At 46.9% G+C, this 232,465-nt stretch overlaps 2 protein-coding genes and 1 long non-coding RNA gene across 8 annotated transcripts in view; 2 read left to right on the top strand and 1 right to left on the bottom strand.

Annotated features, from left to right (window-relative positions):
* Polr3b (RNA polymerase III subunit B) overlaps positions 1 to 49,281 on the top strand; it is a 114,720-nt gene extending 65,439 nt beyond the window's left edge. For 2 of the 3 annotated variants that reach the window (XM_013123368.3, XM_005083788.4), the window contains 10 exons: positions 671 to 798; positions 15,079 to 15,288; positions 17,503 to 17,661; positions 19,876 to 19,993; positions 22,439 to 22,581; positions 36,728 to 36,831; positions 37,273 to 37,439; positions 41,005 to 41,118; positions 43,718 to 43,891; positions 48,699 to 49,281. In XM_013123368.3, coding sequence (XP_012978822.1) covers positions 671 to 798; positions 15,079 to 15,288; positions 17,503 to 17,661; positions 19,876 to 19,993; positions 22,439 to 22,581; positions 36,728 to 36,831; positions 37,273 to 37,439; positions 41,005 to 41,118; positions 43,718 to 43,891; positions 48,699 to 48,828 — 1,447 coding nt within the window. In that variant the 3' untranslated portion in view covers positions 48,829 to 49,281. The other variant, XM_040755196.1, reaches the window with a different exon arrangement.
* Positions 49,282 to 75,981: 26,700 nt separating this feature from the next.
* Rfx4 (regulatory factor X4) lies at positions 75,982 to 223,424 on the top strand. 4 transcript variants are annotated; one of them, XM_005083789.4, is made up of 18 exons: positions 75,982 to 76,401; positions 103,039 to 103,125; positions 121,047 to 121,107; positions 135,479 to 135,602; positions 153,758 to 153,819; positions 158,042 to 158,255; positions 158,810 to 158,887; positions 163,570 to 163,733; positions 181,196 to 181,296; positions 183,214 to 183,272; positions 185,719 to 185,863; positions 188,204 to 188,298; positions 188,671 to 188,788; positions 197,794 to 197,916; positions 198,258 to 198,419; positions 211,255 to 211,417; positions 212,869 to 213,007; positions 221,840 to 223,424. In XM_005083789.4, the coding sequence occupies exons 1-18, from the start codon at positions 76,359 to 76,361 to the stop codon at positions 222,110 to 222,112; spliced, it is 2,211 nt and encodes a 736-aa protein (XP_005083846.1). In that variant the 5' UTR covers positions 75,982 to 76,358; the 3' UTR covers positions 222,113 to 223,424. The 4 variants fall into 4 exon arrangements, with proteins under 4 accessions (XP_005083846.1, XP_040611128.1, XP_040611127.1 ...); XM_040755194.1 differs by lacking the exon at positions 75,982 to 76,401 and adding an exon at positions 81,922 to 82,039; XM_040755193.1 differs by lacking the exon at positions 75,982 to 76,401 and adding an exon at positions 90,423 to 90,514.
* Positions 76,340 to 81,880, bottom strand: LOC121143337. The gene is made up of 2 exons (XR_005880555.1): positions 81,669 to 81,880; positions 76,340 to 77,025 (listed from the first exon to the last, which is right to left on the bottom strand). It is a non-coding gene; the product is annotated as an uncharacterized LOC121143337 (long non-coding RNA).
* Positions 223,425 to 232,465: the final 9,041 nt, after the last annotated feature.

The following is a 232,465-nucleotide window of genomic DNA, read 5'->3' as shown; positions in this document are numbered from 1 at the left end:
AATTTCACTAGCAATACTAAATTAGATAGAATTTTTGCAGTTGAATCAGTCAATTCACAAATATAAATTGTTTGAAATGTAATGACAGTTTAAAATAAGAAGCTGAGTTATTTTTAACTATTAAAATTGGGTGAAATCTAAACTTTAGTTCTTCAGTAGCCTAATGTTTCATCCTTTCAGTAGCCACTGTCAGCTGAAGACGAGCCCTGGTCTGCATGGGTTTACAGTTCTCAAAGAGATCATTCCTTCTCCCACACAGTGATGCAGGCTTCTTATTGATAGAAGCAAAAGAAGGCTGCTGGCCACGTGCAAGTTACTGTACCATACTGCTTCTGAGTTTGGTGCAGAAATTTCTTTCTGCAATGCACCATTGGTAGTGTGTATGATGATATTACTTTATTTTTACATAAACACAGTTATACTGTGTCCCTTCTCTTTTAATTCCATCTATGAGCAGACTCAGACTTTTTGATCACGAAACAGTTTCAATTCTCAGGTTGCATCATGCTTTATTTATCATGTTTTTATTTTACCAGTTCCACTAGCATCTAAGTTTATTGTTTTACAAGTCCCTTGGGGACCTAGGAAATGGTAATTTTTTATATCCTTAAACAGACACTGATTTTAGTACTTGACGCCTAAACTGCCTAACTCTTGATTAACTTGCTAGAGATACCACCCACTTGGAGATTGAGCCCTTCACTCTTCTTGGTGTTTGTGCTGGCCTCATCCCATACCCTCATCACAACCAGTCTCCAAGGAACACCTACCAGTGTGCTATGGGCAAGCAAGCCATGGGTAAGACTGCCTTCTTAAACTGCTCCTAATGACATGGAGAAAGGCTCTCTTCTTTGTGCTCGCTAGTGTGTGTCTGGGCAAATCAGATTAGTGATACCTGGGATTGCCATGCTCAGAAGGACTGTGAACTCTCTGGTGCTTGCAGGAGCCCTGCCCTGTCTTTTGCTAAAACAAGCATGCAGATTTCAGCCGGTTTCCTTAGCCAGCAAAGTAGCACAGCATAAATTCCCCTAATTGTAAGAATGAATAAAAACATCGAAGCCCTGGGAAGTATAAGTTAACCAGGAAAGATGTGTGGTGACCGTGTGTCTGCTTTGTCTGCGTGATGGACACAAGCCTGTCCTAGTCTGCTAGTTGCAATTGTGTCTCCTAAAAGTTGCACACCGCTTTCCAAGTCCATTTCTTTCCCCTTCTGATTTTCCTTCCCTTTCTTCTATCTTTTATTAGTCTATACATTCATAGTCTTTACTGAGCAAGACTGGCAGTCAGATGTGGGGAGGAGGAGCCTGAAGGCAGACATCAGCCAGCTCTCTGCTTGAGTGCATTCAGTGTAGTTGGAGGGGCCAGCAGATTGAACCCGTACCCAGGGACTGAGGACTGAGAGAGAAAAGGGTCCGTGTGACGCTGACACTGCACTGAAGGGAAGTGTCTGTCAAAGAGATAGTGTGAGCAAGCATTTCACGGGAGCCTTGCTGCTTGGCGTGTCTTTGTGGTGAGAAGAAGTGGTAGAGAATACACCACACGGCAGATAGTGTGATCCAGGAGCAGTCAGTCTGAGGAGTCCACCCCAGGATACACCACACGGCAGATAGTGTGATCCAGGAGCAGTCAGTCTGAGGAGTCCACCCCAGGATACACCACACGGCAGATAGTGTGATCCAGGAGCAGTCAGTCTGAGGAGTCCACCCCAGGATACACCACACATAAGATAGTGTGATCCAGGAGCAGTCTGAGGAGTCCACCCCAGAATACACCACACGGCGGATAGTGTGATCCAGGAGCAGTCTGAGGAGTCCACCCCAGAGACAGATTTGACTTACAGACTTGTTGAGAATGTTTTTCAGGTCCTAGTCCTCTTAATGAGTCTCCATTCCCTTTACAACATGTCAATTCTAGTCTGGAGGGATACAGGGGCTTCATTTTCAAACCCTGGCCAGCCGAGGGGAGGGCTCTGCATTGCCAAGATCAGGCTCGGCCCCTCTCCCAGCTGCAGGTGGCCATTAAGAAACCCTGCTTCCTCACTGCAGACAGGAAGTGTAGACACACCTTCCTGAGTTTCATGAACCTTTACCTGGCTGTGGAGAGATGAAAAGCATGTTGTCCCACCACCGTTTACCTGAATGGTGTACCTGGGCAGTCGGGATAACTCCCAGAGGGAAAATCTGGACCGCGGCTCCTCAGTTTCTCTTCCACTGGCCCTCCGTCGTGTAGTCTGGGGGTCCTGCCTGAGCTCCGGCCTTGCTAACAAGCTGATGTCTGCAGTGTGCCGTGAAATGACTATCACTTCTTTTGGGTTTACCAAACCATTGTTTCATGGTGTGGATCCCTGCTGAAACAATGCAGCTTTTGTGGGAACCTTGAGCAGAATTAACACAAGACTGGTCACTGCGCTGCTAACGCTACTGGTTTTGTTTGAGGGTACTAACAGAAGCACTGGTCAGCTCCAGTAACTGTTTTAAAAGTAAAGAATAGACTTAAAGGGGGGGGGATTATTTTTATCACAACCCTCCCCACCAAAAACAAAACAAACAAACAAAAACCAGCCTTTATTTTGTGATCCCACATGTCTAAAGCATTGGGGTTAGTTACCACACACAGTTAAGCAGGATCAGTGTGCACAGAAAGCCAATTCAGTGTCTGTAGAGTTCTTTTGTAGTCTTCTGTGTGAAGGTTTTTTCCTCGTTTTGTTGTGAGTGTCATTTGCAATTCATTGTCTGTGTTTTCTGAGGTTGGTGTATTCAGCTGCTCTGACCCTGGGTCCTGCACATTTAGCTCCTTGGATACAATCCTGTGACGTTACTGCTGACGCTTGCAGGACAAAAGCCACTGAATATCTTAAGTTATAAAAAAAAAAGCCTGTTACTGTGTGTTATTATAAAACACACCTGACTGGGAAGGAAAGCATAGAGAAGTGTATTTAAAGTTGGCACATGGCTGGGCCGTGCTTCCCTGTGAAAAAGCTGCAGGGGTACTGAGGGTTTGTGTGAAACAGAAGAGAAAGGTCAGTGAGAGAAGGCACCTCAGAGGCTGGGACTGCTCCGGAGCCGAGTCCGGCAGCCAGGCACTGAGGCCACTTTAAAGAGGACACATTGCTGAAGACTGTGGGTTTTCCAAAGTGCTGTTTTACTTGTCATTTGTCTGTTAGTCAGTCGCCAGTCCAGAACTGACTCACTAGATATTCTAGCCAACCTGGAAGACTTATGTGTCCAACACGTTGCCCTTTGCACACCACCCTCGGAGAATGAAGCGCTCTAACTCCTTTTGTCTTCCACAAGCAGCACACTAGGATCTGTGTGACTACAGGAGCTCAGAGCCTCCTCTCGCACATCGGAGAGTCAGTCCCCAAGGCAGCTGCAAAGGTGCTTCATAAATCTTAGATACTTAGGTCAGCAAAGTTCACGTCCCCACGTGGCATGGGTCTCTGCTGCTGAGGCCCTCTCACTTGTGTGGGTGTGGCTGTAGGTGACCTGGCTCAGGACAGAGAGCCAAGTTGACACCTGGAACCGGGCGGGCTCCGGGTTTCTGGGCATTGGCCGCGTGCTGGAGCTGTGGGTATACGCTTGTGAGACTGAATTCAGTTTCACGCTCAGATCCTGCCTCTTTCTAGTTGGCAGTCCTCTGGTGCAGCACTTCTCCTCAAAGGGTCACAGTCTCTATCAGCAAGTTAATGAATATGCATCGCGGCTCCCCTCCAGCCCTTCCCCCTTCAGCTCCAAACTGCTGGGACTAAAAAAAGCAAAAAAAAAAAAAAAACAGGAACTGGGACAACCTCTGTTTTTGTCTTCCCCAGAATCTGTGTCTACGAAGACCATTTCTTCCTGTGTTTGCACTGGAGTGGGATGCCCTGAAATTGAGATATTTAAAGCACAGAGTGTTCAAGAATCCTCATCAAATGTTGCTGCCTGCTTTCCTCTGTCCCATTGTTTGTTTCACGTATCTATTTATTTGTTTAGGTGTTTAAAAAACGGTGGGGGGGTCCTTAGCCAATTATTCATGAGAATGTTTTTATTCCACTGATGAAGGATTTTAATCATTGTAGCTGTTGTAGGTGTAGGTCTGTGAGGTAGTTTCCCGATGGAGTGCTTCCTGGTATCTTGACTCCCTGTGGAGCTGCAGATCCCCTTTGCCTAGCTTTGTGTTGGACTCACTCAAGTGGTCAGGCTCCTATGACTCAGCTTCTGTGGCTTCTGTGGTTTCCTGTGGAGTGATAGGAAGTTACCGCTTCAATCTAAGTTCAGTCTGTTGGTGAGGACCGTATGGTGACAGCTGATTGATAACCATAATGACTGCTACCACTTACTGAGTGCCCACAGGGCAGCGGATATTGCTGGGCAATGGGCCCAGGGCTCCATCCATGCCAAAGACATGCTCTACTGCTGACCTGTCCCCAGACCTCCAAATTCTTACATGCGTTTGGCTTTTTAGGTATGATAGCAGTCTGTGAGATATGTACTTTTTTCAAAAAAGAAAGTTGAATTCCAGAGTGGTTGAATAGTGTAGACCATGGTACAGTGTGTCTCTTACAGAATCTCCTTTGTAAGACTTAGTGAAGCTCTTCTCTGCAAAAGCTCAGGTCCTCCCATGTTTCTTGGCCTTCTGTGGCCTGTAATCAGACTGGCTTCTCTACCACATTATAGATTATAAACCCATTGAAGATGGGAGCTGACTTTATTGTTGTGTCTTTGTGCCTAGCCAGCTTTGAGGGTGGCATGGTAAATACTCAATAGAAGTTTCTGAAAAATGAATAAATGAATGACTCTTTAATATAATGCTGGATTATATGTCATGGGTCTTTAAATTCAACCCTTGAGAGGCAGAGGCAGATAAGTCTCTGTGAGTTCCAGGCTACTCGGTGTTATATTGGTGAGATTTTTATCTCAAAACAAACTTGTAAACCAAGTGGAGAATGATTGAGAAAAAAATCCAGCATCCAGCTCTGCCTCCACACACACACATACATGTATAACTACACACATGTACACACATAAAAAGGGAGGAAGGGAGTTTTAAGCTAAAGACAAGTAAACTGTAGAAATCATACAACCTGATTCTGATTATTATAAAGATTCCGATTATTATAAAGCTATAACACTAAAGACAATGTGATACTGATTCAGAGTAGATATATGATTAAATGGAACAGAATTAACAGCTGAGAAAGAGGCGCTAGCGCTTATGGGCGCTCTCTCTCTGTCTCTCTGTCTCTCTCTCTCTGTCTCTCTCTCTCTCTCATTTGAAACAGGGTCTTACTCATGTAGCCCTGGCTGGCCTACTCATTACGTAAAAGAGCCTCAAACTCATGAGATGTGTCTGCCTCTGTCTCCCAAGTGCCAGGATTAAAGGTGTGTGTCAACACAGCCGGCTCTGGTCTGATTTCTTTACAATCATTATCGCCCATGTGAAACACCAAGTTATCCTTACACCTAATGTTGGGTGTAAGGCGTGGGAGGAGGAGCGTGTGCCTGGAGTGCAGGTGTGGCGGGTGTTAGTTTCCCTGGCACCAGAGTTATCAGTGGGTGTGCACCTCCTACTCTGGTCACTCCAAACTGAACTCCAGTTCTCCAAAAGAGCAGCAGGTTCTCTTTAATGGTTGAGCTATCTCCCCAACCCTAGAGAGTGGTTTTCAATGAAAGTATCATAACAGTTCATTCAGGAAAAGGAAAATTCTCAAATAGATATATTTTATTTAGTATATCTATGTGGAAAAATGTGAGTGTCAATTCCTACCTGCTATCATAGAAAACTTAATACAAAATGAATCATACCCCTAAACGTAAGAACTAAAACTAAAACTTGAAGGATCAAGAAATATCTTTGAGAACATATGATTTGAGGTAATCTTTCTAATACAGCATAGATGCAAAGGGTATAAACTATTAGGAGAAAATGTTTATAACTTAAATTTCTCAAGATTAGATATTTGCTCTTTAAAGACCTTGGAAGCATGAAAACGCAGGCCACAGAGTGGGTGGAAGCATTCTCCCTACACATAGATGCCTAGTTTATAGCACCCTCTGGTAATAAGACGACCCAGTTAAAAGGCGAGCCAAGAAAACCCAACGTGAGGCACTCATGGAGTGTACAGAATGACCAGCGTGGCTGTCGGGCTGCTCTGCAGTACAGTTGCCTGTGTCGTAGATACAAAGTTACCCCCTGAGGCTCCACATGCCCTGAACTCAAGAGACTGCCTCCTACAGGTCAGTGTGCAGATCAGCCAGCCAGAGGCTCAGACGGTGCCACTGGAAACAGAAGAAAAGATAGTCATTCCACTGATTCTTTGGCAGTGTCTGCCAGTTAGCCATACTATCACCCTTTATTTTAATTGTTAATGATTAAGATTGAGGGCAAAGAATGAAAGAAACTTACATGCACACAACTTCATTTTTCCAATAATGTTTCCAAACATTATTTTGTTATATGTTTATAGTCTCTTTCATCTCACCTTAAATAACCCTTCCCCTGTTTTAACGTACATTTGTATACATTATACTATTCCCGTTGATGGCTTAAGAAAGTTACCAAGAAAATGTGGCTTAATAAGAAAAGTCATGTCCCTTTAGTAAGCTAAGGGAATCACTAGTAACAGTGCTTACAGCCACATGGGGCAGTGAAGCTAGCAAGCTGAGGTGCCGTTTGTGTTAGCGGTGCTGTTCCAGAACCTTTGTGTTACCTATGCTGTTCCAGGACCTTTGTGTTAGCTGTGCTGTTCCCAGGACCTTTGTGTTAGCTGTGCTGTTCCCAGGACCTTTGTGTTAGCTGTGCTGTTCCAGAACCTTTGTGTTAGCTGTGCTGTTCCAGAACCTTTGTGTTAGCTGTGCTGTTCCAGAACCTTTGTGTTAGCTGTGCTGTTCCAGGACCTTTGTGTTAGCTGTGCTGTTCCAGAACCTTTGTGTTAGCTGTGCTGTTCCAGAACCTTTGTGTTAGCTGTGCTGTTCCAGGACCTTTGTGTTAGCTGTGCTGTTCCAGAACCTTTGTGTTAGCTGTGCTGTTCCAGGACCTTTGTGTTAGCTGTGCTGTTCCAGGACCTTTGTGTTAGCAATGTGCTGTTCCAGAACCTTTGTGTTAGCAGTGTGTGTCTGCGTGCTGGGCCAGCATTGCTGCTGCACCACAGCCCCAGTCCTCCGGTGCTTTTGAAGGAGCCTGAAAACAGCAGTAAGGACGTTTTAGTGTGAGCCTGTGCATACCTCTCGATTCAGTTTCTAAAGATGTTTTCTCAAGAAAAAAACTTATTGACAAATAGTCTTTAATAATTTTAGAAACAAATTATAGGGATTTGATGGCATTGTAAGATTCTGTGGTATAAAATATCTTAGTTTATACATAATGTTTTATTATACACATTCGTTATGCTTCTAAAAACACTGTGTATAAGTACAGTACATAAATTTTTAAAGAAAAACTGCCAGTGTGTCATAGCCCCAGATGTGCTAATGGCCTTGCTGTTGCTCCATTTGGGGGTCAGTCAGTTCTGGGCTGAGAGCACAGCTTATTGCAGGGTCAGGCTCTGTGGCCGTCATTGAGACATCCGCTTTCCTGTGCAGGATGATGTTTGTCTCGGTTTCAGAAGACGTATTTTCACAACCTGGTGGGACATCGCCTGAATCCTCAGCTCAAGCTCAGTAAACTACACAGTCCAACATAAATTTTAAATGGTTTCTTAGAAAGACGTAAACTTACTGTCCGTGAACTGCGTCACGGTCCCAGCAGCAGTAGGCTTTCAGCAAAGCAGTGACTGACCACTGCCGGTTACCTTGTCCAGTTTATTAGTTGTCACTAAAATAGCACAAATTGCAGTTCCTAGTGCAAACTCAACAAAAGGACCATGAGGTTCAATTTGACAGTTGTTTTTCAGCTAACTCTTGGTAAGTTTTGTAAAGGTTGAAGCACAGTTGCAATCTCTTGGCTTTAATTCACTTAACATTTCCCAAGCAACGATACAGCTCCACTCTCCAGTGCCTCCTGTCCAGCGCTGGTTGTCACCTTTGGTAATTGTCAAGGAGCAACAAATCTCCTGTTGTTGTTGTTGTTACTAAAGTAGTTGGTTTCAGCCCTGATGAAAGATTGCTATTTCTTTTATGTATTTATTTTGGGGGTAGTGATGGGGTGGGACAAAGTTATCCAGTAACACAAAGCGGCAGATAGAAGTCAGATACAGAGTTTGACTCATCTCCCTTCGGTAGCACTTAGGGCTGACGGGTATGTACATGTGTCACCATGAAGGCACATGCATGAAACAAGCAAAGTGTCTCCTAAGCTGACACCTCATCCCGGTCATTCACTAGTAAAGAAATGCTCAGGAGTTCAGGGGATTCATAGCCTCCCAAATGATCTGACAGTGGGGCAGGATTCAGCTTCCTAGTCTAAAGGTCTCTTTTAAAATCAGCTGTGTGCCCATGCATGAGCCCAAAACACCAAAAGACTACTTCAGGAAGGCCATAAATCCCATTGTGGGATTAAAGTTCAGATTTCACTTAGAGCTGACAATGACTCATGTGAGAAGGTGACACATGTACATACCCGTCAGCCCTGAGTGCTACCGTATGGAGATGAGCCAAACTCCATAGTTGATCTCCTCTAACCTCTGCATCTTCCTGTAATTAGATCACCTGTGACTGCTGAACCTAACTGTATACACTGTCCTCATCCTAACTACATACACTGTACTCACTCCTCATCCTAACTGTATACACTGTCCTCACTCTAACTGTATACACTGTCCTCCTCCTAACTGTATACACTGTCCTCACTCTAACTGTATACACAGTCCTCCTCCTAACTGTATACACTGTCCTCATCCTAACTGTATACACTGTCCTCACCCTAACTGTATACACTGTCCTCACCCTAACTGTATACACTGTCCTCACCCTAACTGTATACACTGTCCTCACCCTAACTGTATACACTGTCCTCATCCTAACTGTATACACTGTCCTCATCCTAACTGTATACACTGTCCTCACTCTAACTGTATACACTGTCCTCACTCTAACTATATACACTGTACTCATCCTAACTGTATACACTGTCCTCACTCCTCATCCTAACTGTATACACTGTCCTCCTCCTAACTGTATACACTGTCCTCATCCTAACTGTATACACTGTCCTCACTCTAACTGTATACACTGTCCTCACCCTAACTGTATACACTGTCCTCATCCTAACTGTATACACTGTCCTCATCCTAACTGTATACACTGTCCTCATCCTAACTGTATACACTGTCCTCACTCTAACTGTATACACTGTCCTCACCCTAACTGTATACACTGTCCTCATCCTAACTGTATACACTGTCCTCATCCTAACTGTATACACTGTCCTCACTCTAACTGTATACACTGTCCTCACTCTAACTGTATACACTGTCCTCACTCTAACTGTATACACTGTCCTCACCCTAACTGTATACACTGTCCTCATCCTAACTGTATACACTGTCCTCATCCTAACTGTATACACTGTCCTCACTCTAACTATATACACTGTCCTCACTCTAACTGTATACACGTCCTCACTCCTCATCCTAACTGTATACACTGTCCTCCTCCTAACTGTATACACTGTCCTCATCCTACTGTATACACTGTACTCACTCCTCACTCTAACTGTATACACTATCCTCTCTCTAACTGTATACACTGTCCTCACTCTAACTGTATACACTGTACTCATCCTAACTGTATACACTGTCCTCACTCCTCATCCTAACTGTATACACTGTCCTCACTCTAACTGTATACACTGTCCTCATCCTAACTGTATACACTGTCCTCATCCTAACTGTATACACTGTCCTCATCCTAACTGTATACACTGTCCTCATCCTAACTGTATACACTGTCCTCATCCTAACTGTATACACTGTCCTCACTCCTCATCCTAACTGTATACACTGTCCTCACTCTAACTGTATACACTGTCCTCACTCCTCATCCTAACTGTATACACTGTCCTCACTCTAACTGTATACACTGTCCTCATCCTAACTGTATACACTGTCCTCACCCTAACTGTATACACTGTCCTCACCCTAACTGTATACACTGTCCTCACTCTAACTGTATACACTGTCCTCACTCTAACTGCATACACTGTCCTCATCCTACCTACATACACTGTACTCACTCCTCATTCTAAATGTATACACTGTCTTCAAACTAACTGTGTACACTGTCCTCACTCTAACTGTATACACTGTCCTCACTCTAACTGTATACACGTCCTCACTCCTCATCCTAACTGTATACACTGTCCTCCTCCTAACTGTATACACTGTCCTCATCCTACTGTATACACTGTACTCACTCCTCACTCTAACTGTATACACTGTCCTCACTCTAACTGTATACACTGTCCTCACTCTAACTGTATACACTGTACTCATCCTAACTGTATACACTGTCCTCACTCCTCATCCTAACTGTATACACTGTCCTCACTCTAACTGTATACACTGTCCTCATCCTAACTGTATACACTGTCCTCATCCTAACTGTATACACTGTCCTCACTCTAACTGTATACACTGTCCTCATCCTAACTGTATACACTGTCCTCATCCTAACTGTATACACTGTCCTCACTCTAACTGTATACACTGTACTCATCCTAACTGTATACACTGTCCTCTCTCCTCATCCTAACTGTATACACTGTCCTCACTCTAACTGTATACACTGTCCTCACTCTAACTATATACACTGTACTCATCCTAACTGTATACACTGTCCTCACTCCTCATCCTAACTGTATACACTGTCCTCACTCTAACTGTATACACTGTCCTCACTCTAACTGTATACACTGTCCTCACTCTAACTGTATACACGTCCTCACTCCTCATCCTAACTGTATACACTGTCCTCCTCCTAACTGTATACACTGTCCTCATCCTACTGTATACACTGTACTCACTCCTCACTCTAACTGTATACACTGTCCTCACTCTAACTGTATACACTGTCCTCACTCTAACTGTATACACTGTACTCATCCTAACTGTATACACTGTCCTCACTCCTCATCCTAACTGTATACACTGTCCTCACTCCTCATCCTAACTGTATACACTGTCCTCACTCTAACTGTATACACTGTCCTCATCCTAACTGTATACACTGTCCTCATCCTAACTGTATACACTGTCCTCATCCTAACTGTATACACTGTCCTCATCCTAACTGTATACACTGTCCTCATCCTAACTGTATACACTGTCCTCACTCTAACTGTATACACTGTCCTCACTCTAACTGTATACACTGTCCTCACTCTAACTGTATACACTGTCCTCATCCTAACTGTATACACTGTCCTCATCCTAACTGTATACACTGTCCTCACCCTAACTGTATACACTGTCCTCACCCTAACTGTATACACTGTCCTCACCCTAACTGTATACACTGTCCTCACCCTAACTGTATACACTGTCCTCATCCTAACTGTATACACTGTCCTCACTCTAACTGTATACACTGTCCTCACTCTAACTATATACACTGTACTCATCCTAACTGTATACACTGTCCTCACTCCTCATCCTAACTGTATACACTGTCCTCCTCCTAACTGTATACACTGTCCTCATCCTAACTGTATACACTGTACTCACTCCTCACTCTAACTGTATACACTGTCCTCTCTCTAACTGTATACACTGTCCTCACTCTAACTGTATACACTGTACTCATCCTAACTGTATACACTGTCCTCACTCCTCATCCTAACTGTATACACTGTCCTCACTCTAACTGTATACACTGTCCTCATCCTAACTGTGTACACTGTCCTCATCCTAACTGTATACACTGTCCTCATCCTAACTGTATACACTGTCCTCATCCTAACTGTATACACTGTCCTCATCCTAACTGTATACACTGTCCTCACTCCTCATCCTAACTGTATACACTGTCCTCACTCTAACTGTATACACTGTCCTCACTCCTCATCCTAACTGTATACACTGTCCTCACTCTAACTGTATACACTGTCCTCATCCTAACTGTATACACTGTCCTCACCCTAACTGTATACACTGTCCTCACCCTAACTGTATACACTGTCCTCACCCTAACTGTATACACTGTCCTCACCCTAACTGTATACACTGTCCTCATCCTAACTGTATACACTGTCCTCATCCTAACTGTATACACTGTCCTCATCCTAACTGTATACACTGTCCTCATCCTAACTGTATACACTGTCCTCACTCTAACTGTATACACTGTCCTCACTCTAACTGTATACACTGTCCTCACCCTAACTGTATACACTGTCCTCATCCTAACTGTATACACTGTCCTCATCCTAACTGTATACACTGTCCTCACTCTAACTGTATACACTGTCCTCACTCTAACTGTATACACTGTCCTCACCCTAACTGTATACACTGTCCTCATCCTAACTGTATACACTGTCCTCATCCTAACTGTATACACTGTCCTCACTCTAACTGTATACACTGTCCTCACTCTAACTGTATACACTGTCCTCACCCTAACTGTATACACTGTCCTCACCCTAACTGTATACACTGTCCTCATCCTAACTGTATACACTGTCCTCATCCTAACTGTATACACTGTCCTCACTCTAACTGTATACACTGTCCTCACTCTAACTATATACACTGTCCTCACTCTAACTGTATACACGTCCTCACTCCTCATCCTAACTGTATACACTGTCCTCCTCCTAACTGTATACACTGTCCTCATCCTACTGTATACACTGTACTCACTCCTCACTCTAACTGTATACACTGTCCTCTCTCTAACTGTATACACTGTCCTCACTCTAACTGTATACACTGTACTCATCCTAACTGTATACACTGTCCTCACTCCTCATCCTAACTGTATACACTGTCCTCACTCTAACTGTATACACTGTCCTCATCCTAACTGTGTACACTGTCCTCATCCTAACTGTATACACTGTCCTCATCCTAACTGTATACACTGTCCTCATCCTAACTGTATACACTGTCCTCATCCTAACTGTATACACTGTCCTCACTCCTCATCCTAACTGTATACACTGTCCTCACTCTAACTGTATACACTGTCCTCACTCCTCATCCTAACTGTATACACTGTCCTCACTCTAACTGTATACACTGTCCTCATCCTAACTGTATACACTGTCCTCACCCTAACTGTATACACTGTCCTCACCCTAACTGTATACACTGTCCTCACCCTAACTGTATACACTGTCCTCACCCTAACTGTATACACTGTCCTCATCCTAACTGTATACACTGTCCTCATCCTAACTGTATACACTGTCCTCATCCTAACTGTATACACTGTCCTCATCCTAACTGTATACACTGTCCTCACTCTAACTGTATACACTGTCCTCACTCTAACTGTATACACTGTCCTCACCCTAACTGTATACACTGTCCTCATCCTAACTGTATACACTGTCCTCATCCTAACTGTATACACTGTCCTCACTCCTCATCCTAATTGTATACACTGTCCTCATCCTAACTGTATACACTGTCCTCCTCCTAACTGTATACACTGTCCTCATCCTAACTGTATACACTGTCCTCACTCTAACTGTATACACTGTCCTCCTCCTAACTGTATACACTGTCCTCACTCTAACTGTATACACTGTCCTCCTCCTAACTGTATACACTGTCCTCATCCTAACTGTATACACTGTACTCACTCCTCACTCTAACTGTAAACACTGTCCTCACTCTAACTGTATACACTGTCCTCATCCTAACTGTATACACTGTCCTCACTCTAACTGTATACACTGTCCTCACCCTAACTGTATACACTGTCCTCATCCTAACTGTATACACTGTCCTCACTCCTCATCCTAACTGTATACACTGTCCTCATCCTAACTGTATACACTGTCCTCACTCCTCATCCTAATTGTATACACTGTGCTCATCCTAACTGTATACACTGTCCTCCTAACTGTATACACTGTCCTCATCCTAACTGTATACACTGTCCTCACTCTAACTGTATACACTGTCCTCATCCTAACTGTATACACTGTCCTCATCCTAACTGTATACACTGCCCTCATCCTAACTGTATACACTGTCCTCATCCTAACTGCATACACTGTCCTCACTCCTCATCCTAACTGTATATACTGTCCTCACCCTAACTGTATACACTGTCCTCATCCTAACTGTATACACTGTACTCCTCCTAACAGTATACACTGTGCTCACTCTAACTGTATACACTGTCCTCACTCTAACTGTATACACTGTCCTCACCCTAACTGTATACACTGTCCTCATCCTAACTGTATACACTGTCCTCATCCTAACTGTATACACTTTCCTCATCCTAACTGTAGACACTGTCCTCATCCTAACTGTAGACACTGTCCTCACTCTAACTACATACACTGTCCTCACCCTAACTGAATACACTGTGCTCATCCTAACTGTATACACTGTCCTCATCCTAACTGCATACACTGTCCTCACTACCTTAGGAGAGGGGGCCTGACCTATTCCTGAAGAATTTCTAGTGTTTGGTGCAGGTAGACTTTTTTTTGCTGTCTGATAAATAACAAATTAAAAAATCCTTGCTTTTCTGCTGTCCGTTGAGTTCCTCATTCCATTCCTCCTTTCTTTTCCTTTAAAGCTTTTGCTGCCATTAGTTATGTATTTCCATTGTGCTGTGTAAGCTCCTATGTGTGAAAATCCAATGTTGTTACATCATCTTCACAAAACCAAGTATAGGTTTGTGTATTGAACTTGTGAAATTAACCAGTAACAACTGAAATTGTGCAAATAGGGAAAATTGTATTTATTAAGTCTAAGACGTTGAAATTATTTAGATTGTTATTGTTCTGGTTCCATTTGTCTGGTATTTTAAATATTAGGGAGAAATGTTGCTTTATAAACTAATAGCTACAATATGGGTATTACTTTTGAAATGTTTAACCTGGGTTTTCTTCAAACAAATTTCATGTATTTAAATTCTATGCTACCTGATTCTTCTGTAAGATATAATGATTGGTTTTGTTTTCTCCAATTTCATAAAGGTACCATTGGATACAACCAGAGAAACAGAATTGATACACTTATGTATCTACTAGCATATCCACAAAAACCCATGGTTAAAACAAAAACCATTGAGTTGATAGATTTTGAGAAACTGCCCGCAGGGCAGAATGCAACTGTTGCTGTGATGAGTTACAGCGGCTATGACATTGAAGATGCGCTTGTTTTGAACAAGGCCTCCCTAGACAGGGGTAAGTGAATTCACAGAGCTTGAACACCAGAAGCACTGACGTTCAAAGCCAGTATAGTAAGGGATGATCATTGCTGTTAGGGTGCAGTGCAGGTTTCAGATGATTTGGACTTTATACACAAACTAGAACTGTTGTATACTTTTTTATTTAAATTGAGAATTTCATGTGAGTACTGTATATCATTCCCACCCCCTTCTCTCCCTCCTTCATCACCCCCATCCGAATTTAATAACTTTATTGTTTTACATAACACACACACACACAGGTGTGTCAAATGTCTAAGTCCATTTAGTGTTACTGTGTGTACATATGTTTAGAGCTGACCACTTGGGGTTGACTATCAGGGAGCTCCTCCCTAGAAGAGTTTCCCTCTCTCAGCAGCCATTGACTGCCTTTAGCTCTTAAGCTCAGGGTGGAATCCCCCTGCCCACCCTGGCACATTAACTAGTGTTGTCACTGTGGGTCTTGTTTAGGTAGCCATTTTGTTGCGGTCTCATGGGTGTGGGTTACTGCCATGTCTGGAATTGTAAGACCTGCTACACTTTTGTGTTGATTTTGCTTGCTTGCTTTGTTTTTAATGACTGCCATTGAAAAAATGTATTAATGTTTAACTTCAGGATCTTTATTACTTTTTTATTAGTAGCTTGAACGTTTCTTGAAGAGAAAAACAAATGAGATTTTTTTTCTACCAGGAATTAGATAGTACATGAACTCATGTTTGTTTCTAGTGTATCTGTTGATACATGCAACAATAGACCTGTGTTGGGAGGGCAGATAGAAAAAGCTGTTACTTAACCCCAAGTCTGTGATACATTTGTTAGCCAAGTGTCAAAAGCTGGGAATGTATATTATCTTTATCATGTAGTTTTTGTGTTTTTTCCTTCTTCACTTCTTTTAACAATTGACTTTCACAGGTCACTACAGCACGCCCTAATGAGCACCACCTGGTCTGCAGGCGGATTTCTCTATTCACTCTCTAGTTCCTTCCCTCTCTGGCATAGCCACAATGCCTCCCCTTCCCTCTCCCTAGTTGCTAGGCAGCCATAATAGTACTCCTAGATATGTGTCACTGGCATTAATGTTAGCCGCACTGAATTTATGCCCCCCCCTTTCCTCCAATGACGGCAGCCATGCTTTAGATATGTGTCACTGGCATTAATGTTAGCCGCACTGAATTTATGCCCCCCCCTTTTCCTCCAATGACAGCAGCCGTGCTTTAGAACTAGATATTTTCCTTTCTGATTAACTGGAAACGTTGATGTGGAAATCGGAAGACTGTGATGTCCATCAGAAACTCAGATCACAATTTAATGATCAGAGTTTACCCTTCGCTAGCTTTTAAGCTTCCCCTATAAATAAAATGTCCCTTTAGGCTCAGAAGAAACCACATGGTGACTTTGTACAGTTTGGATTCACACGCCCTGCAGCGTGTTGTTGTTAGTAGCTGTGGTATCATGGGTTCAGGTCATGCAAACCTTGCAGAGCGGCTGACTCTAAGCTGGTTTTGCTGGGGCTGCACAGGTCACTGGGAGTCGTGATGATGAGAGTCACCCACCCTGAGACTTACAAATGGCTCTGTCCCCTACTTCTTTTATTCCACAGTCACCTTCACATTTAAAAGAGAGGAAGCAGGGAGCCAGTGTTTCCTTTCTTCAAAAATAAATGTTATTTTGCTTGCTTGCTTAGGTCTAACCATAAATGCCAGAATCCAAGAAAGGAAAATCTTTCAGGGAGGCTTAGCAGAAATTATACACACAGTTTGTGCCAAACATCCTGGCTTGAGAGTTATTGGGTGTGATCAGTTTTCAGGTGTGCTACCAACTTTCTGAGTGATTGTGGCTGTTAATTTTCTGGCCCTCACTGAGAATACCTTTAAAAGGAAAGGATGGCAAAGGCGATTGCTAGAGCCCTTTGAGACTCTGGTGTTTTGTGACGTTGCCTTCTTGCAACAGGGTCTAGTGGATTGTATGCGGGAATAGGAGTGGAGTCACTGATCTTATTCAGATAGTTGGCAGAGGAGGATGACCCAGTCTTTGTCTTGTTACTTGGGTTTTGCCAGTTCCAGAGTTAGCAGCAGCAAAGTAGTTTGAGGTTTGGTTTTTTGTTTTGTTCTCGGAAGTGTGAGGGGAAGCGACTTATTGAATACTGTAAGTCCATGTTTTGTTGTACTCTCATATTACTAGGGATTCTGATCCATTTGAGGTTTCTTTTCAGGTTTTGGGCGTTGTCTTGTATATAAAAACGCTAAGTGCACATTGAAACGATACACCAATCAGACCTTTGATAAGGTGATGGGTCCCATGTTGGATGCTGCTACCAGAAAGCCCATCTGGCGACATGAAATTTTAGATGCGGATGGCATTTGTTCCCCAGGTAAAAACCCTTAAAAATAATAAATGTCAGTGTGTACGTTTTGAAATTTGAGTTATTTAACAGTGTTTCTGAACTGTTGGTAACTGGGACAGGAAGAATTAATGTGTAGTGCTCCCATCTAGCTTTAGCTAATGTGGTTATTGTCAATGAGTTTTCTTCCTATCTGTTTTTCTGTGCATTATATATGTTTTCCCTTAGCAAAAAAAAAAAATGTATTCTAGGCATAATCTTAAATTACAGAAAAGCCAAACTTGAAACAGTGTTTTGAATAAGGTCTTGACTCTGTATCTATGCTGATATTTCTTAATGTATACATTTTGCTTATGACCTGACTTTGGACTATTCTTTCCCTAAAAGGAATGACTTCATTATAATTGCAAATGTGTAATGAATTTGCTTAGATAGCACACAGCCCTTGCCTTAGGTTCTACAGGCTGGTGTAGAAGGCTGACATTGATGATTGGATCAGACACAAGCGTGTCAGGTTACATCTAGTGTAAGGAGTCACAGAGATAACTGTGAGACCATTGTGTGACAAGAGGGTTTGCTCCAGTGTGGAAGATCTGCAGAGGCTCTGAGGAAATGAGCTGAAGTCTGCAGATGGGTAAGAAGCGTCTGCTGAAAAGAGATGGAAAAGTAGGATCAAAACCTATGCAAGCGTCCGTCAGTTTGACAGATGAGGTTATCTGAAAGGAAGGGAGCACAGCAGGGCTGTGCAGAACACAGGGTCAGTCACCTCCCACACAACCTAGCCGTCACTGAGTCCTGGGTGGACAGTCCTGTAGGGAGCTGTGACTGCCCCCCAAGCCACACAGGTGTTAGTCCCCTTCAGTCTGTCTAGCTTTGTTTCCTGGAAGTTTCAGTGAAGTGTTAACACTGATCACTGTGGCTTTGAAAATAAGCACGAGGATGTTTATTTAAGTAGCTGATCCTTAGAATGGAAATAGCAAAACCAGAGATATTTCTTCTTCCTTTCCAAGGTAAGCTGATGGTAACTTGGTTCTGATTGAAATGTCTACAGATAACAAGTGCTCCTAATCTATTCTGATACCAAGAGATATGTAAATTTGCTGTTGACTGGGGTGGTGTTCCCATTGTTGTCAGTTTCTTGTTGATGGAGGTGAAGTTTCACTGATATGTAGTCCTGAGTCAGTATCTCATTGGTGTTGGCATTTTGGGCAGTTCGGGATGGGGATGGGTCAGGTATTCTGGCACAGAATACTGAGTGTTACACAGTTCAGGTGGAAAGGTATCCTGGAGCTCGGGAGCCAAGGACCACCACAGGTTGCAGTAAGCTTGGCAGCTTACAGCCTTGCCTCAGGGAAGGCTTCCCCAGTGTATCGGACAGGGTCTTCCAGCTGGGGATGTTCACCCAGTGTAGCAGTTTTGCTCGTCAGGTTTCTCGTGCAAAGTTGCTACAGTTCAGCTCTGCTCGCGGAGAGCAGAGAGCAGATAGCAGAGCTCTGCCAAGGGAAGGTCCGTGTCCGTGTCCGTGTCGCTCTGGTCTGCTCTGCCCAGGGTCGCCTCTGCTCCCACGCTGCAGGCCGCCACAAAGGAAGATCTTCACCCAAAGCTCATCCAAGGGGTTTATTGGAAGGGAAGGATCCAGGAGAGTGACTGTCCTCTGCCAAAGTGGTAGCACGAACAGACACAAGCTGAACAGACACAGGGTGTATATAAGGCTTCCAGGTTGGGGATTGGTCAGATTTTAGTGCTGAGCTCAGATTAGCTAGAGCTTCTGCTCAAGGATTGGTTAGTTTTCTGCACAAGGTTAGGGTCAGATTTGGCTCCGGTTTCAGGGTCAAAGTGTGTTTCTTTCTCTGGTCCTTTTTAGCCTTTTGGCTCCAATTTTAGGGCCAGGGTGCATTTCTTTCACTGACTCTGAATCCAGGGACAAAGTGTGTACCTTTGGCACTGGTTTCAGGGTCAGGGTACATTTCTTTGGTTCTGGTTGCAGGGCCAAAGTGTGTTTCTTTGGCTCTACTCAAGGTGTGTTTCTTTGACTGGTCCCTTTCCCCTATAATTGGTCACATTGTGATTTCCATCTGAATTCCTCTTACAGACTTATCTCTGAAACCCGATGAACTTTACATCCCACTGAGATGGCCTGTGTCTGGATTTCATAAACCAAGTCTGAGCACAGTTTTGTGCCAAGCAGTCTTGCATTCTACATAAATGATAATGATCTGTTTACGGCTCTTTTCTTTTTCTTAGGTGAGAAAGTAGAAAATAAACAAGTACTTGTAAACAAGTCCATGCCCACAGTGACTCAGATTCCTCTGGAAGGAAGTAATGTGCCACAGCAACCACAGTACAAAGATGTCCCAATCACGTGCGTATTGCTCATGCCTTGATAAAACGTAGAGATAGATGTTTGCAAAAAGAGTGGACAAGGGAAAGTGTCATATTTGATTATGTAGCGTGTATAAATTATATAATCCTTATAAAAAGGAAGAACTAAGCTGGGCGTTTGTGGCACACACACCTTTAATCCCAGCACTCGGGAGGCAGAGGCAGGTGGATCTCTGTGAGTTGGAGGCCAGCCTGGTCTACAGAGCGAGTTCCAGGACAGTCTCCAAAACAATACAGAGAAACCCTGTCTCAAAAAAAAAAAAAAAAGGAAGAACTAGAAATGCCAATTTTGGATACCTTTTCTTACATGGAAACAGTGTGTCATGAAAGATAAACTAAAGTGTGGAATCATACAGTCCTTATAGCCTGGTAAGAGGAACAGGCCAGATAGGCTGGAGTGCCCGCAGAAGAACACTGGGTATAAAAGGCCCAGGTTTGGAGAATCAGTGTAGCTTGCTGTTGCTGACATATGGGAGAGTTTGAATTCATTGTGCAAAGTGATACAATCTTTGTGGTCTAGAAAATGATGAGACTTTGACCACATCATAACATCACCAATGTACTAGAAATTGAGCTATTTCTGAGATTAGTTCTTGTTGTATGTGATCTCACCTGGGGAAAGTATTTGAATCCCTATTTTCTCTGTATGATGGAAAGGTTAAATTCGCTAATCTCTAAATTTCTTCTCAGCTCAGGGGTGGGCAGTGGGCAGTGTAGAACAGAACAGAGGTTGGCAGACTGACAGAGATGATAGCCTCCTACTGTACTGGTCAGTATTCTGGGCGTCCCACGTGTGGGGGCGTAGTCAGTCCTTCCATCCTGTGACAAGTGTTGATGGTGTGGGAAGGGAAGCACGGGTGACATCACAGGGTCATGGGGCACTCGGCACAGGTGGGACTTGAGCACACAGTGTGGTGTCAGAACCGCTCTTGAGACTTGTGCTACCTGCAGCAGTGTGCGAGAACCAGGAGCCTGTTTGTGGGAGAGGAGCGCATCCAGGTCACTTGGGAATGGGTCCCTGCTACCACATCCCTCCCAGCGATGGATCTGTCTGTGAAGATGAGGTTTCTGTCTGTCAGGGCCTGCCGCCCCTCAGCCCCAAATAAACACATAGACAAAAAACTTCTTATTGACTAGCTCTGTCTGAATTACTAACTCATTTCTATTGATCTGTGTATTGCTACGAGGCTGGCTTACCTGTAATCTCGCATGTTACCTCTTGGGCAGCATGGCATCTCTTCGAGGTCTCTCCCTGACTCTCTTCTGGCAGCCCCGCCTATCTTCCTGCCTGGACCCAGGCAGTCAGTGTTTTATTCATCAGCCTATAAGAGAAACATACACAGAAAGACATCTCCCATCGGTTCTGTCTCACCTAAAGGAGACAGGTGTTCAAGGCTTGTCTTCTCTTCTTCTTGCCTTCCTTTTATTCATTCTTCAAGAGCCCTTACTATGCTGTTTTGTGTTTCCATATTATCCACCTGTCTTTAAAATCAATTTCTTTAATACATAGAAAATGTGCTTAGATACTTTTATCACCTTAGAAGAAAGATGATCTTTTCTGTGTTTGGAATAGAACCAAGTTGTTTGCTCTGTACCCCTTCGTGCTCTATGGTAAACCTTGGAGTACCCAAGTGATTTTTTTTCTTAACTTTCATGTGGCTGTGTGACTCTTGAGAAGATAGAGTAAAATCCTGCCTACGGGGAGGTTCCCTGGCGTGCCTCTTGTCTTTGCCTTATATGCATACTAGTCTGCACTTCTAGGAAATTGTCTCTTCAAAGCATATTGTCCACTTTTGGGCCACTCACATTGGCTTAGGCCACTCCTCTGCCTGAGCAGGTCTCTCCACTAGAGTCACCTCTGTCTGCCACCTGTGTCATCCTAGGCTCCAGCAGTTGATAGCTCCCTGGACTTCTGGTTCCCATACCACGGGTTGACCATTCTCCCTCGTTCTTACTGGCAGCAAGCTGCTTTTGTGCAGGAACTCTACCCTTTAATGACTGTGCATCCATACTCCAGGGATCCGACTCTTGGGAGACTGATCACAATGTCTGTTGTATAAAAATACACGAGGCAGGCTGTGTGGGAGACAGTAATAGTGTGAATGGTCAGTATGGTGAATGACTGTTGGAAAAGTGGCCAGGCACTCAAAACTGAATCTGATACTCTCCCCTGGAAGTTGACCTCTGCTATATGAGGCAGGTGTAATGTCTCAGAGCATCTGTTAGCGTTGTCTGTAGTAAAGGAATAACTGAGATCATCATACATGTATAACACCATCAAAGGAGAACTAAATTTTAATGTTAAAAGCAAGAGTAACTTTTCATAGCACGAGAGCTTATTCTGTGGTGGGATTGAAGAGAGTATATGGTGACAGATTGACAAAGGACATTAGAAGCTATTGTAGTGACTTTGTTGTCACCTCAGGTACAAAGGCGCAACAGACTCCTACATTGAGAAAGTGATGATCTCTTCCAACGCTGAGGACGCCTTCCTCATCAAGATGCTGCTGAGACAGACGCGGCGTCCAGAGATTGGAGACAAATTCAGTAGTCGTCATGGACAAAAAGGTATCTAACACCCAGTCTTCAGTCTTGGCTCTCAGAGTTGCCTGTTAATACATTAGTGACATTTAGAGGTATGTATGGTAAAAGTGTTTATCTGATCATTTATTTCATTTTCATTTCAGTCATGCCCAGAATTATAAAGCAATACTATGCCCCTTGAAATACATATGAAGTAATTGTGATGTTCTTATGCTTACCCCATTCTGTATTCTGTTGTCATATAATTTTAGTTCTAGAAGGTCCCTCAGAACTGAACATCCCTTTATTAACCTTGTTGATTACTCTCATCTTCCTTATGATATAGACAGAACAGAATTGGCATGCTAGAAAATGTCAGTGCTCCTTACACGAGCACTCACACCGTAAGAAGACATCCCACTCTGCATCAACCTGCATATGCCACATTACCGTCCTGGCCAGTCTGATGTCACTTGACACAAGCCAAAGTCATCTGAGAGGAGGGAGCCTCAATTGAGAAAATGCCTCCATAAGACCTGGCTATGAGGCATCTTCTGAATTAGTGATTGATAGGGGGTGATGGGGGAGGGCCCAGCCCATGGTGGTTGGTGATTCTATCCCTGGGTTGGTGGTCCGGGGTTCTATAAGAAAGCAGGCTAAGCAAACCATAATGAGCAAGCCATTAAGCAGCACCCTCCATGGCCTCTGCATCAGCTCCTGCCTCCAGGTCCCTGCCCTGCTTGAGTTCTTGTCCTGACTTCCCTCAGTGATGAACAGCAATGCTTTCTTCCCCAACTTGCTTTTGGTCATGGGGTTTCATCACAGCAACAGAAACCCAAACAAAGACACATAGTCATGTCGGTTTATATTGAACAAAGAATTAGAAACTAGCAAGCATGGCAGTGCTTATCTACTAGGCACTAGTCCTCCTAAACTTACTAAAGATGTCAGGGTTCTTCCAGTCATAAAACCTAATGGAGCCTTTTTTAGAGCAGATGCTAGTGAGTATTGATAAGAGTATCTGAGTAAGTAGGTGAGGGTTGAAGCTACCTCCAATTCTTGATGGGTAGGTTGTCCTTGGGTTTTCTTGTAACACCCTGCGTCTGCACACAGAATGGACAGGGTGCTGCGGTAGATCTGAACCCCAGTCTGTAAGCTCCGTTAAACATGGGCCTCTAAGTGAAATGTCAGGAAGCTCTGTGCTGTGGCATTTTCCCAAACTTAATATGACAGCAGCTCCTCTGCCTCAGTTGTCTGCTTAGTGGCTTTGGAGCTCTGTCTGCTCTTAGGCCTCTGACATGCATGTTTCTCGGAAGGACCGAAGGAGGTCCTCCCGGGGTGGCTGACCTTTCGCTCAGTGAGGACTCTGTCTTCCCACATTTCTTTTTCCAGATGGCTTTTAATCCAAGGTAAAACCTCCTGATTAGCCCTCATTCCCTTGATAGCCTGTCTTAACGGCTTATCAGAATTATTGAGAAGCCAGGAGGCAGAAAAGGAAACAGCCAAACAGAAAAATAGGTAGCATGCACTTTAACCAAATAACGAAAGACTAGGATGCTTGGGCAAATAGAAATTTATTTGTAAACATGACTTTTATCAAATAATAAGTATACAGTGTTTTGTTAGTGTGTGTGTGTGTGTGTGTGTGTGTGTGTGTGTGTGTGTGTGTGTGATAGTGCATGTGTGGAGCTTAGGGGACAGTTTTCAGGAGGCCCCTGCTTCTATCACATAGGTTCTGGGGCTCAAACTCAGGTCATCAGAGTGGGCAACCAGCCCACTGTACTGCATGGGTCATCTCAGCCGCCCATGCACAAGATTTTAGTGGTTAATTTGTTGTATTTTTAAGTGAAGGCTTGGGCTGGTGATACAATTCTGAGGTAGGTGATTTCCCTCTTGAGGCCTTGTTAGAAAAGGAGGGTCCATGTACTAAAAGAAACGCTAGTCCTTGCTTTTCCTCCATTTGTGTTCCCCAGAAGCAACCTCTTTCCATTTATACCTTCATGTTCCTAAGTATTCTTAGACAGACTCATTAATTTTAGGTGGTACTTATTGATTATTAGGTGGCTAGGTGAGCCAAACATCCTGCCCTATCTCCCTGGCTGTCAGAGTTTTGAGTCATTTAATTATATGGATAGTATCCAATACAAAATAAGTCACCATTTGAGTATCGCTCCTCTGTAGCGTCAGTTTTTTCTGAAGTAATAGTTTTCCCTCATTTATTTACAATTCTGGGGATCATCTATTTGTCTTTATATTGTTCTTCCGTACCACCAGCAGACTCTGCATAGTTTTCCTCGGGATCAGTAGTCTGTTTAGGGACACACAAGTTGCTCTTAAGGAACCTCCCTTCTTCCTGCTCCACATCGAAGCAGAGCTACTCAGCAGGGTTAGGAACTCAGTGCCTGGTCAGGGAGATACCTGCCTTTGTAAAGCACCTGCCACATCAACCCTGAATTCAGGTCCCTGGAGCAGCAAGCACACCTGTAATGTCAGCACGGAGGAGGAGCAGGGGAGGGGAGGAAGCACAAGAGGGTTCCGGGGGCTAGCACCAGAGGACTCCGGGGGCTTGCACCAGAGGACTCCGGGGGCTTTCACCAGAGGACTCCGGGGGCTTGCACCAGAGGACTCCGGGGGCTTGCACCAGAGGGTTCCGGGGGCTTGCACCAGAGGGTTCCGGGGGCTTGCACCAGAGGGTTCCGGGGGCTTGCACCAGCTAGTTTGACTGAATCGAGCTCCAGGTTCTGTGAGATACTCTGACTCTGAAAAATACTGTAGGTATCAATTAAGGAAAACATCACACACACACACACACACACACACGAAGAGGGAGGACACACTTTAAAATAATGTTCATGAACTAACAGTTGACTAGAGCCAGAAAATGTCTTACTCTCCTAAGTGCCGAGCAGGAAGGCTGGGTACACACTGTATGAGCATATAAGGCTGCTCTAGCAAGTACCACAGATCCGGAAGGCTAACAGCAGCAGTACCACAGATCTGGAAGGCTAACAGCAGCAGTACCACAGATCGGGAAGGCTAACAGCAGCAGTACCACAGATCTGGAAGGCTAACAGCAGCAATTTGATTTTCTTGCTATTGAGGCTGGCCATCCAGGGTCAAGGTGGTAGCAGATACGGGTTCTCCTGAGGCCTTGGGCATTTTTCCCTCTCCACAAGCATCCACACCAGGCATATTGGGTTAGGGCTCATCTCAGTGATTCCACTCAACTGTTATTACTTTTGTTGTTGTTGTTTTGGGGGAGGATTTTGAAGGGTTTGTTTGCTTGCTTTTGAGGCAGTCTCACCATGTAGCCTTGGCTGAGCTAAAGCTCCCTATGTAGACCAGGCTGGCCTCAGACTCACAGAGATCCCCCTCACTCTGCCTCCTGATGCTAGGGTTGAAGGCCACTAAACACAGCTGCATTCTAAAGTGTACTGAGAGTCACGGTGCCGGTGAACTGATGTGGGGAGACAGGGTCAGTACCAGACACCCAGCTGTTGACTTGCAGAAACTCCTGACTCCTGACTCCTCAATGCTGCTTACCTTTTTCTTCTCCCCACACCCCACCTCTCCTCCTTGTTATTCCTTCCATTATTGAGAAAAGGGTCATGGGAAGTAAATTTCATGAGGTCATATATGTATAACCATGTCCTATCCTCTGTAGGCCTCCATTAGTCTATGCTTTTTTGAGAGCGATGAAAGTTGTTTTCCTGAGGATTTTGGCAGCATTATCATGTGGTAGATCCACTGTTACTCATTAATATAAACTGTACATCACAGCATCTCTTTGTACTGTTTCTCTATAAACTCTTGTGCATTTGTGTGTGTGTTTCATATATATGCATGCATGCAGGCACCATATGCACACAAATGCACATGTTGGTAGAGACTCAAGTTAGCATCTGGTATGTTTCCTTACTTTCTACCTTTATCTATTTGGTTTTTTGCTTGCTTGCTTCTTGAGAGTGAGTTTCTCAATGAACCTGAAATTCATTGATTAGGTTACGTTGAACTTCAGGGACCTATCTCCCTTAGCCTCTTGATTTCATCTGATCTGTGCTGTTATGCCTAGAATAGTTAGTCTGGGCAGTCTATAACTACAGACATTTGTTTCTTACAGTTCTACAAGCTAGAAACCCCAGGGCCAAAGGTCTCACATCTGCTGGGAACTTTTTTAACTACGCCCCCTTTGGTAGACAGTGAAAAGGCAAAGAGCACACTGGAGAGAGGGTAGGATGCAGTTTGCAGTCTTGGATGCTTCTGTACTCAGCGCTAATCCATTCGGGGGTGGCACCCACATGCCCTAAACACCTTCCAGTAGGCCCCACCGCCCGGCGCTGTTACGTCGGGGTCGAAATTTTCCACACATCATTTAGGGAAATAAATCCAAACCATGGCATGTCTGTGGTCTGAGCAGGCAATTTCTGTTGAGAAAAATAGGCAAGAATCAGCAGGAACCATGTTTTTGAGTTAAACAGGGGCACATGTTAAGAGTTTGAGCCTCAAGTTTGAGATGTCTGTTAGACTGCCTAACTAAAGGAGGCAAGTGAATGGGAGACTAGAGCTAGGGTACAATTTTGGAGTCATATGTATGTTGTTTGTCCCCAGATTTATAGTGTGGCACTTTTGGTGTGCTGATGATTTGCAAACATTTTATGTATGTTCTGTGCTTTTATCTAGACAGTTCTAGTTACTGCTGGGATTCCTACCGAACATTTGAACCTCAGGGAGGTTTGCCAGGTACAGCTTAATGCTTGCAGAACCAGGGTTTGAACCCAGAATTTTCTGTGTTGCCTCTTCCATTAAACTGGCTGAAGGTGGCTCTTTTCTGTTCTAATACCCCATGGCCGTTACCTCTGGAATTGCCACAGTCCTAGAAATTTCTCCATAGAAACAGTACAGCCTTTTCCTTTTCATATTTCTTTCAAATCCTTTCTGTGTCTCCTTGAGGAGGGGGGCATCTCTTCAAAGTCCCTAGTTTTCCTAGATAAAACTGTCTATCTGCCCCCAAAGCAAAGTAAACACTACTCTGTGTGAGTTCCTCTTGAACTGTCCAGAAGACACACTCCCAAAAACTGTATTCTCTGACGCCCATTCCCTGCTAAAATTAACATGCTATGAATGCGCCCCTGCTCCGTTCTTTAACTGATCATCTGCAGAGACTCTAGTAGCTTGGCCAATTAAAATTCAGTCTCATGAATTCAAAGAAATAGAAAATGAAGAAAAATTCTGAACCTTTAGTTTTGACCATTCTCCTGATCTTCTGGCTAGATGTGATAGCCAAGGCCCAAAGAAGAAATGGGGAGAAAGTGTTGGGGACAGCGATCATAGTAATGGCACAGCTCAGGTTATGGAGCCCAGAGAGGACCTGGATGAGACCTAAGAGAGTTAGATGTTGTCAAGTAAAATGAGAATTCACTGGAGATCATGGTCCATAGCACAAGTTGTGCTCTTGGTAATGAAAGTCTCATGAGTTTGTGGAGTTCTGATGCGTGTGTCACACCATGGTTCCTGGTGTGGAGTTCTGATGCGTGTGTTACACCGTGATGCCTGGTGTGGAGTTCTGATGCGTGTGTCACACCATGATGCCTGGTGTGAAGTTCTGATGCGTGTGTCACACCATGATGCCTGGTGTGGAGTTCTGATGCGTGTGTCACACCATGATGCCTGGTGTGCAGTTCTAATGCGTGTGTCACACCATGATGCCTGGTGTGCAGTTCTGATGCGTGTGCCACACCATGGTTCCTGGTGTGCAGTTCTGATGCGTGTGTCACACCGTGATGCCTGGTGTGATTGGTTTGTTTTGGTCCAGACACAACTGGGGTAAGAACAGTGGTTAGTGGATCTTTACATTCACTCTTGAAATGGAGACTTGCTTAGAAATGATACAGCATTCCCTACAAGCTGACCCATGGGTCTTCTCCCAGGGAAAATCTTCAGGCTGTTTTGATTTGACATGTTTCTACTCTGCCTTTTAAGCATGGAGTTAAGCTCTTAGTGTTCAAGAAATAGCACGATTCTAGAGATGACCTGGTTGGTTTGTTGTCTGGTTTGGTTTGGTTTTCTGGTTTGGGGTGGTTTTTTGATTTTTGGGTTTTAACTGCTGTTAGAGATTCTATTAGTTCATGTATAATACAGAGATTAGGTTACATTTCTGCACCCAATACCTCATAAAATACCCTCTCCAGCAGTTATCAACAAATTGAAGATTCTGGTTTCACAGAACATGAGTGTTGGTCTCCTGCTCAAGCATAGTCACTTCAAAGGTAACAGGATAATTAGTAGCTAAATGGAGCAACTAGAAACAGGAAGTTGGGCATTGGTAGCTATACGCTGTGCATGTTGAAAGAGCTCTTGAAGATTGAAGAAGATGGGATGAGTGGATAAGCTGGAACAAGAGCATCAATGCCACAGCGTGTCCACACAGTAGTGTGATAAGCAAAGGCTGATGGGAAAGAGAAAGACCACTGTCGGGAGAAGAGCGGTCATCAGTCCCTGCAGAAACCCTCTGGGCCCTCAGAAAACGAGGTTAGGCCGGGCATAGTGGCACACACTTTTAATCCCAGCACTTGTGGCAGGAGCTGGTGATCTCTGTGATTTCAAGGCCAGTCTGATCCACAGAGAAAGTTCCAGGACAACCAGGGCTACAGAGTAAGACCCTGTCTCACAAAACAAGCAAACAGGACTAAACTGACAGAGCCAGTGTTGGTGAAGAAGAAAGTCTTGGATCAGAAGCAGGTCAACACACTCTGAGTACCTTTTGTTGCTAGTGAAATTTCAATCTGTCCACTGGGGTAGTCAGGGACTTTTCCTGAACTACATGCAGATTTCTTGGGCCATTGCTAGATATGTTATAATGTCACCAGTGAAACTGAGGCAAGAGCTGGCCCAAAGACTTTCGATGAAGAGTGTCTGGAGAGTTCTGGGGTGCTCAGTGAGGGTGAGCGTGCCTTTCATGTTTACAAAGAGGCAAAGTCGGCTTTGGTTTTAACTTCTATGGGACAGTTTTGGCCTTTTCCATGTTTAATTTTTTTCACTTGGAAGTGAAGCTGTGAATACTATGGTTCATAAGTAACGGCCATCCAAAGAGACCAATAGAACAGAGGTGTGGATCTGAAGTGTTCTGTGCTTACATGAAATTCATTATCAGCTTTGTAGATAAAGATACAAAGAGATGTTCACATGATGCTTTACTGGAACCACATCTAGAGCTAGATTTCTGTTTGAAGTAGAAACAAGTGTATTAGGCTCTTTGGCTTTTTATAGAATCTACATAGAGGGAACTCACTGAAGCCAATTTTTTAATTGGGGTCAAATAATATTTTCATATTGACAATTTCCTCTGATAATGCCTTTATTAGCTTTCATTCTTGGTCTGCTTTTAATTCTCTAGCAAAAGATTACATTAGCCTAAGGAGTCAAGTTTCATCTCAGTGTCCAGAAAAGGCGAATTATTATATTTCTGGATATCCTTTCTGTTGCTGCCATTCACAATGAGCAAGGAAAGAGTAGACTCCTTTGATGTGGAGAGGAGAAAAGCAATATATCACTCTCCTGAAAGAACGTTTCTCAGTCTCTCATGTGAAAAAGGATTAGCACCTCCAACAAAGGTCCCGCAGATCACAGCACCGAAGCAATGCCAAGCAGTGTTTCTAAGGAAAAACTGTTGAGCAAGAGTGTTTGTCCTGGCAAACAGGAGCTTTTTAATAACTGCAAATCTGAGCTAATGACGTCCATTCCTTAGTGCCCCCCACCATGCTCTGGGACCAGATAGCCAGTTAGCATGCTCTAATGCCATCAGCTGTTTTGAAGTAGAGCCTGGTCTCATCAAACACAGCTTTTCAGTTAGTCATTCCCTATATTGGTTCATGTTGTGTTTGTAGACAAAATTTTCTAGAGTAGTTATCTAGAGTAGTCCCATTGAAAGATTGCTTGCCTCTAAAAATTATTCAGTAATCTATTAACTTCCTAGTATTTTAGTGGGGTGTATCTTAAAAGAAAAGCTCTGCCCTTACTCTCCAGAACATTTGAAGTCCTTCTACCGTGTAATGAAGAGACTGTGGGGAGTAAGAAAATGTTTGTTCATGTGTGCCAGAAAATCTGAGAGCAAAGTTAGTTTGCTAAACAAGTTAAAAAGCCAGTTTTGCCAGACTGTGTCATTCATTATATGTTTTCTAAGCTGGGTGAGGCAGATCTCGGCCTAGAGTAATAACGACATGGCTGGCACCGTGTCCTCACACAGCTTTTCTTGTTGCTCAAATCCTCTGCAGGCCACCTTCAGACACACTGCCAGCAGTGCTTGCATGGAAGTTCCTAAGTGGGAGGGAAGGCGTGGTGACTGATGAAAGTAATGGTGGGGCCTCAAGATGAGGTGCATTTTTCCAGCATCTCTAATACTCAAGAGTCCAAAAAGAAATCCCAGCAACCAACTAGTCTTTGAATCCGGATTTGCCCGCATAGACACCTGATTGTAAGAGCCTTCACTGAACCTGTTCTCTAAGAACAAGTTCTGATCTTCTGTGGCTCACTGTAGCCCTCTGCCCTTTTAGTAAAGACCCAACTAAAGCTTTGAAATTAGGGTGTTTAGTGTTTTATGGCCCAGAATAAAAATCTCCAATTCTGTTTCCAAATAGTGTAGGCTCAACACATTTCATTAAGTTCTTGACATGTGTATTTTGTAAAGTTCCTATGGTTATTGTTTTACAATAGCTGCTTCCAGAAGCATTGTAAGGGCTTCAATTAATCAGCCCTTTGTGTGCCTCAGACTATGCAAATTTATCACATCAAACCATTCAGCTGCTCATGGGAAAGCCGTGCAATAACACTACTGTCTTCTAGCGCCTCCTCTCATTTAGAGTGATGTTTTAATAAGAAAGCTAATCAAGTTTTCTTATGCATTATTTATCTGTTAGCATGTAAGGAAGAGCCGAAATTGAAGTTACATCAGCCAGGGTATGGCAAGTGATGGGATAGATCTTAGGGGATACCACAGTTTTTCCTCGCTGTCTCTCCCCCTTGGCATGGTTTAAGGTTGTGGTGAGAAAAAGAAAAGACTAATTCGGTAACTGGAAAAAAGGGAAGAAAGGAGTAACTCTGTGTTAGCCCTCACATTTTGATTTAGAAATTTACACTTCTGAATGTATTTTAATACATGAGTGTATTAAAAACATTTCTTACTGAACTGGGAACAGTCAAACTTGAGAGCATTCAGCTGTGCTTGGGTCCTATTCAGTGTGGTACTCACCAGTGGTGAGTGGTTTCCCTCTGGACACTCTCGTCCTGCCTGTGGCTCTCAGGGTGTGAGACGGCAGGGTCTTGATGGTGTGAAATGCGCAGAAAGAACAGCAGACTGGAGGGTGCAGGTTCCAACCTCCTGCTTGGGTTGGGGCAATTACTGTGGGCTGGCTGCTCACTGAGCTGATCTCCGTAATACTTCCTGCTGAGAGCAATTAGGTTTCTTCTATAATATTAATTCCTTGTATTTAGATTGAGCCTTTTCTCTAAGGACCATAAAGCCGCTCTCAGGCATTAGCTCATCAGTTCTTCTTAACACAATTGCCTAATGGAGGAGGTGCTAATTATTCCCACTATAAAGACCAAACTACCAAGGCTCACCACTGCTCCTTCCTTCCCAACCAAATATCATCACCCAGATAGTATCCATTAAACAGAAGAGTATCGGATTCGGGTCACCTGACTCCTTGTCCTCCCTCCACTGGACTGAGGTCCAAGGAGAGATGAACTCAACAGACAGAGGTTATCTCCCCATGCTCACAAGCATCGTGAACCTGGCATCAGTCATGTGTGCTCCTTCGCTGCCCAACCTCTTGGTGCAGAGAGAAAGGGCATTGGATCACTTTCTCCTTCCTTCCAAGCACTAGTGAAAATAGCCTCCACACGGTGAAGTATCTACCAAACAAAACGTCAATGAGTTAGGCTCTAATCAGTGTGATTTCAGCAACCCTCCTTCCAGATGCGCTCTGCTTCACCCAGAACATTCAAACATTGCAAGTTCAGATAGAAGGTATTAGTTTCCAGAATTCTCTTGATTAATATACGTCAGCTGCCTGTCTGGAGCTGTGTCCTCACCCCGTTATATTGCTTGTCACATAGTATATACTAATTAATAAAGTCACCTTGGAAATAGCTCTTCAATTAAATAGATCACTGGAGTTTTCTTCTGCAGTTAGCGTCTGTCTTCATGTCTTGGTATGCCTCTAGAATGGTACTTTTTTTCTTTTCTCTTTTGTGTTGTTTGTTTTTGAGACAGGGTCTTGCTGAGTAGTCAGGCTGGCCTTGAACTCAGAATCCTCCTGCTGCCCCAATACTGGCATTACTGGGATGAGCTACATACTGATTTTTTTCTGATATATTAACTCTTATCTACTTAATTTAAAGTATTCATCACACAAGTCCAACACACTAAAACCAATAGGTCAGTTGTTATTAATATTAATTATAAAAATACATTTTAAGAAAACCAAATGATTCATGATGCCAATTGGGCTTTCACTGGACAAAACCATTCTTACATGATTTCTGGGTTGCTCTGTGAAGTCACAGAAATAAAGACAGCAGCTTGGCCTGAAAGCCTGCCGTGTGGGTCCTCTTAGTGGACTGGCACCCAGCTGTAGCTTCCCTGGACTCTGTGGGTTCTCCTTCTTTGCCGTTGGAATTAGCGTCGGTGCTGATGGAGTAATATTCTCTTGGCAGGGCTCTCCTTTCCCAGCTCTTACTTTTCTTCTTTGATTTGTATTTGCTAAGGGTCCTGTGATGCAGTCTGTGCCCTAATTCCCAGTTGCCCCCAGTCAGTGCATCAAAGTTCCTGAGCAAAATGTGTTTGCATCTTGCTACCAGGAGACTGTGCTGTAAACAATGGAGTTGAGACATCAGCATGAGCCGGGGATGAAATTTTATTTTAAAATCTGAACTGCTGTGTAAGCTTTTAAGGTATGAATCAGTAATCGTTTCCCAACAGCTCCCATTAGCCATGCTTTATTTGTAGTCCATCCTCTTTCCAGGGACCCAGGGGGTGAGCACACTGCACAGCATTTGCATTTTAAGCCGGCATTCAAGGGAAGTGGCCGCAACTTTGAAAACTTCTTAGTACTAGCGTGGACTTTATACCCATGTTCCTTGATGAAACACAGTTTCAATTTTTCACTGGAAAAAAGAAAAGACACCTTCCCAGTGTGGTGAAGTCCTGAATACTTCCGAACCAGAGAAATAAGGAAGTAAGGGGGAATGTGCTTCTAAGAGTGAGAACGTTCTTTACCCCTGATGGATTCAGTAAAATGCAAACTTCAAAAATCATCCGTCTAATTTGAGATTCAAGATCATCAAATTCTGTCTAAATATTTTGTTTTAACTTCTAAGCTCATTATGGCCCCTTTGTGTTAACGTGTATTAAAATCTGTCAGCTATGACTGGTCTCATAAGCACAGCCAGCGGAGCAGAATAAGTTAATTATTTACTTGTGTCACTAGTGCTCTCCATCTAATGAAATGCACAGCTGTGTTGGATCTGCAGTTGGATGTGTAGCCCCCATTGTTCTGCGAGTCAGCAGAGGGTAGAAGGCGCAGTGATGGAGAGCCCTCGCCTCTCTCTGCTGTTCTGGCTTTCTGTGTCGATTTCATGGGTCTTTTATCATTCACTTTCACACAAAACAAACAACACAGGCTGTCTGCTATGGGAACCGTCTTGGCATATAAAAGGGTTCCAGGGACTTGAGTAATTTTAAGTTAGCGAAGATTTAATTTTTGGCTTACAGGTGCCCTTGGTTCAGACACAGCCAGAGCAGTTCTGCTACAGGATGGAGTAAAAAAAGCTCCTCATGTGCTTTCTTCCACAAGTGTCAGGCAAAGGCACATAGGGAGAGAACATCCCAAAAGGCAGCTCTGCCGTGAAGATTAATCAGGCTTGGAGGAAAATTACTAGACTCTCATTTTAGGAATGGGCGTTTCATCTTACAGGATAATGAGGTTGCATTGGCTCAATTGAACATGTCGACAAAACCAAAGACAAAGTGCAGGTCTCTCCCTTCCGACCCTGCCTGTCACGCTGCGGCCTCAGTCTGCTCTGGACCACCTGTCCCTGCCTCCCTCCCTCCCTCCTTCTCCTGCTGCTGCTTTGGAGGGTCGCAGGCAGCTTCTCCCAAGCTGCCCCCAGCATTCCTGTGAGTTCTTACTGAAAGGACACTGCACGTTTCCTTTGGCTTTGTGTTTAGGTTATCACTGGACTTTCTGACCCTCACCCGCCATCACAGGCCCTTTTAGGAGAGGCCATGTTCAACACTTCATTCATTGCTGCACAGTGATATCATCAGGGTGCCTAGATCTCCAGTTGGATGTCTTTCAAAGCAGGTGTCCCAGTAGACCTAGGATTTCTCAGATAACTCCAGTGTAGATAAGATGTGGTTTTGTGGGGAAGGGAAGTCACATCCTCTGCTTGGCCTGAAATCTAGCACACAGCTGAGTCTGAACTACAGGACACCAAATAACTGTTTCTGTTACTCATAGAGGAGCACTTGTGGTATGTCAGAACCTTCTCAACCAAAAGGAACTGTCTGCTCAGAATCTGGCTCCCCAGACCTAAGTGCAGTCTCCTGCAGCCTCAACACCAGGCCAGATCAGCAGGTGGATCCCTCCCTCCGCGCCCTGTCCTTCATGATACGCCATCCCAAAGATTTTCTCTTAAGTAGCTTGGGCTCTGGCACAGCAGCGCGGTACTCACTCATCATGTCAGGTTTTAGCTCCAACAGTGCAATAATAATAATGTTTTAATTGGCTTGAATTATGTAGGGTACAAACAGGAATGAAATTTTAGTTTTTTTCAGTAGGCCTGAAATTGCTAAGTTCACACGTCAGAGAAAGGCGGTGTATCTTATTACTATAGTACGAGCGTCTGGGCTGTTGGATACACGTCTTCCAGTCCTTTTTTTCTTCTCCTTTTTTATTTTTTTAAGTTTTTAAACTTTACTTTATGTTCTCTGGATTTTGTCTCCATGTATGTCTGTCTGTGTCCAGACAGGTGTGAAGTGCCACATGGATGCTGGGAATTGAACCCAGGTCCTTTGGAAGGCAGCCAGTGTTCTTAACAGCTGAACCATCTCTCTAGTCCCCAAGTCTTCTAGTTCTTATATAGAGTGTGATTGAGCTCCTAAATTGTGTCCCTACTCATCTACCCAAGAAAAACAAATCAGAAGGATTGAAAAACTGGTTAGCAGCAAAATCTCTCAAAGCGTGGAACCTGTTAAGGAATGCTCGGGGCTGCTACCTTGAGAAATGTCAGTGGAGTGCAGAGCTAGTAGGCTCTGTGCTCGCCTTCATTCTTGGAATTCCATGTCTAAATCTAGCCTTTTGCTCTAGGAGTGATTTGGCTCTTACTTTTCTTGTTGGTCTTTACAAGTTCAATCAAAGATCGCTTTTCTAATGTGCGTAAGCTATAGGAATTAAAATTCCTTAAGGCAGGTTAAGCTTGGCCAGGAAAGGCCTAGCAAGGTAGGCCAACTAGCCAGCTCTGCAGCCAGCAGGGACACTGGTTAGTGTTTTAGCCATGCACAAGGACTGATTTATTTTTATTTTATGTGTATTTGGTGTTTTATCTGCATGTGTGGGTGTCACATCCCCTGGAACTGGGAGCTGCCATACAGATGCTGGGAAGAGCAGCCAGTGCTCTTAACCTCAGCCATTTCTCCAACCCCAGCACAAGGGTTTCTTGCCACAGGGTTTTAAAGCCATGTTCTGCATATTCAGTCTTATTCAGTCATTCTTTGTTTGGTGGTCAGAGAGTTTGGATTCCTGTGGTTTGGGTGCAGAACCCAGCAGATGACAACCTCGCTGACAAGGAGCAGAAACTGCTGATTGCAAAGCTTCCGGGGTAGGAGCAGGCCGTAGACTGTGCTTCCGTTTTCACGGTACTCGGGAGAGGTGGGCAAGCAGCCCAACAGCACCATTGTGTGTCTTGCCAGCAGGCTAGTGCGCAGGCTACAATGCTTTTCTGCAAGGAGAGTCATCTCTGAACTGCCTGCTACCAGCGTTGTTGGAAATTGCTTTTGTTACTCTTGATGGAGACAATGGGGAGGGTTTTAGAGCAGTGGGAATAGATACAGCAGCAGGAAGATCCCAATTAAGTACTATACTCTTCCCTCTTGCCCATCTGCCTGACGTGCTGTAAAATCTCCTGTCCCCAGGTGTTTGTGGCCTGATCGTCCCCCAGGAAGACATGCCATTCTGTGATTCTGGAATCTGTCCCGACATCATAATGAACCCACACGGCTTCCCATCGAGAATGACGGTCAGTTACCTGTGGGCTTTTCAGAGGTGTTGCTCTGAAGGAAGGAAGCAGGTAGTTAAGTTTAGTTACAGTGACAGTCCCCAACAGATAAAAGGACTCCCTGTGTTGGCCGCTCACTCTCCTCTGTGGTCCTACAGAACCCTGTGTGCTAAGCATGCTCAGATGTCTCTGAGCAGTCACTGCTGTATTTGTGAGTCTGTCACGGCGCATGTGGCCTTGCCACATGCTTAGCTCTGTGCTTGAGTTTCCTTATCTGAAAACTAGGGAGCACAGTAGGGGAGGGAAGTTAGTCACCTAGGCAAGGTACCAGTTAATGTGGTACTTTATGCATCACTCTTGGTAATTGCGGGGGTTGAAGCTGGCTTTAAGCTAAAGGTAAGTGGGTCAGGAGAAACCCACACCGCAGGGGCACTCACCGGTCTGTTCCCATCTCCCTCGCAGGTCGGAAAGTTAATTGAGTTGCTGGCCGGCAAGGCAGGTGTGTTAGACGGCAGGTTCCACTATGGCACGGCCTTTGGAGGGAGTAAAGTAAAGGATGTGTGTGAAGACCTCGTTCGCCATGGTTATAACTACCTGGGGAAGGACTACGTCACCTCAGGCATCACAGGGTGAGTGTGCTGGTGAACACCAGAAAGAAAAGAGGTCCAGGTGAGAAAGTTATTCTTTAAGGAATGACATTCTGAGATTTCCTTAGTCAGACGGAACACAGCTTCACTGTTTTAGCAAACCTGAAACAAGAAAAGCCACATTTAAGAAATGGGTCCTTGCATTGGGCGTGGTGATGCACACCTTCAACCCTAGCACTTGGGAGCAGAGACAGACGAACCTCTGAGTTTGAGACCAGCCTGGTTCTCAGAGCAAGTTCCACGACATCCAGGGGCACACAGAGAGACCCTGTCTTGAAAATACTGGAGAAAGAAAGGAGAGAAAGAAAGAGAGGGAGGGGGGGAAGGGTCATTGAGGAGGACACCTGTGTTGGTAAGACTGTCATTCAGTTTAACAAGGTAGGGTTTCTTCAGTGACTGTAGATGATGTGGTGGTGTCTCCCTGACTGCTGGGTTTCCTTTGGCCAAGCACCAGAGACTGGGTGCTTTGTCTCAGAGCCTGGGACCAGTACTCAACCAGTACAGGTGTATTAAACACCCACTGTGTTCCAGGCTTTGAAGGGATTGAAACAAATTAAGCCACAAAGCCAAGCACTTGGGTCTGTCATTAGATGTGGGACAGTAGCAGACACAAGGCCTCAGCAATGCCTGATGGAGGCAGGCTGCTTGGTTGTTTAAGCAAGTTGTCTAGCTTGGTTTGGCTTCGAGGTTTTTGTTTTTGTTCTATGGTGCTGAGAAATTAATCCCGAGCCTCATGTATGCCTAGCAAGCACTTCATGCCTGGGTCTCACCCTCTGCCCACTGATTACCAATTAAAACCACAACCTAGTACTGCCATTTCTGTTCTCCAGTCATCACTGCCAGACATGTTGGGACACCATGGCAGTCATTACTACCAGACACTCGCCATGACACTGTTGTCGTCACCAGCCGGGACACTGGTGGGCAGGCCGCTGTGCTGGGTCTTCTGCTTTGCCTCTGGAGCCTAGCACGGGGTGACAGCACAGGTGCTCCAGCAGTGCCCCTTGGCGGAGAAATGCTAACAAGAGCTAACACTTCTAGCTGACATGGAGAAGGGTGAGAGGGTGAGCAAGACGTGGAAGACAGAAGCTCTGCCATTAGAGAGAGGAAGCACGCTTACTGAGGAGGTGCCAGCCCGGCTGGTAGTCCGTAGGAGGCCAAGTGCAGCGGAGGCGGGGCTGAGCAAGGCAGAGAAGGGTCTGCCCGCGTCTTTAACAGACGTGAGTCCATGCAGTTGTTGTGAATGGTGAGTCTTGAAACTCAGATCAAATCAACTGCTTCTATACCCTGGACCAGGGACGGGAGAGATGGCTCAGCAGTTAAAAACATTGACTGCTGCGCCACAGAACCCAAGCTTGGGAACCAAGGGCTTCTAAAGCATGCACGTGAGCTCATGCAGGCACACGCAGTGCTTGAGTGAATGTGTTAAGGCCTCCGCGTCTGCCCTTGCGTTGTCAACCACTTGAACACAAGTGCAGCTCAGCTGAAGCATGGGTGAGGGCGTGCTGCTTCACAGAATGTTCCAGAAGTGATGAAAATGCCCCACATCCATTTCTGCTGAGAATACGGAGTGCTCTTTGAATGACTTTCCAGATGGTAACAGTATGGATTTCTTTAGGTAAACCATCCTTGAGGTGTTAAAAAAAATCTCACTTAGGTATGGTTTAGTTAAATAGTTAGGGATCTATTTAAAAGAAAAAAGTCATTGCTAAACCTATTGCCTTCAATTCTACTCAGAAATAATATTGTCCAGAGATTGTGCAAAACCATAGGACGCACTCCGTGCAGCTTCCTAAATATAAAAAAAAAAAATCAAAGATTAGAGTGAGGTCCACCTTGTATGCTGTGGCAGCTATGGTCTACACTGCTTCCCTTGGCACCCACATGGAGTTTTCATTTCTGTGCCATTCTTCTCCAAAGTTTGAGAAGCACTGTTGAGCCTGTTCAGATGTCCCCCTGTGACCTGCAGACGCATCCATCCCTCCTTGCTGTCACCCATGTTCCTGATCTTAGCACTGTTGAGGGTGGATAGCACTGAGTAACAGAGGTCCAAAAATTCTACCCTGAGTTATCACCCCGAGAACCACAGTCATTTGTTAGAGCTGGAAAGGCCATGCAGTGTCAGTGGCAGAGACTCTCACGGCCCCTGCTCCCACGCCTTCCCCTCCACTGTGACTTCCTGGTCCCTGGTGCTGACATTCCTGTAGAGGCTCTGGAACCACAGTAGCCGTTGCTTGTATGCTGGCACATTGGACTTGAACCAGGTAATCTAGGCCAGAGTCTGCAGCTGCCATTCTGGAGTTGGTGGCTTCCTTTGCTCTTCCCACTTGTCAACACGCTTTGCTCAAAGTGAACTTGCTTCTCAGTTAGACCGGCATGACAGGCAAAGATTGCCCCGGGTTTGATACTGGTCACACCATTCTCTAGTTCTTACCCAGCCTACTCAGGCTCTCTGGGCCTGTTTCTCCATCTTTAACAACAGTGCCTGGCAGGTTGATGATTAAACAGCACTGGATAGTACTTCCTTCCCTATGAGGAAGTTAAAAGATTTTTTAAGGCATTCATTCCCTGACTATTTGCCTCAGACAAGACCTTTTTTTTTTTTTCCTATCAGAACACTTACATGTTCACTTACTTTTTTTGAGATTCTTACATTGTTATTGGTTAGTGCGATAAGTTCTGTAGCAACCATTTACTGAGTGCATTATGTATGCCAGGCAGGATGACAGACACTGGAGCCAGTGTGTCTATGAGGTCAGTCACTGCACAGACAGCAGTGATTCCTGCACAAAGGTGCTGAGTGCACTATAGGGTCGAGTGAGGGGATGGTGGAGAGTAAGGGAGGAGGCCTTTCAAGAAGGTTCACACCTGTAACCCTAGCACATAGGAGGGTGAGGCCTGAAGATTTCGAGTTTGACACCAACCTAGGCTATGTAGCAAGTTCCAGGCCAGCTTAAGGAATGTGGTGAGACCTTTCTCAGGACAAAGAGAAAAGGTGTTCAAGAAAATTAATCTAAGGAATGCACTGTAGACAGGCCCATGCATATCCCTGGCAAAAAAATCACTGTCAGCACACATCTGAGGGCAGCAGTCCTGAGGCGGAAGTCAGAGTATGTTTGACGTGATAGCTATGTACAATTGTGGCAACATGGAATATCAGAAAAAAAAACACTGGGAAATTTTAGAGCAGAATGACCTGTTATGGTTTCCAGTTTAGGAGGAATCTCCCTGGATTGTTATGGTAGACCAGTTGTCTAGTGATGAGAGCAGAAGCCAGATCAGCCAGAACACCAAGAAAAGATGTTGTCCTGATGAAACAGGTGGCAGTGAAGAGGGCCATCCTCTCGATAGCTTGTTTCTTGTGAGAGCACTGTCTGCTCATATGGAGGTGATGCTTCGGGGTTCTGGTCTACCTTTTCATCCACTGTAGACTGAAGATGATCCTCACACCATTGTCATAATTCTCTAAGAAAACATTAAGGACCTGAGAAGACTGTCGAATTATCCAAACTCCATTTCTTAGACCCAGTGCTGGCTTTCCTTTCAGTGAGCCCTTAGAAGCATACATCTATTTTGGACCTGTGTACTATCAGAAACTGAAACACATGGTGCTGGATAAAATGCATGCGCGGGCCCGAGGACCACGAGCTGTTCTTACCAGGTAAGAGATGTGCAGGGACAAAGCTGACGCTGTTGTCAGAGCACTGTGCACTTGTCTGTGGAGATGGGTCGTCCTGAAGCCTTTGTTTCCCTTAAGATACCAAATGTGGGTGTGCTAGACTCTGTCTTAGTACTTCCTACTGATAGAAACACCATGACGAAAAGCAAGTTGGCGAGGAAAGAATTCTTATGACTCTTAGCTCAGACTCCATCACTGAGAGAAGCCAGGACATGAATTCAAGGCAGGAACTGAAGCGGAAGCCATAGAGCTGCTTACTGTCTTGTTCCTCATAGAATCCAGGGCCACCTACCTAGGAATGGCACCACCCACAGTCATCACTCATTAATCAATAACCTTGCCTACAGGCCAGTCTTAAGGAGGCATTTTCTCAATTGAGGTTCATTCCTCTCTGAAGACTCTAGCTTGTGTCATTCTAGAAACAAAACTAGCCAGCACAATTGATCCCTTGTGAACTCAACACAACTATAATGTTTATTTCTCACATATTAATATTACTAGCACAATATAAAATATCCCAACTTTTAAAAAAGTTCCATGGTCTTTAAAAATTTAGAATTTCTCTAAAATTCCAGCTCTGTCTCCCAGCTATAAGCTCCTGTAAAACCTAAAAACAAGGTAAATTTTTTCTTACTCCAAGAGGGAAGATCAACATAGCCACAGTCCTATCAACTCAGCGCATGTTGTCAATGTTGTGGAGAACGGGTCCCATCAGTTCAGAACGTGTCGTCAGTGTTGTGTTGTAGAGAAAAGGGAATTCGTTGGAAAGGGAATTAGACCTGCAGTCAACCTTCTGCAGCTGTAGATGTGTTTTCGTGGGCTCACAATGCGGAGAAAAAACATTGGAGAAAATAAAGTTGCTTCATGGGCCAGTGAGGGCTCCATGAGGAAAGGTCCTCTAGATCACCTCTCTCCTGAAAGTCCTTGTCACAGATGATAGCACCTACCTCACAGAGTGCTAGTGAGTATAGACCAAATGCCAGGCACGTGACACATGTCTGAGTCTCTGGTCTCTCATTTTCACTGAGCATGTACAGGGAGGAAAACGGGGTGGCCACTGTTTGTCTTTGCTTTTGTAAAGCCAAACTCAGTCTTGACCATACCTTGAGCAGAAGCAACACCTGTTGACGTCATAGATGTGTGTATATATGTGCTTCAAAATGCTGAAAATGGTCTGGTTAAGAGCACTAGTTACTCTTGCAAAGGACCTGGGTTCAATTCCCAGCCTTCACATGTAGTTCACAGCCATCCATAACTCCAGTTCCAGGGGATTCCATGCCTATTTTGATCCCTGAAGGCACCAGGCGCACGTGTGGTTCACATACATGCAGGCAAAACACTCATACATAAAATAGAATAATCTTTTTAAAATGTTTTAAAGACAAAAAAGGAAGAACTAAGATGCTCGAAGTGTTTATTGCCTAAGCAGTGAGACCCTGTGGCCAAGTGTTGTCTCCTTCTGAGTCAGTTGTAATGTCACTCTCAGCATGGAGGTTGTCTGGGAACAATAGTCCATAGTCAGTTGTCTCGGCAGATGAAGCACAAGCATGGAGTCAGCCCACGTGTAGATAACCACCTTCACCAACATCCTCCGGGCAGGCAAATAAAGATGGCAAGGTTGTGCTCATGGTGACGTCTCCTCCTCAGAGTGCCCTTCAGACCTTTTAGTTAGCTTTTCATTTGTAGCTTTTTCTTCAAATACTCTACTCTTCATTTGATTACTCCTGATAACATCAAGCTATAGCAACAAAAGCAATCTGAGCATTTCCGCCTATGTTGGGAGGCACTGTGTTCACTGTATTGTGGGGAGTCCACTCAAGGAAATAGCAGGCTGTGGGGCCTGTTCTAGTTTGCTTTCTGCTATTGGGATACAACACTGACTGGGGAGGGAAGGTTCATTTAGCTCACAGGTTACAGTGATCTCCCAGGGGAGCCAAGGCTGAAACAGCAGAGACTACAGAGAAATGCTGCTTCCTGGCTTGTTTATAAGCTACCTTCCTTACACAGTGCAGTGTTTATAAGCTGCCTTCCTTACACAGTGCAGGCCCACCTGCTCAGGGCGCCTCTGTCCACAGCAGGCTGGGCTCTCCCATCGGTCAGCAGTTTAAAATACAAATGGTCCACAAACATGCCCACAGTCCCGATTCCCCGGGTGTCTAGATTCTTAGCAGCTTGACAAAAAGTAAGCAGCAGAGAGTGCTTGCTGGGGCTGCCAGAGACTCCAGTTCCTTCCATTGCCTGAGAACTGAAAATACTCAGGTATTGCTCTCTGATTTGAAGAGTATACAGCCTAATGGCAGTGTCTGAGATGTGAGAGTAATGACCTCTAACACTAATATTGAGGGGGTTAATAAACAATACATTGTTATTGTCTGATAAGGACTATATAATGATGATTTTTTTTTCCACAGTGATAGCCACTAGTTTGCTCTTTGGAAGCTCTTGGGAGAAGGAGCAATTCGAGGTCACTGTCTGATGTGGTTCTGCTGTGGGAGCATGTGCTCCAGAGCCTTGCTCTGGTCAGCTGAGGGGCTGCCTCTCTTTTCCATGTCTAATACATGTCTGCTCCTTTACTACAAAGGCAGCCCACTGAAGGGCGATCTCGTGATGGTGGCTTGCGTCTTGGAGAAATGGAACGCGACTGTTTAATTGGCTACGGAGCGAGCATGCTTTTGCTGGAGAGATTAATGATCTCAAGTGATGCCTTTGAGGTTGATGTCTGTGGGCAGTGTGGACTTCTGGGATATTCTGGCTGGTAAGTGGATGGATACCGCATCTCTCAGACCACATCCCTTGGCCTAGGTATCGGCCCCAGAGCTGTCCTCAGCCAGACCCCATGCTGTGCAGCCTGTGCCCATCAATGCCTGTGTGCCTACACTTGTCCATACAGCCCCACCAGCAGGTGTTTGTGGCTTGTGCTTGATGCCGTACTTACACTGCTGCAGTGTAAGCTCCTAAGTAGAGCAGACTTTACCTCATTTTAATATTATCACAGGGCTGCAGAGATGGCTCGGCACTCATTGCTCCAGAACCTGGGTTCAGTTCCCAGCACTCACATGGTAGCTACAGCCATCCATAACAAGAACTACAACTTAAAAAACAAACAAACAAACAAAACTCCTTAGGGGAAGTTGTATAAAGATCAGTTATTGGTAATCTCAGACCCCAAAAGCAAGCTAGGACAAAGATCTGGTGTGTGTGCTGTGCCCCTAACCCATGGCAAGTCCACCTGACTGTATGCCCTGAGGTGTACAGACGGCGTCTGTCTCGGCTGCTCACCCACGCATGCGGTCTGCGGTGTCAGGCGCAGTTCTGGGTCTAGCAGTACTGTAGCCCAGGAGACACACCGGCTCTCCCTGCACGCCGTCTCATTGATGCACTCTCCAGTTTACACCTCGAACGTGCTTAATGAAAAATGTAACTGTTACGGGGTCTCTTCCGTTGTAGAATTGCCAATAAGTTCATTATGTAACTTATACAGTTTTAAAATTTCCATATACAGTCTGCTGTCTAAAGGCCATCTTAGTGGGTAATGCTCCCTGGGCTGTTTGTGTTGTGTAGCTGTAGAACCTTTCTTGTTTATGATCACTCCACTGCTACTAGAGAGCAAAAAGATCTGCGTAGGGGATTCAGGGTCTGAAGCCCTGCAGTTCCTGTGTGGCTGACAGAGCCTGTAGTTCCTCTGACTTATCAGAGGCAAGGCCTCACAGTGTCTAAGATAGACACTCCATGGATGGAAGTAGCCGTCCCCCTCATCCACCCTACTCAGAGTCCCTTTCTCAGATGGGAACCCACCTGAGAGAGCAGTATGAAAGTAGGTGAGCAGTCATTGCCCGGGTTCGAGGAACGCGTGGCCACCTTTTTCCCGTAGACTTTCCTCAAAGCTTCTCTCCAGACAGTCTCACCCGCTGCCTGTGTTGGCTGCCGCTTCTTGGTTAGATCAAGCAGGTCAGGACTCAGCAGAGGATGGGCCTACAAGATGCTTAGAAAGTAAAAGTACAACCAAGCAGTGGTGGCCACGCCTTTAATCCCAGCACTCCGGAGACAGAAGCAGGTGGATCTCTGTGAGTTCGAGGCCAGTCTGGTCTACAAAGTGAGTTCCAGGACAGCCAGGACTGTTACACAATGAAACCCTGTCTCGAAAAACCAAAAAGGAAAAAAGAAAGTAAAGGTGTACACCAACCTGATTTGTTCCATCCCTAGGACACATGGGAAAAGGAAAGAATGGAGTCTCATCAAGCGTCCTCTGACCTTCAGATGTGCACTGTGACTTGCACATGCCTGCAGACATACACAGACACACACAGTTATACACATGGATGGATGCATAGATGCTTACAGCACAGTATATACTTGCTAGCTCGGTGACAAACCTTTTAGCAGATTATTTTATAATTGTGGTGTAGATGAATTGAGGAATCCTGTTTATGAAGAAATTGTTAGTTTGGACGCTAATGGAAGAGGTGGCCACTTTTCAGTTCATTCTTTCCCTGAGGTTACTGTTCTTATGAGAATAAGCCTAGCCCTTTCTTCTGTCAGTGAGGTGGGGTTGTTCAGTTCTGGTATGAAACACATATGGAGCATAGTGTGGGCTGCATAACTAAGGGGAGACACAGAAAGCAATAGCTTGGGGCCTGGTCCCCATACGTAACCCTCCAATCTGGCCCAGGAGTCCTCATTTCCTCTTTCCTGTGTTTCTCTCCTCTGAAGAAAAAGGAAACAGGAAAGCAGGCTCCCAAGGCCCAAGGCTTTGTCTCCTTGTGCGGTGCTTCGGGACACCTGACACAGGCTGGACACACTACCCCATCAAGCCCTGCTCCTTCTCTGCCTTGCTTCCGTCTAGTGTCTAGCTTGCCTGATGGCAGCCCTGATCAAGGGTTCGGTGTGCTACCCTTTGAAAGGACCTGGTCAGGTTTGTGTGGTCTCTCGCTCTTTATCTGGAGCTACACAGACTTTCAGACACCATATGTCTGATTTGAGTGCCCTACTTATACTCTGTTGCCAACAGGAAAAAATCCTAACCCATTCTGTAGTCTGGCTGCCTCTTCATGTGCTTCTCTCTGGCTGAGCAGCATAATGATGCTGTCATTTTTCTATCATTACCTGGTCTTGTATGCCCAGCGGCTGGGAGGCAGCAAGCACAGTTAGTTGGAGGAACTTGCCCTTTGATAAAGCACACAATGGAAGCTGAGTAATTAGAGGGGTTCAGTATCTTGTAGTAGGACCCTGTGGGTGACTTACGCATTGGTGAGGCATTGCTATGGGGAGGCTTACAGAAGGACTCTTGTTTCTCAGAGAGCCCAGGACAGAAGTCACCAAAGAGCCCATTAAGGTAATTAGCTCACGGAAGATGCTATACTGGGCATGAGCCTCATGTGCAACCACAGCTTCCTCTCGCTGCCTTCATCCTAGGGGTCAGTTTATTGTTCATGATCAGGCTTCTACCTATGCAAGTTATTCAACCATAGCATGAATTAGCTTACATATGTATGTGTGTATGTGTATATATGTACATGTGTGTATGTGTGTGTGTACACACACACACATAAACATCAATAATTTAGACCCACCCAGGCACATTAAAAACATGCTTGGTTCTAAGTCTTGAAAGAAGTCTTTGGACAGTCTTTAAGCAATTTTATGTTACTGAAGTGTGTCTCAGCTGTCAGCATCGATAGCAGTGCATCCTTCTCCCACCCGACCCCCAGGGAGTTCTGTCCCTCAGGTCACTGTCACCATGTAAATTCTCATCCTCAGTACTGCCTTTGCTTTTCTAAAATTTAAAATGGCAAAGTGTATGATGTTGCACACTTAACCTCAGCACCCAGTAGATGGCAAGGGAATCATTGCAAGTTTGAAGCCAGCCTGGTCTCCATAGGAGGTTCAAGGGTATACCAAGGTTCTGTAGCAAGCCCTGTCAAATAAGCTTAGAATTAAATACCACACACACACACACACACACTCAACGCACACACACAAGCAAGCAGCTGCATTTTGCTGGTTGTAGAAATAGCCCTTGCTCAAAGTTACAAGAGGGAGGCACAGACATCCCCACCTCCCAGAAATGACTGCTGGCCATAATTGAGTGATGGTGTCCTTGGAACATGGCTGATTGCCCTTACTCTTTGATTTTTACTTACTTTTTAATTCATAAACCTGTCAAGATTCTGACACTAGAAGAAGATCCAAAAAGAAGAGAAGACCTCATGAAGCCTATGCTGCACTCGGACTTACGATCCTCCTGTCTCTGCGTCCCGGGTGCGGAACTTGTAGGATTGTAAGAATGTACCACCACATCCACCCAAAGATACACATTTTTACATTAATCATAGTTTTTGTATGTATGTATGTATGTATTAACATGCAGATGCCATGGAATCTTACAGAGGTCACAGGACAATTCTCTGCTCTTGGTTCTCTTCCCACCATGTGGGACCAAGGGAACAAACTCATGGTCTACATGAAGCACCCACTGAGCCGTCTCGCCTGCCCCTTTTGATGTGTGTGGATACGTTGCCTGCGTGTGTGTTCGCCTGCTGCCTCTGGAGGTCACGAGAGGACACTAGGTTCTCTGGGACTCAAACTCACGTCCTCGGGAAGAGCAGCCAGTGTCCTTAACCACTGAGCCATCTCCCTAGTCCCACTTTATGGCTGCATTTTCAGACGCCTTTCCAAACTGTTGCTTGTGTGGGGGCTTATAAATCCGTCTGAGGGACCGTGGGTGTTGCCCCACTGAGTGGAGTTTTTCACCCTCAACAGTTCCCATTGCTGCGTGACTATAACCTCTTCTGTATAAATGGTCCAGAATGAGGATCAGCTGCCCGGTGGGCCGCTGAGGAGGCTCCAGCTCTGTCGTTTTGTTCATAGCCTCGCTGTGGACACTCTTCTGCGTCGTCTTCTACTGCAGAATCTGGATGAGTAATTCATGCCCTCCCCAAGGGACCCTCCATAGTCATAGATGGGGCCTGAGACCAGAAGAGGGAAAGAATCTGACACAGGGTAGCTAGTGTGTTGGTTGGGACGCAGGCTGAGGTAGCACGAGGTAGCAGTGGGAATAAATTCATGTATGTACATACATACATTTCTCAGGGGACAGCTTATTATAAATACTGACTGATAGACCTGTCCTGAGGCCACTGCTGCTATCCTATTTAAAAGGCTTCTTTTCCATCAGACTTCACATGCCTCGGTGGTAGGAACTGGAGTTTTTTGGCGAGTGTATTTCAGAGAACAAATGGTAGAGATACCCCAGACACTATGCAGCTGGTGGTGTCGGCAGAAAGCTTCCAACAGCGAGACATCTTACTCAGTTCCTGATGATTCCGGTTTCTGGGGTTCTTTCAAAACGGTGTTAAGCAAATGGCTACCTTCTTGAAGAAAACGCTTGAGAGACGTAGCTAACAGACTAAAGTTGCCTATTTTTAAACTGCAGGGAATGGTTTGTATCAGTCTTGATTTTCCTTTAACTTTCTGTCGGGGATGGCAGCTTGGGAAGAGGAGCGTGGCCGTACGGTGTGCCGCCTTCGTTGCCGCCCCCTGACCAATGCTGCCTTGGGTTTCAGGTGCCACTACTGCAAGTCATCGTGCCACGTGTCCTCTCTGCGCATCCCATACGCCTGCAAGCTGCTTTTCCAGGAGCTGCAGTCCATGAACATCATCCCCAGGTTGAAACTGTCCAAGTACAACGAGTAAGGGTGGGGAGGGTCACTGAGGGCCAGCACCCTGTAGAGCACAAAGCAGAGGACTCACGGAAACGACGAGGGGGAGCCTTCTGAGTCCCAAAAGGCTGACTGAACAACCTTGACCAAGAGCCTCAAGCCACGGGAGATGCTGCCCCCACAGACCACAGCATCATGCTGAATCCCTGGGACTCGCAGGCTAACGTGATTATGAACTCCTGCTTTCTTTTGCTTTGAGTGAGAATCTCACTCTATCCCAGGCTGGATTTGAACTTACCTCAATCCTCCTGCCTCCTTCTTTCACAAGTACTGGAGTTACGGGTACGAGTTTATTCATGTTACTATATTTTAAAATGTATTGAATAGAAAAACCTTCCTTCTCAAAACTCCCCATGACATCTGCTGGTTAACAAAACTCTGGTTTCTCATCAGATGTGGATGACATAAAGAACCATTTGAACTGGGACTGTGGTGTTACCTCTGTCAGTAAAGTACCTGTTGCAGAAACACAAGGACCCGAGTTCATCCCCAGCAGCCCTGAGCATAGCGTCTGTACCCGTGTACAGACCCGATAGTGTGCATTGGGGTAAGGTGGATGGGCAGACCCCAGCTTACTGAGCAATGGCATAGCCAGGGACTGCGCTTCAGTTCAGTGAAGAGACCCTGTCTCAAGTGCAGAGTGAGGAAGACCCCAGTGTCCATCCCTGGCCCCACACGCATGCAGAGAGTGGTTAGATTTATTGGAAGAAGTAAACTGACACCCAACAGGCAGCGAGTGACACGTGGGCGCTGTGGCTGGGAGGGCCAGCAGTTACATCTCGCTCTCACTCGGAGACTTCAGTCTTGTTGGATTGTGATTAGTGCAGCCCGCCTTGTAAGAATGCCCTTCGTTAAATACCAGGCTGTGGTTATTTTGAACCTCTAAGGTACCCGGGTACAATGCGTGGACACCTGGTCATCCCTGTCCCGCCCATTCCTACCAAGGTATTAATTGTCCATTCTGAAGCCCAATAAATATTTGTACTAAGGATTATTTATATTAAAAGAGAGAGAGTCCAAGAAGCAAGGAGTGCTGGATGGTCTAGGCTGTGTTCTCAGCATGTCACACTTGAAATGCTCCTCAGAGTGCTAACAGGTATTGTACACATTGAGGATCAAACCTCAATGTGAAAGAGAGACTGGGGGAGCCCCACGACAGCAGATGCCCAAACTCGTCACTGCCCTGAAGACTCACAACAAAGATGGGCAGTCGGAGCACTTGCTCGGTCCAAACGGAGGCTGTGTGAATGGGCGGCCTTTCTTCAGTGCCTTTGGAGCCGCATTAAGTATGGTGACATCAGAGGACATGCCACATCTCCCCTGGATGCCGGTCGTTCCCTGCTCTGGCACCTTTCTCCGTATTGATGGCCCCTCCAGATTACTGAGGTATGTTCCCTGGTGCTGGGTGCCCATCCTTGGACCATCAAGAGGAACTGTTTTTCTAGGGTGATCTTGATTCTACCAACTCCATCAAGGTTGAGAACCCTTGCCAGACCATCTTGTTACTGAACACTTGGTTCCTTTGGAAGGAGTAGGCAGCGTTCAGGCACCAGGACACATCACTCAACACTCTGTACAATGGAGGGAGTCACTGTTGGGGATAGAAGGAACAGAACATACTTCTTAATGAAACAGAGTCCAGGAAAGGGGCCTCCGTCTGTGAGCAGACCACAGTTAACCCATCTGTGTTACAGGCACACCCATGCACACTGACCACACTCACAAGCTGGAAGCACTTTTTGGGGTGATTAGCTCTGTTACAGCCAAAGAACTTGAGACAGAGTTGCCAAGGAGCTTCTAGGCCATACCACCACAAGGGAATGACAAGAACTCTAAAACTTCAGGCCTACTTGGCTTTATCCATAATTCACCCCAAGTGGTCTTTTCTAGAAATTAGGATGTCTCTGAGTGCTTGTGTCTCCTGCAGATGAACAATTGTGATCATCTGGAGAGTTGTTGCCCATCTGGTGGAGGAAATCACAGTTCTCCAAGCTCGCACCACTTAGAAGGCTTGCCTGTAAAGTGAAAGGGAAGCAGTGGCCGTTTCAAAGCTAGCAGCACTTGGCAGCTGTGAGGGAACATGAACGGAAGGGGAAGGCAAGAGCTCAGTGCAGCTCAGTGTAGCCCGGGCCGAGCACCCGTTCTGTCCTCCGGCACTTACACCGAAAGGCCGCAGTTCACCTTTTCACAGTTGTTTCTAAGCCCCTTGCTTTAAAAGCTACCAATTAGATCCTGTTTTTAGCAAGGAAGGATAATTTCTTACAGGCCACCCATGAGGTACTTTATCCTGAGGTCTTTAACGGGTTGGGAGTGGCATGGGATGGGGTCGAAGTCTCACCGAGACCTGACCTTCAGAAGAGCGAAAGACAAACCCCGGTGTTGCCAGGGTGCCTGCCCGCCCGCCCGGACAGGCAGCCATCCTGCACGGGGAGGGGCTGTTGAGTGACTCAGGGTTTTTCACTGTCCCCTGCATCTGTCTGCTCAGGCTGCTGTGGCAGAGACCACAGGGTAAGGGAGTATTTTCGCAGTTACAAGGGCTCCTGTCAGCCAACCCCTTGAGGAGTCCTCAGGTGGCTTTTCCTTGGTGGGTACTCAGCTCCACTCGGGCACCGCCTGTCAGGGCAGCAGTCCTGCTGGGTTGGTGTGCCACCGTGTGACGCCACAGTACAGTCGTCTTTAAAGAGGCTGCTCTCTGAATACAGCACACTATTTAAAACAGGTCATGAAGCACAGGTGGAAATGTGTGTGTGTGTATGAGAGAGAGAGAGTGTGTGTGTGTGTGTGTGTGTGTGTGTGTGTGTGTGTGTGTGTGTGTGTGTGTGTGTGTGTGTGTGTGTGTTCCCCAGGTTACATGTTCAGGGGCTGTAGAGTTGGCTCAGCAGTCAGGATTCCCAGCCCCTTCACCGGAAGGCTCACAACAACCTGTAACTCCCGCTCCAAATGATCCAGCGCCCTCTTTTGGCCTCTGTGGACACTGCACTGATGAGCACCTAAACACATGCAAATAATACATTTTTTAAGATATATATTTTTAGCATTATGTTATTCTTTAATACTTTTGTAAAACCTACCAGGTAACTGAGCAGTTAGGGATACAGGCTCAGCCTCATGACTATGTGATCTCAAATTCTCTTTGTTCCTTGAGTTTTCTCATCTTGTGACAGAGGCCGACCTATGTCTGCTGTCCCTGTTGGGAACAGGCACCTTTCTGTCACATGCCTGGGCAGGACACTCTGTCCCAGGGAACTTCATCGGGCCTAAATAGGTCCCACAAAGAAAGGACGCTCACTGGGTGACCGGTTCCAAGACCCACCCATGGCTTCTTCAGTTCAGACAGCTGTAGAACAACACAGGCGAGAGCAGGCTCCTTTGGAAAGTGGGCTAAATGCAGAAGCTGTGAAACTTCTAGAAACAGTGTTTGGACAAGTCGCCTGTTTCACAGCCGTGATGAGGAATGACAGGCTAGAGTCAGAGAACATGCTTGCTTGGAGTCACCATTCACCACTGACATCAAAGGAGGGGGTTGTCAGCGCTGGAGTCCTGGCAGTCTCACAGAAGACTTCCATGTGGGGAATCAGCGAGCGCAGTTTCAAACAAGCCCCTGATTGGGTGCTACATAATGGGCACCGTTTGGCCAACACCGTCATTTGCAGTAATGAGTCACACTAGACTGAACACTTAAGGGCGTGTGGCTGGGCCCCACCACGCGGCCTCTGCCCATTCTGCTGTGAAATGGATGGTCAGAAAAGCAACTGTAAAAATCACACCTCTCCCCTCTGGATTGACTCCATGTGTGTCTTACAAAAATGTGTATTTCATTTGTCGACTGCAAGTTGGACTTTTACTACACCAGACCATGAAGCCAGGATGGGTGGGAAATCAAAGTCACAGTGTTTTGAAGAGGAAGTTTTAACCAGGGTGAGAAGTGGCCATCCAGAAGTATATTGTTTATTACCAAAGCCAAGCTACCAGTTCGTTTTGATACTCGAGAAGCACTTAACAGATTGGCTTCAGGAAATCAAATTTGTGGCTTTGGATATCATGGTAGAATTTTCCAGAACAATGTAAAACTTGACTTTTCACTCACAAAGTCTAAGTTGTGAGGAAGTACTCTTCAAGTCTGCAAAGTAGCTGCCATTCCACACTCAATAAATTCTAAGTCGGGTTTACTTGCAACAGTCCACGTTAATGGAGGCAAGGAGGACTATGAGGAAATTAAGGCAGGTGATGGGTCCAGAATTCTTTGACTCTGATTCTAGAAGGAATGTCACTTCCAGGAAAACTGGGTTGGTAATATGACTTTACCATGTTCATAGTGGCTCCACACCTGTATCAGAAGCTAGAATACCACCCTTCGTGGGTGAATACTGGTGAGAGCCCTGGGAGATAGGGCAGTCTTGCACAGTGCAGATGCCGTAGGCCAAGTGTTCCAGCCAGCTACTCAAACATACAGACGTGGCCCTGTGGGTGACTCTGGTAATACCCAAAACTTTAGGTCCAGCTAAAAGCAAAGCTACACATGCCACTCCCCTGTACAGCCAGCCCTGGTATGTGTGGGGTGCCAAGGCACCCTTCAAACACCTTGCTTTTTTATTAAGATGGCTTGTCCTGTTGGCCTGGCCTGGCCTGCCCTCCCAGAATCCCTAATCCTACTTGACACTGTCCCAGCCTGCTCTACTGTAGAAGGCCCTGTGTGGAGAGTAACAGCAGACAGGAAGTGTCACATGGCTTCCCCCAGTGCCTCCTGTTACCCTTCCATGACTCACCCAAGCTGCCTGCCCTTCCAGAAAGCCATCCTGAAACATGGCAGCCTGTCCCAATGTGGAGAAGCTCTTACTGCTCCACCCCAGCTGGCCCTTTCCACCCCCTCCCCATCCTTGAAAGGCTGACAATGTCACCTCTCTGTCAGTGCCAACATGGCCTCCTTAGGCCATAGGGAGAATTTGAAGCTTGAGTTTCTCAGCTCTTCCCGGTGGCTGAGCCTGAAAGAGTGGTGATAGCAGCTCACGTGAGGGTGCAGGCCCTGGGAGAGCCCCAGCTTTCTCCTGTCTTCAAGAGAGTCCGGCCTCCCTACCTGCCCCATCACCTCAGGCTCCCACTGGAGTAAGAGGGACGCTCACCCCATTTCCTGGTCAGGTCATATGCAGACCAGCACTTGCCCTGTGCTAGGCAGTGGGACCAACCTCCTGGTCTTTGTACATGTGAATGTCCAGATAGACCTAGTGTATCCACCAAGCTACCAGTGATATTTGGGGCTGGGTAATCCCTTGTGAGGGGGAGCTGCCCTCTGCCATGTAGGATGTTCAGCCACACCCCGTGCCTCTACTCACAGGGTGCCCTTGATATAACCATCAGAAATGTTCTTGGACATCACCAAGTATCCCGAGGTACAAAATTTCTCCAGATTAAAGCCACTGACATAGGCAGAATTGTAAAAGTGGTTTATGTTTTAAAGCAATAGAAAGCAATGGCTAAGTTGTAGTGGTTAAGAGCACTGGCTATTCTTCTAGAAAACCTTAGTCCTAACTCTTTATCTACATGGCACCTCAGTAGCACTAGTTCCAATGGATCCAGTGACCTCTTCTGGTCTCTGTGGGCACCAAGCATATGTGTTGTGTGTAGACATTTACTCAGACAAAATACTCAACATAAAATTATAGTTGTGCATACCTGTCCTCAAACTGGCAGCTGCCCTGCTTCTGGATAAAGAGTGGCTCCACCAGGAAGTGCTAACTGAACTGAGCCTAGGTTTTCCTGGTTAGACCACAGTTAGGATGACATCAGCTAAGCCATGTTGGTCATAGCTTGGTTGTTATGTGAATTTTCATTCTTGTTGTACAGTGGACTTTTACATACCTGATAATAACATTATGGACTAGTCAGCATCTCCATTTTTATTCACGTTTGCCCCAACTTGGTTTTGTTCTGGATCTTAACCAATATCCTGTTTTGTCTTGTCCCCCAGAGACATAGGCAGCCCTCAGCTTTGCATCTGCCCGGCTGCCATGTGGCAGGAATTGTTTAGCCTCTGGTCTAGCTAAAGACAGAAGTCCTGTCTTCTCCTTGAATGACCACAGAGGACTAAATCTGGTGTCATTTGGTCCTCACTGTGACATTATAGCTGACACGACAGCTTAAGGAAGAGGATTTACTTTACCTCACAGTGTCAGAAGTGCAGGCACAGTACATTGGGTTCATCCTGTATATATCGCAGCAGGAAGTGCCTGGTGAGACGAACAAAGCATGGCGGACAGGAAACAGCGAGTGCCTGTCCTGCTCTCTCATTTCTCTTACCTAACCTCTGCACTTCTCAAACCAGTCAAGTCAGCATTGAGCTCAGCCACCACACAGTGGCAGGAGAGCCCTCCCCCAAGCAACCTGAAGGACGGCTGCACTTCAAGATGACGGCCATCACTGGGTCCTCGGAGGTCAGGCGTCAGCAGCTCTGGGGGTTGCTGGAAGCTTTTCTTCCTTGTCACTGTGGGTCTCTCGTGTCCATGCAGGTGTACAGTCTCTCAGTATCTGCGACACAGCAATGTCCATACAGGAAATGAAGTGGAGGCTGTTGTCCACCCATCGCTTACTCTGTCTGCAGGGAGCGTTGTTCTAATGACCTCATGCAATGTCAGATGCTGCAACGATCACGAGGCTGCGGCTGTATGGTACCCTTCTCAATGAAATCAAGGATAGCAAATATACACACGCGTGCTTCTGTCCCCTGTCACTCACAGCCGTCCATACTAAACCTGTGTTTGCCCTGTCATGACAGGAGGAGAATTAAAAGACCAGCTGGAGACCAGAGCGTGCTGTGGTCACAAGCAGGAACTCAGCCACCAGACTACCACAGACAAATCCTGGTATCACCGTGTCCTACCTTCTGTAATCTTGGGCAAATTAGTTTTCCTCAGTCTCCTCATCTGCAAATGTACAATAATAATAGGACAATAATAATTGCATGGAGCTGACCCAATTAATCTGCTTAAGCCACAAAATAAGTATTCAATAAATATCTGCTATCATGGTTCCTGGGAAGTGGAGTCCTATTTGCCAGTCCTCAGATTGACTCAGAGATTATTTTCTAAAGATTTATTTATCTATCCTGTATGCAGTCTTCTGTCTGCATGTTTGCCTGCATGCCAGAAGAGGGCACCAGCTCTCATTCTAGATGGTTGTGAGCCACTGTGTGGATGCTGGGAATTAAACCCCGGTTTATGGAAGAGCAGCCAGTGCTCTTTACCTCTGAGCCATCTCTCCAGCCCCCCAAAGATCATTTCTTGATGGGAAATGTTCTTCTGTGTATATATTTGTCTTATTGGTTGATGAATAATCCACTGATTGGCCAGGCAATATGATATGTAGGACTAGGCTATGAGGAAGATTCTGGGAAGTGTAGGCAGAGAGGAGTCATCATGAGATCCCAGGAAGTGACACAGCTGGGCAGAAATTGCCACTAGCTAACCATAGAGGTCTGGATGTCTGTACAGATAGGCAGGAAGTGACGTAGCTAGGTAGAATCAGAATATAAACAGGAATCTTCTCTGTGGAGACAATAAACCAGCCGTCATCATGTAGCAGGCAAAGGAGTTGCATGTCTGGTAAGCCAAGACCACATGGAAATACATGGATTAGTAGTTATGGATTAATCAGAACTAGCCAATAAGAAACCATAGCCAATGGCCAACAACTTTACAATTAATGTAAGTCTTTGTGTGTTTATTTGGGGGCTCCTTCAGTGGCAGGATCTGCCAGGTCAAGAAAACAAGAAAACTCACGTTACAATTCCTTACTTCAATGGAACAGCCTATTGTGCTAATACCAGAGCTTTATTCTTAGAGTGGTTATTTTATGTTTTTATTCACAAGTTCAGGGCTGAGGGGGTGGCTCAGTCAGAAAGGGACATACCTTGAATACATGATATTCTGATTTTGATCCCCAGAACCCATGTAAAAATGCCAGGCATGGGGGCTAGGGAGATGACTAAGCATAAAGACCAGGGTTCAGATCCCTAGAATTGACATTAAATGCTAGGTGGTTGTGGCAGCTCTCCTTTAAGCCAGAGAAGGGGGCCCCCAGGTATGCTAGATAGCAAGCCTATCTCAGTGATCTCTAGGTTTGGTTGAGAGGCTGTGTCAATGGAGAAGACAGAAGAGAGAACATCTGCATGCATGTTCACACAAGTGCTCATGCAGACACACACACACACAGAGAGAGAGAGAGAGAGAGAGAGAGAGAGAGAGAGAGAGAGAGAGAGAGAGAGAGAGAAGAGACACAGAGACAGAGATCAAAATGCAAAATGAGAAAGAAGAAAACACCACAAACCATGATGCATGATGCATGCTATTGCAATCCCATTGCTGGGGAAGTACAGACAGATGTATCCTGAGCAGCCAGCCTGGCCTAATGGATGGGCTCCAGAACCCAAAGGGGGAGGGTGGTGTGCCTGAGGGCGACACCGGTGTTGTTCTCTGCCCTCCACATGTTCACACCTGAGCATGCACACACACTCATGATAAAGAACATTTTCCCAGTAGCCTTTGGTTACAACAGAGACATAGTCAAAAAAACATGGCTGACTGAAAGCCCCCTTGACTAGCCAAACAAACAGCTCAAAGGGTTCCCTAATACTGGGCCTACAGAGGGAGCATTTGCATGAGTGTGGGAATTTCAAGACGTGCATATGGCTTCCCACCCAGCATCCCTGCTGCTGTGTGTGACCAAATCATATGAGAGAGAGAGAGAGAGAGAGAGAGAGAGAGAGAGAGAGAGAGAGAGAGAGAGAGAGAGTGTGTCCAGCTCTGTGTGGAGGACTCAGCATTCATGCCCCTGAAGAATCCAGTGACCTGCATGAGAAAGAATTTGTGCATGAAGGAATCTTTGGCTTATGTGCAAAGGAAAAAGTCTCCCCTGGAAAAATGTAGGCCTTACACATTTAGCAGACCCTTGTGTCCACAGAAACAGTCACTGCCAATTAGGCAACTGTGGGCAGATCAGAAGCAAAAGCCCGCACATGAAACAGAGAGCAGGGAGTTTGCTGCCTTCTATCTCTGAATTATGGGCGGCCGAGCTTGCCTCCCCCTGTGTCCAATCTGCTATGAGCTTTTCCTGCTGTGGACCAGAGGCCCCAGGGACTGTTACACACTCCAGTTTTCATGCAGCTTACTGATTCCTTTTTCACATGAATGAAAAACTCCTTTGATTTTGAAGACGCACGTCTGTTTTGTGTAACACTTAACCGATGTGCCAGAATCATCCTGTACCTTAAAGGGGAGCTTGCAACTGGGTGATTAAAGTCAGTCCTTCTGGGAAGAGTCACTTTGCTCACTTGAAGGGCAACCGTCACCTCTCCTAATGGCACTCATCTCATTAAGCCTGGATTAAGGAGCAAAGGAGTAGCTAACCAGCAGCTGGAATCCAGTCACAGCCCATGGATAGGCTTGGGCAGGCCACGAGAGGCTTCAAAGAAATAGTAGCTTCTATGGAGCAGCTGATCTGGAGCCCTTGAAGCCTCCTAGCCCTCTCTTCTGTGGGACCTTCGCTTCAAAGTGTGCATTCCGGTTAGACCGTGACAAGCCTCAGGAGACCCTGAACCAGTTCATCTGTGCAGTAGATACAGTAGGTTGGTTGCCTCATTGTGGAGTTCCCTATCTCTGGAAAGGGCTAAGGGGAGAGTAAACTGTTCATCTGCTCCATCAGACAAAATTCTACTTCTTTTAGATAGGGGGATCTCTACTGGGTCCTGGGACTGCAGAAATGACCTAGATGCCCTGTTTGCTCTCAGGACACTAGGCAGGGGCAAGGAACACAGAAAGCTTAGGCTGGGGTCACATGTATAACTTTGGCATGTTGAACTACATGCTCAGCATGTAGGAGGGATTAAGCTGAAACAAGACAACTCCCACAGGGTCCTCATGGTCACTAAAATGGGTTCTGAGTGTATTTGAAGAGTGTGTGTGTGTTTGTGTCTGTGTGTGCCTGTCTGTCTGTCACCTATAAACCCATACTGTAAGTCACTGTTCCACTGGATGATCAGCCTATGAAGTGACCAACTTTTCCAGTACTGAGCAATTTACATCATCTTCAGCGATGACTGACTTCATGTGTTTCCACTCTGCATGCTGGCTTTGGAACTGTCAGCGAGACTTCCTTTTCGTACTGGGCAGCCAATGGTATGGCAGAGAGGGTGCTCTTGAGCAGTCAAGGCACGCTTCCCGGAGGACATAACCACCACAGCTGATTTCAGAGTGAACGGGCATTAGCTAGCAGAAGGATGGCCTAAAATGGGGTGCAGAGAACGAAGTTGATGGGATTTTATGGGAGTTGAGAGAAGCAACGGAGTGCCTGAGTTCTAACTTGTACAAAGAACCCGATGGTGAACCTCCAGGACAAGGCCAAGAGTCTGAGTCAGCGCCAATCTGATGAGGCAGAGCTGTGGACAGACTAGGAAGTGACTGAGAACATGAGAATGAACCCCCCCCACTGAATAATATTCCACTGTGTATTTATAGCACATTTCTGTATCTGTTCACCCATCACTGGATGGCCATGTTGGTCCTATGCTACTCTAAATAGCGTTGCAATGAAAATGTGAGTGCAATGTCTCTCCAACATACTAACTTCATTGGAGCTCAGCATATACCCAGAGGCAGGGCTGCCAGGTCACATGACAGTGCTGGGTCTACTTTTGAGGTGCCTCTGTTGTTTTCCACAATGGTTGTGCTAATTTATATTCCCACCAACAATGTAGGAGAATTCCCCATTCTTCACATCCTTGTCAATATTTTTTTTGTCCTCTTGATAATAACTATTGTAACTGGGGTAGTCTGATGTATGCCCTGGATTTGATTTGCATTGCCCCCAAGGATTAGTGGTGTGGAACTGTTTCATATACATGTTAGGCATTTGAGAAATGTCTATTCATATCATTGACCCATTTTTAAATCATTTCATTTCCTTTGAGTTTTTGTTTTATTTGTCTTAGCTTATGTTTTGTTGTTGTTGTGTTGTTTGGGTTTCTTATATATTGTGTAAGTTAATCCCTGTTGAATGAAAGCTTGTGAACGTTTCTCGGATTTGCAGGTAGTGTCTTCTTCCTGTTGACTGTTTCTTTTGCCCTGAATGATTTTTAATTTGGTATAATGCCACTTGCCAATTTTTGCTTTTGTTGCCTTGCCTTTGGGAAAACTTACAGACCAGTGCCACGACTCATTCTCCCTATGTTTTATTCTAATAGTTTCATGGTTTGGAGTTCATCCTTCTGTCTGTTATCAGCTACCCTGGATGTACAATACCTAGGTCATCTGAAATTGCAGAATGTGACATGGCAGCTTCTTCGTGCAGTAACTAGAACACATGGCTTACAGACACTTTTCCTCATCAACTGTGGATGATGAGAGGTATATTTCAGGTATTTGATCCTTCCCTTATACAGACTATCAAAATGTGAGTGAGTTTCCTAGCCTCCTTCAGTTGGAACCAGCAGGATGGAGTTCATTGTTATAAAAGTATATGTCACATATATTCCGAGGTCCCAATTCATTGTGGTTATTCTCCTTTTTTTTGTTGTTTTTGTTTTTGTTTTACAGAGACAGGGTTTCTCTGTATTGTTTTCGAGGCTGTCCTGAAACTAGCTCTGTAGACCAGGCTGGCCTCAAACTCACAGAGATCCGCCTGCCTCTGCCTCCCGAGTGCTGGGATTAAAGGCGTGCACCACCACCACCCGGCAGTTATTCTCCTTTTGATGTTCAAATTGGCCATCATTGCCTGAAGATGTTCAGGCTCCCAAGTCCTCACTAGCTCAGCAGAACTTGGAAACCTTTGCCTTGTGGTATGCTGTGATTCTCTAGTCCCTTGTGGCGCATTTCTGGTCTCAGGTCTGCACTCGACCATTTCTCTTCCAGCCAGTTTCCTTTTTGGGGGAACTATTTCTAGATATAAACCCAGGTGGTAAGGATTCTAACTATGTTGAGTAGGTGATAGTTTGTATGTCGTTTTGATAACTAGAGATGATAGATAGGTGATAGATAATACACACATGTACATATGCATGTATGAGTACATACATACATACACATGCATATGTAACCAGTCATAGCAAGCTGTGGTTTTAATGTCCCTGTCAAATCAGGTGTTGCTAATATGACAGTATAGAGCTCAGCTCCTTGAAGCTAACACCCCAGCCTCGTCCTCGCTGAAGAGGCTTCCTGCAGCTTTGGATGAGTTTGTAACCCATTTGACATCATTCAAAAGAAAACTGTAAGCTACACTAGTTTTAGACAGAGGAGACCATAACGAGTGTTAGGAAGCATTATACAGTGATAAAAGAGACAAGTCTCCAAAACAACAGCAGCAAGCCCGGCCCTTAATGCGTATGCAGCTGTGCAGAGACAGCACCATCGTCCTGGAGGGAAGGCGATGGCTGGAAGGCGAGACAGGCCCACACTGGATTCCCAGGGTTCAGCAGCTGACACACAAGGCAGGCAGGAGCAATGTGGTTGACCTGAACAGCCGTCTCAGCCACTGTGGTGGAGCTGTCCATTCAACAGCAGCACGTCTCAAGGTCACGTGGCCGTTTCTCAGGGTAGACGTGTACTGTGCTATCGACCATTGACAATGGACCCAGAGGAGCTGCATGGAGAAGCAGCAGCAGTGCACAATGCATGCCAAGGCAGCGCTGAATGATGGAGAGCTATCCAGTGTTCACGGACTAGAAGACTACCTGCTGTTAAGATGTCAACTTTTCCAAGCTAGCATGTAGATGAGACGCAGTCCAAATCCAGACTTTAGCAATGTGGTTTATGGGTATTGACAGAAGGATTACAAAGTTTGCATGGAAAGGCAAAAAGCTAAGAACAACTGAAACAAGTCCTAAGAGAACAAAATTGAGCACGCATACTTTATGATTTTAAAATTTAATATAAAATAACAATAGTAAGATAGTATGGAACTAGCCGGGCGTTGTTGGCGCACGCCTTTAATCCAAGCACTCAGGAGGCAGAGGCAGGCCGATCTCTGTGTGTTCTAAACCAGCCTGGTCTACAGAGCGAGTTCCAGGAAAGACTCCAATACAGAGAAACCCTGTCTCGAAAAACCAAAAAGAAAAAGAAAAAAAAAAGAAAAGTAGTATGGAATTAATTACTAGAACTAATTAGTGAAGGCACAAAGAGACTTACACAAAAGGAGAAAGGCACCCCAATGGAGAAGGAATACTTTTTCCAAAAATGATGCTGAAATAAAATTAAAAGAATAAGAATAAAATAGAAATAAACCTAGATATAGGCCTTATACCCTCTGCAAAAATTAAATCTGAATGGATCCTAGACCTATATATGAAATTTTTAAAAATCTACTGGAAAAGTTGAGTTTAGAAAAGAGTTTTTTATCCAACAGCAGAATTATGGAGGGGCGGGAGAGGGGAGGGAGGAGCCAGGTGAAGGACAGGACAAGATAGGATTGGGGTGGAAAGGGAAGGAGGGAAGCGAAGGGACCCGGCATGAAGGGTGTCAGGGAAGACAGCAAACAGATTTCGGCTGCTTAGGTGCTGGTGGTGGCTGGTACACCCTGACCATCCCAGCCGTCTCCCGCCCCTTCCTGGGTCTTCTCTCCGCTGTGGTGAGTGGGGAGCCTCCTCGCTGCTGCTTCATGAGAGGTACCTAGTCTGCCCAACAATTTCTGCTTGAAGAAAAAGAGAATTTCATAAAATCAAACTACTAAAATAACTGGAATGCATCAAGTCACTAAAGTAAAAACAAATTCTTCCAAATCACACAATGGGATCTGGAACCCACAAACCACATGATAGGAAGATTTTTAGAAAGAATGAAATACGGATTATGTGACAGTTAATTTTATTAACAATTAAGAATCCCCCTGGGAGACAAATTTCTGAGCTTCCCTGTAAAGACGTTTCCAGAAAAGTTTAAGGCAAGAAGCACCCGCCCCCGAGTGTGGACTGTTCCTCCACAGCAGAGAAAGTGAGCTGACAGCCGGCGTCCATCCCTCTGCTTCCTGCCCGTGCCTTGCCGCCCGCGCCTTGTCCTCCTGCTTCACGCCTTCGCCGCCCTGACGAGCTGCACCCTCAAACCGTAAGCCCAAATAACTTTATTGTAAACTTATTGCATGAGTGTTTTGCATGTCAGTGTACATAGTTCCCTTAGGCCACAAGCGGGTGTGGAGCCTCCTGATAGAGTTAGACTGTTCTGAGCAGCCATGTGGGTACAGGGAATAGAACCCAGGTCCTCTGGAAGAGCAGCCAGTGCTCTTAACCATTGAGCCAGCTCTCCAGCCCCTCCTTAAATTGCTTCTGTCAGATGCTTTGTCACCACAGAGAAAAATAGCTAATGAAGTCTATAACACAAGTGTAGCACAAACTGACATCAAGGGTGTTGGCATTTCGGGCAGATTGGGTGGGACAGGTATCCTGGAGTTCTAGAACTACAGAATACTGAGTGTTCAACAGCTCAGATGGAAAGGTATCCTGGAGCTCCGGAGCCAAGGACCATAGCCCTGCCTCAGGGAAAGGCTTCCCCAGTGTATCTGCTCTGCTCAGGCAGGAGAGGGTCTTCCCGCTGGGGATGTTTGCCCAGTGTAGCAGTTTTCCTGGGTGAAGTTGCTACAATTCAGCTCTGCTCCTGGGAGAGTGGAGACTCCGCTCTGCCAAGAGAAGGTTCCCCGGCAGAAGTGTTCTCCCTCTGCTCTACCCGGGGTCCTCTCTGCTCCTCTGCAAAAGAAGGTCTTCACCCAAAGCTCATCAGGGGGCTTATTGGGAGGGAAGAATCCAGGAATCCAGGAGAGTGGCTGCCCTTTGCCACAGTGGCAGAGGACAGCCGGGTAGCACCAACAGCCACAAGCTGAACAAACACAGAGTTTATATAGGGCTTTCAGGGTGGGGATTGGTCAGATTTTAGTGCTGAGCTCAAGGATTGGTTAGTTTTTTTCACAGTATTAGGGTCAGATTTGGCTCCGGTTTCAGGGTCAAAGTGTGTTTCTTTCTCTGGTCCTTTTTAGCCTTTTGGCTCCAATTTTAGGGCCAGGCTGCATTTCTTTCACTGACTCAGATTCCAGGGACACAGTGTGTTCTTTTGGCACTGGTTTCAGGGTCAGGGTACATTTCTTTGGTTCTGGTTGCAGGGCCAAAGTGTGTTTCTTTGGCTCTGCTCAGGGTGTGTTTCTTTGGCTGGAACTTTTTCCCTACAAAGGGTATCTGTTGATCTCTATAAATTCACATCAATAAACTTTTTAAAGAGAAGATACTTAAGATGAATCATAGGACTAGGCTCAGTCCTTTGCAATCCTGACCAAACCCCAAACATGGCAGCCTGGGAAATTCAAGATGGAGTTACAGAGCATCATTCTTGGTAATACAAACAGAAAAAAAAAGTCAATGAAGTTAAAGTCAAGACCATTATACTGGGTAAATGAAGGCAGTTTATAATATAAACTGAAATTAAGACCCAATTTAACATTTATTCATGTACAAATGCAATATCATCCAAATTCCTAAGTGTGTGTGTGTGTGTGTGTGTGTGTGTGTGTAGCTAAAAGGTTGAATTTGCTGTAGGAAACATCCTCTTTCTATGCAGATATAGTTTATGAAATAATAAAGTGGTAAAAGACCTAATTAAAATTGGGGCAAAAGCCAGGTCTCGAACCTCCAGACTGAAGCCCACAGGCATTTTCTTCCTGTAATACCCCCCAGCATGCTTAACTTTGCAAGTCACAACACAAACCAAGATGAGAAGTCCTCTAAATCAATGACAGAAGTTAACACAACACCCACCACACCATTCTGTTGGAGGAAATACAAACCAAGTTCTAGAATATTTAGAAAATGACAATAATGAAAATGTTTGCATGTAACAGAGAGATACAGTGGCATAGAGAAAAATGTAAAGCCTAAAGTAGTAATATTTCTAGATAATATATTACTAATTAATGGCGATACATTAATTCATAATCTTGCTGAAGGAATTAGAACAAGAGAGCAGCAGACAACGAAAGCAGAAGGGAAAACGAGAGCCCGAATTTACTGATTAGCAAGAGCTAATCAGGAAAAATGGAGGCAATGTGAAATAATGAGGGAAACAAACCTTTCTGAGTAAATTAAAAGTTATAAGCTTTAACTGGTCTTAAAAAGGAACAAGATGATTTTGGAAGAAAATATCAATGATTAATATTCCTCTCACAGATGGAGGCATCTGAATAGGTTAATTTACAAAAAGAAATCCCTTTAAAGATGTAGCAAGTTATTGTCCATGAGAAGCAGTCCAGCAGGGCCCCAGTAATTTTCTATATGAATATGTGTTTTTCCTGCAGTATTAAAAATGTGTACAGGGGAGGTCATGCCTTGAGGTCCCGTTTTTTCCCATTCGGGCAGCAGCAGTGAGCCAGCATATAGACAGAAGAGCAAACAAGCATAGCTAGGCTCCAAAAGGAATCGAACACCTCGGTGAGCTGGTGGCCAGGACAGAAACATGAAGTGGGGGCACCAAGTAAGGACACAGACATGGCCTTTTGCTGGCCATGCCTGGGGAGCCTGCCTTCTCCGGGGTACCAGTTCTGAGTGCTGAGTGCTCTGCAGTTGAGGGTGTCACCAGATGGAAAGTGCTGCAGAGGGAGGGGTGAACCATCTGAACCATCGCCACCAGTGAAGCTGTGGTCCCAGGGAGGGGGAAAACACAGCAGGTTATGACCGGAAACTACACTGTATTGTCCACACGGCTCCCTTGTAGAGGCCAGTGGACAGCCCTCTGGAGTCAACTCTCTCTCCTTCCGCCTTACGGGTCCCAGCGATGGAACTCAAGTCAGCCAGCCTTGGCAACAAGTGATCGTATACTGAGCCTTCTCTTCAGACCCATGGTGATTTTAACTGACAGCACCCCTCCCCCAATCTCAGGGTCCTAAGATACTGTCTCTCACGAATCATAGTTATGTGAGTGACTATGTAACAGTTAGCAGTTATAACGATACTCGAGGCTATATAGGGAAAACAATATATTTATTTATCAGAGAGAATCGCACATACCAGGAGTTAGAAGCGTGGCTGGCTTCCAGGAGAAAAGAGAGAAGCCCCTTTTCCTTTCACTTCCTTTTATCTCTACCTTGACCCCGCCCTGTTGGGCGGGTAGCTTTGTGGCATTGACTCCTACAAGCAGTAATTGGAAGATGTAGTGTGTGTGTGAAGAAATGACTTCTATAGGGAAGGAGAATAGGATATTTGGGACAGGGATTAAAATATTAAATCTTTCTTAGCAGACATTGTTTTACAGATTCTGTTTTGGAAACATATAAATGTGCTGCATGCTTTTTTTTTTTAAAAGGAAAAGGGGAAAGCAGCATAGAATAAGAGTCAACTTGCAATTTCAACCTTTGAGCTTAGGAAGAATGACTCCTACACTAATGATCAGACAAAGCTGGCAAACTGAAAGCAGTGAGCATTTGGACTCCTTGGAGGCTGATGTTGCAGGATCACGTGCTTCTGAAAGATGGTGGAGCAGGATACCCCAGAGAGGTCTGGAGCCAAGAGCTCTGCCCCAGGACAGACGAGGCAGAAGCGCTGTGAGTTGACAGGAAGACATGGGTGGTGGATTCTGTGAATCGCTGGGGTTCAGCATGAGCAGTGGGAACCCCAGCAGGAGGGAGAAGCTCCCAGGGACGGGCTTTAGCACTGCCCTGCCGGTAACCCCACCAGGTTCTCACGGTTAAGATCTGAGAACGACCCTTCGTGGCTCCAGCAGAGAAGACTCATAGTTGTAAAATATGTCCAGAGCTGTTTCCATAACAAAAGCCTGCTACACTCCAGGATGGGGACTTCTCCGGAGACTTGCCCCAGAGCCCTGGGGGAGGGAATGGCCCTCCTGCTCCAGCCCATGTCTAGTCTGTCTCACTCCAGGGGGAAGAAGCCACGAAGAGCAAACACTTGTGCAAAGCCGCGGGCTCTGGTCCACCAGGAGACTGCACTGGAGGCGATGGAGAGCTTCCTTCCGCTCACCTCCCCACCTCCCCAGTGTGTGACTGGTGTAGCTCAGCAAGCATTAGCCAGAATAACTCTCCCCCAGGTAAATCTTCAAATAAATGCTGGGTTTCAGCTGCCAACTACAAAAAATTACAAGGGGGTGGGCTGGAAGGTGGCCCCGTGGGTAAGGCTGGAGGAACTGAGTTTGGATCCCCAGAACCTCCATAGAGCTGGATACAGATCTGGAAACCCAGTGCTCTTGCAGTGGGATGGGGGCATGAAGACAGAACCCCCAAAGGCTCTGGGCCAGCAAGCCTGGCATGCACACAAGATTGTCATGGCAGACCAAGTGGCAGGAAAGGTCTTACATCCAAGGTTGTCCCGTGACCTCCACACTCACACCTTCCCTGTATGACCCTGTCTCGGTGCAATGAAACAGTGCCTAGCAACTATTCCTAGTGAACTCTAGTGGAGGTAAGCAGCTGGGTGATGCAATTTGATGTGAGCATTCTTACAGCCCACTAGGAAAAAAAGTCAAATCAGTTTTGGCAATGATCACCAGCTACTATTAAAACCAATAAAGAAACAGCTGCTAGGAACCACTGTTCCTGCTGGTAACTCCTGAACGCTACAATCTTAGTAACAGACACACCAGCGCCTGTGACCCCAGTGCGCACGTATAGAAGTGCCACCTCCCACACGCTACTCCTGTCAAAGTTGTGGACCTGAATCCAACCCTTTAGACCCAATGCATAGTACCTGAGACCAGGAGAAGAAGAGACTTCTACAGGGCAAGGGCGGGGAGCTCACAGAGATGGGGAGAGTGGACTCACAGACCTATCTGGCTTTGGAGAGAGACTGAGGGAGGGAAAGGAAAACTCCCCAGATTAAAAAGCCAGAACAACCAGGTAGATGTGCCGTGTGGCCCTGCTTTGGATCTTCATTCAGACCAAGTTTAACAAATGATTTGAGCAGCGCATGCTCCGTGGTTGTTAGGCTCCTATTCTGAGAGCTTGGTCTCCAGGTTTATGCTGCTGTTTTAGAATTTTGTTTGTTTTGTTTGGGACAGAGTCTTATGTAGCTCAGGCTCTGTGACCACAGATGACCTCAACTCCTGGTCCTCCTGCCTCTGTCACCCAAGTGCTGGGTTATAGGGGTGACCAGGAATTCAAGGCAGCAACTTGAAGTAGCCAAAGAGAAGAGCAGTGCGTGCCTCTGTCAGCTAGCTTTTGTATGCGTCCTGGAACATCTGCCTTCCAGTCAGTGGGCCCTCCTATGTCAGTTAACACTCAAGAAAATACCCAGAGGCACTGAGCCCACAAGTCCCTCTTCCCAGACGGTCATGTTGACAACCAAGATTATCTACCGCACTCCCAGGAGTCCCCCAGTTAGTAAACAGGACCACAGTTTATCCTCTAAAGTTCAAAGCCCAGGAATTCTGCATGATCCTCCTACCCTTCACAACCCCGTCTGCAAGCAAGCCCTGCTTCCTATGGTCTAGTCATCCTCCTGGTCTCCTCCTTTATCCCCATCCCACAATCCGTACAATCGAGTCACCATACAATTCCCCTGGAACCAATGGAGGTTCTACCCCACGGTACCTCTAACCTGACCTAGGCTGGCCTAGGGATGCCATAGAACAAGCCACCCATAGCCATAGCAGCTCTTGGCTGTCTTCAGCAATTTGGGTGTCTGGGGCATTGCTGCTGCAGGCTGCAGGCTGCGTGCCCTGGGTCTCAGGCTGGGTGCTGTGTTCCTCCACTCTTAAGAGTTCTCACACTGCCTTGGACAGCAGCCATGGGAGAAAGGCTGTCTAGCACAGGGCCGTGCAAAGGGGCGGCCATAACACAGAGGGGAAGGCCTTGGAGGAGGGGTATGGCCAGAGAGGCAGGGATGGGGAGGCTGGGCCCTCCACAGCCAAAGGTTTAGGGATCAGTCAGAAAAGGAGGTCCCAGGAAGGGGACAATATGCTGGTGATGCAGGGGAAATGAAGAGCTGACTGCCTCAGAACCAAGATGAGGACAGTGGTCAAGAGATGAGCAAGGGCGTATGTAACCAAGAGAGAAAGCAGTAACCGTGCTGACAGCACAGGCGTGAGTGGGAACCTTGTCTCTTAGGGACAGAAGACGGAAGGCTGTGAAAAAGTGGACTCTGAGGTAAATAGACGGTGAGCTCACAAACAACTCTTTTCAGAAGTGTCTCTGAGATGGGTGTCTTAGGGTTTCTATCACCGCCATAAAACACCCTGACCACAGGTAACCCGGGAGGAAAGACCCGCTTCACCTCACACTTCCAACTCACAACACATCTGAGGGAAGTCAGGGAGACTCAGGGCAGGAACCTGGAGCAGGAGCCGACGCAGAGGCCGTGGAGCTCACTGGCGTGCTCATCCTGCTTGCTTACACACCAGGACCACCTGTCCGGGGCTGGCACCGCCCACAGAGGGCTGGCACCCCTTATCTAATTAGAAAATGTCCCACAGGTTTGCCTGCAGACTGTCTTATATATGCATTTTCTCAACTGTGTTTTCCTCCTAACCCTAACTTGTATCAGAGGTGGACAAAACAGAAAACTACCAACCAACCAGGGGACAGACAGGAGGTAGAGATTTGGCGTGGTAGGTAGAAGGTAGTATGAGAACAAAGGGAGAATTTAATTTTATGTTTATTTATTTTGTGTGTGAGAGGAAGTGTGGGTGGGCACACTCTCGTCACAGCACACGTTGAGGACCAGGCTTAGTGGCAAGTGCTCTTACCTAGTAAGCCATCTCACCAACCTGAAGATTCTTAAAACACGAGATGATTAGTGAGTGCTGGGATATCATGGACTATTCCAGAATACAAGAAGTGATGGATCAGGAGGCAAAAGCTATACTTTCGATATGTTTGTGAGAGAAACTGAGTCTAGCTCTGCTTATCCATTATCTACTTCTGCTTCTTTGTGTGTGGTGTATGTGTGTGTGTGGTGTGTGTGTGTTTGTGTGTGTGGTGTGGTATGTGCATGTGCCTGTGCAGGGTGTGTGTGTGGTGTGGTGTGTCTGGTGTGGTGTGTGTGTGTGTGCGTGTGCGGTGTATGTGTATTTGGTGTGGTATGTGTGGTGTGTGTGTGGTGTGGTGTGTGTGCGTGTGCGGTGTGTGTGTGTGGTGTATGTGCGTGTGTGGTGTGGTGTGGTATGTGCATGTGCCTGTGCAGGGTGTGTGTGTGTGTGTGTGTGGTGTATCTGGTGTGGTGTGATGTGTGTGCGTGTGCAGTGTATGTGTATTTGGTGTGGTGTGTGCGGTGTGTGTGGTGTGTGTGTGTGTGGTGTATGTGTTTGTGGTGTGGTGTGGTGTGTGTGTGTGTGTGGTGTGGTGTATGTGTGTGTAGTGTGGTGTGTGTGCGTGTGTGGTGTGTGTGTGTGGTGTGTGTATGTGCGTGCGTGCGTGCGTGCGTGTGTGTGTGTGTGTGTGTGTGTGTGTGTGTGTGTGTGTGTTTTGAGACAGGCTTTCTCTGTGTAGCCCTTACTCTCCTGGAACTCGCTCTGTAGTCAGGCTGGTCTCAAACTCACAGAGGTCTGCCTGCTTCTGCCTCCTACCACCCAGCATGCTTCTTTCTTATCAACAGAACTCTGTTGAAGTGTCTATATGATTAGCTGAATTAAGCACCATTCTTTGAGGACACCTTTCAGATGAAGATAACCAAGACATGCAGGGTTTTGGAGAGAAAAATGAGCTGCCTACTGTTGATAGAAGGTTCCCTTTCCTGCTTCCTTTCTTCTCTCCCAGTCTGAAATATGAATGTGATTTATTATTCTAAAATATTTGTTATGTATTTACTTGCAATGCTGGAGGTTGAACCTGGGGTCTGGAGCAGTGGTTCTCAGCCTTCCTTATGCTGCAACCCTTTAATACTGTTCTCCATGTGGTGGTGACTTCCAACCATAAAATTATTTTTGCTGCCACTTCATAACTGTAATTTTTCTACTATTATGAACCGTAAATATCTGTGTTTTCCAATGGTCGTAGGTGGTCCCTGTGAAAGGGTCATTCACCCCCCAAAGGGGCTGTGACTCACAGGTTGAGAGCTGCTGGTCTGGAGTGTGTTCCAAGCACTCTGCCTCAGCCCTTGTTGTGCATTTCTGCTTGGAGACAGACTCACTTGGGTGCCTGGGCTGACCTTAGCAAAGTAGCGGGGACGACAAGCTCACACCCACTCCGAAGTCACTTTTGAATGGCAGTGGGAAGGGCAGACTCCTGACATCATAACCCTAGAGCCTCGGGAATGAGGAGGCAAAAGATTCTTCTGCAGAGGGCCATGGTGCAGGAGGTATCCTCGGGGAGAAGCCAGGTCTCAGGTAGGAAGGAAATGGGAGAGATTTAGAGAAGGCACTGTGGAACAGACTGAGTTCCAGAACCCCAGGAAGGAGCTTGGGAGGATGAGATCAGCTTCACAGGCAGTGTGGGAAGAAGTTCACATGTGAGCTAGCAGGGTACCTGGAAAGGCATGATGTCTGGTAGTTCTAAGGGTGGCACATGCCATCCATCTTATGGGGGTGGTTCTGTATAAAGGACTGGTCTCAACTGGAATGTATACAGAGTGAGTAGTTCCCTGGGCTCGCTCACTATCTCAGGCGCTTCAGAGTGGAGAGATCATCTCAGAGGACGTCTCACAGGACATCTGTGGGCTTCTTTTATGTTGGCTTATTCTTGAGGCTAGCTAGTAGGCTACACCTGGATGTAGGGGTGACATCACCCTCCCCTCCCTCCTCCCTTCCTCTCTTCCTACCTCCCTTTCCTTTCTCTCTTTTTCTTCCTTCCTTCCTTTGCTTTTTGTTTTTTGAGACACTGTTTCTCTGTGTAGCCTTGGCTGTCCTGGAACTCGCTCTGTAGACCAGGCTGGCTTAGAACTCACAGGGATCTGACTGCCTCTGCCTCCTGGGTGCTGGGATTAAAGGCATGTGCCACCACCACTGTTTCTTGCTGTGTAATCTAAGTTACTTATCTTCTCTGTGGCTCGAGTAAAGGCAGCTATAAATATGGTACATATCTCCTGGGATTATTCTGATAATTGAATATAATTCATCTAAACACTTAGAACGGTAGCTCATTCCTAGTGGTGCTCAGTAACCCTCAGCCATCATTAGTATTACTCTTACTCCCTTAAACACGGCACAGAGTAATAGACCACTGTTACTGCTGCCTCCCCTTTCTGGTGGTAAGACTGCATCTCAAAGCTTACAACAACAAGTGTTTGTTTCTGGCTCATGGGTCTGTAGATTCCCTGGGGAATCATGGAACTCCTCAGGCTGCTGGGTAGGTTCCAGTCGGCTACATGTATCTCTAATTATGGGACCAGTGACCAGCTTGAGGCTTCTGGCAGGGCAAGTCAGAAGTCCAAGAGTCCAACACTAGACGGCACTGAGTGCAGGCGAGGACAGCCTCAGGATGGCCGGGGCCAGTGCTGTAGGTCACACTCTTTTGACCGAGGTAAGCCAGTCACCGCACCCTGAGTCAGCAGGCAGGAAGCCAGGGTGTAGGAGTCAGGGAAGTTAGAAACTGTGTGAATCATGTCCCCCATGACATCATACCCGTACTGACAAGGACAGAGTAGGGTTGGAAGTGCAGGGCTGGGAAAGCATAGGATCCCCACATCTTTGCTTCCATGCCACATAATAAGCCTTGCCAGAGGCTGTAGTGGCCACCATGTTACACAAACCCTGCCACCTCTGTCCTGGGTCTGCCTGTCTGCCCACCTGCCGCCTCTTCCTGCCACCTCCCACCCCGTCTCCACGAGGGGGTGGGCAGCTCCTGACTAGTGCTGTGCCCCTCCCCAGTATCTTCTGGCCACAGGTGATCGGCATAAGGCTGGGAAAGAGCTTTATCTCCTCAGAGTCTCCTGAGGCTGCCCCAAGTGCTGTGTGCCAGCACCAGCCGGCGCCATGTTTTAGCCATGGCGATACCCCCTCCAGCAAGCAGCTCTCTTCCTGCCGCCACACTGTCATCTTCCCAGAATGCACTTCCAGTCCCAGGTGCTCAAATCTTCTGCAAGACCCATTTCGTTGCATAGCCTCCAATGAAGGCACCTCCCATGACCTTCCTGGGTCCATGCTCTGGTCCCCAGAACACCATACAGGGCTCCTATTGCCCCTTGCCTGTGTCTCCAGTCCCTGCACCCGGGACAGGCCCTGGTGCCACTGCCACCCCCTCCACACACACAGATCAAGCCACATAACTGTCACCCACCTTCAGAAGGCCTAGTCTGGCTCCATGCAGGTCCCCAGCTGTCAGTCTATATATAGGCCGTGAGCTCCCTTTTCTAAGGTCAGCTGTCTCTGTGGTTTTCCCATCATGCTCTTGACCTCCCTTGTACATATGATCCCTCCTCCCTCTCTTCCACTGAACTCCAGGAGCTCAGTCCAGTGCTTGGCTCTGGGTCACTGCCAGGTGCGTGAACTGGCTTTTGGGGGGCCCATTCCCTATGGTGGGATACCTTGCTCAGCCTTGCTTGGGGGGGGAGGGGCTTGGTTCTGCTTCAGCTTGGTATGCCAGACTTTGTTGACTCCCCAAGGAAGGCCTAACCCCCCCAGAAGCGGATTGGGTGGGAAGGGGGAGGGGCGGTCGGTCGGGAGGGGGAACTGGGGTTGGTGTGTAAAGTGGAAAGTTGGTTCTGATTTCCTCCCCTCGTCATACACCCCTGCCCCGTGTCTCAGCATCTGCACCTTCCCTCTGCTGCCCCCCCCCCCGTGCTGTGTTCCAGAGGATAGGTTTGGGTGTCGAGGTCACTGGGGCTGTCCAGACTGAGCACACTGACCTCTCTTGAAGAGAGGGGACAACTGTGCTTGCCGCGTCACACAGCATTAATGAGGTCTGTGGCAGTGGTAGCCATTAGTTGTCAACTAACCCTTTTTATTAGTGAAGGATGACAAACTTTCCGGAAACGGCACAACTGTCACAGCTGTGTGCTCACTATGTCATGAGCTTCCCCAAGCACACTCTTATGGTCAGCCCCTAGGCAGCATTGTTTTGAATTTTTTATCTGACTTGCAGTGAAAGACAGCACTATTTTTTAGCTCAAGCGTCACCTCCTGAGTGACATCCGGCTTTGACATCTGCCGGCTCCATCATGTAGCAGGCTCTATAACCTAATCGGTGTCATGCTGTCTCCCCTCCTCATCCTCCCTCTCAGTGTAAGCAGGGCAGGCAGAGACGGCAAGGGTCCTGTTGCCAGCCTGAGTTGTGCCTGCCCAACACGGGCCTGGCCCCCACCTCCGGTCCTTCTCTGTCACCCTGCCCTGTGAGGGCAGCCCGTCCTAGCCCACCCCTTCCACTTGGCATGATGAGTGTAATTTGCCTAGCAACAACTGTGTACCAATCGCATCCACCTACGGATCACCTCTGCCCCGCAGTTTCAGTAGTCAGGGACTCCCCAAGGGTCCACAGGCACTCCCGGGGTGGTGGCAGCTCTTCTTCCTGGAGACAGGATCCCCACTATGACCTGATGCACCCGAACGAACTACACCCTAGCATTTCGTTCAAGGCCATTCGGTCTCTGACTTCGAACTCATGAGGGTATGAGGGGCTCGTCCTCAACCCGTTCGGCTGACAGAGCCTTTCATCCACCACCGCAGAGGTTCCAAAAGCGTGTGCCAGGGTTGGGGAGGGGGCTTCTGGGCAAGGCACTGCGGTGACATATGAGGTTATGGTCAAATTCCCTAGACACGACCCGTGTTAGAACTCAGTAGCGACCTGAGCAAGAAGGAGCGATTGCGCACGGAAGTCAATCAGGGCCGGGGGAGAGCAATGGGACGGAGTGTCGTTATCCCATTTCACTCGCGAGGAAGCTAAGGCCCGGATTTTCAGAGCCGGGATTCGAACCCAACGCAGCCTTCAGCCTGGCACTCGGCTCTGCTCCTTCCCCGCGCCCCGTGACCTTAACGCGGCACGTGCTGGTCCCTGGCCCCCTCCCACCATTGTCCCACTCGGCGCGGCTCCGGGGCTTCCCGGAGGCCCGCGGTGGGCAGGCCCGGGGTCGCGGGCAAGAAGCGCACCCGGCGCGGCGGGAGGGACCGGGGCGATCCGCCCCTGCGCCGCCGGCGCTGCCTCTGTCCATGGTCAAAGCAGCGGGGTAATCCGCCTTTCTCTTCCGCCCGCCGGAGCCCATTCATATTCTAATCACAGCGTGGCCAGCCCGCGAGCGGCCACTTTCCCGGGGCGGCGGGACCCCCCCACACACTTGCGGTCGGCCAGCCCCGGCTCCCTCCTCCCGCACTTTCATCTGCACCGGGGAGGGGTCCCTGGGAAAGCCGCGTCCCCAGCTCGGACGCCGGGACTTCTCACCAACTCAGCTGAAGGCTGTGGGGGACCGAGAGGGTGGCGGAGGGGGGAGCCGGGGGACCTGGGAAGAGGGAGGGACCGGGACGCAGACAGACTGACATACAGGGTTATGGGAAGAGGCGATGGTGGGGGTGGGGGTCCCAGAGATTCAGAAGGACGTGTTCCTAGAGACAAAGAGAAGCTCAGCCAAAGGGGAAACGGAGACCGAGACAGCGAGGCACGGACACCTGACCCGTAGGGCGCGAGACAAGGGTTACAAAAGTTCTGGAGGAGGAGAGCCAGACCCCCGTCCCTTGCTGCCAAGCGCCCTTCCTGTCCCTCAGACTGCAGGCGGGAATCTAAGGTTTCAGATTCCCCTTCCCCACCCTCTACTCCCACGCATGTCCGCGGATCTGCGTGGAAGAAACTCAAGACATACTCCTGCACTGCACCAGGGCCCCTGCTCAAAATCTAACTCAAGACGGAAACGGGACGTGTCTCAAGGGAGAGAAAAAAAGAGTTGGGCCCACTCGTGGCTGCAAAGGAGACTCTTAGGGGCTGGGGCATCCTCTGCACCCCCCCTCCATGGCTGCACCGCGCGGGGCCCGGGCGCAGAGGGCTGAAGTGGGGGGGAGATCTAAGCCAATTTTGATTTCGCCTGTAATGAGTGCCTGGCTAAGGCTGGAGAAGGCCTCTGGAACTTTAAATAAGAAAAACGTTGCTAATGCTATAATAGAAGGGGGAAGTCGGAGGGCTGGGATTGCGTCGCTCTGAGCCCCCCTTTTCGGAGGCGGCTTTTCTTATTCAAAACAGGCCCACAATGGGCTTCACAGTGCGCCTCGCCACGGCCCCATCTGACGAGCGGCCATTCATCAGGCCCGCTGGCCTATCAATGACACTGCTCCCATCGGGGCTCCTATAAAATGATGTTTTTTCCCATGAAACATCCGCAAACATTTTGACGGGTTTGGCTTTGCCCGACTGGATTACTGAGTGTCCCCTCGCTCGCTGGCTCGCTCGCCCTCTCCCTCTGCTCCAGCTCGCTTCCTTCCCTCGCTTCCTTGCCTCCCCTTTTCTTTTCGGCTGGTTCTTTCTTTTCCCCTTTTATCCTTTTGCCCTCTCACCCATCGTCTCCTCTCTCTCTCTCTCCTGCTACCCATTCCTTCTCTTCTTCCCTCTCTTCCTCCCTGGGCATCTCTAGCACAGGGGGATCCCCAAATATCAGGACTTTTGGGGGGCGTCTGTGCTGTCCATGGGAAGAGCATGCATTGTGGGTTACTGGAGGAACCCGACATGGATTCCACAGGTTAGTCCTGGTGGGACTTGGGGGGAGACAGTAGGGGGGAGGAACAGGGAAAGGGGGGACTTCGGCAAGAGCTGCAAAAAGTTCAGGCGGGTCATCTTGACAGTGGGATCCCAGGAGTGAAGGAGTGCCCAAGTTTTCGGTCCAGCGCTAAGTGTGTAAGTGGATGCATGGAAGTGTGTGGTGCGTGTAAATGCGTGTGTGCGCGTGCGCGCACGCTGAGCAGCGCGCTTTCACTTGGACATAAAGTTGCATAAAGATGCTCTCTGGCTCGCGGCGAGCTCGAGGTGCTGCTGCTTGCAGGAACTTTGCGAGCCAGCCGCCCCCTCCCGGGCCCCGAGGCTGCCCAGGCTTTGGGCAGGGTAGTGGTCTGCTCAGGATCTGGGGTGAGGGCCGGGAACGCTCCAAAGGCTGGGGGGATGGGGGGAAGCGACCGTGTCTCTCCGCGCGCGGGAGGTGGAGGCTCTTGCTGCAGGAGCCGCGCAGCTGGAGGGAGTGGCGGCGGCGAACCCGGTGGTCCTGGGGCATTTGAAGCTCTGGACTGTGAGAGATGGGAGCCCAGGACTGTAGCCTCCCGGCCGCCAAGAGACAACCCACTAGCAGCTGGCTCCACACCGAGGCTGTAACCTAGTCGGGGGGAAAGCAGAATACAAAGCATCAGTAAAGGCCTGAGTTCTGGCTCTGAGATCTGTGAACTGCCCTCGGTTGGAGGGCTGTGTGGTGGACATCAGGCTCTAGGGTCGCCATGGTTCACAACGGAAGGGAAGACACGGGATCTCTTAAAACGAAAATACCCAGCATCTCCGTGCTGTCTCCAGCCGACTAGTCAGTTTCTATGCCTAGCATCTTTGGGGACCCGCCACACTTCTAAGTCTCAATTACTTTTCCTATGTCCTTTTCATGTAGAAGTTCTCAAAAAGTTTACTCCCTCCCCTAGGCCCAGTCTCTCTACCAAGCCACTCAAATCCCTGCTGGGCCGTGGTTTGGGGGTTTTTTCGGGGGGTGATAGAGGCAACCGGGCTGTTTGGCTGAACCCTGGGAGAATGTGAGGGCATCGAAACGTAGCAACAAGTGCCTGCTGACCTCAGCTGTGCGGTGACTCACATAACTTACTTGCAAGTAAACACCACACACAGCTCTGCCCACTCCACTCCCCCCCCCAGTGGCAAAAAGATGTGTGGTGGGCTAAGCCGTCTAGATGTCTTCCCAGACGTAGTCCTTGTTTCTAGGAGGGAGGTTCCAGGCCTCTCCAGGCCTACATTGCAGACCTGGTGGTGGAGACCTTGGACCCAGGGGTATCAGCTGCATTCTAGGATACTTTTCTGCCTTGGGTTCCCGGGGGTGGCTGTGAGTCCTCAGGGAGTGGTCAAAGCCTGAGCCTCCTACGTCCTGCTTATCTGCGAGCACATGCAGAGGCGATAAAGCGATCTTGCCTGGGTAGGGCACCGGCTGCCCAGATCCTCCGCCCTGCTGTGGTCTTCTCCACACCCCAGTAGTGCTGGTTCGGGAGAGGGAAGAGCAAAGCTTTGCTTCAACATTTTAAAACTCAAGCAAAACCTAAGAACCACAACATTAAAAATGAATGTTTTTAACCAGATTTAACTCATTTATACAGAATTAGTGGCTGAGGATCTTCAAGGGGTCCTTACATGGGACCTTCCTCATGCCCCAAATCAGGCATGTCCTAGCTGGCTTTTAGTCCCTCCACACGACTCGAGTCCTTGCTTGGTGATGTAGAACTGTGGACATGTCCTTTTTTAAATCCCGGATTGTTAGATGTTTGTGGGGGCACTGGCCACCTCCGCCCCAACTGTAAACATCCAAAATGGGTTATGAAACCCGAGTGCTCCCCTCCCCTCTCGTACCTACGAGATATCCCTAGATCGCACTCCTGAACTCAAAATCAAAAGTTTTGGTTAATGGCAGCAATTGAGAAGTCATTCCTGGCGCACCAGGTGACATTTCACATGCAAAACTCCGGACAAGCGAAGTGCGGCGCAGCGAGGTCCGATCCAGGAGCCTTCTTTCGCCTCCCTTCCAGAGAATTAATCCAATTAGTCTTTCTTCTGAGTTTCCCTTGTTATGTAAAAGGTTCATTCCCCTCCCCGGGCGTGCAGAGTCCAGGGCTCCACCGGCCAGTTCGAGTCTGCTCCCCTAGTGTAAGTTTGCGCTCGGCTAGAAACACGAAATCAGTTATTTCATTTTTAACGGGCTCAAACAACAGGCTCACAGCAGTTGCTGGAGCGAAGTCCGGAGCATCCATGTTCAGAGGGGGCCGGCAAGCCGAAGCTACAGTCTTCGTCTTTTAAAAGGAAAATCCCCGCAAAGTACCTCGGGCATGGGAGAACGGTTTTGCAGGGGCCGGGGCTCTAGTGGCCTGCTTTGGGCCCACTTCAGCGTGACCTGCGGAAACTCACCCCTTTGTTCCGCGCACCGAGCTGGTAATATATTCCTTGAGCTTTTCCAAAATACATTACAAGTGTGGGGCCAAGACAATGGTCCCGTCGGGGAAGGCCCCGGAGCCGGCGCGCGCCTCCTAGGTCTTCGGCGCTCTCTGGTTTTTCAACACGACAAAGCAAAGCCCCTCTAGGATGGGACTCTGGCGGCTTCGTCAGGCTCTGCCGAGCTGCTAAGGCAGCTGGTGCGCTCAGGATCCATCGATGTGCGGGTGCCTAGGGACAGTTGGCGCCAGTGCGCTCGATCCACCGGCCTCAAAGTGTGTTCTCAGGCCGGTTTGGCCCCCACTCTCTACGAGGGCCGCTGGAGGTAGCTACTTGTTCGTGGCTGTTCGGTTATGATTCCAGATGTCCCTACACAGATCAGCGCTGTTCAGCTGCTCCTCATTCAGAGAATCGAGAACGAGCAAGGAAAAGTGATAGAATTTTCGGCCACCAAGAACTTGTGCGAAGTGGGGCTGGTACAGGCTGGTCGCCCACGCGTCAGAAGGGTTGTTTCTTGTTAAACGGGATGATTCGGTAGAGAGGAGCATCGCTCCAACTGGAAGCTTCTAACTCTACCCAGTTTCCCCGCACCCCGCGCCTCCAAAACTCAGAACTGGGCCGTCAAAGATTCTCGAATTGGATCTGAATGTCTGGGGCCAATGTCTGGGGCCCAGGAGAAGGAAAACACGGCTATGCAGGGAGGGACCTAGTACTAGGTCCAGCCTAGTTTCATGGGCCTTAAGCTGAGACATCTTGGGGCCTTAGGTTTTTGCTCAAGGGGTAAAGAGCCCCCAGAGAGACAGAGCCCCAGAGACCCTCCTGCTCCCCTCCCCCCAGAAGTTCTGGGGAAAGCAGAAGTAGCCTCCTTGTGCAGCCCAGAGAGCCAATCCTTGGTTCAAAGCAGGATGCAGCAAGAGATGTGAGCCTAGTGCTTGTGCTGGGCCATTCTCACCCTCCCCAGACTGCGTGTGTGCGTGCATGTGTGTGCATGTGTGTGTATGTGTGTGTATGTGTGTATATGTGTGCGTGCGTGCGCTCGTGCGTGTGTGCATGCATGTGTGTGTATGTGTGTGCTACAGTGTGTATGTGTGTATATGTGTGTGCGTGTGTATGTGTGTGCGTGTATATGTGTATGTGTGTATATGTGTGTGTGCGTGTGTGTGTGTGCATGAGTGTGTAACCGGAGAGGTGGACTTGCATGGTCCTACTCTTGCCACCTGCTAGCATCTGAGCTTGGCAACAGAGTAGAGTGGGTGTCTCGTGGTCCCCGGATTCCAGATACCGGCGATTGTAGTCTTGGGCCACACGGCCCCCAGTACACAGGCCTGACTCCACGGGCCTGCGGGCTCGCGGTTATCCCAGGCGGGCCGCGCATAGCGCACTTTCCCAGCGCGGTACCCAGAGACCCGGAAAAGTTAGCCAGGGCTGCTCCGCGGCTCAGGCCTGGGATCTGAACAGCCGCCGCCCCCAACCCCCCTACCCCCAGTGCGTCGCCATGGAGACTGCTGGAAGTTGGTGGTGGAAAACAGACCCGGCGCAAAGCAAAATATTATGAGTGCAGTTGGGGTGACTTCAGGGGGGTGGGGGACCCGAGGGCATGAGCGGCAGCCAGAGGCGGACAACAAAGGGCTGAGAGCAAGCAGGGAGAGTAGTTTGTTTGGGGCCTCCCGGGCGCTGTGTGAGTGCTGGACCGGTCTGCTTCCCAGAGGGGCCAAAGTCTCTAATTTCTCTCCAGCAGCTACACCTTTTCTCAGCCGGCTTGTGCACCCCTGCTCCCACCCCGCCTCTCCGGGTCCTCTTCCAGCCTCCCTCCTGGTCCCGAGTGAGGTGCCAGCTGGGCAGTACGCCCCCCCCTCCAGAGCCACAGGCTAGCCAGTGAAAGGTCCTGGCTTTTCTTCCCCACGAACCGCGGGTCGCCCGGGAGGGATTTTCTCATCCCACTCTTCACATGGAATCTGAAAAGGTGGCTTCCGTGCCTGAGCAGACATCTAGGAGGTGGAAAGGGTGTCCTATCTGACAGTTCCCTACCTCTCACACACATTCCTCATGTGGCCAAAGCCATTCTGGTGCAGCCACTTGTAACTCGACTTTAGATTGTCTCTGCCTGCGAAAAACCCGCAGACAGCACAGACTGGGATTCCCCAACAAGTTAGTCCCTCTCCCAGGTTTGGCTTTACTACGGAGGTCCAGGAAGCAGTATGTTAGCCCTGTCTGAACTATGTTGCACAGTGACTGTCTCCCAAAGCAGTACTAGTCTAAACCACATGGGAATCGCTTGGGAATTTAATGGTCAAGAACTCGTTTTAAAAGACCCTCAATTTCCCTCCTCTGTGTCAGCCTGAGGTGCATTCTTATCGCCTCCCAATTCCCCGCCTCCTGGAAGGGTTTACCAAAAGGCACTAGATTTTACAGGAGCTGTATGTATTCAGTGCCAACAGGGGCTTTTAGATGTTGAAGGCAGCAGCAGAGGGCCTGGCATGTTGGAGAGGAACACACAGCAAGCCAGTGTTCCAAATGTCACTATCAAAGCAAAACCACACTCCAGTTCCTCTCTTGCATCTCAGACTCCCCCAGGACAGTTTGGGCAAAAGAGCCCTTCCCAATTTTTTGAGACTCTGTTGACAAGTCAATAAATATGGGGTAGATATGAAAATATCTGTATCTGAGTATAGCCTACCTGTAATTCCAGCACTCTGGGGGGCATAGTCAAGAGGCCAGCCTGGGCTAAATAGAAAATACTCAACCAGCCATGGATACTTACCTGACATTGTATCAAAAAGAAACAAAATGGCTTTGTTCTAGCTAATACTGTATCGCTCAGTGACATACCTGTGTCAGTATGTCTGATGACACAGCATGCGACACCTACGATACTTTTGTCTGTTGAGTAGCTTCAGGGGCACGGGTGCTCACAAGCTCTGCATGAGGGAGGAGGAGGAGGAGGTGAGTGCTAAGAACGGTGGTCCCTTTCTGCCCCACTGTGGCAAGGCCATGGTTCTAAGACAAGCTGCTGTGTTCTCCATGCTGTCACTGACAAAGATGAGAAGATCTAAAGCGATGACATCACAAACCAGAATACTGGGAGGGCAGAGCTTAGCTTCCCCAGGACCCTGACTGCCCACCGTACATGTTCTACAGGTCTCTTGGGACCCTCTTCGGCTGCCCCTCCAGGGGTCCCGAAACTCTTCAGGACGGAAAAGGTGGGCAAAATCTCTGCCATGGCTTTCACCCCCCCCCCCTTCTCCTCAGAGACTTGTAGCTTGATGAGGGTTTTGGTAGACAGAATGAACTAAAAGATGGATTACTCGGAGGTGTCGGGTGAAAGTAAAGGAGTCCTTTGGGTTTCACTCCGTCTCAGTTAGTTGGGTGGCAGACCCTAGGGACAGCGTCTATGTTCCAAGACAAACTGTGAGTACATTGAGAAGGGCAAGCACTATAGGGGACACAAGGATTGTCTTAGAATTCAGAGTCAAGGGCCACACCAGTTGGCACTGGTGTCAGTGCCACAGGCATGCCCCCATTCGCAGTTTAAACCTCTGCAGAGTGCCTCTGTGGGATGAGTCAGGGGAGGTTCCCACCATCGGTGGCGGAACAGGAAGGCCGGAAGTGAAGGGAGGCTGCTGTCTGTCCCGGCCCACCATCTTGGTTGTCAGCCTCCTAGAGAGTTTTACACCAAAGCGACAGGGTAGGTTCTGGCCTTTAGGTGCATCTCAACCCTCTTGGTGGGAGAAACACGATAGACGGGCATGGAGAATCATGGACTGTTTTCTTTGGATGAGGGAAAGTATTGTGCAGTTGGCTGAGCTCTGCATGGAAGAGGAGTTTAGATAATAGCGATGACTGTACGATAGTGGTGGAACATTGGCTTCAGTCATAGGACAATCTTTCATCCGCTCATTTATTGATTCACATTTCAAGAAAACCGTGTCTCCTGTGTACCTGACACTTTGTTAGACACGGTGCCTAACTGCCTCTCTAGGGCATATATTTGAAACAAGTATATGAATGAATGAAAGTCCAGCAAATGAGAAGCATGAAGGAAACCCCATCTGAACTAATGAAGACAAAGGGTTGCTACCTCCCATGGGTCAGCCCTGGCATAGAAGCTGGGAGCCCCTGGCCTGAAATCTCAACAGTGCCACGTCTCTGTTTTGAGAATGGCAGTGAGACCACAGTGTGGAAGTGATAAGAGAGGGCCTGTTTCCAACACCCAGTAGACTCTGTCACCGCTCGGATGGTGAAATGCATCGTTAGGGCAGTGCCACTACACCCGCAGACAAAGGACTCTGCTCACAAGCTGAAGGTGAGAGCAGCAGGCTAAACGCACAATGGCTCAGACACTGTTCTGCCTGGTGACTTTCTGTGCCCCAGAAGCTGGCTGGGTAAGGTACACGGTTGGTTACACAGAGTCTGCTGCTTTCTGAAAATTCTAAGTGGAAACTTAAAGAAAAGTAAACAAAAAATAAACAAAAGACCCAAATTGAAAATAGCTTTCTTCACCGTAGAGTTATGATTATTTCTCTTTATTGCTGTTAATCTCTTACTGTGTCTAATTTATAAATTAAACTTTAGCATAGGTATGCATATAGAGGGGGGAGAAAAGTCCATGTGGGTGCCGTCTGTGGCTCTGGACTTACGCTGGGGTCTTGGAAGATATCCCTAGTGGATGGGGGAGATGCCTACTGTATCTTTGAAAAATATCTTATTTTGAGACAGGGTCTCAATGTGTAGTCCTCACTGGCTGGCCTTGGACACTCAGAGATCCCCCTGCCTCTGCCTCCTGAGTTCTGGTATTAAAGGTGTACGCTATCAGACCCTGCACTATTAATTGCATTTCAAAATGTACTTTTAATTATTTTTTATTATTCTGGGGAGATGGGGTGTCCATGCACCATAGTGGGCGTGTGAAGTCAGAGGACATTTCTTTGGGTGTTCCTGGTCTCTTTCCATCTTTTATAAGTGTTCTGGGGATTTAACTTAGGTCACCAAACTCACGTGGCTGGCACCTTTACCAACCCAGTCATCTCCTTGCCAGCCCTGAACTATCTTCTGTGTACGCTATTATCCACTCTGTTTTAAGCACCAGCAGTCCATCCAGGAGATAAGGGCAGGATGAGGGGGTGGCAGAGGGTGTTGCAGACAGCCCACAGTAATCAATTGTTTGTCCCTGAGTGCCAGGCAGTCACAAAAACGGTCTCAACTGTTTTTCTTTTATGAAGAAGAAAATGGTGATAGAAAGACTAGCCAGTGAAACACGTACCATTTTAGCCACAGCCAAGAATGCGGTTTCTCCTCCCAAAGGTTATAGGAACCCTTCAAACCATGGAGATAAATTTTAATTTACTGCTGAAAATGGTGGGTTATAAAGAAAGAACCCATGTCTTTACCATGGACAGGAAATGTGCTTTTGTCTCTGGGATCCCTTTGAAGTTCAGTTACCATGGGTTCATCCCTGACAATGCCCTAGCTGCACCTATAGAGACCACAGAAAGAGCGGCCAGGGAACATGAGCTATTAAGCAAGGCGATGACACTTGTGGTCTTTAGGTAACCTAACGAACAGCACATTGCAGGCCTGTTGTCAAACATAGATGCGTGTTAAAATGGGATGTCAGATATATACAACAGGACCTAGTAGGAAGAGTGTGGAATTTAGAGCCTCAGATAGACCAAAGTTTAAATCCATGTCTGTCAGTTTCTAGCTATGGCTAAGTCCTTGTTTGTAAAGCTGGCCCATGCCCAGAGTTACTATGAAAGTCCAATGAGGCCGTGATAATACTTAATTTAGCACATGGCCCCTAGAAACTACTCAGCCAATGCCAGACCCTGATTTTATTAAGCATGCCCTTACACCTATGCTCAGTTCTTGGTGTCTAGTTGGAAAGTGACAGCAGGGTTCCTGGAAAGAGTCTATACTGCCTCAATGAATCTGGATGCTTGCTGGCTGCACACGGCCTCTGCTTCATTTTTCTTTCTTGAGAACAATATGTTTAATGTGAGGAATGGAAGCCAGGCCTCAAGCATGCTCTACCTTGATCTCTGTCCTGGGCCCACTCTGATGTCAGGAGAGCTCCTTCTTTTCAGAGGGGCGTAGGTGAGGAAGACATTTCATCTTCACCTCCATGCATTTCCCATGACATAAAAGGGGTGCTTCGTGGCCTTGTTTGCTGTGATTTCATCCTGGTGTCCCTCAAGCTATAAGGGAAGAGTAAAATGCATCGTTGTAGAGACAACAGCTGCTGACTTGAGTTCAGGCCCTGGGAAAGAGATCTGGGGGATGCTTGGAGGAAATGTGCCCTGGACACCTGTGCAAAGCCCCTCAGAAGCCCCCATACTTTTCTGGTTCTGGAACGAGCCGCCTCTGATCCCCTCTCTTGGTTCCTCTGTTCTGCCTCCTCCTTGCAGACCACACTTGTTTAAAGATAAACCGTTTTATGTGGCTCCCAGGAAACAGTAGGTCTAGTCTTTCAGAGTCATTGTATGAAGGAAAGAAAAGATTGAGTTCTCTTGCCCTTCCTGCAGTGTGTGTGTGTGTGTGTGTGTGATGTATCCCCATGTGTGTGTGTGTGATGTATCCCCGTGTGTGTGTGTGTGTGATGTATCCCCGTGTGTGTGTGTGTGTGTGTGTGTGTGATGTATCCCCGTGTGTGTGTGTGTGTGTGTGTGATGTATCCCTGTGTGTGTGTGTGTGATGTATCCCCATGTGTGTGTGTGTGATGTATCCCCGTGTGTGTGTGTGTGTGTGTGTGTGATGTATCCCCGTGTGTGTGTGTGTGATGTATCCCTGTGTGTGTGTGTGTGTGTGATGTATCCCCGTGTGTGTGTGTGTGTGTGTGATGTATCCCCGTGTGTGTGTGTGTGTGTGATGTATCCCCGTGTGTGTGTGTGTGTGTGATGTATCCCCGTGTGTGTGTGTGATGTATCCCCGTGTGTGTGTGTATGTGTGTGTGTGTGTGTGTATGTGTGTGTGATGTATCCCCGCGTGTGTGTGGAAGGCCTCAGGCGCCCTGCTCTATAACTGTCTCACTTCCTCGAGACAGAGTCTCTCACTGGATCCAGGCTGGAGGTTTACAAGCTGCACAGTCCTCATGTTTCCACCTCACGCTGCAATAGGGTTACAAGCTCATGGGTGGCCACATACATCAGGATTTGAACTCAGTAAGCACTCTTACCTTCTGAGCCATCTCCCCAGCATGCATATACATGCAAAATAATTTACATGTATTATATATTTAATATGGGAACAAAAGTGACCCTTTGTTCTGTTTCTGTCTTTGTAATTCGATTTTTACCCAAATTATGGTTTTTGCTATTAAAACCTAGGGAGTCAGATAGACAAACAGACAGACAGACACAAGAGAGAGAGAGAGAGAGAGAGAGAGAGAGAGAGAGAGAGAGAGAGAGAGAGAAAGATCATAAATAACATAACAGTATGAAATTCAGCCATATGCTGTCATCTGAATTTGGGCCAAATTTAGGCAACCAGGACATCATTAACCGATATTCTTTTGTATTGTATTTGACCATTAGTACAGGAATTCTCTTTTTTATTTTAACTTTTACTTATTTATAGATTTTAAAGTTGTGTATATGAATATTTTGTCTGCATGCATGTAGTCTTTGCATCATGCACATGTTTGGCGCCTGTGGGGGCCAGAAGAGGGCGCCAGAGCTATGACACTGGACTTACAGGCAGCTGTGAGTCACCGTGTGGTACTGGGAATGGAACCTGGGTCCTCTGTGAGAGCAGCCAGTGCTTTTAACAGATGAGCCATATCTCCAGACCTAGGAGCAGGAATTCTTTAAACCGTGTGCCTGGGTTCTGCTTTTGTGGTTTTTAGTCCTCCATAAAACCCCCAAGTATAACCTGCTTGTGCACAACCAATAATTAGTGAGCACAGGATCTAGAAACACTGGCTTATGTTGTGATCATTCTCATTTAAAGGCACAAGGAAGTTCCGGGGACAGTTTGCAACAGTGAGGTTAGTTAACGCCTTGCTTAGGTCTGCTAACCACGCCGCATTGTTGAGATGCAGCCTAAGTGAGACTGCCGAGTCAGCAGGTATTTACTTCATATGAGTAGAAAATTACCTCTTCACTGATGCCCTGAGACCATCATGGTGGGAAAAATGCAACATCAGTCCATGCAAGTGCCTGAATCTTTGAGCTGACTCCGAACAAGGTCATTCAAATGGAGATTAGTAGCTACTAATTACACATTCAAGCTAGCATCTGATTTTGAGGCCAAATGCATCTTGTTGAGAAAAGTGTGTCAATTCATCTTAAGTCTTACAGATGCTTCTGTAAAACCATGTGCTTTGCATTAGATGTTGGAAGGAGGATGTGTTTCCTTGGATGTTAGAATCACAGAATTTATAATTTCAAAAGTGGTTACTTCTTTTGAGTTCTGTATTATCTTTTTTTCAGGAGCATTAGGCTAAATGTGGAGTGTTATGCACTCAGCCTGTTCATAGCTTAAGTGCTGAATCTAAATGTTCACAAGGAAGCCAAGTTCCTCTGAAGCAATTAGGATTTCATAGAGCTTCATAACTGGACACATTACAAACTCAAACTTCCTAATTATGGAATTGATTGATGGGCATTTCCCTGTCTACATTGTGAGTTCAGCTTTGCTGCAGTGATCTAGGCTGAGGAAGAGTCGGTGTCTGCTTAAATTCCTTTGCTCCACAGGAAAAGGAAAAGAAAACCAGATTAGATCATTCCATACTGTCCTTAGGTGATGAGTATTTGGGGCGAAATTTCTGTCTCTAAGAGTTTTGCTTCTTCACCCTTCTGTCAAGCACAAACCACAAAACAATTTCTCCAGAGAGCATGACTTGGCATCATAGAATGTGCACACATCTGGCTGAGAAAGTTTTGGAAGCTCATGAGGAAGGACTGCAGAGGGCTTGGAGCCCTCAGCTGGACACTGAGCCCTGGAGAATTGCAAGGATGCTTTCTAGCAGAGCAGTGTAGTGGCTTCTGCAAGAGGCTCCTTCATCATTGAACTTTCATTTCCAACTCAGTGGGCAGAGTGTGTGAGGTTGCTGTGGTTTGGCGGACACCCTTTCCTCTCATCAGAGCTCATTCATTTGGAAGTCTGAAAACCTTGCTGTGGTTGAAGGAATGACTTCCCCGCCTCTCTGGGGCTGTCAGGTCCCAGGCTTCGGGGCATTCTCATCCCTGGCTGCCCCACAGGCACAGCTGTCTGCATAGACTTCTCTCTGAGCACCCAGGGAGCCCTGGGCAGCATCTGCCACACTTGCAGGGCAGAGCTCAGGGCAGGAGGGAGGCTTGGTCAAGACACACTGTGGAGTCTGGGATCTATTCAAATTCCTGGCACTGAGATTCCTAAAGAGAGGAGGACTCCGTGTGAGTGTATAGGGACCTCTGTAGGTACAGAGGAGGGCCATATGAAAGGAGGAGAGAGAGGGAAGAGAGGGAGGGAAGGAGAGGAGGGGGAAGAGGAGGCAAGAAAGCAGCTAGGTTGAAACCATCCTGGCAACTGATTACAAGGCGACTAGATATTTTCAAAAGTGCCGGTTTCCTCTTATTCAAGCAAGCCTCTTTTTGAAACTGGATAGGGAGTGAAAAATTTTCCCAACACCATGTTAGGTACATATACATAATACTTCACTTAGTGATCATATTGAACTCATGGCGTTATTTATCCCCATTTCACAGATGAAACCACTGAGATTCAGAGGATCTAGGTGATACACCTAGGCCTAATCACCGCTGTCCAGACAGCATCCTGACATGGCTTCCCTGACTCCAAAGCCAACTGCATCCTTTACCCACTAAAACCTATAAGTGGAAGGAAGACTTTGATGTGCACTTTTTAACTCAGGGCCTTCACTGTAGAGTCTTTGGAGGTCAACTCTTTCCAAGTCCTTGTTGGAAGGGAGGAGCTGATATTGCACTTCTTGGGTGTTATACCACAGGGACCTGGCCGCTCATGGGCACTGTGACCCAGTGCTGGCAGGAAGCAGCTGAGGACACCAGTGGTCCCTCCTGACGGCACCCTAGCATGCATGCAGCGGGCCTGCATCTCGGATCACTGTTGGAGCTCATAGCTGGGTCAGTAGCTCCCTCTCTGCCTTGGTGAATTTGGCATCTTACATCCATCATTCAGGGCTTCGTGCCTGTTTACGTTAGACAAGCTTTCATGTGAAAGGGGTTCAATATAAAAACCTTGCTGTGTTACATGTGTGATTGCATGACGGGCAGTGTGGGCTCTGCATGCCTTAGGGTGGCGACAGTGGGCTTCACCCTGAGAGCACGTGTGAGCCTGCTGAAGAAGGGTGCTGAGGGGCTCCCCTGGGACTTGCCATGCTGCGAATGATGAACAAACAGTGTGGTTCACTTTTTCCTGGCAGTGATTTGAGACACCCTTCGCCCCCAGGACCCTATAGAAGCCAGTTAAGCTGAAGTATATGCCTTTTCTCTGTGTTTGCCTGTCATGATGCTACCTCATGAGCCTGTGGCCTGGCACAGGCGTCCTTCCGTTGGACACTTGGTAAAGCCAGGCTTCAGAGGCTCCATTCACGTGCGTTGACTAACACAGCAAGTGAGGATCCAATGCTGTGACACTGAAGCGACACTGCCTTCTTTAAAGGATCTATTTAGTTATTACTTATGTGTGTGAGGCCTGGGTGTTTATGTTTATGTTGCATGAAAGACCCTGGTATCACAGGCTGTTGTGAGCTGCCCCGTGTGTGCAGGGAACTGAACTCTGTTCTCTGGAGGAGTAGCCATGTTTCTGCGAATCAGGGTACATGCTTGCCTGTTAACAATGGCTCTCACCAGGGGTGGGGGCTGCTGGTTTCCCCACAACAGAGTTCCAGCCTCCTCATTCTGTCCACAGTGTTTTCACCTGCATGGATGTAAAGGGAAGGTGCTGTCCTTGCAGGCGTTGACTTGAACCGTCTTCCCTTGGTCCCGTGCCTTCCGGCGCTCGTTGCTGCCTGTGTTGTGCCTGCACAGTGAGTGTACCTGCCAGAGAGTCGAGCACATTCACAGCCAAGAGGAATTTACTTAACACCACAGGACAGGGCCCTTGGCTTTTTCTGCTGAGACACTCGGCGTGAGACCTCCTGGAGTCAAGTTCTGAATACTTAAACAACAAATGAACCCCTACTCTCTTGAGCACCTACTATGTGCCAGGCACGCTGCTGGTGCTGTCATGTCTTCCCTTCCCTTCCTGTTGTTCTTGTGGTCTGCTCTCCTGTCAGGGAGGGGCAGGGGAGTGGGGCACAGCCATCTCTTAGGGGCGCAGATGATTTCTCCTGTCTGTCATAACCACCTCAGGGCAGATGGCTTTCATAGGAGGGAAGTCAAGGCCCAGGAAATTCCCTAATTTGTCTGTAGTTACAGGCTTTACTTCATCGATTGCAAGGGAAGGGTTGCTTCCCTGGTGTTGAAGGCTGTGCTGTTTTCAGAGTACAAAGTGATCCAAGGACCAAACAGAGAAGATGCCAGCAGGGAGCTAAAAGGGGGTACCTCAGCTGGGCTTGCCATAAAGATCACCACAGCAAAGCCCTTTCTATGCCTCATTCTACCTAATGCTCTCTCACTCAGGCTCCAGGAGGTTTTGGGATATGATGCCCATTCTTCTGGTGAAGAAACTAAGTTTCAAGGATGTTGTGGACTTGCTTACCAGTGGTCACAGACAGGGTAAGAAAGTCCGACTTGAATTTAGTAGTTTGGCTCTTAGCTGCTACATTGTCACAAACACAAAAAAGAGAGGAGAAGGAAAGAAGAAGGAAGACAGACAGGGAGGAAGGGAAACAGGAGGGAGGGGAGGGAGGGGGGATGGGAGGGTAGAGGAGGGAGGGTAAGGAGGAGAGAGGAGGCAGGGAGGGAGGAGGGAGGAGGCAGGGAGGGAGGCAGGGAGGGAGGAGCTGCAGGCAGAAGCCAGCACGGGGAGTTATTGCTGCCCCTGGGTAGTTTTGTCAGCCCTTGCTCAGAGCTGGTGCTGTGCACCGCTTTCCTGCACTTGCTGTCTTAAGTCTCAGGCGATACAGGGGACACCCGTGATTAGGGAAGTTCATTTGCCTCCAGTCCTTGAACCAGGAAGGAGGTGGTAAGACTAGAACTCATTTATAGCCACCAACTCATAGTCCTGTCCTGGGCAGGGGTGTCCACTAATGACTCAACAGAAACAAGGGTGCTGGGGTCTCGGTAAAACGGGCATGAACTTTGAACGGACGCTGGGCATGCGTGACCCAGGGATGGGTATGGAGAAGAGAGAGCCACAGGAGAACCCTCTGTGATGGAGTGTTGACGGCTTCCTGGGGACACATCCCGTCTGTGGACACATGGACTGTAGCCTGGGCAGTAATGAACAAAGACAAAGGAGAAGTAGTTTCTAGAAGGGATGGTGCTGTGGGCAGACAGGAGTCTCCTTCCAGCATTGAAAACCATGACGTCTATGGTGGATGAGCAGGAAAAAAGGAAGGAAGCATTCTGCCCAGGAGAAGGATCTGTTTGTGGGTGGCCTGTCTCAGAAGTTGGGTTGAAATCTGCTTTGGGCTTATGGCCTGGGGTTTCAGAGCAATGAGCGTCATCTAGTAGAAAGGCAGAGAAATAATCTAGACATATTTAAAAAAAACCATTCAAAGACTGCTAAGGATCTGATGTTCTATGCTTTTTAACAATGTTGTAATGATAGACGCTGCTGATGTTGGGTAGTGACCCCCAGAAATGTGGGAGGTGATGAAATTCCTACAGGCTGGCTCTGTGGTTGTTTAACCCGCATGCATTCTGTTTATAGAGCCCTGCTCTGGCCTTTATCCCCTACAGGAGTCAGAGCAGGGCTCCTTCTCCTCTCTACTCTCAACACATTCTTTGAGTTGGTAACATCCTGGGAATGGAAGAGGGTTCCTTGTTAATTCTTGTACCATGCAAATAAAGACTTAGTGAGTCTCTGTGCCTGCTTTAGACTTGTGAATATTGAGATTTCCTGAATGGAAGCAAATACAATGCATGGTCACTGTTTGGTTAGCCAGAGTCAGGTTCAGTCCCGCCCTGGGCTATACCAGTCACGTGACCTTGGGCAGGCTAGTGCCACGTAGAACTATACTAGCCCTGTGACTGTGGACAGGTCAGTGCCACAGAGATAAAAAGTTACACTCAGAGTCTACATCTCAGTAGAATGTTCTTAGCTCTACTTGGAGTTCTCGGCATGGATAGTGACGGTGTGAACACCAATGTGGGATTTTCAACAGCACCCTCTCTCCTTTACCCAGCCCTCCCTCCCTCCCTCCCTTCCTCCCTCCCTCCCCACATCTGTGCTGGGACAGCAACCCCATGGGTATCCATGGCAAAGGACAGTTATGAATGATCCAGCACAAAATCGGAACTTAAAGCATTATGAGGCTTTGGTCTTTTGTTTGTCTGCAGTTTTATTTGGGAGGGGCAGGTGACAGTTGCACGTGTTGAGAGTAAACTGTAGATGACATCCTGTCTTACTGTCAGTGGTTGGACGTGCCTGGTAGACTGGTATGGTTGGTTTCTTTTCATGGTGATTGTGAAGTCTCAATTGGCCTTAGTAGAGCTCTCAATATTAAACGTGCCCAGTATAGCTAGTACCTGCCACAGTTACCCTCCTTGACTGCCTCCTTCTCCAAGCCTCCCTTCTAAGGTGGTGTTTAGGCAGCGCCAGATGGAGATGCTGACAGGTGCTTTGCCTATACCCCACCCTACACAAAAAACGCTGGAAGATTCCCAACCAGCTGCTGAACAAAAGCCAGACTCGTCGCCAGGACCCATTGCAGGGTCAGGCTCAGATGTATGGGGTCACAGTACCTTATACTGCCAGATGGGCAGGTTCTGTACCTACGTGCAAAAGGGACACCCAACCGTGTGAACAGTTACTGCCAAGGTACCTGTTAACTATTTTTATATTTATTTCTTTTTTAAAATTAATTTATCTTTTACATTCCAGTTCCCCCTCCCTCCTCTTCTCCTGCTCCCCCTTTCCTCCCAACTCCACCTTCCATCTGCTCCAAGGAGAGGGTAAGGCCTCCCCTAGGAAGTCTACAAAGTCTGTCCCATCATCTTATTGAGGCAGAACCAAGGCACCTCCCCACCCCACACTCCTGTGCCTAGGCTGGGCATGGTATCTCCACATAGAATGGGCTCCACTAAGTCATTTTTTGCATCAGAGTTAGGTCTTGGACCCACTGCCAGTGGCCTCATATATTGTCCCAGGCACACCATTGTCACCCACATTAAGTGAGTCTAGTTCAGTCTTATGCAGGTTCCCCATCTGTCAGACCTGAGTCAGTGATCTCTCACTAGCTGGGGTCAGCCGATTCTGTGCATTTTCCCATCATGGTCTTGACTCCTTTGTTCACATTATCACTCTTCCCTCAGTTGATTGTTCCAGGAGGTTGGCCCATTGGTTAGTTGTGGATTTCTGCATCTGCTTCCATCTGTTTCTGGAAGAGGGTTCTAGCTTCTTTGGTGTTATGGATTGTAGGCTGGGTATCTTTGCTTTATGTCTGGTATCCACTTATGAGTGAGTACATACTACATTTGTCTTTCTGGGTCTGGGTTACCTCATTCAGGATTTTTTTAGTTCTATCCATTTGCCTGCAAATTTTAGGATGTCATTGTTTATTACCACTGAGTTTAGTACTCCATTGTGGAGTACTCCGTTTTCAGTTGAGGAGCATCTAGGTTGTTTCCAAGATCTGGCTATTACGAATAGCGTTGCTATGAATATAGTTGAGCAAATGTCCTTGTGGTGTGAATGTGTCTCCCTTGGGTATATGCCCAAAAGGGGTATTGCAGGGTCTTGCAGTGGGATGATCCCTGATTTTCTGAGGAATCGCCATACTGATTTCCACAGTGGCTGTACAACTTTGCACGCCCACCAGCAGTGGAGGAGTGTTCCTCTTTCTCCACATCCTCTCCAGCATAAGCTGTCATCAGTGTTTTTGATCTTAGCCATTCTGATCAGTGTAAGATGGAATCTCAGAGTAGTTTTGATTTGCATTTCCCTGATGACAAAGTATCCTGGCCAACTACTCAATTAGATGAAACCCAGTCCCAGTACTGGAAGCTTCATTTGGTGACAAAAGATGGCCAGTTAGGACTCTTGTCTCCCCCAGTACTTGGTGATTTCATTTAGATCACCTTTATATATGTGTGTATTTTAGGAAATTTCTACTGTATTAGGTTTACATACTCCTTCCAATGCTCCTTAATTTGAGCTGTATTTCCCCATATTTCCTCCCTCAAACCCCTTTCCTCTCCACACTTGATTTTCCTATTCCAGCCCCTCCAAATCCATCCTTCCTTTTCCTATCAAGGTCTCTGTCTGCACTAGTCCCTTATTCTATACCCTCCCTCTTGTTCTACAATTGCAGCTTGGTTATCATTGGCATAACAAGCTAGTATCCATATATAAGCAAATACATACAATGTTTGTCTCTTTCTGGGTCTGACTTACCACATACAGGATGACTCTTTTCTAGTTCTATCCATTTGCCCGCAAATTTCATGATGCCATTTTTAACAGCTGAGTAATATTCCATTTTATAAATGCACATTTTCTTTATCCATTCTTCAGTTGAGGAACATCTAGGTTGTTTCCAATTTCTGGATATTACGAATAGAACAGCAATGAACATGGTTGAACAAGTGTCTTTGTGGTAGGTTGAAGCATCCTTTGGGTACATGCCCAAGAGTGGTATAGCTGGGTTTTGAGATAGATTGATTCCCATCTTCCTGAGGAACCACCACACTGATTTCCACAGTGGCTGTACAAGTTTACACTCCCACCTTCAGTGAATGAATTCCTGTTACTCCACATGAGAGGACAACTTCAAGAATTGGTTCCTTCTGTCACATGAGCCCTGGGAACTGAACTGGGGTCCTCAGGCTTTGCAGCAGGTCCTGTCTCAATGGCCAGACCCCTGTCAGTTTCTTGAGTGTGTTCTTCTGCCTGCCTCAGGGTCTGGAGTTACTCCTCCAGGGTCTCCCTCCTCCCTCTCTGCTGTGTTCACACGTCTTCTCCCCTTCCCTGTGCCTTGTAAACTCTTAGCTGTCACCTTAGTGTCACCTCCTCCAAGAAGGTTCCGGACTCCTAGGATAGGTCGTTTTTTTTCATTCCCTATGGCACAGCGGTTACATCTTTTATTGTGTGATTATCTACAGTTGAGCTAAAACTCCAGCCTTCTGTGGAGATGCTGTCTGTGGTGTGTAGCTCCGACAGGCACACGGTGCTCTAGAGTGGGCTAGCAGGTGAGCAGGGGTGTGGACGAGTGTAAATTCCTCCACAGGCTCCCTTTTGGAGCCCGTGTGGCTCAAGCCACCCTCAGACAGCTGCAGAGAGCGTTCAGGTGGCTTCTTAGAACACTGGGATAAATGTGAAGTTCTCCCGTCCACCACCAAGTCCCTGCCTGCGCCAGCCCTTCCTGGCTTCCCGACGTCCTTCCGTTCCACCTCCTTCCCCATCTCAGTGGCGGTCTGGATGCCCCCACTCTCCAATCCCACTCCCACCTTGGGCCTCTGCCTTCCTTCGTCACCTCCTCAGACCCGCAGTTAGTGTCCCTGCTACACACCGCAGCACCCCAGGCCCGCCTTATCCCACTCTGTGGCTCTTACTCGTCACGTGCAATGCTGCAGAGTCATCTCGTTTGTCTGTTTGGGCCTGTCTCCACCTTGGGACACAGGTCCTCTCATGCAGGACTTTGTTGGTTTGTCCTTCACCAGATCTTTAGCCTCTCACAGAGCAGGCACCATAGCAACGTCTGGTGAACCTGGGAAGGATAAAGGTAAACAAGGGTGGGGCTGTACCTCAAGGACAGCCCCTTCCTGGATGGAACCCAGGGACCCCTGGGCTAGGGCCTGTGGTGTTGCCATGGTAACCACTGACCTGAAGAGCCCTTTGGAGAGGCCACAGCTGCTGCCTCCTAGGGTCCAAATTCTCCTGTGTCACCACCGATGTGGAGCCAGGGAAGAGAAAAGAGAGACTGGGAGAGAACCATCAAGAGGAGAGCGTGTCCTGGTGCGGGAGGTGACAGACACAGGCCCTGGCAACGCCAAGCCTCTGGTAATGACCTGCACTCTGGGGACGGGACCCAGACAGGTCCTCCTTGGCAGTCGTCTGTGTGGCATAGCAACCCTTTTATGTAGTGTTTCTAAGGTTGTGGGTTCCTAAACTAAGCCCCAGCACAGTGTCCTGAAAGACCGCCTATACAGAGAGCATGAATAACACCTTCTATTAAAAACCCAGTGACACTTTCTGTCAGGAAGCCTTTTCTCAGGTGTTGCATAAGCCATTCCTTGTCACCAGTTCCCTCGAAACAGAGTTCTGCGCTTCCTATGAATGCTCCCACTGGCAGGCCTGGCTGCTCCAGCTGCCTGCACACTTCCTGGCCTTTGCAAACTGTTCTAAGGCACCCCCACCACACACACACACACACACACACACACACACACACACACACCTGTCCTTCCTACCAGGTGGGTCATAGGTTGACGAGCTCTTCACCTTTCCCAGAACCCACCTGGCCTTTCACTGCCCTGTGCTGTCTCTGACCACACCACCTTGCCTACAATGCCTTACCTTCCTCCCTGCTTTGCCTGACTGGTGGTGAACCCTTGAGGGATCAGCCGGACTGGCTTGTCTATGAGGCAGCCAGGCTGACATGGAAACTGTCTTCCCTCAGGGGTCTCTTCTTCATACACGCACTGCTTGTTCATGAGGCCATGTGCCACTAACCGGAATACACGAAGTTCGACAGACCCAACTCCACCCAGACACCACCCGCCAGAGCTTCATCACCTGGCTTCTCCTGTCTGCCTTAGCTTCCGTCCAGCAAGTCAGAGTCAGTGCACCCTGTCGTGGTATCTCTGAGGAGGAGAGAAGAGGCAGGTGGCAGATTAGCTGGTATGTGGTGACCACTCGGTCACTGCTCCAGTTCACATGCCCACTGGCTGTCTGGACTGTCTCTCCTCACTGTGCTCCTGGATTCTGAGAGATGGCACTTCCCTGTTTGCCTATGACCCATGAGACCAAATAGGTTAAGTGCTTTGCTATTTCTTGCCAGATTCTTTTGTAGGGCATCTTTGGAGAACCCTGGGAGGCAGGGATTCAGGAACCTGGGAGCCACGCCAATACCACATAGCTGGCGAATGCTGAGGCTGGGACTTCAACTCAGTTCCCTACCAAGACCTTCCATTTTCCCGTTCGCCTTGTACGGGCTCTATCACCCCCAGGGCTCCATGTTTGCCTCCTGAACCTTAAGCCGAACATGACGCTGCCTCTTTCTGACTCCTCAAGGAACAAGCCCCCTTCTGACTTCATCTCTGCCCAAATTCCTCTTCTTCTGAGACCTCTTCTGATAGAAGGTCTCCCTGTCTGTCACCCCAGTGCTGCCGCCGTTTTCTTCATTAGTCATCCCTGCCTGCCAGCTGCTTACCTAACTATCCTTAGCTCTCGGGGACAAGGTATTGAATAGGGCAAATAAGGGTGAGGAAAATGAACTATAGGAAACAAATAAATAGGCCTTGAGAACGCTTAGGCTCTGGTGGAATAACGTCTGTTAGAGTTACAGGAGGGTCCCTTGGCAGTTGTCTGTAAATGAAGGGGTAGACTGGAGATCTCAGGGCCCGTGAGCGTGCTCTGCATCTGCAAGCCTTGCCCAGTGTTGGGCTGTCGATGGCTGTTTCAGTCAGCTCCCCAGTATACCAACATGTGTTTGTGAAGCAGAAGTCTAAGTCTGGCTGCTGGGACATGTCGCCTCCTGGACATGGCAGCTTCCTACTTCTCCCTCAGCCACCTAGGAAACCCAGCACCGTATGTGGTTCTGCTCAACTGCACCCTGTGAAATGGAGAAAAGTCCCGGAAATCAGGGTTTCCCAGCCCTAGAACCTGGAGAGGCATGGAGGTCTGCCTGTCAGCCAAGCTGGCTTAGCTCCTGGGAAGTGAAGTCAGGGGCAGCTTCCTCCCAGCCGTGAGCCCAGGTGAGGGGGGTGGTCCACGCCCGTAGCCCGCACTCATGGATGTCCTCACATCCTGTGCAACACTTGCCATCAGCTCGGGTTTCCACCACAGGAAGTCAAGTGTGAGTGAAAAGCTGCTTCCTCCATCCCGGAACATCGGCAGAGTTTCATTTCACAGGTGGCCTGCTCTATAGCTGGCTCTTCAGGTTCCTGGATCTAGAAACAGAAATATCGAAACACGGTGAGACCATTATTCTGAGGTTTAACTTAGACCAATACTTGACAGTGCCTCCTTGAGTGACACTTTCCACATGGTAGGTGCTTCTTATTGTCAGTGGGGGAAGGAAGGTATCCTACCATGTTTATTAAGTGTGTGCAGCATTTCTGGGACCAGGCTTAGTAAGCGACTGGGCTCAAGAAGGAAAACAGAAGTTGGGAGTGGCGGTATGTGCTGGATCCCAGCACATGGGAGGCGGGAGGACTGAACGGTAGAGGCCAGCCTGAGCTACATCTTGTCCAGAACAAGAGAGGAGACTGGAGAGATGAATCAACAGTTAAGAGCACTCGCTGCTCTTTCAGAGGGCCCTGGTTTGGTTCCCAGCACACACATGGTCAGCCATCAGTAACTCTAATTCCACTGGATCTGACTTCTGAGGGCACCAGGCACACATGATACATACGTGCAGGGAAAACATTCATACAATAAAATAAACCTAAAACTTTTAAAGTTGGGGAATGGAAATTAAAGGGTCCTCCCCTCAAGAGTCCAGGAATAACATCTGCCTTGCTCTTAGGTGGTCACAGAAGCTAGGGGCCAGTCTTAGGCATGGTTTTGTTCTTCGTAGATTCCCTCTAGTACAGCTTCTTACATAAAAAGGGGCTTGTTGGGTTTTGCCTTTTCTAAGTTGGGAAAAGGCCTTTGATGTGTTGTGCTTCTCATAGCCTCCAAGATGGAGAAGATTAGGGAGTCCTGCAGCTGTGTGGACAGATCTACTTATAATCCACACACCCATTGACATCTTACGGCAGTAACGTAGCATGTATTGAGGCGAGGCTGGGCACTGCATACTTGATTCCAATGGAGAGTCTGCAGAAAGAACCAAATGAACGCCATTCCTGAGATGTTTTAGCTCTGAACTGAAGTGCCTGCCACACGTGACAAAGGCTGACAAAGAAATAGGCAAGAGGATTTAGCAAAAATTGTCGTGTGTAGGTAGAGCTTTCGCGAAAGTTCTGACACAAGTCGCGTTGTGCTTGAGGCTGCCGCACTGGCACTGTCTGGGTCCACGTGGGATGCAGGAGAAGGAGGCTCAGCCCACACTTGGAATACCGAGGCTACGACCTGTGGATGCTGGTCCTGACCTCCACTGGCACGGCGACTTTGACAAGTCGTCTAACCTCTCTAAGTTTTAGCTTTTATACCTCAAAAATGCTCATCTCTCTTTCTCTGCCCCCTTCCTTCCTCTCTGCAGTATGGATGTGGCGCCAGAGGTTCCCCACCTTAAGTTTTGAGGTACTATCTCTCATCAAATCTGGAGTTCACTGATTGGGTCCCAGGGCTCTTCCTTTCTTTGGTCGCCAGCGCTGGGATGACAGGCATGCCGTCAGGCCGTCACATCCAGCTTCTTTGGGTGTGGGCGTTAGGAGTCTGAACTTAGGGCTTTCTCAGCAAAGCACCTCAGCCACAGAACTGTCTCCCCAGCCCTAAAACATGCCCCTTCACAGCACAGTTCATAGGGTTGTCATGACGGTTCATACTTGAACAGTGTGGAGCACAGTACAGCACAGACATTCAGGGCAGGCTGGTCGTTGTTACTGGATCACCTATGCTACTCAGGTAGATGAACAGAGGCCTCATTGAAATTTACTATGTCTGTCATTCTGGCTGAGAGTGACAAGCCTCGGATGGCCCCATCAACCCAGTCTGGACTGCAAGCCTCTTGGAAGCAGGGGCTCTCCAAGTGTTCACTCCACAGTCTGTACCCATTGAGTTGACTCTGTTTGCTGGCTGTTCACAAGGACACTGCTTGAGTAGAAGAAGTTTCAAACCCTGAATAGCAACAAAACAGGAGGTATCTCTTCCATGAAATACCTAAAACAAGTGGGAGCCTTGGACCAGAAAATAAAGACGTGATGATTGTTTTCCAATCTCTGCCCAGCATCAGAGAGGCTGGACTTATTTTGAGTGTTCCCTGGAACAGAGAGGATGGAGAACAGCCTGGCAACAGTCTCACTGTGTCTTGGGGTCAGAGGGAGCCATGCGTGTGCAACGGTAGGCAGAAAACTTGATGTCTCTCACATTCCTCTTTTCATGGCCTTTTACTGTCCCCTGTCCTCGGACTTTCATCCATCCCTGGTGCTGGGACTGAGCCATAGCAGAACAGGAGAGGACAGTTCTTGCCTGACTTGTGATGTGGTGGCCAGGGGCTGTGCCATTCGGGTCCACTGGTATGGAGGACAAGTTCCTCTCTAATGTTGCTAAGCTTTCCAGGACACCTCTTATTGCATGGGGTTCTTAACATTGGACCAGGCCCTTCCAGTATTAACTGACTTGGGTATAATCCAGTAAGCAACAACAAGACTCTCCCTTGGCTCCTAGTCTCTCATGAACAGAAGAAGGAAGGACATGTGTGTGCCTCCGTGAACATGATAGTAGCCATGTAGTATGTGTCCTTATCAGGGAAGGACCCAGAACAATAACACTGTGCTCTCTCTCTCTCTCTCTCTCTCTGTGTGTGTGTGTGTGAGAGAGAGTGTGTGTAGGTGTGAGTGTGTGTGAATATTCATGTGTGTACATATGAATATTGTGTGTGTGTGTGTGTGTGTGTGTGTGTTGTACATTCCTACAGAGAGCAGAGGATATCTTTAAGTGCCACTCCTCAGGCACTGACTACCTAGTTTTTGAGACAGGGTGTCACTGTCTTTTCTTGAAGGTCACAGAGTAAATGAGGCTGTCTTGTCAGCAAGTCCCCGAGATCTGGCATCTCTGCCTCCCCCGTGCCAGGATTATAAGCGTGTGCCACCTCTCTGAGCTCGGGTCCTAGTGCTTGACTTACTGAGTCTTATCCCAGCTCTAGACACTGCCTGTGGTAGTGCAGTTTGATGGGGAGGCGCCATCATGGTCAGCCATGGACCCTTCAGGGAACTGTGTCAGGGTTAGAAGTGAGGCAAACATGCAGGAGAAGGCTGGGAAGGGCTCTGGAGACCCATTTGCTTTGGGATGTAATGTTTAACAAGCACCCACCTTGCGCATCCCAGCTTTGAAATGTTACCAGCTTCCGGCTTCTCCGCCGTGCCTTTGAGCCGTGTGTTCCATGATCTCAGCTTCTGCTCTCCTCAGGATTGCTCGGAAACACCAGATTTCCATATCCTCTCAACAAGCTGCCCTTTGTGCCTCTCCTTGGATATCTTCCCCCGACTTGCTTGCAGTTTTGGAAGCAGCTTTTAAAAGAACAGTCAGTCTGGTCATCACCATAAACAGAACAAACCCCAGCCCCTCTCCCTGAAGCTTGCTCTCACGTGGGTTCATGTCGTGGAGCGAGCTCACCTGCCCAGCTTCTTCACACAGCCTGGGGACCTAAGGCTCTCACTACAGAGTTGACATCAGTGAGCCTTCCTCTGAGTCCTAGCTGCTTTCTAGGAAAAGTAGAGACTAAAATCCTTGCTTTGAGTGCAGTTTTGAGAATTGGATAACAGAAAGGACTTGATAAGATAGGTCATGCCAGCTCCCACATTATGGAGGCCAGGGATGGTGGGGTGTGCCTGCAATCCTAGCAAGAGGTGCTGAGGCAGGAGCATCGCCAGCATGAGTTACATAGTGACTCCAAGAATAAAGCGGGCTGTATTTTGACACCATCTCGACGGAAAGGAAAAGAAGACGAAGAAAGCAGAAAGAGTATTTAAAACCAAATGGCCATGAGTGCAGCCAGTCCTGGCCTAGAGTCAATATGCATCCCCCAGAATTGCCACATTCTGTAAAATCAACTATAAAGAACACGAGGTTCACTGGGAAAATGATGTCTAAGATGCAAGGCTCAGAAACAGTCACTGATACAATATATAGCATAACTATAATAAAAACAGTAGCACAGCTTGACACAGCTTGACCACTAAGCACGTGCAAATGCAAAGGCCTGGAGATGGCTTCTGGATGGCAAACTGACTTCCGGGAGTTATTGTAAGCGCTAGCAGGTGGGTGGCACAGGCAGAGGGGGCTTGCTTTGCCAATCGGGGTAACTGGTGGATGTCTGAGGTAACTGGTGGATGTCTGAGGTAACTGGTGGATGTCTGAGGTAACTGGTGGATGTCTGAGGTAACTGGTGGATGTCTGAGGTAACTGGTGGATGTCTGAGGTAACTGGTGGATGTTTGAGGTAACTGGTGGATGTCTGAGGTAACTGGTGGATGTCTGAGGTAACTGGTGGATGTCTGAGGTGAGAGCTTTTGTGTATTCTTCTGGATTCTGTTCAGCTGTTGCAGTTTTCTTCCTGCATCTAACTGTTGTTATGGAAGAAAGAGCCCAAGGAAACAATGTGGCACCATGCTTAACTCTTCCTTTGCATCAGACCACAGTTGTGTTCAAACGAGGCAGTTGATTGGGTGTAGCTGATGTTCTTGAATGATTGGATAAGCAGGGGCTTTCTAGAGAATGGAATAAGCTATGCCATATTATGAAAACTAGACCCTTAATTAACTTTTGGAATTAGATAGAAAGCCATAGTCCTTTAGATTTTAAAAGTGCTATGATCTCTCTTCTCACTATACTTGGAAGAGTCCCCTTTGGGGATCACCTGACAAAGGAGGTGTCTGCCAGGTTCCCTGACTGCCTCCACTTCAGCCAGACTCCCTGGGTTCTGTTTGTATTTGAAGAGAAGACTTTTCAACTCGCAGATAAGTTTGCAAAGTATGAGCAGGTGATCAAACTACGGTTTACAAACCACTTCTCAGGAATGTGTGCTCTTTGTAAAGAAAGATGGTCTTTGGTTGGTAGTACTGGGTTTCAAATGTTCCAGAATTAGTAGATTTTGACCAAGAAATCTTCAAGTGAGTCTTCAAATGGCTGTGTTGCCTCCAAGCTACTGGGCGAATTCAGCAGCAGTAGTATAACAGAGCTACGTGGACAGTCCACTTCTGTTCCAGCCTGACCTGTAGGAAAGCTCATGGTCATGTTTGTTATGCTCCTGCCTCCTGTAAACAGCAGCTCTGTGATTGATTGATTGATCCTTATTTTTTCTTCTGTAGAGAGCTGGATTGAAAGATGTCTCAGTGAAAGCGAGAACAAACGCTATCCCAGCCACACATCTCTGGGGAATGTGTCTAATGATGAAAGTAAGTGCTTGACTCTCATTCTTCTGTAACATACTGGATGAGGCCAGGGGCCTGGTGGGACTGGTAGCACTTCTGGTTTGCTAGGCTAGGGCTAACCTTCTGGAGCAAGGGCGCTCCACCAGGAATGTTCTGTAGAGAGAGTGGAATCCAGTCAGAACAAAGCCTTGTCTGCTCTTTACAATCTGCTTCCACAGTGAACCTCCCAAGCTGGTTCCACACAGTCCCATCAGAGTGACGCTGGGATTGTGCCAATGAGAGCCTGAAGGGGTCTGTACCCAGTGCTGATGCAGCTGGGCTGCAGGTTTATGGCTCTAAAACAAATGCGTGCCCTTGCTATTGGAAAGTCGAAATGTCTTCTGGACCTTAACTAGGAACTGGAGTTAATTGCAAGATGTACCTTGTGCTGTGACAGGCCTCCTGAGTGTCTTAGAGTTAAGGACTTGTATGGTCACCATCAGCGCTAAAAGGGGGTGCAGTCCAGTATATCACACTTACCAATCACAAGTAGCTTTCTCCTTTGGGTGTGGTGCTGTCCAAGCTCAGTTTTTCTCTAAGCCTAAGCTGGGACCGCCCATGACCAGCCCCCAGGACACTCCTTAAACGTGCGCTCTTTATTATGCTGAGGTAGTTTCCTCTGATTCCTAATCCTCTGGGTGGTTTTTTTATTGTAAAGTTTTTAATTTCATCAAGTGTTTTCTTCTGTGTCAGCTAATACGAACATATGCTTTTTCTTCTGTTATGTTAATGTGGTATATTAATTACATTGATCTTTGCACTCAAATGATTGATCTAGCTTTGATCAGTGCTCTGTATTCTGTTTGCCAGTGTTTTGTTGAGTGTGTTTGCATCAATACTCACAAGAGATGCTGGTCTGTAGGTTTCTTTTTCTTATAGTGAGTCTGTCTGGATTTGGTGCCCTGGTGGGATGGCTTTGAGTTTGGAACTGTGCCTGCCTCTTCCGTTTTTATGGGTTTTAGGAAGATTGGTGCGGTGAACATTCCTGTGTCTTTGGCGGACTCAGGCACTCATCTCTGCGGGTTTGTCACGGGGCGAATGTATATTTAGCCTCAGTAGATTTGTGGCAGAGGCTTCTGGTGGCTCTCTTCCCTGCCAGCCTGTGTTGTACCCATTGGTTTTCATCCTAATTGTTCACACAAGAACATGTTGTGATCACTGTGGTTTCAATTAGCGTTTCTTAGATACCTAGTTTGTATTACCATATGCTTACTCTCCCACAGGCTGCTCATGTCTTCTGCCTGAGTGTTTTAATTTTAAATCGTGTTGTCTTTCTCCACCCTATCTAGGGGGATTTGCCCGGTAAAAGTAGTGTTAATACCTTTTCCATTTGTGGCTTGCCTTTCCATTCTGTGTGTGTGCACATGTCTGTGCATGTACATATACAAAATTTCATAGGTGCACATGTATGCGTGGAGGCCAGAAGTCAACCTCTGGTGATTTGAAGCAGCTGTCCACCCTGTTTTTTGAGACAGGGTCTCTCATTGGCTTAGAACTCGCATGAGAAGGCTAGGCTGATTGGGCGGCAGGCCCAGAGACCCTCCTCTCTTCACCTCTCCATCACTGGGATTACAAGTGCTTTCCCTTTCCTGGCTTTTCTCATGGATTCTGGAACTCAAGTTTGTCTTCATGCTTGCAAGGCAAGAATTTCATTGGCTGAATCTTCTCCCCACTCTCCTTTCCATTCTCTTAATGTCAATTTTGGATGACTTGAACTTCTTAGTTGTTGGTTTTCTTTAGCATTTATTTATTTTGCGTATAAGTAGTTGGGGGTAGGTCATGCACGCTGTGGCACATGGTGGAGGCCTGAGAACAATTTTCAAGAGTTATCTTTCTCCAGGTGGGTCCCAGGGATGGAACAAGTGCCTTATTCCGTGAGCCATCAATAAAATGGAGATTTTCCCATCTAGTCCGGGTCCCACTGGATCTGGTTTTTTTCTCCATCCTTCAGGTCCCACAGCTGTTTAATGAAATAATCATTCAGCGACTTAATATATATTTATAATTGTTTAGCCAATGGCTTAGGCTTCTTACTGGCTAGCTCTCTGTCAATTATTAACTCATAACTGTTAATATGTGTATCTCCACATGGGCTTATCTCTTACCGGAGAATGCCCAAGCGTCCTTCCTTCCATGGCATCTGTCCTTCGTCTTTCTTTTCTTCTGTCTCTGTGTTTGGAATTCCTGCCTAGCTAAATCCTGCATGTCCATTGCCAAAAAAGCTTTACTCACCAACTATGAAAGCTATGAAAGCACAGCGGCCATCAGCGCAGCCCCAGAAATTCCCAGTTGTAATGAAGCCCAAACTACCAATGGTTTTCTCTTACAGTTAGCACTTTCTGAGTTGAGGAAATTTGTTTGCCTCAACATCCTGAAGATTTGTTGTTACATGGAATTGTATTGTTTTACCTTTACATCAACTGTCCATCTGGAATTTCTGCATGTAAGTGGAAGGAGAAGTCAAAGTTCTTTATTAATTAGAAATTTTCAACAGACAGAGGTCCATTTCTGGAGAAGACTGTCCTCTGCCCACTGACAGGGTTCCTCCATTAGGAACTGAAGTAAATGTGTGCCTGAATCGGGTCTGCAGAGTTCTATTCTACACTGTCTGTCTGTCTGTCTTGTGCTGTCACCACAGTCACTGTTACTGCCCCTGTATAGGTTGTGGCATCTGCTAACAAAGACCTCATGACATTTTCCTTTGATTTTTGTTTCTTTGAGGACAGGTCTCGCAGCTCAGGCAAGGCCAGTCTGGAACCCAGTGTGTGGCCCAGGCTGGTCTCACTTCCGGGCCTCCTGGGTCCAGGCTGTCTCACTTCCGGGCCTCCTGTGGCTGCCTCTGCAGTATTCAGTTTGCCCACAGGCATGGCCTGCCCTCCCCTTTTTCTTCTTTACCATTATTTTGGATAATCTACATTCTTACAAGTCCAAATAGACTTTAGTATCAGCTGGTGATTTTTTACATCTAGGAAAAAACCCTACTAAGATAAAAAGAATAGGATTTTATTAAATCTATTAAAATGGTGAAGATCATCTTTCCAGACGACAGACTGCTTGCAACAACTGTCTCTAAATCCAGATAAAGGAAATCATGCCTTTTCCGACCTCCTCAGGGCACCAGCTCCTGTGTGCTGCATAGATGTATATGCAGGCATACACAGATACATATAAAATAAAGATAAATAAATACATTTCTTAAAAGTTTGGGAAACCAGCCAGGCATGATGGCACACACCTTTAAGCCCAGCACTCGGGAAGCAGAGGCAGGCGGATCTCTGTGAGTTTGAGGTCAGCCTGGAGGAGCAAGGGCATCCTTGTCTTGCCCCTGGCGTAACTCTTGGGAGTTTTCAGTGAGTCTCTACGAAAGGAATTCTCTGTGGCTAGATTTGTGTATCTTCTCTCGGATGGGGAAGACCTCTTCTTTCCCAAGGATGCCAAGATGTTTTACTCAATGAATGTTGGATTTCATCAAAAATCTTTCCTATCTCCACTGCAGTGATCACGTTTCCTTTCTTCCATTAACATTGTGAATTAATTGGTTATTACATTTTTGCATTCCTTGAATAAACCACATTTGGCCAGGAGTTCCACCTTTTTGAGGCAACATTTATGTGTTTCATTGACTATGTTTTGTTAGAGATTGACCTTTATGTTGGTGACACTTACTGCTCTGTGATTTTTAGTACTTGTGTTGTCCTTATCAGGAGTCTCTGTGAGACTTGTGGAGGCCTCATCAGGGAGTGGGAAGCTTCCATTTCCCATTTGTTTTGGAAAGCTCGTAAGAGACCGGCTTCCTTCTTAATATTTGGGAGAATTCAACATAGATGAAGTCTTCTGGGTTTTCCTTTGAGGAGGGTGTTCAGCTTCAGATTAAATTATCTTTTTTTTAATGAGTAGTATTTGTTTCCAAAGAAGATAGTTCGAGAATTTAGATTAAAAAACACTGCATTGTGGTACATGAGAGGGAAGACCAGTACAAACTTAGCTGAGTGGATCAGTGCTGGCCCCAAACACAGGGACTTCACAAACATCAAGTGCGATTCAAAGTTCCCAGGAAGCAGCAGTGCCGACACCCAAAAGGAGAGACCCCTCCACTGAAGGCCATGCCAGTGCCACGGTGGCAAAAGGACATTGCCATGGGAAGAGACCACCTGCAGACAGAGATGTGGGGAGAAACAGGATGGTTTGAAGTCGCGTTCTTATTCCAGAACCGCTCCATCTCTTCCTTGGCTGTGGTTCCCAAAGGAGTAGCATTTCTGAGACAGCTGAGAATTAAGGTGGGCTCGGAGGCAATGAAGGCCAACATGTCTCAGCAAGAGCACAGACATCTCGGCTTCCAGCCTGCAGATTAAATATCTTATATGGGTATAAATTATTCATCTTTCTTATTATTACTTTCAACAAATGTTTTTAAAAAACTGCATTATTTGCCCCATGCTTAGACACTGCTGTCTCTCCCCATCCTTAGACACTGCTGTCTCTCCCCATCCTTAGACACTGCTGTCTCTGCCCATCCTTAGACACTGCCGTCTCTCCCCATCCTTAGACACTGCTGTCTCTCCCCATCCTTAGACACTGCTGTCTCTCCCCATCCTTAGACACTGCCGTCTCTCCCCATCCTTAGACACTGCCGTCTCTGTCCATCCTTAGACACTGCCGTCTCTATCCATCCTTAGACACTGCCATCTCTCCCCATCCTTAGACACTACTGTCTCTGCTAAGGCTGTTCTCTTGGTTCTGAAACAAGTGTGTTTAAGTCTCCAGTTGATTGATCATTTCTAGTTTTCTTGATTGCTATATCCTCTTATCAATGTCATCATCATCATCATCAAACATTTCTACCTTATCACCACTATTTTGCCTTGATATTTTGGCACAGCTACACCAGCTTCCTTCTGGGTTGTTATGGTATATTTTTATCTTCGTTTTTTTCTGATTTTGATGAATTCAGTATGAAGGTTTTTGGTGCTGGTATGGAACCCAGGGTGGCACACATGCTGGGCACACTCTTTGCTAATGAGCTCCTCCTCTGGCTCCATGATAAAGGTTGTTTTCTTCTGTGTGGTGCTGGGAGTCAGTCCAAGAGCTGCGTGTGAACTGGGCAAGCCCTCTACCACCTAGCTGTCCTGAGGCTACTTTTTCCCTACACCCTTAGAAACTGTCATTGATAATCTTCACCTTATTGAAGATTTTCTCTTCATTTTGTTGGTGGTATTATCAACATACTCAGTGTTGTATTTCTTTTCCATTTGAACCATGTGTCTTATTCCTTTGTTTTTAGTGTTTTGGGGGGTGCAGAAGTTTATGGACTGCTTGTTTATATGTTTTCCTCAGCTCATTTTCAAGTGGACATTCTCTTAGAGAGGAAACCTTGGTCTGGGGAGACGGCTCCATGGTCCAAGTGCTCTGCTGTACAAGCCTAAGAGTTGACCTGAGTTTGACCCCAGCACTTATGTCAAGAGTGGTGTGGCGACAGGAGTCTATAATCCCTGTGCCCTGTGTTGTCGGGCAGAGACAGGACTGCCCCAGGGCTCCCTGGGCAAGAGATCCTGTCTCAGAAGATACATGGAGAGTGGTTGAGGAGGTCAACCACTGTCAACCTCAGGCCATGACACACATGTGCACGCAACCACATAACCCTGTATACACACACACACACACACACACACACACACACACACACACAGAGGGAGGGAGGGAGAGACAGAGACAGAGACAGAGACAGAGAGAGGGAGAGAGAGAGAGGCAGAGAGAGACAGAGAGACAGAGAGAGACAGAGAGACAGAGAGAGAGAGACAGAGAGAGAGGAGAGAGAGAGAGACAGAGAGAGACAGAGAGAGAGAGAGAGAGACAGAGAGAGACAGAGAGAGAGAGAGAGAGAGAGAGAGAGAGAGAGAGAGAGAGAGAGAGAGAGAGAGAGAGAGAGAGAGAGAGAGAGAGGAAATTTTGGGGATTGCAAGTGTCTGGCGGCTTCTTTTCACTTCACGTTCAGCACAAGAGAACTGTGAATTGAGTCCAGTGACCTCATTCCGATTCTCACTTGAGTGTGTTTGCTCTAAATATGTCTGACACCCCCCAAGACCTGATATTGTTGTTTTAAGTGGTTAGTACTTGTTTTGTTGATTTTCATATTTACTCTCCAAGAGTTCTCTATTTCTGTCAGGACTTGGGATCATTCTTCACGTTTTCATGAAGAGCTCCTTTTCCTGCCTCTTGCAGTTTAGTGCAGGGTGGTATGTGCTGTGTCTGTGTTGGGTGTCTTTATCAGCCTGTATAGGTGAAGGCTATTTTTGCTGGATATAAAATTTTAGGTTGGTGAGCAATTTGGACTTTTTATTTTCTTTTCAACACATTTATATTGACATTTCAATTATCTTCTGTTTTTGTTTGTTTGTTTGTTTTGTTTTGTTTTTTGAGACAGGGTTTCTCTGTAGCTTTGGAGCCTGTCCTGGAACTCACTCTGTAGACCAGGCTGGCCTCCAACTCACAGAGATCTGCCTGTCTCTGCCTCCTGAGCGCTGAGCTTCAATTATTTTCTAAGTACATAAAAAAAAATCTCTTGAGTGTAAGTCTACAGAGTAATCGTCATTTCCTTGAATGCAGTGTGCTGTACTCTTGCTGCTGTTAAATTTATTTCTGGCCTTCTGTTTTCAGCGGCATAACGATAGTCCCACACATGGGACTTGAGTGTATTTCTTCTTTGTGAGGAGCAGTGTTTCTCCATTTATTGCTTGCCAGCAGATTTGAAGACTTCTTAGTCCTTGTCTTTCAGATCTACTGTCTGCCCCTGCTCCTCCCCTGCTAATCTGGAGCTCTGGGCACTTTAGCCTAGTCCTTCCAACAGCACATCTTATGCTTCCCGTTGGCTCTGGTTTGTCTGTCTTCCTTCCAGCACTTTCCGGCCTGTCACTTTGCAGTTACCATGGTGGCCATTTTAAAAACATGGGTTCTGGCGATTGATCTCAGATCCTTGTACCTGTAATCATGTGCTTCACCTGCTGAGCTGCCTCCCAGGCCCTCAACTGTCATGCTTTAAATTGTGTCTAGTCTGCTGCAGAGACGGTAAAGGGGTGGGAGGAGGGAAGCCATGAGCTTGTTTGTGACCTGCATTGCTTTATGCAGTGAGACTGAACAAGCAGCTTGCCTTCTTCCAGCCCAGTCTTCGGCAGGTGTTTTCTTACTGAGGTTTGACCTCTCAGATCACTATAGCTTGTGTCAAGCTGACATAACACTAGCTAACACAAGGCTGAAGCTCACATTTCCTGGCCTGTTTGCCATGCTTCTTTTTTTGGGGGGAGGGCAGGGTTTCTCTGTGTAGCCCTGGCTGTTGGAACTCATCTGTAGACTGTGCTGGCTTTGAACTCACAGAGATCCTCCTGCCTCTACCTCCAGAGTGCTGGGATTAAAAACATGTGCCACCACATTTTCTTAATTAGTGATTGATGTGGAAGAGCCCAACCCATTGTGGGTAGGAGCACCCCTGGACTGGTGGTCCTGGATTCTGTGAGGAAGAGGCCTGAGCAAACCACAAGGAGCAAGCCAGGAGGCAGCACCCTCCATGGCCTCTGTGTGAGCTCCTGCTCCAGGTCCCTCCATGGCCTCTGCGTGAGCTCCTGCTCCAGGCTCCTCCTTGCTTTATTTCCTGCCCTGACTGCCTTCAAGATGAACTGTGGTATGGGAGCTTAAGCAGAATGAACACTTTCTTCCCCAACTTCCTTTTGGTTGTGGTGCTTCATCATAGCAATTGTAACCCTAACTAAGATGCCCCGGTCATGGGATGACTGGAATTTCAAAGAAGGAATAGCAAATTTGACGGCTAAGGGCCACTGAAGCACTGGCTTCAGGTAAGGCCCATGGAGATGGTGGTTTTGGGCTAGGATGGAATATCTGGGCATGTGGCTTAGAGCCCAGAGGTTTCCCCTTGGGGTGCAGGTTTGAAAAGAGGAAGTGCAGTCTGTGTTAGTCATGGGGGGAACTGGAGGGACTTGGGTGATAAGATGACTCCAAGGAGCAGGAGATCAATGGGATTCTTCCAAACTCGTTTCTCAGTCTCTGGGAACTAGAGCATGTACAGCTTAACACAGATGTTCCCAAGTCCTCTAAGCCTCAGACTGCTATTTCCCTGGTACCTAAACTTCAAAAGAACTCTAGCCTCCAGCCTGTATCTCATTAGGAGTCACAGTCTTCCCTTTGGGCCCTAGTACTATCAGCTCTGCTGCACATACTCGATGCTCCTTGTGCCTATGGGGAAGGAGTCTTTCCCCTTGAATGGTCCACACTGGGCCTTGCTCCCCCCCCTCCTAGTTTCTGATGCTGCCTCTCTTGTCCGCCCTCTCACCTTGCCCCAAGGTTGGAGTCTTCTTTACCTATCAACCCTCCTAACTCACTATGGTGGCAGGTGACAGAGTATATTCATAGCACGAGCAAGGGAAAGACTTGAACTGTGCAGTATGACAGCATAGGAAGCCCAGGGTGTTGGTGGGTCACAAGGTGCTGTGACTCACCGCTGTTCTATTGAAATAGCACCCTTTCAAGGTTACGTAAGCGAAAACCTCCTCTCTTTCTCCACTCAGCTCACTCAGTGTGTCTTGGTTTATTATCCAATTTGGGATCATGTAACTTCATAAAAGGGATTCCAGAGAATAGAAAATGTTGTTAAATCTTCTTTGAAATTCCTAACAGGAAAAAAAGATGAGAAGACTGCTGAGCTTTACCCGCTGGGGAGAAGACTGGGTGAGGGGAGGTAGGCTTGTCTCCCAGACCTGCTTTGTAAATCACTCATGCTGTGGGAGAAAGATCCCTGAAAGTGGCAGAGAGAGTCCAGGTAGTTGCCAGGCTAGAGAATGCCTTAGAATCAGAAACAAGGGATGTCTCTTACAGGGACATCTCCATAATCTGCTTTTATAGCCATTACCACCAACACCACCAGCAAGATCACCACCACCACCATCACCAACATCATCACCACCAACATCATCAACATCATCACCACCAAAATCATCACCAATATCATCACCACCACCATCACCAAAATCATCACCAACATCATCACCACCACCATCATCACCACCACCAACATCATCACCAACATCACCACCACCACCATCATCACCAATATCACCACCAACATAATCACCAACATTATCACCACCACCACCATCACCACCACCATCACCAATGTTATCACCACCAATATCATCACCACCATCACCACCATCACCATCACCACCATCACCACCACCATCATCACCAACATCACCACCATCAGCACACCCATCACCATCATGATTATCATTGTTTGTGGTAATAGGGATAGAACCCAGGGCATGCATGCTAGGCAAGTGCTCTACTGTCAGGTCACATCCCCAGCCTCTGACTGCTTTTGCAGACTGGAATTGCCTTCCTGTGGTGTCAGCAGCAGCTTTAGTGCAGGACCACAAGGCTGCTAGCTTGCCGATGAGGTGCCAGTATATAGTGACTTAAGATGCCCTACACATGTCTTCCTTCCAGGCCTCATTTCTGTTCTCACATCAAGGGTTTCCCAGTTTGACTTTGGGATCCCTTCTGTCTGTCTGCCTTCTCCAGCCCACCCCTCTGAGTGTGGGAAGGAGAGTGTTCCCTCCTCTGTGCTCTGATCTCCGGCCAGGGCCCTCTACTCTTCTCAGTTACCCATGGCCATGCTTGATCAAGAAAAGCCGGGATCCCGGAGCCCGGAGCCCGGAGCCCAGAGCTCGGTGCCTGGAGCCTGGTGCCTGGGACCGAAGGTGAAGGAAGAACTTGCTGAAGCACGGAGAAGGGAGTGAGGCGAACAGCCTGGGGAGCTGGACCCAGGTCAGGTCTCAGGTTAGAGAACCCTGAACTACTTAGCTGTTTGAGGAGATTCTTCCTTTAGATGATGCCTCCTCGTGGTCATGTCATTTCTTCAGTTTTAATTAGAGTGCTTTAAATAGCTAACGCACTCGCACAGTTTAAAGCCAAAGCGCTCTAAGGGGCCCTTATGTGGAAGTCCTGCCCCTCCTCATTTCTTCTGCCTCCTGCCTTAGCTCCTCAGTAGTGCTCACTTTACTCATTCTCCTTTGTTTTTGTTCTGTAAATTATACTTACCTATTTATTTAGTGGAGATCGGAGGACAGCTTTCAGGGTCAGGTCTCTGCTTTCACCACGTGGATCCTGGAGTTAGAATTCATTGTCAGGCTTGGCTGCTGCAAGTGCCTTTATCTACTGAACCATCTCACCACCCCACTTTTATTCATTTTAAAAATACATTTTCCAGTATTTCTTAAGGCAAATGAGAAATGTGAACAAATGCTCTCCACCACTGCCTTTCCTCTCACACAATCGCCAGTACATTCATGCACACATTCATGCACTCATTCATGCACACATTCATGCACACATTCATGCACACATTCATGCACACATTCATGCACACATTCATGCACTCATTCATGCACACATCCATGCACACATTCATGCACACATTCATGCACACGTCCATGCACACATTTCATGCACTCATTCATGCACACATCCATGCACACATTCATGCACACATCCATGCACTCATTCATGCACACATTCATGCACTCATTCATGCACACATTCATGCACACATTCATGCACACATTCATGCACTCATTCATGCACACATTCATGCACACATTCATGCACTCATTCATGCACACGTTCATGCACACGTTCATGCACACGTCCATGCACACATTCATGCACACATCCATGCACACATTCATGCACACATTCATGCACTCATTCATGCACACATTCATGCACACATTCATGCACACATTCATGCACTCATTCATGCACACATTCATGCACACATTCATGCACACATTCATGCACTCATTCATGCACACATTCATGCACTCATTCATGCACTCATTCATGCACACATTCATGCACACATTCATGCACACATTCTGTACACACAATCTGTGCACACATTCTGTGCACTCAATCTGTGCACACATTCATGCACACATTCACGCACACATTCTGTGCACTCATTCTGTGCACACATTCATGCACTCATTCATGCACACATTCATGCACACATTCATGCACACATTCATGCACTCATTCATGCACACATTCATGCACACATTCATGCACTCATTCTGTGCACACATTCATGCACACATTCATGCACACATTCATGCACTCATTCTGTGCACACATTCAGCGTACATTCTGTGCACACATTCATGCACACATTCATGCACACATTCATGCACTCATTCATGCACTCATTCATGCACACATTCATGCACACATTCATGCACACATTCATGCACTCATTCTGTGCACACATTCAGCGCACACATTCATGCACACATTCTATGCACACATTCTGTGCACACGTGCTGAACTGAAATTTGATGTGTTCATTTCTGGATCAGCCTAGGAGTGCTCTGTGTTGGCAAGACAGAAGTCACCAGGCACAATGGCACTCACCTATAAGGCTGTTGCTTGGGAGGTAGATACAACATGATCAGGCATTCAAGGCCATCCTTGTCTATATAATGAGGCTAGCCTAAGCTAAATGAACCCTGCCACAAAAGTGGGGAGGAAAGAAAGAAGGAAGGAAGGGGCAGGAATGGAGGGAAATAAGATGGAGGACATTCTCCTCCTTCTGTTTTTTCTTTTTTATTTTCTTTTTAGCAGCTGCATAGTACTCCAGGGTGAGGATGCACCATCATTTAGCTAATCACACAGACACTGTGTCACTTCCAAGCTTGCCATCACAGGTAACTGTAATAAACGGCCCTGAATTTGCATCGTTCCTGTGAGTCTGGGTGTGGCCCAGATGCGAGGCTGCTACTGAAAGGACATCTGAGGCTTCCACAGAGTATCACATGACCCTCCACACAAGATGAACTAGTCTGCACCCCGTCAGAGCCAGCAGGCCAGCTTCTCATAGCCTCATGGCAGCTCTGTGGTTTTCGTGTGGATTTCTACCCACCTGATAAGTGCCTCACACAATCCTAGTGTTCTCTTTCCATTGATGATGGCAGACCATTTGTTCAGTATAGTTGGTTGCTTTTACTCTTTTACCCTTTGGGGGTCCTGCCCCCAGCTCCCAAATAAATCACATGGGAGGTTATTCTTACTTATAAATGCCGGCCTTAACTTGGCTTGTTTATAGCCAGCGTTTCTTAAATTATTCCTTCTACTTTTCACTTCTGGGCTTTTATCTTTATCCCATGTACCTTCCTTTATTTCTTACTCCATGGCTTGCTGTGTAGCTAGTTCTCCTTCTCTCGCTCCTCTATCCCCCCCCCAAATTTCTCCTCCTATTTATTTTCTCTGCCTGCCAACCCCGCCTATCCCTCTCCTGCCTTTCTATTGGCTGGTCAGCTCTTTATTAGACCAATCAGGTATTTTAGACAGGCAAAGTAACACAGCTTCACAGAGTTAAACAAATGCAACATAAAAGAATGCAACACACCTTTGCAACCTTAAACGTTCCACAGCATAAAACAATGTAACACATCTTAAAGGTTCCACAGAATAAAGCAATGTAACACACCTTAAAATAATATTCCACAACAGCTCAGCTTTGGAGCTTTTGTGTTTCCTCACATGAGAAACAATGATCCCCACTTTATAATAAAAGTACTGAATATCAGAGTATTGAAAGAGAAGTCATTTATTTTACAACCTTGCAAAGTGAGGCTTAGCCTACAGAAAAGGCAAAACATGTTTGGTGTGCCAATTTGGCACAATAATGGTATTTATAGGTGTAAGTGCATTTCCTCCCCCTTGGGTTACATTGGCTGAGGACTTCAGGGAGGCAGACTCTTTCCCTTCACCTAAACTCCCCATCCTCCCGGACCTTCGGATCTCCTCCCTTTTCTGATTTGGGGGATTTGTCCTTTAGCAAATTGTCTGTAGGAAAGGTAAAAAGTGTCCAGGTGCCAGTTAGTAGCTGGGGAAGACAGGGGTCTAGTGCCTGCCGTTATCTGACGGATGTGTTTTAAGCCCCCTCAGACTGAAAATGGACTATAATGACTAATTTCTGACTCCCACCAACCATGCATGCTTTGCCCCTTTCCTTCTGGACTCTGGGTCTTCTCCTCCTGGATTTATGGAGCCTGCTTCTGTGGTGGCAGATGCACCCTATGAGTCTCACAACTGCAGTTTTCCCAAGTGAAGCCATTGTCTTTGAAAATTACGGCACATGTTCTACTCCATCACATAGAAAGGTTGGGATTTTTTTGTAGTGAAACTGTGTCAATTGTTCTTATACAGCTTTTGGGGTTCACATCTGAGTTAGACGGACCCCTCTTTAGACAGAGGCTCTGGAGGAATTCACCCAGAGGAAGGGAGGAAACAAGTATGTCACTCCTCAGAGCAATGCTGCCAACACCACTGTTTTGTCTGGAACCCAACTCTGTTCCCACAGGGAGAAGGACTTGATGCCAAAGGTTGTTGCCACTGTCAAGAGCCTGGGTGTTACACACCCTGTTCATCAGTGGAGGTTCTTATGAAGGTGGTGAGTTAGGGGAAATGAACCATTTGCCAACTGCCTGTCCCTAACAGGCAAGGCTGGCCAGGTGTGGGCAGGCCAACACAATAAAAGGAAATGGAATTAGAACTTGGAAGTGAAACTCAAGACTTGCATAAACTTGAACTCTTTTGAGTTGAAGAGGTAATTAATTAATTTAGAGACTTTCTCCCACTACATTAAACTTTTTGAATCAGCTTCAAGGCAGGAAATATTCTAGAACAGGTACCTGGATATGGCAAATTTAATCAGCACAGGGGATGAGCCACTAGGGAGAAACAATGGGTGGGAGCTATGTTATTTAACCCTGCAGACCATCACTGCAGGCCAGAAAGAAAGCTGGGCTCATGCATGTTTGAGTTTGGAGGCTTTGACAATAGTAAGGTCCAATCATTGTCTTCACCAATAGCCACGTGACCTTAGACAAATAGCTATACGTCTCTGAGCCTCCTTTTCTTCCTCTGGAGAGGAGTAAATGCTAATAATTTGCTCTGGTGTTGATGCACGTTGAACACCATAGATGCTGTATTTGGTGTTATGTGTGTGTGAACTTGTTCGCTCTCTAAGGCAGCTGTGAGAGCTACACAGCTTCATGAAGAGCGTAGCACATTCTGGGCGTGCGACTCGTCTCCCATGTGTGGCCTTCATGTGCTGTTGTTACTCTGTGTGCTTTCTGAAGCCAGAGGGAAGGGCGCGGCCTTCAGTCTGCTATTTCTCAAATCATGTCTTCATTGCACGGGTACTGTTGAGCCTTTGCAGTGTGTTGGTGTGGGATGTTGCCAGATCCATGCCCTCCTGAGCTTGCAGCCCAGCAAGGTAGCTGTCTATTGAAGGCTGTGTCATCCCTGAATTTCAGTTGGATACTTCATGACCAAAGCCATAGTATGTAGAGGAGGTCTAGGGAGGGGATTAGGACATGAGCATGGGAGTCCCCGAGACTGAGTGCCATTGTAAGAGAGGCCCCAGAAAGCTTCTTGTCCATTCTGCCATGGGAGAGACAGTGCAGCATCCTCCAAACCGCTGCTATGAGTCGGGAGGAGATCCCTCACCAGATATGGAATCTTTCTGCGCCTTGATCCGTCTTGGACTTCTCAACGTCCAGGAGTGTGCAAAGGACATTTTGTTGTTTATAAGCCATCTAGTCTACAGTATTTTGTTACAGAAGCCAGAATTGGCTACGACACTCATGGAGTAGTAATCATACTGTGATGGCATGCACACTGTACTGTGGTAGCATGAACACTGTATGTGATAGCATGCACACTGTATGTGATAGCATGCACACTGTACTGTGATAGCATGCACACTGTACTCTGATAACATGCACACTGTACTGTGATAGCATGCACACTGTACTCTGGTAGCATGCACACTGTACTCTGGTCACATGCACACTGTAGCTGTGATAGCATGCACACTGTATGTGATAGCATGCACACTGTATGTGATAGCATGCACACTGTACTCTGATAGCATGTACACTGTACTCTGGTCACATGCACACTGTAGTGTGATAGCATGCACACTGTATGTGATAGCATGCACACTGTACTCTGATAGCATGTACACTGTACTCTGATAGTATGCACACTGTATGTGGTAGCATGCACACTGTATGTGATAGCATGCACACTGTACTCTGGTAGCTTGCACACCATAGCAGGGTGGGTCAGGGCCCTGTGTGCTTGGTGCTCTCTGGTCTCTACAGATGAAGTTGGCTCACATGATACAACGTTCAGAGCCAGGTTGAGCCTAGAGGTGTAGAGTAAAGGCTCCAGGAATCCCCCTGCCCTGATGGTGTACCTTGTGAGATGGGTCTTACCTGACCTCGGCCCTTCAGCTTAGTCAACTGCAGCGGTGCTGGGCAGCGCCAGTTTTCCTAAACTTTCCAGAGGTGCTGGGCAGCGCCAGCTCCTAGGTCCCCATCATCAACAGCTGCTCCATCTCCTTAAACATGCTTTGCTGCATGCTTTGGGTCGGTGACCCCTTTAGATGCCAGCCATAGAGTCCTGGACCCGACCTCCACTATGCCTGCCTGCAACTCGAACTTTTTTAGCTGATATTTTTAATTGAAAATAGATTTTTATACAGTATATTCTGATCATGGTTTCCCCTTTCCAACTCTTCCCAGATCCACCCCACTCTCCACCCACCCAAATCCACACCCTTTCTTTCTCTCTCTTATTAGAATACACACAGGCATCTAAAAATAAGATAAAATAGAAACAAACCAGGATAGACAAACAGGAAGAAAGAAGAGCCAAAGGAAAAAAAAAACAAGAAACACATTCAGACACTGAGACACACATTTGTATATAAACAAAACCCATAAAAACAATAGGAAAATAATATATAAGCAAAATATCTACAAGGCAAAACCAAAACCAAACAAAACAAAAATCTCTAAAAATACCACTGAGTTCATTTTGTGTTGGCCATCTACTGCTGGACGTGGTGCTCAACCTTAAGCATGGTGTGTATACCCAGTGAGACTCTGCTGCAGATAACAAGCTTTCCTTTTTCAGCTGGTAAGTTGAGCTCAAGAGAGCAGATGGTGTGTCTGCTCTTCTCGGCTTTTACACCGGGTACAGAGCTGAGCTGTAGATGACACTCGGTACATATTTGGTGAGTTGGGAAGACGAATTAGGACTGATAGTTACAAACAGTGAGGGTCAGGCCTGGGGGTGCCACCCTTGATGGAAGGAGGCCAGGCATTCAGAGTTGGGCAAAGGCGCACAGCTGGTCCAGAGGCAGGAGGAGCTCGGAGGCAGAAGATGCCTGTTTAGAGATGAGATCAAAGGCCCATCCTGGCTTTGGGTGGAACAGTTCTCGCCTGGACATCGACAGCAGCCACCATCACAAGTACTAGTCCACATTTGCCAACCGTTTGGACCATGAGAGTTGTCTACCCCCGAAAAACTTTGTATACATAACAACCTCTCAGCTGTTTGGTGGACTCACATGTCACAGCCTGTGGGATGGGATGTATGGAGGTTAGCACCAATGCCTTCTCAAATAATGTTAGTGTCACTTTGGTATTCTTTAAAAAACATAGCTAGCTTTTTAAGTATTTTTGTTTTATATGTACATAAGCATGTTTGTCTGTGCACCATTCATTTGGCTGGTGTCTGCAGTTTCAGGTGTCCTGAAATTGGAGTTGTAAGTCACCATGTGGGTGCCGGGGAGTAAACTTCGGTTCTCTGCAAGATGCATTGACACCGTGTGGTTGGAGCTATGGAATGTCAGTTTTACTGTGTACAGGCCAGTACTGGGAATTATCACTATTTGTAATTTGACTTCCTCTCTGAAACCCACATAGTACCTTACTGTTTCCTTTTTATCTCTTTCTGCGCCGTGGAAGTGGACTAATGTTTTACATGCTTATTGATTGCGTTCTTATAGCAGCCTCAGCTCCAATTCATATTCTCTATTTTCCTGTTGGACTAAAAAACCTTTCTTATTATCCACTCCTTTACAAAAGAGGCCACATGCCTCTAGCCTGCCATACTGCCTCTTCTGGCTCTCCTGAACTCCTACACAGCCTTCACAACCCTAAGCTGTCTGCTCCATTGCGGTCACAGAGACCATAAGATGACGAACGTCTAAGTCTATTGTAGTCACTCCAACAAAATGCCTCAAACTGGTTCTGGAGGCAACAAGGCCAAGGCATTTGTTGAAGACGTGGGAGCCACTTCCTGGGTCATAGGTGGAGCCTTCTTGGCATGTGCTAAGGGCAAAAGGGACAAGATGGCCCTCTGGGGTCTTTTCCGGAAGGCTCTGATCCTATCCTCGAGGAAGTTGAAGACCCACCTCCAAACACCAGCTCCTGGGGGTGGGTTAGTTTCCTGAGTGAATACTGTAGGGACACAACATCCAGTCCACAGCAGTGAGTGAGGACATATGCTTAAGTCCTCGAGTCATGGAGACAGATGTCCAAAATGTCTAAGTGGTTAGGTGTGTGTTACCAGTCAGTGACAAGGGTGGGGCGTGGGCAGCTTGTCGTTCTAGCCTACTGCGTCACATAAAGCACAGGGACTTAAGGGTTTTCCATGTCAGGTGGGTGGCGCATGCCTTTAATTCCAGGGTTGGGAGGCAAGTAGGTCTCTTTGAGTTTGAGGGTGGCCTGGTCTACATGGTAAGTTCCAGATTCCATATGTAGCGACGGCTACACAGCGAGATCTTGTCTGAAAAAAAATAAAGTTAAGTTTTCCTTGTGTTGTCTGAAGTGAGGCTAGCATGTTGCAAATGCCAAGATGTCATTGTTCCCAGGTATCGGCATGCGAGGGACACTAGGCCTTTGAAATTTGGGGTTACCCAGAAACCTTTGACTTTCTTCTGTCGCCAACTGAAGTCAGATCCCCTTTCTTTGCTTTAACAGATGAGGAAAAAGAAAATAATAGAGCCTCCAAGCCCCACTCCACTCCTGCCACTCTGCAATGGTAAGTGTCTGCTGTCAGCAAATGTGAGTCACCCTGGTCTTTCTCTCAGCCTATCACTTGGCTATTTTGAATTTGTCATGCTTACTTGACGTTTGGTAACTCACCTGAAATCTTTTTAATTTGCTGATAAATACAAAGCCTTCACCTTAGGAATAGCCCGGTGATTTGAGTTTTCATATGTCTTTTCTTTTGGGGTAAATTTTTTCCCATTATCAAAGCATTGGTAAGGATTAGGTTTTATGTGAATGTTGTTAACTGAGTTTTTGTTTTCGTTTTTTGATTTTGGTTTTGGTTATTACAGTGAATGGAGTTTTAGTAAATGGAAATGAAAGTCTGTCCATCTTTAACCTAGGAGCCCTGAGTGAATTAATAGTTGGCGGAAACATAATTATTTTAACACTACAACATTACCAAAAGTAATCCTCTAGAATGATTTTCAATTTAATATTTGAGATTCCTGGACTTGATGGAATGTACAGCGAGACCCTCTTCTCAAAGCTTTGCTTGAACATTCGGTTGTGGCCTTGGACCCTGGAGCTCTCTGACCTGAGACAGCTCCTTCGGAGGACGTTGGCAGTTGAAGGCTATGTTTTCCTTAGCAGCCTAGCTCAGAGAACCCAAAGGAACCCAGGAGCAAAGAGGAGGGAAAGATCTGGAGCGGGGAAGGTTCACACATGGATTCCCTGCCAGCTTCTATGTGGGCATCACTTTCATGTCCTGTGTCATTCTGCGACGATGGCCTAGCATTGCTGCACCCATTTTACACAGGAGAAACTAAAACTGAGATGGTCACATCACTGCTTAGCCACAGCTTTCTAAGTGGGAGGAGGCAGGAATCTGGCTGAGGCTAATTAATTACCAACCTGGTGCTTGGGAAGGACTGGGAAAAGACCGTCAGAGGGGAAAGGACGCTGATGGCTGTGAGGACGGTCATGTTTCAGTCTCTGGGCTGATGTATGCAGGAAGGGAAGAAGGGTGACAGAGGGCATTCAGGTAGATCTCAGACAGCTGTCCCGAGATCACAGTCAGCTTGCCATCCCGAGATCACAGTCACCTTGACATCCCGAGATCACAGTCAGCTTGTCACCCAGGGGTCTCCACAGTCACCTTGTTATCCAGGGGTCTCTGCTGTCACCTTGTTATCCAGGGGTCTCTGCTGTCACCTTGTCATCCAGGGGTCTCTGCTGTCACCTTGCTAGCAGAACTTCAATGAGAAGGAACACATGGAGAAATAAGGGGATGAGCAAAAGGCTGAGAAAGGAGTCTTGGAAGCCACCTTTGACATTTGGTGACAGAGCAAGCTGATGGCTCTAATGGGAGCTAACATCCTTCAGAACACCCCCCTCCTTTGTCTTCCACCTGTGCCTGCGAACATTAGCCTAAAGACTATGGGGAATTGGCTCAGTTGGTTGAGTGTTTGCCTGGCATACAGGAGGCCTGGCTTCGATCCCCTACACGTAATAAACCCCATGTGGCAGCTCACGCTGTAATACCAGCACATGGGAGGGAGGCTTAGAAACCCAATTCTCCCCTATGCGCAGTGAGTGTGAGGTCAGCCTGGCTACATGAGATGCTCCCCATCCCTGCCAAAGGGAGGGGTTCTGAACCCACCTCCACTAGCAAACCTGCCTCTGTAGCAGTCTCCAAATATTACGCCAATTGTGTCCACGTAAGTGCCATGGTACCACCACAGGACTGAAGTATCCACACAGAAGACACTGGGTGTAGGGATTTCTAGAAATACAAGACATCAACATTGTCTCTCAGTGACCTGAACCAATTCATTTCAGAAAAAATTATCAAAAGGATACTAGAATAAACCCACCCTGTGGCATCTGTTTTCTGTGATTCTGGGTACCTGCCTGGCAACAGTGAGGCTGTGACAACTAACCCTGACATCACCCTGGCGTCAGGTCTCAGCTGTGCTACTTGGCTGTACAACCTCGGGCCAGGTACTCAGCCTCCCTCTGCCTCAGTTTATACATCAGTGCAAAGGGATGACAATTGTATCATCCCCAGGATGAAAACTGTCATGGAGGAGTGTCACTCAGGCAGGTCCTCTGCACACTCCTTCTGTATGGATCTCCAGAGGGCCACCCAGAGCAGGACAGGCCTCCTGGCTGTAACCTATCTGCGGTAACTGGTTCTCCTCAGGTTTGCTCTGTGAAGTACAAGGCCAAGTGAGCCGTTCTATTACAGGCTCCATCCTCCAGTTGGCACGCATGGGGCAATGCAGATTTGAGAGTGTATGTACTTAAGAGTATCGAATCAGTCTCCAGTTTCCTTTATGTTAATATAGCTATAGTCATTAATAAATTCAATCAATTCTCAATGAGTGCCTGCTGTGGACCAGGACTATTCTGGGATAAGAAAGATGGAGGAGAAGCAGGCAGAACTGTACAATTTTTTTGAGACAGGGCCTGTAGCCCAGGCTAGCCTTCAGCTCTCTTGGGCCTCTAGCTCCTGGGTGCTGGGATTACAGTGTGGGCCGTGTAGTACACCTGGCTTATCCAGGGCCTTGGGAAAGCTGGGCAAGCATTTAAATTACATTCACAGTGATGATTTTTAAGGGACCAGAAACAAAGCTAGGCACGTATTAGCCTGTGGTCTGTGTTGTGGGAGACTTAGAGGCACTAAGAACAGGGACAGGGTTGGCAGCACTAGTCCCATAAGCAGTAAGGGAAAACTCGGAGGTGACACTCCAGTGGACAGATGTGTGACAGCAAACTCTGTCTGACACCACACCCTGCAGATGTGACACTCCTGACACCACACCCTGTGGAGGTGACATCCAGTGAACACATGTGTCACAGCAAACTCTGTCTGACACCACACCCTGTGGAGGTGACATCCAGTGAACAGATGTGTGACAGCAAACTCTGTCTGACACCACACTCTGCAGAGGTGACACTCCTGACACCACACCCTGCAGAGGTGACACTCCTGACACCACACCCTGTGGAGGTGACATCCAGTGAACACATGTGTGACAGCAAACTCTGTCTGACACCACACCCTGTGGAAGCCAGGGCCAGAGGAACATGCAGACAGGGTTGCTACAGTGGCCTGAGGCTGTGGCCCAGCTCTTTCCACAGGGTCCACAAGGTGCAGTACTGGAGCAGGTTTCTGGAGAAGCTGGGCCGGGAGGAGACTGACTCTAGCTCCATGGTCTCTCAGGATAAGCACTGTCAAGTCACACACAGCCTTATGTCCCCCATCACCACCCATGTCCGTCGTCAGACCTAAGCCAGTGGCAGGGAACATTGCTCTGGGAAAGGCAGTATTCTTCATATTCTGTCAAGGATAACTTCCTCTAGGCCCGGGTGCTTTTACCCACTGAGCCGCCTCTCCAGCCTAAGGTTAATTTTTTATTAGCTAATCCGATGTGACATCACTAATGCAGTGTGACATCACTAATCTAGGAGTGATGTCAGGATGTTAAGAAATAAAGTTTAATTTTCTAACAAGGAACTGTGATACTTGTAACATTAGCAGAAGAAGCAGGAGACACCTATGGCTGTATTTATTTCCTGCTTTTCTTTCTTGTTTGCTTGCTTTTTGGGGGGGGGTTGGCTTTTGAGACAGGTTTCTCTGTGGCTTTGGAGCCTGTCCTGGAACTAGTTCTTGTAGATCAGGCTGGTTTCCAACTCACAGAGATCTGCCTGCCTCTGCCTTCCAAGTGCTGGGATTAAAGGCGAGTGCCACCACCGCCCGGCTTTTCCTGGCTTTTCTAAAAAGCTAATAAATATAAAGCTAGACAGTAAAAGTTAGACAAAGGAGAGTGAGGGAAGAATGCAGGCATCCCTGTATTTGCAGACAGCACTGATAAACCCAATCAGATTAATCTCTGAGCTCCCAGGCAGCCAGAGCAAAAAGGGAGACACACTATAAATCATATTGTTGTTTTCTGTAAATGCATCCAATTCCTTCTGACAGACAAAGCTTTTAGACAGAAACTATATTGGAAAAATAATTAATTACTCGTGAAGGATTCTATGGAGGAGGTGGTTTTAGTGTGATGTTCTTACTCAAGTTTAGAGGGATGTCCTACACATTCTCCCCATACACACAGCTTCTCTCTAACCAGCATTTTGTTTTGTTTTTGTGTCTTGAGACAGGGTATCATGTAGTCCCTCGAACTTAATATGTCAGAGGCTAGGCTTAACTCCTGATCCTCCTGCCTTTGCCTGCTCCATGGAGGGATAAATAGCACGCGGCCCTCATCTGTATCACAGCGTTCTCTGCAGGCTGAACTGCTTGTGGTACCCTGGACAAACCCAGCCTGCTCCCTTCATGGGATATTGTTGTGTGTGGGCTTCTGGGGATGAATCCTGAGCTCCCATGGCAGGACAGAAATGACCCCCATATACCTCCTATGGCATGTGCATGTGAACCCCGCCCTGAACACACACATTTAGAGATGAGGTCGATTTGCTTCATTCTAAGTGGTACACAGTGCTGCAGGGAGAACAGCTGCAGAATTTAGTTAGCCTTTCCCTCTTAGTAGGTATTTAGGTCTGCCCAAATCTCCCCTCTGGATTGTAAAAGCAGGTTCCACATGGGACCTCTGGCAGCCCTGGGGAGGGTTTCCTCTGTGCGGGCGTGGAGAAGAGCTGGTACACATTGAATGGTGACTGGCTTACAGCACCACCCATCAGACAGTTTCCAATTCTGTCTTTCCCTGCAGCCGAAATACCAAACACTCAAACCTAGGAGGGACTCTCTACAGGAATCTTATGCCTGAGGCGCTCAGGTCTTTCTTGTTGTCCTCTGTGGCCTGTGCCAGGGTGCACCCGGAGGGCTGTTGGGAAGGACAGCACCCAGCCTCCCTGGGACAATTTGGCTTGCTACTAGAACTGGATTGGGAATGATTTGCTTCTCCTCTGGCCCCTCCCCCTCCCAGGGGCCCTCCCCACCACCCTGGAGACACCAGGCCTCCTCCTAGAACAAATAACTGCCAAGCAGCCAAAAAGAATTGGGGTCACATGATTTGGAGGCAGCTTCCAGCAGAAAACAGGCAAATATTGTCAAAGGGCTCCTGCCAAACCCTTTCCAACATCCTTGGTCATGGGGGTGAGTAAATCCCACCTCACTGGGGATGCTGGGCGCCGCTGGAATCCCAGCCACACAATCACTGCTATTCACACTGAAGATTTTCAAATGGAAAGCGGCCTGTTGGGCCATGGAGGCTGACGGGCTGCCAATGCACAGCTCCTCTGTGGCCCGCCACCTCCCATACCCACTCCTGCGCCCTTCCTGAGCCCCGTGCTCCTTCAGGGCGGGGCAGTTTTCTTCTCAGCACCTAGCATGAGAAGTGAGGTTCCCCCAAACTTAGGAGACTGGAGATGAAGCAGTGAGGTGTTGCTGTCTTGGCAAGGATAGTTGAGAGGTGGGAACATTTTCCTTGTTTTGATGGGTTGCTGATATGTGATAGTAATGTGATATTGATAATAAGTTTAGTGTTTCCCTTTAAAATGTTCCCATAAATCACCAGCAGTCAACCAGTCCTGGGACTGCTCTAGAAATAGACTACTATTTGTCCTAATTTTGTTTCTGTTGCTGTGATAAAATATCCTGTTTGGAGAGACAGCTCAATGGTCAAGATAGCACACCGTGTATGCAGAGGGCCTGTGTTCAGGCCCCAGCACCCACCTCGAGTGGCTCTCAGTCACCTGGAACTCCAGTTCCAGAGGATCCAGTGCCCTCTTCTGGTTTCACAGGTGTGCACGAGCATGCACACCATTTTAGTCTGTCTCTCCATGGCCATCTCCCTCTCCCCCTCCGCCTCCCTCCCCTTCCCCTTTTAAATTTAAGGAAACATCCTGTCCAAAACCAGCACAGGGGAGGAAAGGGCTCAGCCTGCTTACAATTCTGGTCCATCATGTGAAGAAGTCAAGCCAGGGGCTCCAGCAGCAGCAGCCACACCTGCAGTCAAGAAGAGACAGAAACGAGTGCTCTAGTGCTTTCTGCTTGATCTTCCTCAGCTGGCTTTTTTAATGGTACAGTTCAGGGCCCAGCCTAGGGAGTGGGGCCACTCACGGTGGATGTCAGCTAACCTACAATGGGTCACAGCCACCTACAGACATCCCCGCAGGCCGACTTGAACATTCCTTCTCCAGTTCTTTCCCCAGGTGAGTCTAGGCTGCCGCAAGTCGACCTTTTAAAACTAAACATTACACTATCTTAGACCAGACCATGGTTCCAAGGTTCTGAGACCTGAGATCTGGTCTTCTGCTCATTTTGAGTCTGCTTCATATGGAGAACCCTCCCCAGGGGTGAAAGGAGCCCCGCAATGGTGTTCTTTGGGGCCTCACTTGCCTCAGCAAGGTGGGGAGAGGTAGAGATGGGGAATGAATGGAGAAGAAAATGGAGGACACAGGACAGGGAATTGTCTGAATCCCCTTAGCTTTGGGGCCACTGGTCCCCAGCCTCCTCCCAGACGGAAGCATTGCTAGCTTGTGACACCATACCTTTAGACAAAGCACTGATTTGGGCCTCAGTAAAACCATCAGTAATAGGTGTGGATACTCAGAAGCTGGGCACAGCTCTGCAACTGCATTTCTGAGCCCCAGCCTCGGGAAGTTGTGAGCAAACGGGGGAAGAGTCAGTCTTCTGTGCTCTGCTCCTACCAGTCATGGTGACGGCAGAGAGTGTCATTCAGTCCTCTGCTCTGGACTGGCCAGATCTACAGATTCAGGACATACTGGGCAGTGCTTCCCCCATCCCCCACAAGATAATGTCATCATGAAAGTCACTTAGCTCCCATAAAATTGCAGGCTGGGAAGACCACTATAGCCATGCATTAGCAACGGACACGCATTCTGTGGTATGGTCTTAGGTCACTGTGTTGTCAAGTGAGCGTCATGGAAGTCTTGTGGCATATATTATAGAGCTAATTGCTCTTCCGGCCATGAGTAAAATGAGAGGGAAATAAATCTGATATAGGAGAAAATGACACAGCCCAATGACAAGGTTGCTACTGGTATGAATGTGTAAGTTCAAGGGGTACACTCACTCTGAAAACCATGATTTAAAGTATCACATGATAAACACACCAGGAGCAGTCATTTGCTACCAAGAATTATGTCTATGGTTGGTGAGATGGCTCAGTGGTAAAGGTACCTGTCACCTAGCCTTCAGTCTGTAGACCCACACGTTGGCAGGTGAGAACTGATTCCCACGAGTTATCCTCTGACTCACACACACACACACAAATATGCACACAGGCTCTCGAATACACACAGGTACACACATGCACACATGCATACACAGACACACACACATGCACACATATCACACACATGCACACACAGGCACACACACAGGCACACACACATACACACACAGACACACACACAGGCACACACAGGCACACACACAGGCACACACACATGCACACACAGACACACACAGGCACACACACATGCACACACAGACACACACAGGCACACACATGCACACATGCATACACAGGCACACACACAATGCACACTACTGCACAGTTGGTATGTCACATACAGGAGGAATGCCTCTACTCTGCTATGGGGATGGCTGCGATGCCACAGATAACAGAATCCTCAACTCCGTTCTGATCTTAGGGCATTACTGTTGCGTATGTGGTTTACTGCTACCAGCACATACAGGTGCAGTAGGGCAAGATGTAGTTAAGGTACAGGGAATAGCACAATAGCTGAAGACAGGGTACGCGTGGGGAGTGGGGCAAAAGAAGACTGGAGAATCAGTCAGGGGTCAGATAGTGGGGGCCTTGCATGCGCAGGGAGGGGCCCTGGCTTCTGTGATGAGACCCTATGGAACCCCGGAAGGTGTAGAGCAGTGTGCTGCTTTGATTGCTCAGCAAATTCTTACTGATTGCACTCTCAGATCTCAAAACAAAACAAGCTAGGCACAGTGACACACGACCTTGACCCCAGCACTCAGGAGGCAGAGGCAGGTGGATCTCTGTGAGCTGAGGCCAGCCTGGTCTACACAGTTCCAGGATGGCAGAGACATACAGTGAAACAATACAGTCTCTGATCTCTGTGGCCAGCTCTGCTATTATACTTTATGAATGTGTTTCTGCCTTGGTAACGGGAGACCTGTTCTAGTGTCTCTAGACAAGTCTGCAATAACTTTAGGGGTGGACACCGAAATGACAGCCGTGTGTGTGTATAAAAAGCCATAGGTAAAACACAGTTCAGAAGGGAAGAGGTTCCAGGCATCACAACATTCACTCTTCCTTGAAGAACGCTGATACAAAGCTGCCTCCCTGTGTCCCAGGAGGTCAGGGACTGAAGCCTTCCAAGGAAGTCTTCTTTAAAAATGTGTGTCTCAGACAATGACTCACTGGCTGGTGACCGAGTTCATTATCTATCTGCCCATAATAGCACGGCTCAATTCAAATACAATGAAGTTGTTAGATAGAAGCTAAGAAAATAGAGCAAGTCCAGAATCTGTGTGTGTGTGTGTGTGTGTTAAAGACATCCAGGTATAATGGAGCATTGTTCACTCACCATGTCAGGCTAATGATGTCCTCTAAAGGAGGGGAGGAAGGGAAATTTCATCATCAGATATGAAGAGAAGTAATTAACCGCTCTCTCGCGCGCACCTCTATCAGAGGAGCGGATGTTCCAATTAGTAACTTCAGTCCACACGCCAAGCCTCTGGATTTTGCGAGGTGGTCTGAGGGACGGCGTTACAATGCTGTTCCTGTAGAATCCACCAAGCATCAAAGGTGCCCTTCCATGCCAATTACGCCCATCACTCACAGAGCTTATTAAAATGCTTCATAGTCATAAGCCACCTGAACACTCTGAGGCGCAGCAGCTCCCGTCACAGGGATAAAAACAGAAATGCAATGGGTGAGCAGGCCCTGTCCTTCCACAGGTAACTGCTTAATTAGCTCAGCCAGCATGCACTGTGACTTTTGTCCATCAGATTCAAACACTTTGTTGTTGCTAAGGGTTCATCTCATGGGCTGTGTTATCATGCTGGATTCCAGCCCTGATCTCTTGTTCGGATTTACCAGACCACAGAATAGCAAACAGAAACACAGGCACTGTGGCTTCAGTAATGTGCAATGGAGAAAGAAGCAAACTGGGAACCCACCTGGGATTTGATGCCTTTTTGGGGGGGGTGGCACACAGAATATTACTTTATAGTCCAGATGGTTTCAGATTCATGGCAATCCTCCTGCCTCAGTTTTTGAGCACTGGAACTGTTCTCAGCTTGGGAAGCCAGGTTTTTTACAACATACTGAAAACGTTACTTCCTTAAGCTTTGCCCATCTTGCGGCATTTTTGACAATGTGAGGACTGACCCCGTTTCACTGAATTCATGGATTTTTTGGCCCAAAATAAACTTAGGACAATGTTAACACTCTCTCCACCAAGTCCCGGCTGCCTGACTCCTCATGTCTGTGTATTAGACTGAAAAATGTTCCACACACAATGGCCTGAAGTATTGAAGTGAAACCTTTGTCAATTTAGGGAAATAGTGTGGACAGAGTCCCTCCTGGTCCCGTATCACTTTAGTCCCAAATAAACACACAGAGGCTCATATTAATTATAAACTTTTTGGCCAATGGGTCAGGCTTCTTTCTTATTGGCTAGCTCTCTCTTAAGTATTAGCCCATTTCTATTATCTGTGAATCTCCACATGGTCTTGGCTTACTGGCTTCCCAGGTGTCCTATCTTCCCGGTAGCTACATGGTGTCTCCCTCGAGACTCACTCTCTGTGTTCCTCTTCCCGGAATTCTCCTAGTCTGGTAGCCCCACCTATTCTTCCTGCCTGTCCATTGGCTGAAACATCTTTATTCATCAACCAATAAGGGAAACATATATTCACAGCATAAGAAGGAGATCCCCCATCAAAATAGTTTAATGGAATACTCACAAGTCTAAGATGAAACTTGTGAGGTCTACTTTTTTGTTTTTTTGTGTTCTTTTATACTTTGTTATCAGCTAACAGAACATATTAAGATTTATATTAGTATTCTTAACCTTTGTCAGCAGAAACATTATTATTAAAATCAAATTATTATTGTGATTTATAGAGCATTCTAGAAGTAACCAGGTCTTCTTGCCTCTGAGTTTTGTGTGTGTGTGTGTGTGTGTGTGTGTGTGCCTGTTGATGTATGTGTGCAGTGTGCATATGTGGAGGCTGGTGGTTGACAGTGAGTGTCCAGCCAATTTTCTTCACTCATTCTTCACATTGTGGTTTTGAGGTATCGTCTCTCACTGATTTGGTGTGCTAGCTGACCAGCCCCAGAGATGCCCCTGTCTTTGCATCTCCAGCTCTGGGGTTACAAGCACATACTTCCATGTTCACTCTTAAGTCATGGCCTCTGGAGATGTGAGCTCTGGTTTCCAGCAATGGTTCTCATGCTACAGCAAGCATCTCACAAACTGAGTCATCTTGTCAATCAATGAGTCTTTATTTTTCAATCCTCTTTTTAATAATGTGTGTGTGTGTGTGCGCGCGCGTGCACACACGCGTGCGCGCAAATCCACATGGATATCCATGCTTGTAGGGGTCAGAAGCTGATGTTGGGTCCCTGGGGTGGAGTATTAGGAGGCTGTGGGATGCCTTCCATGGTTGCTGAGAACTGAACCTGGTCCTCAGAGAGAAAGAGCAGTGTGTGCTCTTGACTGATGAACCATCCCTCTACCTCCTCAGTCATTCGAATGCTCTTCTACCACCTTGTGGAAAGGGCGTTTTACGGTAGCACCTAAGCAAGGGTGTCCAGCTACATTCCTTTGCATGTCATTTAAAGACTCTGCAATCCCCACCATCCTTTCCTTTTAGATTGACCTTCACAAGCCCCTCTTCCCACACAAACAGATGTTCCCATCATTCAAGTCACATGACATCTATTGCTCTCTGTTGTTCTGCCTGCCTGGAGTCTCTGCCAACTGTTTGGCAGAATAGGTTTCTAGTGAGAAAAATTCTCTTAATTACTGGTCACATTAGCAAATGAATTCTACTTTCTGAGCCTTAGTTTCTGGACCTGAAAGATCAGTGTAATGCCTACCTCGGGTGGTTTTTCTGTTTTGTTTTCTTCATTTGGGTTTTTTGCTAACTCGGGTTGTCACTATGTAGCTCAGGCCATGCCTGGACACACTATGCAGCACAAACTCACCTCAAACCCTTATCTTCCCATCCCATCCTTCTGAGTGCTAGAATTACAGGCGTGTGTCAGCATGCCTGGCTTTTATGTGATTGTCATGAGAATTAAAAAGAAAAACCCTGGCTACCCAGTGCCTGGCACCTAGAAAGAGCTCTGTGAAATGAGCTGTTGTTTGCTGTTACAAAATTTCAATCCCAAGTACTCTGTGAATCCACAATTATCCATGTCCCTCTGTACACCAGTGTTTCCCTCTTCAGTAGCACCTGTGGTCAGGGGTTTACAGTGTGTACATCGTCTATTTCTTGTGTCTCATTCTCCCCAAATAGACTCCAAAGTGAACTAGGACGTAGGTTATGTTTCATGCCAACACAAGTTCCTACAGGAGCCAGGAAAGGGACAGAAAACAGACTTGGCAGAAGGACAAGGAGGAGGGAGGACTCTGGCCAACCCCAGGGCACATGTCACCCTGGCCAATTGTTGTCATGAGGGAATGAATATTGGTCCAGGGTTGCCAGACCTCAATTTTTTTTCAGAAGTCATGAATCCAGATTCTTGTGCAAAGTTCTGGGTTTAAAAGCTGGGCCATTGCTTCTCAGCTATAAAAAGCATGTCCTTGAGACCTCCACTGGTGACAGCTGCCTTACTTATGTGGTCCATATAAAATTTGAGCCTCAGCTGGGCCTCTAAAGCTACAAAGAAACAATGCTGTGAGTAGCAGTTAGGGATCTTTGCTGAACTTGGAGACTGATTTTCATTCATCCCAGATCCAAAGTTCAGAGCAGGCCCAAGAAACCTATACTGGACTTGAAGCCAGCTTCCTGAGGTGAATAACAGGTAGAGTTCCCTTCCTGACACAGAAGACACATGTATTGGTGTAGAAAGGTTTCATTTTGTTCGCTGTTGTTTCCTTAATTAATTTATTTGTTTTTAATGTGAACATTCCATGAGTGTGCATACTGTCCCTGTTCAGGGGCCATGCTCATCTCTGTTTCTGAGATGACTGGATACTCCCCCAGCCTCAGGGTATCTGGCCACCTGGAAAGGACTGCATGAGGTATTTACTGGAACCTGAGAATCAGCAGAGCTACTCCATATGTGCAATCCCAAGAGAGGGCAATGGACTGAATGGCCAGGGCCCTTCAGACTCAGCTCCGCCTTTTGCCTGAGTCCCTGGGGTCAGATTCATCCATGGAGTTATGCTGGAATGAGCTCAGTGAGTGCCACCCCTGCAAGTGGGCACCTTGGGAGGCCTTCATTCTGCTTGAGTTATGACAGTGCTAGACCACATCTCTGGTAAGTGCCCCCAGAGAGAGTTTAGAGCTCCTTGAGGGCATGTATTCCACTGCCTAGTAATCATGTCTCATTTTTGGTTGTGAACCTAGCCTTTAACAGCTGAGCCATCTCTCCAACCCAAATCATGTTTTATTTAATAGCAACAACAAAAAGTTTGGGAAAACAGGAATTCATCACTTTGTCCCCTAAACCTGATTCCAGGTTTATTTTTTGTTTATTGAGTGGTTTCCCTAGAAATTCAATGATCGCAGGAGGATTGTTTTCTGTTAGTGAGTTTATTCCACTGTATGTGTTCCAGGCTCAGGGGAAGATCCAAAGAGAACCCTCCAAGCTGTCGTGTGTCACAGCAGCGATGCTGGAAGAGGTGTTGACCCTCTGACAGGTCGATGTCATTGGAGGCAGAACTCATTGGATGCCTAAATTCTGGTGTTTAATTTTTAAAAACCTTCAAAACTTAGATTTATTCTGTATCCTCAGTGACTATCACAGAGTTGGGACACATCCGTACCCAAAGTGTCTTATGGAAAAGAAAATTAAGGAATTCTAATGTCATTTACAGGACATGGGCCCTGTACTTATAATGCTTGCCACCCAAAACAGAAGCTTTTTCCAGTCATCCCTTCTGTTGCAAAACTGAGACCTGAGGTTAGATAACCTGCTAGGGTCCCACATCAGTACACAAAGAGGTTGGGACTTTAACCCAGTTGGAGAGTGGACATTGTCTTCCACAGAACCCCTAACCTGCATTCAGGAAGGTATGGGATATAGTACTACCAGCCTGCACACCGCACAGAGAATGAGACCCAGCATACTCAGAGGGCAACTCTACTAGGATCATGAAGTCTCCTCTGGGCAATGATCAATGACTGTCCACTCTACTAGGATCATGAGGTCTCCTCTGGACAGTGACCAGTGACTGTCCACTCTTCTAGGATCATGAGGTCTCCTCTGGACAGTCCAGTGACTGTCCACTCTACTAGGATCATGAGGTCCCCTCTGGACAGTCCAGTGACTGTCCACTCTACTAGGATCATGAGGTCCCCTCTGGACAGTCCAGTGACTGTCCACTCTACTAGGATCATGAAGTCGCCCTCTGGACAGTGACCAGTGACTGTCCACTCTACTAGGATCATGAAGTCGCCCTCTGGACAGTGACCAGTGACTGTACACTCTACTAGGATCATGAGGTCCCCTCTGGACAGTGACCAGTGACTGTCCACTCTACTAGGATCATGAGGTCCCCTCTGGACAGCCCAGTGACTGTCCACTCTACTAGGATCATGAAGTCGCCCTCTGGACAGTGACCAGTGACTGTCCACTCTACTAGGATCATGAAGTCGCCCTCTGGACAGTGACCAGTGACTGTACACTCTACTAGGATCATGAGGTCCCCTCTGGACAGTGACCAGTGACTGTCCACTCTACTAGGATCATGAGGTCCCCTGTGGACAGTCCAGTCACTATCCACTCTACTAGGATCATGAAATCGCCCTCTGGACAGTGACCAGTGACTGTCCAGCTTTTCCACCTTTGCTTGCCCATGTGATTGTTTAGATATTTCCTCTCTGCCACTCTTGTCGAGCCAAGAAGCTCCAGGGTGTTGACACATAGCCTGTAACATCTTCCTGTTAGTGATGGCTTCAAAGTGAATGCATGATTTGAAGCCTGGCTGAGCAGGGCACCTACAAGATCCAGCATAGCTTTAAAGGTCTATCGAGGGGACCTACTGAGTCAGTGTGCCCAAGCCAATGTCAGCACATAGGGCTGGCAATTTGGGCTGAACAGTAACCAGGACCAAATGCAAAGGACCTACTGACCCTACAGGTGACCCTTTCTTTACCTTTTTGTCCCCAGCTTCTCATCATTGAGGAAGAGGCCTTCCCAGAACAGAAGGAAAGGGAGCCGACAGGTTTTGCTGTTGTTGCTTTTCTCACTGGGCATTTCTTTCTCCAGGCTGGAGGAAAACTACGAGATTGCCGAAGGCGTCTGCATCCCCCGCAGCGCCCTCTACATGCACTACCTGGATTTCTGTGAGAAGAATGACACCCAGCCTGTGAATGCTGCCAGCTTCGGGAAGGTCAGTCTAACCTCCCCAGGTCCAGCCTGGTCCACTCCTCCCCCTCCCCCACCAACTTTAAATGGTGTGTGTGTGTGTGTGTGTGTGTGTGTGTGTGAGAGAGAGAGAGAGAGACAGAGACAGAGACAGAGAGAGAGACAGAGACAGAGAGAGAGAAGAGAGGGAGGGAGGAGGAGGAGAAGGAGGAGAGAGACTGTCAGAGGTCAATTTGTTAAATTCGAGTTCTCTCCTTCCACTGTGAGTCTTGGGAATCAAACTCACTCCTTCAGGCTTGGCGGCAGGTGCCACTGAGTCATTTCTCTGTCCCATAGTGCACAGTTTTAAAACATCCTAATTCTTGTTTCATGAAGTTACTAACATAAACACTTTGGTGACTTTGCTGTAATATTTTACTGCAAAATCCTCACACGGTTATAACAAAGCAATACCAAATTAAACTCCAGAACAAAGCAGTGCACAGGATTTGGTAACATCTGACTGTGAAAATGCCAATCAATTTCGGAGCATTATAAGGAAAAAAGTTGGCATCCTCTGTCGTCTCCCTTCGTATTTAAGTTGCACAAAGAGTGGCGAGTCTTCTGTGAGAGGCAAACGTGAGTGATGAGTCTGGGCCAGGAGAGCTCTTAGCTTGGTAATTGCGTTACCTCCTTGCCTTGGAGGGACTGGGAAACAGTCCTGGACCATGACCTGGGTGGTCCCGGGGCTGTCAGATGAAAGTGGTCGGAAGGACCTAGAAAGGGGTCCAACATGCTGCTCCGAGGGCCTCAAACCCAGCAGTGAGGGAAGGAAGAGTACTCCATGACCCCGTGACACGTGACTTGTGTTGGCATCCTCTTGAAGCGGCCACATTGAGAAGGCCAGATAGGTGTGGATAGTGGGGCAGCTATGATGACTCAGCCTTCCTGAGCTTCATCCGCCTCATGAGAAGGGCCCGGTGAGAAGTCAGAGGGGGTGGAAAAGAACTGAGTCGTCCAGCTGCTCAGATACGTGTTCGCCTCCTCTACCTGGTGATCACAAATGTTGATGTTAGGAGTCCATCTTGGAAATGCCTGTGTCCAGATGCACACAGCATCCATTAGCTTCAAGTATGCAGTAAAGAAAGCTAACATCATTCATTGGCTTGCTCGTGGAGAGACTCTATTTAAAAACAAAGAAACAAGCACTTCCGCAGCTCTGGGGTCATTTTGGCGTTTCCTTGAACTCTTACTCAAGAGGACTTTGGCTCAAGTCTTTCCCTCTTAGCACCCCACTTCCATTCCTATTTTAAGCCTTGAGCCCTGAGAAGTTTGTGGTCTAAAAGTCACCCTGATGTGGGTCTCCTGCTGTCTATGGCACTCCCTTCCCCTGATGTTCAGCCTGCTGTCTTCAGCCGCATACAGCACCTAACACATCGAAACTTAAAGAAAAGCAAGAGCTCAGGCCGCCAGCAGTTGCACTGGCCTCATGGAAACAGTCCATGGCAGCACCTGGCTAGAGACCACCATATTGGGGGGGCACCTCACCATCACAGAAGGGTCTACAGGACAGCCCTTGTCCCCCACCCCCTGCTGTGCTTTTGCTGTTCATGTGACAGCCCACAGAAAGCCATGTGATCTCATGGTTAGTAGGCGGGTTTACTTTCCGACAGGGGGATCGAGCCTTCAACAGCAGGTTTGCTGGCCTGGATCATCTCCACTAGCCCCAGACCTGCTCTTCCCCCCCCCCTTAGATTGTCCTCCTCCTCGCCTCCCTTCAGGCCCATTTTCCTCCCCGTTTCCTTGTTGAGACAGCTCCTGCTAAATTTCTCCTCTTCTTGGGTTCTTGGTTTCTGCTGACACCTTTGACCACACAGATGTCTTCAGATGGTTTTCCTCCCTGAGAAGGACAGTTCCAGCGGCTTCCAACACAAACACTTAAGAGGCTTCCATGTTCAGTCATGAGACTGAATGCGAGCAGTTATCCTTATTATTAAGAACATAAGTGCCCAGGCCTTAGGCAGCTGCCTTGCCAGCAGTCCAAACCACTGGAGCTGGGACTGTTCTTCCAGCTGCCTAGGACAGAAGACGCCTGCTGAGGGTCTATGGCGAGTCTATGGCATTGTAATCCCCCCCCCCCCACAGTTGCCCATCCTAAAACTCCTGCACACTGCAGCTGCTATCTCCTCAAAGGTAGGGAACCAGTTCTCTACAGACCTTGGGGTACAGCCTCCCTTTGAGCAGAGACATCCGAACATGATTCATCTGTGAACTTAGAGCAGACAAGTCTCCAAATTTCTTCATTTTCAAGGAAGAAACCATATTGGTCATGACCCCCTTTACCCCCACTCCCCAGTCCCCCACCCCACATCCACGCACCTTGGGCTGGCAAGTGGTAAGTCAGATGTCAGCACTGAAGCTGCCCCTGGGGCAGCCTGGCTAGAAACCACCGTTGGCAAGAAGAAAGCAATGGTTTCTTTGCCGCAAGTGAGACCTGGAATGTCTCACCGTACCGCCCAAACTCCATAAACGCTGGCTTGTGGGGATGCTGCAGTGTCCTGGGCCCTGGAGTTACTCAGGAAGTAGAGAATTCGGGAGCCTCTGGCCGGCCTGGCCTTGTGTTGGCTTTCGCCGGTGGCTTACATCCTTTCCTGTGCTCTCACGTCCTTCCCTTGCCTTGTTCTTGTGTACACGTCTGTGTGCGCGCTCCCGACTGCCTGGGTGTGCGCATGACTGTGTGTGTGCATCCTTGTGCATGGCTAAGTAACAAAATACTCGGCACAAGTGATATTTGGCTCAGGACTTGAGGATAGAGTCTGTCACGGCAGGGAATTCATGGCGACAGGAAGGTGACGGTCAGGAAGCAGGGAGACATGGATGCTGGCTCGCTTTTGCTTGTTCCTTTTGATTCAGTCCAGGACCCCAGCCTATGCCATGTGCTGGCCACATCCAGGGTGGGTCCTTCCTCCTCAGTTAAGCCTCCCTGAAAACGCCCTCACAGACACACAGAGGATTCTAATCCAGTCAAGGTGACGATGGAGATTCACTTTCACAGCAGGTCTACCTCTGTGCCCTCTGTTCTCTATATTAACCTATTTGTCTATTCTTTTGACAATACCAGGGTGCCATGATCACTGTATCTTTATTGTAAGCCTTGAGGTCAGTTAGTGCCAGTCCGAAATTCATCTTGTTCTTTAATAATGTACTGCTTATTCTGGTTCTCATATGTCTCTATGAAACTTTGGAAGTAGTTTGTTAATAACTACAAAATACCTTCTGGAATTTTGATTCGAATTATAATTAATCTATGCAGCAAGTTGGGAAGACTGGAATCGTAACCAGGCTATGTCTTCCTATCATGTACATGGGACACTCATATCCTGCAACACTTCTATAATTTCTTTTAATTTAAAAAGGTTCATGGGGTTTTTATTTGTTTCTTAAATATGTTTTTATTTTCTTTGTAGAAAATCATGTTTTCATTCTTCCCGATTTACCTTTTACCTCCTTTTCTTGCCTTTCTTACATTAGCGAGGCCTTCGGGTACAACATTGAAAAGAGTGTGGCACTCTGTTATGAACAAACTCACTGAGAGCTACTGTCACCACCCTTCCGTCCTTGACACCATCCTTGTTTACGTCCGTGTTATCTGAAGTTAGTGCGACTTCTCATACTTCTTTTGATTAGTGTTATCTTGGCATTCCTTCTCCATCTAGTTTTCCTCTGTAAGCATTTTTGTATTTAAAACTTCTTTTGTGAGCAACATATGTTTGGATCTTGTTTCTTTACTTACTTCCCCTGACATTCTATCTCCTGTCTTTCTCAGTGTCTTGATAGGATCTTTCTGCACAGCCCGGGCTCTCTGTGTAGCTTTTGCTGTCTGCCTTGGCTTCCTGAGGGCTTGACCTACAAGTGTGCTCCTGTCGCCTGCCCAGCATCTGCAGCTTCTCTCTGAATTGGTGCAGGTGACCCAGCAATGTTCACTCACAGTGATTATTGACACCATGGGAACAATATTACCACATCTAGTTTTCTATGTGTTGTCCTTATTCTTTATTCTATTTATATATTTTACTACTTACTACTGCTTACAGTTTTATTTATTTATTTATTTATATGTGTATTTACTTATTTAGAGTCAAAGTCTTGCTATATGTCCCAGGGTAGCCTCAAACTTGCAATTGTCCTTCTGAATATGAGGGTTATAGGTATATGCTATCATGCCTGGTTATTCCGTGCCTTATTTTATTATACTCTGTTTTAATTTTTATTTATTTAATTTGTGTGTGAAAATGTGCATGCATGTGGGTGCCTAAAGAGGCCAGGAGTTGGTGCTGATCCCATGGATCAGGGTTACAGGTGGTTGTGAGCTGGGAGCCAAACTCATACCATGCAGAGTAGTGAACTCTCAACTACCAGGTTGTCACGGCAGCCCCACACACCTAGATGTTATGTGGCTCCTCACGCTTGCAAGTACAGGCTTACACAGCAAGTATTTTAATCCCCAAGACATTTCCCCCTCAACCCTAATCAATTACTTTTAATTAACCATTTTAAATGGTCAATTTAGCCCAGTTTGGCCTCAGATTCACTGTATAGGCCAGGCTGGCCTTGACCTTATGGTAATCCTACTACGTGAGTCTGAGTCACCACCTTGGAAGTAAGTGTGTCTATATTTTGTGGTCACGTTTGGATGCGTATGTGTGTACATGTGGTGTGTGTGGGGACCATGCCTTCCTCTGCTGCTCTCTGTCTTGTGAGACAGGCTGTCTCACAGCCTGGAGTGCACTGTTTGGCCAGATTGGCTGCCCAGCAGGCTTCAGGGATCCACCTGTCTCCTCCCTCCCCGCCTCGCACTGGGTCTACAATTGCACTTAGCCATATTGGGTTGTGTTGGGCTTTAACATGGATTTGAACTCAGTTCCTCATGCAGCAGACAGCTTGCCCTCTTTTCTTTTGATTGGACATTTATATGGTTCTACTTATACTTTTTAAAAAAATTAACTTTAGTGCTTGCCCACTACTCACAGTATACATTTATAACAAATCAAGCCACCTTTAAAAAATCTCCCTGGTGAGCTCCTTGTAGCAACCTCCAAATCCCCGCCTGCCTTTGTGTCATTGTCATCATCGCCTTCCCCAGTGTGTGAGCCTACATAGGCAGATAGGCAATTTAGTGTATCGCTGAACTACTGTGTTTGGACAGTGGTTCAGAAACAATTAAAACAAGTTTCACTTTTACCCGACGTTATTGGTTAGAAAGAGAGGGAACAGGAACTAATGATTTTTATATCTATAAGACTATCTCAGATACTTGTGTCTCCACTATGACATGGATCCAGGGCCTGGAGCACCGTAGGATACAGTGCTCTTTGACTTACAGAGGGGTTATATGCAGATAAATCTACTGAAAGCTGAAACCGTCATCAGTTAGAGATGTGTTCAGGGTACTGAACCTGCTGAACAGCAAGGTTTAGCCTCGTTTACCTTAAACATGCTAAGACATTTATTTATCATACAGTCAGGCAAAATCACCCCAGCAACGCGTCCATTATAAGAAGCCGCTGAACATCTCGTATGGCAGCATCAAACACCATGGAATTCCAGTTATTTGCCTTCATGATCACATGGTCAACTGTAGCTGCCACTCCCCACCACTGTTCAGCATCGCAAGAGATCGTCATCCCACATTGTCACTGACCTGGAAAAGATCCCAGTTCAAAATGCAAATGCAAAGCCTGGCGTCTCCCAAACATGTGTCGCTTTTACAGCACCTTCAAGTCAGAACACAGGAAACTGAGTCATCATGATGGGGGCCCATCCGTCAACTCTCAGATGCTAGCCAGTTAAAAGTAGCTTCATATGGCCACTCAAGGCATGAGTCTGACACAACTTAGATTCCACAATGTGTGGGGCTCTTGGGGAAAGGTAGAAATATGGAAAGCCATTAGATAGTTTGGACAGTGTAATTTGAGTGCATGTAGAAGGCATTTAGCATTGCTCACTTCACTGCCAGGAAGGCTCGCTGGTGACTCCGGTTCCTCAATGGCACTCTGCTATAAGCATAGAGCTAGAAGAGAACATAGTCCATTAATACTAACGATTTTCTCCACATGCTGAGTTTAATTTATGAGGGAGATTAGAGATCTGTTGATGTGAGTACATCATTTTCCAGATGAGGAAATTAAAACTCAGAGGGATGGGGTGATTTTCTCAGGTTGGTGCATTTGGTGACAGGCAGGGCTGCCCTTCCAAGCTAACTGAGATGGGTGATACATTGATGACAGTAAGATGTGAAGAAGCCAGGAAAAGGGAAGGCGGACTTTAGAGGGCTATGTTTGCATGGATTTACTTTATTTATGCTCGACTTTTCCAGTGAGCACTAGAGGTCACTGGTAGGTTGGACTGTGGGGTGCCTGCTCCTTGGATGTCTGGCTCCTTCCTTCTTGCTGGTCAGCCTTGCTCAGTGGTAGGGACAGCCATGTGTTTTGGGGCTCTGTGGTTAGCATCATGTATGAATACATGTGGAACACAGATGGAAATAAGACCCTTGGGAGACCCTCCATTCTGCCCACCTCCTTCCTGCCCTGACCTGGGAGGAGGTGTCAGTCACAAGTCCACTGATACAAGAGACAAAAGTGTCCTGAAGGCATGCCAAGGAGTCTTCGTAATGATATCTTGCCATCACCCAAAGGAGGTTTCACATTAACACGTGTATTTTAATTTGGTTTTCTTAGTGTCGTACTATGCAAAAATTCCCAGACAATTGGGTCTGAAGTTCAACCCCAGAATTATCCAGCAGCAAGGAAGAGCCCAGCCAGTGTAAGAGCCCTGAGCCCAGTTCCCTTGTCTGTACAGTGGAATCATGGGAACAACTCTAGGAGGACTGTGAAGGGGATGGCTGAATCCACTTAGCTCGAAGCCAGCAAACAGATGCACTCAATGCCTGTTGGTTACAGTTATGATTTCATTTTATCATAGCAGCACTTGATGGCTCTAATACTTCGTGCTTTTAATATACCATCCCTAATGCATGAGCGTTCTAGCCCTCCTGGATGCTCTTCTGCTGAGCAATTTTGAAAACTATTGTTCTAAAAATGCCCCACATCACTCTCACTGCCGTCACCACCCGCACTTTCTTATTATGTCTGTGCAATTATTCCATATTTTGACTTAACCTGCATCTTATGTAACTCACCCCACTCTAACTAAATCAGTCTGCAAAGTCTGTCATATCCTCACGCACATGTGACAGACACATCATCCAGTCAGCCTAAGGACAACCCCTGGTTCACAGACGGATGTTTGGACCTCTTGCAATTCTCATCCACCTTACCTGCCCCATGGTTGGCTGTTACGCTCCCTCCCCTGGGGTTCTTCTCAGACTCCTTCACCCATTCACACTCGAGATTTGAAAGTCTACTTCTGTCTTGTTGTAGAAACTTTCTCTTGGAGAATTTTCCACAGAAGTAGAACTTCAAAGCTGTGTAAATGGATGGCATCCAGGAAATATGTGTATATAATACTTTATATGTATGCGTGTGTGTATATAATACTTTATATGTACGTGTGTGCATATAGACTGGGTCATTATGCCCCATGTGCATTCCTCTAACAAACACTTGGAGAAGGAGTCACAGAGGTCAGGTATTTCAAAGTCTTTATTCACAGCCACCACTAGGCTTTAATTTTTCCTCCTCTGAAAGGGGGCTAGGTTTATTGTCCAAAAAATAGAGTGATTGGCAGGAATCAGTTTCTTAACCAACCTCTGTCCTGAATCTTCTCTTTCTCCGGTTTAAAGATTTCCACAATGGATACCTATGAAACACAGTGTATTGTGGTATTAAATTTCAATTTCTGTTTGACCAGCCTTCCTCTTCCCCCACCCAAATGGCACCTGAACCGGGACCCACAGTTCTCCTTCAAGGCAGCTTTCAGCATCCTTGACACATTACGCACCCACGATCCTGCCTTCTCTCGTGTGTGGGAAGTCATACTGCCTCTGTCACCTGGAATTTCCTTTAGAACATTTGTTGGTGGCAAACTTTTGCCTCCTGAGGGTGGGTTGAATCTGTAGAAACAGTAAGTCCAGGGGCTAAGTTGGAGACCAAGGTCATGGAGGCTGTAGGATGAGGACCAGAGTGAAGCCTGTCTGTAGAGGAGGGGCTGAGGGGATTTGTGGCGTGGCTCTGGAGGGATCTCACCAGGCACAGCATAAGAGGACAGATCTGAGGATTCATGCCCAGTTGATGGACACCTTGCTGGCTCCCTGGTGCCAAGTGTTAGCGAGAGTAAAGGTCAAAGAAGGTCAGTGGGACCCTGTTCATGTTTCTTCCACTGGAAAGAGGCTGTGAATCCAAGCAGTTAGGTCACCACCTGGGTCTCAGCTGGGAAGTGTTTTAGGGTCATTTTTAATACCCAGAGGAACACGCCTCAGATAGTGCACGGGGCTCAGTGATGCCCATTGGACTTTCTTCCTCCATTGACTCTTCTCTTTCTCCATCTTACCACAGGGCCACCGTGTGGCCACATCATTTCAGGAATGCATACTTACAACTTGTGTTCTACAACAACTACACCCGCAAAGTCATGCAGTTGTGCCCTGCATGCTGGGTCTCCTCAAGGCTGGAGTGTGTACATGAGCCTCTCACGGCCACCTAAAATCACCCAGCAGCTCCAGAGAGCATAGCTCTTCTGGAAGGCCCCACCCCACCCCTTCCCTCGAGCTCCCCAGCTCTGTCTGCCCTAGCTGAAAGAGAAGGGTGGGATTCTTGAGTAATTAAAGGACTTGGAAGGCCGGGATGTTCTGGAATGTTAGATCAGTAGCTGGAACAGCGTGTGGTGCTCTTTAGGCAGGCTTCATTGAGTCCACACAAATAAAGAAAGAGGGGCTGCCTGCCTGTCTGCTCATTTATCAAACAGCGAAGCTCAGCCTTCACAGCTCCACAAAAGTGGTTTACTGTTTGCAGCTGAGTCTCACTCCTGAAATTAAAAGCTGAACAGCCCTCGTGGGGCTGAACCGGCCCTGAGTTTTTGGATACACCCAACGAAATTGTGCTGTGCTTTCATATTCGGGGGCCAGCTGATGATGCAGGGAAAGGAGAAGAGAGTCCGTTGTGATTTGCAGCCCATAAGCAACACTTAGAGCAGAGAGAGAGAGGGAGGGAGGGAGGGAGGGAGGGGGAGGGGGAGGGAGGGAGGAGATAAAGCAGAAGAAAAAGAAAAATCCAAGCCTCCTTCCCACAGGCTGTGTTGATCTGTTGTGGCTGCAGGTAGGAGTTGCCATCCCGTGCTTGCTCAGAGTGGGATAAATCTGGAACTGCATGGGCAGGAGAGACATGGTGCATACGGCCTGCCTCCTCCCACCCCTGCCCCCAACTCTCTTATTTCCTGGAAAAGCCTTTCTTTGTTTAGCTGTTTGCTTGTTTAAGTTTAAGGAGGAGAAGATGAAGCGACTAAACACCAAGTACTCTCATCACACAAAAGTATTGCTTGGGAACGCGACATGGGCCACAATAGACCTGGTCATTCTATTGGATGAGGATCCCGACACAATAGGCCTGGCCATTCTATTGGATGAGGATCCCGACACAATAGGCCTGGCCATTCTATTGGATGAGGATCCCGACACAATAGGCCTGGCCATTCTATTGGATGAGGATCCCGACACAATAGGCCTGGCCATTCTATTGGATGAGGATCCCGACAACCCAGCAAAGGGCGGAAGCAAGGACAGTGCTAGAAGGGAACACAGAGTGGGTTACAGACTGAACCTCTTGCTCCATCCCCTCTCCTCCCCTCCAGTCCTGGACCCGTGGACTTGTCTCAGTGGGCTGTCTCTTGTCCCCCATCCTTGCCCTACGTCTGGTCGGCAAAGTCAGAGGAGACAAGTCCAGGCACCTGCCCACTGTAACACCAGGTACCCACTCTGCCCTGCGATCAGCTAAGCTCCAGACCCCCCTTGTGGTCTCTTCTAGCTGGCAGCTTCCTCTCCCACCATCTCCTTTGTCTTTTCTGCTCTACCCCCCCCAGAATTCCTGAGGAGCCTTTGGACCCCCAGAGTCTGGAAGGAAGATCCTGGGAGCTCATTCCCTCACTTTCTGTAGTCACCACCCAGCTCCGTATTGTCACAGTCCTCAGATAGTACACGACAGAACAACCCCTCCTCCTCCCTGTGCTGTTGACTCCTCCGTGGCACGTCTCTTGTTTAAGACAGTGCGGGTTATTTCTCCATTTTGACCTTTTCACTTTGAGACGTTCTGTTTGCTCAGCATCAAATTCCACAGGGCATCACATGCTGTCCACTTTACAGCCAGGGTTTCATGAAAGCTGTCGAGAGAATCTAAACCACGTTCCACAATCCATCCTTGATGGGGCATGTCCTTGTGCATGCTGTCACTTATGTTTCTCTTATTGGCTGATTATGGTTATTGAAGCCACACGCTGCTGAGCATGAGGAGCTGTAGGAGATGAGTCTTAGAGGCCCAGGGTAGGCACTGATAGAGATGAGTTGGTCGTTTGCTTACAAAGATCCCATGGAATGCTGGAGGTTTGGCTCAAAGTAGATTCTTCATCTATCAAGTATGAGCCCCTGTGTTTTGTTCCTAGCACTGAATAAATTAGGTTAGGATTTGGGAAAGACACTCACTTGCCAACAGATGCAAAGTTTTACTTAGGAAGAGTAAATTCAAGATGTCTTTTAGACAGCCTGGTGACAAAGGTAAATAATGCATTGCGTTCCTGAAAATTGCCATGAGAGTGTATTTTAGGTGCCCTCACTGAACACACAAGAAGAGTCAAGTGTGTGAGGCAATGATTATCCCAATTAGCCTAATCTGTCCATTTCATGATACATATTTCAGAACACCATTGTCTGAGTGTTCTATTGCTGTAAAGAGACACCACGACCCATACAGCTCTTATAAAAGAAAGCATTTAATTGGGAGCTAGCTTACAGTGTTAGAGGTTTAGTCCATTACCATCATGGGAGCAGGCATGGTGCTGGGGAGGTAGTTGAGGGCCATATTCTGAACCACATGGAGAGAGAGAGAGAGAGAGAGAGAGAGAAAGAGAAGAGAGAGAGAGAAGAGGAGAGAGAGGAGAGGAGAGAGAGGGGAGGGGAGTGGAGGGTGGGGAAGGAAGGAGAGGAGAGAGAGAAAGGGAGGAGAAGGAAGGAAAGAGGAGGGGAGGGGAGGGGAGCGGAGGGGAGAGAGACTTGGCCTAGACTGAGCTTTTGAGACCTCAAAGCCCATTCTCAGTGACATACTTCCTCCAACAAGGTCACACCTCCATATCCTTCTAATCCTTTCAAATAGTGCTATTACCTAATACGCAGGCATTCAAATATAGTCACCAAGGGGGTCATTCTTATTTAAGCCACCAGCACTGCATTACATGACATAGACACATGATTTGAATTGGCCAGCTTAAAAGCAATCATGTAATTGTAGTCACCAACCAAGTGGCCTAGGGAGGGTTTCTGAGAGGAAATAAAGTCCAAGCTGAGACTTGAAGGGCACATGACTACCCAGCAGGCAAAAAGCATGGAGGAAGGCGCTGGACAGCAAGAGCAGCCATGGAAAAATCCAGAGTGAGAGAGCGTGACTCTGAAACTTGGAATCAGCTCCAGACAGCCAGAGAGCGGGGTCAAGAGAGGTGAGCTGGAATGAAGGCAGGGCCCACCTGGGGGAACCTGGTCGGGCTGGGCTTTGTCCGGTGCCCCGTGGGAAAGTGGCCACGGTGGAGCGTGGCTGGAAGAAGCACAGCAGTGACGAGGACTGCAGATTGGTCCTAGGCAGATCAAGGTGGGCAGATGCGGGCAGAATCAGGATGCATTTGACACGGAAGGGAGGTGGACCGTGGCCACAGTGTGAGACAGATGCACTTGGGCATGGACAGAGAAGGCTCCTCCCCACCAGGGAGCTGGGAGGAGCTCTCAGAGGAGTGGTAGATGTCTTGAGGACAAAGTAGTTTGCTGGTCAAGATAGCTACAGGCAGAGGGCACAGAAGAGGCAACCTCAGAAGCCCCCAGAGAAACCACTCTGTACACTCTAAAGTGGACGGGACTGGGGTCACCTGAGGCTTCTGGTGAAAGAGCTTCTGCTGAGTCAGGTGGTCCTGGGGGAATGTCAGAGGGCACCACTAAGCAGGCTAGGGTGTGTGCGTGCATGCGTGTGCACGCATGTGTGCAGAGGGTACCACTGAACAGGCCAGGGAGTGAGTGTGTGTGTGTATGTGTGTGTGCGCGCGCACGTGTGTGTGTGTGTGTGTGTGTGTGTGTGTGCGCGTGCATGTGTGCAGAGGGTACCACTGAACAGGCCAGGGAGTGAGTGTATGTGTGTGTATGTGTGCCTGCGTGTGTATAGGGGTATGTGGGTGAGACTAAACTATTCCTCCTCCTCCAGAATGACCTTTGATAATTCCGTTAACGACTTCTGTATTTCCATTAAACAGAATCATTTCATTGTCACATTTCTACTTTTCTGGATGTGGATAGATTCTGAGTTATTAGGCTGTCCACTAGTATCACCATCCCCTTGACTCTTTCCCACTTTCTGGAAAGTGTAGGGAAAGATGAGTCTTGTTCACAACAGAAGTCACAAGAGCTTTTCCAAGAGAGTCAGAGTGAGACGAACAGAGGAAAAATCTTGACGGAAGAGGGTGTGGGAACAAGAAGCCATTCATTCTTCAAACACAACTCAGTGGAAACAGGGCCATAATAGAAAGCACTAGAGGCAGGTCTGAGAGCACGGGGAATGTTCCGTTCATGAAGGAGTGCTGAGTCTCGAGAGTGTGGATCTCGGTCAGCGTGAGGATGGCTGCATTCCTGAGTTTCAGTTTGTTCATCTGGCATCGTGCGGAGTAGAGGTGGCGTATGCAAGGTTACTGACATGTACCCGATCCGAGACTGGGACCAGAGTGGGTGTGACACTGAGACCTGTTGTTTAGTCACTGTGTACCACTCAATTCAGTAGGGAGCAGCTAGTCACACCCGACCCTTCGAGAGAAGGCGTATCCACTACTTCTTCATTGTGATTGGAACGACTTGGAGGGAAGAGATTGTGTGTTGGTTGTGTCTGAACACTTGGACCTTATGCTTCGCTCTGTTTGGAGAGGGCTGTGGAACCTTTGGGAGAGGAAACCTCACTGGAGGAGGTGGGTCACTAAGGGAACCTCCTGAGGTTTTATTGGTGATCCCAATCCTTTTCACTCTCTTCCTGACCGATGGAGCCATAGGTTGGCTGCTTCCTGCTCCTCGGCATGCCACACTGTCACTCCTCAACTATAAACCAAGTAACCCTCCTCTGCTCACACTGCTCGTGTCATGGATTTAGGTCACAGAAAGGAGAGAAGCATCTATAAGATAAAATGTGTGGGATGGAGAGATTGTAAGAACCAGGATGGCAGGAAGTCCTCGTGAGACTGTCTCTCCTAAAGCAACCGCATAAATGCCACCTGAGCAATGACCACCAAAGAGGGAAGACTGTGGCCACACCTACAAAGAATTGCAGGCACTGATGACTACTGAGAGAGAGAGGATTAGCCTCTCCTGGGCATGAGCCCCTGACTGGTTATCCAATACAAAGTGGTCACCCTTAAACCACACACACACACACACACACACACACACACACACACACACACACACACACACACACACACACACCAGGTTATGTTTATATATATGTATATATGTTTATATCTCTGTCTGTATATATTATGTATGTATATAACAACAAAGAAAAAGAGGTTATCAATTTGAGACTTGGGGGAGGGGCATGAGTGTTGGAAGGAATGGACATGGAGAAGAAGAAGGTACCTAGCATTGCCAGTGACAAAATGAAATGGTTGCGTTTGAAAGATGGCTCCTGCTGAGGAGGCTAGATTGGAGGCAGGGCACCCTGTTGGGAGAAAGTGTGTGTGGTCCAGGTAGAGATGACTGGTGTGGCTGGAGCAGAGATGGAACGGGCATTGAGATGCAGCTGGTTCGCAGGGGAGAATCACTGAGATGGGTTGGAGGACAGTGGGACTCCCCGCTGTCCTAGGAAAATTAGCGGAAGATGACACTGGCCACAAAGATGGTAATGGCACCATCCCAATACACAAGTTATTCCAAGGGAGAAAGTCAAACTACTGGCAAAGGAGTGAGCCACAGGTCACATTGGTCATTGAATTTCTAAGCTTGTGTCATGACCAGACAAAGAATGGTAAGGACTTGCATGGTAACTCATAGTAACTCATGGAGGTAGAACAGTGACTCCAGGAAGCCTGTCCCTATGTCCCAGTGGCCTGTGGCTTGTCTGTGGACCAGCCAGAGGCCCTGTTTTCCTGGCCAAAGGTTGGCCTGTTTGCTCTGTAAATGTTGTGTGGGATACCATGTGTGTAAACAGAGCCCAGCCAGTTTCCTAAATCAAGTGACAATGAGACTTAGCAACCAAAACAAACAAAACAGCACTGGTTTCTCTTATCATCGGAGGTGATGTACAGGAATCAGAGGATGGTTCACATTTTAAAGGGTGAGAAAACCCCACGCTGTAACATTCTGACAATTTGGGATGCATCTTGTGAGATTATCCTCAACTTTGTCCATCAGGACTACTCTACTAAGAAAGTTCTTTTCTTTCTCCATGGACAGTTTGTTTAGGACAGCAGTGGTCACAGAAGCACTGTGACCTACCTACAACCCAACCACTCTAGAGGATTCTCAGTTGAGTTCTCCACATAATCTGCTTATTCTTGCATCTTTACAAGCAACAATTATAGCTAGAGTTTAATGTGTGAGTCTACCTGGTACCACATCAAAGCAGTTTTGATGCCATGGTGTAGTAGGAGTTTGGGGACCATTCTTTATGGCTACATGAATACTGTTTGTGTATATTACAGCGTGTAGGTGGCTACTTCCCTGCAATGGGGTATTCATGATGTTTCTAATTTTCCTCTTATTAGAAGCACCACACCTTCTGTGTTCTTGCTTTCAGAAACTTTCTTAGAATTAATAGATCAGAAAGTGTGAGTATTTTGTGGCTCCTGACATATATTGTAAAACTTCAGAGGGACATTGTACTAATAGGATCTCTGGCAATCTGAAGATTCTAGTTGTACTATAGATTTTTAAAAATTTATTATGTTTTTTAGTATGTACATGAGTATATACATGCTCATATATACATGTATACACACATATACATGCCATAGCATGCAAGTGGAGGCCAGAGACAGCTTGTGAAAGTCGGTTCTCTCCTTCCACTGTGCGGGTCCCGGGGATGGAACCCAAAGGCCGACACTCACTGAGCCACCTTGCTGGCGGCAAAAGTGCTATTCACTCACTGAGACACCTTGCGGACATTTTGCTACAGTTTTGACAGCACCAAATGTTACCATTTTCATCGTATCTGCTAATAGTAGAGAGCTCAACAGAGCACCCCATCACTGTACCCATGGGAGGTATTTCCTGGGGCTAAACACAAGAGAGGCCTGCTTTTCCTGAGAAATTAGTGTGCCCTGATAGATGCTGGGACGCCTGTATCTCTATTGTTACCCTGTCTGCTTGGGTGGTTAGGAGACTCAGAGCCCAAATCATGACCCTCTTTCAGGCAGCATGAACTCCTGATTCAATGTTTATTTCTTTGGTCATTCCTCTGTTCTGGCCTATCACTGCTGTTCATACTTAACCATTGTTAGTGTCTGCTTTGCATCCTTGCACTATAGCTGGCCATGCGATGAGCCTCTGGAGGGGCTGGCCACCAGCTGACACAAATGTGAGGCAGAAAGGTCATTAAGTCTACTGTAGGCTTAGACTGCACTAGAGGGCATGGGCTCCAGGAGCAGTTCCCTGGCACGAGCTCAGATACTGCGTTTTACGTAGGAAGTAACAGTACCAGGGGACATCTTATAATTCAGAGAATGACTGAATCATTTTTAATTATCACTGTTTCCTATGTATATTTATGTGAGTGTGTGTGTAAGACAGAGATCCATGAGAGTGCCTTCTCCATCACTCTCCACCTTATCTTTTGAGACAGGGTCATCACTCAGATCTAGGATTCTCCAGGTAGGCTAGGTTGGCCGGCTTGCAAGTGCCCCCAAATCCTTCTATCTCCATGTCCCTAACACTGGGATCATAGGCACTTGAGTGTCACCATGCACAGCATTTTACACGGGTGTTGTGGATGTGAACTCAGGAACTCATATGCATAGCAAGTACTTTACCCGGTAAGCCACGCCCACACCCCATAAAAGAATGTTCGTAAAGTCTCATCTCCCTCTCCAAGTGGTTTTGTGATATTCTTGCACTAAGGATCATGTGAGCTATCTCTTCTCTCCCCCAGCTTGAGATGAGGCAAGGCTGCCTGCCTGTTCTCCACACTGAGGGCACTTGGTTCCCTAATGTGGCAAAGTGGGCAATCTTCATGCTACCACTCTAAGATCTCAGTTTCTCACTCTCTGTTCTCTTCTTTCCCACTGAACTGATGTTAGTCGAGTTGATGTCACCGCCCGTTGTCCCTCTGAGGAAGAGCAGGCTACATGACTCCCTGAGTCCTCAGACATCACAGAAGGGAACCAAGGCTCACGGTGCCTGTGTTTTGCATGGTTGAGCTACGTCAGTGTGGATGATAAGGAATACCAATGTGATGAAGAGAGTTCTCTGTCTAGGGAAAACCCTCGAGGTTGCACCGCACCAGCGGGGAGGCAGGCTCAGCATCTCTTCAGGCAGGACAGTGTGCAGCCTCACCTCTCTGACTGTGCGCACATGTTCAGTACGTAGCCAGGAGGGTTCTGAGCAGGTGTAGAGAGAAAAGCTGAGGTAGTAATGAGCCATCAGTCGGGAGGTTCTGAAGCATACTATCGAGTGCTTACTAAGCACTGGACAGTCCATCTAGTTAATACCCTACCCCAGTTTCATAAGGCTTCATTTTTATTTCAAAGATTTTCTTGTTATTCTTAATTATGTGTATGCACGTGTGGTTATGTGCACATGAGTGCAGGTGCCTGCAGAGGCCAGAGAAGGGGTGATGGATTCCTTGGTAGTTGTCAGCTGCCAGACATGGGTTCTGGGAACCAAACTTGGGTCCTTCTGCAAGAGCAGTACAAATTTTTAACTGCTTAGCCATCTACCTGACCCCTTATTTTGTAAACAGGGAAAGCATGCCATTTGGATGTGAATGCACCTACCTTACAAATGGCTGTCAAGATGTAATTCTGGTTCTCTAATACCCAAACTTCTACCACACAAACTCTCCATTATGTCACTTCTCCAAAAACATCATCTGTAAACACCAAGAAGGGAGGCCTGTTGCTGTGTGCCTACCTCGTCCAATGGCCTTATCCCCAGACTCTTTCAGGAGTGTGGCTGTCCCGGGCCATCATCGCTACGATCCTCTCCTTTACAGAGAGGCAAAGGAACAAGAGCCTTAACTTTTCAGTTGACAGCAAGACCAAGCTATCCTGTGTTCCAAGCCCTAAGGCAGGTCTTCACTCTCACACGCCCTACATTCAAGTAGCAGGAGATCCAATTAGCATTCAGTGAGGACGTGCCCATTGCTCTCAGATGAGACCAAGTAAGAAGGCATGAGGTAGAATCAGGTGATGGCAGAGGCCGCCTGTGCTACTGGACACCGCTTGGTCCCAGGAGGCCTCTGAGCAGAGGGAGCTTGCTCAGAAGTCCAAATGTCGTCTTGAGAGACAAAAGTCTGTGGAGTGTGGGTGACCTTGCATTCTTGTAGGGGATGTGGGGAGGACAGCGGCCAGCTTGTAGGGATGAAGGAGGGATGGTACACAGGCCTAATGAAAGGGCTGAAGGTGGCCTTGGTTCCAGGCGCAAGAGGACCAGGCTGGGCTCTCCTATGCTGTGAATACAAGGCAATAAAGTGCCATAGTCCGGTGACATTCCCTTCAGATCTGAGTCCCACGACTACCAAAGCACGGTTCACCTTCACCCACCCTCACCAGGAGTCTTCTCTAGGGTGTCCAAAGACTCCTAGCAAGTCAGTGCACCAGGGCTATCTCCTTCCCTGTCCCAACTGCCCTGCCCCCTTTTCCTGATGGGTAACTGGTTCTTGTGTTATCTGACAGACAAGATCTGTTTCCTTTCCTGACCCGCCACACACACACACACACACACACACACACACACACACACACACACACGCACACACACACCCCTTTTCCTGACGGGTAACTGACTCTTGCATTGTCTTACAGATCATACGGCAGCAGTTCCCTCAGCTAACCACCAGAAGACTCGGGACCCGAGGACAGTCAAAGTAAGCATCAGACAGCCACGCTGCCTTCACAGCACTCGTCTTGGGCCTTGAGGCCAGGCCTTAGGCTGCTCCCCGGAGCAGGTCTTGGGGGGATCTCAGCCTAAGGGAGGGCATGGAGGAACTTTGTGACAGCTAGACTCTCTCTCAGGGCCCTTCAGAGAGAGAGGATGGCCATCCAAAAGCCTGGGACCTTGGGCCCAGTTGCTTGTCGCCTTCTGACCCTGTGCACGCTGTCTGCAAGTGTTCTTCGTAAGGCAATCCATGCATGTTTTCAAGGAGTCCTGTGACTTCCTAGGCTATCTCCAGGTTGCTTGCACGGTTTAGTTGAGTAACCTCTGCTCTGATAGTATACAGTGGACCACAGACACAACGTGAGGGAGAGGCAGGAGGTCCCTCCTCCTGCCATAGCACTTTTCTACCAGCCTGCCCACATTTGCTTCCCTTTCTTGTCTGAGACAGGTTCCTACTCTGTAAGCTGGAGTTCACCCATGGTCCTCTTGCCCGGGCCCTCACATACTGAATTTATTAGTCTCACCATGCCTGGCTTGCCAGAGACCTTCTGTTATGTAAGACAGACATGAAAGAAGACTTCAGGTCGAGTAGAGAATAAGAAGGGGTTGGGGATGGATAGTCTTCTGGAGGCACTGACCTTTAAGACCCGAGGAAGTGACAGCCACGAGGACACCTGTCTCCCAGGTGTGTACCAGAGACGGGGCCCAGCCTGTCCTACTCCATCAAACATACACAGCATTTACCTGTAAGGATATTTTGGAAGCTTTCAGGGGTCAGGAAATGTCCCTTGGAAGAGGAGGCGGCCACAGAAGTGTGGCCAGCCCCAGTTCAACAGCTCCCTTTACTGAAGACTTCTAAGAACCTTTATTATGCTAATGTGCACGGCAGCTCCGCTAGAGGGTGCCTTCCTCTTAGGCAGCATTCTAGACCTTTGACCACCCTGAGCAAGGCAGCACCAGCAGCTCTCAGATGTCAAAACCTCTTTAAGAAGGAAACCTTTAAATCACAGTCTGGGACTTAAAAGTCTTGCCGTGGGTGTGTGTGGGAGCCAGGATATAGTGCACCACACAGGTGACCACGAGAAACAGTGGCCCCATGACTCACACTGACCTCTGAGCTGTATACCCTACATTTTCTTTTCTTTCGCTTTAATTTGGTTTGGTTTTTATGATGAGATAAGGGTTTAGACAGCCCAGGCTGGCTTCAAACTGGATGTATAAGCAGAAGAAGGCCTCGAACTCCTGATCCCCCACCACTGTGATCCCAGGTCTGTGCCAACACCCTGGCTTTGGGCTGGATGTTTCATCATCTAGTGAAGAGATCAAACTTGGGAAAACCCTTTCTGGTAAAGTCTGGAAATGAGAGTAGGTGTGTGTATATGTGTGTGTGCGTGCGTGCGCACGCGAGAGAGAGAGAGAGAGAGAGAGAGAGAGAGAGAGAGAGAGAGAGAGAGAGAGAGAGAGAGAGAGAGAGACGCTCTTAAGAGAAATTCCAAAGGACCATACAGAAAAAGTTTGAATAAAGGACATCTTAAGATAATTTCTCAATGATTAATTTCCCAAAGTGACTACATTGAAGAACAAACTTCCTAACTTCAATCATAAAGATAAATCCTGGTATTTTGTTTAAAAAGAATGCAAATATCAGATTAAAAAAAAACTGTTTGTTGGTGATCACAAAGTCGATAATTCAAAATCTTGGTTGAGCCAGATTTGAGCCACGCACGGTAGCTCAGAGACAGGAGGCAGGAGGCAGGGGTTTGAGGCCACAGGCTTTAAAGGCCAGCTGCCTGAGTTGCACAGCAAGACATTTTCAAGGTAGGGGTGAGAGAGCTGACTAAGGGATGCTGAGTGAATGGAAATGTTTGGAAACTCTCGTCTAGCCTGTGGTCTTTGGAAAACCACTGGCTCCAACACATCCTCTGCCATTTCTAAGAGATTGGGAACAGTAGAGTTGTTCACATCCTCAGCCAATCCAAAGACAACAAGATACTTCAAGCCACATATGAGTCTCCTGCTGCAGCATGGCCTCCCCAACTCCCCCAGCAAATCCACTTTGATAGACAAACATAGGCTTGTCTAGTGAGGAATGTTCAGAACTGAACTAGCTAAACCAAGAGAGAGCAGACCAGAACAGTAGCTTTAATGTGACTGTAGATCTCAGAAACATGCACAGATAAATCAAGAAGTAAGTTGTGCTATCTTATAGCAATGTAAATAATCCACAATGTTGTATTAAGATGGCTGTCTTGACTTTAAGCAGTTATAAGGGATGTTTTAAAGCTAAGGTGGTGTGCTACAACTGTCTTCCTTTAGAAGGTACTTCTGGAGCCGCTGGGACAGCCCCTCCCCCACAGATGGAAAGGCAGTTATGTGACAGTTGGGAAGTAGAAGGCCCAGAAGGTAGATATTAGCTCAACACAAAGAACTTTCTGGTAACTACATCGGCTGAAAATGAACTGGGCTGCCTTCGGAGGGCCTGAGTTCTTCATCCCGGGAGGCGTGCAGATGGAGACGAGCTGCCCTCTGGGCAGGAATTTCACAGAATGGTACCAGCAGGAGGGGGCTGTGAAAGGGACGGTTACATGCGCCCATCTCTCCCTCCTGGTGAACGCCTTTCCCAAGACTCAAAATGCTCCCCTGGACCCCTCACCATGTTTCTGTGGAGACAGAAAAGTAGCTGATGCTCTGGCCAGTTTCTGGAAATGAGGCCCATGATTACCATAGCATTGCCACTGCACTGTGAAACCCTACCCTAGACCCACTAAATCGGAATCTTGGGGGTCAGGCTGCTGCTGTGTGCTCTGTGGGTGATTCTTAGTGTTAATAAAGCATGGGAATCACTGACTGACTCAGAGGTGCAAAGCCCATTAGCGGTTCAAACCCTGCCTCTGCTGCCTCCTCACTTGGGTGGTCTTGGCTGCATCACTTAAATTCTCTAGACCTTAGCCTCCTTGTTTGTAAAATGTGAAGTGTGTTATTTCTAGCCTCGTGGGGACTTTGTGAAATCACATAATGAGTGTCAAGCCCTTCTTGCCATGGACCTCAAGTTGGTGAACCTCACAGTTGCCCGTGCTGTTCATTTCCCAGCTGGTTCAGGGCCCCATTCTCAGACGTTTTGAATCAGTGGGTTCTTTGAAGGGGCCTAGGAACCTGCATGGTTATTAAACTCTAAAACACTGTTGATACAGCTCCTGCTCACTCTTGGCTCTGCACAGTGGCTGAGTAGGCAAACAGACTGGCCCATAACCTTGCCTAAAATTACTCTACACCCTTGAACTAGTGCTCATCTTCAGTATGATCACAGCAATTCTCATTTCAGAAGGTTATTTTCAAATCAATATGAATAAAAAGCACTTTGTAAAGTGCTCAGAACCTAAGTGCTCAGATTGGTAGCTAAAGTACAAAAACTACGCCCCACCATCTCCACCACCACCAAATGCAGCGTCCTTCCATCGCTTTTAGTTGTGATTGAAAACATGTTGGCAGTTACGCCAATTTTGAGTTAAGAGAAAGTTCCTGTCTTTGGCACTCACAGTCAAGTGAGGCACTGAATGTATCTTCTTAACTTTACAGCTTTTGTTGGGCATGGGGACACACACCTTTAATCCTAGCTCTTGGCAGGCAGAGTCTCTGAGGTGGGTGTCTGAGAGTTCGAGGCCAGCCTAGTCTAAATAGCAAGGTCCAGGACAGTCAGGCTACAGAGTAAAACCTAGTCTCAAAATTAATAATAATAAAAATTTTTTAAAAAATCATAGGTTTTTGAGACTAGCCCTCACTGAAGAAGATAGTCATGGCCAGGTGATTTTTTTTTTGGTGTTATATGCACACATCCTGCTGTCTGGACTCTTACAGAGGGGACACTCAAGTGTTGGGTACCCTTGGGGAAGGTATTTGGTAGACATTAGAGAGATCAGGTATAAATGGAAATTTTCTCATCCCTTTTTTGCTTTGCAAAGTATTTGACTTAACATTTTCTGTAGGAGGCAATTTTAGTTATTTTTACCTGCCTGATTGATGGCTGGCAACATGGAACTGTGGCTTAATTGTAGATTTCAGGGATGTCAAACCTTATAGAAGAGTTAACTCTTTCAGCCCTGGCTTGGATGCATCTAGCCATCCTTGGTTTTGGACACCGTTCTCCAGTCTAGGAAACCCCATCTAATAATGATCCACGTGTGCTCCTCTTTGTCGTTTTCTTGGTGGCCCAGGTACCATTACTATGGCATAGCCGTAAAGGAAAGCTCCCAGTATTATGACGTGATGTATTCCAAGAAAGGAGCTGCCTGGGTGAGCGAGACCGGCAAGAGAGAGGTGACCAAACAGACGGTGGCATATTCTCCCCGGTCCAAGCTTGGGACCCTGCTGCCAGACTTTCCAAATGTCAAAGACCTAAATCTGCCAGCCAGTCTTCCTGAGGAAAAGGTAACCTTATCCAAAGTGATTGCTGGGGATGACCCCTCCTCCCTGCCTCCCTCCCTGCCTCCCTCCCTGCCTCCCTCCTTCTCTCTCATAAATTTCAGAGAATTCCCAAAAGCCGATGGTGATTTTTGCAGAAGCACTTACACAAATGGTGCACTGGGTTCTGTTTTTTCAGAGTCTTAGCCACAAGGAGAATTTAATCCCCTCTGCCCTGCCGTACCGTGTGCTAAGCACTCTGCAGTGCGTTGGACACCTGAGTGTGAAGAGCATGTTATTTGATCTTCCTAGAGCCCAGAGTCTCAGAGTGGAAGATGGGGGCAGAGTAAAGCCAGTGCTTTTGTACTGCAGGGTGGTGTTTGGGTGTCACGTGAGCACAGAACCAAGGTCATAGAATGTCACTTAAGGGCTGTCATTTCCCTTCAGGCCTTTCAGGGTGCACGACTATTGGCTGAAGTCCACCCCACCAGTAGAGTAATGGTGTTAACCTGACGTTCTCAGGACAGCCACACTGTGTATTAATGTCATCCTTTGTCATTGATCCTTCTCTCGCCCCACAGGTATCTACCTTTATTATGATGTACAGAACGCACTGTCAGAGAATACTGGACACTGTCATAAGAGCCAACTTTGACGAGGTAGGTCAGCAGCGTTATGCTGTGAATACTCTGCTAAGGTATTATACTTCACACCTGCTCCTACTGCGGAGCTCCCACCAGGTGCAGGTCCTGGTGTCTAGAAGCCCTGGGCAGCCGTTGGCCACTTAGCCTTCACAGCGACGCTACCAGGCAGGCACTGCTGTCCCTATCTTACGGAGGTCACTGTGCATAGTAGGTGGTCTTGGCTTTTCCTTGGTTTGACTAGAGAATGACACAACTACACATATGGATTCTGAGAAACTAATATTTTTACTTCAACCTTTTCCTAAGGTCAAATACTTTATTGCTTTTGGGGTAATTGCCCTCCTCCTCCCTCAAGACCTGGTCTCCATTTCCGCCCAATGTCTTCAGTGAGGCCATCTTTAAATTAGAGAAGTCCACTTCATTTCTGCTTTAGACTGTTGCATTCAAGAAAAGAACACAAAGGGAAGAGCAAAAAAGGCTTGAGGCACCTGTTTAACCAGAGGGTTACTAAAATCCTCTTGCCCACTTAAGCCTCCTACCTCACCCACCAGACCAGAGACCTCCATGTTTAAAGATGGCGTCTTTTCGTCAGAAATAGCGGTGGTGGCAGCACTTGGGGATTAGATATAGGATGTTCAATTAGAGGGAGAAGAACTGGGCTTTAAATGAACTACAAAACCCTGACACTACTGGTGGAAAATATCCCAGAGATCCCTTGTGTATGTGTTTTGTCAGGCAGTATGTCTATCTTGTCTTTCCCCTGTTGCCTGGCTCTTTTGACACAGCACCAGAATAGATGGCAGTGTGTTCGTGAAGACAGATCATTCTTTCTTCTCTCGTCTTTTGTGCCTACATCTCTAAAATGTTCTTTAAATTCTCCCAAATTCCTGGAGTGGACATTTCAGTGGATTTTTTTTAAGTTTTAAAAAATTGCTGAAATCAGCAAATAATGAGTTACAAACAGTTAAAATGACACTAGCTGCTACAACAAATAAGCCCCAAATCTTACCCTTCTGGAAGCTTTCCCTTAGTCATGTCACAGTCTTATATGGATACTCTTTAGGGATGACTTAGGGACCCAGGTTGCTTCTAGCTTGTGGTCTAGAGTCTCAGAATCCTGTTGTTCAGCCAGAAGTCATGCACCATTCTTAACCTTGTCACTTTAGGACTAAGACATTGACAAGAGTGGGCTCCATCTTAGTGTAACAGGTTTGAGGAGTATGTGTGAACCCCCATGGCTAATATGACAATTTCCTTTTCACATGCAACTTTATTTAGTTCAAAACTCATTCCCATTTCATTTCCCTTCCTTTCACCATTTCCAACACTTAGTGCTTATCAAAGGTTGCCATATGGTATTTACTCACTTTAGAGAGACACGTAACACACACTTATGGGGAAGAAGAAAAGGCTTGCAAACCAGAGGTTTGGAGAAGAACAAGTTCCAGGCCTAGCTCTGCATTACAAGTATCAGTTTCTCAGCCAAGAAAATAAAAAGCACCCCTACCAGTATGCTTCACAGGAGATACACAGTTTATAAACTGTAAACGGTATTAAAGATACTTGCTATTATTAGATCTCCAGTCATCCAGAGAACAAAAAGACTTGTCCAAGGTCACACAGCTGGGTAAGACCACAGCTATGACTAATCCTTTTGTTACCTGACACCTTTAGTCTGAAGTCCTTTCTACTCTCCTGGAAGCTTTTAAGGTGCGAAGCCAGACATGGGTCAGTCTGGAAGGGCAGGAAGACTTTTCTAAGGAAAGCCTTCAGTGAATGGATTGTTTGCCCCAAGCATTGCAATATCAAGCCACAGGAAGGGACCTCGTCCATCTTGTTCATTGCTCATCCTAGCTGGCTATTCTTTCAGACTCTTGGTACATAGTGGTGGGTGTGTAGCAGGATGTTTGCATTGGTAGGTGGGGGATGATTGGACAGATGGGAGCAACTCAGTAGAACATTGTCTATCAAGTTTAAGACTTATAAACTCACAAAGAGCTAGTGAGTCCCAAAGTCCCATGTTTGAGTCCCCAAACCATCATTTGCTAGCCTGTGACTTGAATCAAAAGCATTTTCTGCCTCTGAGCCTTGCTGTCTCTTGTTGCCAAAAAAAAAAATTGTAATGATCTTACAGAGAAATTGGGGTATATACTAAACAGTGTATATAAAGTGTCTGACTTTGTATTAGAACATAATAGATGATAGATATTTTGGTAACTATTGGTTTACAAGCTCTGCCAACGCCGTGTCAATTAAGCACTCAACTTCACATCACTAGATGTCTTTCTACGTGTTGCCAGTGTGTTTGCTATAAACTAAACATAGACATGGAAAAGAGATTTAAAAAATTAACAATATTGCTTAGGTGTTCTTTTAAAAATCAGGGTACTGGCCAGGCAGTGGTGGTACACACCTTTAATCCCAGCACTGGGGGGGGGGGGGGGCAGGCAACTACAGAGTGAGTTTCAAGACAGACAGACTGTTTCACAGAGAAACCCTGTTTAGCTCCCTCCCCATAGTTAGGGGAATGGAGAGTTGGCTTAGTGGTTAAGAGCACTTGTTGTTGTTTCAAAGGACCTGAGTTGGATGCCCAGCACCTACATGGGGGTTCACCACATCCTTGGGCACCAGGCAGGCATGCGGTACACAGATGTACATGCAGGCAAAACCCTCATACACATAACATAATAAAAATAAATTGAATGAAATTTTTAGAAATCTGGTGCTTCCCTGGAAGAAGGGATGGAGGTCTGGGAGACTGGATAGGCAGCTCCGAGAGCTGGCAGTCAATGATCACGTCCAACCATTTGTCTGATCCTTACACTGAAATTGCTCAAAAGGACTGAAAAGAACTTCCCCAAATTCCTCCTTTTGTCTAATAATAACTTTCCAGTTATCCAGTGCCCACACAATGCCCGACACTTTACACAAGGCATCTTATGCTATCCTAACAATAGTTAGAAATCTTTATATCCACCTTAAGGGGCTGCTGGCTCTCTCTCGCACACTTTGTCCTGAGCATTAGATTTGATTGATCTGATTTACACGGCTAGACCAGAGCTCTTAATTTCCTGCCCTATGTCTATCTCCCCAAGGTTAATATTGCTGGGACCTTCTGCCCAACTACTCAAGCCACAAACCTCAGCTCTTCGCTTTCCCTCCAGTCCAGAGGGAGGTCAGAGCAGCTCTCTGTCCTCAGTAGAAATGCTGTCTGTGTCCCATTTCACAGCCGGCCCCCAGGTCTCAACACTTAAATACCCCTCATTCTCTCCTTCCTATCCTTTCTTAGGGGAGTGGGAACCATTGGGCACCAATGACATAAAAAGAGAAGGAGGGGAGGTTAACAATGACTGCCAGGAACTCGGGGACTCATAAGGTTCCTTAAGTGACTTGAGCAGGCTTCTAACAGTCAGACGTCTGCTAAAGTCTCTCAATGGATTTGTTTTATCCTACACAGCAGCTGATATTTTCCATGTTTTTTCCTTAGAAGCTGGCAGCTTCTAGAGAATAGGAGCAGGGCTGGATGCAAGCAGAGCCAAGGACAGGGAGAATCCGAACGGACCAACTCTTAGGAGTGAAGTGGGCGGGGCTTCCTACAGTGGATGGTCTAGTGCCTGGCTAGATTTCAGTGCCCAGGGGTGAGCTGGGATCTGGGACCTGATCCTGGTAGGCGTCTGCAGGGTGGTGCACACATCAGGCAGAGACAGAAAGCTATGGAGTGGCAGCAGCAGAGAACGACATGGGTCCAGGGAATAAGCCAGAACCCCAGTTACATGTAGTAAAAGATGACCCCGAGGCTGATGGTGGAAGGAGTCACGCTCCACCTCCTTTGGACTGGTACCTGGCTCTGGGCAATGACGTTGGTAGCTCTGTAGGTGGGAGTGATGATCTGGCCTCAATTATCATTATCGGTGTTATACTGTAATGCTCCGGGCACATTGGGGACAGGCTACTCACCAGAAATAAAAATAAAAATACTAGCTCCATAAGGTCAGGCTATGTTTTCCCACTGGATCAGCACTGGCTTTTGGGAATCAGCAACCTGGAACACGCTGCCCGTGGAGTTCAAGCGTGCCTTTCTTGAGGAGTGGGGAGACCTATGCATAACCCTGGACTCAGTTCAGCCCTATAGAGACCCACAGTTGGATGCTCGTAGCTTCCTCGTGGGCATCTCAGTCTAGGGGTGTCTTTGTGTATATAAGGCTACCTTTTTCTGTCATCCCATAATGACACCAGGCACTTTGAGAACGTGGGAGCTTGGGATATGAGACGTTCCTTGCGCTCTGCCCAGGGTTTTGGCACACATACTTGAAGTAGGAGAATTTTGCAGGTAGCCAGCACTTCTCGTGCTCTCAACCTGTAGCTACCACATCTCCCCCTTCCTTCCTGGGACACACAGGAGCCACCAAGGGCTCAAAGAACAGCGGGTGTTAGTGTTCTGATCTTTCTGAAGTGTCCAGTCCTCCCTCCTTAACCAGCTCTGACTTCAGCTTGCAGAGTTCATCTTATAGTGAGCGAGCCCAAACCAGGCTGCAGGGCAGACAGGAGTCCAGCAGTGAGCATGCGCAACTGTGGGCAGTGGGCAGAAGTCCCCACAGCATCCCAAGCTGGGGCAGACTCAGGAGCTGCAGCCTGGGCTGTGGAAGCAGCATCACAAAGCTCTGTCTGAGTGCTACCCTCCCTGTCGGCCAATGCAGGTTCAAAGTTTCCTTCTGCACTTTTGGCAAGGAATGCCACCCCACATGCTGCCCGTGCTCGGCTCCTCCACGGTGGTGAACATCGTGGGCGTGTGTGACTCCATCCTCTACAAGGCCATCTCCGGGGTGCTGATGCCCACCGTGCTGCAGGCATTGCCCGACAGGTGAGTTTGCTTAGTCTCCACCTCTCATGGGGAGGAGCCAAGCACTGGCTATTGTGTGTGTATGTGTGTGTGTGTGTGTGTGTGTGTGTTTTTAACTAGTGTTGTAAGCAGGGCCTTGTAATGATCATTAATAGTGGACCTTAAAAAAGCAAAGGTTGTAGTTTTGAATGTAAATAAAATGTTTCTGCTTTGAAAATGGTTCAGACTTCCAAAGGTAGAGAATGATAAGCAGTGGAAATCCCTACGCCACTTCGATGGAGGTCACCATGCGTGGTTCACGTGTGCACCGAATACACGGCTTTTCCTTCTCACTGGAACAGTGACTCTGTACAGACGGTTTTGTGCCTTCCTTTCACACAAAACTAGGCCAGTCTGTGCTTATGCTGGGCGGCTTCTGTGCCTTCTCCGCCAGGCTCTGAGCTGCGCTTTCCCAGGTTACCAGTCTGGAGCTTCCTCCCTGGGAAGCAGGGTGGGCAGCAGAGACAGGGGCACTTCCTCTGGCCCCCTCTATGTGGCGTTGCCTCTGGCCAGCTGTGTCCTTCCAGGCTGTTCTTTGGGCTGAGAGCAGGCAGCATCTTATCCAGTTTGCAGTGGTCTCCTGTGGGTTTGCTCAGCTTGCCCACCCCTTTCTCAGTGGTCTCTTATAAACAAGCCTTAACTTCCAGTGACAGTTGTGTCTTGTTGGTGCTGTCTCAGGGGACGTTCCCTACAAGCTCGTGGCTTTCGGTGACCCTGTGGGCTTCTTCCATATTGAACTGTATTGATTCTCTTGGTGTTTCAAGTCCTGTCCAACTACAAGGACAGGGGTGAGGGGTGACATGGTGTAGCATGTCGGTTTCCTGTGGACTCTGGAATAAATTCTCACACAATGGGCAGCTTAGAATGAGAACACTTGATTCTGCCCTTTGGGTTTTTCTTTGCCTGGCCACACCTTCCTGAGTGTCCCCTTGTAAAAAGCTGGTGTGACAAGTCAGAGGCCCTGCGGAATGTCTGCCCAGGCCTCGCTGCTGGTTCTTGGCAGCCCCTGGTGTCTCCTGGCTTGCAGCTGCCTCACTACAGTGTCTGCCCCTGGATCTCTGTCTTCTTTGTCTCTCACTAGGACACTGCCCCTTGGCTAATCTTGATCTCACCTGGAGAGCCATAATCATGCCTGCAAAAACCCTCATTCCCAATAAGGTCACCTTCACCAGTTGTGAGTGAGCGTGTTCTGCCACTGTCATCTTACTATATGGGTTACATGCATAGGACCAATTCCTAAACGGTTACTGGCTTATTTAATCAGCTACCCAGCCAATTATGGAACAGGTCTCAAACTCACTGTGTAGCCAAGGATGACCCTGATCCTCCGGCTTCCACCTCTGGAGTGCTGGGATTACAGATGTTTGCAACCATGCCTAGTTTTATATGATGTTAGGGGCCAAACCCAGGGCCTCATGCATGCTAGGCATGCTCGCCTGTGTTTCATAGAACTGTTCCATGTGCACTATTTTAATACTATAATTTCATGCCTACTTCATTATTTCCCTTTGCAGTCCCACTGACATAAGAATTTAAGTGTTGGGAGCTATTGTTAGTCACCTTGATTTGTCTTATTTCATGGCTAGAAATTGTTACCTAAAGTATTTCTTCTCAAGAGCCCACTAAGATTGCTTCTGTTGTCTGACATAGAGATACTTTGTAGATACTGCACTGACACCTGGAAGGAACTGTGTGTGTGTGTGTGTGTGTGTGTGTGTGTGTACATGTATATATGTGTGCATGTGTGTCTGTGTGTGTGCATGTCTGTCTGTCTGTGTATGTGTGTGCATGTGAGTGTGTGTGTATGTTACTGGAGACTGAAACCATCAGAAATGCTAAGCAAATGTTCTACCACTGGGTTACCTGCCTCCCCCAAGTTCGACTTGGGTTCCTGGTCTCACTTCAGCTGTTCCAGTAACTTCAACTCCAGGAACACAGCACTAGACTTGGTTTTCAATTTTTAGTTTTGTATACAATGTGAAGTTCAGGGATCAAGTTTTTGGTTTTGGATTTACAGATGGAGGCCAAGTATTCCAGCACCATTTGTTTATAAGACTGAACATTTTCTTTGGAGTTGCTTTTTTGCTTTGTAGATAATTGGCCATCCACGTGTAGACACACCTCTGGACTCTCGGTGATGTTCCATTCCCCAAAATGCCCTGCCTCTGCCAACACCACACTGCCTTGGCTGTAATTGCTTTTATAGTCATCTCCAGACAAGTGATATTAGAGCTGACTTGATACTCTTGTTTTAAATTTGCTCCTTTGCTGTGGAATATAAAATTTGCATACTCTTTTAAAATGTCCATGGGATTTTGATTGTCTTGAGTTCATAAATAAATTAGAAATAATCTTACTAGTATTGATTCTTCTAGTCTATGAACATGGCTTCTATTTATTTATTTATATGAGTCCTCTTACAGTACTTCAGTTTCCAATCATTAATTACTACTTTTCAAAAGCATAACCGTAGTTTTGTGTGTGAATCTTTTGCCATGAGAAGTTACTGATGTTGTTTATTCTGATAGTTTTTATGGTAGGTTCTTTGGGACTCCTCGTGGGTATAAATGTGTAAGATAGGCTTAGAGACCATTTTGTTTCCTGATTCCTGATCTCTGTACCCCTTTCATCCATAATCTTATTACACTGACTGGGACCCAGAGGTGACAATGGACAGCTTCACACTTTTCCTGGGTCTCAAAGGGAGAGTATATACTGTTCATAATAAGATGTGTGAGTTTCATCAGATCGAGGGAGTTCCTCTCCACCACTACTTTCCTGAGAGCTTTTTTTCTTATCTCCAAAGTGTTTTGAAATTTATTAGACAGTTAACTATGTTTTTTCCTCCCTTAGTCTGCAAATGTGGTGGATCTCATATTGCTTTATTTTCAAATGCTACAGCAGACTTTCATCTTATGAACACCATATACTTTCCCTTAAAGTGTTATGTCCATTGTTGCCTATAGTTCCCAGTAAGTGTAATATACTTATCACAATTTCAAAATACATTGCTGTATCTGAATTGCTATTTTGTTGTGAATTACATATCTCAATTTATAAATGTTAGTGGTCTTTAAGGCTTTTTATTATAATATCCCCCTCTGATTTTGGTGTCAGGGCAATATTGGTCTCAAAAAGTGAGGCGGGACATATTTCCACTCTTCTTTTATTCTAAATTTCATCCAGAAGTTTGAATTTATGAGCTTAAAGTTGTCCATATTTCTTTACTTCATCTTAGTATCTATAGGGTCTGTGGTCATGTCCCCTCTCTCATTCCCTATGTGAGTGACTGGGATTTTCTTTCATTTTTCTTGTTAGTGTACCTAGAGATTTATCAGTGTTTTATATAGAGATGTTCTTCTTCTAAAGCAGTTGTTGCTTTCTCTGGCTTGTCAGTTTTCAATTTTATTGATTTTTTTTTGGTTTTTCGAGACAGGGTTTCTCTGTATTGTTTTGGAGGCTATCGGTCCAGCCCAGCCTCGAACTCAGAGAGATCCGCCTGCCTCTGCCTCCCGAGTGCTGGGATTAAAGGCATGAGCCACCACTGCCCGGCTCAATTTTATTGATTTTTTAAAAAATCGATTTGGGGCTTCATATTCTTTCTCTTTTTAGTCTTTGTACGAAAACATGTCACTGATTAAATAGTCAGGTAAAAGTATTCATGCCTATAATACAAGCACTTGGGAAACTGAGGGTCACCATGAGCTTGAGGCCAGCCTGGGCTACACAGGGAGTTCTAGGCTAGCCTGGGCTACCGAGTGAGACTCAGTTGTAATACAAATAACCATAAAATTCAAGTAAATTCACTTTCATGTAAAATCATTTAATGTTTTAATTTTTCCAATCATTGTTTAGTTTTATTCCACAGATTTTGATATGCTGCATTTTCATTTTGATTTAAAAATATTTTTACTTTTTATATCACTGTCTCTTTAATCTATAGATTATTTTAAGAATGAATTGTTTAATTTTCAAGTATTTGGAGTTACAATTCTGTTATTAACTTACGTTTTAACTTCCCTGTAGTCAGATTGCACACATTGCAATATATCAGGTCTCTATGTTTATTTGAACCTGTCTAATAGCCCATAAGGTGGAGCATGTTGAAGAGTGCCCTGTGTGCACTGGAAATGCTGCCTTAAGCTGTCATCTGATGAGGTGTTCTGCACATGCCTGTTAGGTCAAATTGACTGACAGCAGTGCGCATGTTCTCCTTCTCCTTAACGACTTTCTCTCCTTTTGTTCTACCAACTTCCACCTCCAGCTTTAATTGTGGATTTGTCGGTTTCTACCCATTTTTGCTTCATTTTTTAAACTCATTTTTGAGGATTTGTAGTTAAATATATTTAAATTGGAATGTTCTGTCTGCCTGGGGAATTGATTCCTTTTTATCACACACATATATTATGACATTTGTGTTATTCATAGTGGATATTGTCCCTAGTAATACTTCTTGTTTGGCAGTTTACTTTGGCAGTGACATGGGTACTAGAGCATTTCACAGATCTCTGCCTTTTCTACCTCATTACATTTGTCTTATGTTTTATAGTTAGCACAGAGTAAGATCTTGTGCAATTGTTTATCTAATCTGGCAATTTCCTCCATCTAGACTTTACACTTAATGCAATTACATTGCTAGTTCAATTTTCCATCTTGCCAGTTGTTCTAACTTCATTGATTCTGTCCAAACTTCTTTCTTTATGTATTCCCACAACTAGATCGCTATTTATACATCTTTTAAAAAGCTAATAGTTTCTTTAATATATGCCTGATTTATATGTAGTATAATCTTAGCTGGGTGTGCTGACACATGCCCTATTCCCAGCATTTGGGAGGCAGAGGCAAGTGCATCTCTGTGAGTTCAAGGCCAGCCTGGTCTACATAGTGTGTTCCAGGACAGCCAGAGATACATACTAGAGAGACCCTGTTTCAAAAAGCAAAAAGGAAAAAAAAGAGTACTATGACAGTAATTTTCAATGCATCATCTCTTTCTCTCTCTCTCTCTCTCTTTTGGTGCTATTGTCATTTGTTTTTATATATGCTAAAATTTGCAAACTATTATATTGTTTTTCCTTAGACATTTATTTTTCAGTGAGATTGAAGATATGGAAACCAGTCTTTTATATCTACCCCATTCTCCTTATTCCTAATTTTGAAGGGGTAAATTATAGCTATCTGCATAATGTATTTCTGCCTGTGGAACTTCTTTATATTTCATGTCTGGTGGTGATGACTTCATTCAGGGTTTTTGTTTTGTGTTTTGTTTGCTTGTTTGTTTCTTTGTTTGGTGTGAGTGTGTGTGTGATGTTTCTCCTTCACATCAGAGAAGTGTTCTCACTGGGTCCAATGCTGGATTGACAAGTTATGTGTGTTGTATGTGCACTGTGTACATGTAGGTCACAGTATGGTTACTCATGGTGTTTTTAGTGAGATCGTTCCCCATAGGATCATGTAGTTGAACACTTGGTCTCAGTTGGTGGTGCTGTTTGAGGAATTCAGGAGGATGTATGTCACAGGAGGTGGCCGTGGAGACTTTAGAGATTCTTGCCACTTCCAGCTTGCTTCCCTGCTTTGCTTATGGTGAAGGATGTACACGCTCAGTGTCCTGGCGCAGCTGCTATGCCTGCTGCTTCCTGCAGCATTTCTCCACCATGACAGCTTTTAACCCTTTGAAACAGTAAGCACAATTACGTTCCTTTTTTCTCTAAGTTGTCCTGGTCATGGTGCTTTATCAGACAACAGAAAAGTAACCAATACACTGATGCATGTACACATAGAGCCTAGAGGTCAACACCAGGTGTCTTCTTCAATCACTCACTACCTTATTTTGAGGGGTTGTGTCTCTCACTGAACTTAGAGCCCACTGTTAACGGCTGGACTGTTCTCCAGTAAGCCCCAGCAATCCTCGTATCCCTGCCTCCCAAGCCGGGGGTCACAGATGTGCGCCACTTGGCCTTCCCATGGCTGCTGGGATCCAAACGTAGGCCTCATGCTTGTATAACAGACACCTCCTCAGCCCATAGATTCACCAGGGGTTGTGTGTTCTATTTTCTTTTCAGTGTTTTAAAAGTCCATGCACTTCCTTTGGCTTGTATATTTGTACTTTTTAGGTCTTTTATCATATGTGGAAATACTCCACCCACTTGACCACCTCAGCCCTCCCTCCATCTATGGTTTTCAGTTGTTTAACAATAGCCTGTTATAATTCTGTTTTGGATCCTACCTAAGTTTTTGGAGCTTCTTGGATCTGTGCTTAACTGAATTTCATTACTGTGGGGGGAAACTCCTAGATATTATCTTTCTACTTTCATCTTTTTCTCATCCTGGCATTTTAACAGTGAGTATGTTAGCCCATCTGACACTATCCCACGACTCTTAAAGATCGTCTTTCTTGTTTTAATCATTTTTATCTCTGAGTTTGGATTGGTTAATTTTGATTAAAATATCTTCAGGTTCATGGATTCTTTTTTATTTTTTATATCTTTTTTATTTAAATTAGAAGCAAGTTTGCTTCACGTGTCAATCCCAGCTCCCTCTCTGTCCCCTCCTCCCCATTCCCCCACAAGCACACCCCCCAACCCCCACCCAATCTCCACACCATTCCCCAGGGAGGGTGAGGCCCTCCATGGGGGATCTCCAGAGTCTGTCATTTCATCCAGGGCAGGGCCTAGGCCCTCCCCCATGTGTCCAGGTTGAGAGAGCATCCCTCTATGTGGGATGGGCACCCAAAGTCTATTTGTACGCCAGGGATAAATACTGATCTACTACCCAAGGCCCCATAGATTGCCTAGGCCTCCTCACTGACACCCACATTCAGGGGGTCTGGATCTGTCCCATGTTGGCCTCTCAGCCATCAGTCTGGGGTCCAAGAGCTCCCCCTTGTTCAGGTCGGCTGTCTCTGTGGATTTCACCAGCCCGGTCTTGACCCCTTTGCTCATCACTCCTCCCTCTCTGTCACTGGATTCCAAGAGTTCAGTTCAGTGTTTAGCTGTAGGTGTCTGGCTCTGCTTCCATCAGCCCCTGGATGAAGGCTCTAGGATGGCATAAAAGGTAGTCATCAATCTCATTATCAGGGAAGGGCATTTAAGGTAGCCTCTCCACTATTGCTTAGATTGCCAGTTGGTGTCATCCTTGCAGATCTCTGGAAATCTCACTATTGCCTCCCTCTATTATGCTATCTCTCATCCTGCTCACCTCTATTCTTCCCCTGACTCAATCTTCCTATTCCCCCATGTCCTCCTCTCCCCTCCTCTTCCCCCCTCTCATTTTCCCAGCTTCCTCTCCCCTCCACTCAGAAGATCTTGCCTTATTCCTAGACTCTCTGGCAGTGGGATTATAGACTGGCACTCCCCCTGATTCATGTCTAAAATCCATATATGAGAGATTACATACCATGTTTGTCTTTTTGTGACTGGGTTACCACACTCAGGATGGTTTCTTCTAGTGCCGTCCATTTGCCTGCAAATTTCAAGATTCCATTTTTTTCCACTGAATAGTATTCCATTGTGTAAATGTACCACATTTTCTCTATCCATTCTTCAGTTGAGGGACATCTAGGTTACTTCCAGGTTATGACTATTACATATAATGCTGCTATGAACATAGTGGAACAGACATCCTTGTTGTATGAATGGGCATCTTTTGGGTATATGTGTAAGAGTGGAATTTCTGGGTCTTGTGGTAGATTGATTCCCATTTTCCTGAGGAATCTCCATACTGATTTCGAAAGTGGCTGTACAAGTTGGCACTCCCACCAGCAGTGAAGGAGTGTTCCCTTTTCTCCACATCCTCTCCAGCATAAACTGTCATTCATGGATTCTTAACTTGACTGCCAATGTTATCACACCTTGATTTTATTTTTATTTTTATGTCTAACCATTTGATTCTTTAGAAAATTTACATGTAGTTTATTGTTGTTGTTGTTGTTTTGGTGTGTACATGTGTACTGCATAGGTGTGGAGGATAGGACAACTTTGTGGAATGCATTCTCTCTTTGCGGTTTTTGCATGTGTTCTGGAGACTAAACTCAGGTCACAGGGCTTTTACAGCAAACACCTTCACCTGCTGAGCCATCTCTCCCACCCTCACCCCCACCCCTACCACCATATGAAGTAAGTTTTCTATCCTGCTGAAGTTTCCCATCTGTTCATGCATACTGGTCATCTTTTCCATTAGATCTCTATCCATATTAATTATATTATAGCTATTTGGGGGTCTGTTTATAAACCCTAGTTATACTGGCTATACTGACTGCTTTGTCTCTTTGGAGAGGTTTGATTTTTTATCTTATAATTTATGTGTGTATGTGTGATAGTTTGAATGTGTTTGGCTGCCATAAGCTCATAGGAAGTGGCACTATTAGGAGGTGTGGGTATGGCACTATTAGAGTGGGTGTGGCCCTGTTGGACGAAATGTGTCAGTGTGGAGGCTAGCTTCGAGGTTTCCTAAGCTCAGGGTACTGTCCAGAGATCAGCTGACTTCCTGTTGCCAATGAGTCAGGATGTAGGACTATCAAAAAACCACAACAACAAAACAACAGATGTAGCACTCTGAGCTCCAGCAACACATCTGCTGTCCCCCACCATGATGATAATGGACTGAATGTCTGAAACTGTGAGTTGCCACCTCACTTAAATACTCTCTTTATAAGAGTTGCTGTGGCCATGGTATCTCTTCACAGCATTAAACCCTAACTGAGCGTATATATCTGTATGCAAGCCAGAGGTCTGTAACTTGAGTTGTCTGGCCAGGCTGGTCCCGTGGCCCTTGAACCCCAAATAAGCGCATGGATGCTATACTAATTATTAAACTGTTAGCCAAAGACTAGGGCTTCTTGTTGACTAGCTCTGTCTTACTGTTAACCCATTTCTGTCAATCTATGTATTTCCAAGAGGCTGTGGCTTATCTTACTGGAGAAGGGTCCAGACCTCTTACTTTTTCCTCCACTTGTAAGCGTCTCCACAGAGAAGAGCGATTTCCTGTTTGTCCCTGCTTATATCCTGATCCTGCCCAGCTATGTCACTTCCTGTCTGGCCAATCAGTCAATCAGTGTTTTATTCATTAACCAATAGGAGAAATATACACAGAAGAACACTCCCCATCAGAGGTCAGTGTTGGCCGTCTTCCTCAACCACTCTCCACCCTATTGCTTGAGGGAAGATCTCTCAACTGAACACAGAACTTGCCAATTCAGTTAGACTGGCTGGCCAGCATGCCCCAGTGACACTGCTGTCCTCACATTCCCAGTGCTAGGGTTACAGGGGTGCCACTGCACATGGCTTTAGTGTGGATCACGGAAATCCAAACTGAGGTCTTCGTGTTGAACAGTGAGCTCTTTACTCATTGAGTAATCCATCTAGCAACTTAAATCATTTTTGATTGACTCAAGCAATGTTTAGGACAACAGACACTGAGGTAATAAGGATTTATGCCTAGAAATGGACATATGTCTCTTCTCCTAAGCTGTCAGTTTGAGGAGTTGAGTCTCTCTCTTCAGGAGGTCCCTGGGCTTGGGCTTTGTGGTTGCTATGGTTACCGCCAATGTAACTCTAGATTTAAATTCTTCTGGAATATTTTGTGCTTAGTTTACACATTTGCTTGTTGGCTTTTCTTTTGTCTTCCAATCTTTCTACCCCAGTCTTGGGCCTTCTCCGTGTGACTTCCACAGTTGCTTGAGACTTTGTTTATGCTTGAGACTTTGTCAATTCTTGAGACTTTGTTAATTCTTGCCTTCTTGTCTGTGCCAGAGGCGGCACCCAGGGCTTAAAAGCTGGAATGACTTATCTGCTTTCCAATGCAAATAATAAAACAGCCAGAATTCATTCGTTCATATAGTCATTCATTCACTAAACTGATGCTCATCTATAGCTGTAATATGCCAATCTCAGTGCTTGGCCCTAGAGGAATCATTAAACATCAAGCATAATTGGGTGTGGTGGTGGTGCACACCTTTAATCCCAGCATTCAGCAGGCAGAAGCTGGAGGAACTCTGTGAGTTCAAGAACAGCCTAGACTACATATCAAGTTGTAGACAGCGGGGGTTACATACTGAGACCCTGTTTCAAACAAACAAATAAGCAAACATATCTCAAGCATACTTGCTTTGCTGAGTTCTCAGCTGACCTTCAGAGACTTTTTATAAACCACCCAGTTAGACTACTGCTGATGTGATCTCAGACTTACAAACTCAGTGCCTTTCCCTTTAAACTAAGAGGGCAAAGTTACCTCAAGGCCAGGACCATCTGACAGCTGACTTTTCCATTTCACACATTCACTTTTTTTTCAACTTGCCTGAGGAGCCAAGACCTCATGCTTGGTTGGGTTGAAAATAGACACTGTCACCCATGACCCTGGCCAGGCTGAGGCTTAGCTTCCAGCTCGCTGACTCAGGCTTTGCCCCCTTTCTGACTACGGCTGAGGTGGATGGAGGGTGGGGGGGACAGCGGAGTTTGGAGTTTGAGAAGCCGCCCTGCACATGGACCATGCACCTTTCTTTACAGGAAAGGTGTGTCAGACCCATTGTTCCCATCTCAAAGTTGTTTTGCTCACCTCTTCCAGGTGATTTTGGCATAATGAGACAGTGTTATCAGGTGATGTAGCAAAAGAAAGTGTGTGTGTGCGCGCGAGCGCGTGCGTGCATGTGTGTTAGAATGTCAAGGAGGATAAAAAAAAAATAAAAGACCAAGGACCAAGCCACAGATGCTAAATGAAAAGCAGAAGGCGTTGGGATGGCGAGATGTGAGGCACCAGAAGCCCCTGGCATGGGCCTTGTCACACTGAGACTGTGCACAGTCGGGAGTCACACAGATGTGGCCTTGCACCTTGGCTCTGCCTCTTGCCCACACCCTAACCCTGACCTTCACACCTGCCCCACACGAGGGACTAACATTCACACCTGCCCCACATGAGGGACTAACATTCATACCTGCCCCACACGAGGGACTAACATCCACACCTGCCCCACACGAGGGACTAACATCCACACCTGCCCCACACGAGGGACTAACATTCACACCTGCCCCACACGAGGGACTAACATTCACACCTGCCCCACACGAGGGACTAACATTCACACCTGCCCCACACGAGGGACTAACATTCACACCTGCCCCACACGAGGGACTAACATTCACACCTGCCCCACACGAGGGACTAACATTCACACCTGCCCCACACGAGGGACTAACATCCACACCTGCCCCACACGGTGAGGTGAGGGTTAGATAAGAGAGTATTGTGAAGTGTTTAGTGTCTGGCTCAGCACATTCATTAGCAGGAGTCTGCTATTACCTTGTCCTTGCTGTTGTAACCATATCAGGCCTGGTGGTTACCCAGGGACCCCAGAGAATCACAGCAGTGCCTCGGGGAAGAAGGACTGAGACCTCCATCCATGCGGGAGCATGGAGCTGACCCCCACCCCCATGGCCAGCCTAGGGAGTGAGGGAGGGGCTCAGGGAGGGAAACCTTCCCTCGGGTGAGGCCCCCATGAAGGCAGAAGGGTCAAGAAGAGTCTCAATAGATGCTGGAGGAGGCAGCATAGTCAGGGTCTGCGGAGGCATCTCATCACCATGAGGTCAGGGTTGGTGGCTTCTAGCCTCCTAACTGACTCCACAAACAGCATTAGTGTTTAGATAATGTCTAAAAGACTTCGGACCCAGGGCTAGAGAGGTGGATCCGTGGGTAAGGATGTCTCAGTCCCAGGATCCCCGAAGCAAACAGAGATGATAACAGCAGCATCTCTGGAAACTTGTGTGAGTATAGATGGGTGACAAATAGGAGAGACACTGACACCTGAGACTGTCCTCTGACCTTAATACACGCACTGTGGCAGGTGAGTCCCCACATGTCACACACAGACGGGGTGGGGGGAGGAGGAGAGACTTTTTAAAAGCCTCTAAACCCCAAATAGAACCTTCTCTGGGCTGAATGCCTCCACACTTTTCTTCAGCTTAATAAAAGCAAACAATGGCCTGGAGCAAGAGGCCCCTTCCACAGCGCTGCCTTGCTCTTTCTGATGGCAGACAAAGGCCAGCTCCCAGCTCCGGCTGCATGCCAGCAACAGCAGTGCACGGTTGGAGAACGGCAGGCTGCCCCCTGCCACTGGCCGTCACCCAGCGCTTCTCTGCAGCTTGGCCCTCTGTGGAGAGCAGCCAGAGATTCTGAGAAGCTGTCCCCTTAGAACTCGGCCCCAGGCTGTGGATGACTACCAGCATGAACTTGCCTTGTGACATTCTGAATCCTTTGGGTTCATCTTGCCTCCAGTGCTAGGAAGCATCTTTTTGGACCGGCGAGGTACCAGGCCTATCCGCTGCCTTCCTTCAGGAAGACACAGTTTCATTCCTTCCTCAGCCACACCCCTCCACTCATCAGGAAAGCTGTTCTCTGCCTCTAGAACATTCTAATCTGACCTTAGTGTAACTTTCCCACTCCTCCAGCTCTTACCCAGGCCTCTCTCTTGCCTGGTTTGTTACAACAATGTCCAAACAGTGCTTTCATTCGGTCCTTGCCCTCCTAGAGTTAATTTTCATCACAGTCGTATGGTGGGATTGAAACAGCCCTGGAATCACATGATGGCGAGAGACCAGGGATCTGAAACAATGCAGTCAAGGTGGACAGCGTCCCAAGTTGGCGCAGGGAGGGAGCGTGCCACTATGTAGGGCAAGGGCATGTTAGGTGGAGGGACCAGCATGTGCAACCTGGGAAGGGCTTTGGGGTGCTAGCAGCACATGAAGAAGGCCAGCGCTGCAGAGCGGAGTGAGCAGGGCGGGGAGGCGCTGCAGAGTGGAGTGAGGGGGGGAGCAGGCACTGCAGAGCGGAGTGAGGGGGGGAGCAGGCACTGCAGAGCGGAGTGAGCCGGGGGCAGACACTGCAGAGTGGAGTGGGGGGGGCCCGCAGGTGGGAGCAGCTACAAGTAGAGATCATTGGGCAGAGGGAGGGGCCGGGCAGGGCTTTGTGGGGAATGCTGAAGACTGGAGACATGTATTCATCATTACATACGTTCTTACATGCCTACTGTGTGTCTGGTGCTATGGTAGGTGCTGAGGATAAAGTGACTGGCAAAGCAGATGGAGTCCTTGACCTCTGCTCCAGAGCATATGGTCTAGTGAGATATGTACACTAATCAAATGATTGCGTAAGTCAGTACACAGTGATCTGGTCATCACAGCCCACAGGGCCTCCCCAGTGGACCAACTATAGCTTTTGACCCCATCTTGGGGGCTTTGGGGATGATTTTCTTACAGAAGTAACAGCCAGTCTGAGATGAGAGGGCCGAGGAGGAGCTGAGCCCACGAATTAAGGGGAAGGTGTTCTTGGGTGTAAAGAGCTCTAAGAACAAAAGTCCTAGGTAGAGGGAACTGGACCAGAGGCCAGTGGGACCCAAGACAGAGCAGAAGGGGCCAGGGAGAGGAGAAGGCTGGAATACGGGGAGCTAGGGGAGGATTTGGGGTCTCAGTCTGAGAAACATACACAGTCACTGAGGACTTCTAACCTGAGGGTGACACTGATCGGCACCATAAATGTTTGGGGAGACCTCCCCTTCACCTCGTGCTGGGATGGAGGTGCAAGGCTGGAGGCAAGACACTCAGGAAGTTAATACTGGGGCATGAGTGAGAGACAGCGGCTGGCTGAACCAGCAAGAAAGGGCATGTTAGATGCGCTTGGGAAGTAACTTGGAGGTAAAAATCTGCAGTCCTTGCTAAAAGGGGCAAGAGTCTGTGCTGGTACATTTAATGGACACACTGACAGAGGGACACTGAGTCACAGACACACTTGCAGAGGGACACAGTCACGGACACACTCACAGAGGGACACAGTCACAGACACACAGAGGGACACTGAGTCACAGACTCACAGAGGGACACTGAGTCACAGACACACTCACAGAGGGACACTGAGTCACAGACTCACAGAGGGACACAGTCACAGAGGGACACTGAGTCACAGACACACAGAGGGACACTGAGTCACAGACTCACAGAGGGACACTGAGTCACAGACTCACAGAGGGACATTGAACCACGGATATCCTCTTGATGGATGCAGTAAGGGGTCACCTGGGAAGTTTCCTGGACTAAACAGAAAACTTAGGCTACTTTAAGGCAGGCCTTAAGGCCTTATAGGAAGTGCACAGGAGAAGTGACTAGAATAACTGACTCTTCAAGGAAGAAATCAACCACAACACTGTGGAGAGTCAGTCACAACCAAATCTAGAAAACTTAAGAAAATGAATGTTGTATCTTACATGTAATATGTGCATATCATTAATTCATTTAGGAGGAATCAGAACACCAACTGAGCCTAAGGAATTACAGTTCATTATGCCATTGGTGCCAAGGACACAGAGATTTAAAAATGAATGCACACATGTGACTATATACACAGACACACACATTTAAAGCTTAGGAAATTTTCACAGTAAGTTACTGGGAGCAAATGTATGATATTACTGGTCTGGTTTTTATTCTATGTGTCTGAGTGTTTTGCTTGAGTGTGTGCACCATGTGTGTGCCTGGTGCCTGTGGAAGTGTGGGGTGGAATTGAAGAGAGTGGTCCCATCCTCTGGAACTGGCCTGGTGATGGCTGAGTAGAGAGCATTGAGCCCTGGCTGAGGAACAGCTAAAAGAAGCACTCACGGTTGCCAAGGGGAGCCTGGACTTGCCCAGGGGACAGGGTCTCAGGGAAACACTGCCAGGACACTGCAAACAGGACAAAGTGACTCCATAGTCTCCTGCCTAGATGGCGGTGCTGTCTGAGGGACGGCTGTGCAGGCTGAGGGACAGGAGTGAAGGCAGGAGCAAATGAGAAGGAAGAAGGCGGTGACGTGTCTGGGTAACTGATGACGTGTCCATGGAGCAGAAGAAGGACAAAAGCTGTTCATTTACTCGTGTGTGTGTGTGCGTGTGTGTGTGTCACGTATCAGGGCACACACATGGAGTCCAGGGCACAGCCTCTGCTGCTGCTCCTCCTCTTCCATCTTATCTGACACAGGGTCCCTTGTTGTTGATGGCTAAGCCCACAGGCTTCCAGCCTCCTCCCATCTGTCCTCCTATCTCGTCATAGGAGCCCTGGGATTCCATCGTGCACTCCTGTGTCCAGCTTCATGCAGGTCTCTGGAGATCCAAACTCAGGCCCTCGTTTACCCCATCCGCCCTTTGCCTACACAGTCATCTGCCAGCCCCCCCCCATTTTTAAAGGTTCTCCATTTTCATTATGTATTTATTGAGAGCCCTGGGAAATAAAATCATGAAAACTAAGCACCTGTCCTCCTGGAATCCTACATTTAGTGGAGGGGGTAGGACATGGTAAATGAATTCCTTACATTGGTAAAGCCATGCAGTACTGAACTACATTTAAAAATAATCAGGCTGAGGACTGGCAAGATGTTCCACAGCCTTGGCGCCTCTTCCATGGGACCTGGGTTCAATTCCTAGTATCCACATGGTGGCTCACAAGCCACTGCCACTCCAGTCCCAGGGGATCCAGTGTCATCTTCTGGCCTCTGTGGGCACTGCATGTATGCGGTACAGAGCCGTACACGCAGACAAAACACCCCCACATGTAAACTATCAAAAACGAAGGGGGAACATTGGGTTAACAGTCAAGTGGGAAGCCATGTCAGGTCAGGTGGTCAAGAGGGCTTCTCTGTGGAGGTGAGCCACAGGACAAAGAGGATAAGGAAAGATGGATGCCACACGAGGAGGACCCGGGGTTGTGAAAGGTGACTGCCCATAAAGAAACAACGGAGGCTGAGTGTGTCACACACCTTCACCCAGCACTCTGGAGGCTGAGTGTGTCACACACCTTCACCCAGCACTCTGGAGGCTGAGTGTGTCACACACCTTTACCCCAGCACTCTGGAGGCAGAGGCACGTGGATCACTTTGAGTTTGAGGCCAGCCTGGTCTATATAGAAAGTTCCAGGCTAGCCAGGGTTACACAGTGAGACCTTGTCTCAAACAAACAAAAACCACCCCACCCCCAAGAAACCAAAGCCAAACAATGAAGAGTGAAATCAATAAGACAAGTTTTTTTTTAATAACAGAGTTTTATTTATTTATTTATTGGAAAGTGAGTCATTCTTGACTGCTTTAAAATAACTAGAGGAAAAGCTGAATTCTCAAGAGAAGGGACAGTCAGTAACAATGTCCCTAGGAAGGCAAGAAAGGCTAAGGACAAGAGGAGCCAATGGGGGAGAAGCTACATGGCTTGTGCAGGGAGCAAGATGGCGACCACCTTGCTCACTTAGGTCACCCATGCGGGGAGGAGGGTGGCCCGGGGAGATGCGGCTGAGGGTCTTAGAGATGGCTAGGGATAACTAGCCACAGCAAGAGTGGAGGCAGAGGCAGGCGGATCTCTGTGAGTTTGAGGCCGGGCTGGACCGACAGCCACCAAAACAGTACAGAGAAACCCTGTCTCATAAAACCAAAAAAAAAAAAAAAAAAGTGGAAGGAGACAGAGAAGCAGCAGAGATTGCTGTGGAGGTTGATGACCACAGTCTGGCAGGTGAAGGGCAGCAGAGGACTAAGCCAGGGCAGTGGATGTCACCTTGGGGAGAGGTCACTGTATCCGCCAATACCCAGGAGGGAGTGGGTGTGAGGCCACGAGCAGGTGGTTTTAATGTGGAGTCAGAACTGTTTCCTCGGCTCCAGATTCCCACCTCACGATGGCCCCTACAGCCCTGGCTGCCTCCTGGGTCTGAACCCTTCCCACTCTTCTCCATCCTCAAAATATACTGTGGTCTCAAGGTCCACATTAGAGCCTTTTGCCAACTTAAAACGAGCTGCTGCTAGCCCTGTGAGATGGTTCAGCCAGTAAAGGCATTTGCAGGAGAGCCTGGCAACCCGAGTCTGAGCCCCAGGGACCCACAAAGCAGGAGGAGAGAACTAGACCTTCAAGTTTTCCTCTGGCTTTCCCTTTTTGCATGTGTGTGCCATGGCCTGCCTTTACACATGTTTACACATGCATACACACACACACTCACACAAATGAATGAATGAATAAACAAATAAATGCAGAAAAGACTTCTTGATGAGCAAGTGCTTCCCAGCTCCCAGGGGAGGTGGCAGCTTGCTGTACTGAGTACGCAAACATCTCCAAATGCTGCACATGGGTTCTTCAGGCTGGGGATTTGGACAAGACTGGAGGAAAGCATATGGATGGAGGCCAGGCCCAGAACAGTTTTCTTAGCCAAGACCCGCTATCTTCACCCCTCACCTTAGTGCCTTTGACCCACCACTGTGTATTATGGACTGGCACCAGCACCCATAAGCCCCCCCAAAGCCATCAGCTCTTCAAAGGCACCGGTTGCACGGTTGCACACTGCCTCTGGGCTGCTCGGACCAGCCGTATCTGTTAGCAGCAACCAGCAGAGGACTGTGTGAAATCAGTTCCTCTGGGGACTCCCAAACTCAGGCCACACTTACAGCTCATCTGTTCTCCCTTTAGCTTAACTCAGGTGATCCGAAAGTTTGCCAAGCAGCTGGACGAGTGGCTGAAAGTGGCTCTCCATGACCTCCCGGAAAACCTGAGAAACATCAAATTTGAACGTAAGTATTAAGTTTGGAAGCAGAACGGGGTGAGGGCAACATTTCAAGGCCACTTCTTTCAGGTGAGTCATTGATGAACTAAGACTGCCTAGGAAGCAGTAGGGGTTAGGTTAAGTAGTTCCCATGTGTGAACCATTTAATCCTTGTAAAATGTTTGCTGCCAGCAGCACAGAGAAGGGGTTCAGACCTAGATAGTAAATAGCAAAGACAGGCTTTACTCCCAGTGTTCCCGACTGATTCCAAAGCCAGCCAGTGAACACAAGACTCCTAACTCCATTTAATCCTATGGCAGGCACCACTATGCGGTAGGACACAGTACCCTTATCTACAGGTGCAGAAAGGCAAAGAAACATCCCCACAGCCACACAGTCACACAGCAGGTGCTTGGGAGACACAAATCAAACTGTTGTCAACGCTCTGGGATTTCCTTGGCGCTCCTCCTGCCCGTGAACGGCTGTAGCTAGTGTAAGAGCCTCACATTTCCTCTGCCTAATTAGAAAGCCAAGTTAATATTTCTTATAGAGGACGGGAGCCATGAATCTTTTCTTGGCTAAGTAGTGTCTTGTCACTCCCAGCATTTAGCTGAGTCTGAGAAGGCTGACTCCATTTTCCTGTCTTGATGGCACAGTGACGACTCAGGTACAACACATTTGTTGCTATCGAACAAAAATGAGATGATTTTAAGGAAAACAAGGTTTTAAAATATGTTTCTTAAGGGCCCGTTTGAATACATCTAGCAGTCCTTGCCTAAAACAAGTTCCAGTGGGGAAAATGAAGGCGATCAAATTACCCCTTCTCTGCAGGCAAAGAAGCCCTTTGAGAGGCTTTGAGGCCGCCTGCAGAGCCCATCACCTATTGATAAAGCCTGCTTTATTTCACGGCTCTCAGTCCTTTTCTTTTCTCTGGCACTGAATTCCACATCACAAAGTTAAAGAAAAAGTAATTAAGGATCAGGATTAACAATTGATCAGCCTGGAAAATTAGAAGTTCATCTCCCCGCACACACAGCCCCCCCCCATCCTCCACCCCACATACGATTTTTTCAAACCAAGCCAGCTCTGAGTACAAATTAGAATAATCCTGGGGGAATTTCTGACTATTTCATGACCAGTTCAGAAATTAATGAGAAGAATGCCCATGCCCGTTTTAATTCCAGCGACAAAATAAACCCGTTCAAAGTCTGCAACAGGAGGAGATGGGCTGGGCCTTCCACCTGGGCATGCTTGGAGGAAGTGGTCCTCCCCAGGGGCCTGAGTGCTGGGAGACTGGGCAAAAGTGTGGAAGCAAACACCCCCACACCCAGTGAAGACTGGAAGGATGAAGGCCATGAACAGGAGCATGTCTTTAAAAAAATCCACAAATTATCAGACTACTAGGTCAGATAGGCAAGCAGCCTTTCCTAAATCAGAACCCACAAATGGGTCCCAGAAGCCATTTGGCCAAAATAGTAAATGATAAAACCAAATCCCTTGCGGGGTAGCCCAGGCACCGCTCCGGTAGCACCCCTGACCACACAGCACTGAGGTCAGTGACGGTTCTGATGAGACACCGTGTTTTAAAGGCTTCTTCAAAGCGTCCGTTTGATTCCTGTGATTATGTGGAAAGTGGTGACTGAGCTTGCAATTAGCAAAATGAAAGACGAGTGAATAATTGCTTTTACTCACGGCTGATTGATGTCACCGTTTCCCACACCTGCGAGTGTGGCGTGCGCATGACTTTGAAATCTGTACCCTAAATATCATTAGGGAATGGAGCCAGAGCAGGACAAGAGTGAGATGCACCTGTCTGCCAGAGAGTCCCTGGAAACAGGCAGGGCGGTGAGGTCAAGTTAGAAATCAAGAACTACTTTTTGAAATCTGCTCCTGGTTGGAATATCAAGCATGCAAATGTCTCTAGTTTCCTGTTTTCTTGTTGCAGTATCAAGAAGGTTTTCCCAAATTCTGAGAAGGCAAACATCGCTGAATCATCTTTGCCAGGTAGCTGTCTTCTCGTTTATTAACATACTACTGAGTCATTGCAAAGGACAGGGGCTACATCCACAAGGATAATTTCCTGTGGTGTCAATCCAGTGGCATAGCAGGGCTCACTCTCTTCTGTGTTTAGTTTCTATACATAGAGAACCAAAAACCTCAGCCCATGACTAAAGATGTAGCTTGTATACAGAATCATTTCTAACAACAGTTACCCGTGAACCTTTCGGATATGGTCTGGGTTTCCAATTTTGCATTTCCTTGAAATAAATTGTGGGGTTTGTCAGTTACTATTGACACTTGGGTGTGCAATTGTTTATGCAACACTCATGGCCTCTCCCCAGTGGATGCCAGTTGTCTCCCTTACTCAGTGTGACATTTGAACATTCTAGTTACATGTAGAAACCATTCAAGAAGTAGCAGCTTGTAACCTGGGCAGTGTCAGCATTCAGCAAGGATGGCCGTTCCTCCTCAGAGTTGATGCACCTCACTCAATGGCCTTTACATGGTCAGACCCGGCTCTTGGGAGATCCTGGTTATGCACAAGGCAGGAGGTAGGGTTTTGTAATTCAGAGTGGTCCAAGGAAGGCTCCATCTTGGAATCCTCACACCCATCACTATTCTTATCCTGTGCCTGTCACTGAAGGCACACAGGATGGGGGAAACCCTTCTAGATTGGGGCAGCTGTGACAAATGCAACTCCTGGGCATTGCTCTTGGGAGAGTCTGGCAAATGAATGGAACTTGGGAAGTAACATGATTATTAGGAAAGCCAAGACACTCTTCTTGTCCTGTATTTCTGACAGCATGTGCCAGCCACATACTCCTGCTCTCTTTTACTTGGAAAAAGGGAGCCGTAGAGCAACACACACGTGCTCTTGTTGTTTTCCTCTGGGCTCAGATACTTCGGGAAGGACTGTGTCCCTTTAATGCACATATAGACATCTATTCCTATGCCTACACTCACGAGCACACACATGTATACACATGCACGTACACACACGCACCCTCTCCACCTTGTACACACAGAGCATGGAATTCATTCAGGAAATGGCACCTTTCCAACCTCACTAGACAGTACCCAGACATATTCCTGGACCAGCCAGAACTCTGAACTGGTATTAACTCTGGGAATGAAACACAACGGTATATTTGAGCTAGTAAACCAATGAGCTTTCCGAAATGCATACACAGAGCAAGTCAAATTAAACAAGACCCAAAGAGAGGCCCCTCCAGACAGTTGACACTAACCAGGTGGGTACCTGACACTCATCTCACCACTCACGTCACAAAAAACTTTTGAGTGCCTGCTGCATCACAGACACTATGCTAAGAGGTACCTGTCCTCACCAGGAAAACAAGTCAATAAATGAATACATAAATATGCATCTTATGAAGAAAATGGGATAGAAATAGGAAATCTCGAATATCAAGGATTTCTCTGGGATTCATTGGTTGGAGAAGGGCTCTCTGTGAGTGTCACATTGAGGCTGAAGCATCAGGAAGGCAGGGCTGCAGGGGCATGGTGGGAGAAGAATGTTTTAGTCCATAGGGAAACAGGGTGTGAAGACTCCCAAGCGTGAGCACAGTCCGTGCAAAGCAAGCCAACCTCAGCAATGGCAGTGTGACATGGAGCTTTGCAGCCATCACGAGGAGCAGGAGGCAGGCACCACTGTGTCTCCGTTTCTCAGGCTGAGACCAGGGGGACAAGAGGCAGAGCTGGGGCAGGAGCCATGTATGCTTGAGCCCACAACACCTGACCTTCACGTCCACATTCTGCGGGGCTCGTGGTCAGAGACTGGTGTGTTCAAGCAGTCAGACACTCTGGGTGGCTCTGACCTTCAAGAAGTGCTACAGGCATTTCAGGGGATTTGACTTGTGCCTGAACAGAGGATAGCAGGGGCTCTAGTTACCTCTGCCTGAAAGTTCACAAGCCTTAGAACTAGAGACCAAGGATGTCCTTGTGTGTTTTAAAAATTGTAAGTAAAAGAAATAACCCTAGATATCTTTTCCTTTGCTCTTATTAGTATTATTCCAGCTTGTAAATTTCAGTTTGCTAACAATAGTTTTCTTGGGAAGTTATGGTTCTAAAAGACACACACACACACACAGAGAGAGAGAGAGAGAGGGGGAGAGAGAGAGAGGAGAGAGAGAGAGAATGCACCTGTATCTTAATGTCTTCTATTTTCCTACCTTATTCACAGTTTTACCTCTCCTAATTATATAAAAACAAACACAAAGGATAGGAACCCCAAATGCGTACTACATTTATGTGAAAAACATAGGTGAAATTTCTAGGTACCAGTTAGTCCCAGGGTGGCCAGAGAAGCTCCTCAGTGTGATCCTGTCACTTTTCTGAGGTCTGTGTTTAATAAACCTGTGTGTCTCTAGTGTCAGAAAGGCTTTTAACTGGACAGCTTGTGTGCTGACAAGTCGGTTGGGTTGGATTACAGGCATCTCGAACAGTGATCCACAGTGCAGACATCACGTTCCAGATGCTGGAGGACTGGAGGAATGTGGACCTGAACAGCATCACCAAACAAACTCTCTACACCATGGAGGACTCCCGGGATGAGCACCGCAGACTCATCATCCAGTGTAAGGTGTCCCACCGGGGGCGTAGTTCTTCCATTTCTGTTTTTAAAAGAAAAAGGGGGGAAGTATCTTGATAAATGTTCAAGTGCTATTCCCTCCCTGTCTCCTGCCCTGGATCCTGTTCTTCTTATTGTTCCTACTAAATGGGCCCAGACGGGAGGTGAACTTACTTAAGAGGGTGTGTGTCCGCATGGCTGATGTGGGTCGGCAGCACACAGTGTCATGCAAAGGACCCTGCATGTGACCCTGAATGCCATGCACACCTCCACAGCAGTGAGTGACAGAGAAATGGGAACTGAAACTTAGGGCCTGCCTTGATGTATGTTGGTATAGAGCCTGTGTGTCAGTGAAAGGTCATGTGACCATGAGTTGGCCTACCCCCCACCTCCACGCATGTGACTGGGTGGTGAGTTACTTCCATGAACACATGTGTTCATGGCCATACGTACAAAGGCTTCCTACAAGCAAGTAACAGTGCTGGAAGCCCTGATGTGGGCAAGATGTTTGCTCCCAAGAGTGAAGCAACACAAGGGAACACAAAGCATCGCCCAACACCTTGAGACACTTCTGTTCCTCCTCTGAGCCTTGGCTCGGCTGACTGCTCAGGGCATGCCTCTCTTTGGCGAGCCATCTTTTCTCTGAAGGGCAGCAGGGAGCATGCTCGCAGGAAGCTTAGCCAGTACCCCTCAGAGATTCCAGGGTGGTGCCTAGAGTACCCTGAAGGCAGATGGGCCACACCCATACCTTATTCACATAAGTAAGGGGTAAGTTACACCACCACCCAATGCCCACCAGGAGAAGGGTCTATTCAGAAAAGCCCAGGCCCCTTGACTTACAGGCCCTGCTCTTCCACACTGTTGTCCTGAGGCCCCGTCTTCTGCTAGTCGGTCTAAGCCTGGGCTGTTTATAAACCGACATTCTCAGAGATTCCCTATCAGAGGGTGCTTCCTTTAAGGCCTCTCAAAGGCAAACAGAGCCCTAATAGTTGGACCTGTGGACATCCATGACACTTACTTTCCGGGTTTAGACCCTGGCCTTAACTCAGGTTCTTAGTCTTTCTTCCTTCACAGTTTCCTGTTTGTCTGCTGTTGCATCTTAGCAAAAACCACTGAAATAATAATGGAGTTTATCAGTTGTCTGTTCTCTGCCAAGTGCCATCAAACCCACATGTGTGATAGCATTAATTCTGTTTCTCAGCCACACAAGGGACAGTCTCAGGTTACTCCCATTTACATTTGAGAAAACTCAGCCCCAAAGAATTGATGGGACTTCCCCAGAGTCCTGTGATCTCCATGTGGCAGTGCTAGGCCTTGAACCTAAACCTGTGTCAGCCTCACAAGCCAGGGCAGCTCCTGCCGTGCAGGAGCAGAGGAAACCAACGCTTTCTCCTTCTCGTTCAGTTCAGGACCCCAGCCCATGGAAGACCCATAGCTAAGCTGGGTCTTCTCGCCAAGCTAGATAACATCTCAAGGCAGGCCCAAGAGCCTGTCTCCTAGGCAATTCTCCATTCTGTGTCAAGGTGACACTATTAGCCACCACACACTTCTATAATCCGAGAAAGATCAATGTACTTTTAAAGCCCATCTTTATGGTAAGCATTGGGACTATTTGGTTCTGCAGAGAGTTATCAAACAAGCAAAATAGAGTGAATTGGGCCGGCCTTCTCACATGTGAAAACATTGCTCAGATGCATGGAAACAAAAGAAATGTACAGATCTTGAACTGTTAGCACCATATCTAAAAACAACACCAAAAGAGATGTTTCCCACAGTGCTTCACTGATGTCCAAACACTTCCATGCTTACTTTCCTAACCTGAAGCTGAAGACAGGATGGAGAGAGGATCAAACGGTTTCATTTGCTTAGTATGCAATAAGTACACATGCCTAGCACTGAGAGGCTGGGTAAGCTGCTTACACAATATAATTGTGATCCAGAAACAGTGGGATCATTGCTCATGCCCCATCCCTGGGCAGACAACAAGAGATGGTGATGTCCTGGCCTAATGGTTAAGCAAGGCTTTCCAGGATAACAGCTGTGGCACAGATAATGCCAGCAATAAGACTTGATACCTTAGTAGCTGTTGGCCAGTGCTAGTAATGATACAGTGAAGGCTGGCTGAAGACAGTAATGTGCTGGGAGAGGTTTGGGGGGGATGCTGTGTCTGCTGGGAGAGGTTGGGGGAGACACTGTGTCTGCTGGCGAGAGGCAGAGGGAGGGCTGGAAGGACGTCATCTAGCTGGGTCGTGAAGAACCATGCAGTCCTGTCCTCTGTGCCTTTAAGGACAAACCACTATGGAGCTACAACTTGAGTAAGGCGTGTGGGGTTCTGCTTCATTTACAGTGTACCAGGAGTTTGACCACCTGCTGGAGGAGCAGTCGCCTATCGAGTCTTACATAGAATGGCTGGATACCATGGTAGACCGATGCGTTGTGAAGGTTGGTAGGCAGAAGGGAAGGGGCGGCCATGGCTCCCACAGATGGTCGGTTGTCTCTGTGGACACCTAAAACCCTAGAGTCCCTCAGCATCCACAGAGCTGTCCCCAACCATGAGAGGTGAGGGGACAGAGACAGAACTCTTATTTAATCTCCTGTCCCTGGTTCACCCAGGTATGCCTCCCTTACTCGTCCCTCACATAGTGCCTTCGCATCAGGTTTCATTAAGTGTTTATGCTGCTAAAACCAAAAAGACAAAAGAAAAAAATCACTGCTCCACAGGCTTGAACTTGAAGGTTTACAGACCTTCCCTCGTTTTTCAGAGCCAATAGTGAATGAAGAGCTGAAGTATTAAAGCCATTCGCTTGCTTGTAGGTGGCTGCCAAGAGACAAGGGTCCCTGAAGAAAGTAGCGCAGCAGTTCCTGTTGATGTGGTCTTGCTTTGGTACAAGGGTGATCCGGGACATGACCTTGCACAGTGCTCCCAGCTTCGGTAAGGCTATGCCAGTGACACACACACACACACACACACACACACACACACACACACACACACACACACACACACACGCTGTCCCATCACTTTTCTGGACTCTGTGGGGTTATTCAGTCTCACCTGCTGTCTCTGAGGCCACAAGGACATCAGTGTGAAGGTATCTGTGGGGGTGGGACACAACTCTGCTAGGTTTGTCAGAGAGCCAGAGGGCATGGAATTCTAAAGGAGAAGTAGTAAAGCAGCCTGTGTGAAAATCAGAGGTTTGCTGACCAAGAGACCTGCCAGCATTTAAGGAGGACCGGGTGGCAGTGGCCAGCTGCCCTTCGTCACGCCCCCAGTGTCTACCACTTCCAAAGGACGCTCTGCAGAATTCCACAGCTCTGGGCATTCTAAGGGGGCACAGATAGGCCCCTGAGTTTAAGCCTTTGCAAATGACCTGACTGACACCCCAAGGTTATTTTCTGCTATTTTTCATTTATGTTTCTTTTCATTTGTCAAATGATTGACTTTTGATGCTTTGATTGGTATTTCTTCAGAATTGCACTCTGACTTACTCTGTAGAAGGATTTTGCATGTCCTCTTTCGTTTTCCTGACCCCTTGGGTCACCCCCAAGTCCTCACCTACTACTGCCCACTGTGACAGTGCTTGAGGTCTGTCTCGAGGTCCTATCTCTGCAAGCAGAAACCTGGTCCCCAACTCAGTTAAGATATTATACTTCCTGCAGGACACAGTTGTCTGCTTTACAGCAGGGAGGATATATGTCTGAGTCCATATTGTCAATAGCAAGGGAGATGGGACCTAGATATTCAAAATTCCAAAACACTGGCCTCCATTTTCCGGCATCTCTACCAGGGATGGTTGGTAAAGTTTCTGGGTAATTGTTTCTATGATGTCTTCCTCTGCAAATACAGATGGGATTTTGCATCTCATAATTTCAGGTTAAGCCAATCAACCGTCAGCTCCGTCCGGGTTTAAACTTTTCCATCTAACTTTTTACAGACTTGTCTCCATTTCCCAGTTGTGTCATATAATGACGCGCCAATGTGGCAAACACAGGGGCGTTATTTAGGAGCTGTTATTTCTTCATTCTTGACTAAAGAGTTGGCCCACTCAGACATTTTGTTGGCTATTTCTTTCACTTCAGCCCTGGGGTTCTCTGAACCTGCCCATTCTTCAGCTACAGATGGAAACTCTCTTTGAGCAGAGCATGGGAATCTGATGATCGCTGCTTGGGCAGTGCCATCAGATGTGGCATTTTGATGACTTCCGGTCCATGGTGGTGAGCGCTAGCACATGTTACCTATACCACTGGAAAGATCATTTGTGCATAACTGCTTTTGATTAAGCAATGGATGAATGGTATCTTGAGTTTTTTTATTGCTTCAAAATCAAAGATTCAACCATTTTCCACACAAACACATGCATGCACACAGACAGTGAGGAACCTGGGCTCCTTGCCTTATCGCTGATCCGTGAAATAAGCATGCCACTGACCACCTCCTATCATGCAGGGATGGCAGTTTCCTTGGCATTATTCTTTGTAGTTCATTTGTTTGGGCTGAGTTAATAATCAGTGTAAAAATGGAAGCCTGGAAGCCTGGACAGAACAATTGTGGTTTATTAATGCCTTGGATTTCTTCCTGAGATGTATAAGTCATTAAAATGGGTAGAGTGTGTTCATTTCTTTTCCAATCACAGAAATGTGCTGGAAACTGGGGTAAATGGCTTGTGTGTGTGTGTGTTTAGACACAGTGAAATGAGAGGCGTTAACCCAGTTTCACTCATACAGTATTCTTCTCAGCATTGAGTAGGTTGAAACAATGCCTGCCTCTAAGGCCATTCAGCAAACTCTGAAATGGTCCAGCTCATCTGACTCATTGTTGAGTTCTGCAGCTTGGGGCGACAGGCAAGTTGAAAGAATGTGCGGCAGACAAAAGCCCAGCTCCCCCTTTCTGCATATATGTGTCAAAGACCCAGTTGGTGGCCGTGTTTGGGTCATGCGTTCACTGTATGAAAACAGCTAATTAGGAAAAAGAGCCCTCTGTTCCCTGGCCCCTCCCCCAGCTACAGGAGCCAGCTCTATGTATCCTATAAGTCCTGCATGGTCCTCAGTATGGGGAATGGTGTGGGGTTCATCCGAGTGCCAGCATGGCAGGCTGATCATTACAGTGGGCTTGTGGAATACCTCAAAGGGACCTGGCAGACTCAGAGCAACGCTTGGAAAGGTAGCTGACACCTTCCTTCTCCTTGACTACTTTTGAGTTTTGTCTCCACCGTTCCTCTTGCCGAGTCTAGGCTTTGATCTAGCGCAGCCAGACTTGGTGCCATAAACAGTGTCTCTAGAAGTTTGCAGAAATGACAGGTGATAAGCTTTGGTCCTGGTGATGATGGGCAATTGAAAGCATCTGTCTTAAGACAGATCTGATTCCAGTTTAGGGACACCTGAGTCTTCAGCCAGCAAACAGCCTTCACCTTTCCATGTGGATTTCACCAAATGTCCATTTATTTCACTGCTGTGGGCGTCTGGAAGGTGAGAGCAGTTGCTGGCACACTCCAGAGCAAACTATCTGAAAAGTCCAGCGTTACAGTGATGGGCAAGGCTACATAACCTTCCACACATCACTTTTCTATACGATGGTTTCGTGGTCCAGCATCAAAGCTCATTCTCCTGGAAGGCCCCATGGGCCTCTTTGATGGAGTGGCTCCCAGACCTGGTGGCTGTGATGGAATCTTCCAAATTGCCTCTCTACACTCAGGTGCCCTGGCTCAAAGCCTGCTAAACATGAAGACCCTGATGTTGCTAGAGTCACTCGAGAGAATGAGTTTCCTTCTCCACCTGTACCCCCACCTCCACAGACCCAGAGAGAAGGAGAACTTGCACAAGAGACTGAGTTCTTCCAGAGATAGGGCATCCTTCTCAGTTCAAGTGTAAGCCCTTTCCCATACACTGTCCTGACCCACCTGTCTTCCTCAGTTAAATACCAGAGGGAACTATGATCCAGTGTTCATGAAGAGTCTAAGAGATTTTAGACATCAATCTAGCATTTTTCCTATTGCTTCCTTTAGTGTGTCAGATGAGGAAACTGGGGTGAACTTAATAGGGCTTCTCAGAACTAGACATGTAATAAGGCAAACAGAAGCCAATAATACTTACCTTCACAAATATTTAGCAAAAATATAAGAAATAAATAATATAAATTTATTTATTTCAACTCCACAAGGCAGAAGAACACACAGGGTGGGAAGGAAGTTTGTTGAATTTTTTTGCCCAAGATCAAGGAGATGGAACGGCAGAGTTCTGGCTCAGAACCCATCCGCCTGACCACACTCGTTCTACACCGAAGTCCCAGGACTCATATGAATGGCAGAGAAGGGATAGATTATTTTATTCATGCTGATGGTTTTAAATTTATGGATTAAGATTTTTTTGTTTTGTTTTGTTTTGTTTTGAGACAGGGTTTCTCTGTATTGCTTTGGTTGTCCTGGAACTCACTCTGCAGACCAGGCTGGCTTCGAACTCACAGAGATCCACCTGCCTCTGCCTCCCGAGTGCTGGGATTAAAGATATGAGCCACCACTCCCAGGCTGATTAAGATTTTTTAATTTAAATGATGAGAGAAAATAATAAACATTAGACTGTTGCAAATACTAGCAGATGCCTGAAAACAATGGAATAATATCTTGTAAGTGCCAAGAACAAAAAATTGTCAATTTACTCAAGAGTGAGGGCAACAGAAAGTCATATTCAGCTATACAAAGACCAAGAGAATTTGGCCTCCACATGTATGCATCAAAAAGCAAAGGCTGCCAAAGAATGCACTTTGGCAAAAAGAAAAGCACAGCCACGAATATGCGGCACACACGAAACAGCCATTTTCTGATTGCTACTGCTATGTGACAAAATGCCCTAAAGCAGAGAAGCTTGAATCAGTCATCTCTGCGTCCGAGTTCTTGTGCTCAGTACCAAGGTGACTCTTGGTCTGCATGTGACCATCCACGGGACAGGTCTCAGACACAGGGCACGCCCTTCACTCTGTCTGTTCAAGAGCTCCGGGCTTCCTCTGCCTCATCATTAAATGCAAAGAATGTACATGAGCCTGGGGTCCTGTTTTCACATGAGAGAAAATTAATGTAAACAAATCTTACTACCTAACCCTTTATGCTTTTATTTGTTATTTGTGTATGTGGGGAAGGGTGGGTGAGGGGCGCATGCCACAACACAAGTGTGGCAGTCAGAGGACAACCTTTGGGAGCTGGCTCTCTCTTGTGCCGTATGGGTTCTCAGAATTGAACTCAGGTGTTCAAGGTTGGCAGACTGGTGATGTCCCCAAACTAATCTTTATGTGTGTCCTTTACAAAGGTAGAGCCTGGATTTAGGGGAAAATACATAACATGGAGTAATGAGAAGGGAATGCCGAAGGGGAATTAAAACATTAGAGGCCTTTGTTTCTACTACAACTAGTAAAGAACCAGATTCTGTCTGGGTTGTTTACCTATCCATATCTGTTTTTACAGTGAACGTGCAGAATGCATGTTTAGGATGAAATAAGAATTATGTCAGCATAATCTTAATTGGCAAGGGGAAATGGAATGCTATGCACATTTAAGAGTCGGTAAGAACTGAGGAGGCCAAGGCGGCGAAGGACACAGGCGGTAAACTGGAGGTCAGAACGAGACATAGAAACAATAATCTGAATAAGTGAGGAAACCTCTAATCCTGGGAAAACAGCAGCAAAAATATTTCAAGAGGCAAGATTTTCTAAATTATATGAGATAAATAGTCCTTAATTTATGAAAATCCCTACTTCCAAGAATCAAAATCAAAACTGGAAAGCAGTAGCACCCTTTTTATGAAGGAATCTCTGTTTCAAACCTGGCGAAAAGGATAGGAGAAAAGACCATTGTGAGTCAACTTTATTTCCCATGGGTGAGAACACTACAAGACCTCATTCCAGGCTGTTTTGTTTGAGATGCTCTCTCTCCGTGTAGCCCTGGCTGGCCTGAAATTCTCTCTGTAGATCAGGCTGGCATCAAACTCACAGAGACACCTGCCTCTGCCTCCTGAGTGCTGGGATTAAAAGTGTGTGCTGCCATGCCAAGCCTTTTCTTTTAACTCGTGATTAATGATGGTTGAAGTATCTAGGTGAGTAGGGGAAGGTGCTTGTGGCCAAATCTGATGGCCTGGGCTGGGACCCACATTGCGGACAGAGAACTTGTAGCAGTTGCCCTCTGACCTCCACATGTGCACAGGTGTGGGACACGTGTACTTCCATTCCCACTCCACACAAACAAAAAGAAAATGATAGTAATAACCATGATTGTAGGGGTCTACCAAAACTTCTGTATGGTTCAAAGTCTAATCATGGTTAGGTAGTATCCTGTATTCATAGATAAAAGATACGTCATATGGCATCTTTATCATTTATAGAGAAAAGAAAGCATTTGTTTGCAGTCACCTGCCATGACGTTTGAGAAACTCTTTGTAAAGTAGAAATCAAATGGAATATTAAAGATTATTTTAAAATATCTACAACAAATGATACATTAAATGGTGATGTTTGATAAGTTTTCCCATTTAAGGCATAAAAGTCAGGAATTACTTCCCATATGCTCTAATCAATATGTATAAGAGGTCTAGCCAATCAATAAATAAGTGAAATGTATGAATTAGAAGGAAAATACAAAGTCATCTATTTAGAGATACTATGATTGATAAAAAGAAGAGAGTCCAGGGCTGACAAGATGATCCAGTGGGTAAGGGGCCTACTGTGAGTCTTGACCCAGGGTGTTTGACCCAGGTGATCCAGTGGGTAAGGGGCCTACTGTGAGTCTTGACCCACGGTGTTTGACCCAGGTGATCCAGTGGGTAAGGGGCCTACTGTGAGTCTTGACCCACGGTGTTTGACCCAGGTGATCCAGTGGGTAAGGGGCCTACTGTGAGTCTTGACCCACGGTGTTTGACCCAGGACCCACCCACATGGCAGAAGGAGAGGACTGGGTCCTAGTAGTTGTCTGACCCCCACCCACATGCATGCATGCATAAAAACAAACGCAATAAAGTTGTTCTAAGAAAATAGCCTATAAGCTAAATGGAAATTAAGTTACTTCAGTTTTTATAAAATCATCAATATTTTCAGCACAGCACTGAAATACAATTTTAAAATAACCCCATTATTCATAGTAGCAACTGAGACTAAAAAGTATCTCAAAATAATTCTTTAAAGGAAGGTGTTACGCTCTCTCTGAAGCTTTATGGCTAGACATTGTGGCTCAGGCCTGCTGTGTCAGCACCCAGAAGGCTGAGGCAGAGGTCACTGCAAGCTCAAGTCCATAGTGAGTTCAAAGCCAGCTAGAGCCACATGGTGAGACCCCATCTCAAGGAAACAGACGGGGGGGAGGGGGCCCTTCAAAGAAAAAAAAAACTATAGTTCAAATTTGGAAAGTTGTGCCACCCAAACAAGATGGTAATTCTCTTTAATGTGTAAATTCAGTGGACTTCCTGCTCAGATCTTCAGTCTGTCTGAGTATAATAACCTGATTCTTAGACTCACGGAAACCGAAAGAGCTAGGAGAGTGAAGACTCTGTGAGGGTAAGGGCTCAGTGGACTAAGCTGATTACAAAGCAAGACAAGTGAAGAAAACCTCAGCTGCCAAAGCCAAACCGTCAGGGGCAGAGTCTCTAGCCCGTCCGATAGACTTGATGAGACAGGAGTGCGATTCAGGCCAGCGGATTTCTGAGGAAAGAATTTGAGGGTGACAAAGATAAAATTAGATGCCCCAACTTCCAAAAGGAAACATCTAAATGAAAAGCAATAACAGTGGCAAAATAATCCTAAAACTTCTTTAAGAAATAGGAAATGAGCCGTGGTGACGCTTGCCTTTAATCCTGGCACTCAGGAGGCAGAAGCAGGTGGATCTCTGTGACTTCAAGGCCAGTCTGGTCTACAAAGCTGCACAGACAAACCTTGTCTCAAAAAGACAAAACAACCCCCCCAAAAAACAAAAACAAACATCTGATTTAAATGTAAAAAAAAAGTTAAGCATATCACAAAGCTATAAGGTAAGTATACTAATGTTCATTTTAAAATGCTATCATTTTCTATAAACTAGTTTGACCAGAATTAAACCTTCATGGTGCCATTGGAAGGTCGAGTAGCTTAGGCCAGAGCATATTGTAAAGCAGTCTGCGCTTGACCACTCCTTATTCCTCCATTCTATGCACACTGAGTCTCTGCTGCATCCCTGACACTGATGAGCACAGACTGAGGATAGGAGGTTCTCTAAAAATCTCTCTCTCTCTCCCCCCTCTCTCTCTCCTCTCTCTCTCCCCTCTCCTCTCCTCTCTCTCTCCCCCTCCCTCCCTCCCTTCCTTTCTCCCTCCCTTTCTCTCTCTCTGTCTCTGTCTCTCTCCTCTCTCTGTCTCTCTCTGTCTCTGTCTCTGTCTCTCTCTCTCTCCCCCCACCCCAGTTTTCCTTCTATATTTACCCTCCCCTGTGGCCATGACTCCCTGGCACTGGACTGCTCTTTTCCCAATAATCCTAATGATGGATTTTAAAGGACACAGTAGCTCCTACTAAGTCAGGGTCTTGGTGCAGCCCTTGTAATCAGAGAAGCACAGAGTGGTTGTAGGCAGGGGGCAAGAGCTCTACAAAGTTCCTGTTCAGTAGCTCTACAAACAGAAACTCTGGAAATTAGCAGACCTGTTGAGTGTGTCGATGGTTTCTTAGGGGCTACCTGGACAAACAATACTAGGCAAGCCAATTTTTATCATCCAGGGTATTCCATTCTAACTTACCAGTTCATGGATGCTTCATTCCCTCCATGTTGACTTAGACCAACATCCTAGCAAATAAAACAATTCCTTCATTATGAATGCTTTAAGTACCTGATGTTATCCTTTGACTCTTTTTTATTGTGGATCAGTCATTGTATAATTCTTGAGATAATTACCTTTAGGCCTCTGGTGTATACTCATCTCCTTCTGCAATGTAAGCTTCATGGTCTTCCTTTCAGAGAACATCATGCTTCAACAGCAACTTCAGGAGCAGATGGATTCAAGTCCAGCTCTGCCACTTGACTGTGTTGTGTGGCTTTGCATGTTTCTGTGACTCCAGAGTCTCATTTTCCCCTTTATAACAAACTACTGTTTATCTCATGTAGCTGAGATGTGGATTATACACAATAACCTAATAGCTTGGTTGCCACAGAACACCCACTCACTGCACATCTAACTCTGTTGTTCTTATTTAAAAGAATTAGGCAGGCTAGGCTGAAGCACAGAAATCGCAATGCCATCTGTGCTGGGTGGTTTTAGACCCTGGGGACTGTTGAGCACAGACACTGATACATGGAACAGCCTTTAAAATGACTGCTTACTTTCCTTTTTAGGAATTATCTACATTCAAAATGAAGAACACTTCTTGAAAATCTCAAATTTTGTCCACCTGGTACCTTTTCTAAAAACCTTGTGCTAAATGAACCTCAAAAACATTTAGGGAAATAATTCTGTTATTGCAAATTTCCTATTTCTGTTCTATGCTGTGCCTTGGATTATACCAGGTACATTGGTAGACACCCATGAACTAGAAAGCACCTGCCATGGGCATACTTACTCGGTAGAAAGAATGCAAGTAAATGCCATTGTGTTGACAAAAGCTGAGTGAGAGCCCCGAGGCAAGGATGGGGCTGCCTGGAAACTGAATGCTCAGGCACACTTGGAGGGGCTCAGCACGTGCCACTTTTTATGGTGACATGTGCACAGACAGGAACTAAAGGGAATACGACAAAGGGCAGACAGTTGTAGCCATAAGGGGGAGGAATGAGGTCCCGAACTGGTGTTGAGAGGGGAGTCCACAACGTGGCCAGACTCCCTTTCCCGTTTGAACTGTGTTCAGAGGAGAATCCACAGCGTGGCCTGACTCCCTTTCCCGTTTGAACTGTGTTCAGAGGAGAGTCCACAGCGTGGCCTGACTCCCTTTCCCATTTGGTCTTTCCTCACCAGGGTCTTTCCACCTAATCCACTTGATGTTTGATGACTACGTGCTCTACTTACTAGAGTCACTGCATTGTCAGGAGCGGGCCACCGAGCTCATGCGGGCCATGAAGGGGGAAGGAAGCAGCACTGGTAAGCTGGAGCCTCCATGGCCCTGTCAGAGCTTAGCTCTCTGACTAATGTACTCCCTCCTTCTGTTTCCCTAGTCCCACACACCAAAAACTAGCTGTGGTGAGGGAGTCAGGTGCTGAGAAATCAGCCCCACCTTCCTCTTGAGAGTGGGCACCCGTGTGTGTGTGTGTGTGTGTGTGTGTGTGTGTGTGTGTGTGTGTGTGTGTGTGTAAACCACGGAAGGGCTTAAGCAGGGAGTAACCAATACAACACAGATTAGAAAGCATATTCCCTTTCTTTGTGGTTCTTAAGGCTACTGGACTTGACCTTGGCATCTAAGAACTTGCCTTTTCTATTTGTAGCGGAAGTCCAGGAAGAGATTATCTTGACCGAGGCTGCCCCACCCACCCCTTCACCAGTGCCACCATTTTCTCCAGCAAAATCTGCCACATCTGTGGAGGTGCCCCCTCCACCCTCCCCTGCCAGCAACCCGTCCCCCGAGTACACTGGCCTGAGCACAACAGGTAAGCGGAGGGTCGCCAAAGTGCTGGGTAGGGAGAAGATGTTGAAAGCAAGAAATTTCTGGAAAACAGTCTTCCTGAAAAGACAAAGAAAACTGCCAAGACTTGGGAATCTTCTTGGATTTGTGGGATGCTTACAGGTCTCAAATTACTCATTAGTATACCTTCCGTATGTTGCTGCTTTCAGTTGGCAGATTAAACACATGATAAATCTCTATTCCCCAAAGTAGGCCACTGAAATTATTAATGTTACATGAGTCAGTATGCAGGCATTCTTGAAAACAAGAAACATGAGCCCAGGCCTGAGCACCGTCCCTGGGAAGGTGGACAGGCAAGAGGCCATGTGAAGCCACACTAAGACTGAATGAGACAGCATCTGTGAGCAGAGTTGGTCTTGGGTCACCCTTGGGCCATCCAGAGCATGACTGGTGAAGCTGATACTATAGAAGGATGTTTTGAACACAGCACAAGATCCATACTGTGTTCTCATATGTCAAACCATACCCAAGAACTGTTCAAGCCCAGGTAATTAATCATTCATATCTAAAACAACTGAAAGAACCCCAAATAGATATTTGTATACCAATTTTCATAAAAATATTTATAATTGCCAAAAGATGGAAAGGACCCATGTGTGTCCTTTGCCTATTGAGGGGTGAATGGATAGAAGCATGATATATTATAGAACATAATTTAGCCTTGAATTTAGAAGAAATGGCATTCTATAACATTATAACATGAATGAATCTTGAAAGTTTTGTGCTAAGGGAAATGAGCTAGACATTAAAGGACCCTAAAGCTTCATAGAGTTGAAACAGAAGACAGGGGTGGGGACAGGGGGACAGAGTTTCAGTTTGGGAAGATCAGGAACTTTGGAGATGGGTGGTGACGGTAGACATACGACCCAACAAACATCCAGACGCAACTACACTGAAAAGGGCTTAACTGATAGATTTCAGGTCCTCTCTCCCTCCCTCCCTCCCTCCCTCCCTCTCTCTCTCTCTCTCTCTCTCTCTCTCTCTCTCTCTCTCTCTCTCTCTCTCTCTCTCACACACACACACACACACACACACACACAATCACCATGGCATTGCTGTTCCTGGGGAGGGGGAGTCATGAGAGTCAGAGATCCTCAAAGAAATAAACAGCTGTTGAAAGAGAAATTCCAACAGATAGGTTGAAAAGAAAACAAAATACAACTGAAAGATAACCAAAAGAATGAGCTAAGAGATTCTCCGATAATGCAATCAATGCAAAGAAGTACATGTTAAGTATGAGCTCTGCTAAGGGACAGAGCTGACACATTCAGGAATTACAGCATGCTACTACTGTGTTCTGAGACAGCTGTGCAGCCCTGGCTGACATGGAACTCCATATGAACAGACCAGGCCAGCCTCAAATTTGTGGTGAACCTACTTCCTTTGCCCCTGAGTGCTAGGATTGCAGGTGTGTGCCCAAACCAGTGTTCACATTTTAAATAAGTGTTCCAAGAAACAGCAGGGCATGGCGACCCCTGAGGCTGTAAGACGGGATTGCTGAGTGTTTGAGACCACACTGGGCCTATGGGGTGGGTGGGATGGGGCTGCAGAGTAAGCTCTTACCTCAAAAACAGAAATCAAGGAAAGGAGGGAAGGACAGGCAGGAAGTGAGAAGGGAAAAAAGAAAGCACTGGGCTGCTAGAATGAACCAAAGCAAGCTCAGGAGGGAGGGAAGGAGAGAGGGAAGGAGGAAGGGAGGGAGGGAGGGGGGATGGAAGGAGGGAGGCAGGGAGGGAGGGAGGGAGGGAGAGAAGGAGGGAAGCAGGGAGGGAGGGAGGGAGGCAGGGGCAGATAGAGACAGAGAACACTAATAGTTTAATGGTTTTACAGAATACAGAGATAAGACTTAGGGTAACAATGTCCTTTCCTTGACTCCTGAGGTGATTAAATGGGGGTGCGGGTGAAAGTCATCTCTAAACTCACTGAATAAAATCAAAGAGATCGCATCAGCTCCAAAGAGAACAGATAATCACCAACGGAGACTGAGCTTGATGCCATTTTCATCGGCATTAGATTCAGTATCTGATGCAGTGTTTAACTTGCATTGAAAATCTTCAGTACAGAATTCTGTTTCATAGCTTGTACATGCAAACAGGCGGCGTGAGTGCATGGATACATACATATTTTTAAAGTGCCAAGTCCTGTGCTAAGTGCTGTGTATGGTATGAATATTACTCCACCAAGGCCTTGCTACCAGAAGGCCACACAGGGATGAGAGAAACAGAGACGATCACAGGAGAGAGCATAATCAAGGTAGGAACTGCTGCTACAGGACGGTCAAGGCAGGGAGTCCATGGCTGGCGGTATCAGGAGAGACTCCGAGGAGTAGCGGGTTGGGTAAGGTGCTGTGCCATCTTTTTTCCTCAGCCCTTTCGTTAGGTGGACTTGGTGCTATGTAGTATGTAAGGAGGTATCACAGCAGAGAGCCACTTCTTGCGTGCACACAGCTTTGGTGGGGATTTCTGTCACAAGGAAAGCATTTTAAATGCCGCCATTTGGAAGTGCCCATTGTCCCAGATTCTAGTGGTCCCCAGACCATCAGTGCAGCACAATTTAACAAACAGACTCATGGCCCATGCCTGGGAATCCTGCTGAACAAACCTTCAGAAAGGCAGTTATGACACTCGTAGGGAGGGGACTAACAGAGGAAAAACACATTTTTGCTCACTGACACAAAACGTGTACGTACTGTTCACGGTTCCAGCACTCAGGGTCTTCCTAGATTGGAGTATTATTATATCAGCATCCCTGGGTCTCCTGCTTCACCAAGGAAGCAGCTGGGCAATGAGCTGCCAAGAGCCACTTCCCTGAACCATGCTCCGAACAATTCCACCATCACCAAGGCAAGCACAGAGTGACTCATGGCCATATCAAACAGTGTGATCAGGGTGAACAGCTTCCTCCCAGCATGGCCCATCAAACCAAGGGGTAGCTGGGAAATGGGAAGGTGTGACGGATGTGCAGGGAGCCTAATAGGAGCATCTCAGACTCATCCTGCCAGTAAGTCTGCCTGCCTTTCTTTGTAGTGATTTGAAGGCCTCAAGCTAGGGGCAGGTGTGACAATGACCAAGGCCACAAAAATATCATAAAAGTGTTGAGAGATTTCTGTGGAATGTGCTGCAGGTCATAAAAATCCATTCTTAGGAACACAAATGTGAAACAGGCTCTCCAGACGCCTGTAGGCTTTGAAGATTCTGGCACATTCCAGCTTTGTTCTCAGGTATCTCCAGAGGGCATTAAAATGTCATCCTGCATAAGCGTATCTTTGCTATTTTTCTCTATTACCACTTCTGAAATACTCCGTGGATCAAGTCTAGATCCAGAGACTGGATCTTGACATGCAATGGGCCATGGTCCCAGAAGAAACACACATAATTTCCTAAGAAGCTGCATGGTTTTATGTATATGCTATAAATGTATTATTATAGAGTTCTTAACTTTGGGGTCTTGTGCATACTTTCATTGAATAATATAACTTAGAAAATGAATATATAAATTTAGTAAAACCTACCCATCATGCTCTTTTAAAAAGTTAACTCAGTATATGATTTTAATGCCCAGTTTTATTAAATTGATGTTTTATATCTACTTTCCAAAAAATTTAAGAACAAAAATTCCATTTATTTGTGTATTGTGTATGCTCAGGTGCGTGCATGTGTCTGCATTCATGTGTGAGTATGTGTGTGTACACATGTGCGTGAGTATGTGTGTGTGCACATGTGCATGTGTGAGCATGTGTGTGTGCACACGTGTGGATGTACATGTGCATGTGTATGCATGTGTGCACATGAGCATGTGATGTGTGAGTATGTGTGTGTACACTTGTGAAGGTGACAGGAAAACTTGTATAGTTGATTCTCTTCTCCTACCCTGTGAATTTCAGGGATTAAACTCAGGCCATCAAATTCAGTGGCAAGAGCCTTTCCTACTGAACCATGTCGCCAGACTCAAACCAAAATTTATTTTAGGAAGCCAGAATAAGGGCTGGGAATGTAGCTTAGTTGGTAAAACACTTGTTTAGCATTCATGAAGTCTTGGGTTCAATTCCTAGTGGTACATAAGCCTGGAGTGTTGGTGCAACTCTGTAATCCCAGAACTCAGGAGGTACAGGCGAGATCAGAAGTTCGAAGTATCACTGAACAAGCAATGTAGTATCAGGTGTGACTTATAGTCAAGGTCAGTCAGATACTGTCTTTTCACCAAACCAATGTCTCCTTTAGATGGACTTGTCTTTGCTTTTCAGCTATGAAAAAGAGGGCAGGCCAGGTGTTGGTGGCACACACCTTTATTCCCAGCACTCAGGAGGCAGAGGCAGGTGGATCTCTGTGAGTTTGAGGCCAGCCGGGTCTACAGAGCGAGTTCCAGGACAGCCTCCAAAGCAATACAGAGAAACCCTGTCTCGAAAAACCAAAAAAAAAAAAAAAAAAGAAAAAAGAAAAAGAGGACAGTTGTCAAGCTTGTCCATGGAGCACACAGTATTAGTCAGTGACCTATGACCTCAGGGTAGCCTTTGATGCAAGTGCCAGGGTAGACTGGGTGTCACAGAGGGTGAGCTACGACTTACGGGAAAACAGTTTCTCTATTCACTCATGTCTAGGTCTAGACCCATAGCCATGCAGATGTATATTCTTAAATACGTTAAGACTGCTATGGTTTTTAAACAAGAGGCTGGGGGGGGGGAGGAACTAGCACAGGCACCTGAAACGGAGGCTGCCAAGGCCAGTAGAGTGAGTTTGCGACGCCTGTGGACATCCCGTGATAAGAGCTAATTTCCACTAGGTAAGACCTCGCCTGCTGCCATCCGCCCGCCTGGGACTCTGTGGGTTTGCCTCCTCCCTCCTGGTCAGGCAAAGGTCAGAAACTTCAAATTTAGGGGACCGGGCAATTTTATGCCTCAGGGGCATGGCAGGTGGTACCTAATTGATCAGTCTATTTAACATGACATCAGGCTGCAATTCTTTAATGTCACTTAAAACAAAATGTTACACTCAGACTCTGTCTGGGTAGGCCACCAAAGGGCTCTAAAACCCCTATTTATGATGTCATTTTAAGTGTTCCCTCCTTTGGCAATGACAATAAAAGTTAACTATTAAGCTCATGTTTTCAGCTTCCCACCCAGGTTCCCTGCAACACAAAACCAGCAAACTTGCTCATTGGGAAGTTAGGTTGCCTGATGAAACAGGGGGACTCCTCACAAATGGCCCTGACAGTAGAACATCTGGCCTGCCCAGCTGTATTTTCTCTGCAGCAGTTGAGGATGTCCCCAAGATAACTGACCCTTCGACTTTCCAAATAACAAAAGCCCACTTGTACTAAGGACAAGGAAGGCCAGTGGCTCCCGATGGTGGGCACTGGTGACTCATTTACAGTGAATCCCCCTCCATCACCGCTCCTTCCTCCTCACTGAAGGAACAGAATTAGAAGAAATGAATCAGGACAGGGAAAAAGACCGTCACACACATGCTTTGATTTCACTCCATCATCATGTCTTGACCGTGTTCATCTGTCCACTCGTCTTTTATTCACTTGTCCATGCAATAAGCACAGGTTCTGTGTTTAGTCTGTGCCCAGCCCTGGAGGAACAGAAGTGCAAACAAAACAAAACAGATGTGGCCACTGCCCTTGGTGGTACTTAGATTCCAGTGGGTGAGAGTTAACACAGAAGTAAACTACCAGGTAAATATGTAACTCCAAATGGCCATAAGAGGTATGGGTGAATAGCAATGTGTTATGGAAAAGTATAACCTGGAGGCCTACCCAAGTTGTCACAAAACTGATCAGTCACAAGGAGCCAACCACATAGGACTTGGGGAAGGACAGCGTGGACATCTTGTGCACAGGTTGGAGGCAGAAAGGGCTTGGTCTATGAGAACTGGCTGCGGCATGTGAGTGGGGGAGAGCGTGCCAGAGATGAAGTCAGCATGTCTTCCTGGGAATGCATCTACTTGTTGCTGCTGGCCACTTTGGTCAATCTGATCTTGACCATGGAGCTTTTTGTGCAGTAACTCAGGCAGGCAAGGCTTCCCATGTTAGTGGGCATACTCCTTAAACACAGCTATCCAAAACACTCTGGCAGCCATGAATGCAATAGAGATGTAGGTAGATCTATATACATAGTCTTCCTGTCACAGTCTCGAAGGATATAACAAATTTTTGTTTGGTGTATCTCGGAAAACAAGTGTTATTACCCAAATAAAACTGTGTGTGATTATAGTAATTAAAAGCAGTCAATCAAACAAAAAATATATCTGCCATGGCTGGAGAGATTACTAGGGATTAAGAACTTTGGATGCTCTTGCAAGAGGATCTGGGCTTGGTTCCTAGCCCCTCCCCCCATGATATTCTAGTGCACATACATGCATGCAGGCAAAATATCCATGTGCAGTTTATACACCTTTTAAAATAAAAACCCAAGATGTCCAGCACAGTGTCTATCAGGCACATATCAGCCAGGTCAACTAAGGAACTTTTCCCTGCATTTGGTTTTCATAATTTAAGTTTGAGCAGCTGCAAGTGACTGGTGGCTGGTATCTATGGCATTGAGTTCCAGAGTCTCCACACACTCACCAGAAAGTACAAGCAAAGACTTAGGGTAGATTTTCCAGGGCTGGGGACAGGTCAAGTGATCTCATCCACCAACTGGAGGAGAAGATAGAGTTTACACAAGCGTTCAGCAGAATTCCTCAAATGCTAGGCTGGGGGTGTGATTCAGTGATAGGATGCCTGCTTAACATGTGGATTCAATTTCCTGCACTGGTGGAAAGGTTTTTCTTTTAAGCAGACTATGTGTCAGAAAGCAATGTGTTACACAGCCTTGCTTCTTGGTGCCCGGCGCATGGACCAACAGCATTGTCATCTTTGAGATTTCTTACTAGAGTAAATGCTGCACCGCTGACCCAGGAGGACCAGGATCTGCATTTTAGCACTATCTCCAGGAATCTGAGAGTGGGAAGTGTGGCAGCTGCGGGAAGGCTGTCGAGCCAGGGCAGACTGCATTCAACATGTCTGCATCTAACCTGAGTGAGGTTCTTCACTTCTTGGACTCAACTCTCTCACTTGAAAAAGGATATATGGCAGATCTGGGTTTGGTATTGTGTGCCTGTAATCCCAGCCCTTGGGACTGAATTTGAGCTGAGGCTGGAGAAAGGAAGTTCATGTGTTCAAGACCATCCTAGGATAGGAAGTCCTGTCTCAGAACAAACCAAACAATACAGCAAAGGGATGTAATGCCTCTGACCCCAAAACAACGTGGGAAAAAAACACAAATGAGCTCGGCTTCCCGTTGGGTGAACAGTCACTAATTTATTCGAGGACTTGCTGAAGGCCTTTTCCTGGTGCACTTTCTAGCCTGTGCTTGCAAACCCACCCAGAACCAAAACAAGCTTGAGGAAGAATGTTCTTTTGGGAATGGGGTTTCAGCTCTATAAAGCTACCATCAGCTGCCCCTTGAGGATATCTTTATAGAATCCTGAATAGTCAGGAGCCCTACCACTACCCTCAGACCTTTAAATGCGTGGGGTTGGTGGCAACAGAAGGAAATACGGGAATTAGGCAAATGGGAAGCGTTGTTGTTAAGCAACAAACAGCAAGCGTCTAGGCTGTATCAGCTTTTCCTTACAGGTGTCTTCTCACTGGAGGTCCCCACCCAAGAGCTGGCATTCAGGGGATATTCTCTCTGCTCCCCAGGCAGAAACTGCTTCTCACCCAAGCCAGTAGGTGTTAATCTGCTTAAGGCTGCCTGAGTGGATGCATTGGGTTGCTGGCATATTGCCATTTAGAGGTTTTGTTCCCTGGACCACTGGGGCCCATTTTCCCAGGAGTTCTACTAGCTTTTTGTTTGATAAGGGCTATTCCTCGCAGTGTTGGCTCCTTCCACAAGAGATTCAATGGAATCAAATTTTACTGAACACCTATTATTTGGCAGACCCAGTGCTGGGGATGGAGACTTGAATTAGCAGTGGCTGTGCTCCAGGGGCTCAGACAAAAGTAACTTCTGTTGCATTCCCTCAGGTGATGGCTATCCCACCAAGTCTTCCTACTGCCTAGACAAAACCCTCTGCCTTCCTTAACTGCCCCTGTAAATAGTCACCGACTTTGCCCACTGCCCTTCGGAACAACCAGGACTTGAAGAGCTAAGCACTTGCTTGTTGTGATTGACTCGTTCGTCTCTTAAACTTTTCAAGCCTTCCCATCACAGTTTCTGGTAGTAAATCTACTTACATTTTTATGAATTCTTTTCACATAAGCAATATGCATTTGTTACATAAAACACCAAAACAAAACCAAAAAATTTTAAATCACCAAATTTCTCACCCAGAAATAGCACATTTCAGTAAAAAAAAAAAGAGAAAACTTTTAGAGTGTGTATGTGTGTGTGTGCATGTGTATGTGTATGAGTGTGTATGTATGTGCATGTGTGTGTGTGTGTGTGTGTGTGTGTGTGTGTGTGTGTGTGTGTGTTTTCGGTCTGTGTACACCCATGTGGAGGCCAGAGGTGGTTTCCTCTGTTGCCGCTCTCTACCTTGTTTGGTAAAAAAGATCCCTCTCAGACCCTGGAGCTGGCTGGCAACTGAACTCCCGGACCTTCCTGTCTGCACCTCCCCAGGCTGGGATTATAGGAATACAGCCCCTGCCAGCTTTTTACAGCCATCTAAAGACCTGAGCTCGGGTCCTCACACTAGTACAGCCATCACTTTACGATGGAGCGATCTCTTCAGCCCCTCTGAGGAGATTTAAAGCACAGAGAAGGGGATGCGTTTAATCCAGTCACTCCATCACCTGATTATCTTGGGAGTTTCCTCTTCTGATCTTTGTGCCACTCTTAGGAATGGTAACTCACAATGCTCCTGATGAAGCCACTCTTTCTGGTAGTTTATGAGTGATTCCTAACATTGTGCCCAGGGAAGACTACGACAGATGTGAAATGCAGAAAGTGAATGAGGGCCCCAGTGACGTCACAGAAACACATTCTCTGGAAGTCTGCTGTAATTGGCTGTCTTACAGTCACAGTCAGAATTCCATCCCAAGTGTGCTGGCTTTCATTATTGTGGAATTAGCTTTTTTTATTTTATTTTATTTTTTTTTGGTTTTTAACGAGACAGGGTTTCTCTGCATTGTTTTGGAGGCTATTGGTCCAGCCCAGCCTCGAACTCACAGAGATCCGCCTGCCTCTACCTCCCGAGTGCAGGGATTAAAGGTGTGCGCCACCAACGCCCGGCAGCTTTTCATTATTGTAACAAGTAATCAAGACAGTTTATTCTGACTCAGTTGTGAAGGTCTTAAGTAGGCCCTGGTGCTCTGGGTTGGGGTGACATATCATGGCTGAAGCCCATGGTGAAGCAAAACCACTCACCTGATGGCCAGGAAGTGGAAGAGAGTGAAGAGGAGGCTCCCACAATCCCTTTCATGGGCGTGCTGTCATGACCCAAACCCCCACTTGGCCCTGCCACTTAAACTCTAGACATCAAGCCTTTAACACATGAACCTTAAGACACAGACTACAGTACACACGTACTCTCAGCAGTAGAGAGGTCAGGACAGGAGGATTGAAAGCAGCCTGAATTATAGAGTGAGACCCTGTTTTAAAACAATAAAACAAGCTACCATAAAAAATATAGTGTCTGGTGATAAGATTGACCCAAAAGCTTGTCTTCTTCCTTAGAATCTGGAATGGGGGACATAGAAATATACTGTAAGGGCCTTCCAGGAGGGCTGGGGCTGGGGGTAGTTCTCTGCAGACTAAAGGACTTGTGCATAAGTCTGAGTTCAGTCCCTGAAGCCCACGTAGAGATGGAAGGGAAAATGTAGGCCCACAAATCTGTCCTCTGACCTCTACATGCAGACGGTGACATGCGCCCCAGCAATAATAGTAATTATTATTATTTTTATTTCTAAAACAAAATTTAAAGTTAAAAAGAAAAAACAAAAAGAGGGGGCTGGGGAGATGACGAAGTGGGCAAAGCCAGCTGGAGTGGCACATGTCTGTAAATAATTCCAGTACTGGGGAAGCAAGGTGTATGGCTCCCAGCTCGCCGACCACCCTGCTTCGCTGAACGCACAAACTCCAGGTTCAGAGTAAGACCCTGTCTCAAAAAAAATAGTGAAAAACAACTGAGTAAGACACCTGACGTTGATCTCTAACCTCAACACATGCCTACCCCCAAACATGTACACACATGCCACACTACAACGCCTGAACGCACGAAGCGTAGCTCCTGAATCTCATTAAAACCCACTGCCCATCAGGTTCTTTGTCACATATTATCTTAGTCCTTACAACAGTCTTGCAAGATAGAGATGACTAATCCTATTTTACAGAGAATGAAGCAAAGGTTCCTAAGATTTGAGAGGGCTTGCCCAGCATCCTCCAGCTAATACGTGGTAGAAATAGGTCTCAGAGCACAGAGACACACAGGCAGAGAAAGGGGCAAGTGTGGGGCTGGCCCCGCTGGCCTCGGGCAAGCCATCCATCATCCTCTGAAGCCTCCCTCCCTCAGCCAGTGCAGATACACCGAGCTGTCTGAAGAATCCAGATGACGTCCACCATGGGCGGTACTGGTGACATGGCACAGGCTAGTGTGGCTTCTTTACGTGGCCATCTGAAAGAAGCTCCCAGAGGATCTGATTCCAAGGACAAACGGGCACGTGTTACCAAGTCACAAGGCTCCTAACTGTAGCATCAGATCCCGGGTAAAGGCCACGGGAGGGGAGATGGGCATTTAGGAAATGCTGTTTCACCAGATCCCTAACTACACTTTTCTCTCCAAGCTGGCCTTTTTTCTTTTTTCTCCCACCTTCATGCTCTCAAGTCCTCTGTGCTTGTGGATGTTTCCCCATATTTTAATTTAAGGATATTTGGAGAGAGAGCACTTAGCCCAGTGCCTGGCCTTGATAGACACTCAACAGAACAGGACACATTGTTATGCTCTTGAAGTAAATCATTGCCACTTTATCAAGAATGGTATTATCTGTGTTCCAAGTTTGCAGATTTACATATGTTCATAGTGCAAGGCACTTTCCCTCATGGCTCCTCCTTGCCAGGTCTCTGCCAGGCACACAGCATAGTGCCAAACCTACCCCATGTCAATGCAGCTATTTCCTGTGCTATCAGCAAAGCCTTGGGAGAAGGACAGATTGAATAATTCTTCTTCTTCTTCTTCTTCTTCTCCTTCTCCTTCTCCTTCTCCTTCTCCTTCTCCTTCTCCTTCTCCTTCTCCTTCTCCTTCTCCTTCTCCTTCTCCTTCTCCTTCTCCTTCTCCTTCTCCTTCTCCTTCTCCTTCTCCTTCTTCTTCTTCTTCTTCTTCTAAAATGTATACAGCATTCTGTAGGCGCATATTCCTGCAGGCCAGAAGAGGGCGCCAGATCTCATTACCGATGGTTGTGAGCCACCATGTGGCTGCTGGGAATTGAACTCAGGACCTATGGAAGAGCAGCCAGTGCTCTTAACCTCTGAGTCATCTCTCCAGTCCTAACAAGCTAAATTCTTATATGCAAACTCTTCCTTTGTCTTTCTGTAGAAGTTTTAAAATAGAAATGGGTTTATACAGACAATACAGGATTTTGGTTTATTTCACCTTTTTAAAATTTACTTTTATTTTACATGGTGCATATGGGTATTTTGCTCACCTATATGTAGGCCAGAAGAGGAAGATGGATGCCCGGGGACTAAAGTTCCTGGTGTTTGTGAGCAGCCATGTGGGTGCTGGGAATTGAACTTAGGTTCTGAAAGAGCCATTTTAATCATGGAGCCGTTTCTCCAGCCCCTGATTTATTTTCTCTTAAAATCAGCATGTTAGTTCATTCTCCAGCTCCTGTGTACCCAAAGGGATACTGAATACTGTTCCTTAAACCTTGTAAAACAGGGTTTATTTCTGCTGTCTTAATATTTAAAATTTATCAGAAATTAAGTTGTCTAATGAGTTTACTGCTTTTAGAAAATTTTAAAATTCTTACAAAAAATCTAACCATCATAGTAAAAAAAATCAACTGGAGCAGTAAAAAAAAATTAGCCTTTAGAGAACCTTTGTCAGCCCCTCCCCCCACCCTCGAAATCTTCAGGTTCAGGCATCTAGTTAAAAGACAGTGAGTGGAATTACCAATGTGTGTGGGTGAGGTCACAGGATAACCAACCACCAATCTTCAGCGAGAGAGCCCAAGGGATCTACTTACTTTACTCAAAGCAGTTTGCTGACTCTGTAACACCTGTTGAGTTGAGCATGAAAAGTTCATTTGCAGTGCTTGCCTGAACCACACTGTTCCAGGCTTTGCATTCTTTTTTTCCCTCTCTTCCTGTCTTTCCCATCCTCTTCTTCCTCTTAAGGTTTTTTTACTGAGTGTGTCTGGACAGACAAGCGCTCTCCTAAATGCCAGGCTGGGCAGACTGACACACGCCTAGCCTCACGGAATTTGCACTCTGGTGTGGGGCAGGCATGGACAGGAATCAAACCACATACCTTCCAGAATGGGGAACTGAGTATTGACGTAGGTACCACAAAAACCTACAACACACCGAAGGGGCCTCACCTAGTCTGGAGTTAGCAGACCATGTCTCTGGACTCACACATGAAGACTGAGTGTGTAGCAAGGGAAGAATGAGTATTCTAGGCAGCGGAAGCAGTTCTCTGAGGAAATCGTTCTGTGGCTAGACCAGGGCTGCGGCCGAGACTTCTGGTAAGGTGAGCCGGACCAGAGAATGCCTTGTCATGAATGATTTTGGCATCATCTTAGGAGCAGTGGGAAGCCACTGTAGCATTCTAAAGACAAACTGTTAGTGACCAATGTAATGTCATCTGTCTCTGTAGGAGCAATGCAGTCATATACGTGGTCACTAACATACACAGTGACGACAGCTGCTGGGTCCCCAGCTGAGAACTCCCAACAACTTCCCTGTATGAGGAGCACCCATGTGCCTTCTTCTTCTGCCACACACAGGATCCCGGTCTACTCCCACAGAGAGGAGCATGGGTAGGTGACTTGCTCAGCATTGAACTTCAGAAGGGTTCAGACAGTCGCTGTTTCCTCAGATTACAGGACAGGCTACCCTCTAGTTAGTCTGCATGCCTTACTCAGGTATAGACTTATGGAACTGTCTGTGTCACCCCACAATACGCAGATGAGGAAGGAGGGAGGGAGGGATGATTGGCTCCGTAGCCCCCCCAAGGCAGCTGGCAAATTGTGGAAGCCCGAGTGAGCATGTCTCCCTCCAAAGCCGAAGTTCATCCATCGCACCCCTTCCCAGCAGCTCCCCGAGGAGCACTCTGCTCACAGTGTGTCCTTGTGACTTTGGATTCTAGTTAGAGGTGGCCTATCTCACCTGCAGTAGGGAGGGCTCTGGGTTCAGGGAGCCCCCACGGCTCCCAAGGGTGCTCACATGGGTGGAGGTGCCACTGTGAGGACCAGCCTGTACATCTGTTTAGAAGTATTGCCGCAATTTGAGCAGCCCTTGGGCTGGTGCTGTGTCTATCAGGAGTCACCGACTATGCTGCACCCACTGAGCAGTGGCTTAGAACACTCTTGACTTAGAAAAGAACTACACAGAGCAGGGAGCCTCACCTGTAGCTGCTTGCAGGCCTGCAGACTGGCTATAGAAGCCCCCACATACCTGGGGTGCAGGGGTATCCCAGGCAACTCCCACACAGGTGGCCCAGCAGAAGATGGAGGGCTTGAAGGTGTGCACAGGCCTGTAGGTCAGTATGTGCCACAGTTCGGATCCCCTGGGATCTTGACAGTCATTATTCCCTGAGGCATTCCCCTACATAATCATACTCTTAGACGTGTTTTTCAGACCTTTTTTTAACCTACAAGGATGGTAGTATAGAGAGAGACTCCTGTGGTCTTATGATACACAGTCATGGTAGTGGCAGCCACCCCGGGTGCATTAGGCGTTGCCCTCACAGGAGTGGCCCTACTGTAACCCTGTGCGTCATTTCTGAGATGTGAGCCGTGAGTAACTCCAGATCACCTTGCTGGACAGTGGCAGGGTCTGGCTCGGAACCAGGGTCTCTGGGTTGCTTCTTCTCGCCATTGAGTTCCTCGGGCTCTTCACCACCACTGCCCAGCAAGAAGCCCAAGAAACACAGAAACACCAAGTCCAAAGCAACAACTTTCTCCCTGTTTGACTTCAGGCTTTTGGCACAATGGGAGGAGAGTTTTCCATCACAGTAGTGTTTTAATCAAAGCCAGGTTCCATCCCCTGAGTGCACTCTTGCCAAGAGTGCCACGGGAAAAGGAAAAGCAACCTGGGGTTTTAGACTCCCCACAGCAAAGCCACCAGGGTGGAGTGGAGGGAATCAAGTAGAAGGAAACCAATGGTGGGGGGGGCAAAAAGAAAAAAAGGATGAGGTTGATATTTTTAAGGTGTCAAACTGACTGTTCTGTTATGACTCACAGTATTCATTGTGTCTGCTGCGTTTCAGGTACACGGGAAGCTATAACTATGGGAGCTATGGCAACCAGCATCCTCACCCAATGCAGAGCCAGTATCCAGCCCTGCCTCATGACACGGCCATCTCTGGGCCACTCCACTATTCCCCTTACCACAGGAGCTCTGCACAGGTGAGTGTAGGGGAGGAGGCCTTGCTGGCTCAGAGTACTTGGTGCTCAGTGAAGTCAACTAAACGCAGTTAATAAGTCCATTGTATATGCCACCTGTAGGTCCCCAAGGCAGTCAGCTCATTGTCCTCAAGTGGTGACCTTGGGTGCTTGTGCTCATGTTTCACCTTCTCTTATACATCCAAGCTGCTTAATGGCTCTCTTAAGTTCTTGACTCTCTTGGGCCTCTCTGAGGGACCCAGATAGCTACGTTTCTGTCGGCCCTTTGCCTCTGTCTCCCTTCCCATCACTGCCCTCCTGGGTCCACCAGCATCTCTGCATCATGACAGCCGGTCTCCTGGTTCTCCAGGTGTGTTCACGTCTGGCCCACATGGAATCTTAACCACAAGCATCCTGAAGTAGGCTCTCCCTCGATTACTCTCACCCATCCCAGCCTACAAACTGAGCCCTGTAGAGCCTGGGGTGGCGGGAATTGAGGAATCACCTGGATTGCTACTGTTGGACATTCTAGTTATCTGGACACCTCCTATGTGTTGTTCCAAGCACAGCTGATGACCAATTCCATTCAATTGTTTGGGTTTTCTGTTTGGTTGGTTGGTTGGTTGGTTGGTTTGGTTGGTTTATTTTGAGACAGAGTCTCTCTCTACATAGTCTTGGCTGTCCTGGAACTCACTATGTAGACCAGGCTGGCCTTGAACTCATGGAGATCCACCCCCTCAGCCTTATGAGTGCAGGGGTTAAAAGTGTGTGCCACCACACTCAGATTCAATTCTGTATTCTAAATTGTCCTTGGCATCCTGGCTGCCTGCCTTAGCTCAAGGCCTTCCTCCATGTCTAACCTAGGTAATAACAGATCTTCATGACGGTCTCTGTCTCTAAAGTTTTCCCTGTCTGCAGCTGGATGGGTCTTTTGAAAGGAAACAGACAAACAACAGAAACAAAAACAAAACACCGAATCTGGTGTCACATTGCAGCCCTTTCTTCATCTTACTTCTCAATATCTGGTTCCTCCCTGGCTGCCCTACCACCCTCTGCCCATGGAGAACCATGGCAGCTGTGCACAGCTGCACCGTGTGCACTCCACAAACCAGCTTCTTCATCTGCAGGCACTGTTCCCCAAGCTGGGGATCTTTCTCCTCATCACCCAAGCATCTTACGGCCTTGTGGGTCTCCTGAGAGTACCCCCTTCCTTCCTCCAGGCCCTTACCAAGTGCCTGCCACTCTCTGGGCTTTCTCCTTCAGTCACACTTCCCATATCCTGTCAGCCAGTGACTTCTGACCCTGCAGGAGTCCCAAGCTCCTCCAAGGCAGACACTGAGTCTCTATCCCCAGGTCAGGCTCACAGAACCCATCAATAGGTCAGCTTGCTTCTCCCAGATACTGCAGCATGCCTGGCTCTCTGCTGAGCACTTGGCCTTCACTCTGGATAACCTAGAGGAGAAAATGGGACAGAACCCAGCAAGTGTGACTGCTTTCTCGTGCATGAGTACCACCTTCCACTGTCTCCCAGATGTGGCTCTCACTTTTTTGGGTGGATGAAAGTAGCTGTAGGAAGAACCAAAGGTTGGGGTAGGCTAAGTGTAGTTCTGTCTGCTTTGAAGGTTCAGAAGCCACAGGTGGTTTTTGTGCCACAGAGAGAGAGACTTCTCGGGACCCCATAGGATAAGCACGAAGGAGGGCTGTGTGAGCAGGTCCTAAGAGGGCAAGAGCGGGATGGAGGCTGTGTGGAGGCTACATTGCATCAGCCTGCAGCACAGATTTGCCTCCAAGGGGCATCCTGAAGAGAATGTATCCACAATACACAGGCACTCAGGGTAAACAGGCACTTGTTTTGATTTCCATCTCAGTACCAAGGGGAACCCTGGTTTAATCCCAAGACAAGCTAAGAAGTTGATTCCACTAAGTTATCAGGTGGGGCATTCATTAGAGAACCCTGACTGCGTCAGAGAGAGAGAGGCCAGATCCTTGGGTGCCACCTCTCCTGGGAGCAGAGCATGTGTGCTTCCATTGCCCTGAATGCCGAGTTTCTGTCTGGATCACACTCAGCACCGTCTAGGCACTAACTCATCCACTTACCCATCCGCTCATTCCTGCCTCCATGGTTGCTGGGAGCCTGCTCTGTGCGTAGAGCTACAGCTTCCAGGAGAACGGTAGGGAAGGAGGCAGAAGTAGCCTGCTTTGGGGAGCTTACACTCCAGCCAGAGACAGCGTCACCACACCACTGCTTTGGCTCTTATCTCCCTTTCTTCTCTACTGCCTCGTGTCCCTGTCCCAGGAACTTTCAGGAGCTCTTTTTGGAGGTGATAGTTTTAAAACCATCACCATAAAAAGAAGCCAAGTTCTCCTCAAAGCCCACAGAGACCCTGGTGATCCTTTGATAGGTCTGCAGTGTCCGCTTTGGAAGCCACAACAGTACCCACTGGGTCCCTCATCATTCAATAGCTGGTCTCAGTAGAGATAGATGGCCACGAACAAAGCTACAATCAACAGAGACGCCCTGTGTACACAGATGAGGACTCAGCCAGCCTCTACACCAGCTTGCCTTGTGGCTCTCAGACAAGGGCATTTGACACCCTACCATCCCAACACAAACATGTATGTGCATGCACGCATGTGCACATGCATGTCTACACACACACACACGCACACTACACTTTATAGTTCACAGTTTAGTTAGTCTCCATCTGTAAAATGGGGTGAGTAAAAGTTAATTATATTATCTTTGCCCAAGTTGTTGGGTGAGGTTGATACTGAAGTGTTCCTCTTAGGGAAGATCCTTTGTTTCATTTCCCATTACTATTTAAGCAGCTTGCACCTCTGGGCACTTCAAAATAGATGGGCTCATCCATTTCCATAACAACCTCAGGAAGACTGATTGCATTTTCTCCAGGCCTTAAAGATGAAGCAGCAAGGGGCTGGAGAGATGGTTCAGTGGATAAGAACATTGACTGCTCTTCTGGGGGACCCCAGTTCAACTCCCAGCACCCACCTGGCAGCTCACACCCATCTGTAACTTCTGTTCCCGGGCTTCTGACACTCACACAGATATACATGCAGGCTAAACACCAATGAACATTAAATAAAAATAAATCACTAATAGAAGAGGATGAAGCAGCAGCCTCAGGAAGGCCACGTAACCCACTCAACAAAGCACACTTGAGTGAAAATTCTCCAAGTCTCAGCCCCAGCCCCATGCCAGGGACTTAAAACCACTGAGTTGGGGGACAGCAAAGCCTAGAAATTGGCACTAGTATTCTCACTAAATGTCAAGTTCCCAGAGAGAAGACACATGCACATCCAAGTTCTCTGACTTAAGATTGAGCATGCAAGGCTGAAATCCACTGTAGGGCTGAGTAGTCTTAGCTTTCCAGAACAGAGGTCAAGTAGTCTCAATCCCCTGTGAATGGACAACTCTTCACTCTAGAAGGCATGAATGGATAACACTCTTCACTCTAGAAGGTTCACGAGATGAGGAAGAGGTAGGTCTAAGATGAAGAAAATTCATGATCAAACAATGTTTTGTTTTTTAAAGAAATCTACTTGCAACAAGGCAGTGGTGCGGTGCAGGGTCTTAGCCCAACTATGGAAGGTTGAACTGGGAGTCTAGTCAAGCAGGAACTCATTTATTACCACACAACAAACATCTTTTAAAGGAAAATGCCGCAGGGGTGGGAGAGCATCAGCCAATGGTTTTAAAGGTCAGTCTATCACGCACCTAGGCGCCCTACACTTTACCTAGTGAACAGGAGCTGTTCATGCAGTGTCCTCATCTGGTTTGATCTAGTCAACCAATCATCTTTTTTTGTAAACAACTGGCCCATCTGACTTCCCCTCAGTGCCAGCTTTGACTGGTTCGTGTGCCCTACAGTGAAGCACGCATTAATCCCAGCACTCAGGAGGCAGAGGCAGGTGGATCTCTATATTTCTATGAATCCTAAGCCAGTCTGGTCTACAGAGTGAATTGCAAGACAGCCAGAGCTACACAGAGAAACCCTGGCTCAAAAAGCCAAAAACAACAACAATAAAAAAAAGGTACTTGGTTCTCAGAAGATTGCAAGACTGTTAGGTTGGCTTGGAACATACATCCTTGGACTGTGATATTCACAGGCATCCCATAAGTATGCGATCAAAGTAATCCGAAGCCACTCGTTTTTCCCACTAATGTGTGGATGCTTGCTGAGAGTGCTCACTTGTACAGCCCGTGTTTGCTGATGGCCAGTGCGAAGCTGAGCCTCCAGTCCAGCTTGAACTCCCTTAACTGCCGCACTCAGGGATGAGACATTTCTGACCATGTAATCCTTACCCTGTCCACAACCATAAATGTGAGGATGGCCCAAGAGTTCAAAAGTCATGTGATCAGCCAGCATCCATATGGCTAGGTATGCACTCCATGAGACAGGAAAGCAATTCCTTTCTTCTGATCTGGATGGCTCAAGTGCATCACGTGACCAGTTCAATCTTCATCTGCCTGGCCCCAGCCAGCCCACAGCCAGGGGTGCTACCAAATTTTCTTAGGGTACTCCACCTTGGGATGGCATCTTGAGCCAGAGTAAAGGAAAACACACACACACACACACACACACACACACACACACACACACACACACACACACACACACACACACCCCAGAGCTGTCTCGGTAAGGTGTTTGCCTGAGTTTGTTCTCTAGAACCCATGTTTAAAAAGCAAAAAAAGAGCTAGATGCAGTAGAATGTGTTTATAGCCTCAGTACTGGGAAGACAGAGACAGACAGATCCCTGGGCCTCACTGCTCCAGGTCAGTGAGAAACTGTTTCAGATAAAGAAAAAAGGTAGACAGCACTAGCAGAAAACACCTGAGGCTGTCCTCTGGTCTCCATGCACATGCACACACATGCAGACATGTGCCACATGTGTATGTGTGGATGCTCACATAGCAATCAACCATACTGTTGCAGAATCTTTGAGTGTAGAGCTGGTCTCCCTGGGTTCAAATGCCAGCTCTGCCTCTGCTTAGTTCTGGCTTCAATTTATTCATCTGGAAAATGGGGATAAGTTATAATACCTGTTTCATACGGTGTATTAGCCGTGGTCAGGTAGTTAATGAAGATTAGAATAATATCTGGCTCATAGTTAATATGATTTGCATTTATCATTCCCCTTGGTATTCATTATAATCGTGGTCTATTTTATATAATTACACAATTAATATCTGTACTGCACTGGCTCTGCAGAGGCAAGAGCCAGGCTCTTCTCATCCTCCTCATCCTCCCAGGGTCCACCAGAGCTCGGTCCTTAGTGATTGCCCAGGATGTAGTCAGTGAAATGGATGAGCCTTGCTTGAGTGCCAAGCTGTGATGTGGCCTCAAGCAGGCCATTGCCCTCACCTGTACAATAAGCACTGGGGCTTTGTAGTCCATCCCTGAGGTTTTGGGGATCACTAATAGACCACAATCCTATACCCTTCAAAAGTGAGGAACATGGCCAACATATTTTGAAAACTTACAGCATGGTTTCTAAGTGGCTTTACACCAATTCACTTTACTAATTATTGACCCTAAGAGCTCAGCAGCTGTGGACTGGCTGACAGAGTTTGGAGAGCCGTTGTCCTGCTTCAGAAGAAGGCAAGGGGAAAGCTGCTGAGGGCAGCCCCTGGCAGGCCCTGGGCACAGTGAGAGCCGCCTTTCATAGGAAAACAGTTTGCAGTCCTGACTAGGCCACCTTTCACCCCTGCCCAAGCAGCAGGCCATGTGGTGACGGGCAGGGATAAAGGACTCACTCTTCCCTCTCCAAGTGCAGGGAAGTCCGCCCCTGGGGTAGGGAGTTGCTTCCCAAAATAGACTTCCTAATACAGTTCCAAAGAGGCCAAGAGTCAGTCGCTACCAAGATAGACTTACACCATAGTCTCCTGGTAACTACTTTAAACACACACACACACACACACACACACACACACACAAGTCAATAACAACCCTCATGTACTCCTTTCAAGAGGTAGAAACTAGTGATTTATCTTATCTTGAAAAATCAGTAGAAACAGCTTGTGATTTGATCCAGAGGTTGGTAACTTCCTGCCATAGACTCTCAACAAAAGCGCCTTTATTCTGGCTGGAATTCTTGGTACCCAGAGTTTGTACCCGGCATGCTTAGGGGCCTTGCGTGGAGCCAGATGTGAAGTGTGAGAGGTGAGGTGGGCGCTGCTGTGCGGCCTCTGCTCCTCCCAGCGCTACACACAAGTCTTCCTCGGTCACATTAATCATTAGGCCAAGGCGGCAGGCACTTCAACCATCTCCCTTTCAATGGTCTCATACACCAGGGGGTAAGCAGTCACTGACTCATTTGCAATTAGCTGACCTAATGGGACCGAATTTTCCATGCTGGTAACAGAATTGTATTGTCACACTGGAGATATTTTGAGCCAGTCTCATTTCCAGGCATTTGTTCTTTTGATTCTGTGACACAACCTCTGGGCACAGCTGTGCTGAGGGTGCTTGATGAGGGGCAACAACTACACTCTCTGGTGTTTGGTGGGAAGAGTTCCAAGTCCATACTGTGACATTTTACCTACCCAAGCCGAGGCCAGAGAGGCCAGCAGGCTTCCAATGGCCTCGGTCAGCATTCCAAGGCCTAGCTCTGTGGAGGAAGAGAGATCTTGAAGAAGATGAGAGATGAAAGTGGTTTTCAAGTGGTAGGTAGGCCAAGTTTAGGTCAGTCAGATTGATACGGGGAAATTGTGCCACCCAGGTCTGGGTTTTGTCGTGCTCTGTGACACAAAGCATGGTTCTAACTTTTCCCATTTCTGCAATACAAGTTTAGGTTCCATGATCCTGAAGGTTCTTTCTGCTGGGAATATCCCAGCGTACATTCACCAAAACTGACGGGCACCTGTTAGGTGGCAGGCACTGCACCACATAGTGCTCATACTATGAACAGAACAAAGCCCCACAGGAGCATCTGGATGTTAGCCAGTGGGGAAGCAGATGCCAGGCAGGGTGGAAGCGGTGGGCACTTGGCTCCTTGCAGTGGGCTGTCCAGAGAAGTCACTCTAAGACGTTGATCTTTGAGCTGATTGCTAAAGAGTCGGGGAGAGGCGGGTGTAACAGGAACGGGGGAGAAGGGTAGCTTAGGAAGGACCTACGGAAGGACCCTCAGTGTAACCCTAGATGAAGAGGGAGACCTCTATGCCAGCATAGTCCCAACGAGGGGCCCAGGATGACATGCGTCTAGCTGGTTCGCCTGGGGAAGCATCACTGATGTTGTTTTAATATTATCTGGGATCTTGATTTTTTTTTCTGAGAATCTCCATTCACAGGCCTGAGGGCCCACCATGACTCCACCCAGTGTCCTGGGTCCTCATTCTGCACAGCACATGGGTCTGTGCCAGAGCTGCAGATCTGATTTGGGATTATGAAAACCTTGGCATGCTGTCTGCAGTCTCCTTGGCAACAGTACTTGGTCCTTCTCCCTGGAGTTCCCAGAAACCTCCTACAGCCTCTTTCCTGACTGTCCTTTTCTCGTGCAGCAACTGCCCTTTGCTCTGTAAGCATGAGGTCCTACCTGAGGGAAAAGCTCTCGGTGCTCACCTGAGACCCTCTTCTTGAGCTCCGAGTAGCTAGCTGTCTTCATATGTTCCAAGCCTCCTCTGTCTCCTGCTTCCTCTGGGATCCATCTCCAAGAGGCAGAGGGGTTCCTTTGTCCATCTAGACTCTGGGGAACAGCCATTGTCGACAGCAGCACTTCTGTTGTCTGTCTAGGCTTCGTCATGTCTGTCTCCCTCACAGGAGGCAGTCCCCCAATCCCTGGGGGCTCCACTCTCCAACTGTCAGGGAAGACAGATGGGGGGCAGAAGAATCCACACATCCTCTCCTCCGTGCTGCCTTTGTCATCCTTATTCACTGGCTCCTGTCCTTGTTGGCCCTAAGCATAGCAAGGATGTCTTTGTGCTGGCCGGCCTGCAAACTTGAACTCCAAAGGGAGCCTCCTCCCACCCCTCCCTCGTGGTCATTGTAACAGGGCCCTGTTTCCATAACTGTCCTTCTGACAATGAAGAATGTAAAAGAAGACCTCGCTCACTCCTAATTCTCCCTAGAGCTTCTCCCTCCTCTTGTCTCTTCTTAACTCCTTGCTCTGGATTCACAGAACCCAGTCAGCCATTTACCATTTCCTCCTTGCATATCTTCCAGGACTCCAGCGAATGTGAACCCAAAAGAAAGATGTTCTTTAAATGACAGGCACTAATAATAACCTTTGAAGCTGGAGGCTTGCTTTCTCTTCAAAAGCCTGCTTGGGGCTGCAGTTCATGATTGAATTCAGCTGTAAATGCTATTTTTAAAGTCATTGTGTTTTACCTGGTAGTTGCTGTCTTCTTGGGTTGATGGAATAGGACTTATCACTTCTCCGAAGGTAACCATAAAACTTAGCCCATCCAGCAATCACATTTAACTGGACACACTTGCTAGTGTGTATACACAAAGACACACCCACCAGCAGCACCATGACTACCAACCAGCATCTAACACCACCACCACCAGCAGCAGCACCAGCAGCACCACTCCCCGGCTCCCCGTACTCCAGCTGTATTGTCCTCTCTTTGAATTTAACTACTCACAGTGCACAGATAAATCACTGTGTGAGAGGAACACCAGCCATCCTCTGGCTGTGAGAACCCCTGTGACTGTCTCACTGATTGCTTCCCTGGACCAAAGTGCACGTTTGCACAGAAGCTCACTGATTCCTTTCCATCAACTCCTGTGAATGAATAGCATCTTGCAATTTTTAGCTTCAATAAGATTGCCCTTGGGTGCAGGCAATTTCAAGCTAACTTTAATTTTGTTGACTTTCTTTCTCCTCCACAAGTACCCTTTTAATAGTCCCACTTCCAGGATGGAACCTTGTTTGATGAGCAGTACTCCAAGGCTGCATCCTACCCCAGTCACTCCTCGCTGGCCAGAGGTGCCAACAGCCAACGCATGCTACACAAGCCCGTCCGTGCATTCCACGAGGTATGGAAACTCTAGTGACATGTACACACCCCTGACCACGCGCAGGAATTCTGAGTACGAGCACATGCAACACTTTCCCGGCTTTGCTTACATCAACGGAGAGGCTTCCACTGGATGGGCTAAATGACTGCTTTCATAGGAATCCATATTTAATATTAATAATTAATAATAATAATAATAAACCCAATACCCACCCTCCAGAAGACTTTATCTCTATACATGTTAACTCGCGGGCTGTTCCTAAGATCCATTTTCCTAATGAACAAGAGGATGTTCAACATGGGATGAATAGACCTTAGTTCAGAACAGGACTTACTAAAAGTCGCTGGGATTGGGTTCCTGTAGCCAAGCCAGACTTGACTGTATCTATAGAGCACTACCGTGGGCAGGCCAATCTGTGCCTTTCCCCTCTGTTCCATGACCTTGCATGGCAACCACTCCCTGTAGGGTACTTATTTCCTTGTTGACAAAGCTCTTTAGTCTTGAAGGATGGATACTGAAGCCAGAATCTGGTTTGTGTTCTTGGATGGGCACATAATTTATCAAGAGCCTTTGCCTTGCCATGTCTGGCATCTCACTGTACAGTTACCAGCCCTCAGACAAGTTTTCCACCTGCTGGTGTCATCCCTACTTCCTGGAGTCCTAGGGCCAAATGGAAGTTCCTGAAAATGCTAAGCCACCTGTTCCACCCACCTGCCATAGTACCTGCATTGTCTTGGAATGTAAGCACTGTTTTGAGGGACCGAAGAGGCCTGTTGTATATTGCCTTTAGTGACTGACATCTGTAGGGACCAGTTCTTCTATGTACAAGGATTTGTCCTAAGTTTGCACAATGGCTAGCATTAGCAAAAGGCAGGAGAGAGTTTTCTTAAGTTCTGTGTGAAATGGTACTAAGTAGCATTCTCTGCCCTGTTGCTTTGTGAAGCTGGATGGATCAAACTTTCACTTAGCAAGCAACAAGTGTGAAAAAAACTGTCCTGGTTCCTCCATAAGACTAGAATACTTTCCGACACTTTGCTAGAAAAAAAATTCAAAGCTGTGCCTTTGAGTATATACTATACTGTGTATGTGTGGAAATAAAAATGTATTGTACTTTGGGAATTTTTTTCGTAGGTATTTTTTGTCAGATTTGTAGCTATTTGTCAGGTTTGTTTGAGATTAACATAGGTTTTCTTTCTGTATTATAAGATGCACCAAGCAATTATGGTGGACCTATTACCCTATGGGTAAGAAATAAATGGAAATATGACATCGGATGTTTTAGCAAATGTTCTGTAAATAAAATGTTTGATCACACCATCCAGTGTGATAATCATGTCTACAGTTAAAATGGAAATAGTTTTATCTGTACAGTTGTGCAAGATATGAATGGTTTCACTATCTTTACAGTTGTGCAAGATATGAATGGTTTCACACTCAAATAAAAAGTCTTGAAATGACCAGCTTCTGTTTGTTTGTCATGTGCACTTGATATACTTGGTGTGTGTCTTAAATTCTTGGGGCATGAGTAGGCAGAACAAAACTAAAAGGTCTTGCTGGGTGTGGTGGTACGTACCTATAATTCCAACATACAGAAGGCCAAGGGTGGAAAATAGTGAGTTCAAGACCAGCCTAGGTCTGGTCTCAAAAAAAAAAATAAATGGAAGCAAGCAAATAACAACAAAAGCCTTGTATGACTGTATGGTTTGTTTATTCAGTTCCCTCCAACTTGCGGTACAGCAGCCACACCCTCGGGTAGGCCTGCACAGTGAGAGTGTAGCACCATAGCCACTGGAGGTCTGCAGAGGCCCTGTTCTACCACTGGGATCTGCCCTATGCCTGCCTTCCGGTCTTGCAGGAGCATCGTCCTCAGCACCAGCATCGCTAAGCGTCCCCTGGTACCCAGTTGATTATGCTTTGATGATCAGTGGGTGTAAAGATATTTCAAGTGCCTTGCTTTAATGAGAATAAACAGAAGAGTGGATCCCTGAATACTTAACAGGAATTAAGCTCTTCTCTAGCACAGAATCTGTTTGATTCTGTGACCCAGGAGTACGGGGTACAGAAGCGTGGTTCCATTCTGTCTAAATGTTAACAATCTAGGAGCTCTGGATGCCTATACGAGTGACTGTGTTAACCCCAACCTATGAGAATGTGACAACTTAATTGGCATTTTGAAAGATTTATTATAAAGCCAAGCCTTTAGGTGCTATTACATAACATGTTTATATCTGAAAGATGATTTTAAGATGGAAGTTATTTATGTTAAACATAGCCTCCCCTTAAATATATAGAGCTGTGTTGTTTTACAAAAAAGAACATAGATGCTGGATCACATTCTTTCATGGTAAATTAGTTTGACCTTTTGTTCACAATCCATTAGCTTTATATGATGAAAGCAAGAGAGAGGATGAATGAAATTTAGAATTTAGCCACTGTTGAGAATAAACCTCAAGATGACATCCCTGCTGGTCTCTCAGACTTCCAAGTAAGTGTCATATAAACAAAGGTGTGGTATGTCTGACTTCGTCTTAATGAGCACAAAAATAAAACGAAACAAAACAAAACAAAACAAAAACCAAACAACAACTACTACAAACCACAAGCCATTAGCACATTCTCTAGCCAGGTAACAGGATAAAAAACAGTCATTTACAAATAACAGCCACAATCTCATTAGCTGCACAGCCTTTAGGTGAAAACTTGTCGCCATTAGCAAGAACCTGGGGCTGAGAGATGGAGAAGTGACTCCATGACCTTTCCAAATGAGCACATGCCTCTCCCAGCACCACCAGGAATGAGTGATACCAACAAAGAAAGCAGCCTGAGATGAGCGGGCGCAGGGCATTCTCTTTGGGATCTAAGGGCGTGATCAGTGCTTCCAAATGTGCTAACACCTTCAGCTCTCATTAGGAAAGGGAATAGCTGCTGGGGGCAGGATCAAGGTGTCCTCTCTTTCTAGTGGTTCCTCTCCAGTCAGCAGAGTGGGATGGGAGAGGCTGGCGGGAGTGGGGTAGAGGAAGAGCAGGAGAGTCCTGGCGATAGGACTTTTTCTTGAAAGAGCCTCTGACAGCTTGAGACTGGCTGAAGTCATGAACATCAATCAGCTAGGGTGTTACCCAGCTAGGATGCAGGCCCATGGCATCCTCAGCATCTGTCCTGCTGTGTCCTTTGCCAGGCCTCTAGTCATCCCTCATCTAGACAGAAGGGGAGCATGTGACCCCTCAGAAGAAGGAAAGCCACACACATCAAGAATATTTGCCATTGAGTAAACTCGGCCATGGGGTTAAAGGCACAAACCATTAGGCAGCCACCTCTTCACTGTCATATGACCTTAGATGTATTAATTCCATATTCTGGACCTGAAGCAGGCATGGTAACTGGCACTGAAATTCAGAGAGCGAGGATAGCAGATCTGGGTGAGGAGAATGTGCAGAAGTTAGATTGGCAGCTGGGCAGTGATTGAGGGAGGCTCCTCGGACTGGTGCCAACACTCAGACTGAGGGCCATGCCTGCAAGCTCAGCTGGTACACCTGCCAATCACCTCCAAAGACCCCACCACTGCCTCCTGTCCACCCCCTCTCTCCCACGAGGAGTCTTTTGCAACTTTCCCTGTTTAGAACTGGCTTTGATATCTGCCTTGAGATCTGGCAATGTCTGCGGTGAGCTGGAGATGTGCAGGGAGACTCTGTTCCTCTCTCGGCAGACAGTGGGATTTTAAAATGGTAAACCAGGGAAAGGGCATGACATAAAGATGCTATGATAGGCAGAGGGGAAGGGAGGAGTCACCATGGGTCTGTTAAATGAGGATAGAGATTAAAGCAAATGCTCGAATATGTAAATCACCATAAGCTTAAAAACACACAAGTGATGGATATTCTTCTTCTTCTTCTTCTTTTTTTTTTTTTCAGACAGGGTTTCTCTGTATTGCTTTGGAGTCTATCCTAACACTCATCGTGTAGACCAGGCTGGCCTCAAACTCACAGAGATCCACCTGCCTCTGCTGGAATTAAAGGCATGTGCCACCAACGCCGGCTGTGATGGATATTCTTATTGGATTATTCTTATTCAAGTGATGTAGTTATGAGTGAGGCCAAATGCTGGTCACATTCCTACTCCAGGAAGGACATGACTTAGATTGAACAGTAGATGTGACAGTGGCCTAGGCACCAGGATTTTAAGCTCTCTAGGTTATATGTATTTAGGATGGAGAAACACGACTTTCCACCTAGACACTCCAAGATTCAGCATCTCCTTCCCAAGAGGTTCCAGGTTCCTTCTTTTCTACAGGGTTCCAGTGTATTGGGAGAGGAGAGCGGTTAGTATGCACAATCCCCACTTGTAAACATCCACTGTGCTAGGCGGCTCAGCATCAAACCTTCCCTCCCCTCTCGTGCTGCGCCCCGGGCCTCCATTCACACCAGTCCCTGCCATTCCCATTACTCTCCTAAGCAGGAACTTCACAGCTCTGGACACTGTCCACGGGGACCCCTCTTCTTCCTGGGAGGTCAGGGGTGGTTCTGCCTCACCAGCCTCCTTCCTGAGCTCTTTTCCCATTCTCTTCCTGAACCCCAGCCCCCACACCCCCACATTTTGCTGCTGCTGGTGTAGGTGGGGCAGGAGACGTGGGCCGTGGAGTTAAGAGCTGTTGCTGGGAGTGTGGGTGATGAGAGGTGGGCGAGAGAACCAGGACTTCCCAGTCTTCCGCCTGTTTCTCGTTAGAAACCCTTCAAGGGCTGACTCCAGTGCTTTGACGTCCTTTGTGAAAAAGAATCAGGTCTGACCATGACGGCAGGGGGGAGAGAAACAAGCTTCAGAAACAGCTGCTGGGCCCATGTACGGTGTTTATAATAGAAAAGTCTGAGGAACGTTGGAAATAAGTTCATTCTCAAGAAACTGCCAAACCCTGCCCCTCTGAAGGTTGGTATCCAAAATGTGCTGGCATAAGACTGACCTCTACAAGAACAGAAATAGATGGTATCTTGGGGCTGAAATGCAGCCAAAGCAAGACAATCAACCGTTAGAGGAGCCCTCTGCCTCACTCTTAACTCACGCTCAGTGGGCTCTGAGAGCTCTGAAAGGCACCTGCAGTTCTGCATGGGGTCGGCCAGGTACAGTTTGGGAACCCACCTGTGCTTGGAGTCCACCATGTACCAGGCACACTAGATACATCATGTCTATAACGTAGTCACCTCCCAGCCTGGTCAGTGTTCCTTACCTCACCCGTTTACAGCCTTGTTCAAGGGCACATAACGTAGAGGGCAGAGCTGAGACTTGAACACTACCTAGGTCCATAGGAGCCCTTTCTACCCCAGCACACTACCCCCTTCCTTCCTCCTTTTGTTTCCACACCACCCTACCCTGTTCCTCTCCTCTAGGCAGCTTCGCAGCTTTCAAGTCAAGCTTGATGGAGGGAATACAACCCACCGGGGTCCAAGAGACACTCAGAAGTTCTGGGTGCTCATTAAACGAAGGCAGTTCCCAAGTGAGGCTCCAGATCTTTCCCTCCACCCAAGATGGCATTCCACACACTGTACAAGGATGACAGCTTTTCCTCTGTCATTTTCCAAGGAATGCATGGTCAATACACACTCAATGACCAAGATGTAGTTATTCTATAAAGAAACAGAACAAAGGAAATCAAGAATAATGTTTTTCTTTTCTTTCTTTTTAAAAATCAGGCCTCAGGGGGATTTTTATTACCAGGTTGGGAAAAAAAAGCACCACAGGGGAGGAGCAATGAGCCAAGCATTAACTAGAATGAAGTCATTGGGGTGTGGGGGAAGTAGGAGAGGGCTTGGCTACCTCTTGCTGTTAAGGTCACTACCCTTTGACAGAGGTGGCCTCTGACCTCTACAACCCTACAATTCTATTTTGAGTGACCCTGAAACCCATGAAATTCAGATGTAGGCCCTGCCCAAGAGTCGAGATAAAGCTGACTAATATGGGAAAGCCCCCGGTATGTGCCCCCAGTGGAAAGGGAATGGCAGGTCTTTGGCCAGGGAGAGGCAATTTATTCCACCCTGCTCCTTTCAGGGAGATGCTAACCCTTCATAGGCAACTGGAGGGGAGACTTAAATGTGTTGATGATGAATGACAATAATCCTTTGTCCAGTCTGCCTCCTCCTAGGGTTGAGCCTTAGGAGTTTAATCAAATGTTGGTAAGTAAATTAATGCTTTACTGCAAAAGGAGGAGCTGGGAGGAAGCGCTGGGAAAATACATTTCCTCTGGCATGTGAATTTCAATACATTTATTGTAAAGGCATCGGTTTGAGGAGGTGTTGAAAGAGTGCTTTAGACTCTATTTACACACACACACACACACACACACACACACACACACACACTGAGGCAAGGTCACTCTCAAAACTGTATGGAGGGTGCAATGTGAAAGAAGTTAGCTGCTATAAAGCCACACCGAGCATTACGTTGGCATTTCTTTTGCTAACAGTTGCAGCGGGGCTGGAGAGATGGCTCAGCAGTTAAGAATGTGTACTGCTCCCAGTGCTGACCATCAGGCAGTTCACAACTGTCTGTAACTCCAGCTCCAGCAGATCTGACACTCTTCTGGACTCCTTGGATATCTGCATTTACATGTGCACATATGGAATGTGCACCTATGCTTACATACACACATAAATATTAAAAAAGTAGTAACAACAGCTGTAGCAGAAAAAGAAAATAGAAAATAACCCAGGAAGAACTGTCCTAATCCTGAAGATCCAGAACATTAAGGACAGCAACTAATTTTTTCCCATTTCAGTCCAGCTAACACTGGGCATGGCCACTCTATGCCAAGTCCCATATGCTGGCCACCCTGACAGCCTTGTCTTTTACCCCTACTACACGCCACAAAGTAGGTTCATTGCAGCTGAGAAACTCGAGATCTCAGAAGTGCGAGTGATTTACCCTTAATATCCCCACACAGAGAGGACAGCCACGACCTTAATATCCCCACACAGAGTGGACAGCCATGAAAGGCCTTATTTTCCCTGTTGGTTTTAGAAGGGTTTCAAGATACTTGACAAGCCCCCAGCTTCTGAGACAGTGAGTGGGGGCTGAAGATGAGGGGTTCCATCCCCTGGTCCAGGTAATTTGTCCACAGTTCTGTGCTGCCACCCAAAGGGTTGGACTTTCCTAAGAGGAATGTGTATGGGAGACTTGGCAGCGGTCTCAACCCCATTCTGGGCTTTTCTTTCGGCATTTCTTAGTCTCTCCAGCATTCCCTGTAACATACCTCCTCTGAGGAAGCTTTTCTGATGGCTCACTTTCCCCACTACTTGTTTCGATTTGTGTAGTTGTTACGTTGTTTCCTTCTTATCACTAAAAAGAATTCATTTGCTATTTAGTTGTTTCTTATATCCTCAAATGATGGGATAAAATTGTTTCTACTTATTTTTTTATGGAGTCTACCACAATGTGATGTTAAAAAAACCCCAGAAAATATGTGTTAAAGAAACAAACTATACTATTTAGTCTTTGATTTCTATGAAAGGGTGACTTCATTCTTCATAAAAAATGAAATAATGAATTCATTTTTGCCATGTTATTCAATTTCTCAAAAACCTTTATAAGAACATGATTTTAGGAGGCCACCCAATAACTAGTGATCTCAGGTGATCTTCTTTCAAAAATGTCCATTCCCTGGTTTTTAAATCCCAAGTGCTGTTTAAATCCACTGGCAAGCTTCTGAAATAACCAATACCTAAGCCTTGGCACAGACAGACTAAATCAGAATGTCCACCCTATGACAAGCATAGACTTGACAGCTAATTTTCACTGCCTCTCTCATGAATATGCTTTTCTAATGAATGCATATGCAGATGTGGTTTTGTTGTATGCAAGTATGGTTTTGTTGATTTACAATCACAGATTTTTTTTAGAACTAAGATCTAAAATAAGATCCAGGTCAATCCTGGTGCCCAAACTGAAGGCACTGGGTGGAGAGAGACTGAGTAGCTCCTGGGGAGGTGGTGAGGAGAGGCCAAGCAGCTGCCTCTCACTGGGAGGGGTGGTTGCCAAGTGACAGGTCCTATCTTGAATGGCTGGAATTTTCTGAACTTCTGTTCTGTAACTACAGTTACCAGTCTGAGCTGTCTAGTTTCAAAACTTCTGCCTCTAAGGAAAATGGCCAAAAATGTCTGACACCTTGAGTGGAAGGGTTGGACTTTAAAAGCTGTCACTGCCAGGAGTCCCTTAAAGACTTTCAGTGTGGCACATTCCAAACACCCCGTTGCCTTGACAAAAGGAAATTCTGCAGCAGGCTACATCAAAGCCCAAAGTAAATACATAAATAAAAAAAAATAAGTGACCACTCTCTGTTTGTATGCCTTTTCATTGGCCCTAGCTCAAAAGGCCTCGGCACCTTGTATCAGAGCACAGAGCACATCCATCCCTTAGCTAACCCAGCATACTTATTCGCCTGTGAGGTATCAGAGCACAGAGCAATTCATCTCTTAGTTAACCCAGCACACTCATTTGCCTGTGAGCAAGATGATCAGCACCCAAAATGTATGTGCACAGAAGCATTGTGTTAGTGTCTCTTGAAAGTGATGGCTTTTAAGTATTTGTTGATTATGGAAGTTCTAAATCCTAGTCCCTTGGTAACATGCCACCTATACAGTAAGAGAAGCTAGATTTAGTGCTAAAGTATCACATAAGCAATATTTAGGCAGGTGAAGTGATGTAGTAGTCTAGGCTCTGTCCCAGAGTATGCTTTTAACTATTAACTTTGCACAAGTCACTTAATTTTTTTCTGGGACTAAGTCTCATCAGTGGTTAGTAAAATCAGAATATAAACACTTAATTAAAATTTAAACTACAATTTCCCAAGCTATTAATTCAAGCAAGTTCACATTTTTTCTATTTCTTCTTAGAAATACATAATTGTAGCCTAAAAATTAGCCTATTTCTGCCAAACCCACATTTCAAAGATGTGTAGGAGCCTCCATTTTTGAAAGGAAAGTATCTCTACTGGAATACTTTCTTATTGATATTCTCTTCTGGAGACCTTTGATCCATATACTGGTTGGTTTTATGTCAACTTGACACAGCTAGAGTCATCAGAGAGGAAGAAGCCTCAATTGAAAAAAATGCCTCCATAAGATCCATCTGTAGGCATTTTCTTAATTAGTGATCTCTGGGTGTGTGCCCAGCCCATGATGGGTGGTGCCATCCCTGGGCAGGTGGTCCTGGGTTCCATAAGAAAGCAGGCTGAGCAATCCATGGGGAACAGGCCAGTAAGCGTCACCCCTCCATGGCCTCTGCATCAGCTCCTGACTCCAGATCCCTGCATTGTTTGAGTTCCTGTCCTGATTTCCTTTGGTGATGAACACTGATGTACTAGTGTAAGCCAAATAAATCTTTTCCTTCCCAACTTGTTTTTTGGTTATGGTGTTTCATTGCATCAATAGAAAACCTCACTAAGACATTCCCAAATAAAAAATTCCCCAAATGGGACTTAGTGAAGGACTGGACAGCTTTCAGCTAGCTTTCCAGTTTGTAACTTAATTCATGTGGACCTGTTCTCTATAAAATGGAAACAATCCTTTGTCAGTGGTCCATTAAGTGTAGTTTCAGTGACCCATTTAAATCATGGACAGTCACTGTAAACATAAAGAATTGCTATCCATTTTAATCTTGGGATTGTAGTTTACATGGCCTTTCTGATTTAATTTATCACAGCCACAGCATCTATCTTTTACATACATTACATCTGAAATATCTGGGCCCATTTTTAAAATCTGTTTGTTTGTCTTTGTTTTTGTTTTTTTCGAGACAGGGTTTCTCTGTATTGTTTAGGAGGCTATCCTGGAACTTTCTCTGTAGACCAGGCTGGCCTTGAACTCACAGAGATCCTCCTGCCTCTGCCTGTCGAGTGCTGGAATTAAAGGCGTGCGCCACCAACGCTCTGCTTTTGGGCCCATTTGTTAAAGGCTTGGTCCCCAATCCACGGCACTGTTGAGAGGTGGGGAGACATCTAAGACCTGAACAAAAAGAGGTAGGTCCACAGCAGCATGTTGTTGGGGGAACATTGGGCCCTAGTTCCCTCTGGAGCTTTGCTTTCCAGCTGCCATGAGGTGAGCGGCTTTCCTGCCATGCCGTCAGTGAGCCATGATACATCACCTCACCACAGGCAATGGTACAGAGGAACTACAGACATAAACCACATTTATGTTTGCATGATCAAAACAAATCCTTTCCTTTACTGATTGGCTTAGCATTTGTTTCGGTAACAAAGAGACAACACTCTCTGGCTCTTCACTGATTGGTTCAGCTGTAAGCTCAATAAACTGCTGGCTCCATTTAAGTATAATCCGCAGAAAACCTAAACTCCATGGGCCCAGCTTCTGTGTTGTTTAACTCTAAATTCCCAGTATCTATCACAATATGATAGAAACCCAAGAGAATGCCTGCCCTCCTTCCTCTTCAGGGAAGGCAGCAAAGATGATTACTTGTGGGTAAAGCGTTTGGCAATTTCTTGCAGAATTCATCAATTTTC

The sequence above is a fragment of the Mesocricetus auratus genome, unplaced genomic scaffold, assembly GCF_017639785.1.
Source record: "Mesocricetus auratus isolate SY011 unplaced genomic scaffold, BCM_Maur_2.0 Super-Scaffold_100011, whole genome shotgun sequence".
Classification (NCBI taxonomy): Eukaryota; Metazoa; Chordata; class Mammalia; order Rodentia; family Cricetidae; genus Mesocricetus; species Mesocricetus auratus.
This window is presented reverse-complemented; position numbering and strand designations above follow the sequence as displayed.

What these genes read in the sequence shown, in the direction of transcription:
- Rfx4 (XM_040755193.1), top strand. Translation starts at nt 90,439, where the DNA reads ATGATGCCCATTCTTCTGGTGAAGAAACTAAGTTTCAAGGATGTTGTG. An exon ending in GGGACCCGAGGACAGTCAAA is followed by an intron (nt 153,820 to 158,041) that starts GTAAGCATCAGA and finishes TTGGTGGCCCAG; the next exon opens with GTACCATTACTATGGCATAG. An exon ending in TAGACCGATGCGTTGTGAAG is followed by an intron (nt 188,299 to 188,670) that starts GTTGGTAGGCAG and finishes GCTTGCTTGTAG; the next exon opens with GTGGCTGCCAAGAGACAAGG.